General features: G+C 38.1%; 6 protein-coding genes and 1 non-coding gene across 9 annotated transcripts; 4 read left to right on the top strand and 3 right to left on the bottom strand.

The window, feature by feature from the left end:
* Window positions 1-53194: 53194 nt before the first annotated feature.
* On the top strand, window positions 53195-120963 carry LOC124166966 (voltage-dependent T-type calcium channel subunit alpha-1I). Its single transcript, XM_046544748.1, has 34 exons — window positions 53195-53303; window positions 55859-55992; window positions 57721-57818; window positions 61730-61901; window positions 63734-63775; window positions 69146-69491; window positions 71138-71230; window positions 71988-72647; window positions 73866-74135; window positions 74596-75258; window positions 76395-76546; window positions 78216-78419; window positions 84125-84242; window positions 88085-88210; window positions 90004-90159; window positions 93274-93706; window positions 96493-96698; window positions 97759-98021; window positions 98423-98602; window positions 99274-99562; window positions 100495-101084; window positions 101568-101760; window positions 105026-105178; window positions 105895-106056; window positions 106793-107011; window positions 110524-110716; window positions 111317-111468; window positions 111571-111680; window positions 111765-111895; window positions 112704-112853; window positions 114713-115008; window positions 115092-115244; window positions 115817-115922; window positions 117614-120963. Exons 1-34 carry the CDS (start codon window positions 53211-53213, stop codon window positions 118897-118899), a joined length of 8592 nt encoding a protein of 2863 aa, XP_046400704.1. The 5' UTR covers window positions 53195-53210; the 3' UTR covers window positions 118900-120963.
* A 20850-nt stretch (window positions 120964-141813) lies between these two features.
* Window positions 141814-145542, top strand: LOC124172460 (ribosome biogenesis protein BRX1 homolog). The gene is made up of 6 exons (XM_046551903.1): window positions 141814-142104; window positions 142181-142336; window positions 142429-142549; window positions 142625-142749; window positions 142851-143081; window positions 145145-145542. Exons 1-6 carry the CDS (start codon window positions 141976-141978, stop codon window positions 145481-145483), a joined length of 1101 nt encoding a protein of 366 aa, XP_046407859.1. The 5' UTR covers window positions 141814-141975; the 3' UTR covers window positions 145484-145542.
* Window positions 145543-147000: 1458 nt separating this feature from the next.
* LOC124172449 (N-chimaerin-like) lies at window positions 147001-157991 on the top strand. Its single transcript, XM_046551894.1, has 8 exons — window positions 147001-147276; window positions 147355-147405; window positions 147990-148221; window positions 150230-150750; window positions 151248-151529; window positions 154058-154195; window positions 156151-156256; window positions 156874-157991. Exons 1-8 carry the CDS (start codon window positions 147156-147158, stop codon window positions 157088-157090), a joined length of 1668 nt encoding a protein of 555 aa, XP_046407850.1. The 5' UTR covers window positions 147001-147155; the 3' UTR covers window positions 157091-157991.
* An 11368-nt stretch (window positions 157992-169359) lies between these two features.
* On the top strand, window positions 169360-186835 carry LOC124172442 (probable phosphoserine aminotransferase). Its single transcript, XM_046551883.1, has 7 exons — window positions 169360-169638; window positions 176473-176603; window positions 177762-177877; window positions 179503-179664; window positions 180656-180750; window positions 183607-183776; window positions 185881-186835. The coding sequence occupies exons 1-7, from the start codon at window positions 169582-169584 to the stop codon at window positions 186245-186247; spliced, it is 1098 nt and encodes a 365-aa protein (XP_046407839.1). The 5' UTR covers window positions 169360-169581; the 3' UTR covers window positions 186248-186835.
* A 3163-nt stretch (window positions 186836-189998) lies between these two features.
* LOC124172431 (NAD(P)H-hydrate epimerase) lies at window positions 189999-190861 on the bottom strand. The gene has a single exon (XM_046551873.1). The coding sequence runs from the start codon at window positions 190809-190811 to the stop codon at window positions 190026-190028; it is 786 nt and encodes a 261-aa protein (XP_046407829.1). The 5' UTR covers window positions 190812-190861; the 3' UTR covers window positions 189999-190025.
* Window positions 190862-194745: 3884 nt separating this feature from the next.
* On the bottom strand, window positions 194746-204719 carry LOC124172402 (cytokine-inducible SH2-containing protein-like). Of its 3 annotated transcripts, none has more exons than XM_046551860.1 (2): window positions 204405-204719; window positions 194746-197142 (listed from the first exon to the last, which is right to left on the bottom strand). In XM_046551860.1, the coding sequence occupies exons 1-2, from the start codon at window positions 204621-204623 to the stop codon at window positions 195835-195837; spliced, it is 1527 nt and encodes a 508-aa protein (XP_046407816.1). In that variant the 5' UTR covers window positions 204624-204719; the 3' UTR covers window positions 194746-195834. The 3 variants fall into 3 exon arrangements, with proteins under 3 accessions (XP_046407816.1, XP_046407820.1, XP_046407818.1); XM_046551864.1 differs by lacking the exon at window positions 204405-204719 and adding an exon at window positions 198977-203632; XM_046551862.1 differs by lacking the exon at window positions 204405-204719 and adding an exon at window positions 198011-198966.
* A 27588-nt stretch (window positions 204720-232307) lies between these two features.
* On the bottom strand, window positions 232308-232379 carry Trnaq-uug. The gene has a single exon. It is a non-coding gene; the product is annotated as a tRNA-Gln (tRNA).
* Between the last annotated feature and the right edge of the window lie 55979 nt (window positions 232380-288358).

Raw genomic sequence — 288358 nt, 5'->3', positions numbered from 1 at the left:
TCAAACTTTTGTGCCCATTTCAACCTCCCTCTGCACGACGAAGCATATTTAAGCCGAAAATTCTTTGATTACGTTTCTTAGGTCGCTGAAATTCCACACTATTCCCTTTATCTAATTGCCCGCGATATTTCGCATTAGGATCCTGGGGGTTAGGGATCGGAGAGTGAAGAAGGCATACATATCTCAGTTGGTATCTTTCTAGGAGGTCTTTGTGTGTGAGTATCATGAAAACAACTCACTTTTCCGGGGTTGGAAAGCTTTTAATAAAAGCATCGTCCTGGATCGTATCGGAAGAAAACTAAATTTACTTCAATGAAGCGTGCTGTTACCTCGGCTAAAAATCCTCAATTGTCTTCACCATAGGCCCTTCGTGGATCAGTGTCTTGAATCTCAGCGTAAAAACGGTGAATTCTGAGCGTAAAAATCCATACAGTGTCAATATCCTAACCGCGTCGCGGTTAACCCAGCTCCCGACGCGCGGAGAAAAAACCCTGCCGCGCGATTGAAAAATCAATTGAATTTCCGGCGTCGCAAACTTTTTTCAAATTTAACTGCATATAAACCTCGAGAATTCTTCAAATAATGCTCTGATGTGAGTTACTTTGCATGACTTTGCCGAAAAAACATTTGAAAGTCTTACTAAATGTAAAATTTTGTCGAAAAACATTGTCCTCCAAATTGGAACTGTATGGTAAGAAGTTATCAAAGAATTTATTAATATTACGGAAATTAAAGCACTATTTTCATAAAAACATAATGTATAGCTTTTTATTGCGTAAGAATCCACCTTTAACTTCACCATCCACTTCATTTGGAAGATTTTCAGAGAAAATCGAAGGCGGGTATTTTTATGGAAATTTGCTCACGTTTGAGCCTCTAAATCTCAGTAACGGGTAAGAAGCATGTCAAAGCAGGCATAATTACATAAAGTTCAATCATTTTTGAGTATACATGCTAAATTTTTAACTCAAAAAAGGCCATTTTGTAATTTTGGCCGCCTTTTTCGATTTCCGCCGATGTTCTTTCGACTGCGCATCGATGGGATGTTCTAAAATATCTGTTTTGCCATTTAAAGAGATGCCTTTCCTTTCTTTTGAGTTTCCTGAATTTCTCCCTTACATTCTTACTCATTCGGCCGAACTCATCAGTGCAGATAAATTGAGGATTTTCCGGGTTTTTTTGCAATACTAAACTAATAAAGGACAGTGGTAACCCCTGTCACACTATCTCGCTGATACTTGCGAACCGTATGGAAACCTAATATTATTTCCTTGATCTGTTTTGGTAAAGACATCAAGGAAATAAATAAAATTCAAGAGAAGTAATTTCTGGGAAACTTCAGTTAAGGACTTCGGGTAACAGGTATGGGGTGAAAAACGGTAGCACGGGCGTCTTAGTCGAAATATTCCATCGTTAGAGCCTTCGAAAAAAAAATTTACTTGGCCCATTTTTATATTTAATTTTATTCGTTTCGACTTAATTTTTGACTATTGCGTCATTAATGGGGTAGGCTCATATTAATGATTAATTTCGAGATTTAAGGTAGATTTAATACATATCTATTTTCGTTGATGGTTTGCCCATCCGAGACAGATTTTAAAAGATAAATGGCATTCAACATATTGTCCAAAATATTCTAGATTTAAGAAGCTAAAGAATTGTTGTTAATGGGAAATAATAAGGCTACCTTTCCTTTTTAGGATGTCAAAATTTCATATCTTTTCACTTAAAGTTTTCCCGTTTAAGCTGGTTTTTTATGTCCTTAAAAACAGTCGGCGTTATTAATCTTAAAATCTAAAAATCTATTCTAAAATTGAACTCAGTAGGCTGCAAACCAAATGTTCTTTTACCAGAGACCTCCTAGACTGATGGAGTACAGTCTCTTAGATAATAGCTTACATCTAGTTCATCCTGACGTACTTCTTCTCCATATTTTGGAGTGAAAAGAAACCAATGAGAAAAAATTGAAAGAGACAGAAAATCTGCTTTATGTTTTTGAAAGGAAAGGAATGAAGCCAGTACCTTCTAAATGACATTACCTCTGAAAAATAGGATGCTGAAATGTCCCAACGCAATGCATGAGTGAAAAGGAAAACTCAAAAAAAAGCCCCTTGCAATGGGAACATCCGACTGCTTGACGTTGATTTCATTCTTTTCATAATGCTGTTTCATTTCCCCCTCCCCTCCCTCCCGGGCCACTCGGGTGAACACTCCGTGAGGCCAAGCGATATGGCGATGAGGCCACTTGGAAATTATTAAGAGACTTAAAGTTAGTCAACCGATCTTTCTCGTAAACTCTCCACGGTGCTTGCAGGAAGCCGTGGGGAAACACTCGACCGCATTCTCCGTTTCTTTTTTTTTAATTTCCCATCTTCCCTCTCGGCCTCGGGAAAAAAACTAGCCTCTCTCTGGGTAAAAACACATGTGCCGTTGAGCAAAAATAGAAGGTCTGGGCGGATGAGTGAAGCGTGCCGGATGAATATTTTCTCTTCCTTCCTTTCCTTGTCTCTCTTTTAAGGGAAGAACATCCCACGGAGCGCCTCAATCCTTTTCTCTCTTCCTCTCTCTCTCTCTCTCTCTATATCTCTCCCCAGCTCACCTTAATGCAATTTCCTCCGGTCTAAAGCACAGATGCGGATTACAACTCCCGCAGGGATGCGGAGCAAGCAGAGTTTGCTCAAGAAGGATTTTCGCAGTCGTTGGCCCTCCATCCAGTCGCCTCTGCCTCTAACTCACACACACACACACACAAATGCACCCGCTCTCGCTACTCCTTTGCTACTCCCATTTTCTTCCTCGCCTCCCTTAATTTCTTTAACCTACCTTTGCCCGTTCTCTTTTTTATTCCTTAAATGTCACCTTAAAATCTCAGTTATGTGCACAAATACTATTTACTTGTTGATAATATCTTCAGGATTCACTTTGCGAAACTGCGAAACCTTTCCACTCATCTTCATCATCATCAAAGAATCCGAATACTGGTTCGACGCAGGTCTCCGGTCTGCTATCCTATCTACTATGCCATAGCATTATCTTATGTACGTTATTTTTCTCTTTCACATCTTAAATAACTTTCCCTCTGTAACTGATTCGGAGCTGTCCTTTTCCATTTTTCCGTCCACTTGTCCTTGACCGATTGTCTTCACTATACCTTATGAGGCCGATGAAGTTGGCCGGTCCTTTTTCCCGGTTTGTATAATTTGTTAGAATTTTTCTTTTCTCCCATTCTTCCTGCCACTTTTTCATAATGTACTACACCCCATCATTCCATATTTTCATTGGATATTCTCTAAAATCTCTCTGTGAAATGCATAATAATTTATACCTGCAAATCCTTTCTGTTTCCATTTGCAATCAATATACCTCAACTCTTCGACAGTCGCACCTTCCCAACAATTCTACTCTTGCCTTTCCCCAATTCCTTGCACCTCTCCACTTCTAATCTACATTTACTTTCTCGCCAGCCGATTCAATACGCATGTGGCGGGCGCGTTACGTTGCCAGCCGTTTGCAGACGAAAGAAAGGGGAATCCCGTCTAGCATTTATTTAAGTCATCTATTTCATGGAGGGAAATTATTTCCTCTACCTGTCCGTTCGGTAAGACATCTCTAAATCTATCAAGAACTTGATTGAGGAAAATAGCCCAACAACTTTTGTTACACAACCATGGAAGGCCGCAGTTATTTGTGTAATCTTGATCTGGTAAACGATTGATCGTGGAAAATGTTCACTGTCTTATTACACATTTTAGTTTCGGCACCAAATATGACGATGTTGAATACAGAATCCATGCTCGAATTTGATTTGCAATTCAAAGCAATTCAAGAGGAGATGGATGCAAAAATATTTTTTTAACAAAATTCCTCAACGGCTAAAATTTAAAAAATGACCTTGCTGTACTTCGTCCTCCGTTCAATTTCTCGTTCAATTATAGGCTTTTTGATCGGGAAATTCATACAAATTTGGGCAGGTTGAAAATTAGAAGGGGCATTATTATCATCTTCCTCCTGATCGCGGATTCACCGAGAGGCCGGGTGAATTTCGGGAGCGCCGCAGTTTTGACTTTCCTGCCTGCACACGCAGTTCCCACCCTTCCCTCTTTACGCTCCGCCGTCCCCGCCCATCCCCACAGCCGGGGGTGCTCTTCTCCACCGCACCTGTTGCCTCCGAGCGACGAGGGCCAAGGGTAAGGGGATGCAACCGGAGAACTGGGCCAGTGAGTAGGAGAACGAATGTGGGGAGACTGGGGAAGTTTGAGGCGTGTGTTTGGGGTGTTTTAAGGGATCCGCTGACGGGGGAGAGTTTTTTATTACCGGGAGGGCCGTGGATGTTCAAAACTGGAAGTGGATGGGGAGGAGGAAAAGAGAGAGAAGCACAAATTGCGCATGGCAATGGTTACTTATGGAAATAAGTTGAATGAAAACGCTAATGTGCTTTCAAATTATTTTAGCTCCGATAGTGTAATGCGGACTTTTAATAAATTCAATGTTACTCGCAATTTTCCACAAACATTTTATTTTTCTTTTCGACTGGTTACAATTCATTTTGTATAACCTTCCGGTCAATTACCTGTGAACTGAAAGTATTTATGGGAAACTGCTTGCAACATTTAATATACTAATATGCTATAATTCCACCAGATTAAATCTGAAGCTCCACCATGCATAGCACAACAACCATTTTAACCACTGATTGGTATACCCATGAGGTGGGAGATGATTTTCGAATAAATAGTCATAAACATTTTTTTGCTCTCTTATCAATACTTCTATCAATATTTACCTAATCATAAGAATCCTATGATAACCTAATACTATGATAATATTATATACATAATCATAATTATCCTAGGTTGCACTGACAAAATGAATTTATTTCCCTAGCAGGTGTTCAGGTTCAACCTTATTTACTGGCCTTACACATTGAGCGTTTAAATTCTTTTCTCCATGGCGCGAATGTTCCAAATAAAAGTTCTTTTGATGATTCCTACATTTTGTGGAAGAGATAATCAATAGAAGCATGTATCATTCATACTGCTACTTTACAAATTATAAGTAATGAACAATTTTTGTTTTTTAACCGAAAATTTTATCTAGAATTACATTAAGACATAGCAATTAATTTGATTTAACACTATTACAAAAATAGACGCCATATACTTGGATTTTGATCAATCATTCCATCACTTGTAATTGCTCCTATTTCCTAATTTTAATTAGGTTCCCCGAAGAAGTTTCCTTGAATGTTGTTTTGACTGGCTTTATTTTGTTAGGAGCATTGTTTTGAAATATGATTACTTCCTCCTTTTAGGTAGCGTTTCGGTAGGTGACTCGATAACCTTCATTCGTTACTATTTTCTACCTTTTATTCCAATCAAGCATAGTTAAGGGAGTATGAGGCGCAAATTAACAGAAGCATACATCAATTGGGCTTCTCCATTGCGAATAGTTAATCATGAACAGTTTTTCGCTTTCGTAACCGAAAAATTTATCCGTAATTTAAAAGGGTAATACAATTGATTTGATTTAGCTGTATAGTAAATAGTGGGAATTATTGAATAAAGATTTAGGTAAAGTGATTCATTTCCTTGTAATCCACAAAATGTGTATGCTATGAACTTTTGCCGTATTTTTCCATTCATTGAAAAGTAAGAGTCTTCTGACAAAAGCAGCAAAAATAATTTCCTGGGCAGGTGTTCAAGCCCAAATTTAGGTATCAGCCAGGATAATATGAAAATCCATACTCTTTTTTCCACGGCACGGGTGTTACAGATGAAATGAGGTATTTTAATGATTCCTATATTTCACTGAATAGCGGTGGACTTTGACAATTTTAGCCAAAGTCCTCGGTGCATGTAATTCATCCCGCCTTCTGACGCTCCGGTTGACAAAGAATTATCAGCAAGAATATCGGGGAGAAGGCAAGAGTTCCTTTGGTCGCCTCATTAAACTTGGTTGATTTCTCGGAATTCTCAAGTCAAATACAGCGAGTTCCTCGTCCAATTACGCAGTTCTTCAAATTTCAGAGAAGTCATCGCGGTTTCTCTTTCCTTTGCCAGCTAGTGTCTGAGTATTTCGCCTTAAATTATTCTAGAGCATACAAAGGAATATCAGGAGTATAAATGGTGGCGTGACAAAGTTAAATCAAGTGTAACCCTCACGCCTAGATCTTGTTTAATTTTTTGCGTTTAAACCATTAAATTATTATCATACTTAATTTTTCAATTTCTATTTATGACCTTAAAATTATTTAAACAAGGTTTTTTTTTCAATGTAAAACAGGTATATTCCAAGGCTCCGTTCATTTTACTTCGCAGGAATATAATGAAATACGTTCTACATTAGAGTAGAAGAAAATAGTTCTCCGCCATTGAGGTGACATTTTATTCTAACAAATAAAAAAAAGCTAGTGAAACGGCGTGTAAATGTGTACGTGTCCTGGCTTCCGGGCGTTCCTCCGCGTTTAGATGTCCATAAACGCCGCGGAAACCTCAGATCAAACGTGTACTTGTCCTTTTAAATGTTTTGTTTAACAAGTAATTTAACGAACTGAATCAAAACTTTTACCTAATTGCTTGTTGTCTTACTTTCTTTTCTGATGCCTGAATACAACACAAGTTGCGTAAATGAGATGATCAGGTCAATTATGTCTTTTTGTTTTTGCCAATTTCATCAGTGCACCTAAAGGGGTTGAATCACGAAGCCTGGAGCATTATCTGACGCTCCTCTCTTGGCAAAGAATAAAACATTAGCTGCCAAAAATAAAATTTCTTAAGTTACTTCAAGTGACATAGTTTTTTCAGGGTTCATAGAACTCGATAAAGAAAAATTGTGTTAACACCATCAATTTCGGAGAAAAATCGGCATTTCTTATCACCAGTACGATATCAATAATGCCATGAGGCAAGTTAAGGAGGTCTTCATACATAAATAAGCGCAACGAATAAGTTGTTGCTCTTCAACGCAGTTGATGAATTTTATAAGTTTCCCAATTCCGAAAAAAATCTTTTGAAGTAATATTAGGCGTCCAATTCGTGTCCAGATTTACATTTATGTAGTATAAGTTACCACACAGATATCTTAAATTTATTGAATTTCAGCCTCAGAGGACGCATCAGTTATAATTTTATTTGAAAAAAAAAATCTTGCTACATTTACTACACTAAATTGCTACATTAAATAAATCCTCATAATCAGTGAAACGCAATTCCAATGACCGGAATGAGAATAAGGGGCATATAATAAGGGGCGTACGAATGAGATCTGAAGAATTCGGATAAGCCAGATGATACAATGATCTGTGGAATAATAGAAAGTGAATTAAGCCCATGATGCATGACGCTATCATCTCTGTTTGCCTCTCATTACCAACAAGAGTTAGAGGGGAAAACTGTCATCGGGAAACGGTAGAGGTTTAAGTCAAAAATCCAGTCAACTCATATTTCTTCTCTTAACGACTACATTTCCTTTCTCCCAATTGGTATCCACTTTCTGTTTGTCTATACGAATTTCTTTTGATGATAAACAATTCATGTGATTAAATCTATTTTCTCTTTAGAAGGTGAAGTTGAGATACTATCCAGCCCGATGCTAAAACCGGTTTCCTAACATGTTTGAAGAGTCACCGTAAACGCCTAACCGTAAAATTATTTGGCAATGTCTTTTGGTCAATGGCTATACATATGGAGTTTTATCGCAAGAAACACTACATATTGCATAGTGTATCAAATTCCTGGGTTTCCTAATTCACGGTTTTAAATATATGTATAGGGAAGCATTAAAATTCTTTTCCTAATGAGCTATATATGCTACCGAATCTTCAATTCCGATAGGGAGGAACAATTACTGATTTTAATCCTCATATACGTTGCAAGTAATAATGGTGATTATTAAAATTTAAATTCTGTACTCCATCTTGGTGTCACACAATTCTCTCCCAATATGGTGGAATTCCTTTGAAATCAGAATTTTTTCTGAAATGCAATATTCATACACAGAGCATCAAAAAAATGCATTTCAGGAGAACCCAAACTAATACGTTATATAAAACACAGTATTTTTATTTTAGAAAAAAATGAAAATAGAGGATTTTAAATAGAGCTTTCATTATATTTTATTCCAAAATTTTTCTCTAAGTCCTGGTCTATTCCTTTAAGCGGAAATAAATACTAAATATTTTTACAAGTGAGGAAATTTATTTTATTTTCATCGTACCATATGAATAAGATTTCATAAGATTTTACATCTAATAAGCTGTCAATGGAACCGTATTTCAGTAGTCTCTTCTAAAAATAGACTCGCATTTAGTCTGGCTGAATTCCCCCCTAAGGATGGATGATTTGGAGCCCAAAAACCCGGGTTAGCTTACTTCCTGAGGGACTAGACTCTCGACCCACTTTTTGCGGAGATAATGAGCCAAATGTTGCGGGAACAATAGGCGTCCCATGACCATCGGCAAGCGATAAAACGATAGCGTCCGAGGGAACAGTTCTCTGGGGAATATTTTCAGTTGGGCAACGGATTAATGAAAACTCGAAGGGGTGGGATGTTTTTCCTAGCAAAACCCGCCGGCATGGTGAAACTTTCTCAGCATGACTTCAGCGGACGTGAGTCGATATTGAGATATGAGATGCAATGACCATTGATCAATCTGAATTCCGAGTCTCTGGTGAGCTATAAATGGTTCGGAGTAATGAGAGTGATGAGATAAAATTTAGGTACATATATCTGTATATAGGATAAATTTAAATTTCTGGGAGGAATATTAGATAGATTCTTAATAAATTCCCTCATAAGTAATCAATATAGGCTCATTAAATGCTTTGTTATTAGAAAGTCACGGATGTACTGATAAACTCCACAATAAATTGTTGGCTAAAATAAGATATTCGGAAAACGGTTACTCTCAAACGTATGCCTGATTTAAAAAAAATTATTAAGCATTCAAAGATGGCCAGAAAATAATTTAAAATTCACCATAAAATTTACTTTTTCTCGCCCTTTTTAACTGAGTGGTATGAAATATTCCCTATATTTTTGGGATGAGTATAAAATATTATTTTTTATTGTAACTGGTTTTTGGCGCCCTTTAGCCTTTGAATGGAAAGAAATTAAGTTTTTGCGTATTACATAAGAAAAGCAATTCGATGAAAATAACCGTTGAAGGACAATTTGGTGAAAGAATGGCAAAGAACGACCTGAGATGGGATACATGGAGCAAATGAGGGAGGGTTTAAAACAGAATAATTAATAGTGTTAGATGATTAACTGATAGGAGAACTAATTATGACAATAATGCCATAAATATTATTACTTTAATTAGGTATTGAATTTTCATACTTAAAACCAGTAACGCTGACAAATAAAATATGGCATAGTTTTAATCTTTGCCGTGGTTTAGACCTCGAATATTGACATTCAAGTGATAGTCTGCAATTATTTATCATTCCATATTTGGTTTCAGTTGTATATTATATTATTTTCCAGTCGTTGACATTAATTGGTACAGATAATTATCACATGGTGCTAAATAATTGGCTTTTATCCTAAAAATGACATCCTAAATGGCAATCTGAATCTAATTTGATTTATTACATGAGTTAAGCGCTGCGAAATTCCTCTTGTATTCTTGAATTTGCGCCACCTGATTTCTTCCCAGATTCTTCCTGTTACTTCGTATCCTCATACAAATTCTTATTTATTCCGGCCCACATCAGAAAACGAGTGGACTATAAATTTTTAATATGATCTCCTTTTTTTAAATCAAATACGGTTTATGATCCATGAGAGAAAGAAACATGAGATGACAGCATGATGAGAATAAGGCATAAAAAACGCGAGAGAGCTCATCAGAAGATTTTTGGTTTTAAAAAAAATAAGGTTTTCAAGGATCTGACGCATGATGGAATATTCAAAATACATGCCTTGATTTTTGACCTCCCACTTTTCTCCTCGCGAACCCTCCTCTTTAGCATAATCCCTTTTCCTTACCCATCCTCCCCCACAGGGCAAACAATATCAACCCAAACCCTGCCACCGTTCCTAACATTCTCCCGTCCCCCTTAATACCCCCATCCGACCCTAGAGGCGCTTCCCAAACGCCGAGAACCCCTTAACGCCACCTCCACGCCGCCCCTGTCCTCCTATTTGCCCTGCCTTACAAACTCGCTTCACCGATCCGGAGGCAATCTATTCCCCACCGCTTGCTTGCACGCCGCCGTTCACGAGCAGCGGTGTCGCCCTCTGCCAGGTCATTTGAGTGGCGGTTAAAGGGACAAAGTGGAGTGAAGGAGGAGGCTGGTGATAGGTGGATTGGAGCTGAGAGAAAGAAAACGGGGCCGAGAGCGCAGCCTTGTGGTACACCGTTATGTGTTTTCAAAATGTATGTGTGCACGTGTGGGTCGTATACTTTATTTTTTCGTGTGTTGACGCTGTCACGCAGGGTTGGGATTCATCGGAGGGTTTGGATTTAGTGAAGTTTAGCAGGCCCCCTTCATTGGATATTGTTTATCGATACATGAGAGGCTCAGCCACGGGCTTTTAAAGAGACGATCGGTTTTTCCTTCATCGACTGCCACGGGAGCTAGCCTCCTGCTCCCATGGCCTATCAGCATGCATAGTCGATCTTCCGGGGTTATTTACGGCCATGGATTGTCTTCCTTTAATTAAAGCCCTCAATCTTTTTTCAAAAGCTGTATCATAAAATTAAGGCTACGGGTAGTCAACCGAATAATGAATGAGGAAGCGTTACTCTACCGGTCTGAAATACAAGTTTCATTTTTCAAGTTTCATTCTTGAGCTTAGATGAATCATGTAAATCATACGGCACTTACTAAGATTTTTTCAGCTTATTATCGTTATTGTAGAAGAAAAGTTCACCAAATGAAAGGCAAACACTCCCTTGAGTGAGGGCAATGTTTTTTTTAAGTCTGATAGGATTATTAAACATATGCCCTTATCGAGAAATACTGTTTTTTTTAGCAAGCGAAGCTGTTTGAAACAATGAGCTGTTGATACGGCTCTCAAATTAGGAGCAAAATTTCGTGACAAATCTAAATATATACGGGAAAGTATAAGTTCATGAGAAGATAAGAAAGATATTTTCGAAAAACTGCCTGAAACTGGCAAATGCGGCTGGTAATCTACGGTACCAACAGCGCAAAATGAAAACCACTACAACGACTTCGCCCCAATTACGCAAATATATTTATTATCTCGACTTTTACATGCATATTACATTTCTTGTTTATAAATGAATATATTTATTTATGATTTACCTATTAGATTGTGAATATTTAGTCAAAGTTTGTCGTCAACAGTTCAGTGTGCAAAGGTTCGAATCAGTGTTGAAACTAGTCCACTTGACTTCTGTAAATGCCTTTTAAAAATCATTTTTGACGTTTGCATTGTGCTGAGGTGCAAAATCGCACTCACATTTCATTAGTAATTATTTTTTATTTGGTTTATATTGTTTCTGGCTAAGTACTATTTTGAGTTAATAATAGGTAGTCCGAGTGCATCACTTGACTTCAGCCGATAACGCTGTAACTACCTTAAGAATAAATATCGTAATGGTAAAAAGATACATGTTTGAATTATTAAATCGACTCACATGCTGCGCCATTATTTTTTTTTGTGTACCGTTTATAATTTTTAAAACTTAGAGTACATTGATTCGTAATTCTGAGGGAAAAAGAACGAATTTTTTCTCTCTAATTGAAAGATCACTTGATCCTAAACGCCTCTAGGTTTTATTCCAAAACCTTGTTTTTCAGAAACTATGGTATAAACTCAGAAAGACTGGAAGTCTGCGTCTCTACGTAGTTTTGTCAGGAGGTTATTAAATTTCTGACCCGTATGTTTCTCAATGCTGATGTGGAGCTAATACAAAATATGTGAGAATGTATTATTATTGAGAGTAGTATGTTTCGCTTGCACCAAAGCAGTTTTGAGGTGGGGATTTGTCCTCGTTTGCTTGGATCCTTTATCTGCCTCCAAACTTTGATCCCTCGTTGCCATAACAACGTTTGCGTTTCGCTTCCTTTACTCTTCCCACTTCCTATACAAAGTGTTTTTTCATGTTTCATTTTTTCGTAGAATTCCCCATAGGAAGCTTTGCCACCGTCCACTTTCACTACCATCGTTTAATTACAACATTCAGAGTATGATCTTCTTTAATCCCTGTTTAAATATCAATCATAATCATTCTTACTTAGTCTTCTGCAGTTATTTAATTTTAATGCTATGTTATCATGAAATATTCCTCCTCATGTACGAGTTCCCATTAAATAAGTCAAACCCATCATCTGCCATACATTTTCCTTTGATGGCTGTTTTTTTATATTAACTGTGGACTAATTTGGTTCAATTTTATTTACTTTTCCACACTTTTTTATATTCAGATAAATATATATTGCGAAAATTTAGTTGCACTGGGTTCCACAGTGTTTAGTTTTCCATGTTTTATCTTTGCTTAAAAAACTATTATTCCACTATGACTATTTTACATTGGTAATCAAATCTTTGCAAAAATAAATGTTCAATGTATTCATACAAGTGAAAAACTTGCATTCCATTTGAAATAGTACTTACTGAGGCAATGCTTGACTGCTGGCTAGGGATAGAAACAATAGTGTATTCATTTTTTTGCGAGAACATTAAAACTTTTTGTATCTTTTATTACTCCACTGTTGTCATTGATTTTTTAACCCTAAATCATGATCAAAATTTAAACGGTTAACGATGGAAGAATTTGACCTTTAATGTAAATGATTTTGAAAACAGTATAATTCTCTCCCTTCAATCAAATTCAGTTACACTCTAAGCAACCTCAGTCGAGTATTCGTACCGCAGTGTACAAACGTATTTAAAATCTGAAATAGCTTTCTGAGTAATCGTTAAAGAATACCGGGACTAGCCACGGTGATATCCGATCCGGGTTCGAATCCCGGTCAAGGCGAATGATTTTTCCTCTGTGGATTTTTCGCACTTTCTGAGTAATCATTAAACATTCGACTGTTTCTTTGAAGGAAAGTGATTAGTTAATAACAGTCACTTGGATAGGTGATGGAAGAGCCCACCTTAGACTAAGCCATAGGTGAGTGAGTATCACAGGAGGGTATGAGGTCCATTTCCTTTCCCCTTGCGCTTTGAGATTTTTAATTGGGCTCGTAAGACTCACCCGGATTTCGAACACAGGGCTTTTCGATCTGCAGCCAAGTGCTCCACTCACTAGGTTACCTCGCTACCGTTTCTGATGCTATAATTCTCTAATCTCGATTTTCATCACCCTTCCAGTTGATGAGATTAAAATGATAAATTTAAATATAGGGTGTTTATAAATGAATATCGGGGTATTAACGCTTTATAATATTTATAATATTATACTTACAGTTATAAATTATATATCAAATGAAAGAGTAACTCAAAAAGTTTTGTTATTTAGCAGCAATGCACATGTGCGTGAAATGTTTCCGCCGCGATCCGCTAGAAAGCGGTAGTAGCAAAGATGGCGATTAGTGAACAGAAAGCGTTTTGTGTTTTACAGTTTGCAGACACTGAATCTGTGAATTCAAAGAGCATCAATCGCTTCTGCTAACATTACTTCTGGATTCAGATTGATTCTTAAGCTGTATCAGTGAGCTGTGTTCCCTGTCATCCTAAAATGATGTGTAAGGGCATGTTCGTGGGCCTACAAGATTTCCCTCGGGAAATCTTATGAGAAAAAGAAAACCCTCGGTTTATTCAATGAGTCGGATGACCGCGAAAAGGGATAGTTTTCGTTGGATATTTTGATGCTTCCAAATATTTCACCGAAATTGCCGAGCTAGCTGTTGTGTGTTTTTGTCACTTTCTCTTTCTTCCTCTCCTCAGATTTTCTATATCGAACTTTCATTTCGGAATCTCGATGTTCTGTCGACTGTTGGTCTTCACTATCATGGCCAGCACCGATGTGATTGTAATTCCAGAGGCAAATAAGAATATTGTCGTTCACAGACGGGGCAGGTGCCCCCGCACCCAGGCACTTTAAAAAATGTACAAAATATGTAATACGGCTATCATTACGTTCGTTGTGTTTTGTATATTACGGAGCCTTAATCATTTAATTTCATATGATTAACTTTAATATTAAAATGTAGAGAATATTTCGTACAGTAATTGTTAAATGCTGCTTTTAATCTCAAATATGAGAATACCGTGTGCACTTGTGACCGTGTACTGTGTGTACCGTGTCCGCAAAAAATTCTAGATCCGCCCTTGCTGTCGTTCTACTGTCGCGCGCAAAAACAAATTCCCTATTTCCTCTATTTATATATACCTAGTTTTATGATTCGTTAGTGCAGAATGAAGTACACGAAGGAGGCCTACTCAATCGGGATATTTGGCTTGTATTCCACGAATAGGGTAGTTGTGGCTGAATTTAAAATATTTAAATAGAGGATGAGGGTTTATGGTATGTTAAACCCCTTCATTGATCTATGATTTCTGATAAAATAAAAATAAAATCAACTATGATTGCCAATAACACGCAAAGAAAAACCTTTTCACCTTACTTAATGGTCAATGCCAAGTGATTTAAATTACTATTCTATCTCCAGGTACGTATTCAGAAAATCTGGAAATGATCCGCGCCGAAATTAGACACTAGTTTCAAACGTACATTTCAAATATGCAAATAGTCATATTTTCAATCTATGGCCTTTGTGTTAATTTTTCTTTCTCTCTTCCCATAGGTAAGCATCGTTTGATGCTGCTGTGATGAAAGACCCATTTGGCCTGTCTGAACTCGGTTTTAATCCTAGTTTATATAAAGTGAAGTTGGGTGAGTAAACTTGAATAATACCATGATCAATGTAGTATTCATTAGCTATGTATTCAATCCTAGCCCTTGAGGATAATCAATGTATTCTGATTAAAATCATAATTTTTCGTAATTTTTATTTTTTACAGGTTTCATGTTTACATTCCTTTGCGTGTAGACACGTAATTTTTTAAAGTTATTTTATTAGCTTTTTCGGCCACTGAACGATGTTACCGCCTCATGTTGATCATAAATATGGTAATGTTCCTGTGGGAAGGAAGGAGGCTAAGTTCAACGTTAAAAACTACTGTGCTTATTTTAATTGTTACACGCACACCAATGAACTACCCCCTGAATTTTTTGTAGAATAATGTAATCACTTTGCTCCCTTGCAATTTTTTAACTACTCCAATTTCTATTTTTTTCTTTTCTTATGAGGAAAAACAGGGTTATGACCATCACATGTTAATTACTGTCAGCGTGTTAAAGATATTCGTTTGCGCCGCAACTCACGTCGCCAAGTTTTTGTTATATGAAAATAGGGATGTCTTTAGGAGTTTTTAAAAGATATAGAAAAACTTTTTCTGGCCTAATAGATTTTAAATATATATATACCCCAGGAATTACCTCAAATATTTCCGTCCACCTGTCTTGCGACGATTGCTTTAATCATGCCACAATGCCTCACGATTTTGCCTACTTAGTTTCCCCGACTTCTTCTTGCGGATTTTTCGAAGTCTTCTCTTTCATCCCGCTCTTCTAAGCTCCAACAAACTTATCGGCCTAAAATGAAGTAGGCCACTCAGAGATCAGTGTTGCTGAGCAAGGGAGAGAGGCGTCCAAAACTCTTGTCCACTACATCCGATTTCGTCGCACCCAGTCGTCCTCGCATCTTGAGATCGACTCGAGAAATCCCTTGCAAGCTATTCGATTCGCTGACCGGGCAGAGAGAGAGAGGGTCGCACGCTCGAATGCACTGAGAGCATAAGTGTGTTTCTGAGAGTGGAGTGTCGTGTCTGGGAATTGCAGTCGCAGGCGGAGCTCTTGCGTTTCCTCGGCAACTTGTCCAGAGATTGCCCAAGAGAGCCTCTGTTCTACGCTTGTCCACCGTAGCTGACGGACGCCGTTGTGTCATTTTCCTCTCCAAGCCTCCCTCCTCTAGACCGCATCCAAGCGCTCGCCATTCCAAGCTATGTCAGCACAGCCTCCTTAGGTTATGCCTTCCTTTTCCTCGGCTTGTCGATACTGTCCAAGGCATCAGCCTATAGTCCTCGCACACAACCGTTCAACGTTGCGTGGCTTGAAATTGCTAACATTCGACGGAGGAAAAATTTGCCTAAACCGGAATACGAACTCGGATCTTCAGAATTTTTATCAGGTTTTTATTACTTGAACTTAATGGAAGCTGAATGAATTTTCTCACTTTATGTGCATTTAGTGGAATGACTCCATCAAGTTGCCCTGCTGGTTCGTTCGCGTTAATTTCCTTGAATTTTTTTCTGGGCTACACCAAAGGCCTATTTTCACACTGTGATTAATAGTAAATATGAAGATGGGGAAACTGAATGGAAAGTTCCCCGAGGAAGTGTAAGAAGCCAGTTCTAGGAGCAGACGAAGAACGGCACAGGGAGAATATTCACCAGGGATCTTAAGGATCTAGCTTGGGAAATGCAGAAATGAGAGACTGCGGTACCAACATAGAATTGCAGTTCTATGCATACAGAAAAGGCCTATTAAAAATTTGAAGCCTTAAATACTCGTATGTTGCCGGCTTGTTTTTCATGATCTTCAGGGACGCCACTCAACTTGTTTTATCCTTCTGATTGTCCAACTTCGCCTTTTCTTATCTCAACCAATGCATAGGTCGTTTCTAGTTAAAATGACGTCAATTTCTACTTTTCATGACCATTAACATCTTTCACTTATGCTTGATATTGATCAAACGCAATATCTTTTGAATTGGGCCTTTATGTATAAAAATATGGAAAATGTAACGGGAGATGATTTTTAGTAAAACTAAGATTTACTGAGGTAGGTATATCAGCAAAGCTTTGGAATATCAATAATATTATTTTCTTCTACTAGACTCTTCAAAGTATTTTCCTCTATTCTACGTATATATCGTGGGGAATCAACTCTCCTCTCACAATTATTGATCCTCATTGAGTTATTCCCATATTTTTATGCGTCTCGGTACAAGTTTTCGGCATAGTTCGGCGCTTCCTGTCTCCTCTAGCCTTTTGAAAGTTGGAGAAAGTATCGATTTCGAGATTCAGACAAACTTAGAGAGAAGACGCAGGAATAGAAGGATCAACAACTTTGCTATTTCCACAATTTATTGACACCGACCATGGTTTCGTTACAGAGTAACATTATCAAGGTGAAAAATGCAGGTAAATTGGCAGCATATATAGCAGAAGGTTGGGTGGGGAAAATTACCGGGAGCCGTTGGTTAGGGGGAGGTAAGGGTTGGGGTTGGAGCTGAGTTTGGCGTCACTGTGGGTGGGGTGGGTGGAGGGGTGGATGAGTAAGGGGGAAAGAGGAGGAGGAGGGAGCGAGAAGGGTAAAGGTGATCGTTAACTAATTATATAGAGAGAAGAGAGAGAAATTACAATTCGGAAAGGGGATATGGTTGGCAGGAAGGTAGAGGTCTGCTACAATTTGTAGAAATAGGGATGAATGTGGTGACAATGGAATTTCGCCCAGAGGAACACACTTAACACGACGTGAATTGGGGGGGGGCAGTTAGACGTGGGTGTACAGAATGGAAGATTGTACGAGCGCTCGTGTGTTTATGCGTGTATGCATTGAAGAGATCCGCGGCCCTTCTTGTTTTTATTCCTAGAGAAATCCATTTCACCAGCCCAGGGTCTCATGAAATATGGACGGGCAGACACTCCTCGGCTGACCCTGCATACAAAGAGGGATAGAGACAGGGCGAGGAACTCCTTTAACCCCTTCCGTCATTCCCTGGGCCTTGAACAAAACCACCCTCGCCCTCATCTCCACCCCTCTCGTTTGTCTGCACCCCTTTTATTTGCGGTGGGTGACCCTTGAGTACACCCTTTTCTCCCGTGCCGTGGATTGTCTCTCCGGATCGCCTCCAGCCGAGATGAAAAGGGTTCCCCAGACTCAGGGTCCCATTATGCGTGTTATCTCTCCCCGATGTGAACTTGCTCTCTATCCTCAACACCCTTCGGTGCCACTAAGATGCAATAATTTGGCGATTCCACGTGAGAACTGAAATAATCCGACGTGCTCTTCAATTCGTCGTGATGTGTTCCATTGCATAGTTCCACAGAGCTGGGTGTTTATCAATTTCCGTCAATGGAATTCTCTAGTAATATATTCAGAATATTCTGCAATTAGGCCAAGTAGTTTCAATAAGGCAAGAGGGGTTAAAGTAGTTTTGATAAGTCAAAAAATTCTATTCCAGGAATTTTAGTCGAAATTGATTGAAGAAATTGGCCAATTTTTTATGGTGACCTGAAGTTTACTCAGAAAATATATTTCACTCTTCCTAAATAAACTTTTTAATTTCTCCCAAAAACAGAGAAATCTAGGCTTCCTTTCGCGGAGTCATTTAACTTCCCCCTTCAACTTTATTTTTCATTCGTCCTAAATTTTGCACCATGTAGATGCGTAAGTATTCAAGTCAATTTTCTAACCTCTAATTCCCTTCCGCTCCTTAATGAACGCCTACAGAATTCCTCTCATAGTTCCTGTTGAACCTTGTCTTTCGGAGAAAGACATCCCTCTACGTCTCCATGCGTCATTTTAACCACCCCTCTCCTCTTCTTCCCACCGTTAGAATAAGTTCATTTACACCTGCTTCACATGCGTTTCGATGTACGCCGAAAGCACGAAGTGAAAATTTAAATTTGTGACGTAACCATATCTGGGACCATTTCAAATGACTTTTTTGTAGGTTTCATAGGATAAGTTCATAGCAGCTTTAAAAAAACGTGATAAAATCTTCATTTTATCTTTTTATGATTTTAAAAAATTTCATTTTTCTGTTTCATTTCCTTGGAAGTGATTCCTCCTTATTTTTGGGCGTGTCCTCTAAGCTCTGTTTTGACAAATCCTTTGATTTTCAAAATTTACGACGGCAATATTTCAGTCATATTTCAAATTCAAAAGGCGAAAAGACTTTTTCTTCAAATAATTCTCTACATTAAATCATTACTATGATGGCATCATGCGAGTTATTCAAAAGACTTTAAAGAATGTTGTAAGAAAACATTCTTTAGAATTCAAGTTTGAATGATTACCATTGTTAAAATAAACCAAAAATATTGGTCGATTACGTTTTATTTAATTTTATGTGTCAAATAGGACCAAACAAGGTTGAGAGTATCATTTTCGCGAACTTGAATTGGTTTTCGATACATCACTCCGATATACCCTTTTTATGAGATATATATCTATTGGAATTTGTACGTGCGGGAAAATAATTATTTGCCGCACCTGCGACTGAGGCTTTCCAAACTAAGTATTTAAGTCCAAAATCCCCGAATGTTTCGTTATGGAAACTTTTATGATCGCTTCACCTTGTGCTGCCAATTTGAAAGAGGAACTTCTTAATCTTTCCATTTATAATATTGGCTGAATGGCGACGTAATCCCACCGCTCGACATCTCTATTCACATCGTTACACCGCACAAAAGGATTTTGAGATGATTAATTTATTTCGGTGTACCCATATGTATCATTTACGGTCACGAATCCATCCCATCACTTTCTCCAATAGCCACACATACTTTCTCTTCCCTCTCTCTCTCTTTCATTCCACGCCTTTCTCCCGTCCATTTTTTTCTCCGAAGCTTTCAAACGCCACCGCGGTCCCACTTGTAGCGCCACCGCAGTGGTTTCAGCCTTCGCCACAGCGAGGAGAAGTCTGCTCGTCCTTCGATGGACGCTACAGACGAGGAAGAGATTTACTCGCTCGCGCCGCGCCAGCACAATGGCTCCGTAATCCCTTTTCACCTTTTGTGAGGTGAAGGATACAAGGTATATGGGTAGACCCCCGCGGAAAGGCATCACCGGCATGTAATAACACTTCGGTGAATGGAAAGAATTCAATTGTGGGGGAAATGGAAAAGCCGGTCGCGAGCGAGGCTGAAAGATTGGATGAAAACGCATTGCACAAAATTTGAAGCCTAAGGACACATTTTGGCCGGCATTATATAACGTTTGACGGCATTTAGGTGGAATTTTTTCGACATTTTGGCTAAATGTGGTGTTTTAGGAACATTAAAATTCCCGTTTTACATAGCATTATTCCAACCACAAGACAAAAGTTTGGTATTATGTTAGCTCTGCAGTCCTTCGTGAAAAAGAATACGAACCTAGTCCCGGTATTCTTAAATTATACTGTTAGGTACTATTGTATACATAATATTTCTTATTTTCTTTCACGCTCAATTGATGCATTAGTTCGCTGTTAGCACGTAAGATTCATCAGTGGTCATTTCCAACTATTTTTGCGTACAAAAAACAGTTTGACCTCACAGACGCTGCTACAGCATCACTCTACTTTATTGTTTTTCCTAATAAAATATTTACCGAAGAAATTTACCCAATTTGGTGATTTTAAACAACTTATAACGCCATTGACAAAGAGCATAGTAATGAAGAAACTTACCCGAATGTGTTAAGCTAGGTTTCTAAGTAATCAGATGGCGTCTTGCGCTATTACATTCTGTGGACTTTAATAGTGCAAAACGCCATTTCATTTCCTCGATAGGATACCGTAAACTGGAGAACGCTCTAATCACTATAAACGCCCTCGGTAGCAAGCGCCGGTGAGAGCAATAATATTTTCTCTCATATCAATAATTTACTTACTCATTCCCTTACTCATTGATGCTCATACACTTTTCTACTGCTATGTATTTGGGGAGAAGAGCTATTTTTTCTATCATTTAGACAATTAATGGGTAAGTCTAAAGGATATTCAATTATGAATGAAGAACTAAAGGTTCCACGCAGTTTAGTGCCAGCTTGTCTCATGATTTTCCTGCCTTTCCTTATGATAAATCGGTGTAGTATAACAATTGTAAGCCTAATTTCGGAACAAATTTCGTTTTTTGAGTAAGACTTTTTGCTAATTCGGATTTCTGTGGCTATAACTGCCTCGACCGGGAAATTGATACGATCAGCCACAATTTGCGCCACACTTAACAGCATATATTGCAAAACGCATTCGCATTTATAATTAAGTATTTAAAGAGAATCACCCCTAATGTAAGTTATTACAGTTAAGGAATTCTCTTATGATTGACGGTATCGTCATTGTACGCATGTTTTTTTTCACATTTTTATCTTCGAACCGTCAATTTTCATTTTCCTGATGGTCATAATAAAATGCACCCACAATTGTTATATTTAGTAATATCTGAAACACTTTCAATGGTCAACTAATAAAAATGCCTAATTTCACATATAGCTTTTTGAGAAAATAATATCAAAGAGCAAAACATTATGTTGTAAATACATTACCGAATTAAATTACTAGACAAGTAACACTCCTCAATCCTAGACTGTTCTTTTCTTACGAATTCCTACTGAACATGATTTGGCAAAAACATTAGTCGTAGTATCCAACTTCAGTATCTACAACATAATAGTACGGTTTAGATTCTTTTTATTCCGTTGTTTTCATGTAGGAACTTAATATGGAAGTACACATTCTCATTCCTGTTTAAGGTCTAGGTGCGGTAAATTTAATACAAGTAATTTTTATTATATTCCTACGATAAAATAGATAAAGCAGCAATCAATTTTTAGGTCTAATTTAATTTAAATTTGATGCCAGTGAAAACTATATCAATCTATGAAGTGAGGAAATTATTCTGGCTACAGTCCGGCGATAATGAAATGAATTTGCTATCTTAAAATTTAAAGTGGTGCCTAATGTAACCATTAATCATTAATTTCTATCTGAGATGGAGGCATAGTATAATTTATGGATACCTTACCACGGAAACTCCTTAATTGTACCCCAAGGAGGAAAATTTATCGGAAAACTTCCTTCGCTCCAATTTCCAAGTTGTGGAAAGATTAATGGATATTTCTCGAAAAGCAATGATAGCTTTCTTCACGAAAGGCAAGATATGTATTCAGATAACTTTTCCAAGTTCCTTTAATTTTTAATGACAAGGTATTTCTTGTTTGGAGATAAGATACAAGTGGAATACAATTTTTATCACAGTCAAATATACAGGTGACTGCTTGTTGGATTCGAAAATCTCTTTTACCCCACTTGAGGTAGGTAGTACACTTTACGGTATTAATTTTTATTTATAAGTACTTTTTTCCAAAATTTCAATGCTTTAATTACGTTTTTCATCCATGTTATTCATTTCATTTGCTTTCACTACTTTTAATATGTTTAATTTCCTATTCTCCTTTCGTGTGCCTTTTAAAACTCCAATTCCTTTAATTCCAATAATTCCTTATCCAGGACAGCCTATCGTAATGTGTAATTTCTTTAAAGTTTTCTGCTAAAAATATGTACCAGCTAAAAATTAGCATCACGAAGATGTTATGCTGCGCAATGCTTGTTTGCGAGTACGAAATAAAATTTGCTAAGCAAATCTTTGATGCGACAGTTAGCTAGATTATGTTCCATAATTTGCTCACGCTATGCAAATAAAATCTCAGCTTCTGGCGCAAAGGGATTATAATGCGCTGCATACTAAAATATAGAGTATTGGAGGGAAGGTAGGTGAAATATTTTCTTGAAACCCTACTTAACATTAGGAAAACATTTTCTTAAATTTTATCTTATCCCCGTTATATTTCTATCTTCTTATGAAGCCCCTCGTGAGTAACTTGCGTAAGCAAACTATATGGTCAGCTTCGTACGGGGAATGGCTAATTAATAGCAACGGACTAATTGTAGGATGAGAATGTCGAGATCAATCATGTTTTATTCAATATGTCATAATCTGCCCCTAAATTGCAGTATAAATAAAAGTTGCTCTGTAATGCCTTCTACACTTATGTTCCTTCCTCCATCGTTCAAGTGGAATTGTTGGCACACTGAATACCGCTAGATCACTACATAGGTGTGCGGACTCGAGTTTAGAGGAGAGTTTAGTTAAGCGGTCTGGGAATGACTGGTGTGGGAGATCTCACGGACCGCCAGCTGAATGACGTATGAATTCCAGTCGAACTTAACTCACTCTTTCAACGTATGAATGCAAAGTTGAGGAGAACAGACTATAACCTCAACTTAAATTGTGGCAAAGGCCTCATTCAACCTTTCATTCCTATACTACATCCCAATTCTTTTTTTGCTCTCTTCACTCTTAGGAAGTTTTGACCTTTATTCATTCCGAATTCTAGGTATTCAATGTTGTACAAGAGGAATCCTTGATGTACCCACTCTAAGCAAATTGAAGTTTATATTCACACATTTCTAATTTTAGATAACGCAAGAAAATAGTTGAGGTGTGATGTGAAATTTAAAACTTCAACATTCTTCTCTTATTCCTTACATTTGTCAGTCCAGGCTATAAGCCAATACTGTTGAAAAAAAATTGAAAATAACCTTGATTAAACATGTACATTACAAGGTGTTTCGACTGCAGTTTATAAGAAACTTCCACTGTGTACAACCGGTGCGGGAACTCCCAGGGTACACTTGCTTCCTGGCTGCATAACGAACACTTATGGTGAGGCAAGATTGAATATGGGTACTGCAAGAAAACACTTGATAACCGATGGATAAAGTACATGCCATTTCATGTTCAATAGCGTCAAAATAAACTTTATAATCACATTGCATATTCTCAAAAATCTAAACTGAGATAATCAATCTCTAAATTTGTCCATTCAGAGTAAATTGTCAATAATCATCTCTCCATGCATGGTGAGATGACTATTAACTCCACTTGAGTGCTGTAAATGATCATTAAACTTAGGAATGAGCTGTGAATATCACGCGTTTTCCTCAGTGAATTTCGACGCCCTTAGCACCTCGAAACACTATATTTTACATTTTAATAACTTTAGAGTTTATTAAATTAATTTGCAGTCAAAAATAAAATTCAAGGTCTAGGTAAATGGAAATATAATATTCATTTAACATGAACTCTTCAAATATGTCCGGTCTAGAGTAGAAGCCACTCTATGAGCAGAACCCTCTTTGCATGACCAGCGTGAGAATCAACATGACATGAGTGTAGAAAAGATGTTCTCACATAAATCAACTCTAAAATTGTTTTAACTGATTCCTGTATTTATAAAAATGTAGTGCTGCATATGGTACCTTACTGCCGCGAATAGGCACTCAGTTTTCGTCAATTCATATGAATCCCACATGTAGATATCTTCATACAGTTTACCCTTCGTCATTATATTTCTAATCATTAAAGGAACGAGAGAAAATCCGGTTTAAAAATCTAGCAGGATATCGCGTAAATATTACTCGAACTTAACTGTCTTTCTCCACCTGTAAGTATCATTTGAAGAAGAACATACTTTATAGTCAACTAGAGCGGTGGTGTAGTATTTTCGGGTTTTCCACCGGGTGAGTTGATTGCAGGCCGTGGGCCCTGAAGACTGTGGCAGACGCAGTCATCGAAAAATTGGCCTAAAATCAACTGACCCGGTGTAAAACCCGAGAAGACTTCACCAGCGTTATACACCGGGAAAGAAGAAGATGATATAACTAGAGCGGTGTTTGAGGAGGTCGTGAATAGTTCTTACCGCATGGGGGAGAGTGGCGGGAAGTACCTGGGGCTATTCCTCCCGGTCGGTCGTCGCCGCCCGTCGTCATCCTCCCATCTTTTCGACGGCGACGCCAGGGAGGCGTCTGAGAAGCGCACCGCCCGGTCCTTTCCACCCTCGCGTGGCGCCACCGAAACAACCCTCACGACCCCCTTCACCCCCTTTTCCCGACCCTCAGATCACTCCTCCCCCAACTGGAGCCAGGTCTGCGAGAGGAAGAAGGTAGGTCACACACCCCTCTCCCCCCCTGCACAACCAACAACTTCCCCTATTCCTCGTTCCGAACCCTATTTTTACGACAAGCAGCGCGGGCAATCTTCCGGGACGCCTCTTCAACCCCTTTTGACCCTCCACGAATGTATATTTTTTTATCTCTGGTTCCGAATGGAAGGCGTCCCTTTGAATTAACCTAGTCTCAAGAGAGTTCCCGACGTTTCCCCGTAATTTATATACTCGCAGAAAACCTCTTGACGACTTTCTTTGAATATTTCCTCGCAGGCTGGGAAGAAGTCTTTTTTTGGGGGTGGGGATTTATTGTGACGAATAATCTGCGGCGTGTCAAAGTGGATAATTCAGTCACGTTTGCCCGATCCCAATCGTTTGCTAGAGCTGAATGCCTGATCTATTTTCTGGTATTGAGCGATTTAGACCTTCAACTTATATGGTTGCAGTAGAAAATGCAAAAAGCCGTTTCAGCAGAAAAATTTTAAGTAAATATTAGAAATATTTATAACAACCCTGAATTCTTGCAAATTCAATGATACAAGACATATTAAACCTACTCTGTTGATTACCTTGGCTTATTTGAACTATGGAGGAAAAATTGCTGTAATTTTGCCATTTCAGGTATTTTTTGATACATAATTTGGCAAAATGGAAAAATATAGAATGATAGCTTATTAGAGAAATATTATTCATGGGTTAATTTGAGTTTTAAGGTTCGATATATTCAATGGCTTTTATAAGGTTATTATTTACCATTTGTTCCATCTTAGATTTCAACGGGTGCCTTTTTGTAGCCAAATTATATTACAACTAGCACCAAGAAATTTACTCAATCTCTATCACATTTTTGGTGGGGTTAAAACAATGTAAATTTGGTGACATTTGTCAAGTATTGTTTTCTTATTCCCAAATGTCTGGTATCATCTTCCTCTTGATTCAGTAGTGATTTATACCAGAAGTTCTCTAATTAATTTACTCTTCAAATACCTTAACTGTTTCCTTTACTTATAAAAATGTAGCGCTGTTTATGATAAATTACTGCCTGATATAGGCGCTCAATTTTTGCTATTCATAACAACCGGTCATCCTGATATCGTTGTACAGTAAACTATTCGCCATTTAAATTAAATTCATGCAGGAAACGAGAGACAACCCACTATTTATGCCATTAAAATTTCATAAAAAGTTATATACGAAGGTATGGGAAGTTATAGAAGATGTCAGTGGGAAGAAATATAACAATTCAATCTGAAAGAACACTCACACAAGATCACTCACTCACTTGTTCCTTTGGCAAATGTACTAGGTGAGTGAGTGAGCGGGCTAGAATGTTTGATTAGTGTACTTTCAGTTTAAATTGCTGTATTTCTTCCCAATGACATCTTCTCCAACTTCCCAAGCCCTCCCTGTTTTGCCCAGCAAGAGAAATTCAATTCTTTCAACAGTTATACGGCCGTAGAGCATTCATTCTTTTTTCATAAAAAGTTACAATGAATACGAAGTCATAATATTGATGAAAAATCCAATATAACTTGGTCAAAAAATTGTCATTGGGCAATCGTAATATTTATGAAAATGATATGAATTAAATAGTTACGAATAGTTATGAAGGCACATGCAGAAAACAATAGCTTTTATTGAATAGATAATTTTCCACTGCTATCGTCGCTTAAAAATGCGATTTATCGATAGTTTTACCATTGGAAAACAAAAACTTTTACTGCTATATTGATGGAGGCTTCCACGGAGAGGTGCAGTAGGCGTATCTTAGCTTCCGGGTTGTCATCCGCGTCGATTCATCTTCGTACGTTTGTTTCGCCGGACTGAAGACTTCAAACCTGAAGGCACCTGCTGCAACGCAGGCGAAACTGTTGAGCTAAGATGAATCGACCTGGGAGACAAGCTACACCATTTTACTGCCATATTTTATCGTTATATTGGCAAGTCTTTTTTATATTTTCTACCTGCTCCTCATTGATTTTGGGCGTCCTTAGATTATGTTGATAAATGCTTGCTCGCATTCTTCGGAGTCAACACGCACCTTTTTCATCTCCGTGTTTGTCGAAGGTGGAAGAGAACGGACATCAGTAAGTAGAATAACTCCTTAAAAATTTACATTCATTCTATGGAGGTAGGATATGGCATTCGTCCCGTTTGCTCCCAGCATGTTATTCTAACGTTGGTTATTTTGATACTTTCGATGAAGCAACTCGTTTCCGTCTCATACGTTCCGCATTCGCCCAGAAAGCACAGTCGCGTACCCCAGTAAACACGCTACTTGTATTTACACAGAGCGGATGTTTCATGAATATTTCAATGGCATGAATTTAAGCGGAATTTTTTACGGGGAACAAACTCTAAATAAATATTCTTCTTTGCTTACGGAATATTCACCTGACCTCTTCCTTCCTGACTTTTTCCCCTTACTTTTCCCACCCCTTTCACCTCTCCAGATATAATATTTATAGGGTCGTCAAGTTCTAATATGTTTTTGCTGATATAATAATATTTATGCTTTATAATAAACAGAATAAACTAAAGGCGTAAGAAATTTGGGTCGATAATTCTCAAATAGATATACAATGTATGCACAATAATGAATAGATATACAACATATTACATATAGAGGCATTATTGATAGAAAACAATTATTTATGATTAGGATGAGCCGGATAGGAAATTGTATGACACATCTATGTTTTCAATTATATTTGTCACAGGTAATTAGCACATTTTTGCAGGCTCATCTGGAGATAAGAGAAATTATATTTATATTCCAATTAGTATTCAAACTTCCACGGTTTTTCCCTCTTGGGAGCATCTATGAGTTCATCATCTCTTCCTCATTACTCCTCTTTTTCTCTTCCTCTCCCTATCCTAATATCCATCCACCCATTGTAGTTTTCAGGATGCCAGACTCCTTGCTTTCGCTTTATCCCGTGTGGTTATTTCATTTCCTATTCCACCATATTATTTATTTCCTAATTCCTTTGCCTCTCATTTTATCTTCTTCCATCCTCAGCCATTCATAAAATTTTATTATAACATTGATTATTTGTGTGTTTTGGGACTTTCTCTTCACATTTTCCCTCTGTTTTACTTATCTTTTCATTTCTTCACCTAATGGCATGGCTTTCCTCTGTCTTCATTCCCATATGCTACTCCGTTACATTCTTTCTTCTCCTATTATTCTGCACATTTCCTCATTTCTCACTTTATCCGTCTACTTTAGCCTCATCATTATTCTTCTGCGCAAGGATTTGAAGGTTTTTCATCTTTCTACCAGTTTTTCAATGTCTCGAGCTCCTGATCCGTTGAGTGTCTTTACCCAAATTATTAGTTTTACATACCATTTTATGGTCTCCTCTCTAATGCCAATTGTACCTTTATCGCCTTGAAATTTTGCATCAAGTTTTGACTGCGAGGCTAAATAAGAGTGGTAACTCATGGGGCTAGTATTCGGTCTGTTTATTTTTTCAACGCTATGATTTTCGTGTCTCTTTATACTTTGCTGTAAGTGTCTTCATTCCTTCGCTGAGCAACTTAAGCTGACATGCTGTCTCATAATAATTCAATCGCGGAGAAGACCCGATAACTTACTCGATGCTTTAATTCAACTCCAGGAGTATATACATATTGGATGTTAATTAATAGTTATTCTCGTATCCAGATATGATGGCGCATCGCCTCTCTTCTGACTATTCGTCTTCTTTATTTTGCAGTAAAAAATATCACTCGGTTCGCCTGCCAATCAAGATATCTTGAAAGGCAGGTGTCTACTCTTCGGGCGGGTTGAGCGAAGGGCCCAAGTTTTGGTCCATTAAAGGCGTGGATGCGTCCGCTGTGCGGGATGTGAATTTTCATCAAGTGCACGCGAGTGGGTCAGCAGGAGGCTTTTTGCGACAGAGTCGTAGGGGGAGGGGGAGGGGCTGATGGAGGCTCATCATCGGATAGCAGGGTTAGGGGAGGCAAGGAGGAGAGTTTAATGGTTGGTTGCGGACTCATTAAAAATTACTGGGATATGAGGAGGGATGAGGAGGGGAATGGCGGAATTATGGATGCCGCATCAAGGGGCAGGAGTTAAAAGGAAGTCGGGGAGTGGGAGGGGAGAGGGTTCTTCGAAGGAGAGGAGAATTTAGGAGGCCGAACGGAGAGGCTGCTAAATGGGGCATTAAAACGATGGCGTTGGGAGAGGGAGAGAGAGAGGAGCTCGGTGTGGCAGTGGCGCTGGCTATTGGTCGGGTAAGGAGCGGTTCACGCAAGGCGAGAGAGAGGCAAGATTTGCGTGAGGAAGGTAAGGGTACGTGCGATGCGGAGCCAAAAAGTAGAAAAGATTATTTGCTGTTTACCAGTGGTACTCTTGGAATTATGGACAAGATGCTTTCGAGTACTGGGTCGTAAGTCAGATTGGTCTCAAGTATGAAGATTGCAGGTTACTAATAGTGGCACTCCTCGACTTAGGACCAAGATTCTTTCAAATATTTGGTCGTAAGTCAGAAAGGACGTACTTAGACCTGTATTTTATCCTCAATACCATGCCCTATATCATCTACAATCCTTAATCTAGCCCAAAACGTGGCTGTGTCGACTAGATTCGCTCTGTGAAGTACACGTACTTTTACGCATGATCCTTTAATCCAAATATGGCAAGAACATAATAACTAATAAATTAGAACAATATTGCAAAAACTTTCTGGTGAACCTATGTAATGATAGGAGCACGTTAATTTCGCTCGCAAGGGAAATTAAGGGAAATATAGTCTAAAGCATCGCCGTGCTGACTGAGGCAGATTTGCTCTGTGAAGAACACGAACTTTTTACGCACGATCTAATTATGATCATAACATAATTTCTAATAAATTGAAACAATATTGCGAAAAAACTGCTGGTGAGGTTAATGTTGTGATACGAAAACTTTGCTGAGTGCGCACACATTTCACAAATGTGAGTGCGATCATCGTGGAATTTTCATGAAGAATTTTAAGGGATAATACAATTTTTTTCAAAATAATTATGGTCGTAACTTAGGATAGTCATGAGTCGAGGAGTACCTGGCTAGTGTAAATAATAAATGAGGTTGGACGTAAATGGTTCATCAGGAATATTTTTCATTGATGCAACGTTTTCTCGCCACGCCATCTATCTATATTTCATGGTGTAGAAAATTTTTACTCATCGACAGTTAACTCTTATAGGGTTTTACAAGTGCGATATTTCGAGGGAATACTTTTCAAACGAAACTTTATCTAACATGAAAATGCTGATCCGGTGTAAAAATCTGAGAAGAGTTCACTGACTCTATTCTCCGGTGAAGCCCGAATTACTTCATTACATACCCACTGATCATCTCATCATGCCATTCTTACAGCTTGTAGAACTCTATTGCCATCGATTCCAGTTATTTTTTTTGTATTTCTTTAGATTAAGGTAGATGTCATTATGGAAAAGTTTGAAAATTAAGAGTAAATAAATTCTAGAAAGAAATTTAAGAAAAAATAATATTCGCGATGGAAATTAGCTACGTCTTAAGAAAATGAGTCGTGATTACTAAGTGTTTGCTAAGCAGAAAATAAGAATCACGTTATATTTATTCTTTCTTAAAGGGGAAATTGTGCATTTTAAAGAGTATTCAAATGAAATACGGAGAATCAAAATATAAAAAGAATTCGTTGTAGGAAATAAAATAGGATGCAGCATGATATGACTTTTTTTAAATATTGGTTTAAATTTCAAAAGCTTATTGAAGGATTAGTCGTATCGGTTCGGAGGCTCATGGGGAAATAATCTGGGCACTATCAACAAAAATTAAGGAACTCAATTTGAAGCAAAACAAATTTAATTAATATCTCTAAGCATAGTATTTTTTGGGGATAGCTGAGAACAAGAGACATTTTCGGCATGTGTGAAGAAATAGACTGGTGAATGGAAACATGGCTGGGGATCGGGTTGGTGCGGTGGCTGGAGTGTTGGCTTCCCACCTGGCGGGCTCGGGTTCAAATCCCGGCGGTGGCAGAGAATTTTCAGAGACTGCCCGATCCGTGCTTGAGTGTTGTGTGGAGGACATTTCAATCGCAACACTCCGTCCGGGGACGTTAAGTCTTGGTCCCCTTGGCGCCTTTCGTTAAGAGCAGGCTAATGCCGACGCCGGGTTTCTCTCCACCCTTCCTTCCATACCCTTCCCTCATGGTGCGAATGACATCAGCTGTCGGTCGCTTCCTCCAAATACCATACCCCTGCCATACCGGAAACAAGGCGTCGTTATTATGCCTCCCTTCTAGAGAGAAGCCTGAAAGGCATTTGACAGACGAAGGTCTCTTTTTCAATTGCCGCATCTGCCGCTAGGGTGTTCGCAACGGCTACACTTGTATTGAAAAAGTTTTTACTACTGCCGTGTAAAAAGTTTTAAATTCTTGAACCAGCCGAATAAAAATATAATAGAACTCTAGCTGATATATCACTACCTTCTCGATAAGTTTGAGGGATTGTCGTGGCACTTTCAAAAACAAATTTAAAGTATGTTTCAAAACTAATTTTTCAAAATAATTTTGGTCGTAACTTCGAAGGAGAGGAGAATTTAGGAGGCCGAACGGAGGATGCTAAATGGAGCATAAAAACGATGGCGTTGGGAGGGAGAGGAGAACGAGGCTCTGTATGGCAGAGGCACTGGTTATGGGTCTAATAAGGAGCGGTTTACGTATTTGCGTAAAGTAGGTAAGGTTACTTGCAATTCGTAGCCAAAAGTATGAAGATTGCTGGTTACCTGTGGTACTTCCGAATACTTGGTCGTAAGTCAGGAATGAAAAGTCTAGCTTTTCATTCTGTTCTACCCACCATTTTTCAATTCAACTTGATAAGCTACCTCATGTGTAAATATTTTCAATGAAATCATTCAAATACCAAAAATGTTTATTTAGTTTGTGTAACCATACATATATCTTTATTCTCTGCAATTAACTCGTGCAAGCAATTATAGTGTTACTTTAATATTTTTCACACATTCACCTTCATTCTGATGTTTCGCAAACTGATAGATGCTAACTTCAACCTAATTATATGTAGTTTTGAGTTTTTTACGGCTCATAAGTAATGAAACTGAAGTCAAGATATTGGATTAAATATGTGAGTAATATGAACATAGAGTATAAGCTATGCCATACATTCCTGCGACCCAACGCTTCACCTCCTTTTATATTCATTTATAGATATGCAAGTCTAATAATCAATATCCAATATAATTTGCCTATCAACCTTCATCAAACAATTTTCATACTTGTTTACATGCGTAGAATATGTGGAGGTCATCACCACTTATTCCCTCTAAACTTCCGGAAATATTTATTGGCAGTCAAAATGGAAGTGGCGAAAAGGAAAACTCATTATTTGATAGTTTAAATTTAGCCATAATTCCATAGTTGGTGAGTATTTTTTTCTGAAATGGTCCTAAGGATCCAATTTTAGATGCATTGTTTTCAACGTAGCATTTTTCTTATATTCACATTAGAAAACTATCTCCTCATATACAGTCATGAATTAATTTTTCATTTCCTCACGACATCTAAATTTCACACCTCATTAAAGCCTCTAAATCCCAATAAATATTTCCTGCACAATAAAATAAAAAATACTGACATTCAAAAATAAGGCTGGTATTTTTTTATCTTGATGACGCTACCGACATTTATTAGCATTGACGTTTTTACTTTATCAAATTTTACGCCGAGCCATCCACAAGTGTTTTGTTCACTTACGCAAAATAAGGCGAGATAGGAAACAAAGATGCCTGCTCGAAACACACTGAAACTCCTGGGAGAGAAGGCTGAAGAAGAGCTAGAGAGAGAGAAAGGGCTAATATAAGGGGTTGAGCCTTGCGAAGGTGGCGGAGGAAGATACTGCGGATCGATATTTAATCTCCCGTGCTGGAGCCGCTGAGAAATACATGACGGGCATCAGGGAAAGAGGGGGTTAGGGTAAGGAGGGATGCGGGGAAAGGTGAGCGGGGCCTCGGTGGATGAAAGGTAAACAAAAGAGGAATAAGAGCACGAAATCCATGCGTCTGGTTACTCAGCCATAGGTAACCGCGAGGCCCTGTTGTTTCTAGTGACACGATATAACCTTCCGTTTCATTTTTTCCCCCCAATCGACTTTGTTTTGCTACCAGCTGTGTACACATCTTGTCTTCAAATATAATGCGAAAGTTCTGTATTAAATTCAACGTCTTCATCTCTATTCTACTGGATGAAAAATAGAATGGGTTAAGATATTTATTCCTTCCATTGGTTGCATTTCAGTTTATCACCGAATCACGTCATTTGTTTTGTCAGCCTTCTATCTTGCGTCTGCTCAAGAACAGAGCGAACCTATTGTTTTAAAAGTGAAATCTTTGACTCTATCTTAGTGACTGAAACATGGAATATGATCAATTTATTCACTTGAAATATGGTACCTTTTATTTTATCTTCAGTAGCTCATTTTTTCTGTCACCTTGGGGTTTAACAAATCTCTCCAAATATAAGATATAATATAAGAAGAATAAAAATACTTTCCATTAAAATGAATATTTTCTCTATGATAGATATGGAATGAGGGAATCTATATCTCTATTAGAGTGTATCATTTTATTTTTAACCCAACCCGGTTTTTCCGAAATTTTAATAATCATCCATTTTCAAATATAGATCAAACGTACCATACTGTACTCCTTAACTCAAGGTTAAATAACTACTCATAGAAAGTGAGAAAAATATTGCTGATTTTATCCTTAGATGCAGACAGTGAAAATTTTGTTTACTTTCCCATTTAAGAGCCATTTTTGCTTCCCATTTATTCCTTATGTTATTCGTAGCGATACTCGCGTTTAGAAATGATTATTTTTGATACATATGATCAATTAATTATGAAAATAATAATTAAGTAGTCAATGCGAAGTGAATATTTATTTAGTGACACGCGGCGCGGCTGTCATTGACCATTAACTAATATCGCCAGCACTTTGCAACGAAATTTTCTTTGTCACTAAAAAGGATGATGTCGTTTTGCATCTTTTCATGACTCGACACGTATTATTTCATTTAGAAAATGTGGTTACGACAGCAGTGATAGCCAATGAATATTATTAGGACGTGTTGAAATTATTTTTAAAATTAGAAAAGAAAGAAAATTGTTAAACAAGTAGTTCGTCGATATTCTGCCGCTGAGCGAGATAAAGGATAGTTTGATAAATTGAGGATTTTAACTTTGGAAATTGAAGAAAATTTGCAGAATAAAATTTGTAAATGGAGGAATGAGTAATAATTACTCTTACCTTTTTGTGGCTTTTACTGTTTGCAATATTTTTAGCAGTTTTTAGATGATAATAACTCTAAATCATCATTTTTTTCTGTATATAATGAATAATATTACTCTTATTACTCTCTGTACATTCTACGGACATCAAAGAGAAAGAAACATCGTTTTATTATAACATTTTAGCATAAATATTTAACCTAACACAAAAATTGCAAAACAAAACTGGCAGAGTAAATCGCGCGAAGGAGAGAATATGTAGAGGTAGGACACCAACTTATGCGTACAAAGAAAGTCCAACCGTATGAATTAATGCTTGGAGATTCATTAAACTTATTTTAATGTTTTGAAATCAGTTTCATGATTATTTAATTTCATATTTTACAAACGGCTGTCTAAACATTATAAGTCGTTATTGAAACTTCATGAGCTCATAATTAACTTTATAATTTCCTCTATTGAGCGTCATACCTTTCAATTTCATGTCTTCAATGCATCATTTGATTGAAATCCCATTTTGGTTTTTGAAAGATTTTGACAACCAATCAAACGCTTAACGCTCCTTCGCCACTATTTTTAACATAACTAACTTTAAGGGCCCAATTTGTAGTCACCCTATACTAAGCCTACATTTATAAAAACTTGATTGGAATCCCTTTTTGACCCTTGAAAGACTTTGGCAAGCAATCTCACACTCACATTTAGCGTGGCTTATTGAGCGTTTTAGACACCCTATTCCACTATATTTCTTCGGTTCCATCCATTTTCCTCCGCCACCCAATGGGGAATAGGCAAAGGGGTTGTTTGCAAAGAGAGAATGAGGATACGCATGAACGCAATGGTAAACGGAGATATATGTGAAGGAAGAAGCAGAGAGAGAGACAAAAAGAAGGTCGGAGGAGGTAAGAGGGCTCAGTGAGGCGGACGGTGAGATAAAGCCCAAGGGAGGAAGAGGAGACTAAGAGGGGGGTGCGCAAAGGATTTTCGAGCATTTGCGTTCGTGTGGGTGGGTCGTAACGGGTGTCTCTCCCGGGAGATTCGGGACCCTCCCTCGCTCTCTCCTTTTTAAGTGCCGCGAGGCGGCGGCGGCGGGGGAAACCCAATTTCCTCCACCCGCCTTTGTTCCCGCGCAAGGCACCGCGGGACCATGCGGAACAGTCCGGGAGGCACAAGCATGGAACCTCCACATTTCTCCCCTCACCCTACCCCGGCTCCTCCTCCCTCAACCCCTCCTCCAGTACCTACAACACCTGCTTTTGACTCGGGACATTGTGGCTAATCTAATTGCCACAGGAACGACGCGTGTCACGATGAAAACCTTGTCCCCCAACCAGCTACCTATTAGGACAAACCAATATGGGATTTGTACTGGGGTATCACCTCGAGTGGTGGTGACGATTATAAGCTCAGTAATTTCGACAGTGTCGTCCCAAATATCGCCTTTCAAAATAGAGTTTCGTTTGCGATTGCTGCGATGTCAATTTGGATATAGTTTGTTTTTTGTTATTTATCCTGCTTTCTTAAACGATAACGAACTTCAAGACTACTTAAGCAATTTTATCATACCATTTATCACCTTACTTCTTATTGAACAAGTCTGAGTTAACCTTGATAGAACTTTCCTTTCATTGAACAAGCCTAAATTACAAACAACTATGTAGAAAAACTAAATATTTTATTTGGTTCCTGGCGTTCAAGGGGAAAGTAAAAACTTAGCATTCTGTGATAAGTTTTAACCCTTTTAGTGTCAACCTATTTAAACTGCTACTTGCGAAGAATTTCAGGGATTTTTTGACAAATTTAATCGGTTTCGATCGAAGTTTTGTAAAATTTCAATATGAACGAGTTGGAGCTTTTTTTATTTCACTTTTAATACTGACGATAGCAATAAAATTTTCTCTTATGCTGTAATCTGTTCTGTATAACTTGGGAATAATATTAAATTTCAATAGTAATTGAAAAAATACCCATCCGGTTGATCGGCCCTGAGCATTCTTCATGCACATCCCTCGGCCCCATGGATACGCAGGCTGGCAATTAAAGGCTTAAGGAAGTTATTTTTTATCATATCTCATTAATGCTTGCTATCGTAATGTTGCCGTAGGAAATAGCTAAATTGGTTCCTTCTTATGATCTTTCTTGAACTAAGATATTCTATTTGACATACCCCATTGTAAATATTGTCACCCTAATAATAGACTTACAAGAATTTATTAAAAAATATTTGCTTCCGCTTCACCCAAGTTTTCATGTGAAGAACATGAAAATTGGTAGGTACTATTTTTCGTTAAACGTTATTTTTTCAAGAATTTTTGGTTAAAAACCACAAAATTTCCGAATTTTTTTAAGAGAAATGTGAGGTTGCACAAAGATAGAAAGTATTCCAACGAAAAAATTAGAAGAGTTCAAAATTCAATGATAGATTTAGCACAAAAATGTAATGAAAAATCACTGATATATTAAATATTAATTTCAAAAACGATCATTATATATTAAAATAACATCTCCCAAAATACATTTTATTGTTGAGGATCGATTCACGAGGTGCTGTAGCAGTTACTCTTACTCTCTTACTCTTACTCCCAGGGCCATACATATCTAAGTAGATATTTGGCCGCACCAACAATCCTCTTCCATCTATCTCTATTTCCTGCGTCCTCCTCGGTCGCTCCTAATCGCTCCAGGTCTACCTTCACTTGGTCCCACCACCTTCGCCTTGGTCTTCCTCTTGGCCTTCTTCCTTCAGGATTCCTCATTATAACTTGTTTTAAATGATTAGTGTCCTCTCTTCTCAAAATGTGCCCAGCCCATCTAATTCTTCTACATTTAAACTCGCACACTACATCTGGATCCTTGTATAGCTCTCTTAATTCTCTATTGTGTTTTCTCCTCCACTCTCCTCCTTCAGAGATTGGTCCATATATTTTCCTAAGGATCTTATTTTCAAAAAAAATTAATTTTCTTTCTTCCTTTTTATCCAGTTTCCAAGTTTCACTTCCATATAACAGTGCGGGTCTTATGATTGTTTTATATATTCTGGTTTTAGTAGTGTGTGATAGTAATTTTGAGGACATGAGTTTGTTGCAGGCGTAGAAGCATCTGTTAGCCAGATTTAGCCTGTTTTGTATTTCTATTGCTTCTTTGTTTTCTCTTGAAATAAAAACGCCTAAATACTTAAAGGAGTCCACTTTTTCAAATTTGTGGTTGTCTATGTAGAGAGATTTCATTTCTTGTAAAGTGTATATATTTAGTTTTTCCATCATTTACTTTTAGTCCTAGCTTAGCTGTTTCTTCCATGAAAAGTTTTGTAAGCCGGCGTATGTCATCTAAATTTTCTGTATAGTTGCTGTAGCAGTTATATCGAAATAATAATTCGAACGTTTATTAGTTTATAGGCACATAAAACCCTGTATATATTTCCTAAAGGTTTTGATTGGATTGATATTTACCGTTTACGTTGCTTTATGCTTCTGGGTTGGAGCAGACAAAAGTACTCTGCATAATCGCCATAATGATCGCAAAATTTAATTACTTCATAAATAAAGTATTCCGAGAGTGAGAGTGGGCAATGCCCACCATGGAAGAGACTTAGAAGGATGTACCCATGCTATCTTCAGTGCACTTAACCGGTTCCCTTTTATTTTTTGTATGCCATTTTTCCGTTAAGCTGCACTACATTTAGTATAGGTTTTGCCGCCCACCAGGTCTCCCAAGGTTCTAATGGATTTTCACGAATTTTCCCGCGGAAGGTTGGTTAAATTTTCATCTAAGTCGCGACCGAGTTAAATCCTGTGTTGAAAATTTCCTCTCCATACCGCCTCCGATTCGAGTCAAGAGATTTCTGCCCAAGCTGTTCCTCGAGTTCGTCGCCACATCTCCTTCATTTTCACTCGGTCTTCCTCATTGAATTCCCTCCCCCTCGTTACCGCTAATGGATTGAACTCGGGAGTACATCGCGCGGCCGTCATCTGGATTTAATCGAATCAAAGTCATCCCCCCCCTTCACCACCGCTTCTTCATCTTTGTCCGCGAGGACACTTGTCTACTTCCACACCACGCTTCCTCACACTCCATCCGACACTTGAAGCGAGATGGACGCCTTAAAAAATGGATCATGCGGTGTTTGAAATGTTCGCCGTACAATTGGTACGCGTCCGTTTCGCTACTGTCCAGTCATCACCTTCGCCGTCAAAGCATCGATGCGTCACGTCATGCCACATACCATCCCATTTCCTCAATTGCGTCTATATCTCTTCTTGATCACCGACGTTTTTTTTCAGATATCTCGGATTTCAGGAAGGACTGCTGCGAAAAACTAAGCCAAAAGTCGTGTATTACTCTAATCATCCGAGGAGAGAAAAATCATCTAAAAGCTAGTTCATTGTAAAATCCTATTTACGTCACAGTAATAATGTTTTATGACTTTCATTTTAGTCCTGAACCCAAGGGATGGGATCACGTTACGCGTATTACCTTTTTGGCGCTTTAAATTCTCTTTTAGTAATGACTCAAAGAGAAGGAGAAAAATAGTTCTCCAATAATTTAATACTAGTTTAAGATTTTTTGGCGTTTTCTTTTCTTCGGACAATTCGAATTTATCACCCTTAAATATTGAAAGCTACAGAGAGTGGTGGGCGATTGCTGCTCAAAAATAAAATTAGAACACTCTCAATCACCACTTTCTTCATGTTGCGCATGAATTTTAAAACAATGGAGCTTGTCACCTTATTCTAAATTTTTTTCGAAAATATTTTTAGTACATAACTCAGCTATGGGAAAACGACGGATAAGTTTCATGGTCCAATCAAATTCATCTATACTGGGTAGGCGTTTGTAGATAACTTTATAGGTGGCCTAATGATACAAGATGGATAAAATTAACTTGTTGATATACTCAACAATTTTGTAATTTTTCTCTTACATTCATTTTGATTTTAAAATATTTTCCGAAGGCTCCGAACTTTACTCATCTTGATCGTAAAACGTTTGAATGATTCATTTTGAATTCCTAAGAATTATGGGACAGTTTAAAGTCAAAATTGATCAATAAATATTAACCAACTGAGTCCACCTTTATGAACTTCGCAATAATTTTTGACGGAAAATTACTCTGAACTTTGAATTATTTATGACCAAATATTATTTCACCTGATCTTTAAATCCCTGCTTCATCCAATTTAAATTATACTCGACCAGTATCAGTCAAGTACCGATAATTGTCTTTATGTTAGTGACCGCTAATTGTCGCCATACACGCGCGCTGCGAACTATTTCCTTGGGTGCTCAGATATTCCATGGATTCGAATTCGTCGCCGTGCCGCACGGCAATTCCCTCCACCTCACACTCGAACACCTCATCTCCTTGAAAGCAGTCTTCTCTCCTCTTTTTCCTCTTCGCACGCCCACCCTTCCTTTGTTATCATCTCCCCACCCACCTCTCCTCTAACCCTCGGAAGTTCCCTCGCACACCTTGGCCTAGTGCGGCGCAATCTCCACCCCCGGCCACGCTTAACTCCGCCCACAGCACATCCATACACCACAGTCAGTCACGCTTTCACTCCCTCTCTCTCGAAACCTTCCCCTAACCTCGCGTACAGTACGCTAGTTCCGCAACGCGACTGCCTCGTGCATCTTTAATGGAATTCCATAAGGGCGACATCAAAGGAGCGGCGTGGCCGGGAAGGGTGTGGAATGGGGGTCGTGAAAAGGACTGGGTGGAAACGAAAGGCGCGAGGGTTGAACGTATGTTGGTGAGGGCGAAAGGGCAGGGCGAGGCACACGAAAGGCAAGTATCGGGAAAGGGAGGAGTTGATGTTTAGAAAGTGGTAAAGTGAGCTAGAAGTCGGAACAAAATAAGAAAACGGAAGGATACTTCGAGATCTCCTTTCTAATATGCACTCAATAGCCACCTCTTCCATTCATGATAGGCGTAAATTTAAAAGATTGAGCTTGTCACTTTACTTTGACTTATTTTTTGACGGAAATATTTGCGTATACATTACTTAGCTATGAGAAAACGAAGAATAAGTTTCGTGGTCCATTAAAATGGATCTGTTTCGTGATTAATGAAAGAGCTTGGAGTAAATGACAATATGTCTGGTTGTGTTATACATATAACACAGAGTTCATCCTGAAATTGATGCAAAACTGTCCTTCGTTGCTCCCATGTATTAAACGTTTCTACCTTCTCCGTGCTGGTTCCTTCAGTTTACTCATTTTCTTCTTCATACTGTACTTTTCTTTATCTGCCACAACTACATTTCTCCTCTAATTTCTCCCTCGATTACATTTTACACGTAATTACTGTGTCTTTTAAGATAGACCATCAATTTCCTATTGTATTATTTCTCTTTAGTTGTAATCTCTGAAATTCCGTGTCGTTATCTATAACAAAATTCCGCTACTCTTTCTACAAAGAAAAACAATTTAATTATTACTTCAGTAGAGCAATAGTAGAATAATATTGTTGAGCTATGTTTAATAGAGGAAATTACCTCAGCATTAAAAGAGTCAGCAAGAAAATAGCTTACATCTAGTTCGCAAATAGAGGAATGATTGGTTGGCTGACAAATTGTTTAGGAAATATAGAAAAGATGGTCGTAATTTGAGTGCAGCTCTGAGTATTACACATGCAATAAAGTACCGTGAACCTAGATGTGGACGGGTATAGGATCAAGGTTTTCTGGTTATGGGCATTACGGTAAACGGTTGATGTAGAAAAAATAGGAGGCGTGATATATTCAATCCTAGTGTGAAGTAAATAGCTACAAAGAAGGCATTGTATTGTGGTACCTGACCTCCAGGTTATGGTGTATAATAAGGTGATCAGAAACCTAAGCTCTGTCGACAAGAATATGCCCTAGGGACGACAATTGAGTCGAGCATCGAAACGTCGGCCATTTGACCCGAAAGATAACCCGGGAAGAATGCGTACCGCTAGTTCGTCAGGGAAAGCCAGCGAAATTATTTCAAGTGTCATATTCTCTTACGGGCTCTAATTTTTGTCAAAATAAGAGCCCGTCTTATTGTTGAAATAACTTTATCTCGGGCGTTATTGAGAGGACGATTGCTAGCATAGGTCAGGAGGGGAGGGTATAAATGTGAGAAACTTGAGACAGAGGGAAATTAAGCTAACGCCAAGAGCAGTAGGGGATAATCCATAATGTGACAAGACTGCTTTGTACACATGCTTTGTAAATACGTCCCACAAGGTATGCTCCGAGTTCTCTATAAATGAAAAGAAAGCAAGCACGTGTATGTTCCCTTATCTATGAAGAAATATAGGTGAAATAGATATTTATAGGCTTTGCTATATGAGACCTCAACGAAGTGCTGTGGTATTATGGGCAAAAGATGGTAAAAAATTGAAAAGAAGTTGCATGTATTTATGCATGACCACGTTTATCACACGTTTTATGAATTTCTTATCAGTGTTTTGAAGGTGATTTGTGGCAGTGAGGCTTCCGAGAGAAACTATAATTAGTAGAACGCGTGTATAGATAAAAAAAATGAATGTAAAGCTTTTTGAAGGCTCAACTCTCTGTAGGTATTACGAATCCGTCCTTTTTATTTGTATTATATACCACCATTTAGTACCCTAGAAACAGGAAATAATTTATGAGCATATTAATATTTTAAATTTATCGAAGTGTGTAGAGTTAAATCCGCAAATCGAGTTTTTCAAATGAGAAAATGGAAACTTACCTGTATTGCAAATCAATGTCAAATGTTTTTAAAGGGTAAAAAGTAAAGATTTATTTCGCCGATTGTTAATTTAAAACGTAATCCAACCATTTTCCATGGCCTATAGCTAAACATTCGTTTCTCAAGCCTTTACTGATGCATCCTAAATTTTATTCATAAATTGCTATGCAAAAACATTTTTTCTTTCATTATTCGACTAAAATATTTTGCAAGCCAAAGGATTTTTACTAAGCTTAGTCCGCTAGTTTTGAATTCGTTTTTGCAACCCAATTGGCGATGCCGCGGTCAAGCGAATCATCATCGGAGAGCTGATGGATTAGCTCGTTAGCAGCCAGCCTTTTAGCTTTTCGAGAAATCACGACATATGAATTCGTTGCCAAATATTAGCACTCGAGGAAATGTAAATGTGTCAGCTAGTGAGGAAATCGAATGATTAATTGCAGGAAAAACTTATTGAACGTGCTTTTAAAGCATGAACGACATCCGGTATGGTTTCCGGTAAATATTTCATAATCCTCATTTTCTGACCTGCGTAGGAGTTCACTATTGATTAGATGAAAATTTCGGAGCTAGCTTAAGATTATTCCTTCGCCGTTACATCCATTTATTTTGGTTGCATGAACTCGTAGTAGGTAGTCTTCCGTTATCATAAATCTGTACATCTTTTAGAGTAGAGAATTTTTTCCACCAACGTCATTCTCTAAAAACTCTGAACGCAAGTTGTGAATTATATTTCATTCATTTAGTTTGGTTGCAAGAGCTCGTAGTTCATGCAACCAAAGTATATGATAAAAGATATATTATGTGCGACTGCCTTTAACTATGTCTGTAAAAATTTGATACCAAATTCCATAAATTTGTAAATTATAGCCTTTCCCTTATTTTTTTCTGATTTGTCTAGACAGTAGCCATTTTTAAAGCGCGGTACATTCCCATAAAATGATTAAAAATCGTGAATTCCCGCAAAAAAATTAATTATTCTGCCACATTTCCACCTTCACGTAGTTTTCATTAAAGCAACCCGTGTTGTTTGCTCCGAAATATGGTGTTGTGTGTTCTATTTCAATTTAAGTTTAACGTACGGATCTTAACAGTTGAAATTGCTTCAAAATATGACATTTTGTATTCGTCTTAAAATATTTTACAATTGAATGATTGTATTTCCTTCCATTTTAAGGATCCTTTGTTCATCTTTTTCATAGAATGAAAACTAGGTAATGCTACTGAGTATCTCAGAATCTCGGTGTGGAACCTCTTTATTAATCAGTATAGATAAAAATTGTGTCAAAATAGATACTTTCATTCCTATTCCAATTGTTTTCACCTAATTTTCTGCTCCAAATACTTTCATGTCGAAGCTTCAACATGAAAGTATTTGGTCAGTAGTTTAAAATCAGTAGTTTTTATCTTATATTTTTATTCCCAACTCCTCTCCTTATTTTAGCTAAATTTTAACTATATGGGTGCAACAGCATGGTATCTTTTGATAAATTCCTATTGTCAGTGCTGAAAAACTTATTTTTTTCCTATATTGCTTACATACATTATTTATTTTCATCTCATTGAAATTTATATTTTTCTTTATCATTCCCGTCTTGTTTCTTGTAACCAGATGTAAGTCAATCACGTGGCCTTCTAATGATATAAATATAACGACATATAGGATACTGATATATACAATAATTCCCTAATGTTAAGGATATAAATTTACCAATGGTCAATGCAAAGGTTTTTTACGATGCTTTTTAAGAATCACAAACCTAAAATAATTAGATGCAAGTATTTCCTATAGAAAATCGTTACAAATTCATGAAAACATCCGTATTGCGTAAGCACACGCATCGGTATAGCGATACTGGAAAAATACTATTGTGTGTGATAATACTGAATTGAATTCATTTTATTGATAAGTTTTCCTTTTTTTATAGGATGCTGCAGCTCCACCGCGAGAGATTCCCTTGGAAGGATGATCGGTGATTGAGGAAGGGGATAAAGGCATGTCAAAGAATTACAAGAATTACTGAAGCTGCAAGAGAACCAGAGCAGGTGTAGTTTCTTTATGAATGGAGATAAAAACAAATTGAATCCATCGTGACGTTCATCGGATCCAATATTGTCCTCAACCGGAAAAAATATATTACTGAGGATGGATAGATTAAATACATCTGGAGTGGTAAGCAAACGGTTGGGACTTCTGCCATTCCCACCCCCAGGTTGGAGCCGGAAGCAAGCAAAGCCGCGTCGAAATGAAGAGATAGATCTCTCATCAATTATTAGCCAGGATGTCCAAGAATTGACCGAGCCAGAGTCCACAGGACCTTCCCGACTCCCACGCGTAACTTTCACCCAAACTTCTCAGCGCACACGTGTAAACTTAGATTGAGTGAGCAGCCAAAAGGTTTTATTAATGCCCACCTCATCCCATTCCACTCATCTTCCCATTCCCCTCCGCCCCCCCCCCCCCTGCATCTCCCAGCGTCTATCAAATCTCTACGCTTGAACCCTTGCATCGTGTACACTGAAGTGACGCAACTCGTGTAATCCGCGGTCAAATCGAACTGAAATTAAGTTGCGACAAACCATCGGTATATAAATAAACCTGAATGTTTGCAATTTATGGAAAAAATATTCTATTCACTCAGAGTGAGACACGAAAATGTATCCCTCTCACTCACCTTTGATACTAATAAGTTTTTCCTGCATGTAACATTTACCGCTGTAATGTCTGCTACATTTTTATTCCAAAACAACTTGAAGAAACCCATGATTAATCATTATTATTGTAACGTTATTACGTTACAATAATAATGATTAATTGGTTACATTAATGACGTTATTAATGTAACCAATCAATTCGAAAAATTAACTATTACTGTTTTTTGGCGTAGTACATTGACGCTGAAATAACTTTGATTAATTTAGTTAATCCATGTGAATTTGGCTTTGACGTTATGGCTCTCTGAAGGATGTAATTGGCGCTTCCCTAATACGAATATACTATGAATGAATACTATGAATTCTTTAGGAAATACACCTTTTAATGCATTTGGTTTATCATGGCCATTGTCGGTCAATGAGCAAGCATCACAGCAAATTGGTGACCTGATAATGATGAAAATTCCTTACATTCTTGTTTTCTACATGGCAATTCATATTCTATCTCATCGAAATTTATGTTAGTCTTTTACCCTTCCCGTCATTTCCTTTCTCGATGGAAATGAATTATTCATACTGTCTTCTAAGGATATACTGCTAATGGCGGTCAATCCAAAGATATTTTGCAATACTTTTTAGACAGTCCTCCTTCAAAATAAAAAAATTCCGCTATTTCTAAACAAATCGCAATGCTTTCGTTTGCTTAAAAATTATTGACATTGATTCGAGTCATGGGACGGGAGTGTTTTCATACGGAAGAGATTTGACGAAGTTTCAAGTAATTCAACAGGGGAAGAGTTTAAGAAAACTCAATATCTCTCGCAGGCAGTCCGATACGTTGAGTGAAGGCAAAACTCTCACGGAGAGAGGCCCTGAGGGAATGGAATAAGACCTATGATAGAGTTCGGGGGAGGACGAAAACGAGGAGTAAGGAATGGTAGTAGAGAGAACAAAGCTCTAAAGCTCCGAATCCCGGCTGTTTTCAGCAGCCATCCGATCCCCCAAGAATTCCGTCCTCTGTCCATATTTTACGCATGCCTTCGGAGCGCAAAGCAGATCACATGGTACTCAACAAACTCACCCGTGACAAAGCGGTTTATCAACATTAGTTGGTTATTTGAGGAGATAACGGACAACTGAGGCAGCTCACGAAATATTAGTTTAGGCACGTATCGGCGGGAAAGGAGAATGTTTTGGGGTTGTGAACGAACGATGGAGAGGAACCGGAATGATGATCTAGGCCCGACTAACACACAATCACTGGATGGATCGTTGTACCTTGCTTAGTTTTTATTGCGAGTAACATTAGTTGACTAGAGTTCGTTTTTATAATTTCAACTTATCAATATGTACTCAAAGTAATTATGTTTAAAAACATCAATTTTTATTTATATTCTGCCCTACTAAATGTCTCTGAATTAACTCTTAAATCTATAATTATAGTGTAAAGTCATACATTCGTAGAAAAATAATAAATCCACCGTTGAATAAAAATATTTTCCTCGTAAACGGCTATATATTTTGTAATTTTTGGTGGATAATTTATAGTTATTTACTGGGTTACTTCGGTTGTAGCCGTAGTTCTAGTAGTTACTTCGGACATAATTTTTATTCTATGACAATGTTTCCACAACTGAAGGAGTGCGTCTGATAAAATATATATATTTGCATATAAATATTTTATCAGACTGATCGTCTGCGTCTGATCAAATATATATATGTATATATATATATATATATATATATATATATATATATATATATATATATATATATATATATATATATATATGCATATATATATATATATGCATATATATATATATATATATATATATATTTGATCAGACGCATATGGGTGAATATATATTATAATATGTCTAATAATATGTAATCGCCCCATCGATAATATATAAAATCGAAATCATGGAATGAGTTGTAAATCAAAGCCTTAATCGATTGTATAAATATATAGATATTTCTTTAATATAACATATATAGATATACATTATATATTTATATAATAATATGTATATATAAATATATATTATTAGCAATAATTTGAATAAATGGGAAACTCAGATAGGTTGATTTTTCTGTGCTTTTAGTTTTTAATTGATTTCTGTTGCGAGATTAATAATGAGTAACGTAAACCACGTGTCGCTAATAAAGACTTAATTCCGAATTCAAGATGTAGCTTTCGAGTAGCTGGGCTGAATAGTAGACATGAACCATTTCATATTACTCAAAAGAATTCCATTTATTTCATTCAACTCACACGGATAGTAGGTATATGCATAATTGCATTAAAAGGGAAAAACTACTCGATTAGTGATGATTGTAGGAGAAAAATTGTATTTTTGATGTAAACTCCTACATATTTTAGTATAATTATTTATAATATTATTGATAATTATTCGATGTTACTCCATAACCACACCAAAAAACCTAGAACAGGTAATTATTCGGTGAAAAGATGCTGAAGTGTCATATCACAGTGTCTACACAGGAATATAACTTTATAAAAATATATAGAGAGATTCGATAGATAGGTATTATAGATTCGCGCAAGACTTCTCTTCCACTAATTCATTCAGCCTCCGCTTACACGTCTACTTCTTTTATCCATTTCGATAACTTCTCATTCGACCCATCACCCCCAGTATATCTTGGTGGTCCATAATCCACAGAAATCCCTTTTGCGCGTTGGACCGCGAATTTCCCATAACGCACTCTACCCCATTACACGCTCCCCACCGATTCATTGTCTTCAATTTGAGTTCCGTAAATCGCCCGGGATATTTTGGATAGAGTGAGTAGGGATTAATGAGTTGTGAGGGTCCAGAGTTGGGTTAGTTTGGTGTCGGGCGGAGAGGATATTCTGCAATGATGTCAGAATTCCATGCTATCTACCTTATCCCACAACAATTGCCCCACTATTGGAACTTGCTAAAGCCAATTTAAAATCAAAAGGAATCGGAGAAAATATCAATTTAATCTTAAAATAAAATTAGAAATGGCTTAATGTGTAAGCATAAGGAAGTAGAGTATATTAGGTTATGCATTAAAGGGTGTTTATTGGTTGTAACTATACCTTACTCATTGTCCGTTAACTTTTACCATCAATTTTTGGTGAATATTTTTTAACTCATTTTTTAACTTTCTTCCTAAAAATTTCCGCGGTTTTCATCTATATTTATGGCTTAAATCGAAGGTAATAACTGTTAAATAGAAGTGAGACTTGCGAAACCGCTAATGCTAAACGAATATAACATTAGCTCTTGATTCCACTAAATGAATTGAGATTTTCTTCATGACATGTTGGTAAACTGGTTATTTCAGAATTCTTCGCTAAAATTATGTGCCGCGCATAAGTATACAAAGAAAAATTTGAGTTAACTCCTGAGCGTTTTCATATGTCTACCTAGACCATATTTTGTATTTGTAGGGGTGATATTTCATGTCTTAGTCCCTATATAGCTTGAAAAATTAATTCCAAAAAGCATATTTACGCACAACTATTCATTATCGAAAGATTAAACAACCTCAAAATGATTTCGGCAGATAAATACATTTAAACATTCCGGCCATTCAGTGAGAATAAAACCTTTTCTATGACTTATTCCTCATCAAAAATATTTCTTCCTCCCGTTGGGGACCGCAAACCCAGTAACGAAGCCTTTCCTTTTTATCAAAGCCACTTCTAGGGCATCGCTCTACTTCAGGGTAGTGAAGTGTGTTATGGCACATAATCCCTCTCGCCGCAGGCTGCAAGCCGACAGCAAAACCTTCACTTGGGGGAGTCACGGTTCTTAATGCCGTCCAATTACGTCGGGAACGGCAATATCACATCCTTTTAATGCCCCAACCCGTAGCCTTCGGATTTAGGTTGATGTGTGAAATTTTAATGCCCCCTTCCTCTCCTCTAGAATTCATCCGGGGAATCGTTGCCGGGGATACGGGGTCATAGATGTTCAATGACTTACGTCCGGAGGGGGAGTTTTAATGCTCTGCCAATCCCGTCCTGCGTCAACGATCTATTTCTTCGTCCCTCATTTTACATCCCTTTCCTCTTGATCTCACTCTCAACCAACAACTTCCCTTCCATTTCCTTTATACCTTTCACTTCATTTGACACAATAAAACATACTGTAATTAATCCATATTCATACAAGAGGATGTCTCTTTGTCTGTCCGCTTAACATTTTCATACATTTTAAAGTATACCGGGACTAGCCGCGGTGATAAGTTTTACGGGAGTCACCCGCAATGCACAATCGTGCGAAAGATCCACAGAGAAAAAAATCATTCGCCTTGACCGGGATTCGAACCCGGATCCCCCGATTTCCGGTCGAGTGCTTTAGCCAAGTAGTAGCCCGAAGTCCGGTGAGTCCGCAAATATCCACAGGGAAGAAAGACGCCTCGGTAGCTTAAGGCTAAAGCACTCGACCGGAAATCGGGGGATCCGGGTTCGAATTCCGGTCATGGCGAATGTCTTTTTTTCTCTGTGGATCTTTCGCACGATTTTCATACGACTGAACGGATTGCAACCAAAGTTAGTATATATGTGCATCTTATGCTCAGAAAGCCCGTAGTGCTACTTCTGGTTGTGTCCGATGCGTCCTTTGCATCGTTTTCTCATTACCGTTTGTTACGTCACGTCATACATCTTCTGCGGTTGGGCATCCTGCCGGGTGCGCACACGTCTTCACACGCTCAAAGGGAAAACATAACTCAAATGATTCTACACTTAATTATTAATCCTCTCGGTGCGTACCTTTTTGCTGGGACAATCAATTTTGAGTCAACGGTGAGATACAATCGGTGGTGGGGATCGCCTCAATACCTGTTATGTTCCTTTGCCTACAAATCCTGCGATGTGACCATGAGTTCTAAGTTTCCCACTCTTCTGGGCACTATCCGAGCAACGCCGGGTGGCCTGATAGTTGCATATAAGGCTACCTCCTGTTTTAGGAATCCGCAAGGAAATAGAGACCAACATATTTAATGGCGTCAAAAGCTAATTAGTTTGAGTGTTTGTTTTGCATTTATTTTCGTCATTAAATCGTTACTATGCAAAATAATGAAAGCTAGAAAGAGATATCATAAAAGTGACGAAATGTCGAAAAATCAAGAAAAGTTGCACTTATATTAGAATTAAAATTAAAACCCTATGATTTACAAAATTAGAAGGATGCCAACAATGAGTCTTAAGCTGTTTAAAGATTGGTAACTAACGGTTCCCAGTCAGCTGTCTATTTAAAAACCTTGTATTTTGCGTACCATGTAAGACTATTCTACGATGAGATTATTGCATTGTGGATTTGCGGGGACTAGGATAAGAAATTAGCAGTTTTTAAAGCACTAAAACACTATGAAATATGCACTAAAACATTCAATTAACTCAGATTCAAGATTCAAGATTTGGAGATTTAAAAAAAAAACAGAATGGATGAAATTTTATACCGTTCGCGGTTACAAGGCAAAAAAAAGTTTATAATGCCACCTCCCTCTCACTCCTAGATTCGAATGCATATCGGTGAATAAAAAATAAAGAACTCTCATCATGCATCAACAGAAATGTTCGTCATTAACTCAATCAAATTACAATAAATTTTTTTCTGTCGTAATATAATATTACTTATCTTTGGAAGACCATATTATTACTCAAAAAACGTAAACTTGTATTTTTAGGTCCTTTTTTAACAAATAGAATGTGAAATTTGGTAATATTCATGAAAGTAGCTCGAAATTATTTATTTAGGCTCATTTTAATGATTTTGGCGATTCATTTATGGAACTTACGTATGACCTACTGCTACATCCCCTACCATGATCAGTGGAGTACAATGTTTCAAAATCGTCAACGCCTTAGTGGTAGATTTCGCGACGACCCAATTTCGCCAGGTATAACTGGGGTCGAACGACTTCGGTGTAGCAGCTTATGGGAGATGGCGGTTGGCCAAATAGCAATAAAGGCGCCAGAGATACCCTTTACTACCAAGGTGGTTCTGTAATACTGCATATTTGAATTACCAGTAATATCAGAACATTTGGTTTATTATGTGGCCAAACTCCTTAGGTTTCGTTCCCAGTCAAGTAATTTCACCTGAACACATCACTCACCACACATCATCAAATTTAATTGGAAATCACCAACAACGTGTACACTACATCCATTTCAGCCAAGGGCCAATCTTTAACATCATTATAACTTTCCCTTTATAATCCGTAACCAGTGGTGTCATGGTGCCGGAACGCGCCGGAGCGCCGTTCCGGCACTATTTAACAAAATACATAGAAGTCAAATAATATTTTTATCAATTTTGTTGCCACAAAATTTCTTATATATATTTTCATAACCAAAACAAAAAATTTTGATAAAATGTAAATAATAACTTGTAATTAAAAAATTACACATAGCAATATTTCACTTCTGAAAAAAGTTAAGGAAAGTGCGTTTCGGCACGGCTAATGTCGCCATGACGTCGTTGTCCGTAACTTCACAAATTTAATTCATACGTAGATATTAGGCACAAATAAATACTAAAATAAATACTAAGCGTATAAATACTAAACACAAATCAAATTCCCACATGAATGTTATGAAGAAAATCGGGGCAAAAATATATACCGCAACTTATCACGAATTGCAAACACATTTGTCTCTGAAAGTTACTGACGACGAAGACCGGGAAGGACGATATGTTCCATTACTCCACAAATTTAACCTTCAAGTTGATTGCCAACACACCCGACAAATTCTTGCGGCGAAAAAAATCGGGAGCGACAACTTGCACACCCGCACGCCACAATTTTCAGTACCCGTTAATTCCGCGTCGCCGTCAACCAGAATAGGGTGGTTTCCTGTTATTTTTTTATTGCCAAAATCGAAAGATGATTACTCCTGGAGTACAAATTTCACACTTTTAGATTTTTTAATGTCGATATCTATTTTTTGCGATTAAATGAAAAGTGAAAATTTTCAAGCGCACGAAAACGAGACGGCTAAGTATGAGTGCTGGGAAAAGCCCTAGTGTCGTCATTCTGGTTCCGGCTGCTGCCGTGTGAGGCCACTTTGGTGCGAGGCTATGAGCGCCGATACGATGCAGGCTGCTAGTAGGTAGCAGAGTACCCTGCTAGCGGGTAGCGCTTGGCTTAAATAAGGATCATTAATCCCTTATCAAACGAAGAAAACTTTCCTACCTTAGCAGTTTTAATAGGTGATTATTAAGACATGTTTCCCTGAGCTCTGTGATTCATGCATGCATTGGTAATGTCGGACGATGTAAAACTCCTATCTACTAGTATAGCATCCCTGTGACGTCACGTGGGAGTGGCATCGCATGGGCGCCAATCTGGCCTTTTTCAAATGAGGTTAAAATTGACCATTGCCAATCGTCTAATTTGGGATTTCTAAAACCAAATAATTTGTATATTATGAATACATTAATGGTGGGCAACGAATCGCAATCAATGCCTTTCGTTTTCTTTGATGAAGGAAACTACCCTATTGCTGTCCATTATCGCTTGATTCACTGCTTTCTTTCGTCGTCAATATTAATTGTTGCACTATGTTTTTTTATTTCCCTCCTAGGTTTTTCCAAATATGGTGTTATTTTTACCTGGTTATGACCTCCCGGGAAGACCATTCTTAATTCGATGTGGTAGTTATTATCGCCTTGTTTTCCTTGTTATCGGCATCTAATCCGTTAAAATTCAATAAAATCTATAATCAACCCAGTCCCCATAACCCAAATTTTTACCTCCCTTGAAAAATTTACTATGCATTTCGTTGATAGCAAACTCTAGTAGGAGTTTTTGTAATTATGCTCTGAAATAGGAATTTTAGTCTATAAGAGGACATAGAGAAAATTTCGTAAAAATTGGCTTATGTTTAGATATACGTGAAAATCGCACTTTCATTTTTATTTCATCGCACTTTCAATAACAGTTTATTGCATTTTGTAGCGTCTATTTTTTTATTTTCATAATGAGGTAGATGACGATAAAATGTAGTGAAACATAGTTATATGACAAAATACATAATATTTTAAATAATTAGGTTGTAGAACGATAATAAATTAAGGAATAAGACATATAGTGGCGGAGGTGTAGCTTGCCCGCGCCCACTTGTAGTTCGCGGCCTCGCTCAGCCTACTAGCCTACTAGCAGCTAGCCAGTCGCTCACATTCTTTAAGCGGTGAGTGTCGGCGGAGCATTTAAACTGCGCTCGGCACAAAATGTACGAATTATGCCGTCGAAAAGGCAAATTTGCGTAAAAATATCAAATAAGTCCAGTCATCGCATCTATGTCGCATTTATCGCATTTGCGATTTTCACTCATCTCTACTTATGATACATTCTTTGGCTTTACTGCATGGAACTGTTTTGCGATATATGGAAATAATTTACCTACACTGAAGGTTTTCATTTACCAACTTAGGGTTCAACTGTCCACTAGGTGTGCCAAGGAATAACGCTAGGGTAAATTTAAAAAACTTTCTGTGCAACATTGAGGTGAAATTATCTCCAAAGGTTGGTGAATTTTTATGATAATATACCAACGGGACGATTATTTAACTATTAACACTGTAATTTAACAATTAGATTCGCATTATTTTTAACATTCCGCAGTAAATTTATAAAATTAGACGTCTTTAATTAAGAACGGAGTCTGCTTAACATTTTTAGTACAGGTATTGCGCTCTGATATAGGTTTGGGTGTATTTTGTATGTTTTCAATTCCTATCATCATATACTTCCTTAACTCAAATCCCGCACGTGGTTCGAGAGGATCAGCATGATGGCCATTCTGCTCAACTGCGTCACGCTGGGGATGTACCGGCCCTGCGTGGACGATGACTGCACCACGAACCGCTGCAAAATACTTCAGGTGAGAAACCTTCATACTATCATCCCTCTCGTTAAATCTTTCAGATTATGGATCAATTAATCGAGCAATAGACTCCTCTGAATGATTTGGCATAAGTTTTTAAACTTGCTTTTCCTTGTGTAAATATATATTTATTGCTATCAGTTCCAACTTTATCAGATTAAAAATATTTTAAAGGCCGCATATTAAAGCCAATTGTAATCAATAGTTCCGTATCACAAATCAAAACCCGCAGCACATCACTTTAAGAACTAATCAGATATAAAAATGATATTATAAAACCTTTTTAGAAGACGGCATTAAAATAAAGAAAAAACAGATGTTATATTTTTAATGCAATTCACCCAGTTGTTAACGTTACTAATAATAATGAGTAATGAACTGCAGACACCACTCTACACGTAGTCTGTAAGGTCACCCTATTTCTAATATTTTTAATCCTTTCTCTAGCGTTTATATCAACAAAACAATAATTTAAGCTTTAATACGTATAATAACTGCAATCAGATCCAACTATCTTAGTGACACGAGAAGAGAAAAATATGTTCGGATGAAGTGGAATATTCTCCTATCGATTACCTAATAGGATCGATCATTAAAAGGTACGTACCAACCCAAAGCCGATTAATGGTGCTTTTCAATATTGGATCGTCATCATTTTACACTTTACCGCACCCATTGTGTACATTTCGACGGGAAAGGAGTGCTGATAGCTTAATAAGCTCGAGTATTCAAAGTACACAGTTGAAAATAAAGTTACCTGGAGGATGGTGATGTAGCGATGAGGTTTGATTAATAAAAAAAAGAATACTGAAAGAGTTGTATTAGGTTAAATATATTCCCCAAGAATTGTCTGAAGTAATTGTAAAAGCTGCCTTTCATGAACTCAATCTTAGCTTTTGGATTAGTAGAATAGAAAATAAATTCTCAACATTTTTTCCTAATTATTGCTTAAAAGTTTTTCCTCGTTGCAGGTTTTTCTGTTAATGCTATTTTTTGGAAAATTAAATATCACGTTTGATCAACATAGCTTGACAAAAAATATCCTACTCTACATGAACTACGCGTATGTATTTTGGGAACAAATCAGAAGAAGAATAGCAGTAAATAACACACCTGAGCAGTGGCGTAGTCTTTAGGGGGGGGGGGGTTTCCGGTTAACAACTCCCCCTCTAAATCTTTATTACTTTATTGCAGGCGTATTATACACTTTATCTTAACAAATAATCGTACAAAATTATTGTTTTTCAGTCCTAAAAATCAGGTTTTCAAAATCAAAGATGCCAAGATTTTCCCCTTTTTATCCTTTGCTGGACCCCTTTGCTCTGGGGTGTTTTTCATACACCCCGGAAGGGCCCCGAAATCTCCGGTAAACCCCCATTTCAAAATCCTGGCTACACTAATGCACTTGAGTGCCATAAAATAAGGAAATTATGGAAACTCATGTAATTATATAGGAAAACCATTAAATTGGCACGTGAATTTATAACAGTAGTATTCAAAGTTTATAACCCAACAGAGATGAAATAATTGCATGAATGAATTAATAAAGTGTCATGTCCACTTTTTTATGCTTAATTGAAAACGACCTCAAATATTGGTGCTGTAAATGCTTTTGCGTTTCACTTAACTCAACAAAGGCTCACTCTCCAGCGATAGGAACTCTTTTTTTACTCCATATAAATAGCATCGCGATGAGGGCAGCGGGTAACTGTTTTTCCTGGAAGGGTGAATTTCATGGAAATAACCATCTTTCCCAATGAGTACGTCTGTTCCCAACGGTTCAATGATTAAATTTTACCCAAATATGAGTTTGAGAACTAACTTACTTCATTGTGAAAGGGTTTTTGGTATTAAGCAACTGATTTGGGAAAGAGCATTAAGTGTTAAAATGACATAAAATGAGACTTAACATATATTGACAATATTGAAGCAATAAAAAACACAAAACGATATTCACAAATATTTTTAACAAATTTCACTCATGTGATAGAACTCGTTTAAATCTCGACGTCGGCCATATTTATGGGTGGTAGGATAGGTGTCATCGTCTCCATAGGCGGATCACGGGGGCACGTGCCCCCCCCCCCTAGACCCTCAAAAAATATGCAAGAATTTTAATACGGTCCCATTACCATTGCGTTCGTTTTGTATTATGAGCTATCTTTGTGCCCCCCCAGAACAAAATCCTGGATACGCCCCCCCCCCCCCCCCAGAAAGAAATCCTGGATCCGCCCCTGATCGTCTCACGAGAATCTCAAATATCAGCAAACGCTTTTATTTCCAGACATCGTGAGACGGACATGTACGTCGCCGTGTATCTTTCGACCATTTCCCTTTCGAATTTATAGCAAGAATGCCGCGAAAAACAATGTTTCTCAAATGTCACCTAGAAAAAAATAACTTTACCATTCTCTCATAGGATGCATGAATCTATCCATTTCCAAATACTATTTTAGGATCTACATTGAACCTTTTCGTCAAACTATTTGATTTTTTTCGATGCTAGTAGGATTTTTTTTACTTCAACCACTAAAATTCGTTTCTCATTGCAGATCTTCGATGATTTGATCTTCGCCTTCTTCGCCATCGAAATGGTCATCAAGATGCTGGCAATGGGTGTCTACGGGAAAGGGACCTACTTGGCAGACACGTGGAACAGACTCGATTTTTTCATCGTCATCGCCGGGTAAGATGCATTTGTTTTAACCTCACCGTTAGTCCTAATGCCATACTTCATGTTATATGATCTAAAATACCGTATTTGTCTGAATATAGTCCCCCCCTTTTTTCCAAAAATGCTCATGGTAAAAGTTAAGGGGGGGACTATATTCAAACCCATTTTTTAAATTTTTTACTGAAACTCAAGCCTCAAAATTAGGGGGGGGGGAGACTATATTCAGAGGGGGACTATATTCGGAGAAATACGGTGCGCAATTAAGTGTCATAAAATAAGAAAATTATGACAATCCTAGTAAATATATAAGAAGACCATTATTATGGCACGTAAATATATAATAGTTGTATTTACAATTCAAAGCCTTACAGAGACGAAGAAATTGGATAAATGACTTAGGAATTAAAGATAAAAATGTAAGATTGGGCTTGAATGAAAATGTAAAAAAAACTCTCTACACAGATTTTTCCGAGGCTTTGACTTCCTATTTAGTCACTGAGGTCATTGTTGAGCTGCTTTAGCAACTTAACGTTTTACGAAATGAATTTTCTCCGTATAAGTGTTCCCGAAAGATATGATTCCAATGGATGTAAAGTTAAAAAAAATGCCGAAGTTGTAGCCGTATTTTTTTAATGCTATAATTTATAATTCGATCATACATAAATATTTATCACTTTCCACTCAAGTTTTAAAATTCCTCAAATTTCATGAAGAGCGACATCCATTTGTATATTTTCATTCGACTGTTATTTTCTGTAATTTAACATATGTATATCCTAATCCTTCCAATTCAACGAAAATTGGAATTTGAAATAACAAATATCAAGCCAAATGCTCACACCGTTTTGACAGAGAATAATTTTGCATTGGAGTCACAATGAACAATGAATCTTACATTTTTCTCGGAAATTTAATTCATCTCAATTTTATTCGTTGGATTCACATTGATTCTAAATTCGCATAATTGGAGAACTTTCGTTGAAGTTACCCACAAGGTACAAACAACCGATGATTTTCGTCCTCCCATGAATAAATACGCCCCTATTCAAACACTTGGTGATATTTTCGAGCATTTCCCCTCTGATCTCCCGAAATGATTCATCGACCAAAGAATTTGAAATCGTCAAAAAATTCTCGCTTCATCTCCAGCAATTTCAAACAGAGAGAGAGAAAAAAGCTTTAATAGGCCAAAAATCTTATTTTTTCCCTTTGATTCCTGAATCCCATCCCCTGGAGTTAAATAATCCACATTTATCCTTGCCAATGGTAGCAAAGCGTTTTGTAAAGGACAGTGTGATTGATGGTAAACAGTCCTTCGGGAGTGGGACGAGGCTATAGTGGTTTCCTCGTGTAGTCTGGTTGACGGAGAGGAAATGCAAGAGTGTAAAGATCAAAGCCATGGTTCCGAAAGGGATTATTTTAATATCCATCCACTAACCGAAGGGAAGCGAGGCATGATCACATTGCTAAGTCGGTCAACTTTAAAATCGAGAAAGCAATAAATGTGGGATTCCTGGCGCTAATAGTTACGAATATTGTAAATATTCGCAAACTAAATTGTTTATGCCCCTCGTTATCTAAAGTAGATTGCTCAATTGCATGGAATATTTTTTTTAATGCCCGACACAAATAGGCTGAATGCTATACATTGAAAATATGTACCACATAACCGCAGCGGTATCTCCTTGAGATGAATTTTCTGTTTTATGACTTTTTCATTCGTCTCTACTATTCTTACAGAGCTTTGGAGTACTGCTTAAACGTGGAGAACATGAATCTATCTGCCATCAGGACCATTCGCGTGCTGAGACCTCTCCGGGCCATCAATCGAATTCCAAGTAAGTACCTACCACTCTTGGGTTTCTCCCTTTATTTTTTGTAACCCGTTTAAGCGAAGAGTAAATGGACTCTTCTCCAAATTCAAAGCAAATATATTATTCGTGATCATACGATACACCATTTTAATCTCTACTTGCTTTTAATTTTGGTGTAATAATAATAATAAGATATCTTTTTAATGATATTAATAATAAGATTCGGGCGAGGTTGAGGCTAATAAGTACCCTCTTTCACCTAACCCCTCGATAGCGTCAATGCAAACATATTTAAAAACGGTAAATAAACGTTTGCAATACAAAAATATACAATATACACTATTAGAGAAGTGTCAAATAAAATAAACGAGTATGTGTGAAAATTTTGTGTACGGAAAAAAAATATTTCTTTTTGAGGGAAAAAACACGAGGAAAATGGTGTAAAAGGAAAATTAACCTTCAGAGAAAAAACCCACTGCAGAAAAACGCTCACACAAGAAGGGAAACGTGAAAAACCTGCGAAAATCTGGTGTATTTCATGTACCAGCTCGGGATTTTTATTAACCATAAGCATTATGGATTCCGGTTATAATTTATTGAATTCCGTCCTTTGGTAAAACAAAAAACTCTAATGCGGTATTGATTCATCCTTTTCCGAGGTAATTGATCGAAAACCACATTTTCCGATAAGAAACACCCAAATTTCATGAGGAAGAAACGAAATATTTGAAGAAAGAACGGAAATATTAAATAATTATCTCTCTTGCGAAAATCGCTCGCTATGGAGTAAAATATATCCTTTAATTAGTGAATTAATAATGAAAAAAATGTTTTTCAAAACGCCGGGAAATTTTCTCTCGTTTCTTCGTCTTAATTCTTCTAGGATACTTTCGATCTGTTTCTTCATAATTAATTTCTTGTAATTCTTATCTTTAAGTGTTGAATTTCTACCTATTGTATTGTATTTATTTCTGGCGGACTGAATTCTCCTATCATCCTATTTTTATTCATTTCGAAGTTAAAATGTCATTTATAAAATGTTAGTGATAATTTCAGTTTATACTCCTATCTCCTTCAATTTTTACCATATTTCATGTGAGTCAAATTGATTTGACTTCGTTGATGAAATAAAACTACTCCCTCGCATATTTAATCTTACGATATACCAGAAATCTTAAATAAATGACTCTTCCCTTATTTTTTGAACCAAATTACAATTAGATATTGGTTAAAAAAATAAACTTTTGCTGGATGCGGTGAAATTTATTGAAAGGGCCTCATTTGGTCAAACTGCCTTAGCAGGTGTAGAGTTGGAGTTTTTTTTATTTGAGTGATGATTTTGCGCAGACTGAAAAATGATGAAAATCGTCCCAAGATAAGTTGCACTCTGAAATGAAAACTTTAAAAAAACTGGACGAGACATTAAGCAATATGATTGGAAGCATTCAGTGTATTGTTAGGATTCTTGAAGTGTTAATTTTTAAGTACACCAGAGGACACTAAATGGCCACTTGAAGGAAATGTTCCTCTAACTCTCCTCTCTAACTTATTTTCGCCTGTGTGGGAGATTGAAGAGAGGGTCGAGATTAACGAAATGCATGCGGCCGTAAAATAAAGAAGAGAAATTTGACCTTTCTCTCGCTACGAAAAAACTAGCCACGGTAGGGGACACAACTTCCCGCCGTTTGTTTTTCCGAGTTTTCTTCATTTTATCCTCGATTTCTGTCCTTTTTTTCAAGCGATCGTCAACCGTTTCAATAACGACCTATATCCATCTAGTCTTCCGGACGTATCTCACATGGGTGAAATGCTTTTGTCCAAGAGAGGTGAAAAAGAATGAACGCGAATGACGACGATAATAGCGATATTCACGTTGGTCCGCGCCCAGAGACAGTCAGCGTTTTTTTTTGGGTCCGTTGCTTCACTGTTTTTTTAATATGTTGTTTTTCCTCGTTTCCTCACGGAAAAAATACCGGAATGTAACTCTTCATACTCCGTGCGACCGCGACGGTGGTTAAATGTTTGTAGTCTGACTTTTTTGGGTAACGACTGATTCCATGGTCGACTGCGTATGGTCCATCCTGTCAAATCTTTCGTTAATGCTCTCTCTCGCAGTAATCCAAACATCCTCTTCTCTCGAACGCTCACTCGTATCCACCTTAAAGTTTTTTTTACCAAAAATTAAAGACCTATATTTACCGGACTCAAGCCTATGAGATTTCATTAACGTCATCTCTAAATTTTCATTCTGAAGCATGTAAACTTTTATAATAGAGAATAGTGAAAAATAAAGTATGACGAATCAATATTTGAAGATGTACGAATGTATATTTCTATTTTCATTTAAAACGCAAATTTCTTTTGATTATTCATGATTTATTCTTTCAAAATGAGGGTTACAACACAGGAGAGAGATGCGTATTTTGTTCTAATATTCCTCCTCGTCAAACTTATCCACTATATAGTACTCATAAGCCGCCTCTTTGGGTTCTTCAGAACTAATACTGATAGTTAAAAAATTTAGGCGCTTTTGAAAATAATTTGATTATATCACAAAATTAATTATGGTCCTTGGCTGTTTTCGGAAAAAACTAATTCCTATATATGTGCGTTTTTCAATTTACTTCTACAGTGCTATGGTTTTGTCGTTCTGGAAATTTTACGTGGCTAAAATGTTGTATTCTGTTTATAATAACTACGAAGGTGGTTATTGAATCCATGAGGAAAAGAGGAAAGTTTGAAATTATTTAACTTCGCTTTTCTGACTTCGGTTTCATCGTAATTTTCTGCTGGTGAATTAACTTTTTAAATTCAATTTTTTCAGTAAAGGTTATCCACTAGTCTTGCCGCTACAATTACTTATCCCGAGAAATTCACATATACCTACTTGCAAATATTTTTCAAAACTTTAGTTATTCGTAAAACTTCTTACGCTTCTGCAATTAAAAATTTCCACAAGTTCATGCCCATTGCCCAATACGATTACTTACCGTAAGGGAGTTTTAGCTCTTTGCAATTATTTTGCAAACACTAAAATGTTTCGACATTTGAATGATAAAGAATTCTCACTAAGCTGCCCGCTACGATAATATTTCATTGGAGAAAGTTGTTCGTTTGCATATATTTAATTTTAATTTTAATCTGACATTTGTCTTGTGTTTTGTTAAAGTATGTCTCCTCAAGAAAATTATCAGCTACACACAACCTCACACTCTATGGAATAATGGAGGGACTGTTAAGACATCAGTCTTGCACCTTAAAATGATTACTATTAAATGCTAGGTAGTATACTGATTGTGTCTCGAAATAAGTTTTGCTCCTTTGATGCCGGTGGAAAAACTAATTATAAATGCTTTTGACAAACTATCTCTCTTATTTTGCCGTTTCTGTCTTTAAATTTGCATAATTCCAAAAAAAAGCATGGTCATTCTCATTAGTTAAGAGGCATCAATAAATTTTAAGTTATCACGAAGTCATGTAATTGAAGTTTGTTATTTCTCACACAAAGAATCACGAAATCAAATATATGTCTTCGTTAAAGCTTTCGTGGGCACTCGTCATGTTGGTTAAAACCTTCGCCGCGTCAATTTTCGGGTGGCCCCAAGGCTTCCCGACCGATGCTGGTTGCTTTTTCAGGGGAATGTGTTTCCCTTGAAAAAGCGACCAGCATTGAAGCAGATTCCATTATGAAAACGACCAGCATCGATCGGGAAACGATGGGGCCACCCTAATATTGACGCAGCGACACAGCCCAAAATCTTCAAACAAACATGACAAATATACATCGAAAAATAATTATATATCTCTATTTTCTGATGCCCTCGTCCTAATTACCATAATACATACTACTGATTCTTCCTTTCGGGAGTTTCTATTGCTCATTTTATTTCAGAGACCAACTCGCTGATATTTCCCCTCTTCTCATCCGTTTCTAGGCATGAGAATATTGGTGATGCTTCTGTTGGACACCCTACCCATGCTGGGCAACGTCCTCCTCCTCTGTTTCTTCGTCTTCTTCATCTTTGGCATCGTGGGCGTCCAGCTATGGGAAGGCATCCTTCGGCAGCGATGCTTTCTCGCCCAGATCCCAAACATCACGTACCCACAGTGAGTATCATTTTACTGCGAGTAACCATCATGATGGAGTATATTTTTTTTAAGTCATCCCTATATTATCTTATTTCCTGGTTCCTATCCTAACTTCTGACTTTTTCTTCATCTCTCTTTAGACAGGAATTCCACACAAGGCTACTCTTCGTCTTGTTTTCTGATGCTAATGTTATCTTTAATGAACATTTTGTGGCCATTCCTTTTAGGGGTTTCAAAGACTGCACATGAAGTTTTATGAAACTTTCGAGTTACTAACTGCCCACACAGTTCGTCTAGTGGTTCTGGCATGACACCCTCAAAACAAGTTCATATGAAATGCGTAAGATTGTATTTATTGGATGAATCGACTCATAAAATTCGAAAGCCTCGTGATAGCTGTTATTACTTCCTCACAATCTCAGGATTTAAAATTAATTGTTTACCATTTTTAAATTCTTTTAATTGGTGCATTGAAGTTTTTCTACAGTTTGGGATCGGTAAATACAATGCTTTAAACTTTTGAAGTTTTTTTTTATTTAGATTTTTAATGTTTTAACCAATATTTTCATTTGCCGACTTATTTATCTCTATATTAATTATTGATGTTAAAGATTCAAAAGTGGCTTTACTGTTGAATTACAATAAATATTTCAAAAACGTTACTCAATTATTTTTGCCAAAAAATTGAGTATTTTAAATATTTACTCATAAATATGCGTCATATTTTGAAATTATGAGCTCTAAATGCAGAGCTATGTATTATTTTCTCAAATGGCGTATATATAACCTACTCCTACTTTTCCCGTACAGCAAAGATGTTTTCACTTTTTACTGTCGATAAATGTGAAAAAGATTCTCTGATAATGGTAATGTTTTTTATTCTTTTTAAACTCAAGGTAAGAGTATGTAATTTTTGGCATCCGTTTTAACTTTTTTCGTATAATTTTTGAATTGCTTCTTTTCTGTTTAGACGAGAGACATAAATAAATGTTTTTAAATATTCGTGAAGTACCTATTGTTGTGTATACATATTTGAAGTATGGTATTTCTCACAGCTGATCTATTCACAGCCATGAATGTTCAAACGCTTGCTGTGGCTCATTTTTTCATATTCTGATCACTTCTGCTAAATTTCATACCCTGAATCACTGAGGCATGTTTCATTACAAAACCGTTTCACGCGAATATCATATATACGAAGCAAAAGCTGTTTAATGTGAACCACTGCACTTTTCTATTTTCATATTTTTTGTCTCACTCACTCCTGTAAATGAACGTTGCATGCGTGCTGCTTTTGTGGATTTCTTATTTTAATATACTTCTACCTATTTCTTGAATGTAAGATTAGGTAAAGAATTCACCATTTGGAGAGTATTCTATAAGCCCCAAAATATCTACTACTCAAAATCTTACCCGTTGATGAAAAATATTTTGGGTCAAGGAATTATTTTTTTTTACTTTAACGTGATTTTAGCCTTTATAATATAAATATTCATGACCAAAGAAAGAAAATGAAGTTAATTTCTTTTTTTATACTGAGTAAAAATGCATGCCCAAACAGTATCATATTATAAATAAAACTTTCGCACGATTTTCTTGAAATTATGTTTTCTTTTTTATGTGAAAAAATGACATTCAATCCTCAATGGCTCCTCAAAGTTAATTTTATTCCTCCGAGGAATGTGTTTGAGCTTTATTTTATTGTTCCTGGCAAGAGGACTTACCAGCCAAAGGTAGGAACATTGCATTTTAAAGAATGGATTTGCGGGTTTAATGCACAATGGCTGGCCCGCTATTCTCTCATAAGGTCATATAGTTTCACGACACCCTGATTTTTCGTTCTATTACAGGCACCTCCAAGACTATTTCACGATGAAGGTCAAAGTGACACTGTAAGCCTCTCTCTATTTCTCTGATAACTCCAAGATCCTAACCATAACAGTTCACCGCACATTGTTTTATACTAACCAAATCCAAAAATCGCTAAAAAAATAATCTCTCTACTAGCAGCCATTGGATGATGGTGTGATAGTGTGATTAATACCTTTAAAACTCAAAATGACAATGAGAACAAAAGTAGAGCGCTCCTCATTCCTTTCTCGGAATTATGAATGAGACAATGGCGGGAACTTTTGATTGTATATTTCCAAAAACTTTTTTTCCTGAATTCCCTGCCAACAAAACAAAATCATATGTGGTGAGAAGAAACTTATGAAACTTGCATCATAAAAAATTTTCACATTTTTTCTCCAAGAATCCTCTTATCTCTATTTCTGCCTAAAATGTCTTCACGCTGATGAAATCGCTAAAACCGCGAATAAAATTTCAGATAAATTGCATTTAATTTGCAAAATATCCATGTAAATTGGGTAATTACCGTCATTTCTTAAAATTTTAGTTAATAAGAACTCTTCTGTAGGTAAATTTCTTCTTGCTTTGCTCTTCCTTCGCTATGCGTGCCAGTAAAGTCAAAGAGAATTTAATGGCGCCGAGTAGAAATTCAACACATACCCATTTGCTGGTATCGTTAGGTCCACACTTTTCACGATGCTTTATAATGAGTGACTAAAACCACCGTTTACTTTTCACGGTAACTCCTCTGCCTCAAGAGTAAAACTTTTATCGCCATATGAATGGCGAAAAATGGATCTTTATCAATATAAAATTGAAAAATGCCGTCGTTATATATCTGTGTAAAAATTATCACATTCCTCCATGATGATCTTTAGCTGCAGTTTATCTCCAATCTTTGACAATCCTGTCACAATAGTGAAAGTAAATTCTAACCAAATGGCTACTTGTTAGCCGGAATTATGAAGATCTAAAATAAGCTAAGCAATTCAATGCGATACCAACTTGTATTGAAGTTTTAATGATTTATAATTTTGATAGAAGTAAACTAGACAACTCCGAAAAAATCAAACTTAAGCTATATAATTCAACTTTATACGACACAAATCGTATTGAAATTTTAATGCTTTATTATTTTGGAACAAGTGAATCAGATAACTATAAAATAAATATGAGCATGTAAAAAACTCGCACTTATCATAGAAACACTCACATTAAAAACTCACATATATCACATGAATTTAAAAATTCAATAATTATGTCAATTAACGCGGTTGTGTGGGCGAAATAATTTTCCTTATTTTCTAAGAGGTTCTAATATAAGGTCTCTGTAAATTAGCATATTTCCCAAACCATGTGATCAACAATTAGGTAAACTGTCGCATCATTTTCTACGCCATTACTTGATACTTCATAATTTTCAGCTATGCATCTATCGGTTATCAAAATTGAGTCTATAGCTGTATTGATAAACTTACTGAAAATCTATTACAAAAGAGGAATCATGGCATACACAATGAATATTTTCATAAGTTTCCTCTCACCTCAAAGCTCATTCACGCGATCTACCGTGGTTTATATTTTAGCTAATTCTCTCCCTCGCAATATAACCTCATATTATCCCAATAATAGTCACAGATATGAAAAGTGATTAGATTAAGTGTTACAAAAACGCTGAAATAGTCTTCATACCGGGCATTACTTGTACAAACTCTGCTATACTCATCTAATCCACGCTTTACAGTGCATGGCGTATTTCCACTCAGCAAGCTGAATGGTTTTAGATGGTTTAGATCTGTAAATAATGGCGTGATCCTCTTTTTTAGTCCCATCTTCTTCAATAGCGGTGCATTTATAGCTGTGAAAAAAGCAGAGCTACAATGTGTACATAAACAAGACTATGATCACCATTGATGTGGTGTTCCTGCTTTTCCCAGTTTGTTCTCCAAAGGAAGCTATTGTTTCCGGCACCAAACCCAGCAGTAGACAATCTTTCAACTGCTAAAAATTCTCTGTCTCTCTTACTCAGACAGCGAAAATAGTACTGTCGCCTTTAGTCACTAACAAAATTCCTTCTTTTGGGTGAAAGAATTGAGAATGGCTGAATTGTGAGTGAAATATTAAGGCCAATGGAGCCTTAAATCTGATCCTATGTCTACCTTAAGAATTATTTCAATATCTTCTTAGGTCAACCAAACAATAATCAAGTTTGAATTTTGGAAATACTACGCAAAAAATGGATACTAAATACTTATACTAACATGAAGAGGTTTTAATTAGCTTTTAAATTCGGATTCAGCCACGAAAATACCACTTATTTGAGCATATTTCAGAACACTTCACTCAACTTTGGATTTACGGTGAAGAAAATATGAATGATGAATATGACTGCTTCAAAGAACACAAAACCTTTAGCATTGTCTTGATTTTTATGCGTGAGAATTATTTTTACCCTAATTAATTCTTTTCTAGTGTCATTATTAACAGAAATATCACTTTAATTAATGAAATAAAATCGGTTAATTTTTTTGGATGATGCACTTCGCGAAACTAGGCAGATAACTTTGGATTAATATCCACAGGACTAATACTTGGACTAATATACATTAATATCTGTATATATATTCAAACTCATTGAAATTGGTAAATAATCACTGAAGGTTTTTTTTACAAATAAAGAAGTGTAGGACTGCGGAATCACAATCAGTATCAATTAAATAGAAATCATCGTAATTATTTAAAAGGAAATTTTTTACGTAATTTAATCACATGAAGTAGATGAAATAATTGTACTTGACTTGAAATCGTGTTGGTGACTTGAAGCAGAATCTCACCACGGCAAATGAACGCAACACTGATTTCACCCACACAAAATATCCAATAGAATTTTGAATAATTTCCAATCATATCAAGCAACGAAAAGTCTAACTATTTTGTACTCAAAATTATGAAATACCACTCCACGATTGTCATGTTATGGTGTCCTAATTTTTGAAACAATAGAGAATGCGATCGGCTTATCATGTGTTCCTTCATCTCCTTTCTCTTGTCCAGCAGTGCTGTGTGGTGTGAACTAATTATATAGCCATCTATTCTACCTTCTCTTCCAGTAGTTTCTACACTTCCAGCAGTTCTTTATATCATAGCAAATGCTTGCTTCAATTTATTGTTAGTGCTATTGGTGGAGCTGAAATGAATTGTTATCTTGTGGTGTGGTGTGCTTCATTTGTGTGTAAAAACCTTGACCTGAATGCCTTTGATGTCTCGCTTGGGTGAACTTTCCATTCACGAAATCAATCAATGTAAACTGCCCTTCAAATAGAATTCACAGAGTGTCTTTAAGAAAATTAAATTGTACAATGCACTCCAGAGTCCACTTTTGACTTCCAGACTTCAGGGTAAGATGGAGAATTATCTTATGTAAGGTTTGATACGGAAGATAATTCTGTTGCTTACAAAGCACGTGGTAAATCAGTGTGAATGATCAATCCCAGTGAGAAGCTTTAGATTCTAACTGAGATGAATGTCTTAACTACCCACATCTGTCTATCTAATGCATATCTATTGTATATGTAAATCTACTGAAAAATATCTATCTGATACAGGTCTTTGGTTAGAAGTTTCTCATTTCTCAAGTTGGCATCATAGTTGTTGAAATATAAATTCCGGTCTTCACGATTGAAGGTCTCCAGGACAATGTATATTTTACTTTTATTCAAAGATACATTTAATTTATCCAATAATGCTTCTGACTATGAAACCGTAAAAATACCACTGTTACAACATTAAATGATTTTAGCACTTATACACTTTGAATTAGCATCTACTCGCGGAAATTTTCAGAATACAAATCGTTTCACAGTAATCCAATATTTCCCTGTAGCTTTAGTCTTCATATCGTAACTAACATAAACATTGTATCATATGACTATCTACCAAAACAAAATTTTACATCTTATGTAAATTATTATTTTCGTCAGTTTGGTTCGCTAAAATAACTTTTGATGGTGTTCATTAGTGTTGTCTTCTAAATCGAAGCAAATCGGGGAGAATATTTCGTAATAATTTGCACTAACTAGTTTGACATTTGACAAAGAGTATTCTGAAGGAATATAAGATTAATTCGCCTTCTTTATCCATTTGTTGAATATTGATCTCAAAAATCAAATTTAAATGCCAACAATTATATGTCCCACTGTCATAGCTTTTTGAAGGTAAACCCTGTAAATACACCAAATATATTCATAGTGTGCTTCATTACGCGTAGAAATCACTGCTTTTATATAGCCATAGTAGACTTCATGAGTTGAATATTAGCCTTTGCAGTCGAATATTAACCAAGAATTCTAATAAAGTATGTTCCTAGTAGATATTGTTTCATATAGTTGTGACTCTTGCCAACTTTCTGGGGACTTCTAATGCTTTTGAATTTATCGATGTAAATATGCTTTTTATATTAATTCTGAAAATAATTTGGCAAATATTGTTTGATAATAGTTTGATGATAAATATGAAGTAGTGAGTATTTCAAACAATTTTTAATCGTAATATAAGCTCTTTTTCTATTCAATCTCAGACTTTTCTGACGGGTAGATATGTGTATCAATATCTTCTTGGTTGTTACACCGGGTCACTTTTTCCATTCTAGTCGACGTTTCTACACAATGGCCAAATATATCCCTCATTTAAAATAGAGGTGAGACCTATTTTGTCTTAAATCAGCATTGAACTAGGGTATTGAAATTCAGGCCATTATCGCTTCCCGGTATACCATCCGAGGAGCTTCTGAACAGCAATACCTAGATGTGAAACTAAGATAGCTCAAGGCTTTAAATTCAATCCGATGTCCGCATTGATGCCCCAACTTCACTGTTATTATGAGAAACGAATACAATTAGCTTAGCTGAAATGCATATAAATAGATTGCACTGAATTATTCATTTACCTCTTCATTAGTGATTATTAGATTTAAGTCACATTAAATTTCAAAATAAGCATCATGGAAACAAAGGTCTTCGTCGTGGTCAGTCATCCACGTCCATCAAACTCATCTCGTGATCTCCCATTTTGCCACTTCAGTCTTGGTCCGATCTCTCATGCAAAATTTTGCTCTGAGGGATTACCAAGTGGATGTTATCTCCGAGGCTTTCAAAAAGTTTAGTTTACCCCATCGATATTATTTCCATTCCCATTGTAGACTTGTCAGAGCGTGTGTGTATGTGTGTGTCTGCTGTTGTGCTTGCTTGTAACGTGACAACGCATATCTTTAAAAAAGAAAGAATAATCTTTTGCCTATCTATATCCCCCCATATCTATGGCATGTGCCCACAAAATCCCCCACAATTCCTTTCGCTGCTCTCTATCCCACTTCCGCCCGACACTAACACGTCCGAATGCTTGGACGCCGTCAGGCCTCTTGCATCGTTCTACCGCTACCAAGAGCAAGACCGCGACTACATCTGCTCGCGGCCCGACGACAATGGAATGCACACCTGCTCCGACCTGCCACCCACCAAGGAGAACGGCGAGACTTGCAACGGGTCCGCCATCCCCAACGTGCCCGGCCACTCGGCGTCCGGATCGGCCGGCTCCTCCTCGGCGGCGGGCGGCGGCGGCGGCTCCGCGGGCGGCTCCAACGTGACCACGTGCATCAACTGGAACCAGTACTACAGCGAGTGCAAGCCGCAAGGGAACAACCCTTTCCAAGGGGCCATCTCCTTCGATAACATCGGCCTCGCCTGGGTTGCCATCTTCCTGGTGAGGGAAATCGTCTTTTTTCCACCGGCTTCAATCCATTGGGGGACGCGTCTCCCCAATATTTAATATGTAGACAGATAGATAATTGTCTTTATTTATGCCAGGTTCGGAACTAAAAACTCCCCTCTTCCATCTAACCAATAAATATTACAAATATAATATAGGATATTTCCCCTAATGAGGTTATGGATTGGCGAAATCAACGTTTTATTTCTGGATGGGGTATCAAATTGGGTAAAAATTGGCTATAAAATGGGGTGACAAATGCTTCATGATTTTTTGCTTTTCCATGATTTTATTTTCATTTCCTGAGAGAGTCCCCTGACTCTCATCTACTGGAGGTATATTATACGCCCCAGGCCTCCCTGAAGCCCGTCCCCCACAAACGTAATGCATTCGACGCAATGCTTTTATTAATCGTATCACTGAAGATATTCACGCACACCATGCGGTAATAAAATCCTAAAGGGAGTTGTAAATTTTTGAACTATATAAATGATCAATTACCGTGCATCACGATTGCGGAATTGAGGAGTTATTGTAAAGAATTATTAGGTACTGAAGAAAATGTTGGCGTTGTAAATGGATTGTTGTTCTGCTAATGTAAGCACTAAGCACCTCCTGTTGAGTCATTGGTTCATTACTTATTTCGTCGAAGGACGTTTATATGGAAGCGTAAAATATGTGTATAATATTTTTTATATTAGATTGTTTTCTGTTTAGTGAAAGCTTTTTTTCGTGCACCCCTTTTAAATGCAAGTTTTAAACGTAACAAAAAGTTAAAGTATTCAAGGCGAAAAATGTGTTCCATTGGTTGAGGTAGGTTTACTTGAAGCATTTTGCAGATTACACTGGCCTATCTCCTCTCCTAACTTGTATTTCCTTCCGAAGCACGATGTAGCCTATATTCTTTCATTCTATGTGTTCTGTCCCATTGAGTCCTTTTACATTTCTTTCCCTCCCTCAATATCCCCTCTCACTCTGTTTTCATCATCCCTTTCCCGCTCATTACTAGCTCCATCCAAACCTTCTTTCTATTCTGTACCTCGTATAGAATCTTCCTCTCTTCACCCGCCATGCTGAGCACTTCCTCGTTTCTCCTCTTCTCCGTTTACATCACCTTCTCCATTCTTCTCCATTCCAATGAACACCTCCAGTTGTTTCTCGTCCCCCTTACTCAGCGTCCACGTTTCCGGGTCGTAAAGTACTACACTCAAGAGCAGACTCTTTACTTAACTCTATTCTTTAAATTATTACCTAGCGATTCTCTCATGATATCTTTCCTGTTCATGAACGCCTCCTTATCTATCACCATTCTCTTCCTGATTTCCATACGACTGCAACCATTTTCCTCTAGTGTGCTGCTTAAATAGTCAAACTGCTCCACCAGCTCAAGTGAATTAATGATAATACGTTGAGATGTGCTTCTTTCCCATTTTTCACGTCACCAAACCCGATAAATTTCAAAATAAATTAACTTGTTTCCTTTACACCCGGGTTTTGATCCGGTTCCTGATTTTTGGGGTGGCGAAACATGCGATGGATTGAGAGCCCGTTTACATTTACGTTAATATTACAGGATGATGAAATGTATCGATATTTTCTAATCCACTCGGTACTTAATATTTTTTTTGTTTTTTTCCCAGGTAATCAGTCTTGAAGGGTGGACAGACATCATGTATTACATTCAAGACGCCCACTCTTTCTGGGACTGGATCTACTTCGTTCTACTAATTGTGGTAAGAGTCATGGAAAAATATTGGTTTCCAATATTCTTTTCTCACTGGTATATCTTGCAAACGGAGTAGGCATTTGTAATTTCTAGCTCGGTGAGTAATCAAATAAACGGTTAATTGTATCTGGTTTAGCATTCCGAAGATATTTCGTCTTGTTAGAAGGAAAAAACAAACATTGCAACATCCGCTTACCTATTTATTAGTCCGGGCCAAGTTTTCGTTATATTACCATGCGTGAGTGAAAGATGTTAACCATTCAACGAAACTATAGTCTTAGCTATTGAAGACCGAAGTGGTAAATTCCAATTCATTTATTTCTATTTTGTACATTTTTAATTTATTCGTTACAAAAAAATATCGCGAAAATTTGTATTGAAAATACCATAAATTTAATTTTTTTCCATTTAAAACTCTCGATAAAGTTACTTGTAAGCCAAAATATTCCGAGATAAATAAGCATGAACAATCACTTATCTTCGGCTTAAGTTAGTGTAGATTTATGTTGTACATCATAAAATATTTGGTAGTTTCAACCAAACGTATCTATTTTAATAAGTACCAGATAATGGCAAAGTCGTGTTACCGAAACCAGAGTTTGTTTATAATTAATTACAGGTTTTCCGAGGGTTTCCCGCATGATTTGAACCCGAGAACCTTTGATCTGTAGCCAAGCGCTCTAACTCTTGGGATACTCCCCTTCCCTCTATTAGGTCACACGGCCGTTTTTCCCAATATTTTTCTTTTTTAAATCCCCCCGCAGATCGGTTCCTTCTTCATGATCAACCTGTGCCTCGTGGTCATCGCCACGCAGTTCTCGGAGACGAAGAAGCGCGAGATGGAGCGCATGCGGATGGAGCGGGCCCGATTCCACTCCACGTCCACGCTCGCCAGCACCAACAACTCCGAGCCGTCCACGTGCTACGCCGAGATCGTCAAGTACATCGCTCACCTGTGGCGACGCGGCAAGCGGAAACTCATCAAGAAGTACCGCATCTACAAGTACCGCAACCGGAAGGAGAAGGAGGAGAAGCAGGGGGGCGGGGACTCGGGTGGGGCAGGGGGGAGGTCTTTGGGGGTCCACCAGCGGAGACACCACCACGGGGGGAGGAGGCGGAGGAGGCGGCGGGGGGCGGAGGCCCCCGGCCCGCCCCACCTCCCCCCTCCCGGCCCCCAGGGCACGCTGCCCCCGCCCGTCGTCGTGGTGTTGGGCGGGAGAGGAGGCGGGGGCAACGGGGGTGGGAGTGCAGGTGGCGGGGGCGGGGAGGTGGAGGCCGGGGGCAGGGTGAGCGGGGGAGACGGTCTCCTCCACGCCCCCACGGCCAGCCCCGAGGTCTCGGACGTGGAGCTGCTGGCCAGCCCGCGGAGGCCGGGTCTCCTGAGGGTTCCCTCCGTCTCCAACGGATGGGAGGGCAGCGGAGAGGTGAGCACGGATGCGATCAACCAATCCGAGGTAAAACGACCTGGATATGACGTCATCAACTGCACTCAAGTTTCGTTGATCTTATTGCAGCGCTCATGTTGCCGATACAAAATTTCTGTCGTGTATAGGTATCCATGCATTCCACTGCCATGTAAAGTCACTTAGTCTACAGATTTGGCTATAAATTTTTGTTAATGACGTCATAAACTTTGGTATAGTTTGTCTGTGTATAGACATTGCTCTGCCATACATAGAATCACATAGTCTACTGTTTTGACTATAATTTGGAAGATAATGTCGTCATAAGCTTTGCTTAAGTATCTTCTATGCATAGGCTTGCATTGCTAAGCCATGCATTGAATCACTTAGTTTTGACAATAAATTTGGTGAAAATGACGTCATAAACTTTTCCTAAATATCCTTGAAATGATTTGCAGCTTTTTTGCTTTAGCCACGGAAATCTATTCCAAGTTTATGAGTCCATTAATTGTACCCTCATGGATTTCATCAATTAATCCGCTTTTTTATGTTAAATCTCGAGTTTTTGACGCCACGAACTGTGCCTAAGTTTTCTTGATTCGATTGAATATTTTGAGAGCAGAGCACAATTTCGTTTGATAGATATTCATTTCAATTTGTTATTTAATCAAATAGCTTCGTCCCCAACTCTCATGCATGACATAAAATCTGCATTAAAATCACTCATTTGATTTTTGCCTTTTTTCGTGACAACTTAATTATTCACTTAGCCACATTATGGAACTACTTCTAAATCGGGCCTAAATAAATCTTATACTCTAACTAAATTATATTATACAACTTCTAATCACTTATCTGGAGTAAAATTGCGGTGACACCTACGCTTGCGACAGAGCGACTAAAATTTGCCCCTAATTTGCCCCTTGTAACCCCTTGATATATACTAATGTGCGTAACTTTTATGTATTGAAGAAGCATATGCTCTAGGATAATAAACCTTTGGAACTCTTGATTTTATAAAAGAAAATCTTTCCTGGTGAAGAGCAACTGTCAAATAATTCTTTTAGCGCAGAAACTCGCAACTACCATTATTAAGGTATGGAATTCAGCTAAAGTTCCCGCAAAATTTTCCCTGGCGGTGTTCATTATGACTACTGGACAAAAACAAATTGAGTTGCAGCGTTCTTTCGCGTCTAATTTGATTGCAATCATTCAATCTCCGCCTGCTTTCGTTCCCAGGGTTCGGCTTCCCTCTTGAGCCCCGTACCGTCACATCGGCGCCGCAGTTCCGTCATGTTCAGCGACGTGGTGCTGCTGCACGACGACGAGGGCACGGGGGCTCAGCGGCGGGGGTCCCTAGGGTCCACGGGTCCCTCGGCCCCAGCACCTCCCGAGGCCAAGAACGTGTGTTCGAGCGAGAAGATGACGCAGACGGGCGACGGGAATGTATGGCAGGTGCCCGCCACGCAGACAACCTCCACCACGCTCCAAGTCCCCCTGCAGGGAGTGGTGAGAGCTAACTTTCTCGCATTTATAATTGATCAACGATTTAACAATAAATATTGTATATACAGGATTCTCCACTTCAGTGATTCCATTGATTCCCGCCGGTCTCCGTAAATATTGGCGCTCCAGTCGCTAGGATATGCTACGCGGTGAATTTCATCGTTTATTGCTGAAAGTTAAGTTCGTAGATAGTTGACATGCTCTTAATTTTTGGCAATGAAAGATTGCATTCGCCGCGTAGAGGATCTCTTGCGGAGTAATACGTATATTTACAAATATCTTAGCAAATTATATCCCCTCAGGTTGATTTTTGTCAGATAATACTCTGATAATAATAGCGTACATTGTCGAAACCTAGATCGGTTAAGAAATAAAATCTGTGGAAATAAAACGGTCTTATTTATATCATGTTATCAATTCTCAATTTCCATAAGGTATCGTCTAAGACATTAAACTATTTCAGGGTCCATCCTCGGAATCGTCCCCCGCACCCGCCCCTGCCTACGGCTCCAGGCCCACCTCCATGACGTGCCAAGAGCTGCTGGCCTTGAGCGGGGCCCTGAGCGCGGCGCTGCCCACCCAACTGGCCCTGGACACGGCCAGCGTGCACACTTTCTTCTCGTCGCTGAGCAAGGGCGAGAAGAGGCACGTGTCTGCGCCCACGCTCGCCATCGCGCTGCGGAACAACAATGGCGACGGAGGACAAGATGGCGGCGACGAGTACGAGGACGACGAAGAGGACTCCGAGGACGATTTCACCGACTCGGACTATTCGGACGAGGACGACGACGGTTCGTCGAGCGACTGGACGAGCGATTCGTACGATGAGGAGTACACGGAAGAGGAGGAAGACTACACCGAGGAGGAAGACGAGTTTGACGAGTTCGACGAAGTCCGGAGGCCGCACCACCATCACCACCACCGCCCGCACCACCACTATCGCCACTGCTACGAGCATCACCGACACCACCGCAAGCGGAAGAAGAGGAGAAACTGCTGCGCGACGGGGCTCAAGAAGATCCAGCTGACGGTGAGGAAGCTGGTGGAGCACAAGTACTTCCAGCGAGGCATCCTGTTCGCCATTCTCATCAACACGTTGAGCATGGGGATCGAGTATCACGAACAGGTGAGCTATTTATTGAACTCCCGGTGACAGTCAGTCAGGGGCAATCAATTATGATTCATTGCCATGAAGAGATAGGATTTTATTGCCATATCCAATTATTAAATACTAAGTGTCAATATAAGATCCTATAGGTTATTTGCGCATTATTATCGAAATAAGTTGAAGTAAATTTCTGATGACGTTTGGTGAACTAAGCTGGCCACATCTTTAGATCAGGTCTAAGTCACCCAGACCCTCAGGTCATTCAGACCTGATCTAACGATGTGGCCAGCATAGTCCATGACACGTCATCGGAAATCAACTTCGACGCAGCTAACCCGGAAACAATCTAGAGAGCTGCAATGCAGCGCTGGGAAAGCCTCAAGCAAAAAGTTGAAGTGAATTTTAAATATATAGTTCATAATCTTTTATTTATGTATTGCATGTTTATATATTTTATTAATGTTTTAAGATAAAATTTTATTGCTTTTTTATACTTCATTAAATTATTGGTGATAGTATTGACGTAAATAATAACATTGGGTGGGGGCATTGCACCTTCTGTGTGTGATTTTGGGGGTCACCCTTCCCCATCAAGAATCAGGTATTGAGGCTCACGCTTTGAGAACATGTTAGTGTGAGTAAACATGTGAGTAAAAGGCAAATTTTTAATCCAAAATATACTCCACTTTTGTATGTGCCTCGGTCACTGTCAGTAAGAAAAACTTTGATGATCATGATAGTTGTTCTTGAAATTGCATTTGAAAATCTGCTATTTTTGCAAGCACTTATTGGTATGCTGGTCCAGTAAGAATCTTGATAGCAAAAGGATGTAGACACCTAATTACACTACATACTTTTGGAATGAATGATGAGATTTTGATAATTTTCTAGCACACCTAGCAGTTGGGCATTTCTTTCAAGCTCTTTATAAAAAATAAAATATGTTCACCCCACTATATTTCTTTTAGCAGTATATTTTGTTAAGATCTTTTGCCTTTGTATCCATCATAGGTTTTCATGACAAGTAATCACCCTTCCAATGAATCTTGGGAGCCTTGGAATTATTAGGAGTGCATTGCTTTAAATAATAGTTTGGTTTTTCCTGTCAAGTTGGTACTGAAGGAAAGATATGATTCTTCCAACATTTCCAATAGCCAGAGATGCTGACTGCAGCAGTAGAGGTTAGCAACTTTGTCTTCTCAGCTATATTTGCTGTGGAAATGATGCTTAAGATCACAGCAGAGGGGCCATTTGGATACATAAGCAATGGCTTCAACGTCTTTGATGGTGTGATAGTGGTGCTAAGGTGAGACGAACAATTCATTATTTTAATAATAAATGTTAATCAATGGCATGTTCCCTCATGTTCTGAAATTTTTTCGTCTTTCTTATTACTGTGAGTTGCTATTCTACCATAAGTCGCCTTGTGAACAGGATTTCTAGAGCAAAAATACTGAACAGGTTTTATTGTAGCTCGTCGAATAGCACCTTTCTTGCATGATTTAAATGCTTTGGCACTTTTCTTGTTGTTTAAAGATACAAACAATAATGGAAGGACTGTTGTCAATTGTTATTTCATTGACATGTTTATAACTTTAAAATAGGGTTATTAAGTACTACTTAGCATTCAATTTACATCTGTATTTGACTCCTATTCATATTATTTGCCAAATTGCCCTATTCACATCATAGTGTCCTTCACAGGGCTTTCAATGCATGAGAGGGCATTGTTAATACAGTTACAGCTGATGGCTTCTCCCCTTCCTGTCAAAGTATTTATCTACACCTCTCCCATTCCAGTGCTCTTCTCATTGCACTGGGGGATTAAACATGCCTCATCAATGAACTTCAGTAATTTGAAGTATTCAATGTATTATTTTATGATTTTGTGGTGCGTATAGAGATGATTATATTCACTCCCATTCCTTAGGTCAAATGTGTCTCCCTTATGGCCTTGAATCTTGATAAACAAAGTCATCTCATATTTTCTAAGGTTGCAAAATTTATTTTGATTAAACACATTTCCTCCACAATATCCTAAGGCTCAATATCCAAATTTTCTCCCTTTCAATGGAAATCTCTCATTTGTTCTCCTCTGGATTTTAAAAATGCTTAAGTCATAAAAACTCTGCACATTTCTCAGACTCGTCGTGACAAAAAATAATTTACAGCACTGGTGACATCATAATGCTGTGAATAAAGAGAGTTCACACTTATCACAAATAATCATGTCGCATACCAATCTTAATTCACAACCCAGTTTTGAAGACATATCATTATATAATATTTTATCATTATAAACGACTTTCATTGCAAAGTGATGAATATACCTCATCTGTGTGGATCTATGCCATCCGGATTAGTAATGCGTTTGATGGTTCCCTTCTTATTCACTATGAAAATTTTACGCACAGCTATTATGAATTAATATTAGTTGCCAGACCTAATCTTGCTTTCAATTAATTAGGTACTGTGGTAGGCTAAATTATTTACCTCTCTCTCTCTCTCTGTTAAATTCTTCTCCATTTTAACCTCTAGAAAATAGCCGGTGGTTTCCAGCGATTCTTTGTGGAATTTGGTGAAAATTTTGACTGAATCACTCACACTTTGTTTCTCCACAGAATTTTTTTAATGAAATACGACCATGGTTTTGACGGTTAACAGGTCCACTCTCCACCCCTCACCTCCACAGTCCACCCCCACTCCCTCTAGTTTTATGTCATCTCAAGTGTCACCCCTCTAGTATTTAAGATGGTGCACCAATGTATTCCTCACCAGAAGATGACATTAACCATTGAAACTATGGTCGTGTTATAACAAAACATTTTGTGGAAAAGCAAAGTTCAATTAATTCAAAATGTCTATAAAATAGATCAAGGTCATTATTGCTCATAGGAATTTAAACACAGTTTTGTTCCGAGCTGTGTATCAACTCCGGAGGAATATATATTCCATGTTCTTCTATGCTCGGTTAGTATTGTCGAGCTCTGCCAGACGTTCCTTGGAGAAAAGGGTGGCAGTTCCGGCCTTTCTGTCCTTCGTACCTTCCGACTCCTCAGGATCCTGAAGTTGGTTCGGTTCATGCCTAATCTTAGGAGACAGCTATTTGTCATGCTTCGGACAATGGATAACGTGGCCGTCTTCTTTGCCCTCCTGATACTATTCATCTTCATCTTCAGGTATGTAGAAAAATTCACTAACCCAAGCTGTAATTGAAATGATTTGCTTTCATAAAAAGGGGAATACGATGGTTTGATGAGCTTGGGGTAAGAAAATCATAGTTAATAATAGTGCTCTGAATGGAGAACCCACTGAGATACTTCAATGTGCGCTAACCTCTTCTTCTTTCAAGAAAATAATGTGTACAGGAAGTCACATGATTCCTGGAATTCTTCTTCAAAATATCATAAGCATAAAAATAGTTCTTTCCTTCATTTCAAAATTTTATATTAATTATTTCACACCAATGAAACCCTTCATTTATCTTGTACTTTTACTTTTTGATTGTATCTTTCTTCTTTTTTATCTTTAAAATTGACTATCAAGTTCTCACTCTTGCAAATCAATTTTAGAATTTTTAAATTTTACTAAACACTTATCTCATTCTCTAAATAGTCGAGTTCCTCGATCCATCGAATTCATGTCAAACTTATTCCTGAAGAAATGTGCGCTTCCTGTGAAAATGAGGCCTCTTGCATAAATTAACTGCCCAGTCAACAATAACAATCATTTTTTTACTTATGCCTAAAATTAATTTAAATATTCATGTCATAAATTGAACCTTTTTCATTTCGTGAAGAAGTCTCTTTACATGGCAAAGATCATTTGACTTTGCAGTATATCAATTAAAAATAATGAACATGGCCTCTTATAAATGCAGTACATTAGGTACATGTAGCATTTAATGTTTTTCTTTGTACTCTCATTAATCAGTGCCACTTAATATTATTTGCTAGGACCTTGTATGGTGGTTCATGGAAAATTCATCTTGGTGTCTTTTATTGTTGAGAAGTAATGTTTTATGCATTTTAATTTATATATAGCAAAACTTCTGAGCTTAATAAGTAGCAATATTTACCAAAAAACATCAAATTTACCATTCTCTTTCTCCTACCTTAAGGTATTTTTTATAACAAATCCATCTTTGTGCTGCCTACATATTTTATATCCATGGTCCCATGTTTGGTACTCTCCTATCTTGAAGCCCAAAAGTGTTTATGTACCCATATATATTGCACATTCACTGAATTACAGAAATGATTCAATAATTATATAGGTATTGCTGCACAAAAACTTCACAACTATAGTATGTTTGTTAAACATTATTTGCACTAATTTACACATGACTTAAAAAATTAAAAAGAAAATGAATGACTAAATCATTTTCATGGGCAGCTAAAAAAATTTTAAATACTTTTTCAGGGTACACATTTTCAAGAATCTATAAATACTAAGCATACAAGACATAACTTGGAATGAAATAAATGAAAATTTAATATTTGATTTAACTTAGAAACTTAATCAACATCCATCATCTTGCATTTAAGGCTTAAAAAATGTTTCTTATATAAATATTAATATCTGTACCTTCTTAACAATTATATACTTGATTCCATATCCATTCAATAAGATGTTGAAATTCAGACTTTTACAAAGGAATGAACGTACTTTAGTTTTCATTAGTAACGAGAAACCAAAGTAATATTGTATTTCCTTAAATTAAAATAATCCAATACTAATTGCCAATGAAGTATCTGTTATCTGTTTTTAGGGAGAAAGTATTCATTTAATTGATAAAGGTAGTTTGCTACTTTTTAATTTATTCTCAATCTCAAATTTAGTACAAAAATGGCAAATGATGATTTACATGTTCATTATCTTATAAATGTTCAGCCAATGCAATTGTAGTTGGAAGTCTGACTTTTACTGAGTAATGATCTCACTTTAGTTATCATTATGAACCAGAAACCAAAATGTAGACTGTAGTTGGATTGGCAGAACAGTTATAAGATAAATAAAAACAAGGAACAAATGTAAACCACAGTTGCATTATGCCAAAGTTCTTGTAAACTAATTCAAGAAAAAATTCAAAAGCTTACTTTAACATCATATTTTGAATAACCTGTGCAAATGTGATCATGAGTGCTCATATAAATGCTTATGCCTGTTGACCTTGTCCTTTCTCTGCAGAATGGAATAAACTTTGGTCTAATTGTTTCTCTCCCTCTCCCAAAATGTGACAGTGTGAATATATTTAATTTGTTTCCTTATGTTCTCATAATATGTGTATATTTATATATGTCCTCGACGTGCATTTCCTGTAGTCCATGCAAAACATGTCGTTTGAACTTTGGTAAACTCTCAGCTACTTACGTCTCCTCCTTTACCTACTCGTAAGGAATTGATATTTTTTTCTTCTGTACACAGCAAACAGCTCACAAATTACTGATTGGAGAAAAGTCTATTTCTTTTTTTTTTTAATTTTAACATAGGAAAGTAAGCTCCATAGTTTCTGACCACACTCCGCCACAATTTACCCACCCATTCCTCACATCCTCCCTCCCATTTCTCTCTCTATTGCGTCGACTCTGTTCTCTTTCTACTTCCTATCCAATATCTTGTTGACGACAACCAACATGATTGCACCAGATGAAACCTGGGAAGGTGAATGAGGGATACCGTAGAATGGCGTGACAGGGGTGACAAATGTGTGCGTTTCTCAGTGCTCTCTCTATATTTATATTAAAATATAAATATATATTATCTCTCTCTGTCTCGCTCTGTTGTCCAATGCCATTCCTCCCCCAAACCCCTTGTCCCATCCTCTCCTCCCACACCCTCGTTGCATTGATCACATGGCCGTCCCTTTCCCTCAGTCCTACCCGTTGTTGTTGAAGGCAGTTCGTTGCAGAGCTGGTGAATCCAAATATGCCCTCTGTGGCTTATTTTATTATTCCTGGTTTCATTCACAGTAGACTTACCAGGGCATACCATATTCTACCCAAGTATATCATTGAAGTAACCCTCCTTACCTGATCATCCCTGATTCTATCCTCATTTTTTGTGTTACTATTATTTCCCTCCAAGACAGATCCATCGTCCTTGCTTTTGATTTTTAAGTTATCATCCAATTTCAAGCCTTTTGTTGTTATTTTTCTCACATTAGATTAAATTAAAATCTTGATTTTATGCAATGGCAGGAACCAAATTATGGGCTTCGTGTAATATCGAAGTGCATATGTTAAATTAAGATTTAATGGAGAGGTAGCCACATGAAATATATTTAAGCTGGACCTCATTGTTGAAATTTAAAATAGATAGCTATGCTAAAGTAAGGCGCATAAAATTGAAGTTTTGCTGTTATTCACATTCTTCTTTCTCCCCATCATATTGATTGCACCTTTCCAATTAAGCCTTTTCTCTACCTTTTCTTCCTTCTCCTCCTTATTTACCCATTCTTCTCGTACAAGGTAGTTTTGTCATCCACTCAGTTTCTTTTGCTCCCCTTCTTTGATCAAGTGTCATAGACTTCATCTTTCTGCCCATTTCTCTTTATCTTTCTCCGATCACATCAGAATAGGGTGTAGTAATACCTCAACCATATCCCTGTTATTGTAGGTAAACATGAGAATTGATGGAAGCATAGGATGACAGTGACATAGATAGCACTTCAATGATGTGAAGCCATTAAGGAGTAGATAGCCCAACCAAATACGTGGATGTGAAGGGTACCTTTTAATTACAAGGACATAGATATTTCTATAAACATCATATCAGTGTCATAGCATTGCTTATGATACCAAACAATAAAAAGTATTCATTTTAAATATAGAACTTCATGGATTAACAATATTGCTTTTGAATTTATAGGAGTGATCAGGTATTTTTTTCTCAGAATCTCACACTAATTTGAAAAATTTCTGATTGAAACTAAGACTTTTTTAATTCAGAATTTACTACCATACATTTATTGTCTTTGTTAAGTGTAGTAAAATCTATGACCTGATTTCTACCTATCATTCTCATAGCTTGCAATTTAGTGTTGGATTATTCCCGAGAATTCACCATTGAAAATTTTTGTCCTAGTGAGAAAATTTTTGTTCAAGTGAGTTGAGGAAACATACAGAGTATAAAACCTGTATACTATGGGCCAGTGATGCCAGGAGGAAGGATGAACAACTTAAGCCCAGCAGTGAAAAAGTTAAATGTGAATCATTTTAATATTTCACTGCTAGACTCTTTTAGACTGAATTTTAGCAAGCCATTTTTGAAAAATTTAATTTAATAAAAATGATGATGTTCAAATAAAGTATGCGAAAAATCTCCTGATAATACTTCAGTTTTCATCCAAGTCTCAGCATTCTCTAAGAAACCGAAATTAACAGTTCTCAATCTCTTAATGGTTTCATTCCTTTTATGTGCTATCAAGCCATATGCCTCCATTTATTCATTAACGCTATTGATGTGATGTACACATGACTGGTACCCCACTACAATAACCCTTGCATGTCATCGTGATAAAGCAGAAGATCGCATATGACTTCCACTGAAAGTGTGCTGGTTATTGCCGGTCAAGTCCCTAATGGTGCTGTTTCTTCGAGTCCAATGCCCTTATCAACTGAACTCATGGTGTGAGTCAAGTTTTTTCTCTCCCAAACCATCCTTCCCTCTTTTTTCTTCTTCTTCTTCAAGGAAGAAAATACATTCACAAAGAGTTTGCAGGTGTGGAACCTAATTGAAGGTGAGCGATTATCATTGGCACGCCAGTAATATGATTTGCTTCGTTAATGCTCATGTAGCCATATAGACGATCAAATTCAAGAATTATTAAAACAGTATGAATGATAATTAATGGCATATTCCACAGCAAACAATATTACTGATCAAATAACTTCAGCATCTATAAACAAACAATGAAGAAAACCTTGCAGACCAAACCAACTGCGCCATAATTAAAACTATAAACCAAATCACCTAAAACATAAACATGAAAAAAGCAGCCCAGCTGCTAGTGAAAAGAGAAAGAAACATTTATCACTCCCATGTTCATCATGCATCATGTTCACACAATTATAAATGACAAGATGATAAAGCATGCCAACGCATATAAAATGAAGCTAATAGCAGCTATTGCACACTTCACGTTCACGTCATGTCCCCCGCCAAGTGCCTATGTACCCTGGTGAAAACGTTTATTCCTTTCTTTTGTCCTCTGTGAGGGAACACCCCTGGCGTGCATTGGAGAATGAATTCTCCGCTCCCTAAGCAAGCACACATGAACGAAAAAAAATATTATAAATGAATGACACGCTTTCTCCCCATTCCTGACCACGCGATTGCTTTTGTATATCACGCTTACTTCTGCAAACAGCCAGCAGAGTGCACTCAAAGCAGCAAGTTAACTAATGACTCCTGCTCTTTCGCCCTTTTTCCTTCCCATCCCTTCGCTCTCTCTTTCCTCCCTTCCGCGATTGTTCCGATCGGAGGAGAGATTAGAGGGATGGCATGGGAGTCACACGCTTGCAAGCATGGTGGTTACACACACTTCGCCAATTTTATATCACACGAAAAGTTATGCCCGTCCAGAGTCTCTACTGTGCGAATGCTGAAATCCCCACGACCACCCATTGACAAACTTCCCTCGTTTAAAAAGAATGCCCCGTGAGATTCTATTCAGCGAAGAAGTGGAAAAGTCAATTCAAACTACACCATAATTAATCAAAAAGGAAAAGAATACGTTATTCAGTTTTTTGCCCTGCCTCATAATACAAGTGAATTAAAAGAAAACCTCACAAAATTTTTCACTGTCCCAATTCTGTGACCCTTTTGTTAAGTGTAATGAAAAGAATAAAAAAACCCTTTATCTGTTTTTTTGTTTTTATAGTATTCTTGGGATGAACCTGTTTGGTTGCAAATTCTGCAGTAAAACAGATGATGGATCGGTTGCTTGCGACAGAAAGAACTTTGATTCCCTTCTCTGGGCCATAGTGACTGTCTTCCAGGTACAGCTTTTTCCCAGTTTTATCGCTATTGGTTTTGATTAAGCTAAAACTACATATATTAAAGTCCCTTTAATATTTCTGCAACATTTTAAAGTTAAACTGATCAAAGCAGGTAAAGTATAAAATACGCAATTTTTAATAGAACATTATTTTTCTAATTACAGTAAAAAGCATGCGATGAAATTTTTATTACTAACAACCTTTTTAAGCTTGTCTCTTCGCTTGTGCTACCACTTTGCAACTTTTATCACTGGTTAATTGATTGCATTTGCCCTTGATATATATTTATATATATATATTATATATTAAGCCCAAGATCCATACATTTTTGCTTCACACCCACGTAGTTGGCCTGGCATACGTATGTCTAGTGCTTTACGTAATTTTTGTAAGTAGTTGTGAAAGTCCTGTTTGTGTGCATTTTTTGGCGTGGTATCTTCTAACGTGAATTAAAGGATTTTAATACCAATTATGTTACACCAGGCCTTGGCTGTACACACGATAAAAGACACTTAAATTGGTCTATCTTATAAGCATTTAAGTGGAAATTAAAATTTTACTTTTCTTTAATTGTTAATATTTGTCATCCCATAGCGTTTAATATTTTCAATATTTAATATTAGGATCATTAACTTAATGGTAGAATGCATTATTCTATTCAGCACACAAAATTTTTATGCATACCTTTTTAAAATATAGACATTAGATGATAAAATTTATTAAACCATAATAAGTTGAATCATTAAAGTATTCTTTCCTCTGATGATGTAGCATACAGTTCTTTAGTTCTGACTTTCACAGATTCACTTCCAACTCATTGCCAAGCATGGTACCACCTCATGTGACGATTCTGTTTAATCTATTGTGAAATTCATGTCCTTTTGGAGATATTATTACTTCATTCCTTTCATCTGTTGGTTTCAACTCACACAAATTCCATCTCACACTATTTACAATGTGTAGTGCCTGACCTCTTACTTTTTTGAATCTTTCCACCTCTCTATTTATCATTGAATGGTTGGTTCAAAGCCATCGGAAAAATTCTTCTTTCACAAAAAGGTGGGTACTCAAGAATGCGATGAAAAAAATCAACATGTCTTGACCAATGAAAGTTATTTCCAACTATCACATGAGCATTCAGCATGATTTCATACCAATTTGATGCACATACTATTTGAGAACTTCATCTGCACCAGCAAACCTTGGTGCACTGAGCTTGACTTTTCACTGCTCCATTAATTTTTTTCCACTTTTCTTTTGAAGCAATATGCCTCACTGGTGAGGATTTTTATATTTTTTTTGGACAGCTATGTATCCTGCCTCATAAATATCTATAAATAATGTGTTTGGAGAGTAGCATGAATACACATTTAAATTTCTTTCTCACGCACAATTCCCCTCATTCACCCAATCATTGTATCATGCTAAATAAAACTAACTGATTCTAATACTAACAATAATAAAAAAAAATCGGAGCATAGATGGTGCAGTTAATCCATAAACTGCTTTAAAATAATAATATCCAAATTTTAAAATTACCTCATGCATACTCATGCTGATAAGCAACAAAGATTTGATAAAAGGACCCTACATCACCGAGCAAGAGCCCCTCGTAGGTGTGCCCTCAACTGCAAGAATACTAAATGGAACTTAATGCTGCTGGAAACACTGATGATAATATTATGTACTTTTAAAAAGTTAAAATTGTATAATCAGCACAACGACACCTTTAAAAATGAATTTAGACGGAATGTTACAAAGGAGTAGTCATCGAACTCACCGTAGATTTTAGAGTAATTTAACACATCGTAAGCTTGTCAGTATGTTTGCCATTTACCCACCCAACCTACACCAATACCTTAAAAATCTCAGCCTCTCCCTAAATGACATTAAATCACTGAAAACCACAACTTTGACTGACTGGGCATGAATGGACCGCTATATAGATATATTATATATCTATATACATTACCTGGTTACCCTGGTATTCCTCCCTGTCCCTGTGCCTCTCACCCCTTTCTCTCTGTCTATTACCACCTTGTTGGAATTCCCACTATCAGCACTCTTCCTGGCATGACCTCTATGAAGACTTTTCTCTCTTCCCAGAGATTTGTCACCTCTGTCACATATGGCGTGTTGATGACTTAACACCGCCTCCAATTTAATCGTAAAGTAAAATTATTTATATACATATAAGTATAGAAATACTATATATATATGTGATAAAATATATATATATTATATTTATACTACCACTCACGGTGCCTTGCCTTGGAAATAGAGAGTTTGCTCGCTGGCACGGATTGCTGCTATACTAGTCTATTGTCACAATTTCGCTCTTGGAACACCCTACCACCCCTAATGCCCTAACCACAGCCGCTAATCGGCATAGATATAGGCAAAAAATTATGCACAGTAGTAGTAATCGTAGATGCCGATACTCAAATGCAGTATCTGTAGGAAATGCCCTCAGTAGGTGGTTTGGTTTGCTTCTTAATTGGTAGCCCTCACCTTCCAAACGTTGGCAAGTCTGAACGCAATGCCCAAAGTTTGATCCACCAAATGTATGCAACTGTGCATATTTATTATCCTTTATGTTGAGAATCCTCTGTTAATCTCTTATCCCATCGAGGTGAAGTCTGTTGCTGCTGAATGCACTATCCCTTGCTAGCCAAGACTGTTGATAACTCCCTTCCTTACCTGTGATGTCTTGGAGAATTTTAATGAATTAGGGCTGCACATAGGGGAAACATGAACCTCTTACAATAGGCTGCTGTAATTTACTGTATTTATTGGCATAGCGAGACAGAAACAGCATAGAATTATGACAGTTGCATAACCAGGATAATTCCTAATATTTTGAGTTGTTCCACCTCATGTCTGAAATGTGAAAGAATGTATGAAAATTCAATTGTTCTTGAGTTCCTTTGTTAGAGATGTTGGTAAAATAAGATGCCTGTATATAAATTTATACATGAAAGTAACAACAAATGTGTTCTAGCATTTGTAAAATTCATCTAAGTTAGAGTATAGCCGAGATCAATGAAAACACAATGCAGACAGATTTATTGGTGTAAAGCTGTCTCAATAAAACTGACTTAAACTTAATGAGACAGTTTTAGTTCAGTTTATTCTCACTAAAACATTTAGTAAATGTGTACATTCCTCACAGTTTTTCAAGTGCATTTTTAATGTGTCTCTTTGCCATATTCATGCCAGCAAATCTCTGGTTTCCAAACTTTCAGCTATATGTTTAAAAAAAAAATTCCACTAAGTATTTTTCATGCTTGGTTATGTATTTCATGTGCATTTGTGCTTGATAAAGCATCTTTGTGTGTATTTTGTCAGCTCTTTCTAAATATTTCTGGATAAGAATCACTTTTCATTTAAATGAGTGTGAAAATTTATTCAGCACGACAGATCCACGAGTGAAAAGTTGCAAAATGAACAGAAATATTTATTTTGGTGTTAGGAAGGAAATCAGGACGTGAGTGGTTGCAGACTAATTAATTTCTCCAAGTTCACCCAAAATTCTCCTTGTGTCTTATTCAAGTAGAGTTTGGTTAAATCAATAATCCCTACCTCCACTGCATAACAATCCCTCACGTACCCCTGTGTTCGCCTGTCGATTGTCCCCCATAATCACTCCATCCTGTAAAACACACCCCCACGTTGTCCACTTGCGCAAAAACCCTTTTTACTAATGCTATATAAACTAGACCTAATTTGTTATAACTACCCCTTTCTAATGCCCAAATATGCAAAAATATTAGTGCTGCTTTACTTTGCATTTGTTATTGATTTGTTTCAGTATTTTAGGAATGTACCTATTTGGTGGTAAGTTTTGCATGCGCTCTGATGGATCAAGGGAGTGTACTTGTCACGAAATCGTCACTCGCGATCCTCAGTGTGTGTGTGACAGAAAACACTTTAACAATATCCTCTGGGCCACAGTGACCGTCTTTCAGGTAAGTGCGATCCCAAAAATCTCCCCAGTCCCCTTTTATCTCTATCCTTTCTGTTTTCCATGTCATTAAATTTATTCTGGTCTCAAATGTCTTACTTGGGCCTTAAGTTGATTTGTTAATGCATAGCATTCAATTGATACATTTCACTTGCTTAGACATGAAATGTCATAAAATCAGTGGATAAAGGAGGAAAATAGTTGATTTTTCTTCAACTCAGGGAAAAAATAAAATAATTCTGTATCTTTTATAGTAACATTACCATAAGTTCTTCAATGGATGTTTTATAAATGTGTTTATTTGTTTTAAAATGTTTTTGCAGAAGTGCAACAAATCACCTTGGGCCCAATGTCAAGGGGTTCCCAGTCATAATTTGACAATGAACAAAGTGATCAGTGGTTTGCGGCAATGTGACGAATAGCAACCAGTGGCGGATACAGATGGGGGGTGCAGGGGGCGCGCGCCCCCCCCTTGCGGGTCCGCCTGTATTGCCGAATATTGCAAAACCACAATTGTAACTTTTTTATATCATAAGATGGCATTGTCTTTTACATTTTCATAATCGCTTTAAATAAATTTTCATATACTTAGCCTGTGACTGGATCATCTTTTATTACGATAAAAGTAAAGACAACTCAAGATATGTTGCGCCCCCCCCTTGAGTTTTTTCTGTATCCGCCACTGATAGCAACAGATCATTACATTAAAATAGTAAGAATAATATGTACATATATCCAACCACTAATAAGTAATTGCTCTTTACTATCTTCCTTCCCATCAATCTTCAACTGAAAAAATATTTTTTTTAAATCTCTCAATAGAAGATCATGTTGCATTCAAGAACACAATTTATGTACCTATGAGTAGTGAAATTTTTTCACATCTTAAGGAAATAATTTCCATAATTTACACTTTGTCGCATCAGGGCAATCCTTAAAATAGGCTATGGATTGATATTTTTTGTAAATTTTCATTCCCATAAAGGGAATATGAAAGGGACAAGTGATAATGGAATGGATATAACTCAAAATAATAAAATTAATTTTTACTCATTCTATCTTCTTTATAGGGCATCAGATTTTTGAAAAATATTTGTTCTAATTTGAAGTTGCATAGCCAATGAAAAATGTGTGTGCAATTTTATAATATGAACTGGTACGTGGTGTAAACTAATTAATATCACTTGATCGGAAATGAATTGATGAAAGAAATTTGGTGGTGACAATGAGTTATCTTTTGATAGAAAATAAAAAAAATAAGTTCATAGATGTGAGGAATAAAGAGAGAATGTACCACCTTAAAGTACCTCTGAAAACTTGGTAGAGATATGGACATGGTAAGACCAGAAAAGTTGGATAAAATGAGGAGGAATGCTTGAACGTCGTTTAAGTTACTAATGGCAGAATTCCACTGCTGTATTGCCTTCAAAGAAGTGCAAAGATGTGGCAAATCCCTACAGTCAAGTGAAAATATTTAAAATTTGAGGTTGATTTAGTAAAATTGTATTGTTTTTGTTTTATATGTTACATGAAATGGTAGTTAATTCTGAGCATATACTCTAAAAAAGGTCAGTATTGTTATTAATATGATTTTAATCTGCATAAAACACAATGTGTAAGTAAAAGATTAATGCTCCAAAATTTTCACACAGCCTTGTACCATGGCTGGAATGGCTACAAAAGTGTGCGATCCCATACCTATCTTCTCCCTCTTTTGCAATCATGTTTCACCCTCCCATCTACGCCTTCTGAGAACCTGAAATAACACTGTTATTTTCATTCCCAAAATGCGAGCAGATTTTAACTCAGGAAGACTGGAACGTAGTTCTTTTTAATGGAATGGAAAAGACAAGTCACTGGGCTGCCCTTTACTTTGTGGCATTGATGACATTTGGCAATTACGTGCTGTTCAACTTACTTGTCGCCATCTTGGTGGAAGGATTTTCTGCTGAGGTTAGTAAAAATTTTTGTTTAGGTAATAATATTTTTTATGAATTTGCAATTGGTTAAAAGTGATTACAATAGGGTGGTTTCCTATTTTTTTATTGCCTAAATCGAAAGATTATTACTCTTGGAGTAGGTATTTCATGCTTTTAGATTTCTAAATGACTCTATTTTTCGTGGTTAAATGATAAATGAAATTTTTAAGCAAGCGAAAACACGACGGCTAAGTATGAAAGCTGGAAAAAGCCCATGTGACGTCATTCTGGTTCCGCCTGCTACCATGTGAGGCCACCTTGGTGCGTGGCTATGAGCGCCGCTACGATGCAGACTGCTAGCAGGTAGCAGAGTACCCTGCTAGCAGGTGGTGCTTGGCTTAAATAAGGATCATTAATACCCTATCAAGCTAAGGAGACTTTCTGACCACAGTCAATTTTAATAGGTGATTATTAAGAGATGCTTACCTGGGCTCTGCGCCTCACGCATGCATTTGTAATTTCAGACGATGTAAAACTCTTGACTACTCATATGGCATCTGGGCCCCTGTGACATCACGTGGAGTGGCATCGCATGGCCGCCTATTCGGCCTTTTTCAAATGAGGTTGAAATTGATCATTAAAATTTGTCTAAACTGGGATTTTTAAACCCAAATCCATAATTTGTATATTCTGAATACCCTATGGTGTGTAATGAATCACAATCAATTCCTTTCATTTTCTTTGACGAAGGAAACTACCCTATTGAGGGGGTTAGAAGCCAAGAGATACCAATGATTTGTTTTCTAAACAGAGTTAGGTACCTACAGATATTAATAGAGGAAATATGCAAAAACTCGGCGGCCTAGGGATGTGAGTGTCTTTATTCTCTGCTGACATAGAGTTGAAAATCAAATGCATCAATAAATGTCTACTTAATCTAGCTTGTTTGCTTCACCTAATTCTGTGTAGATAAAAAAATGACTTGCAGCTCTTGGCTTTTCACCCACACAATTATGATGTCATTACATTGAAACAGAAGATGACCCTAACTATGCATCATTATGTTCATAGTTAAGACTGTCTTCTGTTTCAAATTAACTGGTATTCAATGCTTTGTGTTACAGTACATGATATGTTTTTTTTCATTTTGTATCTTCTCTGGGTTTAAAGATGAGATGCACTATATATCTCCAAAGCATCTTCTTATTTCTCTACTCATCTGTGTCATCTAGTATGTTTGTATGGAAAACATTTGATACTTTGATGTTCAATCAAATTTTGATTGGTTCAACAGTTGCTGTGGGAAATTATGACCCTCAAATTAAAACTTTCAGTTTATTATGTGCGGGTATTATAAGGTACACACTTGAATACCTTTCATCAAGTACGTTTGGCTACTCCTTCTACATATATTTTACAAGCCTTGAAGAAAATTTTACAAATGGGAAATGGAGGATACCCAGTGAAAATTAATGCTTTATGAAAAAGAAGATTCTGCACTTTATATAATGCCAAAAGTTTTGGGCAAAATTTATCTACCTCAGCTGTTACTGGGTATACGGATGGATTTTTCTTGGTGAGGGAGAGGACAATTAATTGACTGTTAGGATGGTAATGATGTTGAGTGCAGTGGCGATGACTTCATGGGGCTTGAGGGGGCCCGAGCCCCCTCAAAAATTCGTTATGGATGTGAGAAAAAAATGTGTCAGGCTTGTCGATTTTCCCCAGAGTGTCCAGATGTTGAGATTCGAGTTATCAGGTTTCTAATGTTGATCATATGTCTCTTCTAAAATGCTTAAAAAACTTAAAACTCACTACTTATAAAATTTCCTGGGGCAAGATCCCCGGTTTGGGCCCCCCCAATATTTTATGTAAGTCGGCACCCCTGGTTGAGTGTTGCTATACACTGATGGCAATACATAGTGATACCTAATGGTGTTCACAATACTATCAGAAAAAAGTAGTTTTAATTTAAAAGTGAGGCAGAGATGCACATCATATTTCATATTTAAATTCGCACCATTATGATGGAATATCACTCCATACTACAGTCATGCCCTAATGAGTTTCAGTAAAATAAAATATTTATGTTTCTAAGTTTTACTTAATATTTCTCATTACTGTTGGAACTCCCACTATTATCTATATATGAGAGCAATATAATTAGCATCCCTAAAAATTGGCTTAGCCCCAGCATGGAGCGTTAAACTGGTGGCAAAAGGCAAATGCACCTGCCAGGGAATTTCAGAAATTCCGTTAACTTCAGTTACACCTTTTGGCCATTATTGAAAGAGTTGGCCTATTCTCTATCTGTAACCTGTATCTGATCAGATCACAGCCAGATTTTTGGACCGGGAGAAGGCCTTTTCTGCTTAACTTTCTTTAATGACAACCCTTTCCAAATCTCACTCGGACTGAAAATAAAACAAGGATGCTCATGGTGGCTCTGCATTGTCCAAAAGCTGAGCCCCAACATTTTAACCATCAGCTACTGATATGCACTGTGTGAGTACGCACAACTCTACGTGAGCCAATTAGCTCCTGAGTCACGTTTAAGGGGTCGTGACTTCCCCATCAAGCATGACTCACTCTTCAAACAGCACGCTTCTGTGTGCCTCTAGTGCTTTGTGTCATAGAGAGGTCATTCTGAGGGATGGGAACAAATGATTGTGTGATTCGGGCTTCAGATGGCAGGAATTTTAACAAAGCCAATACTCATTAGCATGGGAACTCCAGTGAAAGAGGCCCAAGAACATGGCAGTTAAGCGTTATATCTGTCGCCGTTTCACGTGCATTTTATTAGGGAGTACCACCGGGCTGCGGTATCTCGTTCAGTGTGACTTTCGCCATTAACGTAGCGGAATTGATCTATTTTCATTGACAATCATCTCCCATGTGATAAATGTGTGGTTTATATGATTTATTGGCTCTGTTAAATATTACTGCCGTGTTTTTCCTTGTGAAAAGTAGACATAGACAACTGGTAGTGCAGCTAATGGTTATTTTGAAATCTGATTTTAATGTGCATGGAGTGATAACAATCAAGCGGCAGTTTTGAGAATCCCCTAATGTAAAATTCGTGCTCATAAGATCCGCCTCTTTTGCCATTGCATCGTTTAATGCGGCCGACTCATTTGATTCCCCGCAGAGGAACGAGCGCATGGAGCGAGAGCAGAGAGAGCTTGAGAAGGCGACGAGGAAGAAGCGGCTGGAGGACGAGGAGGCTGGAGGCGGCGAGTATTGCAGCCATGACACCTGCCGGCGGCGCCGGCGAAGGCGGAGGCGACGGCAGAGGAGACGGCGGGGACGGCGGCGGGGAGGCCGGCGACGGGGGCCAGATGGGGAGTCCCTCTCAGAGGAGAGCGACGCGTGCTGCGGGGGCGAGGGGGCTGTGGTGGCCTCCGGGGGTCTGGCGGGAGCGCACGTGGGCGGGGGCTGCCGATACGGCACGGCGGGAACGCCCGGTGCCTGTCTCCCGGACGACGAAGTCCTCAGGAAGGTCAAGGACAACGGAAACTCGTGGCGCCTTCTCCAACAGCAGTTGGTCGTCGACTGCGAGCCTAAGTGCAACATCCAAAAGGGTGAGAGGATGAAGTTGATAGTGGGTGAATTTACTTTGTGGAACTTAGGCATAGTACATAATAGTAAAAGGCACTCTGTACTTTCCATGCTGACTTAATACTCGACAACCGGTTTCGACATATTCTACGTCCAAGGGCATACCCAGGATCAAAACTAGAGGGGGGGGCAATCCATGGTTGTTCATGCTATAGGTGAGATTTAAGCATCTAAAAGGTGAATGAAACCAATATTTTAAGGAAACTGTAACAGCTCTTTATTAGTTTTTTAAATTATTTGCTGGAAAAAGTATTATTTTCCCTAATGACATTTGCAATTTTTGCTTCTAGGGGGGGGGCAGCTGCCCCCTCCTGCCCCTCACTGGGTACGCCCATGTCTACATCATTATCAAGCACAATAGGGTAAGTGGATGAGTGGATGGCTCAGGCCCGGAACTAGGGAGGGGCAGTATGTAATAACAGGGCAGGGACATAAGTAATGTATATAGTGGCATCTTTGTTATAATTTCAGTGATTCAACTCAAAGATTGCTTTGGAAAAAGGTTCAAGGGTTGAGATCACCCCGCACTAATCCATAGGCATGCGAATTTCATACGTAAAGGGACTGGTCCTGTCCTTGGGGCACCTCTCACGTCCAGGATTTTTACTTGGGGATGCGGGAATATTTCACCTGGAATTTGATCTAGGAAATCTTTGACCAGCATTCAAACGATAAACTCACGAGGCTAAACCACTCAGGACCATCGAATCCCCGGGTAAGGAGGGTCCTATCATGCCCCTATTACGTCAGACTACCCTAAACCTGTTACAGCTCATTGCTTTCATTTTCCATTAGTTAAGTTTTTCTTGGTTTTAGAAAAAAATCAAATTATTTTTTTAATAAGATATGTGAGGTTTCATTGGTTTCTACCTCTACTTTAGCAATAAAATGCAAAATTCGAGGTAAATAGGAATGAAACCGGACAAGCCGGACTTGAATCCAATCGCAGAATTTAGTGAAAGCAGTGCGAGACTACTTGGTAAACCGAGCAGTTATTATAGAACCGAATGAAGGCAATTTTCTAAATTATTAAAATTTGCCAAGGTAAAAAAGTGGCGTCACCCTGAGATCATTCATGAGCAGGAAAGTCTGTGCTGCTATTTTTCTTAAATTAGAGCATCGTCCATACTCAAGAATTTCGACAAAAACAATTTTAGGAGCTAGCCCCCTCTGATAAGTCAATACTTTTATTTTCCCCGAAACGCACAGTTTTATGGCATGAGAGTTGATTTATGTAGTCCAAGAAGAGAAGAGGTCATGACCTAGTCGTGATGGTGGACAGTCAATGCCCTCCCCTTCATATAGAGTATTGCTCATTCTCCTAAGTCATTTCAGCTGCTGCCCCTGTGAGGGTAGGTACTTTTGAGTATTGGAATGGTAGAAACAAAGATGGAAGGTGAAGAACAAAACACGGATATTGCACAAACTTATGGTATTACTATATTTGTCACCACAACCACAAACTATGGTATCTATAATGACTCACTAAATCATTTTTGGTGACATGACATCAGCAAAAGAAAAAAAAGCGTTTTTCATACATGGATATCACGTAACAGCCAGATTTGTGGTCACCATTATTTTATTACAATTATTATTATTATTATTACATAAATTGTTACAAGTCGACCATAATGTCAGGTGGTAACATAAAATCAGGAAGTACATAAAGACAAAAATATGAAATGCAAAGTACTAGCTTGGTTGATATTCGCATTGATTATTTTCAATATTGCAATTCTAAAATCGTCGCGTAAAAAGACACTGATTCAAGTTTACGTACTTTCACATGTTCGTCATTGATTTCATTTATTTTTTCTAAATTATTTTTTTTTGGAATTTTTATTTTTTAAATAGAATCCTACTGTCTTCATGTAAAATAAATATAAAAATCATAATTCCTTTCTAAAGTGGTCGCAAATGTCACAAAATACATATTTCTTATAGCGACACTACATCAAAATTAATTCAAGGCTAATTGACGTGCCACCTGCTTTGCAAGCACAATCTTTGTAGTGTTCTATCTAGGAAAAACAAAATAGATTTTTTTATACGTGGAGTTAATATGCATTTCAAAGTGGTCTGCGCAATCAATTTGTCGGCCACCCCTACCGTAAATCATTCCCGAAATCCAGCCCCTTCAGATGATGTAGGGTAAAAGTCAATGAGTGGTGGTCGCAGCCTTTGCAGAGCCTGATCCTACAAGGCTGAAGTGTAACTGTACTGTTTGCACAAGCACAAACAGTCAGTTGTAAATCGAGGGGACACATTGCTAGGGAAATGTTATCCTGGAGGTTATGCAACCCGCAAGGCGATCAATTATGTACTCGCTTATTGAATGTCATACGATATTATTTTTTTTAAGTATACCGGGACTAGCCACGTTGACAATTTTGTGGAGTCAACCGCAATGCACAAGTTGGGCAAAAATCCGGGGATCCAGGTTCAAATCCCGGTCAAGGGGAATGATTTTTTCTCTATGGAATTTTCAAACAAATTGTGCATTGCGGGTGACTCTGAGAAGTTATCACCATGGCTAGTCCTGGTATACTTAAATTAGTCAAGAGCAAACACCTCTACGTGTTCAGAGTTCGGGCTTTGCTCGTTGGCTGTGGCTCTGTGTGCACGACTGCCTATCAGTCCTCCCTAGCAAATATCATCAACCTCTGTCCCTGCAGGTATGCTGCCATCAATGAAAAGTGTCCACATCCCCATTATGATCTTCTTTTCCATATCTCATCTCCTTCAGAGAACAAGATGCTGTATGGTGGTGGCAATGGAGTTTCAAGGCTACCTGTGGACCCTCCTCCACTGATCACACACACTGCAGCAACTCCACAAGACTCGCCAAACACAACCCTCGACACAGGATTTCGCGACTTTGGAGGAAGATTGACTGCTCCAGAGGCACTCTATGCCAGCTCCCTTTCCATTGACTCCATTGATCGCTCCTCTGTAAGTATCTGAAATGTTGACAAGGGTGTAAAACTTGCATTTCTCCCCAAAACTTATGTAGAACAAATTTGTAGAGGTGATAAAGTGAAGTACATGAGCTAAGAAAATATGTTAAACTAATTATTTATCAAACTAGTGATTTTTGAAAGTACATACATGTTCCCATTAACCACTAAAAAACCTTTGTCTGTTAGGCAAATGCATACTTTGAAGTCTTTATATAAATAATTCAGAAAATAATTAAGCTTGTGTATATCTTCTTATAGCACACATTACCCTCTGGGGATCATTAGTAATTGTGTATTGTATTTTTGATTAATATTTATTTTTAAATTAGAAATTAACATAGAATAACATTTATTGTTTATGATTTGACCTTGGTATATTTGTTCTTTTAATCATGCACTGACATTTACCCTCAACTACATTTTAACTCTGCAACACCATCGTTTCCTAAGAAAATTGATCCTTCACATTAATATTCATGTCAATGCTAAGCTAAAATTCCAAGACATGGCTTAATTTCTTGTAATTGCGAAAATTTGAGTGCATTCAGACACTATGCTCAGTGATAAGTTGATTGAGATGACATGAAAAACTCTGTGAGAGCACAATGAATGCAATTATTCACAGTTTGATTCTTACTTGCTCTCCTATGCTCTCCTGCATGCCAATCAGTGGAGATCAAATGTTGCTAACTAAACCGTTGAATGATCCGCGCCATGTTGTACTCTTACCTCTCGCTGGTGATAGCTCAGAGCAAATAAATGTGTACAATCATAAGTCACTCGAATTTCACCCTTGCAATAAGCCATTTGATGTGTCTATATTAGCATAAGCTTCTTTCAAAGGAAATTGGTTTAATATCATTTCCACTGGAAAGTATTGACTGAGTTAAAACAATCTCAAATGATTTTTGTTTGCTTCTGTCTTCTTCCTATTCTAACATTCTTCAATATTTTCCCTCTTAACTGGCTCCAAAGTATTTACCATTACTATACCTTGCAAAAGTTGGTCTTACACAAACGGAATCTCTTACCTCTTTATCTTTTATTCCAAGTCCTCGCAGTGCAGCATCCCTGGTCTGCTCAAGCCTCCTCCAAGCAAGTATGTAAACAACAACTTGTCCCCAACCCCTGGCCGTCGCGTGAGCCTGGTTGCCGTTGTCAACCATTCGTACCCTGCACACCCCCATACTCTGTCACCAGGACCCCCTGCCACTGGTCTGGCCCCCAACGTTTCATATCCTTCGACACCTTCATCAACCTCGCCAGCCTCATCACAAGCCACCACACCCAACCCTAGGAGGGAGCCCACCACTAGGTAAGCACAGAGCTGGAAGCTCATAATAGAAATGTTGTTCAGCGTCTGTTTAACATATTTCCATTCAAATAAAGACAATTTCAAAAATTTCTGAGTTACATTTTCCCTCACCCACCGTAAGGCCAATTATTAGTTACTGTATCACACGTGCAAAAAATCATTTGCATTGACCAGCTTCCTGTGGTTGGAAAAAAAGTTTATACAAATAACCAAATTAATAGTTATTCAGTATTGACAAATAAAAACTTTTCCAATTGATTTCTTTTGGCAGGGTATGTCTACCTTGGATTGTAGAATTTTTGTAAAAAAATTATAATTTGAATGTGCACATGATCATGATACCTACCTGAAATGTTTAATGAAACATAAGAACAACTCTTTGATATTCCGACTGTCTGTAGCCCTCCGAAAATGCAGCGTGGTTATTCCTGGAAGCTGTCCAAGCCATCACTTCGGAGAAGATCATCCCGGCGCCAGTCTGGAAGTGGTCCTGAAGGTGATGAGGGTGTCTTCCCCGAAACTGATGATGTGGTCCTCAACAACAACAGCAACAACAACAACAACTATGTGCTCAGCCCGCTGTAAGTTATATGCAATCATTACTTACTGCTGTCCCTGTGTTGAAAATTTGCATCATATTTTGCATAACCTCAGTTGCATAATCAGTGGGGGAATATTTTCAACTCCATGCAATAGACTTCCATCAATGGGGTAAAATTGAAGAAGTAAGCAGGTGCTAGAATATCATATTTTCCACACTTCCCTTACTGATATATGTATATGAACAATGGCATTAGAACCTGCACTTTTGCTTTAGATCATTATTAAAATCTATGTGAGATAGGGATCAATGGGTCAACCCTCAAGGTAATTTTTCCCCATTTTGTGTTGAATGGCAGAGTATGATTAGATGCAGCCTGTGCAGTTTTCCGGGGAATAGTGAGTGTTACTGCCATCTAATATTCAAAACAAAGTACAACGTCACCATGTAAGCAATGCACATGGAAATAGAATCAGGATTGAATTTCTTCTAACAAGCACTGTGAAAGAAAAACCTTGTGACAGTTGGAATTTTGGAATATGCAGAGAATGGATGATCACCTAACCTACAAAAATGTAGAATGCACAGCTGGAGGTTACGAGCCCCCTTAGAGTTTCACAAAATAAAGCCATCGCATAGCTCATAACTATCCTGTTCTCTCATAGCAACCTTATTCAGTTCAGGCCCACAGTGTGTGTTACTTTCCTGCAGACATTCCCACTGCAATGGAGGCCTCCTTGCCAGTATCAGGAATGATACAGGTCAGCAGGGGGGCAGTGGAGGAAATGGAGGTAGTGGAGGGGGTCTCAGCTCCAAGGGTCAGCCCTCCTCTTCTACTTCCGCCCCCAACAACAGCAACCAGCTAGGTGTGGGGTCATTCCAGCCCGCCTCTGCCCTCAGCCCCCAAAGTTCGATCCGCAGCCGACATAGTTTCTCTTGCCACCCGGCACATTCATCGCGGCCACCATCTGTTGTCTTCTCTACCACATCTTTTGAGCAGGTAGGGAAGATTAGATTTTGTTGAAGGTTTTTTTATAGTTACATGTGGCCTTTATTATAATGAACACTTTTTTCTTTCATTAAACCTTTTATGAATTTTTTTGTATCAAGCATAAAAACAGATGCAAAATCTATCTAAAAACTCTTGATAAAAATGTAATTATCGTTTTCTTGACTATTAAGTGAACATGTATGTATATCTTTATGTAAATCATCTATTAAGAGACATTGATGTAGTAGATGAGGTATGACAACACGAATGCTTGCTTAACTGAAATGAACTGAAACAATGCATTTCAAAATTTTCAATGTATCTTTGGTAATCTTGATAACCATGATAATTTTGAATGATTCAAATTTGATGTATCTTTTGAACAAATTTTATTTAAAAAATAAGTACATATAATCCATAGCCAAGTACATATAGCTTTTGGCTGAGCAACAGTAACATGTATGTATCAATTTCTATCAAAATGTAAAAGCTGTATTTTCAGGGGAACATTTTAATATCTTCCTCGATCATCAAAATCTCAAATACTTCATTAATCATGACTTTTACATACTTGACTTTCCAAGTTGCTCATCCCAAATGTATAAATAAGAAAATAAATAACAAGAAAATATACAAATTAAAAATACATATGTTGAATGAGGGAGTGAGAAGCCAAGGGTACAAGTGATTTTGCTATAAAAAGAGTTTGGTACAGAAATTAGAAATAGGAAACAAACGAGATCAATTAGACATGTATTTAGTAGTGCATTTGACTTCAGTGTCAGCATAGAACAGAGATTCACTCGTATCCTTTGTCAACCAATTTTTATTTTCTCTATCAATTTTTGTATCCAACTCTGTTAAAAAGAACCGCTTGTCCTCCTGGGCCTCTTGCCCCCACAAACGAGAGAAATAATTTTCCCTCCCTATCTCCCATGCAGCAACCAGCTTGGGGACCAGTGCCCAGGGACCGTCTCGCACGGCAGAACTCCCTGTGCGAGCATAGCCGGCACCACCGCCCCCTCTCCCAGCAGCATTCCAATGTTTCGTCCTCCTCGTACCCCATCAGTGCACCCTCAGCTCGTGCCGACCATTACCACCATCACCATCCCCACCATTATTACCACCACCATCACCACCGAAACTCGCTCTCAGCCATGGTGGCTGCTGCGGCTGCAGCCTCCTCCTCAGACCGAAACTCCAAGAATTTCATCGAGTCTCCTCATGCATCGGCAAAGGCAGATGACGACTTGGGGTCTGGCGAAATGGGAGTCGCCAGTATATCAGGCTACGCGGTGGGTGGAGGGGACAGGTCTGCTCCCGGGGGCGGGAGCGGAGTTGCCGTGGCTGCTGTGGCGATGGGGGCAGCCGCGGCGGCAGCGGCCGGGGCAAATGGGGCAGCCCCTGGGACCGCCTCTTCCTCATCAGCCGACGTCCACAAGATGAAGAAGATTTTCGTGTTCTTCGAGCCCAGGGGGTGTCTCAAAGAGAGGGACGACCACTCTCTGTTCATCTTTGCACCAGACAATTCGTGAGTTGATCTATTTATTCTCACATGAACCTAACTTAAATGAAGCACATTGCTATAAATACACTTTGGGTGTGCTTGGGTGGTATACAGGTTCCCTAAACTGCTTTTTTTTTATTTGCACGTATCAGGAACTCATAAAGTCGATTAAATATTCTTTCATCATCTCCAATACTTTGGCCTTTCTTTTGGAATTCCCAGTCATGAATCTGTTTGGTAAAACCTTTAGATAGTTTTTTCTTGTCCTGTACCATGTAAGGACCTCAAACTGACTCACAATATTCTAAAATAGGCCTTACAAATTTTTGCTACATCACCATGACAGAAAAATTTTTCCAAGCAGAATTTCTTTTCATTACATGAAAATAAACCAATGACATTTATGGTGATGAAGATATTGTGATTCATTCATTTTGTATGATGAGACCATTGTAGCAATACCTGTAAATGTATGAATAAACCTAACAAAAATTTTCTTTATTATAGAGTGAGACAAATGTGCATATGGTTCGTGAAACAGAAGTGGTTTGACAACGTTGTGTTACTTTTCATTGCTCTAAACTGCATCACCCTGGCAATGGAGCGACCGAATATACCTCCCACATCAAAGGAACGACTTTTCCTATCGACTGCTAACTACGTATTCACAGTGGTATTTGCTCTGGAAATGTTTGTTAAGGTGAGTCCTGCCCTCATTTTTTTTAACTCATCTCATTGATGCAGTTACAATCACTATATGCTAAGCAATTTCATTTCTATTCCATTGAACTGAGTAATGAAATTAAAATTATTGCAAATTGAAACCACTAGAATATCAAGTCAGGCCAACTCCTGCAATAAAATTTAGAAATACATATATATGTAGTTGTGTACAAGTACTCCATTACCTAGACGTATTCCATTTGTATATCAAGGATTTTCTTTTGGAATCTATAACTGCTCTCTTGTCAATTCATTCTTCATGGCACTCATCACCCCATTTCCTAACTTGCCTGTCAGTCTTAGGTGTGACACATATGGCATCAGGGGCGGATCCAGGATTTTTTTCTGGGAGGGGCACAAGCAAGGCCGTATCCAGGATTTTGTTCTGGGTGGGGCACAAAGATACCTCGTAATACAAAACGAACGCAATGATAATGGGACCGTATTAAAAATCTTGCATATTTTTGAGGGTCTGGGGGGGGCACGTGCCCCTGGATCCGCCTATGTATGGCATTGATATGGTTTAAGTACTCAGCCACTAAAATGTGTAACTACTAGAGATGTGCGAATAGTATCCGCGAATACTCGAATACCTCGAATACTAGAAAGTATTCGATATTCGAGATCTCGAATAGTTATGCCAAAGGTGCCGTCTCGAATACCTCGAATACTTTGAATTTCGCGTCATACACTGTCGCTCGCACGTCGTTCGTAGCTGACTCGGAAAAATGGAGAGAACTCTATTCTTTTAGTCCATGCAGCGCCGTTTTATGCAAGTTGACGAACTACATCAAATTTGCGGGTTAGAGCGGCGAAAAGATTTCGACGCGGGGAACCGAAATTGATCGGGTAAAAAAAATCCGAAAATCCCAGGTGTCCCCCATCAGGAGAACCTCAGTGCCGTGGGATAGCAACATTGTCGTATTTCCCACGATCCGCTATCCCCCTCCATTCAGCATTCGCCTCAGCCACTCTCACGATTTCCGCTTCTCCAAAATAAAAAAAAGTCCCAGCTCGTGGAGGAATCGTATTACGAAGACCTTAGCTTCGAACAAATATCAAGTTACCGGAAAATAATAGAATCGCGTTTCACCCTTCACTCTTTCTGCCCCACTGACCATTTTCCCGCATCCATCTTTTGATAAAAAAAAAGACGAGGTGTTTACCATGTGCACTTTGTGGCTAATAACTACAGGCACTTTTGAATCTTCCCCAGGAGATGAAACCACCATAGGGAGAAACTCAGTGCCGTGAGATAGTGACATTGGCGCATTTCCCACGATCCGCTATCCCCCTCCATTCAGCGTTCGCCCCACCCCCTCCGACGATTTCCTCTTCTCCGAAATCAAACAAAAGGTCCCGGCTCGCGCAGGGATAGTATTACGAAGACCTTAGCTTCGAAAATAATATCAAGTTACGCGAGAAAAATAAAATTGGTCTCGCGCCCACCCCCTTTTCTCACCCACTGACCTTTTTCTACCTACCTGCTTCGAATTTCCCCCTTTCCGGAGGTCAACTGCTGCATGAGTCATCTACTAGCCCGAAAGGTGTCTAACAATGACTTTCGGCAATTATTATTACACCTTCATTGGATTGAAATATTGGTAATGTGCGCGTAATTTAAAAAAGAAAAAGACCAAACACGACGTATTTCTGACTTTATTTAAGCATTTTACGCAAGAAAATAAATGCCGGACAGACGAAGAAATACGACGGAGGCTTAGCATTTTGGCGTAATGCTCAAATAGGGCGCTTTTCTATTATTTTTTTATTGCCTAAATCGAAATATTAATATGTACTCCTGGAGTACGTATTTAACGCTTTTAGATTTTTATAAGACGATATCTATTTTTCGCGATTAAATTAAAAGTGAAAATTTTCAAGCGCGCGAGTAAGTATGATTGCCGGGAAAAACTCCGCGTGACGTCGACGTCACGCGGCGTCGTTCTGCTTCCCGCTGCCGCGAGTGAGGTGACCTAGGGGTGAGGCTCTGAGCGCTAATACGACGCAGGATGCTAGCAGGTAGCCGAGTACCATGCTAGCAGGTAGCCCTTGGCTTAAATAAGGATTATTAATACCTTATCAAACGAAGAAAACTTTCCGAACTTAGTCAGTTTTAATAAGTGATTATTAAGACATGTTTCCCTGAGCTCTGTGCCTCACGCATGCATTGGTAACCTCAGACGATGTAAAACTGCTATCCTCTCGTGTATAAACAAGGTCCCTGTGATGTCACGAGGAGTGGCATCGCATGGGCGCCAATCTGGCCTTTTTCAAATGAGGAAAAAATTGACCATCGCCATTAATCTAAACCGGTATTTCTAGAACCAAATAATATGTATATTATGAATACACCAATGGTGGTTAACGAATCACAATCAATGCCTTTCGTTTTCTTTAATGAAGGAAACTACCCTATTGTTTACATAAAATTAAAATATTCCATTAATCAGCTAAATTCCTGTTTGAATCCTTTAAAGGCAATCACAATTACTCGCCAAAATCTCGGGTTTCCTGCTGCATAGGCGACCTAGTCAAACATTTTCACATTCATCGTTTAGTATTCGAGGTATTCGAAATTCGAGGTATTCGAATATTCGAGCAATGATTTGATATTCGAATTCGATATTCGAATTCGAGAAATCTACTATTCGACCCATCCCTAGTAACTACAAAATATCAAGTTGTTATATGCCTCTTATGGTTCACTGCCCTAATTAATTAGAATGGCTTGGGATTTTGAAACAAACATGACTTTTCATTTAACCAATTCAATTTAAAAATTTGTTTTCACTGAATAGTAAAAATAGCTAAATATCACTTACAATTAAGAAATTTTAGAAATTCTAGCTTCTTCGTATTAAAGGTTTTTTGACTGTTTGAAAATTGACTGTTCTCTCATCGCTCACCAGAATAGCCATTTTTTGCAAACTTAATGATGACTGTAACATCAAAATGAACTTAGAAAGTTAAAAGTGACCTATTTGGAAATCATAGCCACTTGGGTATTCAGCATAAATTTTTTTGAGAAGCCTCAACATAAATATTGACCGTGGACGAATAGGGGTCAGTATGAATTTGAATGAAAACACCCTAAACTGAACTTTTTCACTGGATTAGATAGTTAGATTATAGAATGCCTTTCTGATGATCAATATTTTGTTAATTTATGCCTAACATGACTTGAACAAAAATGAAAATCTTTGTATTTCTCCATCTTTGAGATATATTTTTTTTATTAGGTCATTGCAACAGGAATGCTCTCTGGGAAGGATGCATACTTTACATCTGGATGGAACATCATGGATGGCTCCCTAGTTATTATTTCAATTGTTGATCTTTTAATGTCATTGTTCTCAGATTCTGGCAGCCAACGGATATTTGTTATACTTAGGGTAAGTAGATGCAAAAAAAACACTGAAAAACCCTTGATCATAGTATTCTGAGTATGCACATAGCCGATTTTAACAATCTCTGCAAACTTCTGCAAACGTTTGAAATCATTCTTCTGAATTCTAACTTAAACTGTATTTCCTAGTAATTAACTGCATTGATGTCCGAAATCCTAAGTTTTGGGAAAGAAAAATTAGTAATGGAAAAATGTAGGAAAATGGCAACATGATTACAATCTAGATATGTAATTATCTTAAATATTAGTTATGAACATATGAATGCCTTTGAATTTTGCCTTTTATATTATATAAACCAGTGGAATAAATTTTTATAGCCTATCTACTTCATATGAATGAGTCTTGAGTGCTGAATCCATTTTTCTTTTTGAATACAGCAAATTAGATAATTTTATGAGGCAACTCGCCATGTAATGATTCTGATAGCAGCTACAATACTTTAGAGGCGTGAGTGGGTAACCTCAAAGTAAAGATTTTTACGATCTCAGAAAGAAATGTTGGCTTTCTTAATTTCTTTTGGAGTTCAAAGTACTAATTTGTCATTTATCGACTCCCATTGTGCAACTGTGATGTTTCCTTGTAATATAAGCAATATCTATCAGTACTATGCAATTCCCTGGGGGGTTACCCAACCCCTGATTTATGACCTTTCACGTGACCTGAATCTTTCTCATAACAAAGTACCATTTCATTTTTTACAGGTATTTAGATTGTTGCGGTCATTAAGGCCTCTCAGGGTAATAAACAGAGCGCCTGGATTAAAGCTTGTAGTGCAAACACTCTTATCTTCCCTGCGGCCTATTGGCAACATTGTTCTTATTTGTTGCACTTTCTTCATTATTTTTGGTATTCTTGGAGTTCAGGTAAGAATTTCAAAATAAGATCAAAATTATTCAGTGAATGTCAAGTTGACTTGGCATCTTCTCAAAATGGTTTTCGTTGAAGGGCACCGTGTAAATGTTAAATCTTGCTTTAAAATGTTTATCAGCAAGCTATACCATTTATTTTAACGAGTATATGTGCTGAAATTTTCATTGGGATCATAAAAATTGGTTTTATAAATTTAGCCAAGTAACATGTTAGTTTTTTTTTATTTTAGAAATTTAATTTCCTCAAAATGATTATAATTTATTTTTTTAAATTTCATCGTTGAAATCTGTTCCAGCCAGAGAAATATGTACACATATATGTATGTTTTGAAGAAAATATTAATGCAGGAGAAAGAGTTCAGACTTAAACTTGAAGTATAGTAGCATCGCAAGGGGGGAGGTCTAGGGGGCTTTTCCCAGAAATATAATTACGTGATTTACTTTGCTTCATAAAAGAATACAAAATACTAAAAAATGAAGAATTTACAAAGTATTTATTTGAAAAATGAAGTTTTTTAGATTATGGAAAGTGTAAAAATTTGTTTAACACCCTCTACTTACTACCCTGTTCCTCAATAATTTTCATCCCTGGATTTGGACCCCCTCCCCCAAACAAAATTCCTGGCTAACCCACGGTTGAAGTAGCTAATGAAGTATTATTAGCAAACAAACTTTGATTAAAAATATAAATGAGACTAAATACTCGATGTTCACCAATTGTGCATTTCAGTTATTCAAAGGTGCTTTCTACTACTGTGATGGGCCAGATGTGAAAAATGTGCGAAATAAAACTGATTGTAAAGCTGATCCACGAAATACCTGGACCAATAGGAAGTACAATTTTGATGACTTAGGAAAGGCTCTAATGTCACTATTTGTACTTTCATCCAAAGACGGATGGGTGAACATAATGTACACAGGCCTTGATGCTGTTGGAGTTGATCAGCAGGTGAGTATGGCACGACATGGCAACAGGATATTTTCTCACTTCCTAAGATGAAAGACATGGTGCTTTCAGCCTCTAGAATGTTTTGCCTTCTAATGAAGCAGCCTACTTGTACCCCCTTCCATCAGAAGCAAATATTGATTTTAATTTTGTAGAGGAGGGCAGGACTCAAGACCAATGTCTACCGTGGTGTAGGCATCGTCACATATGTTGAATGCCCAGGACCAGATTTAGGGACTATATGGCCCTAACTTATTTGAGATATGAGATCCTTTTTTAATCCAGATGCCATCTATGTTAATGTCATTTATGATTTTGAGAGGCATTGAGGGTTGAGCGTAAATACAATTAACCCTTAGGCTGCAGGAACGTTTTTAAACGGTCTGCATGGTGAGTGTGGAGAAAATGTTTGACCAGATTTTCTTACCACAGGCAGCCTTTCCTTAAGATTTTATTGCCGTCCTTTCCGCGCTTGCATGAACTCGGCCAAACATAGAGTGGCAGAGAGCACAAAGGCGTCTTTCGAGGACTGGGCACCCTCACCACAGGGAGCGCTACCCGGATAATCCCTTCTCCGATAGAGAGTGCTCCCTGCTCTCCGCAGTTCATTCACAATGAAAACAATTCCAACAAATCCTTGCATTTCCTAAGAATTTATTTATCTTGCTGTTGCTTATTAGCCGGGAAAACTTATTTCAATGCATTGGTCTCTCCTTCTTATACTATCGCTGGTGGGTCATCTGTCCCTGCGTAATTACCAAGGACATATTATATTCATGGTCTGTTATCAAGGGGTAGGGTGGGCAGTCCTGGATTATGAGGGTCCACTACCTTCTAGACACACGCCCGGGGTCGAGGGGAAAATATCTTCCCTGCTCATGTCCCGTACACAGCAGTAGAAAAATTTTGATGCAGCTAAAGGGCTAAGATACATCTATAGAAATATACAAATAGTGAAATATCTTTGACGGACACTCAATTTTACTTATAAAAAGCCTAAAAATGCAAATTTTGGGAGGGAGGTACGCACCCTCACACTAGTCTTCTTTTCACACATTTCTAATCAAGTTGAACTTAGGTGAAGGAAAAAATACCGAAAAGAAAAGTAATATCATAATCACTTTTTTTGGAGGCACTCATAAAGAGTGGGGTGAGTTGAGGTAAAGAGGGTCACTTAAAGAGGCTCCCTCCTGATTTAACCTATCAAAATATTCTAGAGAGAGTTAGAACTGCATGATGAACTGTTGATTAAGGCTGAGAATATGCGCATATCCTAATTCAATTTCATTTGCATGCATAATGAAGAAAATTAGATATTTATTGACGACAATCGTCGAAGGACAAGTGGAAGGCAAGAATGGAAAAGGAAGACCTCAAACAAAACATATGGAGCAAGTAAAGAGAGATATGAAAGAAATACGTAGGTGTTAAAAGATTAGCTGATAGGAGAACTGAGTGGAGAGCTGGGTCAAACCAATCCTAGGATTGTTGACCAGGGATGATGATGATGAGTGATGATTTCCAAGCAGACACACTTTAATGTAGGAGGATGTTATAACATTAGAGATGTGCGAATAGTATCCGCGAATACTCGAATACCTCGAATACTAGAAAGTATTCGATATTCGAGATCTTGAATAATTATGCTAAAGGTACCATCTCGAATATCTCGAATACTTTGAATTTCGCACCATACACTGTCGCAAGCACGTCGTTGGTAGTTAGGTAACTTGGAAAAATGTAGAGAACTGTAGTCGTTTAGTGCATGCAGTGACGTTTTAGGCAAGTTGACGAACTACATCAAATTCGCAGATTAGAGCGGTGAAAAGAGTTTGACGTGGAGAACCGAAAATGATCGGGTGAAAAAATCCGAAAATCCCCAGTTTTCCCCACCAGTAGAACCTCAGTGCTGTGTGATAGTAACTACGCAGCACAATTCCCAAAATCCGCTACCCCCTCCGTCCATAAGCCCTCTGCCCCTCCTCCAACGCTTTCCTCCTCTCAGAAATCAATAAAAAGGCCCCAGCTCATGCAGGGTTCGTATTACGTAGACCATAAATCAAAAGCTTCAAAAGAAAATATCAAGTTACAGGAGACTAATAGAATCGTGTTTCACCATTCCCTCTTTCTCCCCCACTGACCTTTTTCTGCCTACCTGCTTCGAAGTTCCCCATTGCTGGAGGTCAACTGCCGCATGAGTCATCTAGTAGCCCAAAAGGTGTCTAAAAATGACTTTCGGCAATTGATATTACACCTTTATTGGATTGAAATATTAGTAATTTGCACGTGATTTAAAAAAGAATAAGACCAAACACAACGTATTTCTGACTTTATTTAAGCATTTTACGCGAGGAAATAAATGTCAAAATACGACGGAGACTTAGCATTCTGGCGAAACTCAATATCTTCGGAGCTGAGCTTCTCAGAATTTGATGCTGTATTTTTTTCCGAAAACATATATCAAGTTACAATTTATGACTTGTGTTATAAAACTCTATTGTTACAGTCACAGATGAAGGGATATTTTCTCAGGATATTTGGTTTCTCCCTGATAGCAATTTGAATTCATCTTCTTATCTAATGAGAACTTCCAAAGATGGACTGAAAATAATTGAAGAAAAAATCTGGTGGGAAAGCGTGTGTATTTTGCAAAACGCCTAAGACTGTCCGCTAGCACTTGACAGCAGGAGTGGGGTAAAGCGAGCTACCTGTTGAAAATAAGAAGTTGGATGAAGCCGAGTATCAGATGGGCGTGCGCTGAAATGGCGCTTGGTAGATAAAAATGTATACATCAGACAGAAATCCGTTGTAGCAGTGTAAATGCTGAGATGGCATGAAATCATTTTTTCGCCAGCTGGTGTGTCCCCTTCAGATATTTGAGAGAGATGTTAGTTGAATCAACTATATACCCAAATTATTTCCATAGAATTAAAATATTCCATTAATCAGCTAAATTCCTGTTTGAATCCTTTAGAGGAAATCACAATTACTCGCCAAAATCCTGAGTTTCCTGCTGCATGGGCAACCTAGTCAAACATTCCCGCATTCGTTTTTTTCATCTATCCCCTTGAAAAATGATAGATCGAGGTTCCATCAAGAGAAATAGAAGAAGAAACGTATGTTCAATATGCTTTGCAAAACTCTAGTATTCTAGGTATTCGAAAGTCGATGTGTTCGAATATTCAAGCAATGATTTAATATTCGAATTCATAATTCGAGTTCGAGAAATCTGCTATTCGACCCATCTCTATATAACATCAAATTCCAAGTGGCTCTATCCTCATATGTTGAGCCATTCAAGTACATACATAATGAGTTCAACTTCTGTACAACACCATGTATAAAAGTTCTAATAAATTTCAGCATTTTAATTGGGATGTAAAATTTGCCTTTGTATTCTTTGCCTGTTTAGTGTAAAATATACTTTCACAAAATTGCCTCTTAATATTAATTAGCAGTAGATACTTTTCCACTGATTTTTTTTATCATTCATTTTACATGGTAACTTCACACAGCCCATAGAAAACTACTCAGAGTGGCGTCTCCTGTATTTCATATCTTTTTTGCTCCTGGTCGGTTTCTTTGTGCTAAACATGTTTGTTGGAGTTGTGGTCGAGAACTTCCATAGATGTAGAGAAGAACAAGAAAAAGAAGAAAAAGCAAGGAGAGCACTGAAACGAGCTAAACAGATGGCCAAAAAGAGGAGGAGTAAGTTCTCAATCATTTTTACTATTTCTGTTGTATTCTTTTATGATTTTGTATTTTGAAAAAAATAGTGCTGTAGTTGACATTGATGCATGCATGGGACCCACTGAGCATTATAAATGAATATATATTAACCCTCAAGCAATCCCACATCTTGCTATTACACAATCAGTCACACTGCTGCTCTACATGACCCATGCAGTGACTAAGTTTTGTAAAAGCCTTCTTCATTGTCGTATTTTTGAATACCAGGAATATAGCTTTAATTCATACTCATAATGATTGTTTTTGCTATAAAATTTTATGCATAATAATAATTTTAAGCCATAAGTTATGATAATTTCATTCAGTTTGTTCCTACATTTTCTCTTAGCACAACCTAAAATCAACAGTGACGGTTAAATATGTAGCAACTCCTCCATTTATATAAATAAGAAGTTGAGAAATGGAATCTTTCTTATGAAATAAAATTATTGTGTATTACAATGCTAAGAGGGCTAGTAACATTCTGAATGCATGTATGTATTTGATACAAAATACGTGAATGTATGTACAAAAGACAAAGCATGTATAAAATCTCACTGCAATATTATTTTCATACAGGGAGAAATCAGCCATCTTACCATGCCAATTACTCTAAACCTCGGCTGCTAGTTCACAGCGTTGTTACTTCAAAATATTTTGACTTGGCCATTGCAGCAGTTATCGGTTTAAACGTTGTCACTATGGCTATGGAGTTTTATATGATGCCAAAGGTAATGGAAAAATTAGATATCCCAATAGATGCATCAATTCTTCCTCTTATTTTGTCATATTATGCATTCACTAATTTCTGCTTTCTTTCTATTTAAATGTAGGCTCTCACATATGCCTTAAAAATCTTCAACTATTTCTTTACTGCAGTGTTCATTCTGGAATCTGTGATGAAGCTAGTTGCATTAGGCTTTCGGTTGTATTTCAAGGATAGGTTTGTAAATTATCTCATAAAAAATTCGTCATTAATTTTATCAAGATACAACTTTTTAATTCATCAATTATTTTCCTTTTTTAGGTGGAATCAACTTGATGTCGGTATCGTCATCCTTTCAATTGTGGGTATTGTTTTGGAAGAGCTTGAATCTAAAATTATACCAATCAATCCCACAATCATACGAGTAATGAGGGTTTTACGAATTGCAAGAGGTAAGTAATGCCATATGTGCTGTGGATTGAGTGGAAGAAATGAGTAGGTAAGGGCTTATCTTTAACTTGACTGTATTAATTAGTATTCATAAACAATATGTATTTTTTTCTCAAGAGATGGAGTGATAGGGAGTTAGACATTGGTAGGAATGGCAGAAAGTGGCGGGGAAAAATGTAGGAGGATATTTCTGAATCATTGCCCATTACTCAAGGTTATGAGGGTTTTTAGAGATTTAAAAAAAAATTTACGCAAGGATGAGTTTTTTGTGAGGATTTGGTATGTAGAATTCAGGCTAGTAACCACTGAAACTCAATTTTAACTTTAATTCTTTGAATATGTCAAAAATATATTTTTAGACATTATCATAATGCCATTACTCAATTTCCAAAATCTGACGGGAGACAGCTGATTGTCCCCAAAATTGTAGACTTTGTTCATTACCATTCTATGATTAATACTCACGAAGATTCCAAATTTGTATTATATGAAAACATATCTGATAACACAGAACAAACTTGCTTTGCTTCTCTGTCCAAGAAAATTTTTTCCCATGACTATTCATGTGAAATTTCAACTCTTTCTTTTTACTATAAGTCATGAAATAAGTTCCAGTCATCTGGCAGGCATGTAGAACATATTACACAAGCATACCAAAGACTGCTTGTATATATGCAGTACATAAATTGTTTCCATTTGAATATCCTCCTTTTTAGCTGGCAATTAGAGTTGGAATTTTTATTTTATTATGTTAGATGTGTTGTTGAGCAATGTTAACTGCTCTAAAATTACTTCCTCTTAATTTTTCAGTTTTGAAGCTGCTCAAAATGGCAAAAGGAATAAGAGCCCTATTGGATACAGTCATGCAGGCCCTTCCTCAAGTCGGAAATCTTGGGTTACTATTTTTCCTCCTATTCTTTATATTTGCTGCACTCGGTGTGGAATTGTTTGGAAAACTTGGTAAGTACAATGAAAAGAACATATCAGAATAAGAATATAATTATAATTAACTATTAAAGTATGTACACAGAATAATTACAATGACTATCATTTATGTAATTCGAGAGTTTCAGAAAACAATTATATTTCTCAAAGCATCTTGTGATGATAGCAATAATCACCATCCTGAGGTACCAAAATACAAAGAGCAGCTAGTTAGATTAAGCATTTGTATCACTGCCCATGGCCAGTATTCCCAACCACTCATCCTATCTCAAAACAACTAGTTATTCATTAGAATGAGCAGTGGTGCAGCAAGGGGGGGGGGGTTTTGGGGTGTAAACCCCCCCCCCAGAGCTCAGAGAAATTTTTAAGTTTAATCCGTTTTACTTAATTGGATTAGATTACTTATAGTATAGTGTTATTATTAATCAAATATCCCTCTTAAAGCCTTAAAACTCGCCATTTTGAACCATTAATCATAAAATTTTCTGAAGGAGGGCCCCCGCAACTCCCTCTTACCCTGGAAGGTACGCAATACCCCACACCCCTAAGTATTATTTGCGCCTAAACGCCCCCTAGGCATAATTCTTAGCTGCACCCCTGAGAATGAGTACAACATTTGTAAACAAATTACAACACAGAAACTAAAGTAAAATTATGCATGTACCTGCAAAAATATCCCGAATGTTCAAGTTCAAAATCAAGGAATATCAACAGTCCAGGGATGCCGACTTACAAAAAATATTGGGGGGCCCAAACCAGGGATCCTGCCCCGGGAAATTGTACAAGTAGTGAGTTCTAAGTTTTTTGAGCATTTTAGAAGAGTCATATGATCAGCATTAGAACCCTGATAACTCGAATCTCGATATTTGGACACTCCGGGGAAAATCGACAAGCCTGACACATTTTTTTCCTCCAACCCATAACAAATTTTTTAGGGGGCTCGGGCCCCTTCAGGCCCCATGGAGTCAGCGCCACTGCTACAATCTAACCAACAGCATACATTTATGCACATTAACTACATAATGGTTCCTCAGAGGGGAAAATCATTTGCCTAGGTGGGGATTCAACCCTGGATCTCCCTCATTCGTGCCAGGTGCTCTACAATTTGAACTACCATGGAATTTTCTACCTCTATGAAGTATTGTTAGTTTTAAAGGATAAAGGACTTTCTCCTCTGAAGGCAACAGAAGTCCCCAGTGGAAGAAGATGCCTCGGTAGTTCAAGAGGTAGAACACCAGGCATGATTGTGGGAAATCCAACGTTGAATCCCTGCCTAGGCAAATGATTATTCTCTGCGGACTTTTTGCACTAATCATCCAGAATGGTTCATCCATTGTGAGTATCCATGGCAAGTACCCAGTCATCACAGTCCATACTGCATCTATATGTGGAGTGGAGAGTGAAATGAGGATGCAATGTGTGACAGGATGCGTTATGTACCAAATATCCCTTTGCATCCTTTGCTAGGTGCGCCTATACCATCCTTTCATGTTGAAATCAAAAATCCTCTCGCATTAATTATTATAAAATATCAAGAATTATTATTATAATTATTCACAGTATTCAAGATTTTCATGCACATACTACGGAACTACCATACTGACTACAGTAGTAGCTATGGACTTGCCGTTTGCTTAGTAGCCATCTTTCCCTACCTCAAGTTGTTGTTGGAGCCTCGTGGATTGAGCATTGTGTTAGTTGAGGTTTTATTGTGACCTTTTTTAATTCTGACCCTTCTACCAATTTTGGCTAACCTCCCAGTATCAACCCAGTATCGAGTAAGAATGAGGTGTGCTGTCTTCACAGGATGTCATATTGCTGTTTCATTAATTCAAGTGAAATAATATTCTTTTGTAAATTTATCATTCCAACAGAATGCAGCGATAAAAATCCCTGTCAAGGTCTTGGAGAGCATGCCCACTTCAGCAACTTTGGAATGGCCTTCTTGACACTTTTTCGAGTGGCAACTGGTGATAATTGGAATGGAATAATGAAGGACACGTTAAGAGATGAAAATTGTGATAATGATGCAGAGTGTGTGACCAATTGCTGTGCTTCAACTATCATTGCCCCTGTATTTTTTGTTATATTTGTTTTGATGGCGCAGTTTGTTTTAGTTAATGTTGTTGTTGCTGTTTTGATGAAACACCTGGAAGAGTCCCATAAACAGGTTTGGAACCAATCGATTTAGGTATTAAAAAAGACTAACTATGCCAACACAGCAGAGATTAACCCTCCAATCAATGATTTCAGATGGAAGATGAGCTAGACATGGAGTGTGAACTAGAAAGAGAGCTGGCAGAAGTTCAGGACGAAGAGGAATTAGTGGAGGATGAGGTAGATGATGATGATGATGACACTGATAATGGCCAAATGTCAATAAAGGACACTCTGGAAATGACTTTGGTAAAATCATACTTGTTCACCATAAAATATAAGATGTACTTCAATTTATTTATACATGAAATTCCATAGTTTTAATCATGCTGTGAAGGCTTTCTTAATCTATATGCTACTTTTATTCTTGCCTTATATTCTGGAGGCCTATGTATTTTCATGACTAAACACCCCAGTCCAAAATTATCCTCCTTATCTGCTCTTTCTTCCTCTTAAGTTTAATCTCCCAGAACTGTTATATATAGCTGTAATACATACTCCCGCATAACCTTTCCTCCTACTCTTCACCCCTTCTCATTTCTTTACATCCCCTCATCCAAGCATTAATTCTAGGCATGGCTTGTCATCAGCACAAACAACTTTATCTTAGACTTAAGTACACCTACCTCTTCATTCGTGTTTAACAATTTCAACATTCAATGACAATAATTTTGTATTACATATCATTGGGGATCACATTTCTCTTGTAATATTAAGTCACTCATAAATGATCTCAAACTAATTTTCTTTTAATTTTTTTTCCTCAATGGCTGATGATTTGTGATGCTTCTGTAACTAATCCATCATTTATTTGAATCCAGGACTATGAAATGAAGCCTAAGGAGCACCTACAATTAAATAAAGCATTATCACTCCCAGCAGACTTCACCTTTCCATTAGGAAAAGGCAGCCCATCTGAGCAGAAAGGTCAGTTAATGGCAAAGTTCATGCTTTTTAGTAGGTCATGGTTTATTTATATAACTACATTGCTATAAACAGTGGTAGATTCAGAGGGGGTTAGGGGGGCTATAGCTGTCCCCCCTTGGGTATCCAATTTACTCTAGATGAAGTGATAATTTTGTTTGGGCCCCCATTACTGCTGGAAGGTGACCCCCCAGACCTCTCACCTAACCCCCCCCCCCTTGTCGCTATCCTGGATCCACCACAGCCTATATGAGTAGTGAAATTAAGTAGGTAGTGAATTTAAATTAGGTAGTCATTTTTTCAGAGTGTATTTTTAATTTAATTTTTTATTTATTTGCTTGTCTCATGTAGACAAATATTGCATAAATAATTAAAATTATTCACCTAAACCAGGTTTCTAACTCCAGTCTTTTTATAACCTGTTTGCTATTGTTTTAAGGATGGCATTTATTTGGCTTTTTTTAACAGGGCATTCGAAAGTATTCTAAACCCTGTGACAATGCTCCACCAATTTTTCAATCAGTAGAGTTTTAAACACTTGATACATTTTTATAGCTTTCATGATGGATTCTAAGGCATTTTAACTGTCTTGAAGAGCATTTTTGGGGCTATCATGGAGAAATTCAAGTACCTACTTAAAGAGGAGCAAGTAGGCAGGGACCCTTTAAGCATTGTTTTTACTCTTCAAAAATGATCTTTTAATGTTTCTTAAGGTGTTAAACTCTCAAAAATTATATTTTCACTCTTGGAAATTATCAAATTGCTAATTTCCAACTCAAAGCCAGGGATGGATGTAAGGCCGCATTCCAAAATGTTACTCAAGTTTTGATCCTGACGCAACTCAACTCGATTGCAACCTTAAAATATTATCATAACTCTCAAATCACAAAGCTTGCTCAGACTATACTCTACAATTAATAAATTGAATCCCAACTCAATTGAGTCGCAAAGTTCCAACATGTCACCTCAGGTTTTTAAAATGAAATACCTATGTATCTCTTCTAAAAACTCTCCAGTGATGTGTTATATATTACACTCCACTGGAGAGTGGTTTTTGGTGAGTGACAAAAGTTAAGGGTTACAACAAATGAATTATTCTAGTAAATCTTGCCACAGTTACTCAAGCTCAAGTGAGTCGAGTCAAAGAAAGTTTCGAAAATATGAGCTCTACCTCAAACTCAACCTGAGTATGAGATCTGTACTGCCTCAGTATGGTGAGGATTTAAGATTTAGTCCTCCAGTTATCTTGGTGATTCAGATCTCAAGCTCAAATAATATATTTACCTAAACACTTGTGGTTCGTGGTCTCCCACTCATAAAAAACTATCATTACTGTAGAACAATATCACTCACGGAATAATTTTTACGAGAGACATCATAAATGTGAAATTACTTCATAAATGTGAAATTATGGCCGTGGATATTTTTGAATTTGGCGATTCAGGCTGAGTTTCAATGAAACTTATCAACTCTGGAGATAATTTGAGGGAGCTTATGGACTCAAGAGATTTCTAGTAATACCAACATGGCAACCGGGTCGAGTTTGAGTCGCCATCAATACTTGATTATTGTTCTGGAATATGAACCTTAATCTTCCTTGAATTTCAATTAATGCACATTTGCTGATTTCAATGCTTATATTATCTACTGTTATAATCTTAATACATAAATATTTCTTCAATACTCTCTCTTAGAGTCATCAATGATGCAGTTACATGAGCTGAGACATAGGTCAGCCAGCACTAGTCAGAAGTACAGCAGCCAGCCGAGAGACTGTGGGAGGAATGAGCTGTGGGAGAGAGATACACTCAGTGAGATTCTTTCAGTGCCTCCTGCTTATCCAGCCACAGGATATTCAGTGTACCCAACAGATGCTTCAGCAAAATCCACCATAAATGGAAGTGGTGCAGTGTATGTGACTCCACGAGAGCCCTCCCCATATCTTCCCCGAATGAATCTCCAAAAGTCATTGTTGCCCAATCAGTACAGTGGCATTTGCAACACAATATCCGAAGAAGTATCGAAAAGCACAGAGGGCTCTTCCAAGGCCTTTTTGGGTCTCGGGAGCTTACAGCCTAGTTGCAGTGCTGCTGGGGACCAGTCTAGCCCCTCAGACGTGTCAGGCCTCTCCCCGGAATGCACCTCCCCGGCGGTAACCCTTATACCACCCCCTTACCCCACTGTGGTCATGATTCCTCCATCTTCTTCGTGTCCCAGTCCAACTTGCCCCTATATTCCCTCCTCTTCATCCTCCTCCACGTCATCCCCCTCCTCCAGCTATTCCCACTCGAGGAACAGTCCTTGCATCTCACCCCAGGAGGGAGAGATCTCTTTAGTTGTCCCAGACATTACGTTCAGCAGGAGTAAGTTAAAAGGGGGAGCTGGGGGAGAGGGAAAGAGTTGTCTCAAGCGAGTGAAGTATTCAAAACACTCGAGGAACAACGATGGCAGTGGTGCGAGCGGTTCGGTTCGTGTCACCTCTTCCTCCTCGTCCCCCTCCTCAGGCACCCCCTCACCATGTCCCTTGCAGAAGAGAGATGCCGCCAGTCAACCCCTCAAGAAGCAACACCACGCCGGGCAATCCAAGGACAATAGCTTTGGGGGAGACAGGCAACAGGAGAGTGTTGGCGAGGGTAACAATAATAACAGGGTACTTTCCCCGAGAGCTTCGTCAAGGCAAGAGGAAGCTCCATTTGTGGTAACCAAGACTCAAAAGCCTATGCAGGTGGCCAGAACTACTTGGGTAGATGGTCATAGCTCCGTAAGCAATGCCAATGATAGGGTTACCGAGGGTTCGGAAGGACAAGCAGGTCCTTGCAGTGCGAGAAAGTCGGCTGCTGAGAATGGTCAAGGAGTGAGGACGGTCATGTGGCAAGGAAACGAGGAAAGTGCCAAGAGAGACCAGGGGGAGGGAGGGAGCAGTGATGACGGAAGTCAGGAAGACCTAAACTTCAGTGAAGATAGAAGGAGACTGTGCTAGTGGTAAACAATAAAATTTAGATATTATCAGCCAAAATTAAGAAAATGCCAAATTGATTTTTCTGGGCTGTCAATACTGAATGTTATCAAAGGAAACACACAAAAGAGTCGACATACTAAGCTATGCCTCTTAGATACAAATCATAGGTTCCAGTAACTCATACATTGATGTGGTAATCTGCTTGACTGTTACATACGTGGGGAGAAATTTTCTGGAAACCCATCTTTTACATCTCCATTATTGTTCCCTCTGTTCCTTAGGGACTCAACTTCCTAACTATTTGAGTGTTTCCTGAAAGTCAGAATATTATTTTCTCCTGTTAAAACTCTTTAAGTACAGAATCCCACATTAGTATGAGTCTGATGCACAGAAAATTACTCTGGAAATAAATGTGATCTTAGAGTCTGTGACTTCATCTTCTTCTAGAAGATCTTCCAAATAATAACATACAAACTAGGTGTTGTACACCTTTCATAGACTCCTTAACCATGACTGAACAGTTTCATCCGTCATTATATTACTACCTAGTTCCATGGTGCGTATACACACAACTGTAAATTTCCATTTTATCATTGTATATTAATTTGGAGTATAAATCAGTGAAAAAAAACTTCAAGTAGCATCACAAATGGGCTAAACTTTCCTACACTTGCCTCCTTTGATGACTAGCCAGCCTTGAGGATGAGAGTGTGATTATGGAGTTACAGATTAAAGAATGAAGCAGGATGACTGAAAATTGTGGGCAGCAATCATGTTTCAGGGTAATGTCTCTTTTATTATGACAAAGAGAGGAATAATAAACCAATGCATTGGCTAATTCTGTGATATTAGGCATTTGTGGCTTGTTTTCCTTTGAATAAAGAAGGAAAATATGACTTGAGGTAGTTTACCAGCCTTAATCCTATGAATCAAGCAACAGCAATAGTCAAATGTGATCTTTGGAATGATTAGATTGGGCCGAATGCGTGACATCAGAGGTTTTTTTGTTCACAGTATCTATGACACCTCTTTCTTTAAGATCAGATGCATAACTGATCCCCAAAATCTATTAAATTGTGTGGGCAAAGTCACTGCTCTGAATAGGTAAAAATAATTCTTCCTATCTCCACTCACCTGTGCCTTGTTAAAATATAACTTACTGCCAGAGATGTATCCACCCATTAGAAACCCTCAACTTCTCAATTACGATACCTTCCAATCTATTTCTATAACTTAGTGCCTTTCTGGAAACCATTTTCCAAAGTCATAAAATGTGTAGTATGTGGTAATGAATTTTGCACAAATTTTGGCTAAGAGATGAGCAGGAGTGATAATAAAGGCTTTGGAAAAAAAGGTTACAAGGTTTCAATCTAAATTGATATTGTCACCCTGGATCATACGCTGACGAATAAAGTGGATACTTTGAAATGGCAAATGATAAAAACCTGAAAAAAAAAAACTTAAGGAGTGAAAGAAGACTAACAAGAGAGGAGAATGAATGTACAATTTTCCCATTGTAATTTTATAAAAGTTGCCTGCTACCTCAATGACAATCACATTGCAGAAATGCAGAGAGGAAATGTAGGTTGAGTATGTGGAATGGAATGGCAAGCAAGATAACGGAAGTGCTCCATTTGTTACCCCTCTTCAGAATTTGTAAGACTTCTCCTTTGTAATAAACCCAGTAAATGATTCCAAAATTGTATCCTTTTTACCTATCCAGGAAGAATCCTTCACAATGTGACTATCGGAAAAGTATACTCTATTGTTAGTGAGGAAAACATAGCCATTCGACTGTACTCTCCCAGGCAAAGCAGATTTAACATCATTCTTATTTGAAGCTTTCAAAAACATGAGCAAGAGCTTCAAATGTATGTTGATGAATTATTAATATTGCTACTGTCACATTCATTTAATTCCAAAAGATGAAGGCATTTTTATTTATATAGACTGTAAATCATTACTTGATGGGATCATGCCAAACATTCAAATATCTTAAGTCATTGCTGATTGTATAGTCACTTTGAAGGGTGAAATACATTGTAAATTTGTAAATATTGTTTATAATAAATACTGTATTTTGAATTGTGTTTTCATTCAGCAGAAGAATTCTGTGCATAGAATCATATTTTAGGATTTTATTTATATACATGCATATATTTATTCATCTCCATACTACTGCGATGTCAATGTTTGTGTTTCCATCTCTGAGACAAATGGCAGATGAAACAAAGATGAATATAAACATAGCATTTGTATTTTCCTTGTTCTCATATTCACTTGTGGTATCTTTGTTTCATTTTTTATTTGTCTTAGATATAGGAGTACAATAACTCTGACACGGCTTTGGCATGGAGAATCCGGATTCTCCCCACCCACAAAATATAAAAACACAGTTACTTTCCTCCATCATTAAAGAAAACAAAATGCTGAAAACTCACTTATCTACAAAAGATTTCTATGAAAAATCAAGTTTTTCCATTACAAAATGTGTTAAAATTAGTAAAAAAAACCTCTATTTTACCACATTTCAAAATACTCACTTTCACATCGACACTCTCGAACAGCCTTTGTTTTATATCATGCATTTGTAATGTATTTTAAGCAATTTAATTTAAAGGTAATTGGTATTGCTCTCCTTTGCTGAGTAGGTCAGCATCATATTATCTGAAGGAACTCCCCTTTGTATTTACCAATTTGAGACCAATGTGTCTGTGTAGCAAACATAGAAAAATTACATTATCACCAGTAGAATTGAATCTCTTAATGTCTCAAAAATACTTTTTTAATGTCCTTATTTTTTCAGCTTGAAAGAAATGTGAAAATAATTTTTTTTTTTCAAACATTCTAATCTTTTCGTTTTTTGAGGTAACCATCTATAGTGCCATCCAAACATTGACACGGCAGAATAGCCCAAGGAGTTTCAATCACTTTGGCTATATTGTGATTTAGATAAGGCCAAAGCTACAGTTAACGATTTTTAACATATGTATTCAAATTTGAGACTATCAATGGGAACGGTAGCATGTATCAACAATTGTTGATTTTTGTAACTTCTTACCGCAATATTCGTATCTAACATAGATACCGGGAAAACCAGACGTTCATCCCTGAAATGCAGGCAATAATTTTCTATTAAATACAGCAGAACTTTTCAAAAGCGATGCGATAGTGTCGAAGAAAGTGTGGTCAAACTAATTATTCTCTTATGCTGATGAAACTAAATGCATAAATTCATGCGCACTTGCAACTTTCAAATAAAAAAAAAACATTTGAGCCACCGCTTAGCGGACTAAAATCGAAAAAAGCTGACCAAAACATCAATCCCAGGCCACCATATTGGTCAAAATTGAATAAATTTCATGGAAAACGACCATTGATTTTTTTGTATAAAATACTTCTTTAAAAACCTTTAGCCTCCACCAGTAGTTCATTGAACTGTTGTGTGGATAAAATCATTGCATTATTTAAAGGTAAGCTCTTCTTCTTTCATTTGGTTTTTTTCATAGATTTAAATTTACTATTTATCACAGAAATGTGAAAAAATAAAGGATGCTCTTTTCAGCCAATTGTTTTACACATACCTGCGTAGGGAAACATTCTATGCAGAGGGGCTAACCATTTAAGGTCCATAAGGATTGCAGTCATTAGATTATATAAAAAATACATTTTTATGCTAGTATTGACGTGCAGATTCCAAAAACATTTGTATGAAAGCGGTATCTATAATATTTTTGAGATGCAGTCTGGGACGTGAAATAATACCAATTATCGCTCCGTCATGGTCCACAGGGACATATAATTGTCCAATGGCATAAAAACAAGTTTTGTGGAAATTAAAGTACAAAGCGGAATTTTTCATACTCCGCTTTTCCACAGACTAGGTACCCCTAAAGGATAAACCGACAGTTCTGTTATAATTGACCTCATTGATTTGTTATAAAATATCAAATTACCACTTCGTTAACGCATTTCAAGTGAAAGTTCTTAACAATGTGGAAACTGGAATATCTAAAGGATATCACAAAAATAATTTAAAACTAGAAGCTAATAGCCTACTCTTCAATAGAACCATTTCTTACAATCATACACCTTCTCATTTAATTTTGAGAGAATTAAAAAAATTTTGGACACATATATGTCCCTTATTTTACCTAAAAGGGTTAAAGAAGCTGCAGCTTCTTTAACCCTTGGTGCAGTGGTACGAAAAATGCTTAGAAGTGAGCGGCGATTAGGTAGAGAGGTGAAGTAGGTTTGTAGCTAACTAAAAGTGCTAATAAAATGTGCTTCTTGTGAGCATATTTTTCCCGTGACCAAACGGCCCCTATACTTCATGAATATGCCTCGTACTTCCGACGAGTTGTGCCAATAGGGTGGTTTCTTATTTTTTTTATTGCCTAAATCGAAATATTATTACTCCTAGAGTACGTATTTCACACTTTTAGATTTTAAAGTGACGATATCTATTTTTCGCGATTAAATGAAAAATGAAAAATTTCAAGCGCGTGAAAACGCGACGGCTAAGTATGAATGCTGGGAAAAACCTGAGATTCGTAATTCTGGTTCCGGCTGCTGCCGTGTGAGGCCACTTTGTTGCGAGGCTATGAGCGCCGCTACGATGCAGGTTGCTAGCAGGTAGCAGAGTACCCTGCTAGCAGGTAGCGCTTGGCTTAAATAAGGATTATTAATACCCTACGAAACGAAGGAAACTCTCCGACCACAGGCAATTTTAATAGGTGATTATTAATAAATGTTTCCCTGAGCTCTGTGCCTCATTTATGCATTGGTAATCTCAGACGATGTAAAACTACTGGCTACTCGTACGGCATCTGGGCCCCTGTGACGTCACGTGGAGTGGCATCGCATGGGCACCAATCTGGCCTTTTTCAAATGCGGTTAAAATTGACCATTATTATTCTTCTAAACTGGGCTTCCTAAAACAAAATAATTTGTATATTATGAATACACTAATGGAGGGTAACGAATCACAATCAATGCATTTCATTTTCTTTGATGAGAGAAATTACCCTATTAACATATACCATTCTATGTCAATATGCTTCTAGATTGTGAATATTAAGATAAAATCTGCCTACGTATCCCGACTCCGAATTTTAAGCCGTTTTTTCGGTCGTGTTGTCGATTCCAGTTTATAAGAAGAGTGCGTAGATGTGGCAAGTGTGTGGATGCGATATGGCGGCATTAATTTTTTTATCTCGATAATCGATATCGTGAAGGTTAGCAAAATTCAACATTAAGTTATTTAAACAAGCCATGCTACAAATGGCACTTTTAATCTAATAGGGTAGTTTCTTTCATCAAAGAAAACGAAAGGCATTGATGGCGATTCGTTACCAATATTCGTTACCGATTCGCCCCAAGGTCACCTCACACGGCAGGAGCGGGGACCAGAATGACGTCACACGGGCTTTTCCCAGTATTCATACGTAGCCGTCGCGCTTGAAAATTTTCACTTTTCATTTTACCGCAAAAAGTAGATATCGTCATTTAAAAATCTAAAAGGCGAAATGCGTAATCCAGAAGTAATAATCTTTCGATTTAGGCAATTAAAAAAATAGGAAACAACCCTATTCGCGAACGACTACGACGCGTCGTCGCGACGTTCAAGATGCGGTAAAATTGCCTACCTATGGGAAGAGGCGGGAAGCTGGTTCGAGGAGGGACTTCAAGATTTCGTCTCACGAATGCGGTTCGTCGAGCGCAAGGGCGGCCACATAGAAAAAAATGAATGCTCAAGTTTTCTAACCATGTACTATGCCATGTACTATGCATTGGCAAAAAATCTCAACAACTTTGAAAAAAAATTGACACCTTACTTTTCATATGCCCCGCGTAACTCGCTGGTCGAATGTCGCACAGTATGTTGGCTCTCTCACTCTAAAAATAAAAATACATTTTCCTCTCGTCCACCTACTGCTAAAAAGGCCAACACACCATGACTTTAAGGCAGAAATTCACATTAATCGCATTAAATCTCTGGTCAATAGAATTAACTCAAGGGAAGAAAGAACAAAATGAATGCAGAATGACTGACTGACACGCAGCAAAATAAACGTTCATAGTCTTACAAAATTAATACTTGCCGAACATAATTCGCCATCATTGCCTCTACTTTTACCGAAGTTTCGCCAAATATTTTCCCATTTTTACTTATGCATATCTCTCCTAAAACGTCAGTTTCCATTCTATACTCATGCAATTAGACTCTTTCTATTAATCTTCTTGTTGTATTTTTCGTCTTACTAGTTGCTAAAGTTGCCGATCATCATGTAGTCTTCGGATAGACCCTTCTCGACACAATCTTCTAGTTGCTATATCATCTGCTTACCATCTCCTCAGCCGCCCAGACACTCGGGGACTTAGGGAAACATTCTCTGCAGTATCTATACTGAGAATTTTTTCAGAGCCCTTACAGATGGACAAGTGTAACGAGACTCCAGGGTGGGCTCGCGGGGTTAAACTACTGGAGCAAGGTCTGTAAGCGCAAGCTTTTCACCCCTGCACCGCAGAAGGGGGAGAACAAGGAAGGAGAAAGGAAGGAAGTCGGCGCACACTGTCCCACTGCCGCGCGCAGTGGTCCCTAATCGAAGAAAGCTGGCCAAAAGTCATTTTTTCAACTTTTTACGAGGAAGTTTTGAATTATGTATTCGGATTCTACGGATATAGCCTACAATATTTCGTACCTCATAGGTCTGTGTGATTATCATGTTGACCTGTGCAACCCGTCAAACATTGGCATGTTCAGCCTAAAATGCCCGACGCGTAGAAATAGTCGATTTTAAGGAAATTCAACTTAATAAATGACTAATTTAATTTCATGGGATTCATCTGTCAATTTTAATACGGTAAGTTTGAACATTTTTGCACAATATTATGGTAAGCTTTCCTCGTTTCAGAATTTTTTATAACAATATTCAATTATTTATAATGTTAGCTATTTTTAGTAAAATGAGTCGATATAGTTTTGTGCTCCGCCGTGCTTCTCAAAGATTCCTATGCAGAATCCTTGGGAAGAGTATATACAACAAGATGGAGAAAAAAATCTTGCCTATATTGCTTATCCGACATCTAGAGGGTTTTAAGTTGAGCGGTGCACCACTCCGCTGAGGGCGGCTGGCCGGCGGAAGACCGAATGGCATTATTGCTAAAATATTTCTGTATCGGTGGTCGAACTTGCATGGTGCATACTTATCATAATTCTACATCCTGTGAGATTATACAAATCAAGTGTTTCACGCCTACCGTATGCACACTTTTCGTTTGTGCACTCACCTTCAAATATTCATGAAACCAATGAAGGCCGGTTGTCATGCTCTTAATGAGAAAAATTATGAGTGATCAAAAGCGACTACATAAGTCACTATGCGAGAAACTTACAGTAACCACTAGATGCTTTTCTCTGCAAAACTTTCCTCATATTTTTTTTGAGAAAAGATCCCTTACATGCTGTACAGCGTTGTCAGCACGTTATTCCGCAATAAGGTCTTGGCACTAAGAGAAATAAATGCTCCCTATAATCCCCTTGCCGCCCCATTGCCGCCAAAAATTGTTCACAGGATCATTTCAGCAGCCCGTAGACGTAGATAGGATGGAATGCGGAGGGAAATATTCGTCTAAACCCATCAAGGGTGCGTGCATCTTGCAAGTGTATTTTTAATAATAACGGAATGAAGATGACGGCCTCCCTTACCATGACCATTGCATGGATGTGGTGAATATTTCCCACTCAGTTTTACTTAATGATTTTCTCAGTGAACAAGTGCTGTGCTCCGAACTGTGTTAACACTGCAAACTCGAGAAACTTCTCCTGTCCAGGTAATTAAAGCTCTTGGTTTGCCTATGTTTGGCATTCAAATTTCAGGATACGCCAGAAACTCAGAGTCAAGTCTATATAAGCCTATATATCTTTTATTCAATGTCAACTCATAGGTAATTTCTGGTTTTTGATTGGTCAAAAATAGACAACTTTTAGAAACCACATTCATCGTTTCATCAATAAATACGCCTGCTAAATTTGAATTATGGATGCCGCAACGTTTTCGTACCTTGCGGCGTACAATAAAAATTCAGAAAGAAAAGAGTATTCATAAGCGAAGAAGAAGGAATATGTCGTGGAATATTTGGAAACAAGATTTTGACGGAATGAAATCAAGCATGCCAAAAATATTCTGACGCGCTTTATGCAAAGAATTTTTTCCCAAAATACCTGAGAAAGTGGAATCAAAGCTGGAGGACAGATTAGCATGTAGGCTGCATTTTCCGGGTTTCACCGCATCGTGGTTGTGTTGGAGACAACAGTTTCTCCTGCATTCCAGCAGGCGTCTTCAGGTTGAAGACGCCTTCAACCGTCTCCTTCTGGAATGCAGGAGAAACTGTTGTCTCCAACACAACCACGATGCGGTGAAACCCGGAAAATGCAGCCTACATTACCAGCGCACCGCGGAAGCCTTCGCACCGACAGATGAGCATTTCAAAGAGACGTTCAAAAGCTGGTTTCAAAAAGAAGTTCAAATTCCCTCCAGAAGTATATCAATTATCAATATTTCCCTCTCGCATCTACTGAGTGCAAATGATTACTGTGCATGCATGCACAGTCGGCGATCATATGGTGTATGTAAAAATGATCATTCATTAATCTCAATCATCATGCATTTTCATTCCAGTCAAGATGAAATAACGTGTAAGTTTAAAATTATAATAAATTAGTAAGAAATATTGGACCTGTTTCCACAATTTTCAAAAATCTACAAACAGATGCTTTAGATGCATGAAATGCAATTATTAATGTGATTTGCAATTTTCATTACTGGTATCGATGAAAGACTTATGCTTCGACTTTCAGTGATATTTAAATCCCTTTCCTGCAGCTAGAAGATGAATAATGAAGCCTTCAGCCAATATAGCATGGAAAAAGCTAAACTGTACATCGAGCTTCATGGTCGTATTATATGCTGCCCATGGTACATAAATTGCTGTTACATGGAACAGCAATTGCCAAATGAAAAGTTTTAACGAAGGAAGCATTGGAGGCAAGGAACATAGACACGAGGAAATTCCGAGAGCACCGTGCGAGAAATCCTCAAGAGTGTTAAATCATAAAGATATCTTTCGAAGACTCCTTTTAATATCTGAACTATACATTTTAATTACACCAGAATTTCCAAAAAAAAAAACAAGGTTAGCCTATCAAGTGAGGTGAAAATCTGCTAATTTTAAGTGATTCGCTGAGCGAAAAAGAGTCAGATGGGGTGACATCGGACGACGATTCTTTTAAAATTCATTTTTGGGATATGTTTAAGTGATTTCATTGAAATTTAAACTTAATTATCCTCAATTTCCTTAATATCAGTCAATTTATTTAATGTAATGTTACTTTTCAAATACATGGAAGCCAAAAATGTATAAGTGTGAATAGTTTTTCCGATTTCGGTGTCTCACCAACTACGCTTATGGTCGCGGGTTCGAATCTCAACAATTTCATGTCGTAAGTTCTATCATGGCTTTTAACTACAATTTATACGTCTTTTACTTTAAAATTAAACTGTTTTAAGTTCTCCATTAACAGCACGTTATCGCCAATCGAAATGACATCTATATCGACATTTTCTAAAAATTGTTTAAATAATAACAACTCAAAAAATGCTAAAATGAAGAGATAGCATAAGAATAAGGCCAAAATCAGATTCAGGCGATCATAATCAGTGGGGAATTTTCATTTTTGTTTCTAATTTAGATAAAATTCCGACGTTATTAATTTTGGCCAGCTTTGGCCGATTTGGGACCACTGTCCGCCGCCGCGAAGAGAGCCCGACGACGCTTCCTGGGATAGGATAGGGTTGGAAGGGCTGGGGAAGAGGAATCCCACACCGTCACAGAGGCGGGTGGGTCCTACTACTAATGAAACCATAATTTAATGTTTCTACAGAAAGGAAAAAAATTTCCTATGAGGATGGAAATTTCTACATTTTTCCGTAAATTCACATGATTAACTCAGAAATTCGCTCAATATGCAGCTGGGCTGAATTGAACTGCCTTCAGTTAAACCCAAACAAAACCCAAGCTATAATTTTTGGTAATAAAAGACTTCTAAACACAATTGCTTATGACAGCCTCCCAAATTTAACCTTTTCCCTACTGTACACGTATATATACGTGTGGACGTTTCCTGACCCGGGAGACGACGGGCGTCATAGGCGGATCCAGGGGGGGGGGCACGGGGGCACGTGCCCCCCCCCAGACCCTTAAAAATATGCTAGATTTTTAATACGGTTCCATTATCATTTCGTTCGTTTTGTATGACGAGGTATCCTTGTGCCCCCCCCTGAACAAAATCCTGGATACGGCCTTGCTTGTGCCCCTCCCAGAAAGAAATCCTGGATCCGCCCCTGACGGGCGTATATATACGTGTGAGATTTTCCCAGCCAGGAGAACGAAAGCCGTATATATACGTTTTCTAGCTCCCCCCTTTTAGGATGGTCGTGGGTTTACAACGCCTTTGTCTCGGGACCCAACGCTTTGGGGTTTAGGATTAACCCTCGGAATCCGGGAGTAGGTACCCGGACCCTTCGTCTTTTAGAACCCCTCTCAGCGGTACGGGACAGCGGTCATTCAATTGTTTATACAGTCAATTTTCGAAATAAATATTTGTTCATTTCTCAAGAAATATACACTAAGAATTGAATTATTTGTCTTTTGAGGAGCGTTTGCAATTTTTAAACGAAATTCTACGACAAATATTAACTTATATCTCGAGTTATGTATAAACATCAACATGGAAATTGTTGCTGCGTTAAATGCGTTAATAATGGCCTTAGAACTTCGTTTAAAATTTTACAATGCTCTGATAAAAATGACGAATTTAATTCAAAGGCTGTAATTTACGTGCACGCAACAATTATCCATTTGCTAAATACATATAAGCAATACATAAGTTGACCGCGAACCAATGCCGCAGGTATGGTCGTAAACCCGGAAAGGAGGGAGCACAACTACTCTCAGAGTCCGAGATAATGCAAAGTCCCTGCGTATAGGGGTCGAAAAAGGTTCAGCAATACCCTTCTTAACGATTGCCCTCCAAAAATGCTCCGTACCACGAGAAAGAAGAGTCTCTTGGGGCTCAGTACAGCAGTCATGCTAAGACGAAAACTCCGCCGTCTCGAAAGGGTTAAATGTCACTTCCACCACTTGGACTCACGCTCACCTGCAATCTATCATGGGATCAGCATGTGCTTGAAGTATGTAATAAAGGGAATAAGGCTCTTTATTTATTGAATCTACAAAAGAAAAATCTCCCTATTACCACGAGAATTATGCTTGTCACATGTGTTATCTTCCCCATTATTGATTATTGTATACTAGTCTATAATGGCTTACCTGGTGTATTTGAAATGTGTCTGCAACGGTTAATTAACGCCTGTGTTAGATTTATATTTGATTTACGTAGAGATGAACATTTGTCCAAATTCTACACTGATCTGAATTGGTTACCTCTTCGCAGCCGAAGGGATTAAATCCTGGGATCTTTTTCTGTTCTTCTTGTTCCAAAAACAGACTCCTGTATACCTGTACGAATTATTCATCCCCCGCAAAAAAGTTATGGAATTTCCGCCCGCCGTGTTTCTGACCTTCAAATTCCCAAAGCCCGCACCAATATATCTTTTCATCCAACTGCGTCTAGATTCTGGAACTCTCTTCCGCCAAATATAAAGTCGTCACAATCACTTCAGTCGTTTAAAAGAAGGCTGTACTCCTATTTGAAGTCTGGGGCTTAATTCAGTCTCCTAATTTCATTAGAGTTATTATCTTAAAGTTGTAATGTTAACAAAACTTTCTACATAAATATGTATATGTATGTGTGTGTTCATTACTGTCTAAGGGTGCGATTCATAGACGACACTGAAATTGCTCACTTAACAAAGTCTCTCTTTACGGTAAAGTGAGACTTTAACTAAAGTTCGATGCAGAGTCGTTTCAAGGATCTCACTTTATAAAGTGGCACTTTAGCTCCTAAAGTCTCGATCATGCATTGAAATTTTGAGTGTTGGCAATGAACGCTGCGAAAAAGTGAAGAAAAAGATGACACACCTGCATCATTGAAAGCTTTTCCCCACTACCTTTTTTGCACGTTAATGACTGAGTTAGCTGAATAAAAGCTCACTTTAAATTAGCTTCGTGCATTGCCCTTCGATGTTTCCAGCGATGTAAATATTAAAATGATGATATTTTCACGACATTTTCTATGATTAACTGCAAACGGTTGTTAGGACTACATGCTAGGCGAAGTTTGATGGTGTACTTTCATTGAAGGTGGGTGAAATAGTGAAATTCTCTCGCGTTCACTTGAAACTGTACCAATTATTTGAAGATATACCGATCAGTGGCTGACTCAGTTGGACGCATATTTTGAATGAGGTATGGGTGTTTGCTGAATTCTTTTCTGCTTACCAATATTTTAATTCTTAGAATGTTGAGCTAAGGCGTTATATACTATACTAGAGAAATGGACATTCAAGAATACCCACATCATCAAAACCAATGAATGAATGGCCACACAATGAAACATTTTGAATGTGAGAATGGATTTATATCAATAAATATCTCTTTGTCTACTTCAAATGATGCCTCGACATATGTGAATACCTAACCCGAGTATCCATTCACGAATTTTGTAGTAAAAAATGTCTGTGATGCGAGAAAACATTGCTTTGTTGCAGATAATATGATTATGAAGGAAAGTATGTTTTAATTTTTTTGCTGCCTTTCATGACGAGATCTTATATCATCATTATAAACATTCAAATGCATAGTCGAAAAAGGAAACAGAAACTCGACTCAATATAGTTTCAAAATCACAGAAACATGTTAAACGTGATATGGAGGCATACGGCAAGAGTACATTAAGCCGATGTCCCACGGTCAAATTTGCGTCAAAATATTTTGATCAAAATTTTTGTCCAAAAATTTTGATGCAAATATTTTGATACAACTGGACTGGGGGTGTCCCACGATGCATCTCATTTTGATCAAAAACAAACGAAAGACGATATTTATGTAAACAACTAGGGGCGTAGTCCAGTACACGCTCCCAATGCTCCCAAGTGCTCCCGCTACAGACGCTACAGATTCGTGGTCCACTTTCGCTCCTATCGCTCCCAGTGCTACCCTACTGGATCACGGCTGGAGCGATTGTAGCATTTGTTAGTCGTTTGTTTTACTAGTATCGTCGGTATCGTCTGCTCGGATATTAGATCGTCTGAATTAGGGATTGTTATAGCCCCTTGTACTTTATTTAGCTTGTTAGAGAGGTCAGTAATATAAATGACAAAAGAATATGACCATGGGGTACACCACAAGAAACCTACTTAATATTAGATCTTCATTGGATACCATGATCGGGCACCACAGACCGATGCTTGTCCTGAAGATTTTACCCACTGGTTTGCAAATCCTCTAACAACAAGGTGATAAACGTAAACTATAAAGAGCAGATCATATGATACATATGAAAGAAGATAAGACTGATTAAATACCTTATTAGAGAAATTTCAATGAAACCAAAAATAAGCCTAATTAACTTAACTCACCTAAAAGCCTGCGTTTAAACGATACACGTACAAGTTAATGCCTATTTGCGTGAATTATTTTTGTCTACCGAAACGGAACATGTACGAATGTTTGAACCTAGCTAAAATAGGTTAAATTAGCCGATCATGCATTTGCACAAGTTGAGTGGTTACACGTGTAACCATGCACTTAACGTGCAACAACGCAACCGTACGGTACATTTCGTGTTCTTTCTCGCGTTCATACATTTAGACTTGTGCGGATTTATGTAGGTGTAAAAAGGCCTTAAGTGGAGTGTCCTTTATACTATTTATCAATTGCACTCATGACATTGTATGACAGTCTCAAAAGCAGTCCTACACTTGAACCAATCTCGTCAACAACGAGCCTTAAGCATAAATGCAATGCGTGTCAACCTGACCTTAAGAAAATTACATAAGTAAAATACAACCGAACATCAATAATTGATTAAGCTTCAGTTGAAGATTAGAGGAAGATATCATCATTTAACAGAGAATACAATCTTCATGGGGAAAGCTTGAAGAAAACCTAGGTTGGCCGCCAAAAAGCAACAAACGGAATGCTTTAACTAGAAGTTCACGTACCCTAACCTAAGAAGTCATATTCTATCTCAATTTCACGCAATATCAAGTTCAAATAACTAATAATTGATCTAAATAACAAATAAATCAATATAACTTACAAAATTAACATAATTCTTATGTAACGGACGGAATGCTTCGACCGGAAAGTTCACTCACTACATGTCTTATTAATTTCGAATAGCCATTTTCTATCTACCCTTCTCGCTAGCTCAAGCTTAAACCACTAATAATTAAATAATATTATATATAATTAATTATCACAACAACAAAGTTTATAAGATATCTTGGTCTTGCCGCTCAATTTCTTCCCCGATCTGGCCCGTGGCGACTCTGAATTGTGAAACCATTGAGTTACAGCCATTTGCCTCACCGTAATATCCCCCGAATAGTTCTTTAACCATTTAATTTTAGCATTTACTATCCAGGCTCTCTTAGCGACTTCTTCCATCAACTCCAAATGGTCATATTATCGCCGGCCAGGTCCACAATTGTTATGAACACCATTTTCTTTTGCCTTCCTTCCCGTTCAAATTCGCGCTGAAAACCGGTTCGCTCCAGCCGCCCTACCTATTTCTTGGGAGCGTTTGTAGCGAGAGAGAAGCGAATATAGTGACGTCATGCGTGACGTACGAGAGCGCCACGGTAGCTTTTGTAGCTTCTACTGGACCACGCAAAGACTCGCTCCCAGTGCTTCGGAGCACTGGGAGCTTGTACTGGACTACGCCCTAGGAAACTTGTGGAGGTGGAGGAATCTTTCTTTTTAAGCAGGCGAAATTGTTTGAACAGGCCTCTTGAACATTAAAGATGCGAAAAAAAGAAAACAGAAGGAATGCTGAACTTGGCCTTGGCTGGAAAAGGGGTATGAAAGCGTTGGAATAAGCATGCTAAACATGTTGGAGAAGGAGTTGGTCGCCGATGCTCCCGTTTATTATCGATAATAATTGACGACAAGTCTGGATATTTTCATGTCCCTTATCAGCAAGGTTGAGGGCAGAATAAAACGCCAGGATACAAACGTGAGGCAGTTTATTCCCGCGAGGAAAATGTTATTAATAAATGATGGACATTGTGGTTGAGGAGATGTTATGAATAGTGCTGTAAGCGTGCAATTAAATCACATTTTTCTCTCCTAATCTAGCAGTTTCTAAAATAAGGTCCTTATCCTATAATCATAGTAATAGAATCGGGCAGCTGTAGTGTTTCACAGGTACAATCGTCAGTTCATATCAGTCATTTCTCCAGCTGCTCGTTCCTCGATACCTTAAGTAAATCTTTTATTATTTCCAAAACATCCCTCCTGGTATTGCGATTCTAAAGATCGCTTCCTTTCTATTTAAGATCAACTGATTATTACGGATTTCCTAGTTGAGAGCTTCCATCGCCTATCTCTAAGACAAATTTTTGCTCATATTTACCTTTAGGGCCACACCAGGCGATGAAATAGACGATCACGAACGTATATATATATTTGAAATAATGTTTTGTGAATTCACTTCGTGGTATGGTGATATTATAAATTTAAAACTAAACCTTTTAGTATTCCATACAATACTAATGAAAAAACTCAACCGGTTTCGATCTTTTCAGGTCCTTATCTAGAGGTTTACGATTAAGATAATGACCTGAAAAGGTGGAAACCGGTTGGGTTTTTAATGCATACTGTGTGGAATACAACAAAGTTTATTTTTGTGTCCATAATATACATAATTATTAATTAAAATACTCATGCAGACGATAAATAAGTTAAACGTATTTGGCCTGTGTGTCAGCGCTTGGCGATGCTTTTTTGTCAAAGGCCCTGTGATTGGTTGGTTTCATCCAATTGGATGAAAATTTAGAACCTGTCCTATCCATTTGTACAAATCGGTGATTTGCACAAACGATAGGACCAAAAGCCAGTTGGACAAAATTTTGACCGTGGGACAGGGTGCGCGTCAGTTGCATCAAATTTTGACCAAAATATTTTGACGCAAATTTGACCGTGGGACATCGGCTTTAAGCTAAATTTGAATAAAAACGCTTAAAATGCAATGCAAGGTATAGAAGCTAGCATTTGGCTGACCAAACGACATGAAAATCATGTCTTCGCGTACGAAGGCTATTGACGCCAATGTAAACAGAATTTTGCTATCATATTCAAGTATCTTAGGAAAATCATGGAACATAAACGCATAAATAACAGAAGTACTTAACAATTAGCTTGTGTACAAATGCAACATAAATTATGCCAACCGGTTCAACCAATTACTGTGTTGTAATTATCACACGACCGATAGAGTTAAACTTCAAAATATAAGAATTGGGTCTTCTCCATCAATACCGACTCGATATATATTCAGGGAAAAGTTGGACTACATGTTAGTCGAAGTTTGATGGTGTACGTTCATTGAAGGTGGGTGAAATAGTGAAATTCTCTCGCGTTAACTTGAAACTACCAATTAATTTGAAGATTTACCGATCAGTGGTTGTCTCAGTTGGACGCATATTTTGAATGAGGTATGGGTGTTTGTTGAATTCTTTTGTGCTTACCAATATTTTAATTCTTGGAATGTTGACCTAAGGGGTTATATATTCTAGAGAAATGGACGAGAATGTACAGTCAAGAATATCTATATCATCAAAACCAATGAATGAATGGCCACGCAATGAAACATGTTGAATGTGAGAATGGACTTATATCAATAAATATCTCTTTGTCTACTTTAAAAGATGCCTCGACATATGTGAATACCTAACCCGAGTATCCATTCACGAATTTTGCAGTAAAAAATGTCAGTGAAGTCTGTGATGCTGTGTAAATAACATTTCATAACAATCCTACATCCTCGAGAAATCATTGCTTTGCTGCTGATAATATGGCTATGAAGGAAAGTACGTTTTACTTTTTATTGCTGCCTTTCATGACGAGATCTTATATCATCATTGTAAACATGCGAATGCATAGTCGAAAAACGAAACAGAAACTCGACTCTAGTTTCACAATCACAGAAACATGTTAAGCGTGATATGGAGGCATACGGAAAGAGTACATTAAGCAAATATTGAATGAAAACGCTTAAAATGCCATGCAAGGTGTAGAAACTAGTATTTGGCTGGCCAAACGATATGAAAATCAAGTCTTTGTTTACGAAGGCTATTGACGCCAATGTAAACAGAATTTTGCTACATATTCAAGTATCTTTAAGGAAAATTCTAGAATATGAACGTATAAATAACCTAAGAACTTAACAATTAACTTGTATATAAAATCAACATAAATTATGCCAACCTGTTCAACCACTTACTGTGTTGTAATTATCACACGACCGATAGAGTTAAACTTCAAAATATAAGAATTGGGTCATCTCCATCAATACCGACTCGATATATATTCAGGGAAAAGACATATATTACTTGTCTGGTTATTTCTTGAAACGCGCCAGTTTGCTGCTATGTTCTCACCAAAAAATGAGTTCATATTCATTTCCGTAACCCAAATATCTTCATATTTCAACTTCAATAACAGCCGGTGCAGCCATATTTATTCATCCGTAAAGGACACTTTAGCCCTAAAGTGAGCTCCGGTTGGGCACTTTACGGTAAAGTGACGATTCGGCCATTTTTCCTCTAAAGTGGCGTTTATGAAACGGAAAAAGCAGACTTTAGCCCGGCTAAAGTATACTTTAGCCTAAAGTGCCGTCTATGAATCGCACCCTATGAAACGGAAAAAGCAGACTTTAGCCCGGCTAAAGTATACTTTAGCCTAAAGTGCCGTCTATGAATCGCACCCTAAGTAAGAACTTATATTTCTGTGTTATTAGTAAAGAATATTTTATTCCTGTATTTTCCATTTTTTTTTGCTCTCATAGGTTTTACCTAGAGCATTAGAAAAATATACTATTCTATTCTAGATCCCTTACAGATGGACAACTAAAATACGATACTACCGGTTTCGGCTGTTATGCCATTATTGAAGTCTTTGCACACTTTGAAAAAATCCTCCATATGCGAGGCGGCCCAAAAAAGGGAACTGGCCCCTAACTCTATTTTTGCGATGTCGCACCCCTGCAGTTAACAATTATGTTAAGGATACCCTTACCTACCGACCTATGGCTTGAGTTAATGCGTGAGTGAATGATAATGATGACCCTTCGTTGCAAGTTTTTAATTTCACCAGCTAAACAAACAATATTTAAAGACGATTGGAGAATGTCTAAGGGTGCGATTCATAGACGACACTGAAATTGCTCACTTAACAAAGTCTCTCTTTACGGTAAAGTGAGACTTAAGCTAAAGTTCGATGCAGAGTCGTTTCAAGGATCTCACTTTATAAAGTGGCACTTTAGCTCCTAAAGTCTCGATCATGCATTGAAATTTTGAGTGTTGGCAATGAACGCTGCGAAAAAGTGAAGAAAAAGATGACACACGATTTTAAATGCGTACTTGTTTACAATTGTTTCTAGCGACTGGGTTTTCGTGTTGTATTTTGCTAAGATTTTATTAAGCTGCATTTTCTCGTTTTCTCATATTATGTGCGAATGTAAATGAATACTGCATCATTGAAAGCTTTTCCCCACTACCTTTTTATACGTTAATGACTGAGTTAGCTGAATAAAAGCTCACTTTTAATTAGCTTCGTGCTTTGGTTATGCCCTTCATAGTTTCCAGCGATGTAAATATTCAAATGATGATATTTTCACGACATTTTCTATGATTAACTGCAAACGGTTGTTACGACTACATGCTAGGAGAAGTTTGGTGGTGTACTTTCATTGAAGGTGGGTGAAATAGTGAAATTCTCTCGCGTTCACTTGAAACTGTACCAATTATTTGAAGATATACCGATCAGTGGTTGTCTCAGTTGGACGCATATTTTGAATGAGGTATGGGTGTTTGCTGAATTCTTTTCTGCTTACCAATATTTTAATTCTTAGAATGTAGAGCTAAGGCGTTATATACTATACTAGAGAAATGGACATTCAAGAATACCCACATCATCAAAACCAATGAATGAATGGCCACACAATGAAACATTTTGAATGTGAGAATGGATTTATATCAATAAATATCTCTTTGTCTGCTTCAAATGATGCCTCGACATATCTCTTTGTCTGCTTCAAATGATGCCTCGACATATGTGAATACCTAACCCGAGTATCCATTCACGAATTTTGTAGTAAAAAATGTCAATGAAGTCTGTGATGCTGTGTAAATGAAATTTCATAACAATCCTACATCCTCGAGAAAACATTGCTTTGCTGCAGATAATATGATTTATGAAGGAAAGTATGTTTTAATTTTTTTGCTGCCTTTCATGACGAGATCTTATATCATCATTATAAACATTCAAATGCATAGTCGAAAAAGGAAACAGAAACTCGACTCAATATAGTTTCAAAATCACAGAAACATGTTAAACGTGATATGGAGGCATACGGCAAGAGTACATTAAGCTAAATTTGAATAAAAACGCTTAAAATGCAATGCAAGGTATAGAAGCTAGCATTTGGCTGACCAAACGACATGAAAATCAAGTCTTCGCGTACGAAGGCTATTGACGCCAATATAAACAGAATTTTGCTATCATATTCAAGTATCTTAGGAAAATCATGGAACATAAACGCATAAATAACAGAAGTACTTAACAATTAGCTTGTGTACAAATGCAACATAAATTATGCCAATATGTCCAACCACTTACTGTGTTGTAATTATCACACGACCGATAGAGTTTAACTTCGAAACATAAGAAATGGGTCATCTCCATCAATACCGACACGATATATTTTCAGGGAAAAGACATATATTACGTGTCTGGTTATTTCTTGAAACACGCCACTCTGCTGTTGTGTTCTCACCAAAAAATTAGTTCCTATTCATTTCCGTAACCCAAATATCTTCATATTTCAACTTCAATAACAGCCGGTGCCGCCATATTTATTTATCCGTAAAGGACACTTTAGCCCTAAAGTGAGCTCCGGTTGGGCACTTTACGGTAAAGTGACGATTCGGCCATTTTTCTTCTAAAGTGGCGTTTATGAAACGGAAAAAGCAGACTTTAGCCCGGCTAAAGTATACTTTAGCCTAAAGTGCCGTCTATGAATCGCACCCTAAGACCCATTTATCTAAGCACACTCATTACTGCTTAGAGGAATTGCATACAACCAAGGCGCCACGAAAGTAGCGAAACTGAACAGCCCCATCCCACCCCTGACCTCACCTTTCACAGCACCGAGGAATTTTCAGGGCCTTCATTTCATTAGGCATGAATCTAGAGATCATATAATGGTTGGGAGTGAGATCCTCCCCCAATGAGAACTGTCTATCCATTCATATAAAAGGTATTAATCAATTTTCTGGAAGTTAAGCCAGGAATCAGCTCTTCCCAAGAAAAATATGCTTCATATGCTAAGTAATGACCATAATTCAAGCCATTTTCCATAAATGTCATGGAATTAGCTTAGAATTTGATTTCCCTAAGCGTAATCATAGGCCCAGTAATACTGATAGGACTAGCTATGTTTTGTAATTTGCTTTCCCAGCCATTATTGCGTAGACGTTTGGCTCTCTCCTGTTTGGTGCGCGTTTAAATTTCTTTCCTCCTGTTCCCAAGAGAAAAAATCTTCTCATATCACAGAGGGATGGGGGTCATCTCTTCGGTGACGTCCCCAATTGTATGCTAGGTGGGCCAAAAAATGAATTTTCGGGATCAAATTTTCCGAACACGGAACAATCTCTATTCTCCAAGTCCAACCAGAGGCGCAACTATGGGGGGGGGGGGGTTAGGGGGATGGGTCCCCTCCAAAGCCTCAGAGAAATAAAAAAAATATTTAAAACTATGGTCTAGTTTCCACGTATAAAATCTGCATCTGCTTAAAGTTAAATTTTAAGTGGCAAAATGATGTAAAATATATTTCCAGGCATTGTATTTTTCAAATATTTTCCCGGACCCCGCGTTGCCTGGGGGGGGGGGGGGGAATTTGCCCCTCCATTCCTGCCCAAAGTATATTCCTAGTTTCACCACTGAGTCTCGTTACGATTTCTCGTTACTTTCTTGTGTTTTTGCATGTAGGCGTGCCCTTCCTCTAATTTATTTAACAATTAAATTATGTGTACATTTTTCTCTTTCTATTTTTTTCTTCGTGCAGGAGCTCGTCAAGATAAAAATATATTTTCTACTGCATTGATCCTTACGAAAAATTTGTATAAAACCCCTACACAAAGTCTATACAACTTATATAGACTATAAACAATTTGTATTCAATTTCTATAAAATGCATACTTCTAAACAACCATTATTGTTTATATAAAGAGATACACATACAGCAATACTGCACTTTAAATTGGCAGTATTGCTGTATGTGTATCTCTTTATTAAAATAAAAAATATAATAATAAAATATAAGTTGCATAAAAATTGAATATAAACCGTACACTATGTATGCAACCTGTATAAAATTATATGCAGAATGTATAAAAAAGTTATACGATTTTATGCGGGCTTTATGCAAATTTTTCACATGAGGACTGAGAGGCGTGGTGTGGTAGGGGTTTGGGGGGATAGATCCTCCCCTCCTCCAAAGCCTCATATAAATAATAGCATACTGTTTTCCCTGTTGTGATAATTTCCCACTGAATAGGGTGGTTTCCTTTTATTTTTTTATTGCCTAAATCGAAAGATTATTACTCCTGGAGTACGTATTTCACGCTTTTAGATTTTTATATGACGATATCCATTTTTCGCGATTAAATGAAAAGTGAAAATTTTCAAGCGCGCGAAAACGCGACGGCTAAGTATGAATGCCGGGAAAAACTCCGCGTGACGTCGTCCTGCTTCCCGCTGCCGCAAGTGAGGTGACTTTGGGGCGAGGCTTTGAGCGCTGATACGATGCAGGCTGCTGGCAGGTAGCAGAGTACCCCGCTAGCAGGTAGCGCTTGGCTTAAATAAGGATTATTAATACCTTATCAAACGAAGAAAACTTTCCGACCTTAGCCAGTTTTAATAGGTGATTATTAAGACATGTTTCCCTGAGCTCTGTGCCTCATGCATGCATTGGTAACCTCAGACGATGTAAAACTCCTATCCTCTCGTGTAGAAACTAGGTCCCTGGGACGTCACGTGGAGTGGCATCGCATGGGCGCCAATCTGGCCTTTTTCAAATGAGTATAAAATTGACCCTTGCCATTCGTCTAAACCGGTATTTCTAAAACCAAATCATTTGTATATTATGAATACAATAATGGTGGGTAACGAATCGCAATCAATCCCTTTCGTTTTCTTTGATGAAGGAAACTACCCTGTTGTGAGTGAAACCCAAACTTTAAGTGCCAAAATGATGCAAAATGTATTTCCAGGCATGTCATATTTCAAAAATTTTCTCGGACCCCCGTTGCCTGGGAGGAGGGACGTCCCGCCATCCCTCCCCAAATCATATTCCTAGTTATGCCACTGCGGGGATCTGATTGCTAATTTTTGTTGATCTCATGAATTATGTAATATAGTTGCCAATAAATTTTATTCTTGTCTTTTATAATTAATTTTAATTTATGTACGCCAATCAAATGTGCGTTTACACTCAGTAGCATGTTATATAAACTACATTCACATATAACCTTTTTCACGAAAAAGCTTCAAATCCGTGTAACATCTAGCATGTAACGTTCTGTTATAAAATATGTTTTTTGGTTTCCCGCTACGTGTGGATGTACTAATCCAGGACAGCGCCCTTACGGCGAAATTTGATACTAAGAAAACAAATCAACAAGGAAATGCGTTCTATTCTGTCGCCCTCGAGGACAACACGGGCACATGGATCTCAAAATAACATTGGCTGATTGTTTGGTTTGATTCTACCTTATTACCTGGTCAAACCTTTTTTCTGGGTGAATTCGTTTTTGGAGTCTTTGCATTTAAGTAAACAACGTCGTAATGGCCAAAAGACCTGTAAGTGAGAAGAAAAAGAAGGCCATTAAGAAGAGGAAAGTAGTTGTGGAAGCCGAGGAGGAACCCGCTGTTCCTCCAATTTCTCGTTCCTCAGAGGATCCCATTCCAAAAAAGGTAATGAGTCCTCCTATTTTTTCGTTTTTTTAATGTTATACTGTAATTGAATTGCTAATGTTAATTCTTGATGCAGGTAAAATGGACCAATAAACAACGTGTTCTCGTCTTCGGTACTCGTGGTATCTCGTATCGAGATAGACATTTAATGGAAGACTTGAAGATGTTGCTTCCTCATTCAAAGCCTGACAGTAAGATGGAGAAAAAAGACAGTTTTTTCGTCGTTAACGAGGTTAGACATATAGTTGTACTTACATGGAGTTGTGATTTTTTGATGGAGGTATTTTTTGCACAAAATATTGGTTAACATTCGTACTCTTCTAGATTTGTGACATGAAGAACTGCAATAAATGCATACTCTTTGAAGGGCGGAAGAAACGAGACTTGTATATGTGGATTTCTAACACCCCTCAGGGACCGTCTTGCAAGTTCTTAGTGCAAAGTGGTAAGATTTCGTCTCCGGATATAAAAAATAGTATTACGTGACTTCATCGCATAAACGTTATCATTATCTTTACAGTGTTTACAATGGGGGAGTTAAAGCTGACTGGTAATTGTTTGAAGGGTTCAAGGCCTCTTCTTTCTTTTGATGAGCATTTTAGTTCAAAGCCCCATTTGGCTCTAATGAAGGAACTGATAGTCCAGGTACAGTAGCATTTCTTTGTGGATATCGCAAGCAGTGCTTTGTGTGGTAGTAGCTAGAATTATATCTTTCATAGGAATATCTAAATTTATTTTTCTTGCAGACGTTTTCTACCCCATACCACCACCCCAAAAGTCAACCTTTCATCGACCATGTGTTTACATTTTCATATTTGGATGGTCGTATTTGGTTTCGAAACTATCAAATTGTCGAGGAAGATGGATCTCTTGCTGAAGTAGGACCAAGATTTGTCCTTTTTCCTATTAAGATTTTCGAAGGAAGCTTTGGTGGTCAAACGCTTTGGGAGGAGCCAAACTTTGTCTCTCCGGCCAAGGTAAATCAGCGATGTTTGTTTTCCTTCTTTATATAATTTGCATTAAATATTTCATTTGATATTGGACTTTGTGTTGGGAGTTTTGGTACAGGAGTGTCAATGTTGATAGAGGCCATATCTTGTAATGGTTATGTTAATTTGTGCCGGTGAAAATGAGGTTACCAAGCAGGCGATAGTTTTATTTAATAATTCACCTCATTTGTCTCCCGGAAGAAATGAGATTTTTCTTTCTTAAGACCATCTCGTTTTGAAACATGTGCAGATACTTTTAAAAGAAGTGTGTTATTTTTGGGTGCAACGTGATTAAGTAGTTCTTCTTCTCCTGACCTTGTGTCTTTTTTCTGGGGGTGGGGCCAGAAATTGACCCATTCTGGGGATAGATGCTCAAAAATATTCTTCGTAAAAGGGACTTAGCAGAGAAGGCATGGGGAAATTTTAAGAAATAATTGTGCCTTAGAGGTGCTATTTCGCACTCGTCTGACCATATCTTAAATATGCAATGAGGATATGGGATGTGCTGTAGAAAGACTTAATTGTTAAACTTAATAAAACACAAGGAAAGCTGTGAGATTAGTGAAAAACTACCATGGGTGTGCCGGAAGCGTTACATAGATGTTTAGCGCATTAGGTTAGGAGGTGCTAGAGACCCAGAGGCAACGAGTGAAGCTTATATTGCTTGATCAATTGGGAATAGATATCTTTAACTGTTACACGGAGAACATGATATTAAAAGGCCATAACATTTCAGGGTCTGACAGAAACGATCACCCTCGTCGGCTCGCCGCAAAGGCAAAGGATGCAGGTTGCTTCATGTGCCAACCTTCCAAGTGTACACCGACCCGGCCCCATCAATTAAGCGGATCTCGTGAGTGTCTACATATTATTGAAAACGATAGAATATGCGGACTTGATGGAGCAGTTTACCTGAATGAAATGTTTTCCATATTATTGGTGCATTGATATTTTGGTATAAACGAATAATGATATCCGCGGAAAGCAAAAAGAGAATTTTCTCCATTCAAAATTTTATAACGACAGCAGTGTTTAATTAAGTCAGTGGCATTATTTCCTGTGATATTGCGGCGGATATTTTATATGCATGTTAAGTTTGCTATTGCTGATCGTAAAGCTTTAGCGTTAATTGTAAGACAATATACTTTGATGGATCGGCCAACTTACAAGAGAAAGTAAATTGACGTTCTGGACATAGATGTAGTATCTAGCATGCGCTGCACAATTTATGTGGTATTAAACATTGCACACATCCCACTTACATTTCCCTTGTTGATGTGTTCCAATGATGTTGTTATAAAAATATTGCAGGAGGTGGGAATGATGTTCAAATTTCCCTCCCACTGTACAATAGAAAATACTGAAACTCGATTTCCAAACTGCGGCATTAAGTGGCGCTGCTCCATTTGTTGCACTACTTTTGAATCAGACTGTACATGTAATTTAGAGTCCATCAGACATGATTATTATATTCACTTCAGTACAATGACAATTTTTTTTCCTTAACATTGCATATTTTGAGAACCATACTAAACCATGGCAACATAAACATGAAAGGAAGGCATGGGCACTTATGTCTTTGCTGTCACAGTTGAAGCAAGTCCCACGGCGGACCCTGAATGTTATAAAGGGGTCCTTAATTGTGCTGGCAGAATGCACCGAGACACAAGTGGGTTGAAAACAGTATTGTAACCTCTGATGCATATTTTTCTGGAGAAGTTCTGCCTTTTGCCGCACTGAGGTGGTTTATTTTTTTGACCGTGACTATGCATAATGAAACTCGTTGTGTGCTAGTACGTTAAGCAGAAAATTGTGCAGTCTCATTCATACTTCATGATAATGCTGCATTGAGTAGTATAACTCTGTTCATGTCTTTATAATTATGGTGATTGACTAAGCTGGCCCCTGTAAATGGAGTCTTCCTCATGTGACAAATACTCCTGGAAAGAATTCTGTTCCCAGTCCTTGGGTGTGGCCATCTTTGTAAAAAGTAAACAATGCTGCTTATTCCAACTTTTATTTACAAGTATTAATTTTTCTAATTCATGCAGATCCGGCGGCAGTTAAAGCTGTCATCATCTACGAAGTATATTTCGAGGGTGCATCAGAAGATTGCACAAGAGGAAAGTAAACCCGCTGTATCTTATAATCTGAAACCACTTGACGATATATTTTCTAAGGATGTTGATGAAGTTTTGAAAAATGATGAAATTCAGCCAGAACCTGAAGAAATTGCTGTTATACCTCCAAAAAAAGTTAAGAAGAAGCTTAAGCCCACAGTGTTGGCAAAAAAAGGTGTTCATCAGACCAAAATAAAAAAACAAAAAGCTTCAAGTAAAAAAGATAAAGGGAAAAAATTTAACAATGGTAAGAAGAGGAAAAACACTTAAAATTCTGTATATATATTTTTTTTGTAACTCACCCTCAATAAAATGAATGTTTTGGTGAAGAGATGAATTTTTTCTATGGCTCCCATTATTTTTTAAGAGGTATGCTCAATAATGCTTAAATTCATCAAGGTGACAGTTGAGGAAATTCAGGTGCTTTCATCACATTTACAGCAACTTTGATACACAACTCTATTGATGGTGAAAATAACTATACATGCATGGATATTGATAGAATTTTCAGTTTTCTGCAGCAATAAAAGTTCCGTTTTGATCAATTGCAATTCATTTCTGGAGCTAACTGATCTGAGTTGTTGTTTTATGAAATTGAAACTTGGTTACTGAGGAAAGGGGACAGGAATATTGAAATATTACACATATGATGATGAAATAATTATAGGTGTGAATATGCTTCTTTTCTACATTTGTCTCTAAACAATTGAAGTGTTTTGAAGAAATTATAATGAGAAACTTTTAATTAAGCGATGTATTATTTTTATGTATAGGTATATTTGTTTATTGGGTAGCTACCTGTTCTCTAAAATAAATGAGCTTCATTTCTGAAGATATACTGTTTCTGCATGTGTTGCAATCTGACTGGGAGTTCACTTAATGGATTTAAAAATTAATTCTTGGGGTCATGCACATTCAGTTGTACATTACATGCATTCCTGTGCATCCACTAATAGGTTTTAATGTTTGACATTGAAATCATCAGAATTTTCATCCTACTATTAATAAATCATTTTTTCCTTATTTTTACAACTTAAAAAGATTTGGGTCAGGGAATGTTTTATTCAATATCCGATTGCTCAGCATGTAAACTCTATTGAAACTAGTGGGTAGCGACCACAGTGGGTAACTGAGTAACCTATCCTCAGTGCCACATTATTAGTCAGTTTTGAGCATGAGCCAGGAGCGGATCCAGTATTTGTTTCTGGGGGGAGGGGCACAAGCAAGGCCGTGTCCAGGATTATGTTCTGGGGAAGGATACCTCCTAATACAAGACGAACGCAATGATAATGGGACTTCATTAAAATCTTCCATATTTTTTAAGGTTCTGCCATAGGCCGATCTATGGGGCACGTGCCCCCCCCCCCCCCTAGTTCGGCCTATGGCATAAGCTGTCAGTCTTATATGAGTATCTCTTTGCCTAACTAAAAAAGTGGCTAGGGGGAGTATTTTTTTAATGAACGATAAACTTTAGGATAACGTTGAGAGTCATTGGTGGCAATATTTAAATGAAAGAACTTGGCCGTGCTTGTGAAGGTGATGACGTCAAAAGGAAACAAGTGTGCATAATTTTTAGCTATGAAATAATTTTAAATAATTCACTTTGTCTTCTAGTAATGGCCCTTCGGAGATTGATTAAAACAACTACCCTCATAAATTGTTCCCTTCATACCACCTATATCTGTCAAGTTGGAATTCCTCCGAATGTGATAGTTTGATTTGGCCGCCGTTTTCAGAGTAAATAACATTTGAGGAGCGCATTTATCGTATCGGCTGCAGCCATGTTATCCATGTAATTAGCAATTTCGGAAGTGATCATGAAATTCAGCGTAATACTTGAACGCATAGATTGAAGTAGTGTGATTTTCGTTCCAGAGCGTGAAATGTATTTCTGATTTCAATTATTGTGTTGGTAATCTGTAAAATTCTCCTTAATTTCGCTATGTGTTCCAAATGTGACGGACGCATAAACGATTGTAATGCTTTTCTTAAAATTAATCCTTTGAGACCTGAATCGGAGGTTTGGTGGGATTTAAAATGTAGCTGCAAATCCAGTGAAAAAGGTTAGTGATTAATTACATAGTTGAAGCGCTGCGCTAGTTATGCTTGTTCTATTGATTGTTTGACGTTAATATTTTCAGGGAAAACTGGTCTTGACTCTTCGCCGGTGCATCCCGTCTGGAAACCAGATCGTAAGTTTGTGTGGTACTTATACTTATTATTTTTTGTTTACCAGTCACTTTTCGTCCTCTGACAAGGTGCTCGATAGATAATTCTGTGTACATTGGACTGAATAGGAAAGATTTTCTGTTTCACTTGAAAAGGGATCACTGAATATTATCATTTGCTTTCATTTCCTGACTTTTTTATTTTTCCTGAGTCTCTCACATATCAATGGTTCACAACAGACGTTGTCTAAACATTTAATGCTGACATTATTATTGCCTTTGTGGAAATTTTGTAGGTACCTAGTCGGTCAATTTTTGTTTCTAATGCATTATGTGTAACTGAGCCCGTTGTTTTTGATACTCGATCAACATCAAGTGGCTATTGCGATTGCATAATTATTTCGTTGTTCGTTTTTCATTCTTAGAATGTTTAATCAGCCCCATCATGTCAAGTAAATATCTAATACGTTGGTGATACATCCCATATACTTAGTTCCTCACACTGAGTTTTCTGGTGGTTTAATTTTAGTCGATGTCATTGTGGTGGATTGAGTGCACGAGTGCAGTGCTGATGTCTGAGATTAGATTCTTTTTTGTTGACTTTTCAGTGTACAAGCTACAGCAAGAAGCTCCCAAGCCTAAACCAATCCCATGTATAAAATCTTTGCCATACCACACGCCTCCCCAGTATGGGAGTGAATTTCATGGACCGATTGGACATGCTGAAGCAGCACAACTTCTTGACGAAGATGGTGCATTCTTAGTGAGAGAGAGTCGAAGCCATGCATCCAATCAAGATAGAGATTCTATTGAGTCAAAGATATTTACACTATCTCTCAGGTGGGCCTAGACTTATGGAAAATGTCATTTTAGGCTTAGGAGATGTGTGTTGCCTGTAAAAACTTGCAAAAAAGAGTTGATAATTATTTTTTCATTTGAACTTAGTCATTGTATGCTACTTTAAAGTAATAATTCTGTGATAGTGGTTCGCAACTCTTTGCCACGCTTGGACTGCCTTATGTTTGCTAGGTTTATCAGAATATTTCATCCTTTTATAATTTGCAAATTTCTCTCTAACTTTGTGCTTTTATAGAACTCTACATTCATGAAAGAAATAATATCTAGGGAATGTATTTATCCAGAACTCAAGTTTTCGTGGGGCCTGTTCAATCCACCATTTAAACTCTAGTTACTGATTAGTTCACCAAATGCACCAGCCTTTGTGTGAGATACTGTCGGATCTCATGCATACATGGATGAAAGATACTTTTGGTGACATAAATTTAGTTTGCCTGATTCTATGTGAGATGCTTGCTGTTGGGGGAAGTATGAATGGAGGAGAACTGGCACATAATCCATCTTACCTCACATTGTACATATAATGCTGAGGAAAACTATCAATGCCACATATGTATGTCTGGTCCTCTTAGTCATAGTAGATGTTCAAACTCATCACTAATGTTATTACCATCTGGTGAAATGAACTCCATTGATTCCCTAACACACCGCTAGTAGTGAGACCTGAAAAGGGGGCAGAATGTATCCTGTGCTACATTGTGCAGCACAATCTAGACGATATGAAGCTGCAGGGATGCCGACTTACAAAAAATATTGGGGTGGCCCATACCGGGAATCTTGCCCCGGGAAATTCTATAAGTTGTGAGTTTTAAGTTTTTTAAGCATCTTAGAAGTCATATGATCAACATTAGAACCCTGATAACTCGAATCTCGATATCTGGACACTCCGGGAAAAATTGACAATCCAGTCGCATTTTTTCCTCAAACCCATAACGAATTTTGAGGGGACTTGGGCCCCCTCAGGCCCTATGGAGTTGGCACCACTGTGAAGCAGGATTGTACAAAATTCTAGCAATAGGGTGGTTTCCTTCATCAAAGAAAACGAAAGGGATTGATTGCGATTCGTTACCCACCATTAGTGTATTCATAGTATAAAAATTATTTGGTTTTAGAAATACCGGTTTAGACGAATGGCAAGGGTCAATTTTATACTCATTTGAAAAAGGCCAGATTGGCGCCCATGCGATGCCACTCCACGTGACGTCACAGGGACCTAGTTTATACACGAGAGGATAGGAGTTTTACATAGTCTGAGGTTACCAATGCCTGCATGAGGCACAGAGCTCAGGGAAACATATCTTAATAATCACCTATTAAAACTGGCTAAGATTGGAAAGTATCCTTCGTTTGAAAAGGTATTAATAATCCTTATTTAAGCCAAGCGCTACCAGTTATCATGGTACTCTGCTACCTGCTAGCATCCTGCGTGGTATCAGCGCTCAGAGCCTCGCCCCAAAGTCACCTCACTTGCGACAGCGGGAACCAGAACGACGTTACACAGAGTTTTCCCGGCATTCATACTTACCCGTCGCGTTTTGGCACGCTTGAAAATTTTCACTTTTCCTTTAATCGCGAAAAAATAATATTTTGATGTAGGCAATAAAAAAATAAAAGGAAACCACCCTATTGATGGTAGAGGATTTGGCATGTTAAGGGACTGAGGATGGATAATCGAACAGGTGAGTGATCAAATTTCAGTCATTTGGTGCTCTACTGTAATCCTAAAAGTTGTACCATGCATTCATATCTTGGCACCAAAAATGCTTGCTTCCTTCACAATATGCAGTATGTTTATGTAATGAGTGAAAATCACAAGTTTTAATTATGATAATTTGATTTGATTTCTCTTTTGACATTTTAAGAAATAATATACTTGTTTTTTTTTCTTGACTAGTTTCAGCACTTATGTGCAATTTTCAAGGGACTACTATTGTTATTACAGGGGTTATTATATGTTGTTACAAGGGACTACTTTCTATTGTTGTTACAGGTATGATGGAAAAGTGCGACACTATCGACTCCACTATGATGGTTGCTATCATCGAGTTGTTGGTGGTGATGGTATAATGCCTGCATCAGCAAAATGCTTTCCATCAATTGTTGCTCTAGCTGCAGATGGACTGGTCACTCTCCACCTTGAGTCCCGTGCTGGACCTTACCTACGTTCGATGAGTGCGATGACATCATATGAAGGAAGTCCGTACATGACACTCAATAGGCTGAAGCGAAGAGCTTTATTATCTAAGCTTGATCAAATGAAGAACTCCACTATACCTCCGATCAACAGTAGTGAACAGCTCTCTAGCCCTGCAGCAAAAATTCCTCGAGATTCAAGTACAACCTCATTGAATGCATCTACCTCCTCAGAAGCACCTCTTTTTGTTCCCAATCAGCTGATTTGTTATGAAAAACACCATTCTTTCAAGGTACATACGTTTAAAGGCCTGAACTGGTGTGAATTCTGTGGAAATTTCCTGTGGGGATTCACAGCTCAGGGAGTGAAATGTGAAGGTAAGCGTATCATTATTTACCTACCTTATTATGTCCATGGGTATATTCTCCTCAATCCAATTATGTACATATATGCATTCCCTTAGCATCTCAGATTCTTCCAGGGCTAAAAATGAACTAATATGGCTTTACCTTTATGTAAACTCATGTCTTACTGGCTAAAAGAGTTACATATGTGTATGTTAATTAATGGAAATGAAATGATAAACACGTGTATTAATTTTAATAATGTAGTGTGAGTTTCTGTTATAAAAATTCATGATCAGTGGTCAGCAAGTCTAAATAAGGTCTTGAGTCAGCTCTCCAATCATTCCCACTAAAAAACCTATTTTTTTAAGTCATCAAATTTTTTTCCATTTGTATCCTTAATCACTAGATCAATTCATCATGCAAAGCCTTCCATAGCTTTGCTGTTGTTGCCGTTCACTTTTTATGACTATGATAAGCTTACATGGAAAATTCTTGTTGAGTCATATTTTGTTTCTCATTTCCTTCAGATTGTGGGTTCATTGCCCACTCACGATGCTCAGAAAAAGTTCCCAATGATTGTTTGCCTGATGTTGGGATGGCTCGTGGAGTTTTTGGGCTAGAACTCTCTGCTGCCCTGGCAATGGAGACTGCTTTGTATGCTGAGCATTCAATATCTCAACCTCTAGTCCCATTTGTTGTTCGATGTTGTATAAAAGAAATAGAAAGAAGAGGACTTGATTCAGAAGGACTTTATCGTGTTTCTGGGTTTGCAGAGGAAATTGAAGCCCTCAAAATGGCATTGGACAAAGGTATTTTCCAGAATATTTTTGCATTCATGTTTACTAGAAGTAAAGTATTGCCACAATCAATAATTTTCATTAATGTGCCTCTTTATTTTATTAGAATCATACTAGCATCGATGAAAATTTGCATTTTGTATTTATTATCTTGCATGTATAGTTTGAGAGAAAGTATTTTTTAATGAATTCAGATATAAATGCTTTTAGATTTAGAGTATTAAGTTAAAACATTTGTCATTTAGAAGCCATTAGGCTCAAAACGATTGACTTTGGTACATCAATGGCTTAAGGCCCTAACGTAGAATATGTGGTTACTGAGTGGCATTGTGGTTACTGATGCCATTGTTTATCTTAGAGAAAGTCAGTATTTTTGCCATTATAACTGCATTAATTAGGAAAATATTACTGTGGGCAAAAATAGGTTGCTAGAATGAGAAACTTCATTTATTTATACATGCAACTGTGGAAATTACTAATGCAAAACTTCAGTGAAAATAATTTAAAAGAGCTAATAAAGAAATCCCTCCTTTGATCCTTGGTCCCAAAATGATTATCCTATGAGAGAAGCACAGAAATAAATGCACTCCTTGCTGTAAAGGTCATTCCTTCAAAAAAGTAATCAAACAATAGTTAGAGGTACTTCTTGGGTATTTCCATACAACTTAACCCTCTTAGTGCTATTCTTCTTCCCGGGGTACTGACGAGAAATGCGGAGGTTATTTTCATAAAATGTAGCTACAAGGAAAAATAACATTACGAAGCTATTTTATTACATATCCATAAGCGGTTTTTTTTAATTATTGAGGTTAAACTGGTTAACATTGACAAAACATTTTTACATTTACTGAAATAAAATATATCAATGTAATAAGTTATATCAAATTATATAATGAACTACATAAGAGCTGATATATTGGCTCGCCACGCTTTTCCCCCGAGCTGCAAAAGCCGATAATTCGGCCCGCCGCACTAAAAGGGTTAAATGACATTTTTCCTGCATGTATTAAGGGAATTACAATTTTTTTAAGAATTCCACCTTTAATTTTTGCTCATACTTTGACTCCTCTTGCAATCAGTGGCGGCACGTGCGTATACGCATGTTAGCAAGTGCACACCCAAAGATGAATGAATTATAAAAGAAAACTATTCCTTTGCAACGAGAAGGATAAAAATCCTGTCTGCATATGCAAGAAACATGAAGCTCTGAACGCTACAGCTATCTCCTTTTCGAATTCACCGCTCTGCAAGTGTGCGATCCCGTGGCATCGCGACGGGCGCATTTGCGGTCTATGCGATAGCTTTAGGGTGCTCTGGCGGGACGAAGTAAGCGGGGGGTATGTACAGTTCAAATGGGTGATAGGAGCAGACTCAAAACGATGCAAGTGCACACGCGCATATTTTTGGTGAGTAACTCGCAGCTAGTGTAGTGGTGTAGCCGCCACCTACACTACCTGCACCCAGGATCCTTGTCCGTCTACAGAGTCATCTGTATGGCCGTTTTCTACACTACTTCCTCATAGGGTGTAAGGAAAGGAGAATGAATTTCACCCACCGTCACTTGTAAAGGTGTGTTTAGGATAATTATTTCAATGCATGCTAATATTATTTCTGTTCATGCAATTTTAAGGGTAGAATATACCAGTGATATGTTTTGCTTGCTATGTATTCTATTATGACGAAATATGATGCTCATGGATTAGTATTAACATAATAAAATTAAATCATCCTATATCTACTCTAATGCACACCCTAGATAAATTACCACCATCCGCCACTGCTTGCTATAAATAAAAAGATAAACACATAGTAGATAAAAGGATCCTGCAAAAATGATTGGAACACATACGATAGATATGGTAATCCATGAAAATGCATGTTCTTTTCACCCATTGAAGTATGTGTTGGTTGTGTATAAAAATTTCTGTGCATTTATAGTTTACCTGTAGCAAAAATTCCATTTAAAGCTGCATGGAATTGTCCTACTAGTACTTATAACTTTTGTTTGATTACTTCTTTGTATGGATGACCCTTACAAGGAGTGCATTTATTTCTGTGCTCCTCTCATAGGATAACCATTTTGGTACCAAGGAACATTGAGTGTGAATATATAGTTAAACTATACATAATGTACAGCATTGACTAAGAATTAAAAAAGTCACTCCCCTCAGTGTTGGTCGTAATGTCGGGCATATAATTTTATTGTAAAACTCTACTGTATTGTTTTGACAGTAATGTCTGCTTAAGACTTGAAAGTTCCGTAGTTTCGAAGAAAGTTTCTCTTTCAGTAGCTGTGAATTCAAGTTCGGATGCTTTGATCTGGCAGTTTTTCATTTTGATTATTTCTAGCCAAGTTGTTTGATAGCGAAGAAGTACTCTTACTTTTGTGTGTGAAAAAGTGTACTTAGATTGGATAAGAACCCTCCTAGCCATTTTTTATACAATTTATTTTTTGTTAACTTTTCTGATGTCATGTAACTTTTTAGATGCTTAATTCAATCATTTCATTTTGTCTCATTTGGGTGTTTCTGTATTTATAGATGGAGAAAGAGCTGATATCAGTCCTAATTCCTTTGACAACATCAATGTAGTAGCTGGAACACTGAAACTTTATCTTAGACTGCTGCCCATCCCACTCATTACATTCGATGCCCATCCAAGGCTGATAAGTGCTGCTCGTAAGTTTCCATTCTGGTACATTCATGATATACTCGGCATATCAGTGTGTCAAAAAGTTGTTAAGGAATGTAATCAAATTATTAATCAGTGAGTTCTTTCTATCATGAATTCATTGGAAGAAGTTTCTTCCTCCTGAATGTTAACCATAGCTTTCGTGAAGTGAATGTATATTATCAATATGATGGGCATTTTCCCATTTCACGAAATAACATTAATGCATGCATTGAATGATTTGAAAATAATAAAACTTGAATAAATCATTTCATTGCAAGGGAGACATGGATAGTTTTCCAACCGTCAAAATTACTGAAGCAACGCAGAACATTAAGGAGAAAATACATATGGAGAGATACATTAACAATAGTACAGTAGCAGAAAATCAGTCACAGATAAATATGTATATATGCAATTTTTTCAACCATATTTTACTAAAGTAAGAGTTGAATCAAGGTGTATGTCCACATTTGATATATTTGTAGTGAGTTTCGTGAAAATTGCATTGCAAATTCCATCACAATTGTGTAGCTAGGATTTGCAGATGAACATCACTATCAGATGAGCATTTACCTGTTCGTCCTACACTCACCAAGGCAGCTTAAGTTGTGGACCTAGATCACTGTGACTTTTGAACAGTCAAATTGTTCTGCTGCCAGTTTTGAGAACAAATGTAAAAAAATGTAATCATGCAAAAGGAACTGATGTCAGTGCAAAAATTGTTCCTGGGGTGTTTGTTTTTGCCAATGGCTGAAGCATCAGTGAGTACTAGACATGTGGTCCATAAAAGCTGCTTTTACGGACGGTCAGATGCAGTGCTTTTGTGAACAAGGTAATCTAAGAATAGTGCTACACAACTTTCTTATTGAATGTCTATTCTATATTTGTGGTGAGCAATAATTTACGTCTCTTGCAATTGATAGCAATACTGGCAGCTTTCCATTGCAATTTTGCTTGGAAGAGCAAATATGTATTACCCTCTAGATTGATGCTATAAAACAAATTGTTGGAATCCTTAAGAAATACAAGTTCACTTCTAAATTCAGGACAGGTATTTCGAAGATATAGATAACATGATGATGGAATTTAGGTAGGATGAGTCACTTACCTTGAGTAAAATCATGGCAGTCCTCAATGCACTGAGGTCGCAATCGCAGATGATGCCTTCATAGAAGCTGAACACTATCGGTATCCCAATGGTATAACCTGGTTGGTTCTTTGCTACCAAAATAAAGTAGTCCTCGAGTATGCCAGCTAATCTTTGCAATATTCAACTCGAGATTGTTCATGCAGTAGTTACCTCTTCACATTTTTAGATAATTTTCTGAGAGGTTTACCTCTCTTTGGCCCATTGCATTACTTACTGGCGGTTTAGCCAATATTCAAGCCTGAATCTCCCGATTATTGGGCAGGCTTGATAGTATAACTGGTAGTGTGCCTGACCAGTAAACAGGAGATCCAGGTTCAAATCCTGGCTAAAGCAAATGATATTTTCATGGCAATGCAATAGCAATAGCCATTACAAATATTACAAATGTACATTGCAATGGCAATGACCTCAGATATGATCCAAGATATGATGGCAATGCTTTATATATTTTTCTCATAGTCTCCAGCCACCTGGAATGGGAATAAAAACAATTCCTGTAATACTATATAAGAAAAAAAAGTAATTTGCTGCCTGCCCCAACGAGCCCATCCATGTGACAGGTTTTAGGTTACAGAATAATCTCCCTGAAATATAATTTTCAATCATACAAATTCTGTCACAGGAAACTAATCAGGATATTTTTGTAGGTTTTTCATGTTTATTTTTTACGTATCTTATTCTCTGAAAAACAAACAAATTGTCTTTTTTTTTAATGGTTATCAATTTTAATACGCTATTTTTTGTACTGCTGTGAATTTTTTAAAACTGCTCTGGTCAAATTTTAACTTATCCATTTCTGTGATATTACAGAAATAAAAGACCCATTGGAACAGATTGAGAATATGAGAGATGCTGTCATGAATCTTCCTCCTGTTCATTTCAACACGTTGAAGTTCCTAATTGAACATCTTTACCGGTGGGTAATCATAAAAACACTTTTAAATGCATGCATGTGTGTTAGAAATCTTGAAAATTATGGCTCAATGAAATGTATGTTCTTTTTCATTGATGCTGAGGAAGGTTATCCTTTAATTTAGTGAAAATTAATTTTGTACTTCTTCGCCTGGAGGCATTGAGATATCAGTAAGGATTATAATGTATAGTATTCTGAAACTGTGAAAGTGTTACTTTTTCCTTAAAAGACCATGTTCACAAGGAAATGATTTTAAAGTTTTACTCATGATCTTTCTAACAATCATTCCAACTGCCCCCTATAATGAAGAATTAAAAAGAAGAAACTTTGTACTTTCGCGTGAAATATTTATTTTCTTATTTTATTCATTTTATTCGTGTGAAAGTACAAAGTTTATTCTTTTTCGTTCTTCATAATGAATCGCTATTACAAAGTTACGCCTCAAGCCATGAATTTTGTCCTCTATTAATTTCACTGTATGTTTTTTGTTTTAGCGGATGTGAAAAAATTATCTTGCAATAAAAATCCGCTTAAGTTTAAGTCTCAATAACCTCCTTGTTGTTGAATAAAGTGCTCCTATAGGAACTTTGTGTCTGATGAAATAACTCCATTTTGAACAGGGTATCTGAATATGAGAGTGAAAACAAAATGACTGCCCACAACTTGAGCACTGTATTTGCTCCCACCTTGATGCCTGCTCCTGATGCATTTTTGAAGAGTTCATCTCCATCAGGCAAACCTTTGTGTATGGGTGGCATGCTTCCTGGTATGGGTCATGAAATTTCAGCCCTCGAGTGCATGATCATCAACCATGGTATCATTTTCAGCTCAACATAGCAAATGGATCTTCCAAAGTAGATAAGTGATGGTTAATTTTGGTTTAAAGTTCTCATATTAGGGCTCCAGAGTTCTTGGATTATTACTTTTTTGGTTGTAGTTAAACCAATTAAAATATTTTTATCAGATATATGTATAAAGTACATGTTGTTATCCAAGGAATTTCTGTTATCCTATCACTTTAGAGTTTAATCATCCAAGTTATGTTACAATTATAGTTTATGTTATCAGCTATGTCTTGATTTTTTTAACCGTATTTTATTGCACTTCATGTTCATGCACTCAAATCATCTGCATTTATAAAAACAGAAACAAGAACTGCACTGGAGGTTGGTAGCACACTTAATGAGTTGGCTGAAGTTCCTGTTGTCTGTGGGTGTGGTGGTTATGTATTGATGTTTACTTGCCTTTTAATTCCTGTGCTTATCGTTGACATTGGATTTTGAAACTCCCTTGGCTGTCCTATTATGAATAATCATGACTCAGTCATACATATCATGTCAAACTTCATTTAAACAGATTTGAAATTTGTCCATTGCTGATGAATATTTGCTCCTTTTATTTTGTCAAAACCTATATCTCTATTTAGTGTACGCATTGAATCAACAACAGATTAAGGGCAAGAATTCATCAGTTGCTGTTTATCCTGAAGTTGTTTTGGAAATAAGTGTCATAACTGTGAAGAAAATATTTGTTTCTGGACAATACTTTTTGAAGCGAAATTCTCTTTAGTATCAAAGAGGCAACTCTTATTTTCTTGCACAGGCTATTCAAGTCTTTGAAGGCCTTGTAAGATATTTTCTGACCCATACAGACTGGTTTTACAAATGTCTGATTTCATATCTTTGGCATTCTATTCAAAGTAATTACGATATTGGTATTAGTCAACTTAATTGTGTATTTTAGACCAAAAAGCCGTTTGGGTTTTGTTAGTCATTGTACACCTCTACGGACAATTAATCTGTTACTTTCCTTAATTTCTATCTGTATTTTATGCAACATTCAGCATTCATCCTGTGTGTTAAGGTTTTTCCCATTTAATTCTCTAGTTCATTTATTTGAATTGTTAATGTTATTTCAGTCCAAAAAACACTTCAATTGCTTAATGTTTCATGGTTACATTATAATAATTTTTGTTTTGCATTGATGGTTTAATATTCTGTGTACAAGGCTAAAATTTTAATGCAGTCACCCAGGAAGTCATCAGATATATATAAAAATTATGAGTCCTGTTGTGATTCAGATGAGTATTTATTTGAATTCCAATGTGAAGAGTTGCTGATAACTTCAGGTATTTGTGAATAGGCAAATATCTTTTGCCAATATAAAACTTTTGCCCATTTTTTTAATACACATCATTCATCATTTTTCAGGAGGGGCTTTCAATGCCTTAACAGTGGAAAATCATAAATTTTTATATAGGAGAAAATATCTTTGTGCTTGCTTAAGGATTTCATGTTGTTCGTGAAGTTAAACTTCCTACATATCAAAGCCAAATGATAATGGTGATTTTATTTTATTCTCTACGTGGGACTTTCTTTTCATTGGTAGGGCTGTTTCTAATGCAAAACATGAGGATTTTTTTCCGTATTTGGGTTCATCACCAATCTTTGAAGCTAATGATTCTAATTGATCAGAATTTGTTGTTGATACATTAGCGGTGCATTGTTTGTTAAATTCTGCATAAAGCATTCTCAGGAGATCGATATTTGTCTTTACTCTCATTTCATTTCTTGAACTCTTAGCTCCATTACTATTCTCCATTATGCTATATGCTATGCACAAAGCTTCCTTTTTACAGTAGGTACTTGATTTAAATTGTTTTTTCATGAGATACACATTATTGAAGGAGACAGTGGTTCATTTTGAAATGAGTGTAGAATTTGCTCCAGTCAAACAGAACAATGTTTTGACAGCTCCATTTTGCAAAGAAATGAAACAGAGAAGAGAATTATTGCAATTTTGCTGTTACCTTTGTCGGTGTAGAAGGTATTCACTACCCCATCCTTAGCACTCTTTGAGCTAATGGTGAGGAAATTACCGTTACCCTTTGAAAGTATATTTTTTTATGTTTGTGATAAACATTAGTCACTTTTTGATAGATTATGTTAATGCAAGGAAATTGTAAGAAATAATGGGAGAGAGGTTACCATTCATCCTTATGCCAATAGTTAATGAATTCATATGAATAGCGTGAGGACTAGGCAATCTAGAAAAATACAGTATAGATACTACTATCTGTTATGCTTTTGTGACACGAAGGGAGGAGAATTAGCCTACAATGGGTGAAGTTGCAGATTAAATATACACTTTTTAATGAACATCTGCCATTACAGATAAATTTTACAGTTTGGGACTGTGCTGTAGGTAAACTCACACATGGGCTAACCAATCTGCTTAAGAGGTAATATAAGCAGTAATATGAACTCATTAGATACATGCAGTCTCACCACAATGAAACTTATCATGATTGTGAACACTTGAAAACTTATATTTTTTAATAATCGCTGTTTAAGCTTCTTCATTTTTTTCATGTGCTTACACCACGGTTGCGGTAAGAGCCAATGTAAAAATTCTGATTTCCAATGCAGTTTCAAGAAAACGTACCGTGCAAAGCCTTCTTTTTCATATCGTCAGTTGTTTAAGTTCTATTAAAAGAGTACACTATTTTGGAATTTTTATGTAAATGTATTTCCTTCCTTTCTCAGTGGAACAATCTTTAGGTAGTAAAATTCACTTTGTAGGTTCCATGGAGACTATTTGTTTATTCTAATGATGGATTCAACGCTTATGTCATTATCAAAGTACCTTGTTTGGTTGTCCATTCAGAATGCATGAAATTAATTTTATTTCCCTATGTCATGGTTCATCAAAGGTAAGCAGAAACATTAAACATGGAACCTTCTGTTATTATTCTGGTTGTGGTATTATTGGCAGCTAATACTTGAAGGCAGCATTTGTGGTGCTGTATTTATCGTTAAACTCAGTTCTTAGCTCAACACTGTCTGGCCCTAAAGTAGGGCTCCTTAAACATGTGGAAAATGAGTTCATATTCAACTGCAGAAACTGAGAGGGGAATTTTTTGAAAGTACAGAAAATATGCATGTATAGAAAGTGAATTAGATACTAGATGTTATCAATCCTCCTGTAAAGACGTTTGAAAATCAGTTATTTATTGTGTTTTAAATCACGTTTTATTATCAAGTCTGTGTGTAATTAATGACTTTAATTCTAATTTATTTTATTCAAGTAGATTCTTTCATGGAAGTATCTTCCAAATACATAGTTATTTTGCCAACCAAGAGAATGATTTTGTTGTCAATTGCTCTTGAATCCAAAGTGTCCACTCAAATCCCTTCACATCTGAGTCTGGCTATGCTTGACTGCACCTGTGCCCTGAGTCCACCATTAGCCTTCAAGTATCTACAGCTATGTACATACTAATTAGCAAGCCGCCTATGTAGGTATGTGGTAGGGGGGTGTGAGGATAGCATTCTTTTACTCATGAAACGGAAATGCCCATACAAAATTATGCTTAGCATAAGTTACTTTATCATGGGGGGGAAAAATGAATTCCCATTTCTGTCCGTTCGGCAAAATATTTCTATTTATCCTTTCTGTTGGACCTGGAAATGTAGTGGGGTTCTAATATGATGTTCTCCGTGTTGCTCTTATTGATATCCACTCTCAATTTCTCAAGCAATCTAAGCTCAACCTAATGAATTGAACGTCGGTGTAACACTTTCTGTATGCCCGTAGAAGTTTTTGACAAATCACACAGCTTTCTTTTCTATTTTATCAAGTTCACGGGTTAAGTCTTTCTGCACCGGATCCCATATGATCACTGCATATTCCAGGTGTGGCCGGACGAATGAGAAATAGCACCTCTCTTTTACTCTCTTGTCCAAAAATCTTCCCATAATGCGTTTGATGAATCGTAGCTTCTTTAGGGCTCTGCTACAAATAAGTATGAAGGGACTTAGCTGCTACTGGGCTGTTTGCCTAGGCCAGTGGTTTTGTTGCATCTCAGATTTGAAGTTTCCATCAGTATTATGATTTTTTAAGTACATAGCTCACTGTATATGAATGCTCAAAGTGATACGTATGTCATCTGGTATCATCACATCTCCTGGGATTCTGAAAAGGCCACCAAAGTTGGCTCTCCACCTGTTTCTATTTCAAAAAGGCAACATTGGTTGGATAACCAGCTCACTGATTAGTACATATAGTACAAAAAAAGTTTTGCAGAGCTCTAGTTGTCACTCATGCCACCACAGAGGTTGATATGTAAGATTTTCTTGCTTTTTCAGTATCATCTAGGTTTTTAATTTATATTTTTACTTATAACAAAACTTTTTGTGTGACTTACTTTTTCAAAGCATCTCAAATATGTTAATTACAATGATATATCAAGTCTCTACTGTAAAAGTCATTTGCGCTTACAGTCTTTTCCCTCTATATTCGAGTCATATTGAATCCGTTACTGAATGCTGATGGCTATTTGAAGCTTCTATGTAATTAGATTTTCTTTGAGTTCTATGCATGATCTTTCTACACTCATATTGAAATAAGATGTTTTCCACATGAAATTAGTTAATCTCCGTTTTAAAAAAAATAGCAGTATTCTACCTTCAAAGGCATGTTTTTTCATGATCGCATGCCTCATTAGTATTCACTGTTTACAAGGAAGGTGATTTAATAGAGCATTGGTTGTGTCTATGTGTTAGAAAATGCCTGGAGGTATGTATCCATGCCTACCTGAAAATCATGTTACATTATGTGTAAGCTTCATGTGATGGAATAATCCCCTGTGTAGTCACTAGCAGAGATATTTTGCAACAATGTGTAGAAAATAATACAAGATTAGCCAACTACGAACAATTGTGTGGCCTTAATTATGCATCATTGGTGATTCTTGAAAATATGGTAAAGACTTTGGTGGAAATTTAATGCACGAATTGTCTGGGAGTGATGTGATGACTTTATTATTCTGTTAAATCTTATTTGTTCAATGGTATTAGGCTCAACTATTTGGAAGTTAATACTCGAAAAAGAAAAGGAGACTTCGTTGATTTCCACTGATTTATTTCATCTGTATGACATGTTTCGAACCATAGAGGTCATTATCAAGTACAACAAATTTGAATGGTAAGCAAACATATATACTCTTTGAAGGGGATGGGGGAGAGAGTGGAAGGAGTGGGTGTCTGGAGGGGGAGGGGAAGGTGTTGGGTTGGAAACTCCAAGTGGAGGTTGTATTGAGAATTGAGAAAAACAACCGTTGGAGGACGGCGCTGGTAAGGCGGAGGGAGGGGGGAGAGGTTGGTAGACTCTAAACGGTTTTCTCGTGAGTCAGGGTTAAGGGAGAGGTAATTAGTGGGTGTGGAGTGGGGTGTATGTGGGGAGTGGGGAGTATATCTTATTCATTATGCAGAAGTGAGTTCATAATCATCTTCAGTATTAATTGGTGTGTAAAAATAGGTTGAATAATCATAGGTCTTCCATGAAATTATTAATTACAAATATGCATAAACATTTTAATAAATATTGCTATAAGTAGCTTATAACAGAAACAATGCCTGAATTTTAGTTTACACTGTAAAGTCCTATGTTCAGTAACTTGTTTGTTATTTTGAAAATTTTCAATCATTTTGTGGTTGTTGATAGAAACCAGTTGTGCTTTTGTTTGGATCTGCAGGTAAATTTAATGAAATATACTTAAAAACATAATTTACAGAATGCAATATGCTAAGCTTTAAAGAAATAAATCTTAGGTAAATTATGTGAAGAATAGGTCTGTTTGTCTAAAGTTCCTTTGCAAGGCAATAGCTCAACGTTATATTAACAAGTTTTTTATTGCAATCAGATGTTTTTCCCCAAGCTCCATAAGATAGCTTCTCTGTCACAGAGTCTGTTTTAAGATTTTTAAAATTCTTTTATGTATTCAAATTTTATTTATTTGTTTATGCAAGGATAAAAGTAATTTGATAAAGCTTCTATATAAGCTTTTAACAATTGTGGAAGTGTTTGGCCCTATTAAACATTTGGTTTGGAATTACTTAACCCAGGAGGCAAGAGATAATGCATTACCAAGACTTTAAATGTGCTGGTCAGTCTAAGCTCTTGGGGGAAAGGTTTCCAATCTCTTAATGAATCTGTGGGACCTAATCCCTGTATTTTATCTTTTGAGTTTAATATTTTACTGTGACAAAGGCTAGTACACTATCTTGTTTGATTTTGAATAAAAATCTTATTATGTATTATTATTTATAATTTTATGTATTTATCTTTTCTAACTGCTTCTTTCATCTCTGAATACAGTTAAAGCTATAAATCTTCCTATTTTCTCTGGCCATCAGTGTACAATGTCCTCCTCATATCTCGTTTGCATTCAAGTACATCCACCCCTTGTATGATGTTAGTGTATGCCATCTCCCACGTTGCCATTTTATTTTACCCTTTACAGCATTTGACAAAAACATTAGTATTAGAAATGGTATTTCCATAGTGATAGTTTTTGGATCCATTTCATTGTTTAATTTTCAGCCAAACTCTTGAAAATTATATTAGTATCCTGAAACTCTGAATTTTACAAAGTTTCCTCAAATGTCTACCTCCTCATACCATTAGAGTTTGTCTACTGTGAACTGTCTTCCACATAATTAAGAATGCATTTTCTCAATCTTAAATTCTTGTTCATTATAACATCTTTTTTTAATATAAACTAGTGAACATACATTAGTATCAATTTTAGGTATCTGAACTAGCACAACATATTTTTTAATTTTTTTAAATGTGGTGAATGCGTAAAATCTTTGGTATTAATATCTTGTGGAATTAATTATATTCATTAAAAATTGAGTTAGGTACTCTGTATAATAATCCACTTGAAATAAAATTGAAGTTGGTGAAATCACTTTAAATGGTCTAAATATGTAAGTCATTATTATTTAAAAATCAGAATGTGTTGTCATTGTGAGTAATATGTAAATGAATCTTGTGTTTACCAAAAATATTGGTGTTTGGGATTAGAAATAACAGCTGTGATAGATTCATTTGTATTTATGTTAATATTTGGGAGGATAAAGCATATGCTTCTGTTAATTATCTCTGATGTTACTCTATGTCTCAGTTACACATCTCTGATGAAAATTGTCAAATAAGGATATATATTCAATAAGTTACAGCTGAGAGGAATGTGAGAAATATCCTTTGGTTAGTGAAAGAAAGTAATTTGTTCAAAATCAAACAGGCAAATATACCTTTTTAAACAAGAGTAGACTGGAATTTTACTCAACAAGGCCATTGAAACTTGCATAAAAATACCTGTCTTATACAGATTGCTTACTTTCTTGCTTTTATATTTCTTATGAAGAGGTTATTCCTCATGTTGTACATGTCGAATATTTTGGTCTATTAATTTTTTCAAAGTACATATCTAGTTATTTTTTAAGATACATTTATAATGACTCACATTTTGATACACATTTTCACAGTGACCTTTACCTCACCCGTTTATAAACTTTTTCTTCGGATTATCTACGAAAACAAAGAGTATTAATGGTGTGTTTATTAATTTATTATCTACTTTAATTATGCATTAATTTGTAAACTTTCAGTTTCTTAATCTTATCTTTTAGTTTGGATGGGTGGATTATTTCCACCTTTTCTTTTTAGGTTTGTGAATTTATAAAATGTTAAATGGTATTGAATGAAAATTATTAATTGCTGATACCTATCTCATATTTTCTTATATGACGATAGTAATTGAATGCTAGTTAATGAGAAAATTGTGGCTTTATATTTAAGTGAAATTATGTGGATAAGGTTAACTGGTTTAATTATTATAATATTTTTTTACCAGTTTTAAGAGTTCTCAAAAAAAAAGGGGATAGGAATACTTGGCAAAGGGAGTTTCATTATCTATTTAATGCCTGTGAAATAATAGACTGTGACAATTTCATAATATAATGCCAATAATATACTGTATTTTTATTTCACAAATGCTGTGCTTTCTTGTTCTATATTGTCTTTAAAAACTGTGATAACTTACTTCCTGCACAGTGACATTATTTTATGTGACATTTGATTGAAATCTTTTTATAACTCTTAAGTGAATTGCAATTTTATACTTATATGTGCAAATAAATTGATTGATATTATGTGCATTAATTTCTTCGTCTCTGCTCATGCCACCCATAATTCACCATGATTCATTCACGCATTAATCTGCTACCCCCACTACTAATTATGCAGCCATGAAATTGTCTGCACTTGTGCCATTTATTGGTGCACTAAGGGCAGACAGATAGGTCTGTGCAAATCCATTGTCAACTGGATGTTTGCCAAAAGGTTTCTGTGTTGGATGCTATGGCATGATGTAGATAGTTTCTGAGTGGAGATAGGGCAGCAGAAAATAGAGGTTGTTCAAAACACCAATGATGGGAGGGAAATTGTCGGAGAGATTGCATTGGAAATTTGTATGTGGTCAAGTGGATGAAATTGATTGGCCATGTCTTGTCAAGCAGGCTTAAGGAATTCCTCCGTGTTTACCCCTTTAATTGTACATATACTCTACCTTGAGCAAGTTGAATGCCTCTACCCAGGAACTGTGCCGGCAAAAAGGCAGGGTTGATATTAACTATTTTGTAACTCTCACATTAGTTTCTGGGGTTAATTAATGACTTCCATTCTGCATGAAATGTGTTAAAAGAAGGCCGCATGGACCTCTTAAGACCAAGGCTACTGATGTAACACTAGAGAAGGAGACCGAAGACACCCTTGCTCTTGCGGCTGATAATTTCTGCCCTGACGTGTGCTACGTGGTGAATCCAGATTCACCCTTTTTTCCGGCAAAAATTATATATATAATAATTGTGTATGCTTAAGGCGTCGTGTGAATGAATGAAGTAGTGTATCAGTCATATTGGCTTATTTGACTTGGGCTCTGCGTGCCCCGAAACGCATGTTCCTGTCTCTTTCCTGCTATCCTGTGAGTGTGTATCTTTCCTTTCATCCTTGTGTCCTCGTCCATTCCTTGTGTTGGTGAGTGGTGAGCTGCCCCAGTGCCATCTATTGGTTACTCTTGTGGGCCAAAGCAACGGGAGTTTACTGTGTATAAACCCCCGCCGAAATCATGGTAAATCTAAGCGTCCTGGTAGTGCAACTGGTAGAGCACCTGGCCGGCAACAAGGAGGTTCTGGGTTCGAGTCCCAGTCAGGCCGCATTTTCATCCTCTGATTTCTGGCTTTTTCCATCTACCACAGCACCGTTGTCCTCGTCCTTTTTCTATTATATGTTCTTAACCCTTTCTTTCCTTACCTCTGAATTTATTTGAATGTTTACGCTTAAGGCGTTGTGTGAATGAATGAAGTAGTGTATCGGCCATATTGGCTTATTTCACTTGGGCTCAGCGTGCCCCGAAACGTATGTTCCTGTCTCTTTCCTGCTATCGTGTGTATCTTTCCTTTCATCCTTGTGTCCTCGTCCATTTCTTCTGCTGGTGAGTGGTGAGCTGCCCCAGTGCCATTTATTGTTTACTCTTGTGGGCCAAAGCAAGGGGAGTTTTCTGTGTGTAAACCCCCGTTGAAATCATGGTAAATCTAAGCTTCCTGATAGCACAACTGGTTAGAGCACCCGGCCGGCAACCGGGAGGTTCTGGGTTTAAGTCCCAGTCATGTAGCATTTTTACCCTCTGATTTCTGGCTTTTTCCATCTACCACAGCACCGTTGTCCTCGTCCTTTTTCTATTATATGTTCGTAACCCTTACTCTCCTTACCTCTGAATTTGTTTGAATGTTTACGCTTAAGGCGTTGTGTGAATGAATGAAGTAGTGTATCGGCCATATTAGCTTATTTCACTTGGGCTCTGCGTGCCCTGAAACTCATGGTGTGTGGGTGTGTTTCTCCTTTCATCCTTGTGTCCTCATCCATTTCTTCTGCTGGTGAGTGATGAGCTGCCCTAGTGCCATCTATTGGTCACTCTTGGGGGCTAAAGCCAAGGGAGTTTTCTTTGTATAAACCCCCGCCTAAATCATGGTGAATCTAAGCTTCCTGGTAGCGCAACTGGTTAGAGCACCCGGCCGGCAACCGGGAGGTTCTGGGTTTGAGTCCCAGTCAGGTAGCATTTTTACCCTCTGATTTCTGGCTTTTTCCATCTACCACAGCACCGTTGTCCATATATATAATTTTTGTCGGAAATATTTATATTTGTGGCAAGAACCTGACCTCATTGACTTAACTTTAGCTAATTAATTTATTTGCCAGGATACTGATCACTGAAATATTACGATGGTCATTCTGATAATTCAGGATCCTTAGCGGACATGATATTAATGATATCTTCCATTGTAAAAATAGACCATGACTTGACATCTGTTAGAATTCATTGCATTACTTGAGAGAAAGTTGAGGATAAACAATGTGGGTATACAGATATTTGCCACGTTTGGGTCAAAATATACTGTGGGAAGTTATATATTGACTTGCTTGTGGTCACCAAGTTTTTCCCAGTTTCTTATCTTTCCCTCAAGAGAATACATGTAGATAGAAGGGATAGACGACTAATTCTTAATCATTATATGGCGGCCCAGACTGCACAAGTGTGGGTAGTGGACAGAAAATCTGGGTGGACAAGCATTGGCCGAGGTGTGAGGTAAGGCTGTCCTCTACCGCCTCTCCTTTTTAACGTATACACTGAGGAGATGATAAGAGAAGCGTGGGACGTGGAAGTGGGAGGAATGATGTTTAAATCGGTAAGGTTCGTGGATGATCAGGCACTGATTAGCCAGTCAGCAGGGGGACTGCAGGATCTAGTGGATGCGTTAGACGAGCAGTGCGAGGAGTATGGGATGAGGATTATCACAAGAAGACTAAGATAATGTGGTTTTGTAAAGCATCGGGAGTGAGGAATGTAAAACTCGAGATATAAGTAGCTGGGAAAAACTTGAGCAGGTGGAGCAATTCAGCTATTTAGGCAGCACATTAGAGGAAAACGGACACTGCAGCAAGGGCATCAGGAAGCAAATTGCACTAGCAAAGGAGGCATTCATGAACAGGAAGGAGCTTCTGAGAGGATTGTTATGTAAGAGTTTAAAGAAAAGGTTAGTGAAGAGTTTGATCTGGAGTGTAACTCTCTACATAGCGGAAACATGGACATTGAGGAAGGAGGACGAGAGAAGATCGGAGGCATTCAGGATGTGGGTATGGAAAAGGTGAAATGGGCAGATGGGAGGAGAAACGACGAAGTGCTGGACATGGTTGGCGAGGATTGGTAGCTTTTACATGAGATACGGAGGAGACAAGGTATGGATGGCAGGAGTACTTCGGGGGAAGGGGATGTTGAAAACGGGGTTAGAGGGTAGAATGTTAGGGAAAAGAGGGAGGGGAAGGAAAAGAATAGAATTTTTAGATAGATTGAAAGGGTGGGCCTTACAGCGAATTGAAGAAGGCAGTGCTGGAAGGAAAGGGAGGCTCTCACATCACTTCTTCAGTACTCCATGGAAACCTACCTTAATCGGTAGAATACTATAATAATAATCCAGCTTATCTTTCCAGGAATTTAACCAATTAGAATATTCATAAGCTCCGATACAGATCGTTCTTGACGATGGGAAAAAATTATTTTGTTCTTTCGAACATTTTGGAAAGGATTATGCTACCGCCTACACAATGGTCTTATATCCCTAATGATGATGAGCTTAATTCTCCCTCGTAGATACGATTTTAAAAAATCTTCAATTTCTTTTTCAAACTCTCCCACCCCCAGAGGTCTGAATTATGCATCACCACATAGAGTGCGGATCTGCTATAACACGAATAGAAAACTCATCCCCTAGATAATTCACTCCTTGCATGCTGGCATTTCGAAACGACGAATAACATAAATAGGCAATGAACCACAAACTTGGCAAGGTACGCGATGTATATCTGCACGAATACTTGCACTTTATTGAGAGCATCGTTCTCTATAATCTTTAAAAACGAATCTAGCACATGTTCAATCCCATTTTATAAGTTACGTAACGAGAAAACATGCGTGCAACATTAAATTAGCTATTTCGTAGGAGCCTTCAGAGAAACAACCCTTGCCTTAACCTTCCAATCTTCATTATCACAGATTTTTTTAACGAATGGCGTGACCTCTGTCGTAGGAAGACACTCACGCAATCCTCTCAACGCAGCCATGGAGAAGAGATGCTGCGGTCGCGATGCAGCATGCATCGTGAGAGTAACCGTGATGCAACTGATGCTAATGCTCTCGGTTGCAGCCTACGATTGGCGAATGGTATTCATGACGCCACTTTAATGTCTCCCATGATTTCTAAATTCTTTCTCTCCACCCTCTCCCCCCTCTATCACTAGCGAGCAATAGAAGCGTTGTGGGTGCAGAGAATAGTTGACTCGGTAAATCCATTCTTTTGTCCGTTCATCTTGAAGGGAGGCGTAGTTACTGTTGGGAGCAACAAGTGGCTGTGCGCTGAGCTGGAAACATGACAACAAAGCGAGTCATTAATTTTGGTGCTGGACCGGCGAAATTGCCCGAAGAGGTATTAAGTTTATTTTGGGTCACACATTGGCCTCTGTTTAATTTATTTAGTGGATGTTAATACTCGATTGAAAAAATATTATAATAATGGCTCAGAAGATGAAAACTGAAATATTTGAACGTGACCTGCATTAGGTGTTTACGTGTGTTTATGGAGCGATTGCCGGGGGTAATACTTTTTTGTGACTGCATAACTTTGTTTATTTTCTAATATCTGAACTCTGTGTGTGCTCACGACCTCACGTGTGTCTTCAAAGATACTTCAGGTTTATCATCGTGTAACGTGTTGAAATGTCTCAACAAACATGCCAATACTTACGTGGGAGAACGTTCCCGTATAGATAAGATCATTCATCGTCGATTCCGATAACATCGATATTGCGTGATAATATTGCGGATTACAAAATATGATTGCTTAAAAATTGTTCTATAGTGTGCCTTATCAATGGAAGCTTAGTGGGAGAAACTTTTTCAATCTCTACCATCATGTAACCATTTAGTGCGGTTATAATTAACTGAAAAAGAATATTGAGAATATTGAATAAATATCATTCCTGTGGGTACGTATCTACACTACTAAGTAATATTCGTGCAGTGACCTCGTCGATAAATTGTTATTCATTATTATTTATACTTGCTATAGTATACATTTTCATTTATCCATGTTATGATTGAGCATTTCATTATTTTTTGTAAGAATTTCCGAAAAAGAAACCCAATACGAGTTAACTCTGGTTGGGGTATGTGGAGGAATCACGTCTCTTGCAATTAGTAGCACCAAACGTATAGGTATACATTTCCTAATTCTTGTTGGCATGTTGCTGACATGATTTCATCACCTGTTGTACATCCCCAATATCATGTTCTTAGTTATGGATAAAATGTAAATCAAGATGTGTGGGAGTGTTGCTTAAGTTTTTCTGTAGCTCATGGAAAATAATTGGTGGTTCAGACTTCGGTCTGTCTTGTGAAGGGAAATATGTGGATTTTAATATTTACATCTGTAATTGTTGTTAAGCGATCACACAAAAATTACCTATCATGCATTAGTCAACAAAATGTAAGGGATGGGAAAGCTCTTCATAGCAAAACTTGGTTAATTATTAGTTAAAATAGTTGTGCAAGGTATGGCTAGAAAAGAACAGGGTAATTGATACAACTCATTTTATTTTTTCCTTTACAATTACTGTCACCTTATTCCCTTGAACATGCTACTCTCCACCATCCTTACACGCTTCCATTAAAAATTTCCACTGTTCAAAAGTGTTTGAAGGCATTTTCTGAAAGCGTGTTCATGGTCTCCGTCGCATTTTTATTCACTTCTTCCACTTTATTAAATATGGTTCCTTTTTATGCTTCCTTCAATTTTGGGAACATAGGATAGTGAAACAGAGCTAGTTCCGTTGAGTAGGGTGGACGTTCCAGCATAGGTGTCCCATACTTGGCCAAAAGTGACTTAACAATCAGCGCAGTGTGGGCAGGGTGTTTCCCAAATAAAGAATCCATGACTTGCTCTTCCACAACTCTGGCTGCTTCTCTTACTTGCTCAAAAAGAGAAAGTAGCTAAAACCTTCATATAATATTCTTTATTCACTATGTGATCTTCTGAAATCCAATTTATAGATAAAATTCCATGGATTTAGAAAAAAATCATCACGGTCTCCAATTTTGGTTTCGACATTCAAGCTTTATTCTGTGGTGGTGATTGCTGACTCTTTTAGTGCATTGAGTGGCACTTAGTTTGTAGTACTTAGGTAAAAGAAATCGTGATTTGTCGCACAGAATTACTCTTTCCAGCAGTTAAGGGTCTTTCTACTCATTTTTCAAGATGTCAGAACAAATTTACATCTAGGAGTCTTGTTCAGGTGTGAGGGTTTTGGGTACCATTTTGAAACACACCTTTCTTATGTTGAAATTTTCATGAATATTTGTGGAATTTGTAATTCTTCATTGATTCATACATTCTCGGCAACTGCATGGATACTCAAACAGTGATGGATGCGATTGCCTATTTTCTCAATGTTTTAATCCACTTTCGAAGTTGATGGACATGGTGGGTGAGGAACATCTTCAATGTCATGTTGCCCTTTTTTGAAACAGTTGTGTTACTCAGCATGTGTATTTGGCATATGTTCATTTCCATAACTTGCCTTAAAATGGAATAGTTCTCTCTTTTGGATTTACGGAGTTTAAAAAATTTTACTTTGCCACATTGCTCATTACAGTGGCTACCATTTTTCTGATGAATGTCAGATGCATAGTCTGACACAAGACAAGACTATGGCCCTACTGAGCAAGCTATTGTTGTTCAATTGGCTGGAATATGGAGGGAGAATGTGAGGCATCTTGATAATATGGTGATTGACCGTGAGGCTTGTGACGTTTGTATCACTGGAAAGCAGTCCTGTTATTTTCTAGCCACACCTTGTTCTGTATTCCAGGAATACATGCAGCCTCAAATGCGTGGTATTATTGTGAAATGACTCTTTGTAGGTGTGACCAAAGAGGACTTAAGTGGAGATTCCCATTGGGTATTGGATTACAAAATTCCTTAAATATATTCTTTTTATTTATATTCAAACTCCATGGAAAACCATGCATCATGACCTTCCACGTAGGTGGACCTTGCCATGAAGAATTCACCATCATAAACAGCGATTGTGATCATTAGTGTCATAAGGTTAAAAGCCTGGTGAAACTCTCGCCTTGAGTTCGGCAACTGAGGACTTACCTCCTCTATCTCTGGGGCAAGCAACCTTGCATGCTTAGAGGTAACCCTGATATTTGAGGCTTTGTGATCCGTTTGGGAAATCCCATAGCAGCTCTCATAAGTCTTTCCTCTTGCATCCTACATGGCACTGAGTGAGTCAACTTTGAACATTGATCAAGTACCTCTTTCAGCTAACTTAAAAAGTTCAAGGCGAGCCTCAAACATGGTTAAAGTGGATCACAGATATGTGTACTGTGCACCATTTGTCACTGCCTTTGACTTGAGACTGACCTATGCTCCTGTAACTTTCTCCAGCCTCAAGCGGCTGTAGGTTTTAGTAACAATATTTCCCATCTCCTCTTTATGCATGTAGTAAAATACATATCCAAAACCTTAACCTATTTAAGACATGCTTTTATAGCCTCCTTCAACCAACTTTTGTCATCCCTTATCCAGCTACTAATTTTGTGTTTGCATTCTTAGCTATGTTGATTGCTTCAATCTTATGGGGTTTCTATGTCCGCTTTTCTTAAGGACTAATTTTTTTTTATCAAAGGGATCTGGTGAAAACTGAAGAAGAATGAAAACAGATAATAGCTTAGTAGCATAGAAACCAACTTGCATATCCTATTTGTTTTCCGTAACTGACTAGGTGTGAGAATGTCACCTCAGAACTTGTCTCATTTGTTTTGGATATAAACTACAAGGGACTGCCCCGAATGAGTTACATTGGAGAGGTTATAAAGGATGTTTAAGACAAGAAATACATCACTATGAAAAGGCTAGCAGATAGAGAGGAATGGAGAACTGCATCAGACCAATCTTAGGATTGTTGACTGATGATGAGAAACTACCCAATGGTTTGCATTACTAATACTCCCTATTCTGTGGTTTAAATGAATTCAGTATGTTTCCTTAAGGAATCTTTCTTTTTTAATGAGGTCATATGAGAGTAACTACGCAGGGTATGATTCACCCATTGGTGTTAGACATTGATGAAATTATGGTGACTAATTCTCTCATGCTCTAGAGCTAAACTGTGAAGCTCATCCCTCAAACACTTGGTAAAATCGTTGAGGATATGTGTACCAGTTGTTTTTTTATTCGTTATAAGGCTGCTATCAATGGTGAATTAACATGCGAATGAAATCATTCGCATTGCCATCATTCATGGGATCATGTGAGCAAAAAATAGGATATGTTCTAATTTTCATTGAATAATCTTGCGCATGACAGTTTATTTGCAAATACTTTCGTTATACACAGCGAATGATTTCATTCGCACGATCATTTACTGTGTATAGCAGCCTGTATGACTTGAAGTCATTGGTCTTAAGGACACATGCAAATGGTGTGTTATTCTGCTACAATTAATATCTTCTCTTCTTGAGTCCTTCTGCCTCATTATCTATTTTTTAATCTAAGGGAATGATTGTAGAAACTGAGGACACCATTAATTTTTTCATAAATGTGAATAGCTGATTCAGTTCAATGATTGTGTTTTCCAGTGGCATTTATACATCCTTCTTTAGGGGAGGGACTTGGGTCCCCACATTCACATTCAATCCTGAGGGAACTAATATTAGCAACTCTCGATATAAGCTGATGCATAATCGTGACCTAGGTGATGAGAGGAAATTATACCTGTCAGGACCCTTCAGGAGTATTCCTCAAATTCAGTCAGTCAGTTGTATCCTTCACTTTGTCTCTCTCTATCTCATGCATAACCTGCTTAGAAACAGCTTAAGGTTGATCTCGATCGTTTATAGGCAGGAAAACCAAGAGCAAAGTAAGGTTAGGACACCCCATATTTTTTTAATTTTAAACTATGATATGCGAATAATAGGGAGTATAAAAGCATGCTATGGCCATGCCTTTGCCGATTATTTATGGAAGTAATTTATATCATCCTTTGATACTAATTTTTTTTCTTTATTTTCCTCATTTCCCCCTTGTCCACCACCCATTTATGTCCCTAGTGTTTGCCGATGAATTCAAAGTACATTTTTTAGAATACTTCATTTAATTGTTGTGAGTGTGTGCGTTTGCATGCTCTCTTAGTACATTAAGTGAATGCATTTGACATTTTTCCATTTACTATGGAGACAGATTAAATTAATGTGTTGCTTCTCTAATAGTTCACTGTCTTTTTGCATAAAATCTCTGTGGGGAAAGTAATTGGTGGACTGTATTTGACTGAAGTTGACTTAATTTTTTGAAAATTGAAATTCTCAGTACATGATTGGCAGCAATACCTGTGGATGAGGGGACCAAATGAGAAAAAATGGGCTGTTAGATGAAAGCCAATGCCTTTCTACTTCGATATGTTAATTTTGCATGCCAACTTTTAATTGAAATTTTTAGCTTCTAATGTTTGGGACATGATTTGATCTTTGATCTTAGAATTTTGTCAGAAGTAATGTGTCAAATTACACACTAGAAGTACTCATGAGTGATGCTTAATACGTTGACCTCTACGCTGGTCTTAGAGACTGACAACGAAAGTTCCCACCATGTCATGCCGGACATAGTGACATAGAATCCCAATGGAATCACACCATGCATTGGTGACGGAGACCAATTGTTTATAAATAGGACATGACCAGATAGTCATTATGACCGTATTACTTCAAAACAGAGTAAAATTCATTTTTAGATTCGTTAGCAATGATATTTCTCCATGCCATTAACCAATGAACACAACTGACAAAAAAACACCGATGGCATCATAGGAAACATGAACTAAAACACCATGACAGTCAACTTGTTAATATATGGCCCCTCATGGAAGGGCAGCAGACTGTAACTTAAATTCATAGTCTGGTCCTGGACGTAGAGTGGAAATTTCAATTATAAATAAAAGTAATCTTGAAAGTTCTGCTAACCTTTAGGGGGCATCCAATAATAATTACATGAGGTCATTTTCGTGATTTTTGGCCCCTTCCTTCCCCCCCTTTGTGAGACATTGTGAGATTTGGCTCGACCCCCTCCTCCTCCCTTTAATCTCATGTGATATTGTTCAAAATGCATATTTTCAGTGCAAATACATAAATCTATGCTTTAATGCAGTGGCATAGCTAGGGGGGGACCCTCCCTCAGGTTATAAGAATACAATTATGTACTTTCCTTCACAAAATAAAACAAAATATTGAAAAATCATGAATCTACGAAAGATTTCTTTGACAAATGAAGTTTTTTCGATTATGAAAAGTGTTAAAATAAGTTTAAAACCCTCTACCCAGTACCTTGTTTTTCAAAAATATTCCCCCTTGGTTTTCAACCCCTCCCCTTCCCCCCGAACGAAATTCCTGGCTACCCCACTGCTTCAATGCGTTTGCTTAATTAAAACAAACAATTCATTTATTCCCCTATGAAAAAATTGTATAAACCTGTTTCAAAATTTTATACAATTTATACAATTGCCATGGTAATTGTATAAATTGTATAAAATTTTGAAACAGTTTTATACAATTTTTTCATAGGGGTTAGTTTGTGATTAGTGAAGACTAATGTTTAAGATTACTAAGATCATAGTCTATAATTACATTTTATACTGTTTCTTGCGGAAGAAAAATATGCGATACTTGCCAGGACCCTACCCTCCTTACTTAGTGTTTGTGGAACTTGCAAGATTTGTTATATTTATAATAGATCAGTGTGACTACTTCTCACCTGATATGTACTAATAATTTCATTGGAAATGAAATGGAGATACAAATTTAGTGCATATATCATGGTACAGTGAAACCTCGATTTTACATTCCCCCATTTTACGTTTTCCCTGATTTTGCACACTTTTTATCAGGTCCCAAACAATACCACCTTTAATAAATGATACTCTATTTTACAATTTCCTCAATTTTGCACTTTATGTAAGTGGTCCATTCAAAAGTGTAAAATAGAGGTTTCACTGTATATTTTAATGGATAAAGATACAAGTTTTGTGGCATATTTTAACGAATCATTGGCAAAGGCTTGGGCATAGCGTGCTTTGATTCTCTACCTATTATTTGCTCCCTCTCCTTTGGCTATAGTGATTGTACTTGGCAGTCCAAATTTAATTAATTTTTTAAAATCATTATTTTGTAGATTAAGCCTTTAAGAGTACTATTTTATTTTCAATAGGTGATGGAACAGGTTCAGAGAGAACTGCTCTCTTATAAAAATACTGGGATAAGTGTCATGGAAATGAGTCATCGCTCTGCCGACTTTACAGCAATCATAGAAGGAGCACAAAAATTGCTTCAAGAACTTTTGTGAGTATATTCGCCTAATTATATGCCTCTATCTATCTAAGCTGCATATTAATGGGTGTAAATAAAAGTTCCTCTGACTCACTAGTTATAAATCCTATGAACATGTGAAAATCCCTTTTACATTATTCCTTCTGGCATTGAGTGACACATGACATTGCCTTGCTCATCACCAACACTCATGAGGAGTGGCACTCGACCAGCACAATTTTCCATTCAAGGTACCAAGAAAAAGTTAAATTCTATCAAGAATACTGGTGTACTGGCTGCCTTATTCCAAATGCAAAGGGTTAATTGGGCCTACAGGGATAGGTTGGGTTTTAAGGTCATGAATTCCACAAATTCTCTGCTCTGAAATACCTATTATTTACAGAAATTATTTAGTACAACTTTGTTTGTGACTTCAAATTTACCTTTCATTTGGAAATGGAATATTTGAAATAAGTTCAATTTTGAAATGCATATTTTGTTGTAGCATCAATAGCATACATGGAACAAGAATATTTATATAATTACTATCCATAGTAAAAGGTGATGCTTGTTACAGCAATTTGCCTCATGTTTTCAGTTGTGCAGTAGAGCACGTAAACACATAACTTAGTGCTTGCAACTTGTAAGGGTTGTAAGTGGTATTAATGCGGCTTTGCTATCATGAAAGATTTTAAATATCGTATTTATTTGATTTTAAATGCATCCATTTCATCTAGTTGGTAAGCTTACTTTGAAATTAAAAATATGCAGTTTGAAAGTGATTTATGTACTCTTCATTAATACCTATTAAATATTGTATGAGATAGCAATGCAAGCAGAAATTATATAGTTCAAGGCACTCACTATTTTTAGGCAAACTTTTGCATAAATCACTCAATTTTTTTTGTGAAAGAATTATGGGATATTATGTTGAGCTGAATTTACATCCTTACACAATAAATTCAGTCAAAGTATGAAAGCATAAGGGTCAATCTATTGTTTAATTGAGGTTAAAATCTGTTTACTTACTTGACTGAAACTGATTGTGGCTTGAGTCAAGAAATTGCATGCAGTTTTATGATCTTATGTCCACATAAATCAAGATGCATGGCTACCCTAATAAGCTCTTAATGTGCTTAGTTTTAAATTGCTTTAAAGGTTATTTATTTGATATCTGAATCACTTTTTCAGGAAAATACCTAAGAACTACAAAATACTCTTCATGCAAGGAGGAGGTACGGGGCTGTTTGCTGCTGTAGCATTGAATCTCATGTCTCGTACTGGTACAGCTGATTATATTGTTACAGGTGAGATTTCAACTTTCTTGCCTTCAGAGTATGCTGGATGTAATAACTTAAGTTTAGTATTTGATCAGTATCTGAATATTCCTGAGCCGTCCTCTTGGAAATTATACCCTCAGTATTATTATTAATTTGAATAATTATCTCCAAGCCTATATTTTGGCTCACGGCACTTATCGGTCTTTTTGGTTGAGAAGCATGAGCTGGTATATTGGCCCACAGCACTGATAGAGTTAAAGACTTTACTTCTCTTTTCACTGTGTCCCTGGAATTTTTATAATTTATGAGATTAAGTGGAGGTAGCCATTTGGAATTGTTAGGTTTAGCTGCTGGCTGGGAAGAGGGTGGGCCGCCAAATAGAGGGTCATTTTACAAATGGGCTATAGGGAAAAATCATTCCACTCTGGGAAAAACTGCCATTCAGAGGGCTAACTGCTGAATAGAGGTTTGGAAAGGATTTACTGTACTTGGTGATCAGGCCCACACAACCTACTTCCCCTTTATGTCATTCTTAAACTATCTCTTCCCTCTCACCTCAATTCACTTTTACAGACAATGACTGTGCCCAATTATAAAAACTAATCCATTCTCCCAGCTAGCAGGTTTTATTTTTACATCACGTAACCAAGATATACCCTTATTAATAAGAAAATACAGATAGGCAAAGGATAAGTAATTTGTGATTTCATTGGAAGTATTGGAAAAAAACTTGAAAAAATTGAGGAGGGAACTTTGTACTGAATTTCCAACAATTGGTAGACCTCATATCATCATGTAATATAGACCTCATGTGATCACATAAAAATTAGTTATTTTTTCGTTCTGGAAAAAAATTTGTAGGTGGAAATTGCATGAGAGAATAATACATAATTGTATTTATATAACTGAGAAAATAACATTGGGATATCTGAACTTGTAGTAATTTCAAAAGCCAAATGAGAAAGCTTTGTCATCAATTCCTGTGCTTTTCTTATGGGGAGATACATATATATATCTTGGATTGTTTTGCTCCAAGGGAATTTTATACATGCCTACTACAATTTTCTTTATATCATTAACAAATACCATAAATCAATTTGATCAAATAAAATTTTAAATTTATATGAAAGAATAATGAACAAACAGACAAATGTTCCCTGTTATGTATTAAGTAAATAAATTAATACATATTAAATTATCAGTAAAACCAATGAAAAGGAAAAAGTATGAACATTCATCAAAAAAATATTTGGCTGTTCATACTTTTTACCCTTTTATGGCCTATTTACGTGGCCTTTTATAGCTACTTCGGAGCCGTTCATCCCCTGCACCACGTCTTAGGCACTGCTGCCTTTCCCACATGCCAGTTAACTGGGCCTCCAAGTGAACCCTCCAGAGTAGGGAAATTGCATACTTTTAATAGTCAGTATCCTGTTATCCTGCAGTAAATACTTCTCCTGCAATATATTTTTTGAAGTTGAAAGTTTTATACCACCATCACTATTTAAAATAAGTTATATAATAAATGTGTCACTCATGTTAGGAGTATGGGGTTTACTTTCTACCTCTCATTCACTTATCCTATCATTTCTGTGTGTTGTTTGGTGTGATTTGTGTACTTTATTGCTATTTTATTTTTCATCCCATTTTAGGCTCATGGTCTGCTAAAGCTGCCAAGGAAGCTTCCAAGTACGGAAAAGTAAACTTAGTTATTCCAAAGACGGAACAGTATTTGAATATTCCTGAGCCTTCTTCTTGGAAATTAGACCCTAATGCCTCTTATGTATACTATTGTGATAATGAAACTGTGCATGGTAAGTACAGAATTCATGCGATTGGTGTATTTATTTTATGCTTGAAATCAATTTTTTAAATTTTAGGCATAAACCATCAAAGTAAAAAAGAACAATCCTGCAACTTTTATTAGAAATTATCTCACATATACATGTATAGAAGCAGACCAGCTAATATGAACTCTTATTAACCCTTAACCGGTGACGTGCGGTCTGAGAGACCGCTGCGTTTCTAAAATTATGAATATTTTCAAAATTAAGATTTCAAAATATCTATACGTCTTGTTAGCTTCATATTTTTGCATAACAAGGACATCCCACTCTTAAAATTTAACGTTCCTTTTATTTATTTCTGTAAATTTGCAATTGAACTCGATTAGCGGTCTGTGAGACCACACGTCACTTACTAAGAATGCATCAAGAAAAGGAATAAGCGGGATAAATTTCATGGCTACTTACTACTTAGCCTTCCAACTTTAACATTTAAAGCCTTTTTTGAATCTGGTGAAATATTGATACATAAATATATTAATAATTATAACTCAAGTGTTTTTGGCATCAGTTTTTTGATCCTGCTTCAAATCACAATTTTTTATGACAAATTGGTTCGTATTGGGAGTGTAAAAATTTTAATATAAGTTTTAAAATAGTTAAGCATTCAAAGAAAAATTAAACAAAACAATAAAAATGGCGTAGCAATATTTTATGAATTTTTGATTTATTGCGGTCTCCCAGACCGCACTTCACTGGTAGTGTAACAAGAATTGCACGTCACTGGTTAAGGGTTAAGTTAACATTTTCATTATTATGAGTTCTCCTGACCCATTAACCATGCTGTTTCTAATTATAATCATCGTAAAAGTTTCATGTTTTTCCATTCAGGTATTGAGATCTTATCATTGAAAGAACATTATCGATGTCATGTTATTAATACGTAGCTATCTATTCTGATCTGCTGTGGTTTCTTTTCTACACTGTTCTGAAATTATATTTTTATGATTATAATTCTTAGGTGTGGAATTTCCTTATGTAGCTGACACTAAAGGAGTGCCTCTAGTGGCTGACATGTCTTCAAATTTCCTTACCCGTCCAATAGATGTATCAAAGGTTAGTTATCAAGTTGCTAATATTATTGATTTGTGAGTTCCAATTTCTTCCATTTTTGGGGATGAGAAAAAATGCAAATTTCATGGTAATAAAGTCTGTTGATGGCACATCAGGATGGTAAAATAACATAATACCGACTGAGTATAAACTAGGCCTGCCAAGAGCTGAGGTGGACCTTGGGACAAACTGCTGGCCCTCCTTTATCTCAAACCTACTTTATTACCCATTTCTACATTTTGTAAATTAAAATATGAGTACTGTGTGAAACTAGTGACTTTGAATGCAGTCACATGCATGAGTGCAAATTTAGACCCAGCAAGGATTAAGTTTGCCATGAAAAAATATTTGGCTCAGCCGGGAATCAAACTGAATCTCTCAATAGGGTGGTTTCCTATTATTTTTTTATTGCCTAAATCGAAAGATTATTACTCCTAGAGTACGTATTTCACGCTTTTAGATTTTTAAATGACGATATCTATTTTTCGCGATTAAATAAAAAGTGAAAATTTTCAAGTGCGCGAAAATGCGACGACTAAGTATGAATGCTGGGAAAAACTCCGTGTGACGTCGTTCTGGTTCCCGCTGCTGCAAGTGAGGTGACCTTGGGGCGAGGCTTTGAGCGCTGATACGATGCAGGCTGCTAGCAGGTAGCGCTTGGCTCAAATAAGGATTATTAATACCTTATCAAACGAAGGAAACTTTCCGACCATAGGCAGTTTTAATAGGTGATTATTAAGACATTATTGTTTATTAACATTAATTTAACATTATTGTTTCCCTGAGGTCTGTGCCTCATGCATGCATTGGTAAACTCAGACGATGTAAAACTCCTATCTACTCGTATAGAAACTAGGTCCCTGTGACGTCACGTGGAGTGGCATCGCATGGGTGCCAATCTGGCCTTTTTCAAATGAGGATAAAATTGACCATTGCCATTCGTCTACACCAGTATTTCTAAAACCAAATAATTTGTATATTGTGAATACACTAATGGTGGGTAACGAATCGCAATCAATGCCTATCGTTTTCTTTGATGATGGAAACTACCCTATTGCCAGTCAAGCATGCTAGCCCATTACACCACCAAGCTATCTTCTCAGAGCGAACTTCAGGATGGGTTTTTGCCAAACAAGGCATCTTGTTAGCATTGGTTAGCACGTCTGATCGGTAGATCTGGGTTCGAATCCCAGCTAAGCCAAATATTTTTCATGGTGAACTTCATCCTTGGTGTATATAGATAGAGTGAGAATATGGTATAAAATCATTTGAGTTATTTCTCCCTCTTTTAGGGCTTGGACTTAGGGGAAAAAATATTGGGTTTCAGTTCATATTGCTTGGTGGTGGGGAGTTAAACATTCATTTTCAGCCATTCTTCTAAGTCTTCCACTCATGTCTCAGAATTAATGTGGGCATGTTTCATGGACTTGGACCCAAGAGGCTTTGAGAGTATTTCTAATGCTGTGAGCTTTCCACAATGTTTCTGGCCCTTTCGTTGCCTGAGCCTTTTGTTTCTCCATCCCATATATGCTTTCTAAACTGCACGTATGTTTTTGGAGGATTTTTTCCTCCCACAGCCTCTTTAAGTATGCTGCAGAAGACATAAAAGTAACTGATTGGTAGAATAGTGGAGGTAGCTAAGGAATCCTTGTAGGAGGTACTGTCTCGAAATTGGCTGGGTTTCCAGAGTAAAAAGCTGTGCCTCTTTTTTGAGTCCATCTTGTAATTAATGCAATGTTGAAAGAAAAATTTATCCCTCTTACAATGAAAATAGCCAGAATTACCGTATTTCTTTGAATATAGTCCCCCCACCCTAATTTTGAGGTTTCAGTTTCAGGTAAAAATTTAAAAAATGCATTTGAATATAGTCCTCCCCCCTTTATAATTATCTTGGACATTTTTGAAAAAAAGGGGGGACTATATTCAGATAAATACGGTAGTTCATGGAAATATTTACCGCTAACGATTGGGCCAGTCCTCTCATTCTGCTCGTCTGTGCTTTTTCCTGTTCAACATGTAAAGGTAATGGGTGCCTTGAAGTGATTCTGAAAGCAACTCTGATCATATTTTGGAAGGATCACAGATTATTGTGAAATATTAAGTGGCGTAAATTCACCTCTGTCCTCTTTTAGGCTAAATTTCAAGTTTAGAAATGTATTAATATTTTTATTGTGTTACATAAACATAATTTTTCATTATATCCACATTTCCATTTACTTTGAATTGGTTCATATTAATAATACTAGAAATGTGTGTTCTAGGCTAGCAATATTCTATAATAATAAATTCTATTCTATTCAATATTCATGGGCTTACAGTAAATAAGGTTTTTTTATCAATATTTTTCAGTGTTGTAGATCTTTTAGTGGTCACAAACAGACAAGAGCTAGGGGACTATCATTAGTGTCCTGGAATCACCTTGTTGGAATATTGCATTTCATATGAATGTCAGTCAATATGCTTTGATTTTAAATGTCAAAATTCGGGGTTATAGTATATTGGAAACATTAAATGAATGTGAGTTTCTTTGCAATGAAGAGTAAAATTTTATTATGTCCCAGTTTTGGTGTGTTTACCTGTTTTGCCTTTAGCAAAATCAATGAAAACTTTTAAAATATTGTGTGGGAATAATAGTTTGAACTATCAGGTTGCACAGAAAGTGCTCAGCATCTTACCTTCAGTCCATTTCATTTGTAAATGGTAGTAGGAGATTTTAAATTTTGTGTTTAGGTGAAGTGGCATAAAATAACTTGTATTTTGTGTATGGATGGACGTTATTTTAGTTCCCACTAATTTTGAAATTTTCATTTGATATTTATTTACCGTAGTCTCATTTATTTCTGTGGAATTTTTTTTCAGTTTGGTGTTATATTTGCTGGTGCCCAGAAGAATATAGGACCTGCTGGTGTCACCCTTGTTATTGTCAGGGAGGATCTAATCGGCAAAGCCCTTCCAGTATGCCCATTAATTTTTGACTTCAATGTGCTCGCCAAGGACAATTCTGTGCACAACACTCCGCCAACATTCCCGTAAGTGTTTCATCTCCTGTGCTAAGCTTGCAGTTTGTTTGAATCACTGATATCAAATGTTCTAGTGATCCTCATTGTAAAATTTATTTGGAGGTTGAGAATACAGTGTAACCTCGATCTATCATTCCCATATTGATCTTATCCTGCATATATTGTTTGCCAATCCTAATCTCAAGTGAAGTTCCATACAGTCATTGTAATTTTTTCCTGAATCTACATATCATTCCCTGAGGTATAATTTTCCTGTATCAGCTGCTTGAGATCACTGAATTTGATGTATTACTTTCCTGCGTCCACCATTTGACAAAAACAAACATAGTATTTACAATGTGTCATTTAAGACAAAATAAGAGACTTAGCATTCTAGCAAATTTTGATTTCCTCCCAGTTGAGCTTTTTGGCTGTTGATCAGGCTATGATTTACAAGTTATGTATAAATCTTGTATGTCAGAGTTACTGATGAAGGGATGTCTTCTCAGGATATTTGGTTACTTCCTACCAGCCACTCGAATTTAGCTCCTTATGTGGTGCTATTCTAGTTAGTCATGAGTGGGTAAGTTGCCATCACTTTAGACCTTAAAATTTCATGGCACAGTTATAAAGTCACGCTTCGCCCTCAGCAGTTGGCTCTGCATAGTAGCATCAGTACCCAACTTCACCTCGTACGAGTGTTTTCATTGTAGATTCAGTAAAGTCAGGTTTCTTTTTTTTATATTAGTTTTATTTTTATTTAATTTGTCTTGCCCTTCTGAAGAAGGAAGTTGAAACTTAAAAGATTGACTGAAAATAATTGAGGATGCAGAATATAATCTGGGGAGATGCATGTGCAAAATATATTGCAAAATAATTTGCATTCAATTAAATTCAGCCCAAGGGAACTGAAGATTTTGTCGTACTTTGGGATGTTTACGCCGTGGTCAGTCAGTCAAAGTCAGCTCAAAGTGTATCTTGCTGCAAAGAATATCACAATTAATCCTTTCGCCCTGGACGTCGGGTGGAGCCGATGGGCATTTTCATACGTAGAAGACCTGACGTCGGGTATATCTGTCGCAAATTTTTCAGTGCAAATGACTCGACGTTGGCTCTGGCCGATGCGAGGGAAGGGAAGTGACCACTGAGATAGCAAGTGTCTGATGCATTCAGGCCTGGCCTGAGACCCAGCTTAGCGAGTCCTTAGGGTCACTCCTCGGCAATTAAACCCGACCCTCTCACTCATTAATGATCATCCTCACCAGAGGGATCCACAGTGTTTATGTATATTGTCAATAGTTTTTTCAATTATATATTTTGCTGCATACTACAATTTTGTAATGCTTTGAAAAGAATTCTTCCTTTTGTTGTTCTTTATGTAAGTAATTTTCAAACGAAATTTTAGCATAAAAAGACGGACTTCCGCACTTATACCCTTGTTACCTTGTATTTAATAACTTAGTTGTTATTAGCACTAGAAACCACAATTCTTAAAAAAATTGTTAGAAATTCTCTTAGTAAATTATTGAAAATCTAATACTATGTTTGGTTGAAAAAAACACTGGTAATGCAATAAGTTGACCGTGGATTCATGCTATGATAGGGTTAGAGGGTATAATCTAGTGGCCAGGGTAAGGGATGGGCACCCTGTTGAGCTGGATCCCAAATCTGAGGGAAGAAAATATCCAGGCAACTCACCTCCAAAGAAGAACTCCGTACAGAGAGGTTTAAAATTTTCTTATGTAGTAAGAAAACATTTTCCTATTGCAGGCATCGGGTAGGAAAGGGTTAATTGCCCAAATCGCAATTTTCCTGCTCCATAGGCAACCTTGTCAAACTTCCCTGCATTCATCGTTTTTTCGTCTTTCATGAAAAATGATAGGTCAAAGTTCCACGAAATTACTTAAGCTGTGACTTTTCCTTAGAGAGAAATGAATGACTTAATATGTTGTTACTTTCTGTTGCACAGAATAGATGAACAATTTTTTGCAAATGTCCATAAAATCTAATTGATGTACAGAGCATAATAGTGTATTATGTAAAACACTCATCTCGTTCAATTATAAATGTGCATGTTGAGTTTGCTTATTTAGTTGGTTGAAATAATTTCTTTTGGCATCTCATTCTCTTACAGGATATTTGTTGTTGGAAAGGTGTTGGAATGGGTGCACCGAAATGGTGGAGCTGCTGGAATGGCCGAACTTTCACGAGTTAAAAGCACCCTTTTGTATAAAGCCCTGGATTCCTCTGGTGGATTTTACAATTGCCCTGTTCAAGGGCCATTTCGGAGTAGAACAAATGTGCCTTTCCGCATTGGCAAGGGTGATGAAGCGTTAGAGAAAGAGTTCCTTGCAGGAGCATCAAGTATGAATATGCTGCAGCTGAAAGGGCACCGATCAGTCGGAGGAATTCGCGCTTCTTTATATAATGCTATACGAGTTGATGAAGTGGAAGCTCTTGTTGCATACATGGAGTCATTCCAGAAACAGCATGGAAAGTAAAGAAAGGCTTGCTCTCAAGAAATTTCTTGTAGTTGCTTGCTGTTCCATCTATTTGGATCAAATTATTGCTTTTTAACCGTAGGTTATTAAGTGAAAATTTGATTAGCTCAATCAAAGTGTTTGGTGCTGTGCTTTGAAATTTTGCTCAATTTTCAATGAAGGAATAACCATTTATTGGATATTCTTGAAATCTGTTTTATTTGTTGAGAGCTGTTGTTGAGACTAAATTTATAGCTGTTGACTTTTAATGATTTCTACGAATACTTGGTCCATAGAAACAAAAAATTTAAACCCATAGTATGTACATGATGATAATTCATCGAAAAATGCATGGCACAATATGATATACTCTCTGTCACACAATAGATACAGGTTTTTGCTCAAGTGTCCATGAAATGGGCTAGAATGCTAAGTTTTTGTTTCCATGCTCAGCTCGGAGTGTCAATATGATGGATGTGACCTCATGATGGAGCCTCTCTTATTTAGTTGGAGCTACATATATATGTTTCTTTCGATAACTCTTTGCCGATTTAATCTGTAAGATTTATAATAGATATTTTTAAAGAAATAAAATTGTGCTATGTCCAAGACAGTTTTTAATGACATATGTACCTATTTTCTCTTTTGCCAATTGAAGTCTCTAAAAGAAAATACTTTGAGGCAATCTATTCCGTCGAGGTGTTCTTTTATCTCATTTATCCCAAGCAAAGCATGTGCAGTAAATGTAATAAATCATCTGAATGAAATGCATAACTCTGTATGCCCTTGTCATTTAATGCCAGACAGGTAAATATTGATACCTGCACTTTTTGCCAATGATAGTGTTGTACTGCATCTGGAAGTATCACACTCCTATTCTCGGCTAAGTCCAAATGAAGCACCAATTTCACTCCAATTAGTGTAACCAACTTCTCTTTGTGAATAGCTTTCCTCTGTTTTTTCCCGAATATATTGGAGATATACGTACGTACACACCTTTCTTAGTGCAATCCTAAACTCGAGCAATGAATGCTTCCATCAAAACAGTCTTCTCTAACAAATCACCTTTTTCCCAAAAACTTAAATCATAGGGGGATGCCAAAATGCATAATCAAAAAAGATATGTCATAAATGATTATTTTCCCCATTAACCCATTCGCTGCTGTTCAATCTCCGGAAACCTTCTCCTCACATGCGGCGAAAATGTTAAAATGCGTTTCCTGGGCCCATGGAGCAGGTACTTCCAGGATGGGTGTGGTACACCCTCCGAAGGGTCACTAATCCGCGACCCTATCCTCGACGAACTCACCCTCGCAGGACCGTCTCATCGGCCCTACCAGCGGGGGCCGAGAAAATAACGATTTTGTTAACTTTGCAACAAAACGTGGCTGCGGACCACTGGAAAACAGCCATTATATCAAAGTTAACAAAATCGTTATTTTTCATCGCAGAAACACGGTTCAAAGACGTACTTGATTGCTTGATTGGCAGGAGTGCGCTGAAAAAATTTTTTGTGATCGGATTGATTGATTTTCAAATTTCAGTCAGAGCGATCACTTTTCCGGAGGTAGGGCCCCCGCTGGTAGGGCCGATGAGACGGTCCTGCGTGGGTGAGTTCGTCAAGGAAAGGGTCCTTGATTAGTGGGTCCCTTCGAAGTGCTTCGGTGAAAGTGCTGACCGCATGGCAGGGAGGAAGAAAAAGTATGTCCACCGCAGTCTGCCGTGCGGACGTACTAGGTATGTCCACAGCAGTGAAAGGGTTAATGTTGACCTTTGTTTCCAAGCCACAATTATTATAGGTGTCGTTTATGCCCATTCCAACGAAATGCTGATTGTGTTAGGGAGAAGGAAAGTTACGAAAGAATTAGCATATGAATTGGTAAGATGGATTATCCCAGGAGCAGTTAATCAAACTATGATTATTAGCACTCTCATATATTTAATTTTGCATCTGTTCTTGATAGACTCTCCCTTAAGCAAGCCTAAAGAAGTACCTAATATATTTGATGAAACTTGATAATTAAACAATACATTCATGGCACTTTGATAAAAAATTGTGATAATGAAAAATAAGGAAGTGAGAGAGAGGAAGATGGCAGGGAATAGGTTTCTGGCTGGATTATAATAATTATGACACTTCATTGTCAAGAAGAAAAATAGAAAGAAACAAAAGGGCATACCTAGTTAAATCTAAACTTAAGAATGCACCTTATAATTTATTTGTGTTTTAATCAATAATAATAACAAAAAATTGACTATTGGGCGAGATCGGGACTAGAAAGTCCCACCTTCCATCTAACCCCTAACTCAACCATCCATGTGGAGAACATTAGGTCTTTCTTTCTCCATAATTCTGATATGAATGTGTTATGTTAATATATTTTCAACACACAGAAGCATCATCTCCCATTGAAGAGGTCACTCATAATTAGAGCACAGAAAAAAGTCCTTAATTTTGGCAAAAAAAAGTCAACACATGAAGTAAGTCTCTTCGTAAGTGATTTTTTGGCGACTTAAAAGCAAATAAAAGGCCTTTTTTAGTAATAAATTGTTAAATAATTACCCATTTTTATTGTTGAAACAAGTCCTATTTGTTTGTTATTATTTTAAAGTTATGCCAAAATGTACATAAGTGTATTTTTGTCAAAATGGAAGAAAAATACTTCTTTATGAGCCAGAGTTCCATAGTTATTAGCATTAACCTGATTTTTCATTTTTTCACTCTTGAGGCCTGACTGCAATTTTCACAGGGTAATAACTTTATACCGGTTCATTTCTGAGCTGAGATAAAGTGATCATAATTCATTATGTATAAGGCTACTGCGCTTTGTCTTATATAACTCTTAGAGAAATCAGAGATGGTCACTTGACACCCCTCAGACTGATTTGAGATGAAATCCCCTTACATATTAATTCTTATATTCTACTATAATATTTACAATGTAAATTTACGTATTTATTATGTAAAGTTTCTTCAAAAAACGCTCAAATTATGACAGATGTCATGCTCTTATCAAAACACATTAACCAATGGAATGCGAATATAATTAATCAAGTAAGTCAAATATATTCAAGCCTCCATTGAGAAAAATATTTACTTACTTAAGGCCTGTTTACACGATACATAACATGTACGAGTTAATGTACGTTTGCGTGAATGATTTTTGTGGACCGGAACATGTACGAATGCATGAACCAAATTAGAACAGTTTCTATTTTCTGTGCATGCATTCGCACAAGTTGGGTGGTTACACGGTGCATTTTGGCGTTCATTCTCGCGTTCATACATTTAGACATTAACCCGTACGTGTTAATGTACCGTGTAAACAGGCCTATAATAATAATACGTCTTTATTGGGCGAGATTGGGACTAGAAAGTCCCATCTTCCATCTAACCCCTCGTCAAACAGTAAATATATGCAGTTAAATACATTGTCTAGTTGCTCATGAAATTAAATGCAGAGAAATTACATAAAAATAAGTAGAAGTTCCATTTTCAATCAACAATTAGCATTATAATTTAACAAAGTTACTATTGACCAAGTGTAAAAAGATGTTAGTGAACGTGGGAAAAACCTAAGGATATTGACTGTCGTCCTTATTGGAAAAAACCCACTGCAGGAAAACGCCCACACAAGAAGGGGGGCCTATAGGACCAAGAATACCAAAAGTACTATCGAACAAACAAAAGGTATATTGTTCAATGTAACATAGACATGCAAAAACGGTGATTTATCAAATACCAAAGAGAAAATAAATGAATACATGCGAGTGCTCCCATAAAAAATATAATTTAACTTTACAGTTTAAGACACAATTCATTTTCAGGATATTTTGGCAAATTCAATTCATATTTACTTTCAAGCTGAGGAGGAACAAATCTTCCTCCCAAGTAGTGGTGATTTCCCTTGAAATGCAAAGCGCACTTTTTCGGAGCAGTCAATGATATCAACATGTCAGGGCGAAGACCATCCTCAGGAGGTCCATTTTCAACATCCCATCCACTGGGAATATCTATAGAACAAATAGGAACGGATACATTCCGTAGGACGCTCAAGATCTCGGCAAATTGCTGTCTGGCAGGCGGTCGAAAACTGAACCCAAAAAGTGCGTCCACTACGAGAGCGTAATTAGATTTAAGGTCTTCCTGGTTAGGCAGGTGGTCAAGAAATGGAATATCCAAAGTTTTACACTGAATGGTTAAGTTCTCATACAAAGGCTTTGGAGTAGGCTTAGGGTAAAATATTGCAGGACAGTAACCAAAATGTTTCAAATGTCGAGCACAAACCAGCCCATCACCACCATTATTACCAGGACCACAGCATACAAGGACAGACTCATTTCCTTCCTTTACTGTGTAGCACTTGGAGATGGCAAGAGCACAGCTCAATCCCGCAAGTTCCATTAACTGGTCAACACTGAAACGGTACTCATGGAATAACTCTTGATCAATGTTGATAGCCTCCTCTTGACCTAAGTACTTCATAGTGAGACTTGAAGATCCCAACCTAGGACTCGAAGACAAATTTTTATGATGTACGATCAGTCTCTTGGACAATTTTGCTATCGAGAAAATAACATTCATTGAGATCGAGGTGTATTACGGAATCGTTAAAAACGGAATAATTAAACAACCGCACAACGAAAACAGCTGACTGCAGTCGATCGCACCCTTATGAAGGGCGGGGAGGCGGGGATTCATAATTTGTGGACATTTGACTGCAAATGGTTCTCAGCATCTTTCTGAGCATCAAAAGACGTCAGTTCACTTCTTAGAACGTAACCTGAAAATGACGAATGATTATGGGTACGTTGACTCATTAATGCCGGGCTTTTGAGAGTCATTGATCATCTCCATGGCATGACAAAAAGGTGAGATAACCATACCAACTACATATAGGAGCTACTGCTAAAAAAAATGTGGCTTCATGTCATTTTCTTTCTCGAATAAATATCTTTGGATTATTCCATAAACTTAAATTTGACTTATTAATTGAAACTTGAGTCTCCCCTCTTCTGATCGCCTTTAAATTTTAAGTCTAACAAATATTTCACGCAGTGAGCACTTGATTTTTTACGTATCCATTATTGCCATGTTAAAGCAATAATGTTTCCTTTTTTATGCTTTATGCCTCCTCCCCTATTCCATAATAATATTTTTCTGAAGGCATTGTTGTCACCATTATCTTATTCACTCACTTAGTATTCCATGTAATTATCTTTGCAGAAGAAGATAGCGGCTGGTATTTTTGTATTAAAATAGGTTTAGAAAAGAGGTCTTTCATATCGCATTTGAAGTATGAACTTGCCCCAAAGTTATAAGATAATTATACCTAACTACCCATCCGTTCAAGTTTCTGTGGAATATTTCTTTACTAACTCTTATAATTTCCCTTTTCCTCATTACAGAGATTCCCGGAAAATATCTAATTTGCGGCTCAGAGCAATTCAAACAGGATCTATGAAGAATAGTACCTAATTCCTTCTAAATACTTTGAAAGTATGTAGTAAGTAATCACCTAAGTGCCGTAAATTTGTCATTTTTGTAGAAATTAATTCTTATAACCTTTGAATGTAGAGGAAAGGATTGCTCATAAATTCCAATGAATTTGGAATTGCATATCTCTTATATGTTCTAGCGTCACGATTGACAGTGACCTTAAGTTCTATTTGGGGACTAGTATCTCTATATACCTTTCGTCCTGGATCTCACGGTTATCTCGCAAACAGTGCTGACTTTTTCAATGATATAGAAATAGATGTACTACTCTCTCATTTATCATAACACAGAGTTACATGTATTTTAGTCGTAACAATGTTGCTGCCTTACTCTCATTGGCCGAAATTGTATTTCATGAGTATACATATTATAATCTGTTGTAAGATACATAATATAGTGGAAAAAGGGGATTGTTATATATGATGGTATATGGTAGACATTATTTAACCTGTCATTATCATATTAGGCTTGACTTGCTCAAAAAAGTTATGAAACACTAGGTAAATGTTCTGAAATATCAAGTAATAGGGTGAGGCCTTATCTTCCTTCAATTCCTAGCTATAGCAAAGTAATGGAGAGGTGAATAAATTTGTGATTGAATTTTGAATTAGTGGTAAAATTAACTTTTTTCAAATAAATGATCTTTACCATTTGACATAGCTACATTTTCTTAAGTTATATATGCAAGGAACAATAAGGAGAGATGTTGATGGAGTGGTTAGTTGGGTTGGAGGGAAAATGTGAAACTGGGAAAGCAACGTAAGTAGAGGGAAAACAAAAAAGTGACTTCCATTCCTTCCACGGATGTATTTTCTTGGAATAGTATGTTTGGACTGAAATATGTTATGAGTTTTACCAAGAAAATAGATAATTGAAAAAAATGAAGCCACTTTTTCCATTTCATAAATCAACTTCGACTTAGTTGCATTTGAAGCCAAGGAACATAATGAGGAACATGTATTTTCAAGTCACATTGCTGTTGAATGGACCCAGTTGATGTATCTGCTGTCCATGCTCTTGCATTCTGTTTGTGAAGAGGGTCTTTGGTGGTGAATTAAATAAAATCATATTCTCTAAAAAAAGCTACAAGTAAGGGCTGTGAAGTATTTGGGGTTCTCTGACAAATCATGTGGTAAGACCCAAGAAAGTTCATTTTATTTTGTGTAAAAATCCTAAACCATGCTTTTACCCTTTGGAAATCATTTTGACTGTCCTTGGGAAGAAAGATTAATTATCTAATGGTAGAAATGGTAAGTAGTCGTATGCATTTTCTTTACCCTCGAGGTATTTGTGCCAGCACTGGATTTAGTAAAATTTGCTGAGACATATTGAGGATGAATTTGATTATTTATGTCTACTTATCTTGTTCTGCTATTTTTTTTACTCATCCATGATATGGAAGTGATCACTTGACGGTTTACCCAGTTGCCTACCAATACATATAGGCAGTAGAAGTTATAACTCTGAGATCAACCTGCATCAGGGGTGCAGCTAGGAATTAAGGCTGGGGGGAGGGAGGGGTCTAGGTGTAACTAATACCGGGGTGTGTGGGGGTTTGGAATACACACCAGGATAAGCGGTAGGGGCGAGATCAATGAATTGCGGAATTTTAAGATAAATGGTTCAAAATGGTGAGTTTTACGGATTTCTTACGGATATTTTATTAATCCTTACTCTATTATATTAGAAATATCAATCCAATTAAATAAAATGGGTTAAACTCAAAAATTTCTCTGAGCTCTGTGGGAGGGGGGGTTATCCCCCAAACACACCCACCCCCCCTTGCTGCACCACTGACCTGTATAATCATAATTGTTCACTGTATCAAAATCCAGAAAAGAACCAACTAGCCTAACCTTATTTTCACTGGGGAGCCATAAGTTTCCAGTGCATCATTTCCTTGGCATATTTCAAGGAAGCACACCATCCTTCTATTCAGTGTTTACGATCATAGTTGGGAAAGTTTAAAATAACTGAATTAAGCTTCTCACAGCAAAGATTAACTTCTCCGAATGAAAGTATTATGAATATGCCAATGGTTAAATTTAAAATGAAAATATAACAATTACACTATAAGTTGATAAAAAAAAGTAGGTATATATCACAAGAGATGCTCATTATCAGGGGAGCAGCTCAGAATTAAGGCTAGGGGTATATAGGCACAACTAATGCTGAGGTTACAGGAGTTATGGAATACCTGCCAGGGTAAGCAGGAGGTGCGGGGACCTTCCCCACGAAATTTTTATGATAAATGGTGAATTTTACGGCTTTCAGAGGGATTTTTTTTTAAATATCTACACTATTCTGCAAGTAATATTAATCCAATTCAGTAGAATGGGTTAAACTTAAAAATGTCTCTGAGCTCTGGGTGGTGGGGGGCTTATCCCCCAAAAACCCCCCCTCGCTGTGCCGCTGCTCAGTATAAATGTTTAACTTTCATGCTTCACATTAAGAACTTTCTATCCATATTATTCGTTGAGGATAGAATGAGTATAAAAAGAAGTTAGAATAATTTTGTCTCGGTCTGTGGCATAATCTGTATTACAACATTTAGTCCAGTAGACATTCACTAACAATGTCATTGGCTTATGAAACAAATTGAAATTAATTATGAATAGTCAATGGATAAAGAATCTGAGGACCACCTGGTGAGCTTTCATCCAGTCAATGGATAATTTTGAGGAGTAGGAGTTACTAATTAATGCTTATGAAAGTTAACAAATATATAGTCAAATAAATATTTTATTAATAACTTATCATCGTGGATGCAAGGCATAAATAATTTCTAATTTCTATAACAAAAGTTCGGTAAAGATAAACAATGAATCCCAGGAAGCTTGAAATAGCTATCTAAATTGTAGTTTACATCGATGGAACTATTATATTTATTAATATATAGGGATGCCTTAGCATGAATACCAGGTGATAACTTAGTTATGTGAATCTGAGATTGGAAAACCTCATATATAATCGGTAGGAGGCAGGGAAATTAATCATTATAACATTAAAAGTAGAAAGATTTGTTTAATAAATAGTTTAATAAGTTACCATGATTCTTTACAAAACATGAGCCTTATAAACAGTGGATTTTCTCTTTTAGGATACTTTGTCAAAGTAAAAAAAAATATCCAGCGGTATCCTCATTTGCTAATTCACAATTTATATTCTTGTCACTGTGCAGAAATAAAAGCTTAGTGTAAACAGATTGCTCCCTTTAAATATATAACAACATGTGCATATACTCACAAAAAAAACTGAAAAATTGCTGAATAATGGAAATTAAGGACTAACTTTATAAAAGGAACCCCACTATTTCTTTGGAATGCAGCATGTGATGCATTAATGAGGTCCTGTTTAGTGTTGATAACATCCAGCATTTAAAATAAGTTTCTGAGGCATCTGTAACACAAAACACTGTTAACAAGCTTAACACAAATTTGAGAACACCTCCCAAAAGAGAAAACTCTTCCATGTAGGATAGGCAACACTTCGTGGTGGAATGTCTAGGTTTGGACCAACCTCCTCATCTTTGGCCAAAATTAATGTCACTCTAATCACAGCCATCCCACTATACTTGCGTAATTAGCAGTCATAATTATCTGCAAATACTTTACCGGTAATAAAAATGAAAAAAGTTAGGGCTCCCAGCCTCGAAGAGTGTGGGTAAAATTATTGTCTGATGTGATGAAATTACATGACACCACAGTTAGTTTCAAAACGTCGCACCAATTGGGAACTTTATAACCAAGGGCCGAGACTTAATCTGAGCCCCACACAAAAGACCTCATAAGCTCATCCTTTGAAAAACGTTCTCGAAGTTCAAAGTTATTTACACAATTAACAAATCCCTGTTTTCAGTATTTGCTGCAATTGATGAGAAACTTGTCCCTCTCCACGTTATACAGGTCCATTTATGGTATTAAAAAAACTTATTTCCGCGCACTTAACTAAAATCTTGGGGTTGAATCGCAAGTACACACAATTGCAGGTATGCACGAACTAGAGCACCGCACCCTCTCCATAAAACTTAGACCACTGAGGGAAATATTCGACCACACGGTTCCATTTTTCACATTGGGAACACACACACAAGAGGACAAGTCCTCCGTCACAGGGTGTGCGGGTACTCCGTGAGGTACTCCGCCAACACCGCGGGCAGTGGGAGGGTGCCCACAACGGTCCTTGGGTCCCTCCCCGCGGATGTTACTCCCTTGTTGATGGCCAACCGCGCCAAATGCTGAAGGGTCGGCGGGGCCCTGTACCTCGGCCTGCTCAACATCACGTGAGCGCACACCCGGCCCCTTGAATCGACCCACACGTGGTTGCCCACCGCCTTGCCGTTGCCCACGGAGGTCGCGCTTGCAGACTTGCAGTTCCCTCTCTCCTTGCCCTCGTTCGTGTAGTGCTCCACCAGCCTGACCACCCCGTCGAACAGGGGCATCATGGCGGCGAGGCGCGGCTCCGCGTCCAGCCGGAACCTCCCACCTGAGTAGTGGAGCCGCACGCTCGTGGGACCCCGCTCCGTCTGCACGCTGAGAGCGAACAGGAAGCGGGGGTCGGAGGAGTCCCTCACGAGAAATGTACCCGGACTGGTGTCGGCCAGCACAGATGCGGACCCCTGCCAAGAGAGGCCCTCGTAGTACCAGCCGGACGCCCTCAGCGCCCGCACCGTCGACGCCAAGCGGTCGAGATCGGCCTCGGAGGAGGGCGCCGGGGGCGAAGGGATGTTGAGGGTAGGTGCGGCGGCGGCGACTGGGGTGGGTGTCGGAGGGGCGGACGGAAGGGTCGTCGGCGGGGGCGGGACGAGCAGGGCCGCCGGTATGACCACGGCGGAGGAAGACGCGGCCCAAGGCCACGAGGACGGCGACCCCTCGTGCGAGGGCGTGGGCGGCAGGGTCCAGGGCACGATGGTGGCGAGGAAAGGCGAGGGAGGGTTGGTGACCATGGTGGTGGTGGTAGAGGAGGGCCACTGTCCGGAGGTGGTGGTCAACGTGGGCGCAGCAGGGATCGGCAGCACGAAGGAGAGAGGCACGGAGGGAGAGGGCTGCGGGAGGAACTTGTCGGCAGGGGTCATGTTGGATGACGGGTCCTCGTTGTCTTCGTCGAGGTTCCTCACGAAGACGCTGCACCGGCCGCCCGTCGGGGCGCTGCTACTCCTGGAGGTGGCGCAGTGGGTGGCGGACGGTGTTGCGGGCGAGGTTACCATCTGGACCGGAGGCTGGGTGTGCAGGGTGCAGGAGGAGCCGTGGAGGGTGGTCGCCGTCGGGATGGAGGGCGCCGGCGCCGAGGGCTGGACCCCCGACGGAGGGTGCCCGAAGGCGTGGAGGCAGTTAGGACAGGTCAGCATGGTCGAGGCCCCATCGAGCGGTGAGGGACGGGAGCTGCTGAGGTCTCTGCTGCTACCGCTGCAGGGATTCTGAAACAAGAGAGAAATGGGGATGCGTCAGCCACATACATCTCTACACTAGTGCAGCAAATCACTTTCATTAAAAAGCACAAGGAAGGGTATCGGGGAAACACAAGTAATCAAGATAGCGGAAATAATTAATATAAGGTTGTATCAGATTAGAGAAGGCGCTTACGTCCAGTGGCGCCGACTCCATGGGGCCTGAGGGGGCCCGAGCCCCCTCAAAGATTCGGTTGGGGGGGCGGAGCCCCCTCAATAATTCAGGAAAATAATTTAGTTATATCATGCTTTGTGAAATCACAAAAATATATTGGTATTTTTTATTTCCCATGCTTGACGATAGTTACCTTTTAAAATAAATTCAACAATGTGTTAAAACAAATCATAAGGTAGTGCGCAGGTTAACTTAAAACAAGTGGTATGAATCATGATAGTGTTTCGGTGCTGCGATACACTTTGAATTTAACCTCTTCTCGGAGCAAGACCTCCGATATGGGCCCCCCAATATTTTTTATAAGTCGGCGCCTCTGCTTACGTCAGATAATGATTCTCATTAATGCACTTCCATGGAAAACGTAAAGAACTATGCCTAGGCAGCTATGCTGATTGATAAACAGGTGAGAGGAAATATTTAGGCAAACGTCACGAGAAAGTGCTCTTGACACTGATAGGAATTCGTTGTGTCAGAAAATTTGCGCTCCGCAGCCTCACTTATTGTTAGAGGGAGCATATCGTCATCGAAATTAAAATTTTCTCAGAACAAATTCCGATCGAGTTGCCAACTTATCGGAATCCGTCAGGAATAATTCCGATCAGTGTCGAGCACATCCCCCCAGTGGAGATCAAAATCGTCATTAGCGCAATTAGAACTACTTACACAAATGAGAAGACCTTTGGCTTGATCCACTGGTGACTGGATGTAATATTTTTAGTAAACAAAACGTCGATGTCAAGCTAAACCGGCGTAGCTAAAACTAGATCGTGAGCAGGGTAATGAAACACCCCGTAAGTTTTAGGTGGATAACTTCGAAATAAAAAGGACACCCTTCATTCCCCAACCAATCAACAATCAGTATTCCAAAAAACATGAAATCGTAACCTTCACATACTTAGAAGTAGTTCTGGGATTATGAATATCACAGCAGTAGAGGGAAACGTTTCTAATTTTATGAACATTTCGCCATGACCTCAGTCTCAGAAAATGCTGGATGTGAAAATCACCTGGCTTTAGACGAAACTACCATTTAGACGCACGGTCAGCAAATATCATATCGAGACAGCGTGGCATTAGGGGTAGGAGTAGAAAAAACACGCGAAGTCATAAGCGTTGTAAATAGACCACTGAATCATCCGAGGGATTGCTAGCAAATGTTGGCGCTACCTCAATTTTACGTGGGATGAAGTGGTGTTAATCTCACTCATATATTTTACCATGGCTAAACTAAATTTCCCGTCGGTCCTCTAATAAACCATGTGCCATTGTCGTCCACTAAGTTCATGCGGTAACAATAGGACTTCAGAAGAAAAAGTTCCAACCAGAACCGAGAACCAGAAATGGGCTACAAGTCGTAATTACAGTACCTTAAGTAAACTATTTGCATGCTTAGTATGATACCTTTCAAGGAATGACTTCGTGAGGTAAAAGCGGTCGAGAGACAACAACTACACATTCTTTTTGAAGGTAAGACCTTCCAGGTGGATCGTAATGGGATGGACATTCTATGCACAAAAGACTTGAAGTGCGAATGAAATTCATTGAGGTATTAACCTTCCGGGCTCCGCACAAGGGCAGGATTGATATGCAATCATTTCTCGAGGCCCAAAAGCAATCGTTCATAAGCACCTTGTGAGGACGCCATTTTGAGCCATCCTACGAAGCCCATAAGTCTGGTTGAGGATGGGCGTTGGAAGGAGGGAGAAGTTTTTTGGGACAGACAGGACGAGGAAACCGTGACGATTGAAGCAGCGCTCGCCCGTCTGTTCTTTTCTCTCTCTCTCGGCTCGCTGCTGCTACGGCTCAACGAAAACTTTTTTCTTGCCCATCCTTCTCCCTTCTCCACGGCCGCACTCCATTCTTTCCTCCCCTCCTTCCCCTCCACAGCGCGGAAGCACTCTTCCACAGCCGTCCACCTCCCCGCCATTCCTCCCCTCCCTACTCGACTCCCTCGGGGGCCATTCTCAGAAGGCCGGAGAGACGTTTCAGTTTTCCGGGGGAGAGGGATTCCTTGAATCCAGTGGAAAGAGCTGAGCCCCAGGCCAAACAGCGTGATTTCAGTCCTTTCCGTCCCGAAAAAAAAGATGTCTTCTACCCCTACCGGGCCGCAACAGGCGCGCCTGGACAGCTTTGGTCTTCAGAAGCCAACACACAACGCGTTCGATAAATTCCATCGTCGTTAACGCGCCACAAGGCAACGATCGACGCCGAGGGGAAAAAAGGACGCTTCCCGCTTGGCACGAAGAGCAAAAAGAATGGATTCGCATGGGCTGATAGATGGAACACGATTTGGCTTCGTCCCGCCACGGTCTTTTCTCTCTGTAAAATGCGGTAAGGTAGCGGCCGGAGGGTAGCGAAAGATTTTTTTTAACCATTGTATCCCGGTCAAGAGAAAACTCGGTGAAAAGGACACGTCGAGATATTACAAATAATTTAATACTGTAGGAAGCCGTAAACCGGATGTCAGACAAGTGAAATGCGAGCAAGGACTACAAGAAATTAAAACGGAAACACCCAAACAATATTGTGTCAAAAACAATTCTCGAGATGGTAAACAAAAAGAAAGCAATCAACTTTTTATAATTAAAATATATAATAGTTCTCGTACCAAACTACTCTCCGACGTTTCCGGAAGCATTTCCATGAAATATACCGAAGTTGTACATCGCGAAGCCACCGATGCGAGGGTAAACTTCGCGGCGATTTCCTTGAATTTTCTAACCAGTTATTAAACGTTTTCCAATTACGCTTTCCCCTCGACCCTAGCGAATCGCCTCCGACGGACTTCGAGACTAGAAGGAAGACGTAATCATTTATTTACTGCTTCTTCCAAAGTCCGGGCCGGGACAGTGGAATGAAATTCTCAACCTAAAGGCAACAGAGGTCCTGCCTTCAACATAACATGCGTTGCGGGGAGACGCGAAGTGTGCGGGAAGCAAAGGGGGTTAGCCGACTGGAAGGAAACAATCAATGGAAATAGTGGGGGGCAGACTATAAGAGGGTCGAGTGGGAGTGGTAAGAAAAGGAGTCGAGTGTGTTCGTAGCGGAGGGTTTTATATCTATGAAAGTTCTCGGAGCGAGAGCGCGGGGCATACCACAGAATTATACGAAAGCCAGAGAGGTATTTCCAGGTAATATACACTGGGGAGAGGGAGAGAGCTACCTCCGTTGGCGGAGCTTTGCCATCTCCAAAGCAAGGAGGCCTTATTAGCAGTACCCAAGAAACTCATAGGACGGAGAACGAGGGAGAAAAAGGAAAAAAATCGGAGGCTTTCAGGAAGGTAGGAGCCTGAAGATCGATCGAGTGTCAGAGCACAGTTTTAGCATCCTTTACCTCTTCGGGAAGCGATGAAATTAGTTACAAAGTTATTCCACTTTATCACATCTTCATTGATTACCGAGTAAATTATCTCTATAGTTCAAAAGAAATTATTATATAGTATTAAAATAATGGTTACTACATACGTAAATATTTTAGAAAAGTCACAACTGCTTCAATAATTTTGGCGAAAACATCCGCGGTCTCGAAGTGCCAAGCGAATCACCGGACCAAATATCAAACCGTTAACGGTACATTTATTTATCGGCTACCCTTCAACCTAATTTTTTCATATCTGTTGCCCAACTGACCTCGAACATAAGTTGATACTTACATTTCTCAATTGCAATACTAACATTCTCGCTTACTTATCTCCCATTTCGTAAATGCTGGTGAAACGCATTTTAAATGCCAAGTATGCAAAAGATATGCCGAAGTTGCACTAATTACACAGTTAAGCGAACGAATGACTGGAGGCATAGGAGCGCCCAAGACAAATATTCTGAATTATTGACTACAGAAAGCTGTCATATTGAACATGGAACATCCATGGTCTTTTCTGGTGTGGATATAAGTTAATGTTCATCCTCGGCGCGCAAGGGATATTTAAGGTGGGGCATTCATCGTCGCTTCAGTTAACTCTTAATACAATTACCCCATTACGCAACAAAGGTTAAAAAAATTATCCAACAGAACAACATTGCTGCTCGGGGGATAATCAACATATGCCAACAACATGCACTGAAGCTCGGAGGATAATCGTAAGTTAACATTTTATCAGGGTTACTTATACAGTAAATCTCAGTGTTGATTCACAAAAAGAAAGAATAATTCGCAATGGCGAATGAGGTTTTCCTAGAACTCGTAAGTAAGTAACGGATTTCATGGCGATAAAACAATTAATCGGAAATAATTGCAGGCTACGGGGACAAAGTTTCCTAAGAAACATTTTTTCCAGGGGAAAAGTAAATTATTTGTGGTTACTTATTGATAGTAACGACGAGTGAGTAACATGATAATGTAACTGAAGAAAAGAAAAACATGGTACGAGCTAATAACAGAGATTACACCGGATATGAATAACGTAAACCAGAGATGATCAATTGGTTTGTTGGCATTGGCATTGTAAATATTGCAAAAAGGTTCACATAGAAATATTCACGAATGCCCAGTCGTAACAAGCATACGAAATCGAGCGATAAGTTCGACGCAATCCAAAGAATTAATTTTCATTACGGAAAAAGCCTTCGGTTTATTATGAACATAGGATTAAGAAGCAAATTTAACCGAGTTGCTGTTGCTGAGGAAAGTTCCTCAATATACCCAGTACAACCATCGAAATTTTGGTGTTTATGCTGACTCTGGATTTGATAAGATCTTAAGGAACGTACCGAGGTTTTTATAGATTAGTATCTCGCAAAATAGGCTGATATACGAGCAAATCCAGTCCAGCAAAATCCAAAAATCCAGCAACATTAACACCTATAGACCGACTAATTGTAAGTAATCCAAGTTCTGCGCTTGAAGTGATAGAAGCTCGAATAAAAAAGTATGGCAAAACATTGGTGTACATGTAGAAGGGAGCGAGAATTTACGAAAAAAAGGCGACTTCGCCATTATCCCGACAGATGGAAGCACCCGATGGCTCCGGCGCGAAGAGGTGTGCCTCTTTATTTCATAAAACACCAATCGTTTTTCAGTTCGCCGTGGCAGAATAGAGGGCTAAATTATTTTAGAGGATAATAAGGAACCGCGGGTGGTCGAGAAGTCGTTCCGTCTCAATACAATATTGAACTTTGAATAGGAGTACATCGGATAAAATAAAAGCAGGAGTAATGCGGCGGGGGAGAAGTGGCACAAATAAGAGAGCGACAAAATTAAAGAGGAAGGAGAGAGAGAGAGAGAGGGGCATTCTAACACACGCAAGCATCCACGGCCGCGTCTCCCTCTTCTCCTTCCAGGCAAGACGAGATCGGAGAACCGGTTGAAGGAACGATGGGAAGGAAGATACTGAGAAGGCCGACTGGGCTCCCCCCCACACAACCCCACTCCCTTTTCGAGGGAGCGCCACTTTTCTTCCATCCAACGAGCGCACCAATGTGCACCATTTTCATGGGAATAAAATATGAAAAAAAATAAGAGCACAAATGCATGCATGCATGCTCCCGCTCATCTCATCCTCCCACGCCTGCCAAACACCCACCTTAAGAAGTGACTCGCAGGGCATTATGTAGATGTAATTTAACCCTATAATCTCTTTCCAATGACCACTCTACTCGAACCAAAACTACTACATCCAAGGATCTCCCCCTACAAAATCCAATTTTCTTCCACTCTATAAGGTTTCGCTTCCAACATTACGCGAGAGCATAAATTCCCCACGGGTTTGTACGAGGCGTCAGATTAAAGGTGTGAGAGGGTTTGCTACTTACGAAACATGGATTGTAAACAACGGGGTAGAAAATCGTGCATAGACTGCATTATTACGAAGACGGTTAAAATTACTGCTGAATACCATAGACTGCCTGTAAAAGCTTCAAAAATACTTCGCGCAGTACCGAAATGAGGTTAATGGCCCGAGAAAAGACTTACAGTGATCCTAAAACTAATAAACAGATCGTAAAGACAATGCAAAGATATGTTTACCGTGTGTTTTTCACCAATCCACTCTCCTAATCTGTAGCGTTACTTAATGAAATCGAGTTTATATATTTACCGTATAAGAAATAGCGAAGCGTACCCATGACTGCGCTTGTTTACTACAAATCGCTAGCTAAATTTTAAAGCACAGAGTTGAGACCTTCAATTGTGACGCATGCCAGCTAAATTCATTCATTCCCCTGTAAACCCGTAGTACCGTATTTGGCTGAGAATTCGCGCTTGGCCACACACCACTAATATGTGTCTCACACGTCGGCGCTATGCAAATGTAGACACAATCCCTTGCGATCTCGAACGTACTACGAGGGCAAATACAACCTCTCTCCTCCCCCTCTTTATGACTACCCCTCCAAGCCCCCACCGCGCCGCGCCGAGAGCGCACACCAACACAACCACGGGCCTCCACGCAAACTCGCCTCTCTTTTAATCAGGCCTCCCTCATCTGTAGCGCCCGCACACACAACGAACCGGGAGATGAGTTTCCGAGAAACAGCCGACGAGGGAGGTACGAAGGAGAGGGGAACGGTAATTGCTATCCGCGATCGCCGAGAGAGAGAGAGAGCTTGCTGGCTCTCTCTCCCTTCTCACGGCGCTCAAAAGCTACGGGAAGGAGGATTTATCCCGCGATGCCTGATACATGCGATACATTCCTGGCCCAATCACGGAGAGCCGCTTCCACTTTCACCTTCACGTCGAGTTGCACAGGGGAATGAAAAAGGGGGAAAACGTCCTGACGACGAAGGGTTAGTGCCTTGCTGGTTCATAACCGAAAGACCACACAGAATGGATACCGAGCTGTGCGAAAGAAGACGAGAATTATCCACAGGCTTCAGGGGAGAAAATATTAAACCACCACTCATTTTTATAGAAAACTTCGCGTCGAGGCAAACAACACAACTCATCCACCGCCGCTTCTTCGCGCGAACGAAAGAATTCACGACACAGAACACGGCACTCACTCACGGAAAGACATTACGCGAGAGCAACTCTTTCCCAGCGTTGTGGTTGAACGTTGCAAGGTGTATACTGGGTGGAAAGATTAGGGTAAATTGGGGTAGACCGATACATAAAACATACCTCCAGTTGCACTGAAGGAGCCGTGGTTTTTGACGGCACGAACACTTGCGGAGTCTTGTCCTCCGTAAAAAGGTCGTAATCGAAGTCCAGCGCCGTCGCTCCGATTGAAAAATTCAGATCAGTCGTCCATCCGCAACCTCCGGACAAAAAAGTCCGCCGATGCTTCTGCAGTTTTTGCAAGTCCTGGCACGTCCCCGCGTGCCTTCCGACGATCGCCATTAATCCAACAGGTAATTTTGTGAACTGCACAGGCTTTTTCACTCGTCATCCGCTCGTCACAAGCTACAGACGTCGACTGATTAAATTCAAGCATGAAGTCCACTCGACACGCCAACCTATTTCCCGATTCCACCGCTGCGCGACGCCAGCGCCTCACTCCGTTTGCGCATGCGCTGAGCCGGTAGGAATTCAAGAGTGGGAAAGGACGGGAAAGTGTTCCAGAAATTGACTCATCTATCATCTGTTTGCTGAAAACTATCTACCCACGATTTCTGAGTGAGGTTGTTGTTATTTCCAGTTCCTAGAGTTTCAACCCTTTCGTCAGCCGTTCCATTCCAACGGTACTAAGACCAGTGGCGGCTTGCCCATAAGGACTCTCGGACGCCGCCCCTCCCAAATATTTGAAAAAGTAAAAAAAATAAATATCCATAAATTTATAATTAAACATCTAATTAATCAAAGTGTTTTTTCAGCCCCATACATCGAAAGTATTGGAAAAACACGAAAAGAAATGGCGCGAGAAGTTCGTATTTGTAGCCGTGGGGCGCTGGCCAGAACGTCCCAATCCATCCCCATGCAGTTATATGGAGAGTGGTAGTGGTGGGGGCCGCTGGTGCTATGACGCGTCTAACGTTGTGTCTTATGGAGGTCTTGGGACGTCGTCCGAGAATGCGCAGAGCGACGTGTGAGTTGACATCGCCGCGCAGGCCGGCGGGCGTATAAACTGGCGTCTACTTGGTGCTGCCACAGAAAAGGGACGTACGGAATCAGAATGGTCACTGTACTGGGTGTAGTTATACGATTTTAATTTTTAATTACTGGTAGGTATTGCTACAGAGAATAAATTATCTCATTATGCTTGCGTTTTTGGGTGTTTGAATTCCGGAACACATAAAATCCAACCAGTTAAAGGCCGTATTGACGTAGGAAAACTATTCTCGAGTATTTGCCACAGTTGTGTTATGATTACGAATTTCAAGAACCTTGGGGAAACTAATGATATAATGTTTAGGGCTGAGCAATGTATTCATATCTTCCCGATGATTAGAAATGCGGAACCTATTTTTCAGATGAATTTATCAAAAGGCCTGCAGTATTGGGAAAAATCAGTTAACATTCCCCACTGATTTATAATTTAAGAAATAGGTGCGTGCGTGATAGGGTGAAGGATTAAACATGATTTAACCCGTAAAACGTGACTTTAAATAGAGTCATTCAATGAATGTCAAGAAGTTTCGCGTACAATGCACCTTTTGTGTGTAGGTTCATCATTTTTCTAGCCGTCCTTGTTGTATTAGTTCATGTTCACCTAATTCCTCAGTGGCAGAGCGGTAGCTGTCTGACGGAAAATGTCTACTTGGGTCTGATTTAAGTGGCTTCGAAGAGTTCATATCAGTGCGGAGATCCTTACAGCTCCTATCTGTGGTTCAGAGCCGTCTTCTTTTACGATCTAGAATTTATTTTCTATTATATCATGGCAATGATTTCGAGGACATGGTTATTCCAAGTACGACCCGTTGGCGTTTCGTGTGTTTGCCACATATGAATCTTAGACTCAAGGAGATGGTGCGTGACGTCTTTTGTTTGCTTGAGTGCCTTTGCTGACCTTAAATTCGTCCCTCAGCTGAATCATCATTAGTGGACCACGACTTCTATCTCCCTTGAGTCTTCCTTATAGTAACGCAAGACTATCCTTAAGAACGGAGTGAAATGAGTTCAGACATCATTTTTGAGGAGTTAACTGTGCTTAATTGCCGATTAAGAAGTTTCTTAGTGCTGTGTGTACATTCAAGAAGACAATTTTAATTAATCAACAGTGCTCGTTTTTGGTTTAGGGAAATATAGGGAAAAATTGTCCCAATTCTGTGTCCAGGCACCTTGTTCTTTTTGGTCGTATTTTTCGTCGGCTCATTTTGTGTCGTCCCTTGTTTATTTATAGACTAGTGCCCTTTCTATGTGTTCAATCGGAAAGAAATTGTTGTCCGGCGCTGATTTCAACGAACGTGTAATTGATCACTTTGCTGGACAAAAGGAAAGAAGGATGGACTTGTGCAATATAACTAAAGGCATGTGAGTATTTCAGATTTTGTTAAAAATGTGTGAGAAATATTTAATTATTGATTTTAAATCATACTGTATTCAAGAAGCAACGCGAACACCGCAATCAAAGTTTACATCTACAATAGCAAAGCGCGCGCATTCTAGTAGTGTTTGTTGCCTAGTGGAAGTCAGTGACACTCCCCTCCCTCCTCAGGTGTTACAAGTGTCATTGCTACCTAAATCTTTGCAAATGTCGAATAGATTTGACAAATAACGCATTATGATTGCAAAACGAACAACATAAGTGTATTGCGGGCATATCCGCACGAAGAATGTAGGCGCTAAAACCTCAAGTTACGTATATTCGTTTGTACTTGCAAAATATCGCAGCAATTATATTTTTATTCTTCAAGATCATTGATCAGTATAATCGAGAGTCCGGACTAAGCGGATCCGCATGATAGAGAGTCTACCGCATTTAGTATTTATTAATCAAGCTTTATTAGGAAAACTAGGTATTTTTGTTGAAAAAAAACGGAACATATGGCATTACTAAATTTTATTCCTAGATTGCCGTAAAAACTTAATAAAATACACGAAATATTAAAAAATTATGACCCCCCGGTGGAGTGCGCCCCCCCAGGCATTTGACTCACGAGTCGCCACTGACTAAGACTTCGTCACCTCTTTATTCTCTGAACCTTTGCTAACACGCATTTAACTGTAAAGCAGGATAATTTAACCATATATCCTCGTTGGTCGATAATTAATGTCAACACTGCTTACTTCTAGGAGAGGCGTTATTCGGCGAACGCCATTACTTTCCTATCGTGTTTTCGTTTTTCCTGTTCAAAGTTTGTTATTACAAACAAAATGTAGGAAAATGAATTATTTTCACAGTATTCCGGAGTACGATTGTTTAAGTCGGAAGTAATATCAACTGCAATGCCTTTGCAGAAACGATTTCCCTACATATTTTGGATGCCGATGGAAAAATAATATATTTCTATTTAATGCTCAATAAAAAAAGGTGGTCTAAAAATACTGATGGTCTCATCTACACTGTGATGACGGAATTTTCCTGATGAACTGGATTTGCTGATGAAGTATATGGAATCCAGTTTACCAAAATACTCGGTACGAGTATATTTCTGTCTCTTTTGATAGCTATTACAAGGAATTACGGATCTGCCTGTGTTGCTTTTCATTAGTTTGGAATTCCGCATTATTGATTCTTCATTACTCATGTTTGTACTAAGATTTTACTTTGACGACTTCACGTATTTTTGAATTTCGTCATTTGTTGTCATTGAAAATCGATCATTCGACAAGTGCTGAATTTGCCATGTGGTATTCTCAGAAATCAGGTGTTGGCGATATTAATAGGATTGTTTTTCTATAGTATAGTAGCGATCAAATCAATAGAAAACCGGTTTTTAAACCTCCAATTTTTTATATGTTCTCGTATTGAACATTGAAAATTCCCCCTCTTCCTTTAACCCTAACTGGCAATCGCGAACACTCATGATCTAGTGCAGTTTGGTAAAAGTGCTGGAAAAAAGTTACTGGGCTTAATTAAATTTAATTCTTTCAAAAACGGAATCAATTACGAGTATACATTTCTGATTCAAAAAGGAATCTGTAAAGTTACAGTTAAAACTACTTTACCTTATTGTAAGATATTTCTCTCGAGATACCAGGGCTAGAAATTTCAAGGGGTCAAGAAGGTATAGAATACATCTGCATCTACAGATAACCGAGTGAGCCACCTTTAGGTTGTTAGGCAGGGGGTGATCAATCACCAACATGCAACATGCAATTGGGCTCCCTCAAGCACACTGCACAGTCCTAAACACGCCACTCATACTAACAAACTATACTACCCTATGCTGTTAGAAATAATAATAAAATCAAGAAACATGCATTGAGTTTTACGTAGGTTAGTAGGCTACACTACAAGCCATGCAATCTATTTATGATTTCTATCGCTGCCGTTATAATCTCTTATTGATCGTGGAAAAAAAGACATTCTGAACCTGTCCGTTCTACAATCTATCTCTCTTATTTTATTTATATGATCCGATCTTCTGTAGTATGTTGGTGTCCGTAAGATATGGCTAACTTCGTTATAAAAGACACTGCTCTTGAATTTGTCTATAAGGTTTATTCTATTTTTCAATCTATGGTCTGATAGAGATTCCCATCCGAGTTTATCTAAGAGACCAGTTTCTAATAAAATATCGTAACGACTTTTCCCGTACCTGGCAGCTCTACTTTGCACGCGTTCTAACTCTATTATTAGGCCTATTTCATGAGGGTCCCAAACACTGGCAGCGAATTCTAAATGGGGTCTAACGAGGGAGAAGTAGCTTATTTCTCTCACTTTGTGGAATACCCGCCAGGGTTAGCGGGAGATGCGGGGCCCTCCCCAAGAACATTTTCAAGATAAATTGTTCAAAATGGTGATTTTTTCGGCTGAGGGATATTTTATTAGTCCTTACACTACTCTATAAGTAATATAAATGCAATTAGATAAAATGGATTAACTTAAAAAAAATTTCTGGGCTGTGAGGGGGGGGGTCGATCCCCCGAAACCCCCCTCGCTGAGCCACCGCTAGAGACCGCGTGGCAACTGTCTAATATATGCCGGAGATATGTGGAATATTTGAGCCATAGAAATTGTTAATTGAAATTTCACTTGCGATACATGCAATTTATAACTGGTGTAACAACACAAGGGCTGTTGTAATTTGTTCCAGTCATAAGTAGGCTACAAAATAAGAGTAGCTGAGCCTAAACAAGAAAATGATGGTACTCGGGGACTCAAAGTTTTCTGTAAGCCTAGGTAAGGCAGTGAAATCGTCGATTACGAGCAAGTAACGATTGCAACGAGAGTAACGATTCCTCTTTCACCGTTAGGAGTAAATAAGAAATGAAAAATACCTTTCGTGAAAAGTAATCGCAGCATGTAAAACTTAATGCAAAAGTAATCGTTACTAGTAATTCGATTACTTTTACTCGATTACTTACCGACCCTGATAAAGTGCTTTGTAGGAGTAGAGAGATTAGGGAGCTGCTTACTTTCACCGTGCTAAATTTTAAATGAATCCTAATAAATGCTACCGAACTAGTGGCGAGGATTCAAGTGTATCAATTTGGAGAAAAAATTTTGGTGGGCCGAAATTTCTGCCCCTGTTTAGGGTCAAATCTGCGTCGTTCCATCTGATGAAAAGATTATTTTTTTTCGTGATGACGGCTTAGCATTTTTATGGAAAGCACGGATTTGCAATTTGTCTTTACATGATTAAGCACGTATATTTTGCTGGTATGCGTAATATTTGTATGACCGTGCGGTGTGCTGGTGGCGGTATTAATGTATTCTGCATGTTGGTGATTGATTACCCCCTGCCAAACATCATATAGGTGTTATGTAGATGTAGACATGTATATGTATGGTTCTGGCCTCAGGAATGTGGTAAAGGTAAAATGGTAGGTAGTGAAGAAACGGTTATCAGGGTTATAATATTCCGATGTTTTCTTGGATATTCTTTTGGTATTCATTGAAGTACGCTATTCTGACGCTACTTACTCATGGCAATGTTTCCGTCTTTCATGGATAGGCAGTGGCGAAAGTATGGTTATGGAAAAATCAGTATTGATTTTTAGGGCTTAAGCGAAATAATTTTATCAATGAAAGCTTTTCTTGTATGTTTATTCAAAATTTAAATAATTTACAAGTAAAGAAATTATAATATCGCCTGCGTCCTGTATTTTACTGTAAAGTTTATTTTCTTCTGATAAGGATTTGATCGTATCCGGACAACTCAATCGTAAATTTTGTGGTCAAATAATTTTATTGGATATAAATGTGTCTACTGATTGGTATTTAATTCACGCTTACATCGTCAATACATTTAAGTTGTCGGATAGAGCAAATCGGCTTCAGGTTTTTGAGTTTCATTTGGTTCTGCTCTATTTGCAATCTAGCGTGCCGTCGGATTTTAATAAAAATTTAAAACTCTCTCCTCCCAATAATCTGATTCCCTAATGTTTAGATTTATTTTGTGGTTCCCTTCTAGTTTATGGTAGCACACTTTCTCCAAATTCAATTGACATCGTCAAAAAATATTTCTTCGCTGATCTTAAAACGGCTAATTCTGGGAATTGAACGGCATACAGACATTGGCATCCATCCTAACTCGGCGTTAGTTTGTCCACGTCTTCATCATTTCATCGAATTTTATGTCCGACGCAAGACCTCTTGTAGGCCTCCTCCCAATGCTCTTCCTGCCTCCCACTTGCAGCTCCCTTTCGTGTCAAACATTTCCGTGTTCATCCTACCAAGATTCCTGCCTTTACCTTTCTTCCTAAAACCAACTAATCTGAAATCTTCTCTGCACACTCGCCAAGCGGCAGTAGCAGATACAGAAAAAATGCAAGGGGGAGCCGCGAAAGATATTTTTAGCTACCGCAATGAAAAATAATCAAGTTACATGCAAAGTTAAAGAAAATTGTATTTAAAATACACAAGACAATGACATCTAATGATATAAAAAGTTACAATTGTGGTTCTGCAATTTTCGGCATTGCGTGCGGCCCCGCAAGGGGGGTCGCGTGTCCCCTGCGACCCTCATATACATCCGCCACTGTCATTTGCGGTACATTTTTTGCGGAGTTCCTCCAACTATAACCATGTTTATACATTGAATGGCATTAATATAAAGGCAACAGACAAAGTGAAGTACCTAGGAGTTACGGTAACTTCGAACCTCTCGTGGGAAACACCTGTGAGGAATATTATATAAAAATATATCTTTGGAATTTAGAAATGGTTTAGTTGACTGTAAGTGTGGCTTAACAATTTCTGTATTCCTTGATGCATGTTTCTGAATTTTCCTATTATTTATAACAGCATGTCCTAGCTTCATAGGGAGAATGCCTTCATAAACAGGACGAAGATTAATCCGATAGCTTATGTGCCGCACGTAGCGTTTATATTGCGTTGTCCATGTTCGTGGAAGTAAATTATAATCCTCTGGTGCATGTTAGTGATGGTTCACTCCCTGCAAAACACCTCTGTAGGTGGCTTGGAGGATAATATGTGTAAGTTAATAACTACATCTGCGTACTCGCTTGGACGACTCATTGCATTTTTTAATTATTCCATTGTTCTATCATTGCAGAGATTTAGTATAGGAATTACTCACCTTTGGCAAGTTTTGCTTTTGCATAAGTGAAGACGTATATTTTGTTATTATGCGTTTTATGTTTATGACCATTTGGTGTGCATGTAGGAGTCCTCTTGCATACTGCTAATTGATCACCCCCTGTCAAACACCCTAGAGGTGTCTCGCACAGTATTGTGTAGTTGTAGATAGCTCTTTGGTTAAATCGACGGTACTCGGCATGGAGCGAATAACCTTCTACATGCAAGATGCAATACGGTAAATGTACACTTCGCGTTTTTCGAAAACGTAAACGTTTTATCAGTGTGCCAATACATAATCTCCATTATACATTGTACCATAGCCCTCATTATTAATTTTAGGAAGCTATAATAAGTTAAGCGTTATTAATTACCGTGAGTTTATTCGTGCAAGGTGGAAAAAGTTCATCGTAAAAAATAACTCTATCGTTAGAACCTGATGGTAGCACAATCTATCATGAAAATTTCAAGTCTTTCGCGGAAAATTCAGATTTAAATCAGCACCTCAATAGGTCATCTTTAGCAGGTGATCCATTAAGATCCTTATTTTTTTCTCCTTGGAATTAATAATTCGCCTTGTTTTTCATTAGTATAATAAGAAATTTTGTGTTGTAGGTATTTTGTTGAAAGAAAATAAATTCCCCGAGGCCGTAATCTTTAATAGTGAGAGTAAAGAGTACATTTAAGTTAATCGAATGGAACAAATCGACTTCAGTTTTCTTTCAATTTCGGCGGCCTTTTGGCTTTTCTCTATTTTGCAATCATCGCATTTAAAATAAAGATTAAAACTCTTTGCAACCTATAATTTGCTCCCTTAACTTTTGGATACATTTATTTTGTGGAGAATTCATGTTCTTTGGACTGTTGAACGGCAGTAGAACATTCAGTTAGGTATTCAGTTATTTTGAAGTCAAAAGGCACGAAGTCCATGGCAACTATTAATTATAATTTTAAAGGTATTTTACATAAAAGTCAACAGTATCCTTTAATATTTATGAGAACCATTACGCGATATACCGCGGACGTAGTGGCTTGCAATCCGCAGGGATGTTTTTGGATGGTGAAGGCGATACCTTTATTTAACCTCTCCTTCCCGCCCACCCCCTAGCGGTATGCGCTGCTTGTGGCCTTCTGTTGTTTTAATTCCATCCGAGGTCGTCGTAAGCATCCGTGAGATAAGGCTTCTCTGAATTTTTTTGCTCGTGTGAGGTTCCGTAAAAACAGCTTTCATCCGATTGACCTTATCCGAGCTTGCGAAAAATGTGACAAGCGGACTTCCAGCAGCTATTTCCAATATCGCTTTGAAGATTATTGCTAGCTGTTCCGCGGTTGGGATTTCTTTTTTCTAGCGGACAATTCAATACAGATATCTTTTCACGCCTTCATTCTAACTTATATATATCGTCAATTGAAGTGTGGGGAAAGTTTCGGCCTTTCGACGAATGCAGGTCTATTTGTCTTCGTCTGTCAAGTTCTACTAGTTTAGGTCTATTAGTCAATTTGTCTGCCTCTTCGAGTGCAGATTTATTTTCGTCATTCACTTCGTAATGCACCTGAGTGGATCGTGGCCGCAAGATGATGAATAGTCTTTAGTAAAATCAAAGTAAATATCGCTTAAAATTTTTCGCAAAATGTCGCAACTAACTTTCAATGGACTATACTTATTGTGGAGGTGCTTTTGGTTCACTAGTCCTATGTGCTGAATGGAGCGATGGATGAACTTTCGGTGATCACACCTCCCGCATTCTAGTACATGTGTCTTGGATATTTTTAATCCCAATCAAGTGCCATTTAATGCATGGCATATTCGTAAAAACTCTTCACTGGCCAAATACCCTAAGGGGCCTTCCTGAGTATTGCACAAATACATAATCTACATCTACATCTACATAATACCCTGCGAGCCACCTCTAGGGTGCTTGGCAGGGGGTGATCAATCACCAGTATGCAGCATGCAATGGACTCCCACATGCACACCACACGGTCCAAAAGGCGTCACGTTTACTAATAAATTATACTACCCTATGCTGTTAGAAATAATAATAAAATTAAGAAACGTGCATTGAGTTTTACGTAGGTTAGTGGGCTACACCACAAGTCATGCAATCTATTTATGAGTTCTATCGCTGCCGTTATAATCTCTTATTGATCGTGGAAAAAAAGACATTCGGAATCTGTCTGTTCTACAATCTATTTCTCTTATTTTATTTATATGAACTGATCTTCCGTAGTATGTTGGCGTCCGTAAGATATGGTTATCTTCGTCAGAAAAAAACTGCTTTTGAATTTTTCTAAAAGGTTTAGTCTATTTTTCAATCTACGGTCCGACAGAGATTCCCATCCGAGTTTTTCTAAGAGGTCAGTTACACTAACAAGACTATCATAACGACCTTTTACATACCTGGCAGCTCTTCTTTGCACGCGTTTTAACTCTGTTATTAAGCCTTTTTCATGAGGGTCCCAAACACTGGCAGCGCATTCTAAATGTGGTCTAACGAGGGAAAAGTAGCTAATTTCTCTCACTTTGTCGTCGCACTTTCCTAATATTTTTTAACAAAACCCATTTTACGATTAGCTTGACCGGTTATTTCTCGAATATGTTTATTTCACGATAGATCATTATTGAGTCTAACTTCTACATATTTCACGGATTCAATTGTTTTTAATTGGGTGCGCCGAATTATATAGCTGTGTTGTAGGGAGTTATTCTTATTCCAGAAATTCATTTCGACGCATTTTTTCAAATTTAATTCTAACTGCCACGCATCGCACCACGCTTGAATAGCAGCAAGATCATTCGTTAGTTCATCTATATCTTTGCTGGAACGGATTTCTCGTAAACTACAGCGTCGTCTGCAAATAATCGTAACTTACTGCGTAGTACTTCGCCATTTTCGTTTATATAAAGAAGGAATCTACATCTATCCAAGAGGGGTCCATGATAAAATATAAACAACAAATTGTAATTTCTTCTTATAAGCAAACTTAGAGATTGCAATATTTCCACTAAGTTTCTCTGAGAATGCAATGCAATGAGTGAATTGCAATGTCTAATTTTAATAATATTAAGAACTTCCACCCTATTGGTCCTATTATTATACAAGGTAATTTCTTCACTCAAATATTAGCTCCAATTCCGACCATGGTTTCGACACACTGTCATTTTCAAGATAATCATTGTCGGTTGTGGAGTTATATATAAAAGTGCGGAAATTATAATTTATTGTTTACATTTTATCATGGATATATGCGTCGCATTTCCTCTACATCAAGCCAGAAACCCCATTATATCCTAGAGGTGGCCCGGAGGGTATTATCGAGGATTATTATTCTCCTCTCTGGTATTATGTAGATGTGAAATAGGCTTGAGATAAAGGCCGTTTTACTCGGGGCACGGAATTGCGCAGGTTATAACGGCATTAATTTCTAAAGTGGCGTGGAATAGCGCGAATGCATGAACGAAATTAGAACAGGGGCTATTTTGCCATCTCACGTCCATGCATTCTCGCATGTGTTCAAGCAATTCACCGCTTTACACGATGCAATTTTGACTGCGCCTTCGTACACAATTCAGATTGTGCAGGTACGTCCCCAATGTAAAATGGCCTTAATGGAAAGGAAACGAGGGTGGCTAAATTGGATCTGGGAAGGAATATCCTGCCTTAATGGGGGTAGGGAGGCTTAGACCACTGGACGGAACGGGGAAGGTTTTTTTTTTCTTCTCCCGAAGCGAGGCGATGGGCGAACAGGAGGAGTGTAGACGTAGTTGAGAGGTATAAAGGGCGTTGGGTTGGAACGGTGACTACCAGCGAGGCGGAGGGGGTCCCATGCCACATTTTCCCGCTCTTCCCCCTCCAGCACAGACACCCCTTCCATCCCCCACTCGCCCTTCGCTCATATCCCACTCCTTCCCTCCTACAAACCTTGACAACCAACATCAGACAAAGGGAAAGAAACCGGAACCCTTATCTGGCAATGAATTCCCAGAAGTTTGCACCCTGCCTCCTTCGTCCCCTCGTTGGCTATTTTTTCTGCTCTTTCTCTTTCCTCCTCTCTCCACCCTCCCTTTCTCCCTCTTCCCCACCTCCTTTCTCCCTCTCCTCCATTCCAGCACCTTCACCTCTGTCCCATTCGCGAAGCTCTCCCTTCTTCCATTTCGCAATTTTCGGGAAGGTCGAGTGATGCGATATTAAATATAGCAAGTTCGGCATGTTCCGTTTATTATTAACATTCATGAATTGATTCGAAATCAAACTTACTTAGGAAATTCGAAGAAGATATTTTCTCAGACGACATGAATCACATCCTTCGTTTACCATCGTACTATAGTAGACATGAATCATCATAGGAGTAAAATAAAAGAAATAGACTGCAAAACAGAGAGATTTAAAATGTCATTCTCCCCTCGTACAATTAAGGATAGAAACGTTGTCTCAATTAATAGGATTAATGGCGTCACTCGATGGAATGACTCATTGCATGTTCTTATCCATAGTTCTAACTTTGCATGCATTTGCTGTAGGAATTACTAACCATTAGCTAGTTTGTTTTTATCAATATGCATGTATATTTTGCTAGTGAGCGTAATATTTCTATGGCCGTGCGGTGTGCATGTGGCGGTCTTCTTGCACGCTGCATGTTGGTGATTGGTCACCCCCTGCCAAACACCCTAGAGGAGGCTCGCAGGGTATTATGTAGATGTAGATGCCACACATCCTGGTGGTGGCTTTCGCGGTGTCTTGTAGATATCTCGAACAGAGAGTTGTATGATACGGTTATTGGATTTAAAAGCCTTTTGCAGCGCCTATTTTAGTCAATGAGTATCGCGTGATATTCTCTCATCATTGTCTATTAATTTGCTGAATATTTTCTAGTATCTCGTGACGCATGCTTTATAGGGAACACGAAAATTTAGGTGTGGCTACAAATTTCCCGAAGTCGAAATATTTTTAGATTTTATGCTTTTGTCGTATGGTTCTGTAATTAAGATTAAATAACCGTTTCCTCTAATTTGTACAGGAGCCCTTTCCTGACATTTCTATTACACTTCCAGCATAGAGTATTTCGTTTTTTCCTCATTAATTTCCACTGGAAAGAGCTTTTTAGCAAACTTTGAAACTTCGTGGGTCAAAGCTTGTCGGTAAAAATATTCAGCCATCCTCTGCCAAACATCATAGAGGTGGGTATCACGTAATTTGATTGAAGGCACGTCTTTCTATAAATGCTAGTTGTTTTTAATGTTGTAAGCCAATAGCTGCCTTTTTGCTTTGCTGTGGAACACCCCAAACTTTCGCTATATTTAGTATGCTTCTTGCTTAGATCGAAAAACTTGTTGTATTTCCTTTAGATGTGAGACATTATGCTTCAGTTTTTCTTGTTCTTCTTAGTGGGTATTTTTGATATTGCTCATTTGAAAAAACGTTTCACCTGTTCGTGATATCCCGTCATATTCCGTACGTGTTGGGTAAAAATACTTACCCTCTGCTAAACACCTTGGAGATGGCTGTTTGGGTATCCTGTAATGTAGTGAGTACATATACCAGGATTTTTCACATTACGCAGCGATTTCGTGAAGACGATCTAGACTTAACACATACTTTTTTCGAACTAACGTTCATATGTGTGATAGTTAAAGGCAGTTGAATCCGTGAAATATCTAGGGGTTAGACTCAATAATGATCTATCGTGGAATAAACATATTCGAGAAATAACCGGTCAAGCTAATCGTAAAATGGGTTTTGTTAAAAGAATATTAGGAAAGTGCGACGACAAAGTGAGAGAAATTAGCTACTTTTCCCTCGTTAGACCACATTTGGAATACGCTGCCAGTGTTTGGGACCCTCATGAAAAAGGCTTAATAACAGAGTTAGAACGCGTGCAAAGAAGAGCTGCCAGGTATGTGAAAGGTCGTTACGATAGTCTTGTTAGTGTAACTGACCTCTTAGATAAACTCGGATGGGAATCTCTGTCGGACCGTAGATTGAAAAATAGACTAAACCTTTTAGATAAATTCAAGAGCAGTGTCTTTTCTGACGAAGTTAACCATATCTTGCGGACGCCAACGTACTACGGAAGATCAGATCATATAAATAAATATAAGAGAGATAGATTGCAGAACAGACAGATTCCGAATGTCATTTATTCCTCGATCAGTAAGAGATTATAACGGCAGCAATATACCTCGTAAATAGATTGCATGACTTGTAGATAAAGCCAATTTATTAAATTCCTACTTTAAGAGCGTGTTCACGGAGCCTTCCGAAAACTCACCCGAGACCGATGACAATCCCTGTCTACATAAGATGCCAGCTATTGACATTAGTACGCTCGGAATAGAAAATATATTGAAATCGCTTAGTCCAAATAAATCACCTGGTCCAGACGAAATCCCTTCTCGCGTATATAAAGAACTAGCCTCAGAACTTGCCCCCTACTTGCAGTTAATATTCAGTAAATCCATCAAGCAACACGAAGTACCTAATGACTGGAAAATCGCTAATGTAACGCCTATATTTAAAAGTGGAGACAAGGAACAGCCATCTAATTACAGGCCGATATCTTTAACGTCCATCTCTTGCAAAGTCCTTGAACACATCGTAGTCAGCTCGGTAATGAAACACCTAGACGCGCAAAACATATTAATGGGAAATCAACATGGATTCAGGAAAAGCAGATCGTGCGAAACTCAGTTAGCGCTTTTCGCCCACGATATTTTAGTCTCCGGGGAAGACAACATTCCAGTAGACGCGATTTTTCTTGATTTCAAAAAGGCATTTGATAAAGTACCCCACGGAAAGTTAATAATAAAACTGAAATCTTATGGTCTAGACGAAGATGTCATTTCCTGGATTAGAGAATTTTTGAGCGACCGCGTCCAAAGAGTAGTATTAGACGGTGCAGTCTCCAATGAGGTTAGAGTCACTTCTGGCGTTCCTCAGGGTAGTGTCATAGGCCCACTCCTATTCCTTCTTTATATAAACGACATTGGCGAAGTAGTACACAGTAAGTTACGATTATTTGCAGACGACGCTGTAGTTTACAGAGAAATTCGTTCCAGCAAATATATAGATGAACTAACGAATGACCTTGCTGCTATCCAAGCTTGGTGCGATGCTTGGCAGTTAGAATTAAATTTGGAAAAATGCGTCGTAATGAATTTCTGGAAGAAGAATAACTCCCTACAGCGTAACTATGTCATTCGGGGCACGCAGTTAAAGGCAGTTGAATCTGTGAAATATCTAGGGGTTAGACTCAATAATGATCTATCGTGGAATAAACATATTCGAGAAATAACCGGTCAAGCTAATCGTAAAATGGGTTTTGTTAAAAGAATATTAGGAAAGTGCGACGACAAAGTGAGAGAAATTAGCTACTTTTCCCTCGTTAGACCACATTTGGAATACGCTGCCAGTGTTTGGGACCCTCATGAAAAAGGCTTAATAACAGAGTTAGAACGCGTGCAAAGAAGAGCTGCCAGGTATGTGAAAGGTCGTTACGATAGTCTTGTTAGTGTAACTGACCTCTTAGATAAACTCGGATGGGAATCTCTGTCGGACCGTAGATTGAAAAATAGACTGAACCTTTTAGATAAATTCAAGAGCAATGTCTTTTCTGACGAGGTTAACCATATCTTGCGGACGCCAACGTACTACGGAAGATCAGATCATATAAATAAAATAAGAGAGATAGATTGCAGAACAGACAGATTCCGAATGTCATTTTTTCCACGATCAATAAGAGATTATAACGGCAGCAATAGAACGCGTAAATAGATTGCATGACTTGTAGTGTAGCCTACTAACCTATGTAAAACTTACTGCATGTTTCTGTATTTCTATTCTATATTCTATTTCTAACAGCATATAGTAGTATAGTTTGTTATTATACGGGACGTTTCTTGGACGGTGTGGTGTGCATGTGGGAGTCCAAATGCATGCTGCATGCTGGTGATTGATCACCCCCTGCCAAACACCCTAGAGGTGGCTCGCAGGGTAATTTGTAGATGTAGATGTAGATGTAGTGTAGCCTACTAACCTATGTAAAACTTAAAGCATGTTTCTGAATCTCTATTCTATATTCTATTTCTAACAGCATATAGTAGTATAGTTTGTTATTATACGGGACGTTTTTTGGACGGTGTGGTGTGCATGTGGGAGTCCAAATGCATGCTGCATGCTGGTGATTGATCACCCCCTGCCAAACACCCTAGAGGTGGCTCGCAGGGTATTATGTAGATGTAGATATTATGAACGAAATACTAGCTCATTGACGTATATCATTCCAATGAGCATGCACGTTTGCCTCCATGCACTCCTCGAATAGCCTCGACGTATGGGGGCCGAGTGTTATTTGTGATTTGTATTGATTGCGATCTCGCGTGTCCCATCGAACCTCTTGTCACACGCTCGACTGTCGACGGACATGAGGCACATTCATCTCCTTCTACAAACATTTGCTCTGAATATCCCGGGAGAACGGTCAAGGCAACAACCTGGGCGAGTAGGGCCGTACGTTACTCACTCGGACGAAAAAGCATTCAAACTCATTCACAGAAAGCTTGAGTGGCGATGGACATTCCGAAAAATAGCAGGGAGGGATATATCCAGGCCAACAACTCTGGGAAGCCATCAGCATGCACCCAACCTTCATACCCCTCATTCCTTTATTCACTCCTCAGTCTCTCTCTCACCTCAAAAATCCTAGGGTTGGTTCCCCTAAGCGCGTTCTTCCACCATCACCTCGCTTTTAAAAAGGACATTATACCTCCGGACTTCCCAGTTCTCCCCTCCCCTTATCCCTCGATCCACCTTTTTCCCACCAAGCAGGCCTGCCTTTTCGAACCACCTCCTCCCCCACTGGAGTTACCAGAGTCGCCTGGAGAGTACCATCAGCAGGAGTGGCCTGCAGAGCTGCCGGGAGTGGGGTGAGAAGGTATGGGCGTGGGATAGTGCACGAGGTCGGGAGGGGTCGTTGATGGGGCTCCCTGGTTGTCCCTGTGTGAAAAGCAGAGTGGAGGGTGCTGATGTAGGTTCGTGGAAAAGAGGAGAGTAGGTATACCGGGTATACCGAGGTTGAAGGAAGAGGACAGGGGACAAGAGGGTGGTAAAGCGGAGGATGGGCCGCGATGGGAGAAGGGAGGGACATCTTTCTCGAAGGGTCGTTGAGATGGTCATTACCAATAGTTTTTCTCCTTTGAGAAATCCAATCCCTAGAAGGGCATCACCCAAGGCCTTCTGGAAATGAAAATACGGAAAATACATACACCAAATATTCCCTCTCCGGGTGCATCGAAACTTTTATCATTTTTTTCCGGGAAAACGGTGGGGGAGGAGGAGGAAACAGTTACCTCTCCTTTAGGGGAAATTTTGGAGGGCTTTATCTTTCACTACAACAATGACTGCGTCTTTAGGTTTCCGGGGAAGTGAGGCCTAGGCGATTTACGATTTCGGGAAACGTCTTAACGGGAACCAGCCGTGGTGGGGTCTAGGATCGGTGGCATAGTTGTGGAAGTTCATTCTTCACTCACTTGCACGCAGGAGATTATCGTACAGGGAGGGAGTATTCGATGGAAATGTGTTGCACGTTCATCTGATTGACGCGATAAAAAGTATGTCTACATCTATATAATACCCTGCGAGCCACCTCTAGGGTGTTTGGCAAGGGGTGATAACTCATCAGCATGCAGCATGCAAGGGGATTCCCACATGCACGCCACACGGACATAAAAATGTTACGCATACAAAAAAATTATAGTTCCAGATTCATGCAAAGGCAAAACTTGCCAACTACTCATTAAGGTAATCTGAAAATAAGGCAAGAATATTCAAAACACGCCATTAGAAATACTAGTGAAAATCAGTAAAATGCATTAAGGTATACAGGCTAACTACGAATCAATTAACCTATTTTTAAGTTCTAACGCTGCCGTTATATTCCCTTATTGATAGTGGAAAAACGACATTATGAATCTATCTGTTCTTCAGTCTATCTCTCTTATTTTATTTACATGATCGGATCTACCGTACTATGTTGGCGTTCGTGAGATATGGCTGACTGCGTCGGAAATAAACACAATATGGTGCGCGCACATGTCTTGACGCAGTCCAATGAAAGACAGACATATTTTGGGTAAATATTTGCCCCTGTAATTCGATCTTGAGACACATCTGACACTGGTCTAGATTCTGGGAATATATCGCTCAGAATTTCGGTGGAAACTCTGAAGAATGTCATTCGAGTAAATAGTACGCCTGATCGACGGGTACAGTCGGAAAAGGATTCTGTTCTATTTGCGCGACCACGAGCTGAAGTGAAATTCTAAGAAAGAGGCTCAACCATTTTCTCTGCGCCGTGTTTGTGGATTGGATTCATTTCCTGCTGCTCTGGAAAACATTGTTTTCTTAGAGGACGGATTTTGTTCTCCGAGATTTAAACCCCTCACTATGTGCATTTGTGGATTTTATTCCATCCATGAAGAAGGAGACTCAAGTTTTCAATGTATATTGGTCGCGGGTGTTGCATTTTGTTGTCAATTATTTTGCTATTGTGGTCACCTACGAATAAAAGCGCTGATATAGATAATTGAGGGACGCATATCCTTGGATATACTTTTGTTGGTGAAACAAAAGGTAAAAAAAACAACGATGAAACTAATTGATTCGTGTCGATTCATAATAATGTGTCAAGGTATTGAGTAATATTAAAAAAAAAACTCTGCGTTTTCCGTACCTTTGCATTTCTGAGTGTGTTGTATGTTTAATTCATTGATATCTGGCTCACCTATGTGCAAGTTGAATATCAAAAAAAGAAAAATTGTCTAAGTTTTCTTCCACAAATTTATTTCCTCGGTATCACATATTTCCAGACGTACACGGGGATGATACCGATGTGTATATGCATGTCAAATGGAGGAAATAATTTTGTACAGGGTAACAAAGTCAATTTGTGTGCAGTATATTATTGAGCTTATTTCTTACATTAATTACTAACCACACATCTTTAATCAAAGTATAAACCCGGAGTTTGAAAATCTTCCGCTCATTCAACTTTTACTTTGACCGACGAAGTATATACCTCTGTAGTAACGTAGGTATGCTTTTTCGAGCTATACTTTTATTCGTTGAAGTTGATGGAGCTTTAGCTGAAATGCCCGAAAGCATACTAGTGTGAATGTTTGAGAATGCGTTTTAAAAGTAATGTTTAATAAAAGTTCACGCGATTTCCTGTAGCATTAATTAACTCTTTGTAAATGGACTCTTTCTTCTCGGGTCTTCGGCAGGGTTACACTTTTTCTTGCGCCGTCACAATGTTATCATGGTCGCCCATCAAAAATTGGCGGAAAAGGATATTTTAGTATTAAATTAGTTTTTATTTTGAATTTTAAAAAATCAAGGGAATTTTGGTCTTAAAATGTGGGATTTAAAAAAGTTTGGTATTAATACCTATCATTTTGGGGTTTATAGTAATCATTTTGCTGCTCGTGGGAACAATCACATTTTCTGTGATAGCTCTTTACGGATCTGGAAATAGATGATGGAAGTGTTTTTCCACATTATAATACTACCATCAAAGTGGTAGTTTATTCCTAAAATGCAGTATTTGAGCATGCATTACTCCACAACTACTTAAAATCTTCATGACTGTAAAAAGAAATCATAACTCGAGCACATGCTCCGAGCTTCCATCAAGAATGCATCGCTTCGTGCAACAAAGGACTGTGACTTAAATTATCTAGCAGTTGTTTGGTTATTGCAAGTTTATCGACTCAAGGATAGCACCAGATAAATATGTTCTAATTATACATAGTAGGAAAAAATAACACTGAATTCGTAATTTTCTAAAGCTAATAGTGATTATTTTCATCTCCTTCTAAAGAATATATTATTGCAGTTTATTTTCTTACCTTTTTCCAATTAATTGAACGTATTGTGGCTCTACTTTTTAATTGACGTGTCTATAATTGCTTTTATTATATCTTGCTTTGAATAATCAAATTGGTGTTTGGAAGAGGCATTAATAATATAGCATGAAAACACTGATTAATCTATGATGGCATCCCGGAAAGCGAACGAGTGTCTTGATCCTAACATTCTTAGTATTTTATCTTTGTTCGAGTGCCTCGCCTTAAAATGCCCTCTGAACGTCCTCTTATTTTCTTGCTCTTTGTCTGTCGCTCCACATTGAATTCTAAATGCAGATTAGACTAAAATCAAGTGCTCGCAACTGTTGGTATGAGGTTGATGCAAACAAAACTTATTTAGTTTCGTCAATTTTTAAGTCCATCATTATGCAGATGAATGTATCAATACACTTTTATCTATGTTTTATATGAGGTTAAACATAAATGCCATACTTTTTAGCATTTTAACGCATGGGTAAATAAATATCTAAGTACGTATACTTAATTAATAATACCTATTTCGTGCATTATTCGCACCTGTATCCGATATTAGCGGCGACTTGCGCGAAAATACCATGTATGAGTTTAACAGCTTGTCTAGTGGGAAAGATGTTTATTGGGCGTAAAATAGAAAATTTAAATCAAGCCAAGCTTTCAATAGAGCGTGTTTATCGTTATTAATTTATTTCATATCTTATTTAAACTAGGGTTATCAAAATGGTGATTATTCGACTCAGTTAACCTGGAATGCGCGATTGTGAATTGTTCAGTTTTCCAGATAAAGTGTTTTTTTTGTAATAATTTGGTAATCAAGTGATTCACTGCAGACGGTGACGTGGGTATACCCTAAACAAGATCGATGGACATCATGGACCGCGAAATTGTCAACCAATTGACCATGGAAATTAAATTCCTTTGAACATTTCATTATAACTTAGTTCGAGGAATCGAATCCTACTTCCTCGCTATAAGGAATTGGACGGAGGCTTTGCTATTTATCTCCATCTGCGACTCCGAAGGCGGCTTTCTTTCCGTAGATGGAGACGTTTTTCGAGTCAAATCAAACCGAGAAAAAGGTCGCCGCATTCACCTCTGCAAGCGCCGCCTTTTATTCACGCGATTCGTGACGAAACGAATAGTCTACTGTCACACCGACCGTGACGTGCAATCTCATTAAAACGCGAAGCCGTCATCATCCCTGTGGGGGCCGGTCGCGCACTTTGCGTCTCACATTGCGCTTCAAGCCCCGCTTTGCTGCAATGAACTGAAATTAATGGATCGGAGAGAGTGGAAAAAGAGATACTTCTTTTCTCTTGCGGTTCCAATCGTGCTCTCCACGCACCTCGGGGGAGTTCTCGTGATTGAAAGCGTTGTCGGGGTCCTTCGGAGGAATCGTGATAATCCTTTGAGTGGACTTCTCGGTAAGACGCGGGTAAACATAAAAGGCTTAGAGGCGTATCAAAAGTAGTTCGTGGAAGTGATAAAAAGGATGCGAGGAGAATGGGAACAGTGTATACATAGCTATCAGGGTCGTCCTCTCTGCATAGGTTCATGAATGCACGCATGCCGTGTGATCTGGTCTTGGGAAGCCCGCCAGTGTGAGTGAAAGAAAGCGAGAACGCGGGTGGTAAAAAGCGTAAATTACTATCTTGTGTTTCATTAAAAAATCTGAGTAGCACCTTGTGGGGCACCAGGAAGATGGATGGTTAACAGTTGGCATGATTGCAATCACGATGTCATGTAAATGCAGCCAAAGTTTACATTTTGTCGTTTCTCAGCGAACATACGGTAGATCGTTTACCTTGAACTTCCCTAACATATGACGAAAATGCTTTTGGGTTATCTCGTAACTGCTCTACTAGTGTTTTTCTTTTAAAATTCGCGAATGCATTCCTGAACTCATCCTTCGTGGCGGCTTTAGTCAACCTATATTTTTTTCTCTATCCCTATTTTATATTTTAACACGAAAAAGGAGACCATGGGCGTTCGCAGACTAATGAAGTGGCTCCGATTGGCTCGTATCCTGTGCAGTTAATGGCAGGTAAAATCCTCCCTAGTAATTTCCTTTTTCTACCTATTTTTCGCGTATGATTCTTGTGTTCATTGTCGAATTCTTAATATTCTAGATCCGTTATTACGATAACGATAAACGTCGGGCAAATTTAATTTCCGGCTAACGTCAAGGTATTTTCTCCTTCACAACTTGTATTGGAGCAATAAGGCTAACAAGAAAAGGTACTTTTTTGTCTAATAGATCTTTTTATTTACTATATCTTTCATGTATTAATACATTAATTGCTTAGTACATGCGTAAGCTATACAGTTCAGTAGGAAATGAGATTTATTTTCAGTAATGTATCCGAAACCCAATAAAATCACTCATAAATGATTCGGATCCTTCGTACTATTAAGGATAGCAACGTTGTCTCAATTGATAGGATTAATGGCGTCGCTCGCTAGGATCACTCATTGCATGTTTTTTCAAAGTTCTAAACTTGCATGTATTTGTTGTAGGAATTAATAACCATTAGCATTTTTTTTATGAATAAGCATGTATATTTTGCTAGTGTGCGTAATATTTCTATGACCGTGCGGTGTGCATGTGGCAGTCCTCTTGCATGCTGCATGTTGGTGATTTTTCACCCCCTGCCAAACACCCTAGAGGCGGCTCGCAGGGTATTATGTAGATGTCTCTAGATGTAGCAAGGATCCTGCGTTGACTTTGGTCTTTCTTTTTATGAATTGCCCGTAGAACAATTCTATGACTGGTATTCGATACAAAGGTATTTAGCTTTCCAGGTAAATATGAGTGTACCATCTCTTCGTATCTTCCTCAATATTTGTGACATTTTCTCGGGAAGTACAGAGATCTTAATTTTTACCATAGTAGAATCGGATAGATAGGAGCTATGGGATTTAGTTTTTTAAATCCTCATTAATTTTCTGTTTTACGAGGAATGATTTCCATGCCAAAATCACACTCCAAATACACTGTTTATCGCCACCATTCGGGAAAGTTATGGCGCTGAAGATATATTTCAAAGGGTTCAACTTAGTTAGCGTCAGTATTTTATACTTCCAACCGTCCAAAATATCCTTCAGGTTGAATCGCTGATTGACATGGCAATGAAACTTTGTAAAAATTCACCGAATGTATTAGAAACTGTCGACTCCTTTTGTTGATGAAGCCATCCATTTTTAATTAGTTAGGTTATATTTTACAAATGTTGCTCTTTGATAAAAATCGATGGGTCAGTGAATTTCAGCTGCCGGATTTAATTCACGCGGAGAGAGGTCCATTGTTTCATTACTCTGTTCTTTTCGTCGTGACGGGTCGCCAGCGTCAACATCCACATAATACCCTTCGTAGTGGCGAATATAGATTATACATTTAGGATGGGCGGAAGAGCAAGATAAATTTCAGTTTAGGTTGAATAATTATTTATAACCCATGACGTCCCATGATATTATTCTTTCAAAATAAATCTAAAATGTAAAAAACTATGATAGCACTAGTGAATGGAAGAGTCAGTGAAATATTATAACTCTTAGTTCTTATATTTTTTTCATTTTCCTCATTTCGGAGGCCATGTGGCCAGGTCGTCCAAATTTTTTACTCGTTCCTGACTCCGCAAGCCGTCTCATGGGTGTTTGGCAGGAGCTGAGTTTTACCCACATGCAGCATGTTACATGTGAACTTCTACATCTGCATATTACCCTGCGAGCCTCTTCTAGGGTGTTTTACAGGGGTTGATCAATCATCAGCCTGCAGCATGAAAGAGGATTCCCACATGCACACCACATGGACATAAACATTTAATGCATACTTACTAACAAATTATGGTTCCACATCCATTCAAAGGCAAAACTTGCCAACTTAGCATGATGGATCTTGTGATGGCTGTTAACTTCATGAATCGAATCTAACAAGCGTGGACATTTTTGTTCTCGGTGGTACATCATCTGCATTTTCGTAATGTATACGATTCCTATTGGCATTTTCCTTAAGCTTTTTTCATAAATCAGTCCCACACCTCTCTCTCTTCTCGCGAGGCATCCTTATATCATAGCCATTCGCGAGGCAGTCTGACGGTCAGCAGCAAAAGCCCCATAGAGAGAGACAATGGCCATGATTGGCCTTCGTTGGCCAGATGGACAGACTGCGCATCTCTACAATGCTTCTCCAGCGGTGGTCACAGTCAGTCGGACGCCACGTGCAAGTTTCGTCAAACGATCGAGTTCCGAGAAACGGGAGAGTCCGTGGGCAAACACAATAGGAGTGTGTGTGTGAGTGTGAGCGAGAGAGACGACAGCGCCATCAGTTGAAACGGGGTGGGATGGACGAATCAGGGGATTGGGTTTAGTCGGAAATGAGAAAAATGGGGGTGATATGGTGGTAGAGGCGGGGGGTGGGGGGGGGGGGGTTCTAAGAGGAGAAACTTTTTGAAGAGGGCTGTCGTGTGTAGAGTCGATATATAGACAAGATATGTGAAAGGTCGCCTCAGATTGTTATTAGTTCCGCACTCTTCTTGGAAGTATCTAGGGATGGAGTCTCCATTAGATCGTCGTCGAAACTCGGAAAACTTACCGTTTTAAATAAACAGTAACGCAGAATAAATTACGATATACTCTTCAAGGAGAACTGAAAATATTTTGTTATTCCGATTTCTGAATGTACTCTGACGTGTCTACTAGATTGCGAAAAAAAAGCATCATATACATCCTCACATCCCCACGTGCTCACCACATGATAATTAAAAATCTTGCGCATAAATACAAAGTATGCGTCCACATGCATGCAAAGATAAAACTTTCCAACGGTCCGTAATTCCTATAACAAATCCATGCAAGTTTTTGGTGAAATCTTTAGGCCAACGTTTCTATGGCCGCCTCTTCCAACGTCCTCAGGGCATACATGCGACTCAATCGTCCTCCTACGAACGACTCACCCGGTGAAAAACCCTATAAGATTTCATCAGTGTCATACACTGGGAAAGAATGAAATCATATATCCTTGCAAGGTTGGAACGATAGAGAATCTTAAACATGCAATGTGTGGCTTTAGCGAGCGAATCCATTAATTTTATTAATCGAGACACCGTTATTATCCTTCATAGTGTGAGGAAATAATGGCATTTCAAATCTCTTTGTTTTGCAGTCTATTTCCTTTATATTCTCCTACTGATTCCGTCTACCATAGTACAATAGTAGTCCAGGGATGTTTTTCGAATAGTTTGAAAAAAAATCATCTCCGAATTTACTTAGTAAATTTAGCCTATACTTTGCTCTACGCTCCCTTAAATATTCCCATACTCACTCGCCTAACATATTGGATACGACGCACTTTTTACTGTAACAACTTATCAACTCGCCCCGCGCTGTGGTCTATTGATTACATCTATCAGTTGTATGTACTTCATCAGGCTCCCACACGCAAACAACATGCTCCTAGTGATGCCTTAATAGAGTCAAATAACTTATATATTTTACCTTTTTATGATATTTACCAAGAATTCTAAAAAAAAATCCCAGTTTACATTTGGCTTTCCCTCATACTTCGCGTAACGGTGAAGCCTATGTATTTTTCCGAACTCGGCAATCGATATATGAATCCCGTTAGCGATGTAACTCCGTCTTGAAGATAAAACCATTTTCCCAAAAATTCCTCACCACAGACTTTTCAAGATTTAATAACTCCCAAGGAATGTAAGGAATTTGCCTTATATTGAATTTTGGTCACTATATCCTCTACTTCATTTTTAAGTGAAGAAACTGTAGCGCTACCCCCTTGAGTATGACGAGAAACACTTAGGGTCGCCGTTTAAATATTCGCCCAATATTTATGTTTTGAATGCAATGAACGCGTCCCCAAGAGTTATCTTTGTCTCTTTTTTTGATTTTTTATATTTTTCGAAATTTTTATGTTTTTCTCACAGGTAAGACTCGCATATGCCTTTTTCATTTTAGTGTGCTTTGCTATTTATCGTTTTATAGATTAACGGACTTCGGCGTTTGAACAACCTTGGTTGAGCATTCAAACATATAAATTTACTTGGTATCGTATTATCCACGGCATATTGCATTATGTTTACCAACTTGTTCTATGCATTGTTAGCCCCAAGGTTGAGAGTGGCGTCTTTGAAATCAGTGATTGAAGTCGACAGGTACTGCTTTAACAATTCAAAATCCATCTAATGGAGTAAGTAGGCCTTTTTCTCGACCCAAGCTTTCTATTGGAGACGATATGGGATTTTCCGTGTATTATATTTGGTCACTAATATCAGTCACCGCCCCAGTTCTCGGGACGTTGCTAAGAGGTCTGGTATACTGTTACCCCTAGTAGGTTTATCAACCAGCTGCATCATGGAATTGGAATGGAATGTGAAAAGCAAAGTTTCGCAGAGGTGCTTGTTTTATCTCCATTTTATAAACAATATTTTTCCCTATCGACTGATGGAAGATTTTAATCACCGCCAATTATGATAGTATTACCGTTTTTCTGTGAATTAAAACGCCTTATTTGACTATCTAACTCCAACACCGAAATAAGGCTTGAATATGGTGGTCTATGATACGCACACATACAATATATCTTAGCTGAGCACTGAGCTTGAGCACCAGACACTTTCTGAGCACTTGATTATGCACCAAGCATAATTGGTAAATAAGGTGTAAACTGAACTTCCCAAATATACCCTCTCTCCAAGTGAACCCGACCATTTCAGATTATTTGTTTCAAATGGCGTAGTAATAGTTTTGTACACTATCGCTTTATTGCCAGACATTTTTTTCGAGTACCGATTAGTAACCGTTTAATCATGGGTTAATTGGCGAGAAAAATCATGTACCTTCCTGTTATGAGAACTAATAATAACTCTAATCCACAATATTTCCTCGTAAGAAAAAAACGCTAAACGCTCAACTTCATGAATTCATTCTAAATTAAATTAAATAACATGTAAATTCTGAAAAAAGTCATTCAGTTATAAGTTATTTGAGGCAATTAAACTTCGTTTTTAACTTTTAGATGGAGTAAGATTCTAAGTTACTGCACCCTGGATGCTGCGATACGGATATGTATTTTTCCTGGTATGAGAGGGAGAATTTCTTCTCAATGGACGTAGATCAGGATAGGAGAATAATATGTAAGTCAATAAATTTGTCCTTGCCTACATGCATTGTGTAAAATTATAAATAAAATAAATCTTGCTTATTCCAGTAAACTAAAAGATTCCTTTTATCTATAATGGATCGGTTCCACCACCTTCTACCTGAAACTACCAGTTTCAGGCAGAAGTTGTTCGGGTCGAGGAATTTTCTCTTCTTCAATATGAAAACATATTGCACAGATTATCTCCAGAATGAGAAAAGGAAACCCAATATTTCATTTATGTAGTTGTTTGCTGGTAAAGAAGAAAAATCTGTAGGCTGCAATATATACTGCTGTCCCTAAACTTTCCGCAGGAGGATTTTGCGAGGAAATCTTTCTTTGGAAATATATCTTCGAAAATTAACATTCGCAACTTTGACAGTCGATAAAGAAAAAATATTTTTACATGTAAACAATAACTGCACGGAGCGAAAGGGCCTCATAATGTATGGCCCGCCAATCTTCTTGATCTAATTGTCCTTAAATACGTGATATGAATCGAATCCATTCTTTTTAATTTTATAAAGAAATATCGCGTGGTTCTTACTCATGTGTGATATGATCTGGTTTAAATGATCATAAATTGGAAATAAAAGCTATATGTGGTAATTAATTTCCACATAGATGGATTTTTAATAAAAGTGTCATTTCTTGCGTGGAAAATTTTAGGAAATTCGTCCATTTTTTATATAATAAGTACATCATGCTAAAGTCCTTGCCTCTTCCTACGAAGATTAAATTTAATAGTTTTTCAAATCGTGCCACTCGTGCGTTTAATGCAATCCATAGCAAGCGTGAATGCAGCAGTTGAATCCATTCGCTATCCATATGCGTTAAATGCACGGTGCATGTTTCTTTACTTCTTAACTCATTTTTTTCTAAGTTAAACTTAAAACTGTGAGAATGTTTCGTATTCACTGATGCTTACAATTTGCATTTTACGGATTCTTATTTTTTTCCCGTAACTTCGCTATGAAGAGAATTTTTGGGGCATATAATTCGTTCGTATTTCTTTCCCAACATTTCATATAATGTGTAAAAAAGTATACTGTGGTAGACGATTAATAGCATGATAGACGTTCATAAATAATTTTAAATTTCGTCTCAGTGATTTTCTAATCGTCATATATTAAGGTTAGTTCCCATAGAATTAAAATTAAACGGCATTAACTTCGTGTTTAAGCGCTGTTCAACGATGTTGTGTAAATTATTGCATATGTAAGCATTTGCTGGTCATTTGTATACGGCGAAGGATAAACGACATTCTCTTAAATTATTAGACTAGTAGGACAATTTGTATTTAATGATCTTTGCAGATAAATGCGTTCCTGTAAGGTTGGCACTGATTTTCGAGAATGAAAAATATGGAAAAACAGCAAGTCAAAAAAAAGGTCCCACCGAGATTTGAACTCGGATCGCTGGATTCAAAGTCCAGAGTGCTAACCATTACACCATGGGACCTTGGAGGTGAAGCAAAAGGTCTAATGGAACCTCACCCATGCTTCACTAAAGCACGTTCGCGCGACTGCTACAATACTTATGGTTCTTTTACGCTGATGGTGCGTTATAAATTAAACAATTATTCTAAAAACACTATTATTTACGCACGGAAAATTACAACTGTACTTGTTTCTTGTCACTTCTCGTTATTTGGTTGTTCCATTCCTCGCGTGCTGAGTGCACACTGCATGCTTGTGATTAGTCACTCCCTGCCAAACGCCTTATAGTGTATTGAAGGTTATCATGTGGACATAAATTTGTTAAAGATGAGAGCATTTGCGACACAGAGCATAGGCTTGCGGCAGGCTACAAACGCCGATGGCCGGTGAAAATAATATCATCCAGTTCTGGAAATATGATGAATTCCTATTTCCATTCTATCTTTAACTTTTTCTTTTGAAGGTCCATAACTGCGGTACAATCCTTCATCCAAGATAGCAAGTTATTTTTATGTTCTAACTCGCTGCCACCATTTTCTTCATCATTCTCCTCTCATCTTATCACTAGTGTCATTCGGCAGCCCCAAACCATTTCTTCCTTTCACTGGCTTGCCCAACATCCTGCCCTAACACGATTTGTATGTTCCCTTGTCCCGAAAATGCGTTCTGAGAAACTGCCTCGTCCTTAATCTCTTCCGGAAGCTTCCCCATCACCTGCCAAGCAAAGGAAGTCCTCGTTCGTATATCTTTCCCAACATCTTACCTGTTTTCGTTCTCCTCCAATATCGTATGTCTACATATACATCTAAATACTACCCCGATAGCCACCTAAATGGCATGTGACAGGGGGTGTTAGGACAACAGCCGTTTGCACATGAAAGGAAATGATCTGACGAAATTACTCCTAGCATGTATTAAAGTCCTGTAGGGTTGGGGAAAATAACTAATTCCCATGTCGAACACCTTCAGCCTCTTGCTCTCATGCTCCCAATAAAATACCAACGTATATATCTACAGGCTACCCTCCGAATCGTTTCAAGGGTTCGTTGGCGGGAGGTGAGTTTTCACACACTATTCCAGACACGACTTGCGCACCTCATTTTATCGTTAAAAAATCCATGAAATGCACACATTTATGCTGGCGGTGCTAGCTCCGACTAAGCTCTACTCTACTGCTACGGAAGATCAGATCATATAAATAAAATAGAGAGATAGACTGTCGAACAGACAGATTCAGAATATCTTTTTTTCCTTGATTAATAGGAGATTATTACGGCAGCGATAGAACTAATTAATAGATTTGATGACTTGTAGTGTAGCCTACTAACCAATGTAAAACTTAATGCATGTTTATTAATTTTATAATTATTTCTAAGAGCATATGGTATTATAATTTGTTAGTATGCGTGGCGTTTTTTGGCCTGTGTGATGTGCATGTGGGAGTCCATTGCATGCTGTATACTGGTGATTGATCACCCCCTGCCAAACACCCTGGAGGTGGCTCGCACGGTATTATGTAGATGTAGATGCAATACTTGCGGATGGAAATTTCTACAATACTTATGGTTCTTCGAAGCTATTGCTGCGTTATGAGTTAAATTTGTTTCCAAAAAACACTGGAATTAAATAAGGATACATTTTTTTCTTAAAGTTAGTTTAATACAAGCTTCGTGTTTACCAAAGGGAATACATACCACAAATAACTAAAGGGAAAACAATAAAGTACGTACTAGCAGAAAATAAAAGCACGCATTTTGTGGTCGTTATGAGTGCTGCCATGAATTTGATGAATTGCGAAACTGTTACTAACTCCAGCAGTAAAGAAAAGAACGACTTATCCTCTGTGTTCTGAAACCTGCTTCTATATCCTCCTGCTATCCCTTCTAGCGTTCTACGACGTTAAGCGTAACATGAGACATCGCTATGCATCGTCATCAATGCTGTGAATCTAACGGAAAGTGTCTGCAGCCTTTTCGTTCTCCTAGGTTTATTTTGTCACTTCTTTCATTGATAATCTTCTCCCCTGCTGCGACATATACCCTATCTCCCTCCAACCCATCTTTATCAGGATACTTCTGAGGATAATAAACGTGCTCTCCTTTAATCTGCGAAAGGATGTATGAGCGGTTTGAAGTAGCAACATACACTCACGCCTTTTCAATAATTAATTATTAACACCTGCGCTTGTCTTTGGATATTCTGTGTAAAAGCGCTCTACTCAGTTAAATATCGTCTGGGTGAGACATTGATAGTAGCATGTTCTTTGATTTTATTTTCTTACTTACCTCGATGAGTTCTTGGTAAAATTCTCATGTTTATTTACGTAAGAAAGGATAAACGAATTTACGGCTAGGGAGAATTATTTTGCTCCCAGTGTTCTTTATTAGAGTTTAGGATTTTTAGGTAGATTTATAAGAAAGTCACATGTTTTCCTCACAAACAATCTAGTGTTACAAAATCTCGATCACCTTGGTTACTGGAAAAATCAAACCAGAGAGGTGAAAATGGAGATTATTTTTCAAAATCATTAAATAACCATTTCATTCGTTTTTTCGTAATTTCATGAGTTTTTAGGATGACAAAATCTCCTAGGTGGTTATTTATAACTTTTGGCTAAACATTTTTCTATACGACCAACCCTTACCTCAAAACTAGCATTTTACCCTTCATGAAGTCGTCCTTCTAATCTTAACCAGACAAAAGTAATGTCCCATTTATCATATCAAGGTAATAATATCGTTGTCTTTACTGGACAAAAATAAGGTCCCAACGTCATATGAACTCGGATGGCTGTGTTCAGATTCCATAGTGCTAACCATTACACCGTGGGACCTTGGTGGAGGTCTTATGTATCTTAACCCACAATCCTTCACTCAAATAATATAAAATAAGAGAGAGGGGCTGATAGGTGAGATAGCATTCATAAATAAAATAAGAGAGATAGACTGTAGAACAGACAGATTCAGATTGTCTTTTTTTTCGCGATCACTAAGAGATCATAACGGCAGCGATAAAACTCATAAATAGATTAGATGACTTCTAGTGTAGCCTACTAACCTATGTAAAACTTAATGCATGTTTCTTAATTTTATTATTATTTCTGCGAGCATATGGTAGTATAATTTGTTAGTATGCGTGTCGTATTTTGTTCTGTGTGGTGTGCATGTTCTAATTGCATGCTGGTGATTGATCACCCCCTGCCAAACACCCTAGAGGTGGCTCGCAGGGTATTATGTAGATGTAGATGTAATACTTGCGGATGGACATTTCAACAATACTTATGGTTCTTCGAAGCTATTGCTGCGTTATGAGTTAAATTTGTTTCCAAAAAGCACGAAGATTTAGGCAAGGAAAATTAGAATATTGCTTGTTTCCTACTATTCGACGGGATACACTTACTTAGTGAAGGTGATCTCTCACTGTAGAGGATAAGCCTAATGCATGAGAAAACTTCTCTCATCATTCCTTGATGGGAAATGGAATCGAGGGAGCTCCAATTGTTCACAATATAGGAAAATAAATTTTCTATTTTCTGGGGAACAGTGGTTTTTGGAGATAAGTATCATGCCATATTCAGCAAGATTCATTTTCTGGTACAATATTTGCATTTGTAATGATCTTATCAGAAATAATTTGGTCAATTTTTGAAATAATTGATTTTAATAGTTGTTCTTACTTTTCAAAAGTTGGTCTCGATAACAGAACATTAATTATCAAACTCATGCACTTAGAGGCAAAATACATAATTATTAGATAAAAATATCATTGATTTCAACTACAAAGTTAGACATTGGTTTAAAATCTAGAAGGCGTAAACTTGCCCCCATGGAGACCAACAACTGAGTGTATAAAATTTTGACTTAAGTAACTGCTCTATAGGACCAAAATGTCTGATATAAAAGTTAAAACATAAAAAATCGTGGTATAAGTGCCCCGGTCTACTCTACGTCGTCTTCTAAAAAGTCATTGTAATATTAATTTTGGCAGTTTTATTGGATTAAAAAAAAAAATGAAGTTCGCCGGGTCAGCTAGTTTATCATACATGTAAGTTCAGATAAACCTACTCCTGTCCATAGTGCTACCTTAAAGTGATTTTAAATTTTTTTGTCTCTCTCCTCTAGGTCGAACTTATGTTTTTTTCGCAGCAATTCAATTTACCTCCTAAAATCACTTCACGCCTTATATGAAAGCCGCTCTTGATTCATAAATGAGACTCAATTCAAGATGAGTATCAATGAACCTAGTTCATATTTAAATAAATAAAAGATTGTAGCAATTTCCACAAAAAAACCTAGTTCAATCAATGAACTTACCGAAGGTCATGAACAGTGTACCGTGCGACGGAAGCTTCGTGTAATCACGAGTATATCCCGTGGAAGTGGCTCCATGGTTGAGCCCACTTGATAAGGATGTAGTTCGTGGTTCCAGTCTTTCCTCTCGCTATCTGCGGAATCGAGAGATCTCTTAAACATTACCGAAAGCGGCCTTACAACACGGTCCCTGAGCAACGTCTTCGCTTCACTCTCGCATTGTTGCAATGTCCTGATTGTTTCGCTTGGAGTAGATTACTTCCGCGAGGACGTACAGTTTACGCATCATTTTGGTAAACTTGACAGTATAAAAAAATTTCAGCTGAGGTCAATTTTTCATACTTAAATTGTAAATAGAGTCACGCTGAACATATATTGATATCTATTTTGTGTTATTAACGAAATGATATAAATGGTTTTAAATTGAAAGAACATCACTTTCACTGTACTCATAAAGCCGGTGGTTTATCATTCCTATTCTTAATTGTTCCTCTTGTTGCTCAACTTAAGTTGATATTTATGACATAATATCTACAATAAGATACTTTTCTGTGTGATTGAAGTAACGTAGTCCCTCCAAAATTTTGGTATGCATTGATTTAAGAAAAATGATAACATTTGGAGATCTATTTGGTATGATACTTGCCCGTCACAATTCATAATGTTTGTAGTTTCTTTGTTTTAACGTTGCTTTTTTGATTCAAGTCAATGGCCGTTGAAATGTGCATCTACCAAATTTCTCACGTCAATAATTTTCAAATATATTTAGGGTTAGGCGATGTGTCTACCTTATATAATTTGGGAGGGTGACTATCGTTGAAGCTTTAAACAGTCCCATAGAAGTTCACGACTCTTGCACGCCTGTCTGATTTTAGGTAATCACAAGCCATCTCTTTCATTGAACCAAAAGTTACTGGTCTACTTCCCAAATAACAGGATATTTACGGACCAAATTTATCATGCCTATGCATCTTCAATGTGGTCAAGTGCTGTTGCGTCCGGGGACTACCCAGGACTAAGGCGACAAGAAGGGGGCTGCCCCTCTGTTCACAGGACACCCTGGACGAAGGGAACAAGAAGAAGAGCTTGTTCATCCTCGAGTCTTCTCATAGTTGAACATTTATATCAGCGATATTTGAAGGTATTTGAAATAGACTCCGGGGTATTATGCGTATATAATCGGTATCTTCCATCTTCTCAAAAGCCAATGTGTTCACAGGAGACCCAGGACGAAGACAACAAGAAGCAACTTGTCCGTCCTGAGTCTTCTCATAGTTCAACTTTTGTATCAGCGGTATTTGAAGGTAGTTGAAATGGACTATGGGCTATTATGCGTATGTAGATGGCATCTTCCAGCTTCTAACGCGGAAATATCTTCGCCGAAGACCTAGGACGAAGACAAAAAGAAGCAGCTTGTACGTTCGCGAGTCTTCTCACAGTTGAACATTTGTATCAGCGATATTGGAAGGTATTTGTAATGGACTATGCGTTATTATGCATATCTAGTCGGCATCTTCCATCTTCTCACGTGTCAAACAGTATAGTTTTTTTTACATCTATTTATTTGCATTTTGTTCTTCCCTTTTATTGATTTTATACTATACATATTTTGTCATAATGTTTTTAGCTATCTTAAGTTTTACAAAGTTTTATGCAACTGTTCATCCCTTTCTTCTTACTTTTTTAATGTTTTCAAACGAATTATTTATTTATTTGTGTATTTACATGTTCAAATATTTATTTATTTATTCACTAATGCCTTCTATTTACATATGGCTAAAGCTGGGGCGTTCCGGCGACGGCAACACCACGCTGCCCGAAAGGCTTGACTCCTAATCGCCGGATGATCAAGAAATGAAACCAAAATTGTTGTTGATAGTCAGACATTTTACCGGCCTGCGAGCCACCCCTATGTCATGACATGTTTTTTGAAACTCTGAACAGAGAGCCCTGGGTTGGGGGAAGATGGGGCCACCTGGCCTCACCCAACCCAGGCTAAATGAACTAAAGTTAAGTCAATGTGTTCAGAGGAGACCTAGGACGAAGGCAAAAAGAAGCAGCTTCTCTGTCCGCGAGTCTTCTCACAGTTGAACATTTGTATCAGCGATATTGGAAGGTATTTGGAATGGACTATGCGTTATTATGCACATCTAGTCGGCACCTTCCATCTTCTCACGTGGCAATGTCTTCAGAGGAGACCCAGGACGAAGACAACAAGAAGCAGCTTGTCCGTCCGCGAGTCTTCTCGCAGTTGAACATTTGTATCAGCGATATTGGAAGGTACTTGAAATGGGCTATTGTGCGGATGTGGTCGTCATCTTCCCACTTCTCGCGTGGCAATGTTTCCGCAGGACGACGAAGACGAGTGCAGCCTGTCCATCCTCGGTGGCTCTCCTCTCCCTCCTGCCGCATCCTCCTATTTCCCGCGACAGGGATTTCTTTGGAACGTTTCATTCTCGGGAGTTCGTCCGGATGCATTTGTGAAACGCACCGATTACTTCTTTCCCGGGAAGTCCATTAAGCTCTGAAAAACGCTGCCACAAATGGCCGCCTTTCGGAGATGGGAAAGCGTGACATTTTTTTTTATTTTTAGCGGCTGCCTGTTTGGTAGGAAGAAGACTTTCATTTGGTGTCCTCCGCTCAACTATCGGTCGCCTATCTCCGAATGGTCAGTTCCCGCAACCGGCGGACTTCTTATATGTATTTTTTTCCTTCCCCGCTCTAGTTGACTTTTCTTCTGAAACCTTAATTCTGGAAAAGCGCGTGTTCGCCTAATGACTGTAGTTTGTCTGCTAATGGTTCTGGGCCTCCGTTGTCTCTCTCTCTCTCTCACTCCCAGCTGTGAAGCTGTTGCTGTTGTTTGCCCGCCACTCCGGTATCTTTCATTACATGGATGTCTCATAATTGAACATGCGCACATGCCATGCGGTACACTGATATTATCGTATTAATGTTTGTGTGCAATCAATAGAAGTGAGGCCCACTTAAAGTCTAGCATTTTTTGGTCTAAATCTGCCATTTTCGATGAGAAAAAAATCAGTGGATTAGATGAGTGGTAGCGTCTCCGTAATATTTTGGTTATGATATGGTCTATATAATTGGGAAGGCAGAAAATTGCTAATCACTGATATAATGGAGAAAAGAGGACTACGTAAGCAGTGGGGGATACATATGGTGGGTACGGGGGAGAGGTGGGCGCCTCCCCCTTTGCGGGACCGCCCGAATTACCGAAAATTGCAGACCCGCAATTTTAATTTTTTTTATATCATGGCATTGCTGTTTATTATTATTTTTAAATATAACTTTATTAAAATTTGCAGGTAACTTGATTATTTTTTTATTACGATAAAAGTTAAGGTAGCTCAAGATATCTTTTGCGCCCCCCTTGAGTTTTTTCTGTATCCGCCACTGTACGTAAGCACACCATTGCTCACGAATACCTATGATTGGAAAGTCGTAACATTTGACTCATTTTCCTAATCGAAAAGTTTCTACACTGAACCAATCTTGAGTGGAAAACTTGTCAACGTTTTCTCGTTAATGCTTTATCAATCATTTATCAAAATCCTTTGAACGTGATGACTGCGACAAAGCTATTACTACAATGAAAACAAATGCTAACAGTATGGATGGAAATTTGATTAATGCGAAACGAACGGGAAAATGTTTGAAATTGATATTTCTCCTGAATCTATATAAGTATATCTATTTCAAGGGGTCGCAGAAGATGATATATTCAGTCAAAGTTAAACATTACCCGGAAAATTGATACAAATGTTGGTAGTGTTCTATGTTCCTCTTAAACCCATGATTTTGGTCGTAGTAGTTGTTGTTTCATTACGTATAACTTATTAACCTAATGTCAGATAGCGGTAAATTAACTTGATACGTAATTTAATGTAGAAAGTCATTCTTCGTTTTACCAATGGTGCTATCACATGATTGTAAAGTGAAATGAATGGGAAGCACTTCACCTAGATTTTTCCTAGATTTGGCCGTATTTACATGCATTTCGTGGTCGTAGTATATTCAACATTGATATTAGGACTCTTCAAAGATACATAATATTAATTCTATTCTGTAATTGTTATACGGCTTTGTGCGTAATGACGCATATGATTTTATATGAAATTGTTTGGAATCATAAACTTATGCTTAATGTGCTAACTTTTCTGGCGCCGGTCGCATGTAGATTCGGGCTAAATATGTAAGGTCGGCATTTAAGGGGCGTTGAGTCACTAAATGAAAGATTTAAGTGATTTCTATCGACTCTGATTGTTCGAGGTTTAAATGAAATTTTAATTTTGGTAGATATGAGAGGTAAAATGGTTCAGAAAGTAAAAGCAATGGTGTGGTTCTATAAAATGTGATATTCTAGTCGGTTTCGGTGGAACGTATCATCATTTTAATTTCTTTGGAACTAAGCAATAACTTTTCCTTTTTGAGCTTCACGGAGATCCATCGGGACTGGCATGATGCTATTAATTACGTTAGAGCTTCATCGTTAGTCTCGTTAAAATATTGCTTTCGTTGCTTATTGAAAGCTACATGAGTCAGATAGGATTTTATTCCCTCACAATAACTAAGAATTTTATGGAAGCATAATTTTAGTGCAATTTTATCATTATGAAACATTTTTTGTAGTTTGTCATTGTTAATTGATGTTAAAGGAAAAATGGGCTCTTCACTAAGCGGAAGGGTAATTAAAGCGATGTGAGGATATTAAGGAGTGAAATAAAATTATTAGTTTTATCTTTAACTTAATGTAAATTCAAACATAATGGAACAATCCTCCGTAAAGATTCATATTCCAATTTGCAAAGTCAGTCAATAATTTCGCATTCCCTGAAGATGGCATGAAAGGTAGTGTAAAAAAACTTTGTTTGTAAAATTTCCAGTCCGTTTTATTGGAAAAGTTACTATCAAAAACTTCCGTTTCTGCCAAAATGATGATAGCGGTGCCTTCAGAAATATTTATTCGATGTGAATATATGAATTCGATATGAATTTTCTCAACAAAATATTCTTTGATAATTGTACCTTAAGTGGACGCTATTTTATTGCATTTTTAATGATGAACTTACAGAAAATGGTGTTTAATTGCGGGGAAAATAGCCTTCTCCTAAAATGGGAGAACAAATTCTGTATAGATAATATAAAAATTATCTTGCTGTTGGCTGTAGAATTCGTATCAGGTATTGTATATGTGTTGTTTTTTCTTCGTCGTATATAATTTATTCGTATAGTTTTTCGTCGTATTTTCGTATTTTATTCTTTTTCTGTAATTATTTTCGTAATTTCATTCAGTTTATACATAACTTATTTATATAAAAATTTATGACTTTATTTCAGCCATCACGCAGCAATATTTACATCTTTTCCCCTCTTAGTTTCCCGTCACTTGCTTTTTATTACTTTGTCCCGCCCTCTACCTCTTAATTCTAGTTGGGCGACATGTGTCTCTCCACTCGTGTTATCGACACTGAAGTGGCGTTCTGTGCTTTTCCTGGAACCCTATCCAATTGATAATGACTCCCGTCCGCCCTCATTACAACCACTTTCTCACAATCGATGCTCGGTCGGAATAACCCTGTTGGTTATCAGCGGATACTGCCTAGAAGACGTCAGAAGCATTGAGGGGTTTTTATATTTCATAGGTTAAGGTCGAAGCAAATAGCTGTAATTCATGTTTATCGAGAATCAAGCTTAAAAAAAAAACATAACTCTCCCAATATAATCGTTATTTGGTCTTTTCTCCTTATGGATTTTTAAATTTGATTGTTTTCATGCATTTCGAAATTGGCGTTACTATAACAGCAAGAAAAGAATATTGAGCAATCACATTTTTCAGAATCTCAACTGCTGCGATTAATCGAGTAGGTATTGAATTTAATAAGAATTTAAATTTAACGGAACTAGTATCCTGAAGTAACAAACATAGTTCTCGTGCTATGAACCACAGGGTAAAATAATAAGATAGTGGAAGTTTTCCACCAAAACGGATGAATAATTACCAGTCTCTCATATTGTTATACTACACACTCAACAGGTTTAGCCTTGAAACCCTCTTTTTACCTAGACTAACTTTGGATCGTTGTAATTTAATTTTACATGATTACCCACAAACGTCCTGCGGTTTCAATACTCCTTCCTCTCAAGGTGCTATCAGTCACGTACCTTGTCATTATGGTGATTATTTTTATTTATCATTATTCCATCCGATACATATTTGTTTCTCCTTCCTTTTCGAGCGTGAAAAATTAGGAGAGAGAAATGCTTACCCATCCTATGCAATTGGCTGAAATATGTTTTGAGGTAATTTCGCTACCGATATATATGAGCGATAGACAAGCTGCGCAATTTGTCAAAAGCATCTACTGGCGTAGAGACAGCGCTACCCAGATGTTAAGCGAACTAGGCTGGGAGACGCTAGAGACTCGGAGGCTGCGCGTTAGGCTTAGATTGCTTGAACAATTAAGAATCCATATCTTTAGGAGCGACACGGAGAACACCATCTTAGAGCCACACTATATTTCCAGGTCCGATAGAAGCGATTAATTAAGAGTGTTATTTTGCCGAACGGATAGATATGGGAATTATTTTTCCCCCGAACCATAAATGACTTTAATAAATGCTAGTCGTAATTTTTTTGAGCATTTGTTTTTTATTTATAAACGGCTGGTGTCCTAACACCCCCTACCTCACGCTTTTTTAGGCGGATTGCGGGGTAGTATGTAAATGTAGGTACATCTGTGAGAAAAATTTATTTATTTATAGCTTTTTTGTAGGTATTTACCTTCGCAGTCTTTAAGAGTGCGTTTTTTCGACAGGTACTTTTTTCTTTTTTCTAACGGAGACCCTGCTATGTATTTTAATCTATTGGTTATGTATAATTAGCGAATATACAAAATGGTAATTAGCTTGATTCCATCCTTCCTCTCAGGGCTCCTTCCTCTGAAAGGCTATGTCCTCAACGAATTGTCTTATTTTTTATATTAATTTCAGCTACGTTTGTGTCTGAGATTTGAAAATTGGCCAATGTTAGGTCTATACTTGGAGACGGACGTTATTGTATCTGTTATCATCTTTATTTTTTTCTGAAATCAAGATACATTTTTTGCGGACTCTATGTAGTTTGGAAATGTCTTAGTGTATGGTGTGTGTGATGATAAAAGTTTCTGCGAAATCTTAGTTTTACGAAACTTTCTCACGGAGTTTTTTCTACCTTATGCAGAAGGCAGAAGATCTAATTCTGGAAAGAATTGATCAATCCCACAGTTGCTAGGTTCCGTGTTGCTTCCTCGTACATACCGCTTCCGCGATTCTCGAACTAATGTACGCTATCACAAGATAGTTGCTCGGAACCTCTTTTTTGTCTTGTGACACAAGTGTTGACAGCATGGGGATACTAAGAAAACGATCGCGCCAAGCAGAAATCGTTCGATTCTCTTGATAGCGCAACGGTAGCCGTCGTATTCTCTCGTGCGGCGGATATAAATAGCGATGTCTTCGATGAAAAAACCTGATTCCCTAAAAGTACGCCTGTAATGAATACGGCGGCTGAACAGATTTATAGAACGCTACTAAGCAGAACCTTTTCCTTTGGCTACAACCTTGCCGTGGTGGAAAGGCTTGCGCGTTTCTATGACTCCTAGAGCTTCACTGGCGGAATTAATTCTTGATTACTCGAAGTAGGACCACCCCTGCCAGATAGGTCGTAGAGTAGGAGCCAGACGAAAGGTAGTCCACGTGATGGTATCAAGTAAAAAACACTGTTGGAATGGAAGAGGGAAACCCTATCATCAGGTGGGAGAGGGGACTTCTTAGTCCCAACCTCGTCCGAATAAAGGCATTTTATTATTATTATTATGATCATCTATCTCTTCCCTGGAAACATGGAGTTTGATCGAACGAGCCTCGGAATCTCATCGAACGGGACCCGTCCCAAAAGGGCGGGTGTCGTAGGTGGCAGCGAGGTTATCAGGGTTCTCGAGGTCAACATGTGATACCCTTGCAGAGAATTATCACTGCCAGTATCCGAGAAAGAATAAATGGAGAAGATGGAGAAGAAGAAGGCAGCAATGACTGTAGTCATATAGAATGTGAGGACTGAATAAAATACAAAGGAAGGCTGCGCGTTTCGTCAAAAACTGCTACGGGCCTACAGACAGTGTTACCCTGATGTTAAGCGAATTAGGCTGGGAGCCGCTGGAGACTCGGAGGCTGCGCGCTAGGCTTAGATTGCTTGAACAATTGGGAATGGATATCTTTAAGAGCGACACAGAGAACATAATATTAGAGCCACACTATATTTCCAGGTCCGATAGAAGCGATAAATTAAGAGAGATGTTTTGCCGAACGGATAGAAATGGGAATTCGTTTTCCCCCGAACCATAAAGGACTTTAATAAACGCTAGTCCCAACTTCGTTAGAGCACTTCTTTTTTTTAACTGTAAACGGCTAGTGTCCTAACACCCCCTGTCATACGCCTTTTAGGCGGCTTGCGGGGTGTTATGTAGATGTAGACAATGATGAGCGTCGTCAAGCTAGAACATATATGAAGGGAAATAGAGGAAGGGAGGATAGATATCTTAGGATTATGTGGCGTAAGGTGGCAGGATGGCGGGGAGTACTAGAGTGACTGCTTGGGGAGGAAAGTCAACTTTTGTATTGCGCAGGAAGATGGGTCCGCGAGTTTAAGGTGTGCGATTAGGTAAGCGATAGGATACCGGTGGTAGGCGCGACACATCAACCTTGTGGTGGTTCCAGAGTACTTGCTCACCGGCAATCATTGGGAGGGAGAAGTAGATGAGGTGTATGGACAGCTCGAGGAAATAATTAGGGAAAACCCGGGTAAGAAAAATTTCTTAGTTATGGGGTACTGGGACGCTTCAGTCTGGTAAGGGAGGGATGGAAACGGAAATGGAGAAATCGGATTAAGAATGAGAAACGATCAGGGAAATAATGCAAATACATTTTCAAGGAGAAATAAGTTATTCTTCACAAACACATGATTCAATAGCCATAAAGGGTGGAGGTACACATGGAAGAGTGCAGGGGATAGGACGGAAATGTCAGAAAGACTAAATCGTGGCAAGACAGACGTTTAAGAGTAGCGTGAAATACACGCGCAGTGGCGAAAGTGGTAGTAAGGATATTGAACAGACGAATGGAGGCGAGGAGAAACGAGTATTTGGGCGAAGATCTGTTTAGTTTTAGAAAAGGAAAGTCAACTCGTGATGCAATAGCGATAATGAGGTCCCTAGTGGAGAGGAACCTACTATGACCAGGACGTGTATGGCTGCTTCGTGAATTTTGAAAAAGCATTTGATAGAGTGGACTGAGTAAATTTAATGGATATTCACTAGAAAATATGCGTAGATTGGAGGCATAGGTGACTCATTCGTAATACGTACATGGACCAAACTGTGCAAGTGATGGTAGGGGACGGAGAATCTGGGTGGCGAAGCTTTGGCCGAGGAGTGAGGCAAGGCTGTCACCGTTGCTTTTTAAGGTTTACGCTGAAGAGATGGTAAGGGAGGCGTGGGAGTAAAAATGGGGGGAATGATGTTCAAATCAGTGAGATTCGTGGATGATCAGGCGTTGATTATTCAATGAGCGAGGGGGCTTCAGGCTCTAGTGGATTCGTTATACGAGCGTTGCAAGGAGTATGGGATGAAGATTAATCACAATATGACCAAGGTTATGCGGTTTTGTAAAGCTTCGCGAGCGAGGAATGTGAGACTAAAGATAAAGGTAGGTGGGGAAAAATTTGAGCAGGTAGAGCAATTCAACTATTTAGGCAGCACGTAAGAGGAAAGCGGATAAATTGTAAGGATATCCGGAAGAGAATCGCGCCAGCAAAGGAGGCGTATATGAGCAGGAAGGAGCTTATGAGAGGATCATTATATGTAAGAGTTTAAAGAAAAGGTTTGTGAAGAGTCTGATCTGAAGTGTAGCGCTTTACGGTACGGAAACGTGGACACTAAGGAAGGAGGACGAGGAAAACTGTATACTAAAAAAAAGGATTGGATGAGACATCCAGTTTTAATTGGATAAGTGAAAGTTGGATGCAGTATCCACAGTAACAGACACGGCAACCAACGCGATTAGGTGGTATATCTAATTAAATTGGACAATCATAACTTGGTTGTAGTGTCCAAGTGTTGGTCCCCACACCAATCTCGAACATATCCCTCATCCAATAGTTGGATCCCACAGCCAACTCGATGGATAAGGCGACTATTATCGCTTCCGCCTCAGTCATCACTATAGCAATGGACTCCCAAACAGTTCTTATAATAAACAACTCATAAGTGTGTGGCGTGCTTTGAGGTAAGTAAATAGGTTTTAAGTTTCCTCTTGCAAGTGAGAAAATATTGCCATTCAATGCCAATTTTAATACTTTTTTATATCTTAGAGCACTTTGATACGAGAAGATGACCGAGCTAAGGATTTTCTTGATGCTTTGGGCCTGAACCTTCTCGAGGAAAAATTTACCGGTAAGCTTGCCTATTGTGTTTCGTTATTATGCATAACTCTTATTTTATTTCACCGTTCAAGATTTTATCTTGTGGGTTGATATTATCCTTAGGTTGGATATTGTATTTTTCAACCCATACATTTTCTCGAAAGTACTTCCGGTCAATTTTGATGACTACCATATGAATTATACATTTCGTTACTAAATAGATGAATGCATTTTAACTTACTACATGTGTATTACAATATCACTTTTACTGAATGAAATGTTTGTATTCTCATTTAATCCATTGATGAAAAGTTTCAAGTAGTTTTCCAGTAGATTTCAATTGGATTGGATTGCAATTTCATGCACACCGGATAACCTTAGTTCCACTGTACAAGTAGAAATACAGACACTTATGCACTAATTATGCGACGGACTCTACCCTAAATTTATATAATATAAAAGTGTAATATCAGACACTAGCTTCTTCCAGAGACCTCTTTATTCATTTCATATCAAAATTTCTTTTTCTCCTCTCCTTCCTTCCAGCTCCTATTTAAATGGCTTCCCTCTCAACAATTCCCTCTCTCTTTTCAACAACTCATTGGCAACAATCCAAACATAAACATCAAATAAATAATAGAAATCAAAACATAAACATAATATCAAACGTTACAATACGTATGAACTGCAATATAGAGCTGTGTATCACGAAATTTAGAACTCAAATCGAGGATATATAGACCTATATACTATGGTATCCATATTGCAAGGTGTAACATACCACAGAATTTCTAAAATCATTTTTCTCCTGATCTAGCTATTCTTGATGTTTACATGACAAGAAGTTACGGCTGATTTATGTACTGTATAAATAGCTTAAGTTATGAGTAGGAAGTAGCTTCCTTTTCATGCAAAACGTTGGTAACTAATTGCAAAAGAGTATAACGAATAATCATAAAGGCAAGTTTAATTATGTAAACATTTTATATATTTATTCCAGTTCCTTAGTGGAAGATTGTGAGGTGTTGATGGACACTGTGAACTTATAGGAAAATTCCCCGTGAGTTTGTGTCAGCTTGCCTTGAGGTGCCTTGGGTGAAAAGGAAGTTCACTCGTTACCGAAGTGGAAAATGTGTTGCAGTTGGTTTGGACGATTTCAGCCTTCCTGAATTTGGAAAAGTGGGCAGAATAATTTCCAACGAAAATGACTGAGTGTTTCGTCTACAAAGCTCTGTACACCTTGGATTTCGACAAATTTTTGATGTATACGAAGTTCTTGAAACCAGCATAGTAAACTACATCAATGTTGAAAACTTAATATCTTTTCAGCCTGTAATTTATGTGAGAATGCCGGACTATAGCAGCAAAATTGTATGCAGCCTTCAGATATTGTGTAACAAAATTTTTCAACTGAAAGTTTGTTTCTTTTTAAAAAGTTGCTTCATTTTTTTAATAAATACGTTTCCTAAAAGATTACTGCTTTCTTATATCATTTAACCTATTTGCATTATTTATGGCATTCAATTCCACATGATAGTGATCCGAGGTGAGTAAGTCTTCAAGGTAACAAGTTGCAGTGAAAATTATGAACCCCAAAATTTACGGTAAATAAACATTTTATTAAAAAATGCATTTTCTGACTCTAATGTTCGGCGTAAGTGGTGGAAATAGTACGACGAAAGGATATTATAATGTTACTTTCAAATGGTGACACTATTAATAATAATATCCGTTGAAATATTACCCATTCATTAAACGCTACGGCAACAATTTCACAAGGTTGTGGCATCCAATATAGATGGACGTAAGACCCAACGACGCTGGCTGTGGTATCCTACGAGTTGGTTGTCACAGCCATTTCTCACCCAGCCATTTAAAATGGCTCCCTCATCCAACTAACTGGATGGGGCCATAGCAACCATTTAAATTGGATGAGGGATCCAACTATTGGATACAACAGCCAATTTTTTCTTTCAGTGTAGGCGTTTGGGATGTGGGTATGGAGAAGAATGGAGAAAGTAAAGTGGACACAAAGAAGGAGGGAAGGCGAAGTAAGGGACATGGAGGATGAGGAGAGCCAGCTTATAAATGTGATACTCAGGAGACGGAAGGAATGGACGGAGGGAGTTCTTAGCGGGGAGGAGATGTTGAAAACACTTCTGGAGGATTGAATTTTCGGTTTAAGAGGGACAGGTAGGAAGAGTATAAGAATTTGATATAGAATGTAAAGGAGTATGCCTTATTTAGAATTTATGAGGGAAGTCCATAAAGGCAGGGAAAACTGCCAGAAAACTTCTTAAGTACTCAGAGGAACCTACTATAATCGGTAGATCACTTAATAATACCTCGGCATATGTCTCCCAGTGAGAAACAGCTGTTTGCGTATCCCAGTTTGTCGAAGAGTGGAAAGGTTTGATGGCATAAGTAATTTAAAGAATATTGAAGTGTATGATTTTCAATTTCTTATCTTCGCTGTCAAGGGGTTCGTGAGATGGTAGGGGCATAAATAAAAACGTCCTAGCTATTTGGGTTGACTACTAAAAGTATTTTAGATTTTGGGTAATTTTTATTTTCAGAAGAGTTGGGAACCAAAGTTTCACTTTCCTGGCCCTACAGAGTAATTGAAATAAGGCTTATTTTTCAAATATTACTCTCAGGGAAACTGTAAATGTCATTTAATTTCTGTCATATTACTCTCCTAGGACGATCGAAGAATGGAAGTGCGTGAGGTGACTGATGTTACAGGAATCGCAAATGAGCGGGTATTTTGCCTGGATATTTGGACATGATAAAGCTATCCGCCCGATGGGTGCCGGGATTGTTTACATGGAGCATAAGCATAACCGTACAGTGGCGCAGCGAGGGGGGGTTTGGGGGATAACCCCCCCCCCCAGAGCTCAGAGAAATTTTAAAGCATAATCCATTTCACTTGATTTGATTAATATTACTTATAGGATAGTGTACGGATCAATAAAATATCCCTCAGACAGCCGTAAAACTCACCATTTTGTGAAGAATGATCGTAGGCTTTCCCGGCGTATTGAATTGTGTAAGGCTACACGGGATTTCCACCGGGTCAGGTTCTCCAACTCCATCTCGGCCTCGGCCATCTCTGAAAAGGCCTAGGCCGAGATGGAGTTGGAGAACCTGACCCGGTGTAAATCCCGGGTAGCCTTCCACAAATCACCATTTTGTGTCATTCATCTGAAAAATTTTCCAGGGGAGGGCCCTCGCACCTCCCGCTTATCCTGGCGGGTATTCCACACCCTCATACCCCGTGCCGTTAGTTGCGTATAAAACCCCCCCTAGCCTTGATTCCTGGCTGCGCCCCTGTAACCGTATGACCACTTCAAGGGTGTGTTTGACGATGTTCAATCTCAATCCAAACGAGTTTTTGCGCCGTTTCGTCGTAACCGTGAACGAAACATGGATCCATCACAACACGCCAGAGGGCAAAGAAAAATGAAAACAGTGGGTTTCTGCGGGTGAACGTGCACTGAAGAAGGCTAAGGTGGCTCTGTTGGACAATATGGACATGGTTTTTTGGGAAGTACGGTGTCAAAATAGGGTAGTTTCCTTCATCAATGAAACCGAAAGGCATTGATTGCGATTCGTTACCCTCCATAAGTGTATTCGTTATATATACAAATTGTTTGGTTTTAGAAACCCCAGTTTAGACGAATGGCAAATGGTCAATTTTAACCGCATTTGAAAAAGGCCAGAGTGGCACCCATGCGATACCACTCCACGTGACGCAGGGCCGGCCCTAGCAGGTGCGGGGCTAGGGGCGAACCTTCAGTGCGGGGCCCTTCACTTAAAATATTAAACTCTATACCCCATCTATAAACTCGAGCATTTTGAATACCTACCACTCTCTGGCTAATTATGTGTTCCTCTCCCAAATTCAAACTTCCTAATTACGCCGTTTTGATACCATCACGCAGTTGAGTTCAAAATAGTATAATACAAATAAAATTTATAATTATATTTATTCATAAAATTATAACGTAGAACAAACATAAAAATCGCGCTTTTTCTATAGGTACGTATTTTTATTAGTTAGATTATGAAAGTTAATTAGTTGTAAGCCTATAAAAAATTACTGCATTATTATTCCTTTTTCATAATATTATTTTTTGTCTAGCACGGACTTAACAATACAGTAATAGTTGAAATTGTGTTTTCAAAACTACCGTATATTTTTTTTTTCACGAACGCGGGGCCCGGGGCGGTCGCCCCGCCCTAAGGCCGGCCCTGACGTGACGTCACAGGGACCTAGTTTCTACACGAGAGGATAGGAGTTTTACATCGTCTGAGATTACCAATGCATGCATGAGGCACAGAGCTCAGGGAAATATCTCTTAATAATCCCCTATAAAAACTGCCTATGATCGGAAAGTTTCCTTCGTTTGATAAGGTATTAATAATCCTTATTTAAGGCAAGCGCTACCCGCTAGCGGGGTACTCAGCTACCTGCTAGCAGCCTGCATCTCAGCGGCGCACATATCCTCGCCCCAAGGTCACCTCACTTTGCGGCAGCGGGAACCAGAATGATGTCACACGGGCTTTTCCCGGCATTCATACTAAGCCGTCGCGTTTTCACGCGCTTGAAATTTTTCACGTTTCTATTAATCACGAAAAATAGATATCGTCATTTTAAAATCTGAAATCTTGAAATACGTACTCCAGGAGTAATAATCTTTCCATTTAGGCAATAAAAAATTATAGGAAACCACCCTATTGATAGCTTGAGGCGTGACTTCGTGAAATTGCTTCATGTTAAATAAAAAAACTTTGTAAATTTCAGATATGATTTTAATGAGAACTAATTTCGTTGATGTACGACATCGTCAGGTGCAAATTCACGTCGATTACCGTGAAAAGGATAAAAGGATTTCGGGCGAATAATATTTAGAGCAGACAAGATTCTATATCGATTTGAAGCAGAATAGACCCCATTTGCAGAAGAAAATAGCACTGTTCCATCAAGACGAGTTCCACACGAGTGTAGTCATTATGGCAAAAATCCATAAATTAGGCCCATCAGCATATTCTTCAGATTTATCCCTCTGCGACTACGATCTGTTTCCAAATCTGAAGAAAAGCGCGGCGGCGAAAGAAATAAGAAGTCATGGTACTACTAAAATAGGTAAGCCATTGCGCATGCCGACGGTCGCGTGACGTCAGGCGTGACGTCAACCGGATTTCATTTCCAACGTGCATCTTGAGAAGACCACTGGATCTTGTGGCGAACGACTTTTCTTTATAGGAAATTGCACCCTAGGAACTGCGATGTCTTTTTGCTCGGTTTTTGGCTGCAGCAATAGCTATCGCAAATGCAAAGGAAGTGTGAAGTTTTTTCGTTTTCCCAAAGATTTGGAGAGAAGGAGAGCTTGGATCAACGCTTGCCGCAGACAGAATTTAGTGAACGCAGAAACAGGTAATATATCAATGCAGATGGTTAAAAAACGATAAAAAACCTTTTGTTTTCATGATAAAAATAGTTTAATTTTTACCAATATGTTATGGGCAAACATTCTGCAGCTGTGATGGCTGTTAATGCCAACACTGTTCCCAGTAACAAAGATGATGTTTTAATTGATTTTGGGAGTGAGGTAAATAGAGCCAATCTGCAAAAGGAGTTGTGCATAACTGCAGAGGTGTTACAGTACCTGCTTTCTCCAAATCCTTTGGATGAGGTTGATGAGGGAAAAGATAATGATTTAATGCTCCAGGATTTACCATCAAAAATGCTAGATTTTGATGGGTTAGTCTATGTTGCTGGATACATTGCCTCACGATTTCGATTACAGTACCCCTGGTTAGGAGATGTAACCAGAAACCTGGTGTCATCAGGAAATTTGTGGACAATGAGAATCACCAGAGGGAATTTGGTCCATCCCACGGATGAATTCATGGCTTTAATAAAATCGATTAACAAAATGTTGAGTGATTTCCATGGGGAGTATCTTTCAAAGGAAAGAAATATATTTTACAAATTAACAAAATTAGTGATGAAAGTTGTGGACCCAAAATGGCCAGAAGAAGGCATTACATGCTTCATAAGAACTAGGACATATATTCGAGTAAAATCAATGAACTGTCTTTTGAAGGATGACATGAAAGGTCGGCAAGTTTAAGAAAACAAGAAGAAATTGAGTATGTAGTCTCTAAGAAAATTGCCACCCAAAAGTAATGGGAGGTCTATGTTGTGAAAAATGTCTTAATCTTTGCATTTGAAAATTGTTCTTTAATGAATGAAATAATGTGATTTGTACTTATGATGATGACTGAGTGTATTACTCTTTTCATTAAAGTGTAATTTGTATGCATAATTTTCACTATTATTAATTTCAATCCTATCATTCAGTTATATTTGCAGGGTGGCTGATGACATATTATGAATCGATATTAAGGTAATATGATTTAATAGTCCCACACAACCAGAATCTTTTTAATATTGTACCTCAAATTGATGTAATTTAGCATTATTTTTGATGTTATGTCAGTATATTTAGCTTTTATGTGTCTTTGACCTAACCTGAGTACAGCAATTTCAGAATATGATAAAAAGGAGCCTCACTTTGTGCGACGTATTAATCATTACACTCCTCCCACACCTTATTCTTTCTTCTACTTAATTCTGCGATTCCAGAGAATATGTTGTCAGCCAATACCAGAGCATACCTAGTACCTATGGGGGGTGGGCAAGCCGTGGTCTTTCAAGTTGTAACAATTTAGCACAGATAAGGCTAACAAAACCAAAATTTTAAGAGAATTATTACAGGGTTTTATTAGTTTTTAAAATCATTTGCTTGAAAAAAAAATTGTTTTTCATTTTAGTTCCATATCCTAGGCTCATATTATTTTTCATCAAAAGATAATTTGTTCAAAACTTTCGCTATGGACTAAATTTATTTTCCCTAATAGGGGGGGGAGCAGCCGCCCCTCCCTGGGTACGCCCATGAGTCAATGCCTCCTTGTCCTCTCAGCCTTGTAGACAACCACAAAAATGATAAAATCAAATCATCTAGTACTTTCCACACAATTTTAATATTTAGCGACTGGTTTCGACGTGTTCTACGTGATTTTCAAGCTAGACTGCCAAATAAGCCAAAGTTCATTTTTATACTACGATGGGGAGGGGGAAGTAGGTAATTAGATAGGCTTGCCATCCTCAGCAAAGGCATTTCCCTCTCTCCTACCCCTGAGTGAGTCTCCTTGGTGACAATTTGGAAAAAAATCTCAGATATACCACTTCTGAGATTTAGAGAAAGAACTTATTCAATTATATAAATTTGCCTTTGAAGACTTCCTCTGTGCATTCAAAGGGTTACCATATTCCTTAATAAATATTTTGTATGAATTACAGACACATTAACAAAATATGTAAAGTTGCTGAATTAGATATTCACTAAGGAAGCAAGCATTTCAATATTCCTGTGTGGTCAGTATTAAGAATAACTTCGGATATATTTATCGCCTCAAATAATCACCCCAATCGTAGGAATCCATGACGGAGTTATGCCTGGAAGTCTGTCTCTAATTTGAATTATCAGCACAGCAAACTAAAACCTAATTCAATGAAGTATGTTTTTGCCCAATAAATGTTTCTACTCGTGCACACATAGTCGTCCACTACTTCCATTTAGTGTCCTTATGTGTACATGAGAATGAGTAATCACCTTGCCTGAAAATATATTTGCTTACTCTAATCAATACTCGTGTGAATGGATGATTGCACAAACGTCCAAAATCCAACATACGCGTAAATCATACAGACGGCATCTAGTCCGAGCCGAGGAAACTTTCGAGCCAACATTTAAGTCAGTATTGTGAATAAATATTACTTGAAATGGAAGCAGAAATTAATTAATTACTAAATTAACGTACCTAGGAGTTTTTATACCATTCAAATTTTTATAAAATGTACTTAATTTTTTATTAAATTGTGCTTCCTTTACAGAAACTACTACAACTAATTGACAGTCGTCTCGCACTTTTTACGAAATAACCCTTATTGATTCGAGTTTTACTTAAATTTACATTTGTGCTATTTATGGTAGCTTTTGATAAGAGAGCTACTAAGGTTTAAGAAATAAAAATGTTTGAAAAAATTCTTCGAAATATCTGAAACAATATTATATCTGTGAACCTTTAAATGCCGAAATCTTGATGACATTTCATGATTTTTGCTGTGAGAGTATATAAATTATCTTCTTCATAGTATACAACAGGCTATGAATCTGAAATTGGTGGAAGAAAGGCTCATTTTCATAGATTTTAATTGCTGTCATATAGTTAATGGTTGATATAATTACGACAGATAATCCTTTCGATAATAGCGACGTTCAACGATTATCTCTTCTCACATATTTGGCGAAAACGTAAAAGTTAACTCTTAAGATTGCCGTATATTAGTCAGAAAAACAAACATATGGTAATTTCCATTGTTAAAGGTTATTCCAAACGCCAATATGACTGTTTTATGGGTCAGTTTTAGAAAGACCCGCGTATGCTTCACGGCAGATTTTGAAATGGCGCCACCGTATGACTCCCAGGTGACGTCATGCGCAGACCGGTCTCGTTTTCGTTCACCGGAGTGGCTTACCTATTTTAGTAGTACCATGGGATTCCTGAATCCTTGATGACGATGGGCGAGTTGTCCATCGAAACGTTGGAAGGATAAATGGAGGACCTGACCCGGTGCGAAACCCGAGAAAACTTCACTGCAATTGTTCACCGGGAAAAAAGGGAAAAAAACAAAATTTATATTAACCGGACAACTCATGGCATAGTTCCCCCGCCACGACCTCCTGTCAGCACTCCTGTCATTATTCCCACTGAGAGCCAAGAGCCGCTTGTCAGCTTTTCCTTTCCTAGAGACAAGCGCTATGACCCAGCATTTTGCAAAGCCATAAGACTTACGCTTTTATATGGATTTTTTTATATATTTTCATATAATTTATGTTATTATTTAAATATGGATCTTTATAAAAATATGGAAGATATGATTTTTGGCCAGCTTTTTTCGATTTCAGCCCGTTGTGCGACGCTGCTCTGATTTAAGAGACTCTCCTCAAGCCCGAAAAATCTATATTATTTTACTGCTGATGCCTCGTTCAGATTACGTTTGTTCCAGCGATCATTGGAACTATCGCGGATTCACACAACGATTCACACAACGACGAAAACCTATGCTGCCCTCCAGGGCTGAAATCTGAGCTGAACGAGAAATTGAAGGTTAGCAAAGCTGTTGAGGTATGGAGGGTTAAGGTATTACCGTGTTCAACATTTATTTAACGTATAATTTTTCTTCCATCTATATTCTTCCTTGCTTGGACAAATTCATGGAAAAAATAGACCGAAGGGAGCTTCACGAACTTTTCGTCGTTCTCTTGGAGCTTCCTCTTCTGGTTTCGCAGCGCCTAATCATCCATCCGTAGAGGTTACGTATAGGTAAATGGTTACATGGTTCGATGGTTACATAGAGGTTATGCATAACCTCTATGTAACCATCGTTAAGTGGCAACGTTCGGAACTACGTGAACTATTGTCCGGACATGCATTTACACAACTAGTTCTGCCAACTATCGTTAGGACGATCGCTGGGACAATCGTAATCTGAACGAGGCATTGCTGAGCGGTTCTCCGCTGCACCTCGACCTCACGCATCGACGACACGCGGATCGTTGTTGTTTGCACTCTTGCGAGTCATTCCTACCCTCAATTAGCGGTTCTCCCTGAGCGAGTTAAACAATGGGAACTCATATGACGTCACCAACTAATGAAAGTGAGCGCCGACTATCCCGTTATATTTGATTTTTAACTTATGAGAAAATTGCTGATTGAGAACTATTTGTTTTTTCGTAATAACTTATCTTTTCCTTTCATTTAACGAATTCTTTCAATAAATAGGAAGGTTTCCCATTATATTTTTATTGCCTAAATCAAAAGATTATTACTCCAGGAGTACATATTTCGCGCTTTTAGATTTTTAAATGACGATATCTAGTTTTCGCGATTAAATGAAAAGTGAAAATTTTCAAGCGCGCGAAAACACGGCGGCTATGTATAAATGCTGGGAAAAGGCCGTGTGACGTCTGGCTGCTGCTGTGTGAGGCCACCTGGGTGCGAGGCTATGAACGCCGCTGCGATGCAAGCTGCTTGCTGCCGAGCATGGCGGCAGCGTAGAGTACCCTTCTAGCAGGTAGCGTTTGGCTTAAATGAGGATTATTAATACCCTATCAAACGAAGGAAACTTTCCGACCTTAGGCAATTTTAATAGGTGATTATTAAGAGATGTTTCCCTGAGCTCTGTGTCACATGCATGCATTGGCAATCTCAGACGGTGTAAAACTCCCATCTACTCGTATAGCATCTAGGCCTCTGTGACGTCACGAGGAGTGGCATCGCAAGGGCGCCAATCTCGTCTTTTTCAAATGATGTTAAAATTGACCGTTAACATTCGTCTATACTGGGATTTGTAAAACTAAATAATTTGTATTTTAAGAAAACACTAATGGTGGGTAAAGAATCGCAATGAATGCCTTTCGTTTTCTTTGATGAAGGGAACTACCCTATTGCTTTCTTCAGGCAACATTATTTATTTGTTATATTTGATTTAATGAACGAATTATTATATTTGATTTAACGAATGAATAATCCCTACCTATGCATGCGTTTCGGTTATAACACACATACTTTTTTCCCATTATCACACTCCTTTCCATTGGAGCTGTTTACCTATGGGTTTAACGTCGAATTCTGTCATTTATTTTCACCCGTCCTCTCCATTCAATTTTAAACTCACTCCCACTTCCTTATCTCCTCCAAGTCCCCAACCATTGCATCATGCATTCATCAGCAACTTGCTCATTTAAAGTTTTCATCCTACCAATGGATTTGCGTCCTTTCATGTGCACGCATCTCCCATCGAATTACTTAATTGAGCGGTTCCCTACGATTCAAGAGCATTCCGAATGTAACGCATAAGCCCATTCTTTCCAGAAATATTTCGGGCCTGATGTCAAATTTAATTCCGCTTCCATCGCTGGGGAGTAGCGGCAGTTCTTGCGTGTGCCTTGATAGGGTGTAATCACGAATATTACAAAAGAGGATCCTCAAGTCGACTTCTAAATTTTTAAACGGTTAAACGCTTAAACGGTTTTATTCGAAGTGTCCAGATATCGAGATTCGAGTTGTCAGGGTTCTAATGTTGATCATATGACTCTTCTAAAATTCTTAAACTCACTACTTATAAAATTTCCCGGGCCAAGATCCCCGGTTTGGGCCCCCCAATATTTTTTGTAAGTGGGCATCCCTGGAAGTAATGAAGGCTTAGTACCTAATTTTTCACATCACATTTATTCGATCCAACCGGTTTCAACTCTAACTTTGTCATTTTAAAGGGTACAACTCCCCTAAAAATTACCAAGTTTTTATTACTTCCATCATCATGGCGATATTCCGCTAGGTTAAGCCAATAACAATTGAATCACTGTACAGGTACTGTTGTTTTTACATTTCATGATTTTTTTGTAAAGTTCTCTAGAGGTTAATTCACGATGGAACGAACATTTTTATGTAACGTGAATCATTAATGCTTCCATATGTGTTTTAACTTCTATCTTCTGGTATTAGTTTCATAGTTGAGTATTCATAAAGTCGTTTCATTGACTGTAATCAACCATAAAATTGCCTTATCTCTTCAGATTTCGAGAACAACCAAGAATTCTATATTCATGAAGTTTGCACTTTCCGTTGGCATCATTATTGCTAGAAAAAAATAGTGTTGGACTAATTAATGAGATAGTTTAAAGTAATGTATGGTAATACAATTTTTCTCACCTTCAGGTCACTGATTGCTTTTTCTATTGTTTTCCGTGCTTCATTCTCGCTCTCTACGCATGTTACCAAGTATTTCCAATACTCATTTACTTTACCGAGGTTATCTGCATCCTGTATCATAAATAATAAGAAAATAGCGTCCATAACTTTAAGATGACTATGATAGAGACGTGTTATCATTTCCTATGCAGAGTAAATGGCATTTTTAATGACGTTGATAAATTTAAAAAATTAAAGTGAATGCACAAGGTGAGAACTCATTTTATTTGCTTGATTGCATTAGCACCTCCCACACCCCTTAAGGTTATGTATCAGGAAGTTGTATCAAAACTCTAATAGGAAAATTAAATTCGCTTTGCACATCCCATACTGAATACGAAAATGGTCACGACAGTTTTACATCATCATCAAGGTGTCGATGTAACAACATCAGAGCAATGACCAATGGAAATAAATATTCCGTATGGAACGCCCGAAGTGAATTTTATTTCTATTTTAATCGTGGCTCCACATAGTTTAGCGGAACACCATGTACAGTGTAAAAATCTAATATTCATATCGGAATACATTTCGTAGTCGCCTAATTTTTTTTGGCATCGTCTTGTGATGTTTCGGAAGGTTACAAAATATATTCTTGCATGAAAAGTAATCTATTTCTGTTAAGTGGAGCCAAAGAGCGTCGAAAAACAATAATTTTTAATTTTCGTGTGAAGATTTTCACAGCTTATTTTATTAATGTTGGTGGTGGTTTCCGTGCATTGCTGTGTAGGTAACATTGTCACTCAACGTTTCACTCCTCCTACTGGGAGCTAATCAAGAGAATGGGAGGGAAACCACCTGAAAACTCCAAATGCCCAAGAATATCCTCAAGCGAACCAGTCTAGCTCTCCTACTATTATTTTTTTCAATGTTGGTGGTGGTTCTCGGGTATTGCTGTGTAGGTAACATTGTCACTCAACGTTTTACTCCTACTGGGAGCGTTATCAAGAGAATGGGCATTCCCCATTCTCTTGATAACGCATTACACAGCAATACCCGAGAGCCACCACCAACATCAATAATTTTTAAATTTTACGTACCTGTTTGGATGTTATTGCTTTGGAAAGAACGATCTCACTTGCCCATATAGGAAGAGACATCATTCAGTCGATTTTAGTAGTACCATGTAAGAAGTGATCTCTAAAACGAACGCCTATTTTGAGGGCCTTGATGAAAGCTATTATTTTGCCGAAAAAATCTTTTGTTCTAAAAGTCACGGACTTATCAAACCACCCTCGCATGTAGTATTTATTGTCTCACAAGAGATAAGGATGCCCCGTTTTGCATGCGTGGTGAGAGGAAGACACAATTATGAAAGTCTTACGCTCCGTTTACTATCTGAGACCAGTGACCTTTTGCCTGTCCTTTTGGACTGCGAGTTGATGTCTTATCAGCGACATTTCGATAACCCTCCTATTCTTACAGCAACCAGAATTTCCACTTGCTTCACGACTGAGAATATTTCCAAATTGTGTTATTTCTTACAAAAATTCCTCGCTCAAACGCCGTTGGCAAAAGATTTATGTATTTTTTATGTATCGCTCGAATTAAATATATATCAATTAAAGATACGTATATTATCCTTAACATTCGATATCTTCTTTTATTTTCAATGAGGGCAACTATTCATTTTTGGTTATTCTCCTTTTTAAATTTTTAGAGAAAGGCGTCTGATCGAAATAGTGTGAAAATTATACGGATCGTGGCGATAAAGTGTGATTTCTTGGTGTACCACTTGAGAATTATCTGGCTCCAAATCGTATTTATTTGATCCAGTGACGTATAACAAAAGCTTCATCTCTTATTTCATCATTCGAAGAACCATTTACCTTTAAAAAATTACGCGCGCACCGTCATATACTTATCGCACTGAATGGTTGAGGCCATTGTCTTATATTTATCAAGAAAATGCCATTTTCTGTGCGGGAAATTTAATTGGTGAAAGGGTTCTCCAAGTCTACGAAACTAGATGCTTAGCTGAAGCAATAAGGAAGCAGTGTACGTGAGAGCTTGTAACGGATTCGGTTGAATGTAATTGAGGAGGAATTAGATTTGGAGGGAAATCCTCAGTGACTCGTATAAGGATGGCAAATTACAAGGGAGGTGATGATATTACTTCTGTAGCCCAAGTCCGTTGCTTCTCGCAGTTGGGGAAGCCTGTAGGGATTCATTAAGTTATCCTGATGATGGAATTCCTGGAATTAATTTCCGCTAATTCCCTTTTGAGACGACTCTCAGGTTTGTGTGTTGAGAAGATATTTTTAAGTGCTGGTTCCAAGAATTGTGCTTAATTAGAACTTATTTGTTCCAGGTATAGTATAATTCTACAGCCTGAATAGCGATTATTGTCATTGATATTTGTTAAGAGAGGTAGTTATTTTTTTATTATCAGTTTCATTCTGCGAATACTATTTGCTTATTATTTCTTAACGTATTTGAGTGATCGTGTGATGCTCTGTCTGTTTTCGGATGAATATCTAGAGGCGGGAATTTTATTTAGCTCAGTTTGTGAGAGAGAGAATATCAGTAGTGTAGGTTTTTATATTACTGGCTATTTAATCCATCCACCCGAAAAAATGTATGAGTGACGAAATTTTTGGTCAACATGATGAGAAAGGCTTATCTAGCCAAATGGATTCTCGAATATATCCGCAGACAAGAAATCCAAAAGCCAATAAAGATGGAATAGAGAAATATTTCCTAAACAGGAACTTTTATTGTCTTAAGCAATCATAAGCAGGTAGGACTACAGTACTTTAGTATACTTTTCAATCTTTCCTTCACGTGGTGGTAGATATCGCAAAAAACAGACATTCTTGAACAATTTATTTTCCGAAACCAAAGATTTCCCTTTACATGTGGTCATTATGATCACTACTTTCCCGTCGGTTGATGTTTAAACTAATATTTATATCGATGCATTTTAAATGTAATGAGCCAATAGGGCTCAGATTAACAAAAAATGTTTTCACTCGATGAGTAGTCACGGTAGCGTCTGTAAATAATTATTTAACGGGCGGTCTGGGCCATCTCGGCCCCCTTTCATATTCACCTCATGATATTTTATATGTATTGAAATTATATAATACATGAAGGAGTGTCATTGCATGCTGTGGCCATTCCCTCGCGCATGATTCATTCAAATATGATTCAGATTGGGGCACCTAATTTTTTTTCTTTCTTTTCCTCTTTTCCGTCGGGGCCCTGGCTCTCTTCCCTCACAGTAGCCCCTGGATATTCGTATAATATCTGGTTTTAACTTCAAATTGTATCCACGCATCTAAGTACCCGCTATTTAAAAATACTGAAATCCTTTCCATATTCCGTCCTTCCTTATATTTCTCCTCGCTGAAGGAACCGATTGCATTGCCTGGGGGATAACGTGATCGTTTTTATGCTGAAGTAGCAGATGGTTCTTTCCCCGTGGCAAGAGTCTGCCCGATATCCTTTACGACTCCACCGAAGTCTCGTATGCGGGAATAAAAATCGCCGTGAGGCAAGGCGATGCCGCTGGAAATGTATCCTGGGACCCCCTGCGAGGCCATGAGCACGGAGTGGCTGCGAATGGGGACGGATGATGATGCTGGGGGATGAGACGTGCCTGGTCACATATATGCACATCCATATAAATCCGGATTGCAACGGGAAGAGATGCGGAACGTGCACGGTATTTTAGCCGACGGGGTCTGATAAGGGTAATGGATCTTCTCTAGCGAAAAGAAGTTTGCGGAGCCTTTCCAAGAACGGTACGTGACCAGAATGAGGTGGCGAATTTTGTCGTCCGAAGAGGAAAATGCTCGAATTTTCGTTTGGGGAACTCCCTTTCGTAACTTGGTCGTTCTATTATTTTTTTGTCCTTGCGCGTGTCTTCCATCTTACTTCGTATTCCGTTTGAGTACCGTCGTGTCGGATTAGTTTCGCGCTTGAATATGCGCGTGGCATTTCGTGAATGTTTAAGGGTGGTAATGACTGTCTCACTTTCTTTATACCCCTTACGTGTCTTCGGAGTCAATAATTTGTTGGAGAAATAAAGAAAATGTTATTTTCGTTTCCTATATGCTGCGTGTGCTACTATGTCGTTTAAGTCATCTCACTAACTCAACCCGAAGGTTGTTCTGGATAGGTGAAGGCAGAGCCGAACTCCTAACTTAGCCACAGTGTGGATTTTACATATTAAGGGATTGGGACCAGTTACTTCTCCTGGTCCACGTCGCCTTTGTTATATTTTTTGGGTTGTTCAAAGTTTGCACAAGGGATAATAACCCGGGACCCCTCGATAGGCAGCCAAGCGGACTAGACACTTCTTAAGGACGTCAACACTTCTTAACTTTTGAAAAAGTCTACGAGGAATCGCATAGAGGAGTGTGTAATAGCCTATTAAAAAATGTTATTCCTTAAATATCAGTAAATTCAGTTTTGTAATCGTGGCTGTATTTACTTCGATTGTTGTTGTCCCTGAGAGACTCTCCTCAATATAACTAAAGAAAAGAGAAACATGGCGGAGGACTCCGGCGCGGAAACTTAGGCAGTAAAGAAAGAGTTTAGCAATTTTTCGAGTAATAGGGAAGTACACTAGTGTTTGAAATACACAAGAAACATTTTTTAATTAGAGTTCAGAATTTCAAAATGTCATAAAACAACAGTTTAAATCCTAGTAGTGTATTCTTGATTCGAGATAGCCGTCCGAAATATGGACAAATTCAAAGGCCACTAAAACGGGTGTCCATGTTGAATATTTGCCGTGACGTCACAAGGCAATAGCAGAAGGCCGTTGGTTCTACCACTATTCCTGCATGGAAAAATTACTGAATTTGAGGATATCCGTTTTTTCTGTCATAAAATATCTTCAGAATATATATGTGGCTGATTCTCTTTTGAGTACATGACTTCATCATTTCGCAATATATTAATATTCATTTAAGTGTGAGATTCATTAAGTTTGGATATAATAGTGCGAATAGCGCATTGAATCTTTAATAAATAGATGATGGTACTTATTTTTCGCTGGATATATTTTGGCGCAATGCCGTTTATCATGCCAAATCATTATTTGTAAGAACTGAGTCAAACTAATTGACCTATATCTGACGTTTGGTGCGAGACTTATTCGTTGCGTACGTATTCACGCGAGCCGGAACGTTCGCCCTTCGCAAATAGAATCATGGGATGTCAGCCGTATTTCCGTGCTGGCTGGTTGTTGATGTGGTTCGCTGTCCATGATGGGTCCAAGGAAAGTTAGTCTTGGTAGGGAGAAGGAAAATTCAAACAATTTACCAAAATGTTGATATATTTATGGACACTGAATTTTTGAAAAAGGAGGACAGGTTCCACGTTCCTGAAATGCGAGGCGAGTGATTTTCTATCAACACCTTATCCTATGTAATTTCGTAGATATTGCCGCAATATTCATTTATTACGGGCTTATTACTAATATTAACCCACTCTTATGTGTTTACAGAAATACCAGGGAATCTTACGGTGACATTTCGATTGGTAACGCACAAATCCGAAGGGACAACATCATTTGCAGCATGAAAGCCAGAATATGTCCCGAGTATAAAATTAATTAATTGGGGTATCGCGTTAGTTTGGATGTTGACGAGGAGGGATTTTGGAATCAACTTTTGGTACAAATATGTAATAAAATGCAAGAAGGGCATAATTATTTAACCAAACTACTTTCAGTTATGTAAACATTACACAGGTCTACGCGGAGGCCTCCGAGATCTATATGCTATCCGGAAGGTATATTTTGACTCAACACATTTTCTATCATGAATGAGGCACGTATTAAGTAAATTATTATCATATAAATATCAATTAGATCTTGCAATACTTTAAATTGAACTTCACAACATAATATCGTCGATAGGTAAGAGTCAGGAGGATTACGCCGAGCAGCCTTGTACCTACCATTTTTCCGTATGGCTTGTGATTTGGCACGGAAATGAATATCTTCTCAGGCGTTCGTTTCGACGTCGAGATGCAATTTGGAACAAAACACCTTTTCTAATTCTTTTTTTAATTCATTTTTTCCGTACTAGCCGACATTTTTAGGAAGCAAACTCCACCGATTCCCGGAAACTCTCACCACGCTAAAGAAGGCGACGGAATAGAACGATACTCCACTGCGTGCACTGCCTTGTGACGTCACATCTCAATCAAGATGGAGACACTGAGTTTCAGCGCAACATGAAATTTTCCGACAACGTTCAAATTGCATACCCCAGATGCGGGAATTAAAAGCAACTGTACTAATATTTGTTTTTTAGTCTAAACTTTTAAATTCGGTAATAAAGAATAGTGCACTTCCCAATTGATTTATAATCCAAAAGAAAAGCTCGACTTTTCAACAAAAATTTTCGAAAAAAAATTAATCAAATTTGAGCCAAAAGATGGATTGATCGAAAAAAATTTACAGTTCAAAAAAACCTTTTTTCACATATCAATGGTGTCTTCCAGTTCCTTTCTGATACATCATGAAGAAGTTCCATTATGTTTCGCCTGACCCGATTGAATTGTTCAAAAAACCTTTTTCTACAAAAACATGTAGCTACCGTATTCATTCGGAAAACAATCAAAATACAGATTTGAGTGGTTGAAAAGATCTACTTAGGATACTTGATTGAATTATTAATAGTAAACATTTAAAAATGCACGCACGTTAAAATTTTGGGATAACCGCTTGGAAACATTCGGCTTCACTAAAACTTTAAGAGAGATGAACATATTGGGATGCTTTCTTGATAATCGAGAAATGCCATTCCAAATTCACCAGCCATAGAGAAAAGTATTTCACATTGTACGGTGACGCTATCCAAGGATGGTAGTTAAACTGCTGAGATCCAACGAAATGGTCGCGATGTTGAAAAATCGAGTTTGGATCGAAACTCGAAGATAATGGATCGATTTTGATTACCATGATCTTTGACTATTGAAAACTCGATTTATTTTAACCGAAATTGATTTTTCCATCATTAAACCTGGTGTGAAACCCATAAATTTGATTAATTAATGGACTATCGGGGTCATGGAATTAATGCGTGAATGTATTTGCATAGCACAGGAGTGAACAACTAGTCCCTGGCTGATATTGGTTTGATAATCCGAAAAAAGTCATACCTCGGGAAAAATAAGGCTCTGTTGAAGTCAAGCGCTGTTTTGCAGTGCAAACTGAAAAATATCAACTTTTAAATGCATAATCGAGGAGGCACATTAATTATTAATCGGGAAGTCAATATTAAAATGAAAAAAATAAAATGGAATTTCACTTTTCCTCAATTATTTTGGAAAATCGGAAAATAAATATTTATTCAGTTAATGAAAATGAGTTAACTACTAATTAATGATACAATTTCATACGAAGCTTAATAATGAATATTTTCGTGTTTAATAAATATTCAATGCTAAATATCCAAATGAAATTAAACATTTAATGTTATAGCGAGTGTGCAATCTGCTGGAAACTTTTGCGTCATTGAATCGTCGACCGAGCCTGATAATAAGCGTCACAGAGGTCATAGCGTCGGAGTCCTCTTTTGGTTAGTTTGCTAAAACGTGTTGTTTTAAAATTATCTTTGAGACTTAACAGCGCTTCTCGACATCTATTGTTTGGCCTGGGGGTAAACACGTAAGCACATCAATGTCACGAGGTGCAACTGTTCACTGTACACGACACGGGAGGTGTTTGCCTCCGGCCATAATTGGGAACACCTTGCTCATGTTCAGCGTCATTTCAAGGCCGGACTCCAAGTATGCATTTGGTTACCTGGTTGGAGGAGAGAGTGCAGTCATATCAAACATAATACTTGGCCAGGATATCCCTGCAAACGCTATATAAAATGTGCAGCTCTTAACTTCAAGGTAAACGATCTACTGTATGTTCGCTGAGAAACGACAATGGAAATGTGTTGACAAGCAGTTACGATAAAGCCAATTTATCAAATTCATACTTCAAGAGCGTGTTCACCGAGCCTTCCGAGAACTTACCCGAGACCGTTGGCAATTTCTGTATACATAAGATGCCAGCTATTGACATTAGTACGCTCGGAATAGAAAATATATTGAAATCGCTCAGTCCAAATAAATCACCTGGTCCGAACGAAATCCCTTCTCGCGTATATAGAGAACTAGCCTCGGAAATTGCCCCCTACTTGCAGTTAATATTCAGTAAATCCATCAAGCAACACGAAGTACCTCATGACTGGAAAATCGCTAATGTAACACCAGTATTTAAAAGTGGAGACAAGGAACAGCCATCTCATTACAGGCCGATATCTTTAACGTCCATCTCATGCAAAGTCCTTGAACACATCGTAGTCAGCTCGGCAATGAAACAGCTAGACGCGCAAAACTTATTAATGGGAACTCAACATGGATTCAGGAAAATCAGATCGTGCGAAAATCAGTTAGCGCTTTTCGCCCACGATATTTTAGTCTCCGGGGAAGACAACATTCTAGTAGACGCGACTTTTCTTGATTTCAAAAAGGCATTTGATAAAGTATCCCACGGAAAGTAAATAATAATAAAACTGAAATCTTACGGTCTAGACGAAGATGTCATTTCCTGGATAAGAGAATTTTTGAGCGACCGAGTCCAAAGAGTAGTATTAGACGGTGCAGTCTCCAATGAGGAAAAACACTTGTTGAGCAGTTACGAGATAACCCAAAAGCATTTTGGTCATATGTTAGGGAAGTTCAAGGTAAACCCTCTACCGTATGTTCGCTGAGAAACGACAATGGAGATGTGTTGACAAGCAGTTACGATAAAGCCAATTTATTAAATTCCTACTTCAAGAGTGTGTTCACCGAGCCTTCCGATAACTCACCCGAGACCGATGACAATCCCTGTATACATAAGATGCCAGCTATTGACATTAGTACGCTCGGAATAGAAAATATATTGAAATCGCTCAAAAAGGCATTTGATAAAGTACCCCACGGAAAGTTAACAATAAAACTGAAATCTTACGGTCCAAACGAATATGTCATTTCCTGGATAAGAGAATTTTTGAGCGACCGCGTCCAAAGAGTAGTATTAGACGGTGCAGTCTCCAATGAGGTTAGAGTACCTTCTGGCGTTCCTCAGGGTAGTGTCATAGGTCCACTCCTATTCCTTCTTTATATAAACGACATTGGCGAAGCAGTACACAGTAAGTTACGATTATTTGCAGACGACGCTGTAGTTTACAGAGAAATCCGTTGCAGCAAAGATATAGATGAACTAACGAATCACCTTGCTGCTATCCAAGCTTGGTGCGATACTTGGCAGTTAGAATTAAATTTGAAAAAATGCGTCGTAATGAATTTCTGAAAGAAGAGCAACTCCCTACAACGTAGATATATAATTCGGGGTACCCAATTAGAGACTGTTGAATCCGTGAAATATCTAGGAGTTAGACTCAAGAATGATCTATCGTGGAATAAACATATTCGAGAAATAACCGGTCAAGCTAATCGTAAAATGGATTTTGTTAAAAGAATATTAGGAAAGTGCGACGACAAAGTGAGAGAAATTAGCTACTTATCCCTCGTTAGACCACATTTGGAATACGCTGCCAGTGTTTGGGACCCTCATGAAAAAGGCTTAATAACAAAGTTAGAACGCGTGCAAAGAAGAGCTGCCAGGTCTGTGAAAGGTCGTTACGATAGTCTTGTTAGTGTAACTAACCTCTTAGATAAACTCGGATGGGAATCTCTGTCGGACCGTAGATTGAAAAATAGACTAAACCTTTTAGATAAATTCAAGAGCAGTGTCTTTTCTGACGAAGTTAACCATATCTTGCGGACGCCAACATACTACGGAAGATCAGATCATATAAATAAAATAAGAGAGATAGATTGTAGAACAGACAGATTCCGAATGTTAATTTTTCCACGGTCGATAAGAGATTATAACGGCAGCAATAGAACTTGTAAATAGATTGCATAACTTGTAGTGTAGCCTAGTAGCCTATGTAAAAATGAATGCATGTTTCTTAATTCAATTATTATTTCTAACAGCATATGGTAGTATAGTTTGTTAGTATACGGGACGTTTTTTGGACGGTGTGGGGTGCATGTGGGAGTCCAAATGATTGCTGCATGCTGGTGATTGATCACCCCCTGCCAAACACCGTAGAGGTGGCTTGCAGGGTATTATGTAGATGTAGATATCCATTTTCGGTGTGGTTTAGGAGACCTGCACCTATGCCCCATTTGTCTTCCTTTTGCGAATAATCATTGGAAATGACAAAATGTTCTTGAAATATGCATGAATCTCGGACTCTACAGTTTGCTTTATAAAATACTGAAATTCTGGCGTGCGTTTGATTTTCTGGCATTCCGACTACTTCATACGGGTTATTTGTTCCTTAAAAAGGAGTTTTTCATTATGATGTTCTCATTTCATGATATCTACATCTACAAAATACCCTGCGAGCCAACTCTAGGGTGTTTGGCAGGGGGTGATCAATCACCAGCATGCAGCATGCAATTGGACTCCCACATGCACACCACGCGGTCCAAAAAGCGTCACGTATACCAACAAATTGTACTACTATATGCTGTAAGAAATAATAATTGAATTAAGAAACATGCATTAGTTTTTACATAGGTTAGTAGGCTACACTAAAAGTCATCTAATATATTTATGAGTTCTATCGCTGCCGTTATAATCTCTTATTGATCGTGGAAAAAAAGACATTCTGAATCTGTCTGTTCTGCAATCTATCTCTCTTATTTTATTTATATGATCTGATCTTACGTAGTATGTTGGCGTCCGTATATGTGCAGTACAGATATGTTTGCGTACGTACAGATATATTCGTGTCGTTTCTGATTAATATGAAATGCCTGAATAAAAATTTGTGCCTACCTTCGCATTTTCAAACTTATTTTAAGTATTTCGGGTTCTTTCGCTTGAAAATTGGCATTTATTTGTGTTACATCATTTAATGAGGGGTGTAGATTCATCCTTATGTCTTGATCGGCTTATCTCGTGTCATGCGAATTGATACGCAATGTCTCATCCAAAATTTTGCCTACCTTTGCATTCTTCAAGCTCAGGTATAATCGGTTCTTTCGTTTGAAAATCGGCATTTATGTTAAATTTTCTTATTGGCCACGATCCCAGTGAAGGGGTGTAGATTCGTGCCCGAGGCAAATGTATTAACCGTTAGCATTTCCAAAATCATCTTGTTGACCGATACGAGGAAATTTCTCTGTTATGGACTGTGACAAAACACGCAAATGTTTACGACCGTGTTTATCTCATGCGAAGTGAATTATTCCGTGACGGCGAAATTCGCCTGAGGTGCAAACCGTGCGGATGCCTCGGGTAAACACGCCTGCGTGCTTGCGATACCGTTCGTGAACGTGACTGTGTGCATTTCAGGATACACCATCAGAATGCTACGGTGTGGGAGGTTAATGCTTCGGTCCGTCATATGCGCCCGTTGAGCGCCCGTGCGCGCTCCTACTTTAAGAGCATGTTCACGGAGCCTTCCGAAAACTCACCCGAGACCGATGACAATCCCTGTCTACATAAGATGCCAGCTATTGACATTAGTACGCTCGGAATAGAAAATATATTGAAATCGCTTAGTCCAAATAAATCACCTGGTCCAGACGAAATCCCTTCTCGCGTATATAAAGAACTAGCCTCAGAACTTGCCCCCAACTTGCAGTTAATATTCAGTAAATCCATCAAGCAACACGAAGTACCTAATGACTGGAAAATCGCTAATGTAACGCCTATATTTAAAAGTGGAGACAAGGAACAGCCATATAATTACAGGCCGATATCTTTAACGTCCATCTCTTGCAAAGTCCTTGAACACATCGTAGTCAGCTCGGTAATGAAACACCTAGACGCGCAAAACTTATTAATGGGAAATCAACATGGATTCAGGAAAAGCAGATCGTGCGAAACTCAGTTAGCGCTTTTCGCCCACGATATTTTAGTCTCCGGGGAAGACAACATTCCAGTAGACGCGATTTTTCTTGATTTCAAAAAGGCATTTGATAAAGTACCCCACGGAAAGTTAATAATAAAACTGAAATCTTATGGTCTAGACGAAGATGTCATTTCCTGGATTAGAGAATTTTTGAGCGACCGCGTCCAAAGAGTAGTATTAGACGGTGCAGTCTCCAATGAGGTTAGAGTGACTTCTGGCGTTCCTCAGGGTAGTGTCATTGGCCCACTCCTATTCCTTCTTTATATAAACGACATTGGCGAAGTAGTGCAGAGTAAGTTACGATTATTTGCAGACGACGCTGTAGTTTACAGAGAAATTCGTTCCAGCAAAGATATAGATGAACTAACGAATGACCTTGCTGCTATCCAAGCTTGGTGCGATGCTTGGCAGTTAGAATTAAATTTGGAAAAATGCGTCGCAATGAATTTCTGGAAGAAGAATAACTCCCTACAGCGTAACTATGTCATTCGGGGCACGCAGTTAAAGGCAGTTGAATCTGTGAAATATCTAGGGGTTAGACTCAATAATGATCTATCGTGGAATAAACATATTCGAGAAATAACCGGTCAAGCTAATCGTAAAATGGGTTTTGTTAAAAGAATATTAGGAAAGTGCGACGACAAAGTGAGAGAAATTAGCTACTTTTCCCTCGTTAGATCACATTTGGAATACGCTGCCAGTGTTTGGGACCCTCATGAAAAAGGCTTAATAACAGAGTTAGAACGCGTGCAAAGAAGAGCTGCCAGGTATGTGAAAGGTCGTTACGATAGTCTTGTTAGTGTAACTGACCTCTTACATAAACTCGGATGGGAATCTCTGTCGGACCGTAGATTGAAAAATAGACTAAACCTTTTAGATAAATTCAAGAGCAGTGTCTTTTCTGACGAAGTTAACCATATCTTGCGGACGCCAACGTACTACGGAAGATCAGATCATATAAATAAAATAAGAGAGATAGATTGCAGAACAGACAGATTCCGAATGTCATTTTTTCCACGATCAATAAGAGATTATAACGGCAGCAATAGAACGCGTAAATAGATTGCATGACTTGTAGTGTAGCCTACTAACCTATGTAAAACTTACTGCATGTTTCTGAATTTCTATTCTATATTCTATTTCTAACTTATATAGTAGTATAGTTTGTTATTATACGGGACGTTTCTTGGACGGTGTGGTGTGCATGTGGGAGTCCAAATGCATGCTGCATGCTGGTGATTGATCACCCCCTGCCAAACACCCTAGAGGTGGCTCGCAGGGTAATTTGTAGATGTAGATGTAGATGAGTCCAAATGCATGCTGCATGCTGGTGATTGATCACCCCCTGCCAAACACCCTAGAGGTGGCTCGCAGGGTAATTTGTAGATGTAGATGTAGATGAGATGCTTTCGGGCCCTGATGAATGCCGAGCCACGAGCCGTTAACCTGCAGGAGAATCTCCAGCGACGTGAAATTCCGTGGACTCATTTCCAACCCCTATTACATGGTGATATACGCGACACAGGGGAGCGGATCGGGCAGATGTTTGTGGTCTGGGTTATGCTTGGAATCTTGAATTTGGGAAACTGCTGTTGCCACGTGAGAGATGCAGTCATGGCACAGATGACTTATCTTTCCATGCTTGCTTTGTCTTCTCACATTCTCGGTGGTGTGCGACTCAGAAATACTAAGTATATTTAGGTACTGCCATTATTCCTTCAAATGTGGTTTCGTCAAACGCTGTCTTTCAATGTTACAGTTTACTAACTTATGTAAAACTTAATGCATGTTTCTGAATTTTATTATTATTTCTAACAGCATGTGGTTGTATAATTTGTTAGCATGCGTGACGTTTTTTTTGGACCGTGTGGTGTGCATATGGGAGTCCAATTGCATGCTGCATGCTGTTGATTGATCACCCCCTGCCAAACACCCTAGAGTTGGCTCGAAGGGTATTTTGTAGATGTAGATGCTACAGCGCGAAAGTTGGTTGGGGTATTAGGTTAGGAAATACCCCAGACCAATTCACCTAAGAATAAGGCCTTGATTCTGCTTTGTATTATTGCGATCGGTTTTTATTTACGAGCGGTTGATTCCGAATGATTGGTTCCGCGACAGGACTTTGGTTGGTTGCGTTTGAACATTTCCATTTTCCCAGTGTTTCAGCGCGAAGGTTGGTTGGAGTATGCTCGGATAGGGAAGACCCTATACTAAGCCAAGGTTCTTAGAGTAAAGGTTGCCTCATTCGCGACTCGGGCTCCCATTGACTTGACGTCACTGTAGACCCAACTTCCAGCGCCATTTCAAATTCTAGCCTTTCCGCGGGCGTAACTGCTTACCGCAGCGAGTTCTTGAACATCGAAGCCGAATTTTAAATTGACTGCCAATTTATGAAAATAATGATGTTAAGATTTAAAAAAAGATAAATTCGTGTGATCTCTGCATTTCTTCCGGGTTTCCTTCCGCGTCAGCTGGTTTGTAGACCCGGAAACCCGGAAGAAATGCAGAGATCAAACCATCGCCGCGGAAACCTACGTTGAAACATAAATTCGTGTATTCAGACGCTATAATTTCCTGATGAAGTGATGATATGGGAAGGTGTGCGAGTTAATTCCTTGTCCACACTTCCTTCCTGTAACTCTCAAAACATTGTTTTCCTTGCTACTTCCGCAATATAATTTAAACTTAGATTAATATGGCTGGGAGAAAAATACGCAAAGAACGAATTAGTTGCTTCAAAAAATTACAGATCCGCCACGTTTTAAATAGAAATTATGCTCGTTTGCATTCCTCGCCGGGCTTCTAAAATATATAAGACAAAGAAAATTATGCAAGAGGACATTTAAATCCTTTACTTCAATGGGAAGAAAAAAATAAAATATATAGAGTGAAAAGAGTTGTAAATTTACCGTCATTACCAATTTCAAATCATTCGTAATAGGAATTCAAAGTGATCATACGTTAAGCAAAAAATCATACAGATGAAACGGAACTAACTTCAATATTATGCAGAGAGAAATAAGAATTCCCCGGTAAAATAATTTCTAGAGATGGAAAATGAACCACCAACAATTGCCGTTATCAAAACAGCACCATAGTTGCCCGCTTGAGGGGAGAACAGCCTTCGAATCAGAGGACTCTTCTCTACCTTAAATCCCACAGAAAGTTTCCACTGTAGCCGTTGGTCAAAAAACCTAAAAGAAAAATGTTTCATGGCACCAAAAAGCACTGCAGGAAACAAATTCGATAATTTTCAGTGACAATTGCTGAAACAAAAACTTAGACCCTTAGACTAATGCATATCAGCTATTTGGTCGATCATAAGTCTGTTGTAGAAACTTAGCTCCACCGTCAAGGTTAATTTTGAAGAGGGTATAAATAATAAGACTCAAGAATTTATGTAAAAGGATTTACTGAACAATTTTAAAAATTTTTTAGTGGCACTACCAAAGTTACTCTTCCTTGTTGCATATTTTTGTTCAAACATTTTATTCTTGTGAAGACCCTCTGCTTGGCGTAACATTTAATAATTGCTTTGTCCAAGTTGGAGACACAGCACAGAACATTGGTAATTTGTCGAATTAGTCCTAATTAGAGGGTAGAGTGTACTTCATTACAGTTTGCAGGTAAATATAAACGCGAAAGAGTACATAAAAATATTATATGGTTTGACTCAAGTTAACATTTATAAGTTTATAAAGGCTATTCTTAACCAATTTACTAGTTCAATTTGCCTTAAAAGGGAAGAATTCCTGATTTTCCAATGCAATAGGGGCATCTAAGTTCTTGATTACGAAATCTTTAGCATATCCACTTAGTTTGTCTGACTGATTCACTTTCACCACTTTTTTCACATATGTGGGGGGCGAGACACGGTCAATGATTCGATTAGTTAATATCTATATATATAAAAGAAAGTCGAAAATCGTGTTAGTTAGAACACTTATAACTCGAGAACGGCTGCACCGATTTCAATGAGATTTGGTTCTTTGGATTCGTCTCAGGCGGGGTTAACATATAGGCCATTAAAAAAGGTTAATTTCACAAAAAAATTCATCTCTTTCCTATGGACATGCTTTTAGGAGTTATAGTAACACAACAATTGATAATTCGGTCAAAACTACAAATTAAATACTTTGTTTTGTTTTTACCACTTTAATAACTGAATTTAGTAACAATATAACATTTTAATTACTAAATATATTCAAAATATTAATTAAATTGAAATTACATTTTTAATTTGAGCTGATTGTAAGCCCAGCCGTGGCCCAGCTCGAGTTGACACTTCACTACCGTGTTTGTAAACAAATCTCCAAGCAATTGTATACAAACGGTAATGTCCGTGTTCCTGTCGAGGAATCGAGTAGTTTTAACTCATTTCCTTGGAATGATTGCAAATTAGTTTCAGTGAGCTCATCAACAAAGAGTTCCAGAATATGATTGATCACCAAAAGAATCAAAGATGGTTGATTTAGCGAGCAAGAACGAAGATGTGGATGACTAAAACGAGGTAAATTCAAATAGTTCGTACTCGATTCGAATCTTTTAAATGTGTTACAAACGAAGACGAAATCACCAACTATCTATCTGAATATTTTAATTCCTTGGACGTACCTGGCTTACCAAGGCACGATTTACAGAAAAATGTAGTTTCTGTGCTCATGATCTTTCGAAGCCTAAACCAACCATAACTATTCAACGGAACGTGTTTGATCATTAAAAAAATTGGTGATGAATGTGATTCACGCAACTTTACTCAAAGGAAAATTCAAAGGTTAGGAAGTCCTCATTCCGTAGAGTCCATGATCTCAACTCATATGCCCTTTTGAGCTTAAACGTATTCAATTTACAATTCGTGTTGCATTCGTGATAACGATTAAAAAATCGCATGGTCATTCTTTCAGTTTTTGTGTTGTTTGTGCTCATGTGCTAATGAAAACCCATGATTTTCTCATGGTCAATTTAGCGTGCTATGTTCACGAGTCGATAAACCATCCTCTGTATTTCTTCCTTCGCTTCAAGTGCGTAGCTAGGATAGGGGGTTTTGGGCGCAGCTAATACCACGGGTCTGTAAGGTATAGAAAACTCGCTAAGGTAAGCGGGAAGTGTGGGGGCACTTCCCCCAGAAATTTTTTAAGATAAATGGTTCAAAATAGTGGGTTTTGTGGCTGTGTGAATAGTTAAATATGTTTTGTTTGTTAGTCATCCGTCCCCCTAATATTAATAACAAAATCTTTCATGAAAAAATTCTCTAAGCTCTTGGGGGGGGGGGTTTATCCCCCAAAACCTCCCCTCGCTGCGTCACTGCTTTGCTTCGCTATATTTATTTAGCTTCATCCGCTTCATCTTGCGCCTGATAACAAAACAAAAACTGTTGTTTCTCAGAAGGTGCTTGACGCAAGACATTAAACCCGAATGTGTAGGGCTCACCGTGGTGCGTTTACGCATGCAGTACGTTTACGCAGTGCATTTTTTCCAAATAGAGATACTAAAACTGGCGCGCCTTAAGTCATTTAATGCGAATGCTGCTTCATAGGGGCTTTTCTTGCATGATTTTGAGCATCAGTCAAGCGTCGGTCTGGGGTCGTGTCAACCTGCCCCCTGAATGGGCCAAGTGTATGCAACAGACTTGGACCTAAAAACATTTTTTTACAGCTAATAACGCAAATAGCCAACAACTGAATGCGTATAATTTTTATTTCATGAGCTGCTTTATTAAACCACAATGCCCAAAATTTCTTAAGCTAAAACGTAAGATAATTTGTTGAAAAAAATCCGCGTAAACGTGCTCCGATTCACCCTATGTAGATTCAATAAAGAAAATGTCTTTCTGACCAGCAATTTTGGTACTCATTTACGTATTTTTATATAATTTGTATCCTTATTTAATTATAATAAATTAAACATGATTAAAAACGATACAGCCGCTCTTGATTTATAAATGGTGTAAGTAAACTGTAAGTTCATTGATTGTTAGGCGGTACGAAGTTCGCCGGGTCAGCTAGTATACTATAAAAAGATTTTTCAATTTAAGCATCCGCCTGTGATATGAGACATTCCGTCCATCTTTCTTCGTTTTCGACAAGCTGTTGGAGCACGTTGCCACAGTACAACGGGAGCCTGGCATATCCGACGATTAAAGGCGCTCTTCACCCACAAAAAGTTCGTCTTATGAGTAGTGGATTGCAAAGACGATTTCCGGTGAAATTGCAAGAAATGTGTTCAGATTCGCATTAAACACAAGGCTGCGCAAGGTCTCAGGAACTTATTCTCTCTCAATTTCTAGCGTGCAAACAATGAAATGACTAGGATCAGCTGGGATACAGGGTCTACAGTGACGTAACGGGACTTCTGCTGGCGCATGCGCAGTTACGAATGAGGCAACCTTACAGTCTAAGAACCTTGATATTAAGCTACCTTAGAATAAGACTGGCAGGTTTGCTTGACTCCGATTGGAATTACTTCGTTCGTTTTCATTTCGAGCGGTTGATCCCGAGTGATTGGTTGCACGACCGGACTAGGTTTGGTGCGCTTCAAAATTTTCATTTCGACGACTCACTGCACGGAATCATCTCGTCATCGGAATGAAATATTTCAAACTCAGCGAATTCCGATCTCGTTGCCAACTACTCGGAATCGGCAACTCGTGATGAAGCGGGTCACAATAATTCCGATAACTGTCAAGCACAGCCCCTCCACGTGTTTAAATATCTCACATTCAGGTTAGGGAGGTCAGTATCTTTCCTTGAGCCAACTCGCGCAGCGAGGATTTATAGTGAACATGTGTAGCCTCACCCTGTATTTTGACCTTTCACCCGTCAGCAACCACAAGCTGAACCCACTAACGGACCGCGCTTCCACTCGGTGTAAACGGCATAAAAAATAATGTGTCTTAGGGCATATGTAAAGATAGAAATGGATAACAGAGGCCCGGAAGTCTGAGCTTGAAGTATGAGAACTCAGCTTACCCCTCATTTGCACTTATTATCAAAGTCTGATTTAGGATGCAGAGGAGTTATATAGCTCCTCTATAGGCCGCATTTTTACCCTCTGATTCCTGGCTATTTCCATCTACCACAGCATCGTTGTCCTCGTCCTTTTTCTGTTATATGCTCCTATCCCTTTCTTTCTCTCTCTATGAATTTATATTCTTGTACAATATTAAGCTCAGACTTTCAGGCTTCGATAATATGTGAGGCTGAAAATAAGGGACTAGCTGAGTGATGCTAACAAAATGAGTAACAAGTGTGTTTTTGAGAGGCCTCTGCCAAGGGCACTCAATTAGGGTTGTGTAAGGAGGGCGTCCCAGGCCCCCTGAAATTAGGACATTTTTTTCTGCTTCTGCTGTCTACGCCCACCCCTATTATAGTAATTCCTATCCATCTACTTTTGCTATCGCGTTTCCTTATTTCGTTGATTTTCATAATTATTTTAAACATAAAATATTTATGGGGTGTCCTTATTATAAATTAGTTGACATAAGCTTACATTGATCTTCCTCCCCCTCCCAAAGATTCCATAGATGCTACTGGTCCAATGCAGAACTCTCTTTTCTATAAAATAGAAAAGTCTGGTCAATGGAAGTCTCTTGCCGTCCATCCCTTAAAATTTTGTTGAATTTAAATGGGAATGGCTGAGAGTCAGTGAAGTCCGAAATTTTCCCTTTCTCTTTCTGAGCAGTCCGTTATGTGTCGGCGGCCACGACTGAAAGTGAGCATTTCACTCATGTTTTCCTTGCATCCATCCCTCCACCTGCGTTAATGAATTTGCCGTGGATATATTGAATTTTATGCATGCCGACTGTTTTTCTACCTCTGGTGGATCATTTTTGAAAAAAATTCAATGGATAAATTTTAAAGTTAACTTTTGGAATGAAGAAATTTAACTGCGATGGTTTACCATTATGGTGATCGGACGTCCAAATATTGGCAAATGATCCTCTAAGTGCGAGGTGGCCCTGGGAAAAGAAGAAGCCCTCTAACCCTGAATATCATACGTCTAGTATGAAGTGAGCTCTACCTTTATTTACCCCAACCAAACTTATGTTTGAATCACTGATTGGGTGAAACTTGAGATGTACGATCCTGATTCCACTTGAGTAATATATTTGGAAATCAGTTTCATTCAGAATATTTTCTGTTTGAGTGGGTGTGAAACTGTGGATACAAGGAACTCTTATCGAAAGATGTTCAAGGATGAGTTTGGGTTTTTCTAATCTCAGCCTTCATTTTCTTGAAAGTTATCCCCTTACTAACCATTTTCACCAACCCTCGTGTTGGGTCGAGTGACATAAGTCTGGGGTCGCCACTTATTAATCATCCATCATGCCAAGCCATCTCGAAGGAAAGAATCCACTCTCACTACTCGTGCCAGAAGATTTGCCAATACGGTTCAAGGGGGAAGAAATCGTTTACCACGAATTGATTTTAATTTTCGTTTCAGGTGCTACGTACACATTGCAAAATTGTGGTTGGGAATTCATTATCTGATTTATGAAATTTTTCATATCATATTTTTCATTAAATATCGTGTTAGTTTTATTTTGAGAGTCATACCTGTTGTTGAAAACGGTGTTAGAATTAATATGCTTGCGTATACGATGGAAAGGAAGGAAGATAATAGAATTTTCAGATAGAATGAAAGGCCTGGTTGTGAATTGAAAAGGGAAGTCCATGAAGGAAGGGGAGGCTGTCAGAATGCTTCTTTAGCACTCCATGAAAACCTACCTTAATCGGTAGAATACTTTAATCATAATGCAAGGGTTCCGAATACGAGTTGTATCCTAACTTTTGATGCTGTGCGGAAGTGTTAGCTTCTGCGCATTCTTAAGATTTTTACTATATTAACTATACCATACTATATTTCCAGGTCTGTTGGAAGCGATAAATTAAGAGAGATGTTTTGCCGAACGGTTAGATATGGGAATTCGTTTTCCCCCCGAACCATAAAGGACTTTAATAAACGCTAGTCCCAACTTCGTTAGAGCACTTCATTTTTTTAAGCTGTAAACGGCTGGTGCGCTAACACCCCCTGCCACACGCCTTTTAGGCGGCTTGCGGGGTATAATGTAGATGTAGAAGATAATGACTATACTAAATTACATTTTTCGTCGAATAATTCATCTTCTCTGTTAGCCTACTTTATTGGCTAATCACGAGGGGGCATTGGTCGTCTCGGCATAAAGTAGTAAACAGACAAACTTTTAGCCTCGCACCGTCACAGGTCCAACTCATAATATTTTTTTCCCTATTGGCCAATCTTTTCTTGAGAACATAGCGCAAAGACCGATTCCTTGAAGCGGCCGTGTTTCTCTTTTTCTCTGTCCCAGCGCAAGGGAGCGCGAACGGGAAGTGCGATGGGAGGAGAAAGCGGGGATTGCGAGAATCCAGAGTGTTGTCCTAATTTTTTTCCTAGCCCGTGGAAGATGAGCCTCTGCTACCCGTCATCTAAGCGCTGTGCTTGGCCCCTTTCGGGTGATATTGATTCACGGTAGTATAGTGCTTTTAGGAAGGCTTAAAACGTCTTCGGTCAATATGTTATTTCACCAAGTAGGTCAAGGTGAGATGAAATTTTCTTTAGGATTTAAATTCGTATGTGCCCTAATTTCATTATTTTCATTTCCATACAACGGACCTTCCGGTTGGCATGGTGTCTATTTATGGATATCTTCGCTGATTCTTTGTGACGGAACCTTGTTTACTTTTTCCAAGCATCGACCAGTTTTATTTCGTCAGCTTTATTTTTGCTCAATGACTCTTCATTCGGTCAATATTACGTATTCCATGTCCTCCCACACGACGTCTTGTGGTCGGAATCGTAATGAGCATAAAATATGGGTTAAAAGCTGAAGAATGCACAATTTTAAACTGCTCATTTTTCCCGTGTACGATAAAAGGTCGTTTTAATCGTTTCAAGATACCAGAGCCGCGAAAAAAGCCATGCATGCCTCATTGCCTCCTGCTCTGAGTGTTTTGAAGATTTTTTTTTACAATTAATAGCTGCCAATATACTTCTCCTTTACATATATTATATGTATAAATATTTATGGTACGTTGATCGTGCTAATAATAACTTTACGTGTGATGGAAATGAGAAGGCTCGAAAAAGAGTGATATTTGCTATTTGTTGCGTCAACTTTGCGCTCATTTAAAAAGAAAAGTAAACCAAAGATGTGATATTTCCTACCAATTATTGCTGATTGCGATTGATTACCAATGTGGCTTATGCAAGTAGTCTTGCAGAAAACTGTGGTACCTATATGGATCCCTTTGTTAAAAGAATATGTTAGGTAGTGTTGTTTAATAAAAAATTCTTTTTACTTCTTATCCATGAAAATTATGTTGGTCTCAGTTTTTCGCAAACTATCGCCAGATACTGAAAACACAAGTGAAACAATCTTTAATGCAGTATTTCTTAGAATTTATTAGGGTTGCGTTCATTTTTTGTAAATTCGAAGGAGCGCGAAAATTTGACTGGTGCACGCCTGAGGAAGCGAAGTAGCGGGGTAGCTCGAGTCTCTACCTCGTCGTGGGGCCCACCGTATTGCAGCAGCGAGACATTCTGAGGGGAAGGATAATAGATGACGAGAAGCAAAAGATGTGCAAGAACCTTAAAGGTAAATATAAATAGAGCTCAAGGTGGCTTCCAAGTAACCCAAAGCTGAGGCCGACACTACGAAATTCTTAACTTCAAACTTTTTACTTATACTGGAAAAGTTTAGTTAGTTATGCATTTTAAAATATAAATTTTTATAAAAACTTTTTAACCTCTCCTCCTCCCACTATGAAATATAAATGCTATTTAGTCACAAATTAACGGCACATTTCTTACTATTGATGTCTACCTTAGGTGGAAACTTATGTACATGGAAATTTGAGCTCTATGGGTGGCAGTAATCTCGGTTAATGGTCACTCCCTGAGTTCAGTTATTATTTTTTCAAATATTTCGAAATCAAAGCTCTTAGAGTAAAATGGAATTTGATATCCATCAAGTTTAATTTGAACTCGGTGATTTGGAAAAAACAAGGTGTAGCTTATCAAGTTAAGCAGTCATTGACATGGAGTTTGAGTCATTGATATAAGTTTGATGTGGGTCGATTCGTTCGATTATTTAATCATATATATTTGATTCCTCTTTAATTTCCATCTCGGTAGGCATTATGAATAACAAGATTCACTAACTCTTGCTTTACTTTATGGTATTCCATTAAAAGTTCCTGGATGAGAGACAATTATTTTACCACTTATTTTTTATCAGAGCGCGACCCGGGTTTCAATGAATTATCATCATATTAAGGCGCGCATTATGATTTGTAAATAATAATCATAATATTGAAAAATCATAATTTGCGCCTGAAGATGATGATAATTCATTGAAACCCGGGTTGCACTCTGATAAAAAGTAAGTGGTATAAGTAATTGCCTGATATCCGGGAAACTTATTATGAATTACTGCATCGGACTCCTCGGAAAATTTTTCCATCTATTCCTCAACAAAGTTCGTCGTTTTCATGACGTCTCTGTGTCAAAAATCCTCCTCTGGGTAATTCCTTTCGCCGAATCCACTTAATGAATCCGCTTTCTTTCCCTTGGCCCAGTTTCACCAAGCTATACTCTCAACCTCTTTCGAATTATTTGGTGTTTGTTTTCGATCTTTTGTTCGTCCTTGTAATTCTATGGCTATGAGAATCAATTTTAATACATTATATGTAATCTGTCGCTTTATGTAATCAGTCTTCGATTCTGCTTTGAGGGAAATGCTTCTCTTGTGTAATTTGATTTTGATAACCCCATTATCACCCATAAGTGCTCAGTCACCCTTTTTAAACCATTGAATACAATTCAGTATTACATAAATAACTTTTCATTGGGTTATGTTCAAATTATAGTTAAAGTCACTGATACGACGACATTTTGCCTTGACTCAAGATTTTTAATTTTTGTAACAGCAAAAATTCACTAATTCGATTTAAAAATAAGAGCGATCGAAAATGGAATTAGTAAATGATGCAAAATTCCTAATTAGCATTAGGGACGAAAGGATTTATTTTTCGGTGAGCCGGTTCGGCCAGAATTTCTTCTGATTCTATTTTATCTTTCAAATTTTTAATTTTTTTTTATTCCAACAGCTCCGTTTCAGTAGCGCTCTATAATTTGTGTAGGAATAGTATTTGTTATAAACGCTGGCCCCAGTTGTTGATTGGAAATTTCGAAGGCTATCTGTCAGCATCTTTAGGCTGTAGTTTTCGCTCGACTAATGAATGTCAATACTTATGTTAGTGCTTGGATGCATTACCTTCTACCATGCACATATGATAGATATATTTGACCTTTGTAATGCATAACGTTTAGGCATATTTCCGCGAAATCGTACCGGGCTATTTAAGTCACAACGTTTATATTTTCACCTGAATAGTCCTTCATTGTCTAGTTTTGAGCTACTCGTTGGGGATTTCGCATGCAGAGCGCGACTCATGAGGCTTGTGACTCTACAGAATAGAGGTGGGAATTTCGGTTCATTTTGTGGATTCGGTTCATGGGATTTGATTCTTGGCAATGATTCGGTTCTTTAAATCGTTCATAATGAACCGAATGAACCGTGTGATTCTCGAATCCATACCTCGAATCCATGATTCTTGAATCCATACCTCGAATCCGATTCTCGAATCCATGAATCTCGAATCCTTGTAAATCTGTCGATTACTGCTTTTCAAATCCTATGAGTGAAGAGTGGTGCTTCAAGTTGTGAACATCTGATGTTCTAATCTAGAAACACAAGGCTGTGAATTTATGAACACTCTGGTTGACGAAGTATTTCAAGGGTATTATATGCAAAGATATTCTGGTAATTGAAAATGTGATATTAAATTTTTGAAGATATGAACAGTGCTCTATTTAGGGAACACAAGATCTTTGAAGTAGTATTCTAATTGTTTTTATCTGGAAATTTTATTGGAATGTGATAATTATTTTTGAAGTTATGAGCGGTGTTCTAATCTATTATAAGGTCATTGAAACATTACCGTTATATTTGCTCCAATTTGTGATCAGGCGTTTGACAAGGTGTTTCAAAGGTATTTACTCTGTTAATAAATTCTGGTAAATTGAAATTGTATTTTTGAAATTAGTGGTACCTATTCCAATTTGCGAACAGCAGTAGATTCGGCGGATTTGAATCTTCGCCACAATTCATTCATTTTGAACGATTTGGATTCAGTGGATTTGAATCTTCGCCACAATTCATTCATTTTGAACGATTTGGATTCGGCGGATTTGAATCTTACCCCAAAATTCATTCATTTTGAACGATTTGGATTCGGCGGATTTGAATCCATTCATTTTGAACGATTTGGATTCGGCGGATTTGAATCTTCAATCAAATCGTTCATTTTGAACGATTCGAGAGGAAAACGTGGATTCGATTCATTCGGTTCATGCCATTGAATCGTTCATTTTGAACGATTCATTCATGAACGACACAGCTCTACTACAGAAGTCCATGAGGAACTCCTCATGAAAATGTTTTGATGTTGGAACCGATGTTTTTCTTCAGCAGCTTATCTACTGTTTACATGACCGAAGTGCATCACGATAGCGTTGCAACTGCCGTTGGACTCGATGTGATGGTGTGCGGTTTCGCACGTTCCAATAAGTAGAGGTGACTCGCATCTGTGTTTGGCATCGCACTCACGAAAACTCATCTACATCTATCTACATAATACCCTGCGAGCCACCTCTAGGTGTTTTGCAGGGGGTGACAAATCACCAACATGCAGCATGCAAGAGGACCGCCACATTCACACCGCACGGTCATAGAAATATTACGCATACTAGCAAAATATACACGATATAATATTTCTTAGAGTTTAGGTCAATATTATATCGTATATTAAACAAGGTCAAGAAAAGGAAAAAAAGCAAAATACACATGCATATTCATTTAAAAAAAACTTGCAAATGGTTAGTAATTCATAGAGTAAATACATGCAAGGTTAGAACTACGAAAAAAAAAACATGCAATGAGAGGTCCTAGCGAGCGACGCCATTAATCCTATCAATTAAGACAACGCTGCTATCCTTAATAGTACGAGGGAAGAATGACATTTTAAATCTCTCTGTTTTGCAGTCTATTTCTTTTATTTTATTCTCATGATCATGTCTACTATAGTACGATGGTAAACGAAGGATGTGATTCACGTCGTCTGAAAGAGAATATCCTCTTCGAATTTCCTTAGTAAGTTAAAGCTATACTTCGATCTACGCTCCTGTAAAGATTCCCATCCTAACTCGTGTAACATACTGGAAACGCTGCACTTTTTGTCGTAACAACTCATCACAAATCTGGCCGCCCTGCGCTGTACTCGATTAATTTCAGCTATTAGTCCTACTTCGTAAGGGTCTCACACGCTAGCAGCACATTCCAAGTGAGGCCTCACTACAACTACTACTTGTAGAGTCAGGTTGCTTCTTTCTTTCACCTTTTTTGGGCACTTACCGAGAATTCTTTTTACAAATCCAAGTTTACAGTTAGCTTTCCCGCATACTTCACGAATGTGTTTACCCCACGAAAGATCCCGGGTAATGGTGACCCCCAAGTATTTATAAATAAGTATTTCTAATACCTCACTGTTTGTTATAAGCTCGTGATCTGCCGTGCGGCCAATTGTATCAATAATCGCTGTCAATAGCAAAGTGGCTTGGGGTAAGGGATTGTGTCCGACTCGGCCATCGTCCTCAGGGCTGTGAAACCGCGGCAGTAATGCAGTTCTTGACCCGGTGGCGATCCCGAGAAGGCTTCTCGTAGGAAATTGATATCGATCAAGGAACAAGGCTGGCGATGCTCGAAACTTCGAAAAAACCGTCAGAGCATGAATTTATACCTAGGGGAGTTATCGCATTTTGTCGCAAAGTATGGTTAATGGTATTGAGCGGAATACGGACAGTCGCGGTCAAGGCATGCTTTGGGCACTGTGCGGAAAACGGACTTTTTTTATCTGGCGAGGCAGGTAAAATGAGCGGAGCACGGATGAGCCGCTTGAAACAGTGGAGTAATGCTAAATGAGCCAGGGGTGGTGCGAAGTGACCGGTGTTGTTAAGTAAAGTAGAAATTGTAATCTGATTACTTTTGATCATTACATTCGAAGTAATTTGTACTTGTAACGATTACTTTTTACGAAATGTAATTTTTACTTGTAAGTTACTCCTTACGCTGAAAGAGGAATCGTTACTTTCGTCGTAATCGTTACTTGCTCATAATCGACTGATTGTTACTGATTTCAATTATTTACCAAGGCCTGCAGATAACTTCAAATCGCTGAGTGTCATTATTTGCTGGTTTAGCTTTATCCGCCCTTACTTTGCAGCCTGCTTATAATGGTACTAAATATCACGCTCCTTGCGTCGTTACAGCAGTTACTATTATATCTATCGCAAGTGAAATTGCGACTTCAGCAATTTCTTCGATTCAATTCCACATTTTTATTACACCATTCCAAGTTGCCAAGTGGTCGCTAGAGTGTACAAAGTGGAGTAGTTGTAATTGCAGCTGTAATTTTACTGTTTACTTTTCAAAATCAGTAACTTGTACTAGTAATTGATTGATTTTTTAATGAAGTAACTGTAATTGAGCCCAATAACTTTTTCTCAGCGCTTTTACCAAAACTGGGAATGATATCGTAGACATCATCCTTCTCAAACAATACTACGAACATCTCCCCTTTTCGATCGAACGGGAAACATGCGGGTCGCCTCCGACGCCTTTGGGACACGCACGCCGCCGTGAGCGGCGAAGGAAAGGAAAAGTTGCTAAATCCAGCGGCTCCGAGTTCTCCGAGCTGGAAATTCGGCGCGGCTTTAAATTTAGTTCGCTTGCATCTCCTCTCCTCCCGCGCTGCCCACGTGGCGTCGCTGCCAAGGCTCTCTCTTGTGAAGGTTGGAACGCGAAAAGGGGCGCTTTTATTTGTTTTGATGAGCAGGAATCTCATCTTTCCTGCTCATTTACACGGACGCCGTCCTTCGGAAGTCGCCCAATATGACATCAAAGGAAGTCTCAGTGTGGTGGACGTTAAGTCACTTGGATGCGATCGAAGCGACGGTAGTAAATATTACAGTGGCAATGTATTTGTACGATCGTGTCCTCCGTTACATTCTCCGGAAGCGTTTTCTGAATAGTCTGCCAAAGGGCGGAAAGGACTCTCACATTTTGATTTGCCGTTTTGAATTCGGTTACTATAGCTTTACCGTATCTGTTTTTGCGGAAATTGGTGGGGTTGTTACTGCCAAATGTTACACTGCCGCGTGGAATTTGGCAGCAATTATTTAACTACCTCCGTGTTTTGTGGAAGCTAGTAAAATTGCAGCTACCCTTTGTTTCACGCCAATTGGTTTTTCGAAGTGTAATTCGTTTCTGATATTTCATTTGTTCTAATGTTTCCATTCCTGCAGCTCTCTAAGCGTGTTTCATTGTTCAACTAGAAGTCTTTTAACCCCCGAACAAATGCCAATAAGCGTATTAAAACAGTATATTCTTTCTTACTTAGTTCAGGGCAGTAGAGCTAATGCAGGAGTAGATTTTATTTTTATGCATTTTGACATAATATAAAGATCAGGTTTTGAGTTGTTTATAAGTAAATTATTATTCCAGAAATAATCTATACAAGACGTAAGAGCTGCTATGAGAGATGCTTTGGTGTGAATTAAATGATGTTACTGCATACACTCCCGTCAGTTAAGTAGGAAAAAGTCCTTCCTTATAAAAACTTTTTGTTACCACGTTGAAATTTTTTATAATTATTTTCTCATCACATAAGTCCAACTGTTTCCAATTCGGATTCGATGAAAGTTATTCTTTTTATTTAAAGTTTCTATTTTTTAAAAAGTATCTATTTTAAGTTTCAAAGGTCTAATTCTTGTTTCCGTGGTGGAGCGGATTTCCCGTATTATATTTCTGTCTAGTTTTCATAAAATGTTAATTGTTTGACAATTATTCTCAAATGTTACATATTCCTTGGTTTTTATCAGATATGCCTTCCTCGATTTCCTTCCAAATATTTCTACTCGTGCGTCCAAAAATGTTTTCAATTCCGCGAAAGCAGTTTTGTTTTCGAGGAAACACCAAATTTTCATTCCTTATCTGCCGCTTAAAACCCGTATATTATGAACTTATAAGCATGGCGTAAGTATAACTCCTGAGTTAAATTATAAACCTTCTCAAAAAAAACAGTCAGCAGGAACGCCGACGAAATTTTCATAAAAAAATAACCGAAACGGAGGTACTCGTAAAACGAGCTTCGCCTATCGCATCGTTCCGCTGAAACTTTCATGCTAATTATTGAATTAATTAGTTTCAAAAATTATGCTGATATACCGCATACATTGCGCCAGCTCTTTCTTTGGA

Source organism: Ischnura elegans, chromosome 1 (assembly GCF_921293095.1).
Source record: "Ischnura elegans chromosome 1, ioIscEleg1.1, whole genome shotgun sequence".
NCBI classification, from domain to species: domain Eukaryota; kingdom Metazoa; phylum Arthropoda; class Insecta; order Odonata; family Coenagrionidae; genus Ischnura; species Ischnura elegans.
The sequence above is the reverse complement of the archived record's forward strand: the minus strand, read 5'-3'. Positions and strand labels throughout refer to the sequence as shown.

Bases quoted from the DNA above. Each gene is read 5' to 3' on its own strand.
- LOC124166966 (XM_046544748.1), top strand. From the start codon at position 53,211: ATGATGGCCATTCTGCTCAACTGCGTCACGCTGGGGATGTACCGGCCC. The intron at 69,492-71,137 runs GTGAGGGAAATC...TTTTTTTCCCAG, and splicing joins CCTGGGTTGCCATCTTCCTG to GTAATCAGTCTTGAAGGGTG. The intron at 101,761-105,025 runs GTGAGTCCTGCC...TTTTTTTATTAG, and splicing joins CTCTGGAAATGTTTGTTAAG to GTCATTGCAACAGGAATGCT.
- LOC124172449 (XM_046551894.1), top strand. From the start codon at position 147,156: ATGTGTTCCAAATGTGACGGACGCATAAACGATTGTAATGCTTTTCTT. The intron at 150,751-151,247 runs GTAAGCGTATCA...CATTTCCTTCAG, and splicing joins TCAGGGAGTGAAATGTGAAG to ATTGTGGGTTCATTGCCCAC. The intron at 156,257-156,873 runs GTGGGTAATCAT...CATTTTGAACAG, and splicing joins CTAATTGAACATCTTTACCG to GGTATCTGAATATGAGAGTG.
- LOC124172402 (XM_046551860.1), bottom strand. From the start codon at position 204,623: ATGGCGATCGTCGGAAGGCACGCGGGGACGTGCCAGGACTTGCAAAAA. The intron at 197,143-204,404 runs GTATGTTTTATG...CTCTTGTTTCAG, and splicing joins CTCCTTCAGTGCAACTGGAG to AATCCCTGCAGCGGTAGCAG.
- LOC124172460 (XM_046551903.1), top strand. From the start codon at position 141,976: ATGGCCAAAAGACCTGTAAGTGAGAAGAAAAAGAAGGCCATTAAGAAG. The intron at 142,105-142,180 runs GTAATGAGTCCT...TTCTTGATGCAG, and splicing joins AGGATCCCATTCCAAAAAAG to GTAAAATGGACCAATAAACA. The intron at 143,082-145,144 runs GTAAATCAGCGA...TAATTCATGCAG, and splicing joins ACTTTGTCTCTCCGGCCAAG to ATCCGGCGGCAGTTAAAGCT.
- LOC124172442 (XM_046551883.1), top strand. From the start codon at position 169,582: ATGACAACAAAGCGAGTCATTAATTTTGGTGCTGGACCGGCGAAATTG. The intron at 180,751-183,606 runs GTTAGTTATCAA...ATTTTTTTTCAG, and splicing joins GTCCAATAGATGTATCAAAG to TTTGGTGTTATATTTGCTGG. The intron at 183,777-185,880 runs GTAAGTGTTTCA...ATTCTCTTACAG, and splicing joins AACACTCCGCCAACATTCCC to GATATTTGTTGTTGGAAAGG.
- LOC124172431 (XM_046551873.1), bottom strand. From the start codon at position 190,811: ATGAATGTTATTTTCTCGATAGCAAAATTGTCCAAGAGACTGATCGTA.